At 36.8% G+C, this 243793-nt stretch overlaps 3 protein-coding genes and 1 pseudogene across 3 annotated transcripts; 1 reads left to right on the forward strand and 3 right to left on the reverse strand.

The window, feature by feature from the left end:
- Window positions 1-54988: 54988 nt before the first annotated feature.
- LOC137394078 (E3 ubiquitin-protein ligase rnf213-alpha-like) lies at window positions 54989-214952 on the reverse strand. Its single transcript, XM_068080796.1, has 97 exons — window positions 214895-214952; window positions 213199-213506; window positions 212284-212537; window positions 210373-210582; window positions 209990-210197; window positions 207809-207999; window positions 201541-201730; window positions 198106-198210; window positions 197320-197461; window positions 197074-197236; window positions 196676-196796; window positions 196408-196529; window positions 195818-196080; window positions 193975-194262; window positions 192815-193657; window positions 192446-192574; window positions 191511-192342; window positions 190748-191163; window positions 189734-189846; window positions 189372-189567; window positions 188812-188981; window positions 183533-183649; window positions 182730-182892; window positions 173139-173447; window positions 168880-169170; window positions 168337-168578; window positions 166482-166632; window positions 166083-166297; window positions 165834-165986; window positions 162892-163080; window positions 161736-161998; window positions 160446-160548; window positions 155258-155510; window positions 149564-149690; window positions 149236-149357; window positions 147426-147509; window positions 144982-145088; window positions 136737-137044; window positions 134310-134535; window positions 133837-133968; window positions 133530-133623; window positions 133094-133247; window positions 132566-132734; window positions 132293-132352; window positions 131982-132108; window positions 131653-131776; window positions 126318-126509; window positions 124981-125107; window positions 124726-124842; window positions 122049-122206; window positions 121576-121658; window positions 120570-120724; window positions 120252-120365; window positions 116943-117110; window positions 114211-114380; window positions 113772-114003; window positions 112907-113077; window positions 112303-112475; window positions 111609-111746; window positions 110141-110380; window positions 108254-108395; window positions 107949-108142; window positions 107375-107551; window positions 107040-107240; window positions 106733-106862; window positions 103777-103971; window positions 102291-102433; window positions 100422-100618; window positions 100143-100315; window positions 99740-99926; window positions 99432-99564; window positions 98522-98732; window positions 97487-97619; window positions 94622-94773; window positions 89964-90170; window positions 89622-89812; window positions 89297-89408; window positions 89054-89151; window positions 88587-88760; window positions 87963-88317; window positions 86355-86635; window positions 83208-83454; window positions 82731-82874; window positions 82239-82418; window positions 82040-82139; window positions 81789-81823; window positions 79656-79744; window positions 77484-77637; window positions 76528-76687; window positions 75969-76081; window positions 75458-75640; window positions 75066-75303; window positions 64743-64995; window positions 57752-58025; window positions 57354-57629; window positions 55513-55700; window positions 54989-55367 (listed from the first exon to the last, which is right to left on the reverse strand). Exons 1-97 carry the CDS (start codon window positions 214950-214952, stop codon window positions 55202-55204), a joined length of 18429 nt encoding a protein of 6142 aa, XP_067936897.1. The 3' UTR covers window positions 54989-55201.
- On the reverse strand, window positions 78042-79631 carry LOC137392953 (uncharacterized; annotated as a pseudogene).
- A 2867-nt stretch (window positions 214953-217819) lies between the features above and the next one.
- Window positions 217820-219337, forward strand: LOC137394079 (protein FAM200C-like). The gene has a single exon (XM_068080797.1). It carries the CDS (start codon window positions 217820-217822, stop codon window positions 219335-219337), a length of 1518 nt encoding a protein of 505 aa, XP_067936898.1.
- Window positions 219338-241269: 21932 nt separating this feature from the next.
- On the reverse strand, window positions 241270-243569 carry LOC137394080 (putative nuclease HARBI1). The gene is made up of 5 exons (XM_068080799.1): window positions 243409-243569; window positions 242342-242840; window positions 242146-242263; window positions 241725-241956; window positions 241270-241629 (listed from the first exon to the last, which is right to left on the reverse strand). The coding sequence occupies exons 1-5, from the start codon at window positions 243496-243498 to the stop codon at window positions 241270-241272; spliced, it is 1299 nt and encodes a 432-aa protein (XP_067936900.1). The 5' UTR covers window positions 243499-243569.
- Between the last annotated feature and the right edge of the window lie 224 nt (window positions 243570-243793).

Here is a 243793-nt window from a genome sequence, read left to right on the forward strand (position 1 = left end):
GCAGATACTGCAATTAATATTTTATATCAAGAATATTGAAAACAAAATATAATTATTATTATTATTGGAAAAATTTCACCTCAGCTAGAAAAATGATCAGGATTGCACATTAATAAAATTCATCCAGGATAGGTGCGCAAGGAAATTTTCTGAGCTGTTAGCAGGACAATACTTCGATTGCTGACCTACTCTATGCCAAAACCGCAAAAAGGAAACCTAAATCTCATATTTCATTAGCTTACTTGGTATTGGATACCAATTGTCGCTTCACTATTAACCGCTCACTACAATATACCTTTATTGGTCTGAAAGAAAAACTATTAGCCAAAAGCAAGATTCAATCAAAAAAGAACCTTATGGTGTAGTCATAAAAGAATCACGTTTGGTCTTACAAATGTTATATTTAGTCTTACAAGGTTTATGTCTAGTCTTACAAGGTTTATGTTTAGTCTTACAAGGTTTATGTTTAGTCTTACAAGGTTTATGTCTAGTCTTACAAGGTTAATGTCTAGTCTCACAAATTTTGTCTAGTCTTACAAGGTTTATGTTTAGTCTTACAAAGTTTATGTCTAGTCTTACAAGGTTTATGTCTACTCTTACAAAGTTTATGTCTAGTCCCACAAGGTTTTATGTCTAGTCTTACAAGGTGGTATCAATAGCAGCAATAGCTGTAGTTGTGCGACAGTTTGTTATGAAGACTTGTTCCTTTATAATAACAGGAAATGGCTAATACTGTAAAGGTTTCGTGCCGCCCTTACATGCTCCACCAGTATAAGACTTGATGCATAAGTTTATACATATATTTTCTGCTTCGTTCATAAGAGTACAAGAATAGTCAAGTGCATGCAATGAACAAGCCCAGAACAGCTCTGCCCTATATCACAAATGTTCAGACTTATGTAGAGGGTAGGCCCCGCCTCTCGTTCTACTTTGCTGGGTTTGACCCGGCTTGGCTTTGGCTTGGCTCGGCTTTGGCTGGGCTCCGCTTTGGCTGGGCTCGGCTTTGGCATGCAAGTGGACATCATCCACCACACACTCCCCCATTAGCAATTAGGGTCTCCAATTAACACCGTTGGGAAGTACTAGTTGCGCCAGGGCCTCATGCTGGCGAGCACGTAGCGGAGGCGCTCCACCTCGTCTAGTAGCAGCTGGCGTTCTTGGCCATTTAAGTGTCCTCGCCTCAGTAAATTCTGCATGGTCTCTGCAGCCTTTTCCCAGTCCCGTGTATCCTGGGCCAGCAGCCGAGCCTGGCTACGCTGGGTTTGTAGCAACGCCTGGCTAACAGGGGTCTGCCCCACTATCTCCACCAGAGTACGGTGTCCAGGTCGGTCTAGGGTCGTCTGGCTCCTCCTTGTCAAGGCCAGACGAGTCTGGGCTGGGGAGTGGAGTCATGTCGTGGTCTGCTGGACTCCTCTGCGTGGGCTGCGTCGTCTCCTTCCCCAGGTAGTGGGGGTACATACAGCCATGGTTAGGGAGCCCCGCATGTTCTCGTGACAGAACTGCGCCAAAGTGTCCTGATCAACTAAGTATACCACCGGCTCGACTCCTTGTCAGTGTGTAGCATGGTGAATCAACATCTGATCTCGCGACATATGTTGCCAATCGCAAGGGCAAGCAAATATCGCATAGTGCTGCAATACATGGAACCGGATCCGCCAGGTGCTGGTTGTGAACTGGCAAATCTGGCAGCTCCCATCTTTCACTTCCGATCTTTTACTCGTGCGACAGTCGGGGCAGACAGATATTTGATAGTTTTTACGACTGTCTTCTTTGGTGCGATATTCTCCTTTGGCTCCGATTCCCTGACGAGCGTGCTTCCCTGGATTGCAACAGCCAGAAAAAAAGGGCAACTCTGGTGATGGGGGCTGATCCGTCTCTTCTTGGTCTGTTCGGCAGCCACCCGGAACTCCTCTTCTTCCTCCTCGATCAGCGTCTCGCTTAATAGTGCCTCTGCTCCGTCCTCCGTTATCTCTAGCACGGCTGAGCCTAGTCTTCGTGTCCTCTCTACCCCTTCGTTATCAACTTTGTAGGCCATAACATTCGCCGGTGTTGGTTTGTTCATCGCTTCTCCAGCTTATTTCAAGCTAATTGTGACCGAAGTCAATGAATCCTGTAGAGAGGTGTTACCTTTGCTGTCCATCTTCTCGAGTGCTCCAACGTCATCCAGAGAAAACGAGTGCTTTAAAAGGAAAGCTATGGTCGCATCTGTGAGAACCATTTTACTACTTTCCCGTTCGACCTCCGGACCGTTTTCCGGCAATTCCATGGAGTAGCATACCTCATCTCCATACCGTTCTGGCTTTCTAGTAGGCGCGCATTGTCGGCGGTCCTCACAGGTTTGCCTACTCAACCCATCTGCGTTCCTGTGGCGAGTTCCTGGTCGGTGTTCCAGAGTATATCGGAACTTCGCCAGGATCTCGAGCCACCTGGCCCGAAGGTTCCCTCCTCCTACACAACTACCGGAATGAGGCATGATCTGTCCGTAGAAGGAACTCCTGTCCATACAGATAGGGCCGAAAGTGCTTCATTGCCTTGACCGCCGCGAGCAACTCTCGGCGAGTGACACAGTAATTGCTCTCCGAGGGAGTGAGGGTTTTGCTGTAATCTGCAATGACCCTCTCGCAGCCCTCTTGTACTTTTGACAATACGGCCCCTACTCCACATCCACTGGGATCTGTGTCCAAGATGTACTGCCTCTGGGGGTCAGGGTAGCCCAATATCGGGGCGGTGCTGATGCTGTCCTTCAGTTTGTTGAAGGCGACCTGCTCCTCCTCCGTCCATCTCCAGGACTCTCCCTTCGCAGTCAACCGGTGCAAGGGATGTGCTATTGTGGCGAACTCTGGAATGTATTGTCGGTAGTAGCTGATTGTCCCAAGGAACCCTTGGAGTTCCTTAATTCCGCGCAGGTTCGACCACTCTGTGACCGCCTCGACCTTGTCAGGGTTCATGGAAACTCCGTCCTTGCTCACTATGTGACCTAGATAGCGGACCTGGGGTTGCAATAGTTCGCATTTGAATGGCTTTACCTTCCATCTGGCCTTGTGGAGTCTCTGGAAGACCTCTTCCAATCGGTACAGGTGCGTGTTGAAATCCGGTGCGATGACTATGATTTAATCAAGATGTAACAGCAGCGTCCTCCAGTGGAGGCCATGTAAGACGCGTTCCATGAGCCTTTGGAAGGTGGCTGGGGCAGAAGTCAGTCCGAAGGGTAGCACCTTCCACTTCCACAACCCAAATCGTGTCGAGAGGGCAGACTTCTCCTGCTGCTTTGCATCCAGGACCACTTGCTAGTACCCGCAATCTATGCAGAAACACCACTTCCCATCTTTTTTTTGAACCAGCACCACGGGGTAACTCCAAGCTCCTCTAGCTGGCTCGATGAATCCTCTCTTGAGTAAGTGCTGAACCTTCTTTTCGGCCTCCGCTTCCTTTTCCGGCCCGAGCCTGTGGGGGTTGCCGGATCGGCCGAGTGCACTCGAGTGGAATAGAATATTCCACTCGAGTAGTCATTGGTATCAATTTGTAGAAAAATTCACTGGTCACATTTGATTAGTTGATTCAAGCACTAAACAAATGGTCGGACTATGCCAAAGTGCCTGTCCATGCAGCTCTGATTGCATTTCATAAATCAATCTATCAGAAAATATTTCAGCACAGGTGTCAACGGGGCTATGATGTATTCAATGTTCTGCAAATCATGTTTTGCATTATCTTCAGTATTATTTTGTTATATAATTTTACATAGTTTCAGCTCATACATTACAATAAGACAAATTCATCTACTGCAGTAAACTCAAACAAAACATCATGGTTTATGCAGCACACATTCAAGTCTCTCTTTCCCATTTATGGCAGTTTCACGCTGACAAAGCGGCTTCGGCTGGTGGGACCACATAAACATCCTGTAATCAATAAAACAAATGCAATAAATATATGTCATTCATAGATATGTCATTCTAACGCGTATCTACTGAAAGCTTTCAAATTGGGAGTTGGATAGAGTGCGAATGTAATTTTAAAAATAAATAAATGTTTAACAAAAGCATAAGTACGCCAAGCCAAAGATTCGAAGCTTTGGTTCTGGAAGTTAAAGATGTGCATTGATCAATCGACTTTCTTCACTTTCTACAAGTGAGAAGTGAACGACTAAAGTCAAATCATAAATCTAATTTACAGCTAAACTGCCAAATAAAATTGAAGCAAATATAGCTAGGTGAAACGATAAAAAATTATAAAAGTTATAACTATTAATTAGTACATGTATTAATGAGTACTAAAATTATTACCTTTAGTATATTCATCAATCTAAGCCATTGTATTGCTATAGATGCTGTGGATTAAAAAGAAGCCGTCAAAAACTCACCGTGCATACTTATCTCGCAAACACGCACAGGAAATTACGTTATAACCTCAAACAGGGAAATATAATCTGAATGTAAACTCAACAGTATATCTATAGGAGTCTCAAAGCAAAAGATAAATTTACCTCCATTTTCCTATCTTCCTCTGTAGCACTCTAACCACCTGATGCTCAGATAATCGGAGTCGCCTTCGCAGTAACTTTACAGTAATTTTTACAATTCTGTTGTTCGTCAATAAAACGTGTCGACCGAGTAATTCATTAAATTAACGGTGTTAAATAATTTAGTAAATATCGATGTCCATGCGATTTAATAATAGAGTAAAATCCCTAAATTTGAGATCACAGACAATGCGTTTACGAGTGATAACATTTATTACAACCTATATAAAAATTTCGTGTTGATGATTGGCTAATGAAAAGATCTTAATTTATCGCTCATGGACTCTTTTCAGATGTATCACTAGTTACGACACGAATGAAGCACCCAATGGAATGTGAGCTTTTTAAACGATGGCCTCATTCAAACGGATATGTCTCTGGACAGAGTTAGTCTACAAAGACAAAAATGACATCAAATTGTAGCTGATGTTTTAGCCTTCTATTGGTCTCAATTTCATTAAATCGACCTTTTTGACGCAACCACATCTTTAAGGCGTATTCACTAGCTTGGGTTTTCTCATAGATATAGTAAACCCTAAATTGGCGAATAGCTATCATTACAATGGAGCAAAAGTGAGGCCTATAATTGGCTGTTGTTCTCACGATGTTACGTCGCAGTGATGTGCATCATTGCAACAGAGCCTTCAGCTGAGCAATGAGTTTAATAGTGAAAGCATGCTTGTCCAACTAGTTTTTAAGTCATAAACGTTACAATAAGACCAAATTCTTGGTGAAATGTCATCAGAGGAGACTACAACACCCCAGGTATTAGCCTGTCTTGACAAGCTGTTGTTTTTGCGTAGTTGTCCCCCCGTCGAGCGGCGAGCAACAACAGCTTGTCACAAGACGTACTGCACCTGATGCATCAGCTGCACTTATAGGGAGTTGTTCTCTTCCGTCTACGCGGCATGGCCGCGATGTTATGTCGGTCGCTCCATTGGTAATCATAACGGATTTCACGCAAAAATTTATGTAAAAAAAAACAAGATTACAACGTTTAACCAAAGACCAGTTTTTGTGATAAACTTTAGTAGAACTTAAGAATAAAATAAACTCAAAATAAAATCCATAAGAGCAAATAAAACTGACTGATACAAAAATAGAAATAAAACTGACTGAGCGCACAAATAACGACATGTTTAGTCGCTGTTGTTGCCTAAGTTCTCAAATTCTAATAAAGTTTACTGCAGAGAGGGGTCGCCAGTTAAACGTTCTTATCTTAATTTTTCTACATAAATTTCTGCGTGAAATCCGTTATGATTACCAATGGAGCGACCGGAATAACATCGCAGCCGAGCCGCGTAGACGGAAGAGAACAACTCCTTATAAGTGCAGCTGATGCATCAGGTGCAGTATGTCTTGTGACAAGCTGTTGTTGCTCGCCGCTCGACGGGGGGACAACTACGCAAAAACAACAGCTTGTCAAGACAGGCTACCCAGGTATGTGAACCCACAATACGAATTTTAAATACTTGGTAAACCTAACCTTTGCACGTGTACTATATCATTCGTTCACGTTGTAAGAAACTACTGGAAACAAACCAACTACCAACTCAACTGAACTTACTTGTCTTATCAAGGTCTCATAACAACAAACATACCTTTCTATGATTATCCTGAATTGAAAGTGAAGTGAATGAATGCTTGGGACTATCAAAAGAAAGAGTGTCTAGACTGATTACAACAACACATATTACAAACTTGTCTCTCAGCTGATAAGGTTGTAATCTAGCTTGGCATGATTGATCGAATGCCTTTTTGTCTTATTACAAGTAATGTAATTCATTCTACTACATGTATGTATTGTCAATGTTTAGGCTAAGAAAAAGTCAAGCCGCAGCTGGTGCTGCTCCTATGGATGTTCAAGCAATCTTGAGAAATGCCCAGATCTGGCGTTTCATCGCTTTCCAAATGAGAAACGAGCTGAAACCCGTAATGCTTGGATAAAGGCGGTGCGAAGACAGGGTTGGACTCCAACATCAAGCTCTGTATTATGCAGTGAACATGTTGAGAAAGACTGCTACAAGATTCTACCAGGTATTGGAAGAAAACCAATGCTAAAATCTGACGCAATACCTACAATATTTACAGCTTATCCAACCTACCTTCAGCCAAAAGCTGTGAAAATACAGACACCAACCATAACAGAAAGCCTGCCGAAACGTGGAAGAACATTTCAGACAGCAGCCAGCACCATAATACCTGTCCCTGAAAATACTACACCTGGTGATACTACTATCCATGATGATGAGCAACCTGCAGCTTTTAGCAATCAAGACACACCTACAGCCTCGACAACGAGCTGCTGACGCGGTGGTAGACCTAAACAGCCTGCTGTCACACGTATCTCAATATTAAAAAGAAGAATCAAAACTCTACAGCAGAGAGTCTGTCGATTAAAGCAGAGGAATAGGATGCAAAGTAATTTGATCACAATACTGAAGAAGGACAATAAACTTAACAATATAGAGCTACATCGGTGGATGGATGTCTAGGAGAATTATTGTCTCATGCACAGTGCATGCCACCAATCTACTCAAAACTATAGTAAATCGCTATATTAAAATCAGAATACATTATGCCGCTTCAAAGCAGGAATCTAGTTCAACCAACCTTAGACAAAAGCTATCTCGTCTAGTTATTTTCAGTCATTTCTAATGGGTGTTTAATACAGTGGTCCAACTTAACTGCTTCTAAATCTCATTTGATTCATTAGTTGGTTATTAGTTTAATTTCTATTTGGTGACTCTGTATTATCAATGATATAGAAGCTTCTAAATCATTGGTATTATCCATTACCATGTGTCTAAGATTTTTGCCTTTCTCATCTAAAATCAACTTTCTATATTATCAATAAAATATGCAGTCTCACATGCACAAACTATGGAAAAATTGAGCAGTTTTTAGTGCTAAGTCATAAGGAGTTAATAGATCAGCTGATTCGCTTTACACATCACCATGACGTTGCGTCATGCTAATTATTGGCCTCACTTGTTTTGATTATTCGCATATCTAGGGTTTACTATATCTATGGGTTTTCTCAATCCATTAATAAAACCTTAAATCGTTGTTGCACTGTGACTGATTCAAAGATTCTGATGTGGGAATACTCCATCGAAAGCAATGTAAGTTTGTACAGTTTGGTAACACAGATCACAACTGAATTAAAAAATTTAGAGATTGTTCTGGCTATTTACTGTATGACGATTGTGAGATTCCATTTACTACGTTCTGAATCATTATTGAATACATCACTTGTTATGAAATAGATAATATAATTGCGGATAATATGCTGTTCAATAAAACGCAAGCGCTACATGACGTAGTTTGTCTGCAAACTTTGGCTGTTTGGCAACTTTTCCAATGTTCTCATATTAACAGTGTAAATCCGACCACTGTGTGGCCATGACAGCGACTTACCTCCACAGTCGCCAGTTTCTTGAACAGGATATGACAAGTTCACGTCTGGTTGAACATGTGAAGTCTCTTTCTTTCCACCAGCAATCTCACTGTCTCCCCTAAGCACAGCATTAGGATTGTCCGTTGCAGAGTTGTTGTGCCTTTCGTCACTCAGTGATTCCTGGCCTCTAACAAACATGCCTGTAATTTCACACAATAGCCTGCATGTAGCCGATTTAAGTCAAAATGTCTATGGCGACAAAAGCAAGTTTGATAACTGACCTAGCACCTGAATAATAATTCAAATATTGATGATTTTTGCACATTTTAAAATCTCACGAATACTTGTAAGCTGGCAGATTTTGAACATTTGTTTCCTTTCAAAATTTCTATAAATCTCTAGTTTCCCGCACAAACACATTGGCTAATGTGACGTATATATTTAGCAGCGTGTAGTATGTTAATAACAAAGTATACCACAAAGTATAGTAGTCCTTACCTTCCACCTAATGCACCACAAGGTTTTTTGCAAAATGCGGCATATTAAATCTTATAAAGAAGTTTCACTCACCTTGAAGTTTGCTGTTTCTACCAAATTCACTCTCTGTTTTAGCATTTTCCTCAACTTGACTTCCCTCTTTTTCAGTTTGAATGCATGCTGGTGAGTCATGAGACTGTTTTTGGGAAACAGATGCTGAGGTATTTGAGTGATCAGAGGTGCTTGGACAGCTACCGGTTAAGTTTATACGTGTCAAGTGTCTGATAGCATCAGTAGTTTCAGGGCCTGGTATATTTACAGCTGCCTCAGCTTCCACTTTATTGTCAGTGCCCGACGACTGGCCCTCAGCCATTTCTGCATTAGCTGGAGTGAATTCAGAAGTACACTCGTGAGATGAATGCCCAGACTCACCCCCACTACCATCTTGGTCTGGTTGTGATTTGGGATACTTGGGTGACACATCATCATCTACTAAGTACCAATGACATGTTTAAGCTACCTAAACAACATTCAAACAGGTTTCATTTCACAGGTATTATGATATAACAAGTACGAAATGAGAGATTAATAAAACTAATAAAATGAGAACATACCATCTTGTCCTTGAGCTAGATCAGTTCCACCTGTCATCTCTTGTGCTCGTCTCTTGCTAGCCTGTGGTGCAGCTGTCTGCCCATTACCAGCCCTGCAATATGTCCGTTAACCATACACAAAATGGCATAGTATTTATTGATGAAATGAAATGTTTCAGTTGTTATTGCTGCAGCTAGATTAAGTACATTTTTATTTAGTTTGTTGCTTCTTATAGCTAACCAGTAGCTAAGAAGTTAGCTACTGGTTAGCTATAAGAGTTCAGGCTTAAAGGTGACGACTTCCACTTCCACATATCAAAATTTTGTAGGAGTGGAAGGTGATAGTAATGTATTTCACAATAATTGCGTTATTGCCAGTGTAAAAAATGGTATATACTAGAAATTCCACTGTCATACAGCCCACGACCAAAGTGATATTGGAAAATAAGAAAGGGTACTGATGGTTGAGAAATGCAATATTAGCAGTCAAATGGCAATGCAGTGCCATAGGATAACTGCAATGGTAGCTGTAATGTACTGGGTGTTATTATATACAACAAACAGCAATCATGAAAGGAAAAGATTATATGTTTATATCTCTCCCCCCGCAATAGGAGAAATGCAATATTGACCAATGTTAGAAGTAAAATGCACTGATATTGTTAGAATAACCAATATTATTAATATAGTAAAAATATAAAACCAATGCACAATTTTGTTTACATTTCAAAACGTCATAGCTAACAATATCAAGAACTTGTGATATTTATATAGATTTTTAGAAAATCTGTACTATGTAGTCATTGTTCTGTAGTCATCCAAACTTATAATTAAATATTTTAATAATCTCATAAGAATCGTTAGAAAAAAATATCATTATCATTTCCTTTACTTTCACTGCGTTGGACATCAGTTAGAATACCAAAGTACTCAAAGTGTCTAAAATGTCAGTTACTTTGAAATCAGCAAAAATGAAACGAATTCAGTACTCTTACGTTAATTACAGAAACCTTCGGCAATTCGACAATGTTATAAACTGGTGAAATGTGCACGTTATTTTGTCGTGAAATGCGCACGACTTAATCGTTCTATTCTCTGTCGCTCGGCGTTTCAATTTCCGGTCTTAAAATTGAAAAAGGTAAGGCTTAGCAAGTTTTAATAATGATTTTCGCCCAAATTAATCTGTCTATTTGTGTATAATCCGATCAGATGAGTAAGTTTTAAGATACTGTTGACGGTTTACAAAGACGTGGTAACATATTTAAATAGGCTTATATGTGTTTTGTAACGTTATTATACTTTAACGACTCTACAAAACGATAGTTAAATTTGTTGATGAGATTTCAAAACAAGGGTTTGTGACGTTGTTGATGAATAATTTTCGTAAGTTGTGTGCACATGCATTTATCATAAAAACTCAAACTTCGCTCCCGCTCGTTTGGTCATGGGATAACAGTTATCTGTACTTACGTTAAATGTGAGAGTGATCTTATCATGCTATTAGGAAAACAAATGGTAGTAATCATATTCAATATTAGCAAAGTATTACAGTAGATGCAGATTGTTGTGCCAACTAATAACTTTAAAGTTGTAATCTTTTGTAAGAGAGCAGATAACTGCAGTCACCTTCACCATACGTTACAATTAATTGCCCGCACTATCTTAATTCTACTGCTGCATTCCAAAATCAGTATTTTTTGCAACTTTAGGTAAAAAATCAAACCGAAAGAAACTAACATAATATGCCGTTTTTTAAATTGATGTCAAAACTCATCAGCTGAGAGCTATTAGCAACAAAAATGAATTATCTTACATATATCTCATCGGAAGTACTCAAGTGTATTAGAACCATACTGAAGCAATTGTAAAGCAGTTGCCAAATAAGGAGTGAAATAAACACGACAAAACTGGTTAAACAGCAATTAAAATTTGTTTGCTTATGAGAGTTGAGCCCTATGACTATTACAAATAATGACTGAATTTAAAGAATATTTGGATAATCTAACAAATGTTATTTAGTCACTTGCGAAACTGGTTTCCAGCTTTTAATTGCAGACTATTCTATTAAATTTAGAGCCAATTGTTAATGCTGATAAACTCATATATATTAAAAAAAATCAATGCCATTAAATACTAACGAGAAGTTTATATAGAATTGGTGCTGGGGAAAGACACGTACATATGGAAGTTTCGTTCTTCTGATGAGTCTTTTTCTGAGTCAGGCAAGATTGAAGAGCTTTCCACATCACAATTTTCATGATTCATAAAGTGTCCGTCTGTTGCAGCAGCCGATTGGTAAGTTTCATCCGTTAGAGCAGCTGGTCTAATAACTTCCTTTGCTAGAACAGCTGATTGGTGGCTCCAATCTGTAGGTGCTGCTGATTGTTGAATCTCATCATTTGGTGCAGCTGAGTGGTGACCCTCATCAGTTAATGGAGCTGATTGGTGAGTCTCATCAATCATGTGTCTGATTGCATCAGTAGATTCCGAGCCTGGTGGTATATTAGCAGCTGCCTCAGCTTCAGCTTTATTGTCAATGCTCGACGACTGGCCCTCAGCCATTTCTGCATTAGCTGGAGCGGATTCAGAAGTACACTCATGAGATGAATGCCCACATTCATTCGCACTACCATCTTGGTCTGGTTGCGATTTGGGATACTTGGGTGACACATCATCATCTACCAATTACCAATGACATGTTTAAGCTACCTAAACAACATTCAAACAGGCTTCATTTGAAGGGTATTTTTCAATATTAGTGCTTTACATGGAGATTATTGGTGAGTCTCATCTATCGGTGTACCTGATTGGTGTGCATCAGAATTCCTACTAAAATAGATAGCTGTCTGAATGCTTGGCTAGGAGGCACATTAAGGCTAGACCAGAGCCGTATAGTTTCACATAGTCCCGCGACCCATGGAAGCGTATATAGGAGCTCGCTCGATTCCAAACAAACAGGCCACGCCTACTATTTTTAGTATTTTTTATATAAGTTATAATGGAGAGGCCGCAACATTAATCCACAAAAACTACTCCCATTGGCAGTCGCTTAAAAATTAAATTTTGTATCATAAACTATTTGAAAGAGAACAAAATTCCTACAAAAGGCTACTAATAACGTTTTTTTTAAATGTAAATAGCAAAAAAAGCGGTATTGAGAGCAAGGTATGAATATTCCATTAGAGATCAGTATGTCGATCAGGTTTGTTTAGAATCAAACAATCTTTGATTTCCAAACAACCAAACATTTTTTTGATTTTGTCGCGGGACTCTGTGAAACTATACGGCTCTGGGCTAGACGAGGAAGCACAATAAGGCTTGAGTACACAACTGACAAAATGCGTCATTTGAGTAGTCAACGCAATAGCAACGGGTCAGTAACATTATCAACACTTCATTTCAACAACCAACATGTTGGTCTACATCACAAAGGATAAAACTGATAAAACTTCGGATTGGCTTAAATAGTTGGTTATAACAAACTAAATTCAATTTTATTCATTTTCCGTGCAATAAGTTGGGCACACGATTAGCTTTTAAAGGACAAGGACAAAAGTGCTTCAAACAAACAACTACTTACACACGAAAAAGATGTTTTTCTGGTAGCAGCTATGTGACAGCTACTATTGCAAATGTGAATGTTTCATGATCCGTATTAGATAACAAATATCCTGATGGCACTTATATACCATAAGTGCACTAAAAAATCCAAAAGGACGTCATCAAGTCTCATTGGTCAATCTATTCGTTAAAAATATGCTTAGTTAAATCTCGTCTGTGTGTGGTGCCACAACAGGTATCAAAATTACGCGTCAGCAATGTCAGGTTTGGAAAAAACATATAAAATCTAATCTTTTCGACTTGAATTGATTTTTTAGGATTGTTTTAATAAATTTGATTTTTTCGCTATGTTTACTCAATGTAAATTGTCTGTGTTTCACATTGAACATCAGAATGCGAATGAACCTATTTTCCAATATTAGTGATTTACATGGTTGAGTTTGCATAAATCCTTATATTTCTTGCATTCAACAGTCATATAAAGTTATAATGTGTAAACTACATGTAAGTTAGTGGAGTAGAGCTACTAGCAGTTTTACACAAAGTATGAATGAAAGTCAAAGACATAAAATGACACTGAAATATTTAAGGGCATTCTTTTTTGGTATGATCGATGCGGTCGATTGTTGAAATTGTAAGTAGTTAGACATTTTCTCATTTTAGAATAAATGAAACCCTAGGTGGAGGAAACTCTTCAGTGCTCGCACTTGAGCTGATTTTAGTAGAGTTTGATGTCATTTATTAAACGGAGTAGTGAGGGGAAAAACTGTACAAGTTACAATTGCTACCTCACAGTTAATCCTGCTTTGAGGTTTGCTAAGTAAACTCATTGGTCCTCACTCTTTCTGTAGCATTGTACAACATATACCATCAATTATCTCATTCAAATCAAATTCATAGCAGAGAAGTATTTACAGATTTGTTACACACATATCAGAGCAAGATTTTTTGTCATGACTTGTTCCGAAAACGAAAACATGCTTTAAATCAATGATTCAAACCATTTTATTTTTTGTGCCAATGCTTGGCAAAGCATTTCATCGGTTTGTGTAGCCAGGCCTTTGGCATGAACAGTTCCATTTATCATCTGAAAATTTAAGTCTTAATTGCACATTCTGTCATTCGTCAGTCGTTCGTCTGTCATTCGTCTGTCCAGCTATAGATAATAAAGTTTCAGCAACGGAAAATCACTTTGATAAATCACTTTCATTCTAGATTAGAACTCACAACATTCAAATCGCAAGTCTATTAACAAATTTGTGTAACCACAAGGCTTTCACCATATACTGTATATCCTTTTCGCGATTGCACACGCTAAATGTACATTTTGTATTATTGACTAGGTGAATGCTTGGCGTTGCCCAGGTAATAAAAAAAGCCTTTAAGCAGAAAAAATTTTTTATTTAACATATACAGCATTTACCATACTAACTGTTACACTTCATATTATGAGAAAAGTGTGTTTGTGCAGTTCAAATGGATTAATAGAAAAAATAAAACAACTGTAAAGGTTTTTAAACCTTCTCAAACAACTGTAACTTTGAAATTTGATATCATGAAAAAAGTTTATTGTTGAAATAAATTAAGAGGAAAAATAAAGCTTTAAAAGTATTTAAATATAAATGTGAAATAATAAGCAGTGGCTAAATAATGTCCGTTTTGCTATGATTACAATGAAAAATGATTTTGGAATATACAGTTGATATGAACTGAGAAAACAGAATAAAAATCCTGAATATGTTGAATTAATAAAAACAATTCTTGCATAGAAGTGTGTGTATAAAAAGGTTACTGTTGCAGCAGAAACTATCCATCAAAACTCTGAATAGGACCATATTGGTACCTCTCGATAGTTGTACAAATGCAAAAATAAGATATCTAACTGTTTTTGTCTGGTACTTTGTCTGACCAAATGAAGAGAGAAAGTAGAGATTATTCCTAGTTGAGATAATACAATAGTCCATGTGAAAATTATTTACCTTTACAGATTTAGCATTCGAACTTAGGGAAAACCGGAAATGAGTGGAGTGTAATGACATCTCTGAAACGGTACATTTGAAAATTACAAATTAAAAAAATGGAAACGGTAGCAAAAAAAGTTAGCTTTTAAAAAATTTCAAAAATTAACAAATGCACAAGGTAATATTATAATGGCAATCGCGGAAAAGATACCGAGTACGTATATGGTAAGAGCGATGGAATGGTGAGAACTGCGTAGACTTATGGTGCGCTCGCCTGCGAACTTGGGTTTGCAATCTTCGTGAATTGAAATCCAGTCAGAAGTGCACTTTTCATTCCTAGATTTTAATCGCTATAGCTGAACAGACACCAAACGACAGATGACATTTGAAATTTATATATATAGATGAATACAGTATGCCCTCGGGTCACAGGGCATCCATTGTAAGATTTTTTTTTCATCTCATTATTTGGAACACAATGGTTTTTTCGTTGCCAATTGTTTTTATGCTATGCGATACGAACAAAAATTGTTGATATACCAATCACCGAAATCCCTCTCACAATGCCTGAAAGAGATATACAATGCTCGCTATCTCAATTCAGCATCATTTGTTACGTTATAGATATGATAGATGAGTGTTAAAATTGTAGCTTATGACAAAGTTGAAGTTCAGTTAAATACTAAAAAATAGCTTTAAGCAAATAATTAGTCAAAGCTTCGAATCGTTGGCTTGGCGTACTTATGCCTTTGTTAGACATTTATTCGTTTTTAAAATAACACTCGCAATCTATCTAACTCCCAATTTAAAAGCTTTAAGTGGATACGCTTTAGAATGACATATCTATGAATGACATATATTTATTGCATTTGTTTTACTGATTACAGGATGTTTATGCCGTCCCACCAGCCGAAGCAGCTTTGTCAGTGTGGAAACTGCCATAAATGGGAAAGAGAGACTTGAATGTGTGCTGCATAAACCATGATGTTTTGTTTGAGTTTGCTGCAGTAGCTGAACTTGTCTTATTGTATCAGCTGAAACTATGTGAGTGGCCACGACTTGATGAATATTTAATAAAAGTTTTATGCCGAGATGAAAATTTTTTTGCTTGCAAAAATTATATAATAGAATAATATTGTTGAAGATAATGCAAAACATGATTTGCAGAATACTGTAGTGAATTGGATACGGTATATGGATGTCCGCAGAACTGGAGAATGTGAGTTCAAATCCAAATTGCAGCAGATTTCTAATCCTTAAAACTCTATCCCTGTCTATATTCTTTTCAGAGACGAAGCTTGCTTATTTTATTTACGGTTGTAAGAAACTAGTTTTTGGTGTGGGCAATGATATACAGCCCCACCCCAAGGATAGGCGACGGGCATATTGTGGGCAGGGCTTTTGGGAGGCTGTATATCGTTAGTGTGGGTAGCGACGGAACTGTGCCGATACAAATACCTTATTCTACATAGTTTGCTTGACAGAATTACCGTAGTCCGGTAGAATTGGTAGTCGGTACTAAAATGTTTACACAGCATTTAGAAGAAGCTAAAATGACAAGTTTTTAATTTTCCTTGTTTGAGGCATTTGAGACATTGGTAATAATGTATCTGTAGCTGGATTTAAAATTTTATTCTAGCCAACATGAGCAAATACAAAATAAAATATATGCCAATAGAGCCGTGTAGGATTAGATTTTTATCGCAAATAGCCCATGTGAATACGAGATATATTGACAGATAAATCGCACGTGACTAACTAGTAATAGAGTAAGATTCCTAATAACCAGAATCTTCAAAATCACAGACAACCTGTTTTACGAGCGATAATATTTAATATGATGTATATAAAAATTCCGTGCTGATGTTTGGCTAATGAAAAGATCATATATTTATCGCTCGTGGACACTTTTCAGATTTATCACTCGTTACTTCACTAATGAAACACCCGCACGAATTTGAGTTTTTTAAATGATATCCTCATTCAAACGCATATATCTCTGGACAGGGTTAGTCTACAAAGACAAAAATGACATCAAATTGTAGCTGATGTTTTAGCCTTTTATTGGTCTTAATTTCATTAAATCGACCTTTTTGACACAACCACATATTTAAAGGGCTAAATTTATCTTCCCATAATTGTGACAAACCGTTGGAAAATTACAAACCCAGCTGCTATTTGAGCGCCACCTTTAATTGACCACCACTATAGAGGAAGGGTTGAAAATAGACCGCCATGGCATTCATTTAGGGGTTTTACGGTATATATAGATAATATTATATATATATAGAAAATATTATATATATAGATAATATTATATATATATAATATTATCTAATAATATATATAATATATTATAATATTATATATATTATAATATTATATATATTATAATATTATATATATTATAATATATATAATATTATAATATATATAATATTATAATATATATACATGTTTGTCTGAATGTTTGTTTTTTGTTTGTTGGTCTGTCATCCAAGTATCCAGTTATAGGGATCAAACTAATGAAACGAAAATTTATTTTGCACGAGATATGAACGCGCAAAATTCAAACCAACAGTCTGCAAACAAGCGAGCGTTACCTCTAGGCTAAGCCATTCTTATCATTCTTAACCCTCAATTTATCCTGATTACGATTGCACACGCTAAACATGTACTTTTTATTATTAATTAATATTACCTTTTGCGTTTGTTTTTCTTTAAAAATACTTTCAAAAGCTGGTTTCACCATTACCCATTACCTTTTTTCAAATTTGTAGTTTTTAAATGTGCCGTTTCAATTTCAAATGTGCCATTACACCTCCATTTCCGGTTATTCCTAAGGTAATTCGATAAAACAATAAAAACTAAATACTTTTCACATAGCCAATTTTTAGTATCTGAAGTAAGAACTGCCTCCACATTTTTTCTCCGTTCAGTCAGACAAAATATCAAACAAAAACGATCCGATATCTCATTTTTACGTTGATACCAACATCAAGAGGTACCAGTGTCATCCATCAAAACTTTGAATACAATGAACATCTGCTGCAACAATAACCATTAACCTATTTTATACACACACTTCCATGTACTCATTGTTATTATTAATTCAACATATTCATGAATTTTACTTTGTTTTTTCAGTTCGTATTAATTGTATCAGCATCAAATCATTTTTCATTGTAATATTGAAGCAAAACAGATTTCATTTAGCCATTATTTGCTCATTATTTTACATTTAAACACCTTTGCAGTTGTTTTATTTTTTCTAGTTTACTTGAATTGCACAAAAACACTTTTTATGTGATAAGTTTAAAAGTTAGAATGGCAAATGTTGTATATGTTAAATAAAAATAAAATTTCTGCGCAAAAACTTTTTACTACTCATGCAACACCAATAATTCACCTAGTAAGAGCATATATTTAGACTAAGTAGATTACCTTGATAATGGTGAAGATTTGAATGCGTATCAAGAGTCTCTTCCACATGAAAACCAGCTGCTGACTCTACATCGAGAGCAGCACTTCCAGACCTGGCAAATAATAAAGGAGAATTCTTAACATAGCATGAGGGTAAAAGTAGAACTTGTATATAGAATTACATATTGATGATGACAGAAAAGATCTTAGGAAGGCTGTCACTTTTTGTTTGCCAAGATATGATGAACGCACAAAAATACAACAGTCATAATAATAACTAAAATGAGGAAAGGGATTAATTACAGAAGACACCCCTATAACAGAAACTTCATTTTACATAAATTACACAGAACATAAAAAATCTATGTCAAGTTTTTGCATCGTACTACATAAAAAATTTCATGTAGCGTAAGGCATCAAACTGGTGCAAGTTCTGAAATTTCTTTTCGAATAACACGAGTCCCATAGCCTTAAAATTCGCATTTTTTTCTTGAAACACGAGAGAAAATAATGCATAGGGGTATCTGGGATATCTAGTACACATGCTAATACCTAGGCAATGTAGTGGGCAGTGAGAGATAGTCAGGTGGGCTGACAATTCGGAGAGAATAAGTAGTTGCACAATTATTCAACAATACAGTAGTCTACTGCAAGGCAGTCGATTGGAGCAGGTGTTAGTGTCAGTCGACAAGGCTGAATATCTGAGTTCCATCGAAAGCAATCTTTAATCTTAACCTCTAACCAAGGTTGTGATACATTAGAATAGCATTGAGTCATTGCAATGCACCATGGCATTGCAGAGCAGTATGCAGTATTTTGCAGCACATTACAACTTCTAAAGCACAGTGACAAACTGCCCACTGCAGTGTAGTGTGCATTTACTTTTATGACGCATCTCCTGAAACCCAGCCATTCCTGTATACTGCGATTTTGTGCATCTTCTGAACTAAAAACTGCATCTGAACTGCAACTAGACGTTAGTATGAAGTTAATACTGTAGATCAACTGACACTGTGGGCTTCCCAGGTGTGTGTACCACAAGTTCGCTCATCTGTACGCTGCCCGCAGTTTTAATCACAATCGATGGGGTTTGAAAATTAGGAAAGTGAACTGGATTAGGTACACAGCTTCAGCTTTGATTCTCTACAGTAACCACCCTCGACTACTCCAAGAATTAATATCTCATCTCGGCAGAGTGAGTGTGTTCCTAATGCTTGATGTTGGAGAAATCCACTTCAATTCTCCTCGTCTGAGACACTCCAGCTGATGAGATTAAGGCTTGAATGCGCTGTGTTCATGTGGGAGTTCATTCCGAGCATAAACATAGCTGATGCCCAGACATCATTTTTCATTTGTGATCAAACCATATAGATTCTCATTTCAAACATATACAACATGCTCATTGTGGTCAATTTGTTTGACCACCTATACTTGAGCAGCATTCACAAGCTAGCAATTGTGTTGTAGTTGTGTCAAAGCCAACTCAATACTTCATTGTGTAAAGAATATTCACGAAAACGTACTATATGTAAAAAAAACCGCCGGTTCCCCACACTCTCGAGAAGAATAAATACACCGAGTGTATTAGCCACAAAAATACATATTTGAGCAATATATATCTATATACAGTCAAACATGGATAACTCGAACTTCAAGGGACCGAGCGAAAGTGTTCGAATTATCAGAGCGTTCAAGTTATCAGAGCACTGTCACAAGTCCATATATTTACTTATTTATTAGTAGATACATGTACATATACAAACTATAATATAAATCAAAAGCACAAATGGCTTGTTTCAAATTAAATGCTTCTAATGTAAAGTTTAAAACGTTTTCATGAAAAAGTATAGAGATTTTTCTATCACTTGAGATTGGTTTGTTGTTTGAGGTGATGTTATTGCCAGGACGTTTTTCAGATTGACATTGGCAAAACTTGATCGTTGTTGAAATGCTCAAAAGAAAAGACAGTTTTTTCTTTTGGGGTTTTACCCACGATCAATTTTGCCGTTTTTTCTTGAAGTTTATGCAGATTACCTTACTTTACCTGGGATTCGTTAAGAGCAACACTCCGAGGCAGTTCAATTAGAAGTTTTACGAGGTTTTACGGTACATTCTATACCACTCTATACTCTATTCTACACCACTACTATATTAATCATGTGTTCGAGCTATCCGTGGACGAGTTATCCATGTTTGACTGTATACACAGTCAAACATGGATAACTCGCCCACGGATAGCTCGAACACATGGTTAGTTCGAACGGTTTCTTTGGTCCGTTCCCACGTAATGATAAATTGCTATAGATAACTCGAACTCAACACTGTTAATTCGAACTGTTTTTTTGCCCAACGTCTACCGAAACGGTTGTTATCGCTTTAGAAAATCACTTTATTCAAAGCCATAGAGGTAAACCTCATCTTTTCATAATTCATAAGCGTCGTTATTACCACCATCGGCAAAATATTTTTGTCAACGACTTTTCTAAAGGTTTGGTGAAATTTGATTTATACTGCTATACGATGAATAGCACGGACTAGCCGGGTCACGCGCGCAAGGATTTTCGCCACGCACATATAAAACAAAAATCGCATGTTGTTTTGTATGTGCGTGGCGAAAATCCTTGAGTGCGTGACCCGGCTAGCCCGCGATGAATAGTTTTCCGACGTTGATTCCGTGTTGAATCAACGTCGGAATGTTGAATGTTTAAAACGTCTTAAAAATTGTTGTAATTAAACGTATACGTTGTCTTAGCTAAAAAAAAACTATTCATCGTTTGACCTAAACACAGAATACGTGTGTACATTCAATAAGTATCCATTCAAAAAGCGTGAGTGATATACAATGTACCGTAAAACCTCGTAAAACTTCTAATTGAACTGCCTCGGAGTGTTGCTCTTAACGAATCCCAGGTAAAGTAAGGTAATCTTTGCATAAACTTCAAGAAAAATCGGCAAAATTGATCGTGGGTAAAACGCTCGAAAGGAAAAAATGTCTTTTTTTTTAGCATTTCAACAACGATCAAGTTTTGCCAATGTCAATCTAAAAAACGTCCTGGCAATAACATCACCTCAAACAACAAACCAATCTCAAGTGATAGAAAAATCTCTATACTTTTTGATAAAAACGTTTTAAACTTTACATTAGAAGCATTTAATTTGAAACAAGCCATTTGTGCTTTTGATTTATATTATAGTTTGTATATGTACATGTATCTACTAATAAATAAGTAAATACATGGACTTGTGACAGTGCTCTGATAACTTGAACGCTCTGATAATTCGAACACTTTCGCTCGGTCCCGTGAAGTTCGAGCCATCCATGTTTGACTGTATATATATCTCAAATTTTGTGTGTTTTTTTTGTTTTAAATGACTCTGTACTTCGGTGTGTCCAGCTATAGCTATTAAAATCTTGAAGTTAAAATCTTGCATCGTGCTGGATTTGAACTTATGAAGCTTGCAACTGCAGGTTTGTAATCCAATTGTCAATCCATGAGTTTACAAAGGCTCTTACTATATACTGTATACACCCTTTTCCCGATTGCACACGCGAAATGACGTATTAATTGAAACTCCATTAAAGGTTGACTTGCAACAAAATTCACATTACAGTTATTTGCTATCAAAAGATTCACCATGTCTTACTCTGCTGTGTTGTAGGTGCAAAATATGTAAAAATGTGATTACAAGCTCTTAAAAGCTCAAAAACGAACAGTTAATCGCCGCCATCACAAAACCGTTGTAGATTGGAATCTCTTTCCAAAACGGCTCAAATGGGACATAGTGTACAAGAATGCTTCTGTTTACACTTTCACGCAACCTCATTCGTCAAAATATTTTCACAAATATACTTCAAGCATTCAATAAAACCATGTCTATTGTTCTTACACGTCTGTTTTATCGTCATTGTAATGCTGTCACTTTCAGCACTGATATCTTATAACTTACCGTAAAAATTTGTTTAACTTTTTAACCTTAGCTCGAAGAAGTACATATCATTGCCTGATAATCATGACGAGCCTGTTGATTACTTGTGATAATCGAAAAGTGCTGCAGAAATTATTTGCGAAGTATTGGATCACATGATCAGATTACGACTAGACGATTAGACCAAGCCAAAACAAAACTGTAAAATAGGAAGCATCTATATTTGACACGGGGTCTTCGGTAAAACCCGAAGTGCTTGTCATAAACTATTACCTGCTATTATGGGTTCATAAAAATCAAAGAATGTCAAAGTGGAAGTCAAATAGAGATGGCGTTCAATTAATGGGTGATGCTCTATTTTTAACCCATCTTCTATAGTGGCGGTCAAATGGGGGTGACATTCAAATAAAGGTGGCATTAAATTAGAGGTTTTACAGTACGTTAACTAAAAATCAATTTTTGTGCAAAAACTTTTTTTATTACCCAGGCAACACCGGGCATTCAACTAGATTTAAATATGTATTATAAGTTACATAATCATAATCTATATGTTGGGACATTACAATGGATAGCCAGTATATTACATGGCGAATGATATTGGCTATGTCGTTATACATAGCTGGTTATTTATGGAATAATTACAGATTACTTTTATTTGCTTATTGTATAATTCCAGGATAATACTTTTGCTAACAGCTATCTATACATATATATACTTGGGATGTCTCTTACCAATTCATTGTAAACTCAGTACTGGAATAAAGAACATTACAGTGAGAACACAACATAATATTGGCGACCAAGGATATAATTGGCAACAAGGACACTCTTCAGCTGAACATTCTACAGTTCAACTCTACTCTAGATTTTCCCTACAATGTCCACTCAAACTCAAACTGATTCAACTGTTGACTCAACAGATGGCTCTTCAAAGAGAACAGATTGAGCAGCAGGAGCAGATGGAACAGCTGAGACGGCAGCAGGGAGAGCAGTTGGAGCAGCAACAAGAGCAGATAGAACTGCAGAGACAGCAGCAGAAAGAAAATAGACGGCTGATCGAACTTTTAACGTAGAAGACCGAAATAAAAGCAGGAGGAACTACTCCTAATTTTACTGCTTTTGACCCAAATACAGAGCTGTGGACAGACCATTTACTGCGCTTCAGGACATTCATAGGAGCCAATTCTATTACTGAAGACAGAGTTCCACAGATTTTTCTAACCAATCAATCAAAAGTTGTTTACAAACAATTAACTGATTGGTCAGATCAACAAACTCCATTACAGTGAGAACACAACACTATATATATGTATTATAAGTTACATAATAATAATCTATATACATATATGTATATATACACCATAAAACCTCTAATTGAATGCTACCTCAATTTGAATGCCACCTCGATTTGACAGCTACTAAGGGAGAGGGATTGAAAAATAGAGCGCCACCCTTTAACTGAACGTCGCCTCCATTTGACCTCCACATTGATATTCTTTAATTTTTACCAACCAGTAATATCAAGTGATCAGTAAAAGTGTCCACAAACTTTTTATTGGCATTAGCAAGTCATCAACATAAATCATTTTTCATTACATGCCTAAAACAAAAGTGAGAAGACAGAAATTATTACATCACCAGCATTTAAAACAAATGTTTTAAACGTTGGTAATGTAATAGTATTGCGGAGGAGTTGGGATAGTGAATTTAAAGTTGTAGTCACAGAAAGGTTATAAACTTAAACATATGATGGGTGTAATATGTTGGTGTCACAGAACAAAAACGATGCGAGGAAGGATATGTACAAATATTCTGTACAAGATCTTTAAATGGATTAGGCAATTTACATTTTATGTTCCCTAAAACAAAATCCATAAAATGTAAACATTCTCAAAACGAATTATTTATGTTGTAGGAGCATCTACTGTACTTAAATGAAGCATAGCAGATAGTTCAGAGAAGTTAAAAGCACTGCAATAATGATATACATGTTGAGAATAACTGTATCGACAAATCAATCTGTTATCTTATCAATTTGACACATCCAATCTAAAATTGATAAAGGAATGATTGGCGAGTTCCATACACAGACGAGTTTTATACACTTGCAAAGATAACCTATGCAAGTGCTACCCTATTCATTTTTATCGCCAAACCCACCGCGACTGACGAGTCCAATCTTGCACCCATGTGCCTTGAATGAAACAAAAAAGGCTCAAAAGTAATATAAATACTGACACATTGAAAATATACAAAAATCATTGTTATTAATGGTCATTCTAAAAGGATTCTAATATTTTTACGAAGCATGTAAGCCTTGAAGTCACTCAAAGCTGAATCTCAAGCAAGAAGTGTGTATGCCTTTGAGTGATTTGATCGGTTGTTATATTGATTGAGCCCATAGTCATTGATATTTCAACATGATTTTATCATTGAGAAAAATGATTTTTCACACGATTCTTGTTGGAGGGATATTAAATAATGCCTCAGAACAAAAACTGTTATTAATTCTTGTTTAAAAAATACAGTACAGTATATATGAAGATTTGTGATGCTTTCATGATTTGGACTTGCTGATAGGTTGTGACTAGTTGTGACTAGTTGTGAAAAAAATCTTAAGTCAGATTTTTTGCGACGACAAATACACTTATTCCTCTTCCTGATTGCTTCTTGCACCCCTACAAACAACAGCTCACACCCCTTAAGCATACAAGCACCCCTAATCAACACCCGAATCTGTGCGTTCCTTTGAACAGGCCTACACACTGCACAGAGTATACAGATGAGTGCTTATAAAATAGATTTTTGTGTTTATTAGATTTGCATTGAAGACTGACAAGAACCGTTTTGAAAATAATATAATTAACTTCTTATTTTTGAAGCTAGTATACTAGCTTCAAAAATAAGAAGTTTTTAACATTTTACTGATAATATGCCATGTGATGCAAAAAGCCACTTCTTTGACAAAAAGGTAGTAATTCAAGCTTAATGAATAACAACTGGCCAACTATTGTTTTTACAAAACAGGTCAGCTTTTATTGTTAGTTCAAAATTAATATTCAACTATTTATAGAAAGTCTCAATGTGAATTCCACTTGATTTTCTCAGACCTGATATATTTAAAAACAATAAAACCAATGAAAAACAGAGAAAACCAAAGCTAATTTACTTTAGATAACAAAAACATATGATAAAATAAAATATTTATAAAAAATGGCTGATTACTACACCAGTTACTGTGTAGGCAGATAGACAGAGTACGCCGTTTGTATTTCCAATAGAATGATCGCTCTAACTTGCATAAATAGTTCTTTACTGTACTTACATGCTCATTAATAAACACCGACAGAATGTTTTATAAACAAAGGTCTAAAGGTTCGTGGACAGCCGCATGTTTATGTTAGCTACAGATTAGTAGACTAGATTCCTACCTGTTTGATCCAACGTCACCTGCTAGTGACACATCATCCTGAGGTGCAACATTCTGAGCAATGGCAGAATATGTGTTTGCTGTAGCTGAAAGGTAATGCATGTATATATCGTGAACAGCGTCTGACAACTCCAATTAGATGGCAATACTAGAAAGAATAGTCAACCATGAGGTGGATATAAAGTGAACCAAGAGATTTTTGCATGCCAAGGGGTTGAGTCGGTCAAGCCAATTGTCATAGGCAGACCTAAAGTTACTTATAATATAGGGACTTCAGCCAAGCAGCTTATCAACTAAGGGGACTTCCCCTTGATTATAACTTTGCACATTATTATACACTGTATGGCTTTCGCCAAGGTTCCATGTTTGTAATGCATTGTATGTGATCAAAGGTTATGTCTATAGAACATGCCACGCATAGTCAGTCATATTCATCAAATCTATTGCTATATATCGATTAACTATTCATAATCAAACACAAGAGCACAGCCATAATCCAGCAGTAATTAAAGGTTTAGTTGCAATAAAATTCACATTACAGTTATTTGGTATCAAATGATTCACCATGTCTTACTCTGCTGTGTTGTAGGTGCAAAATATATGGGAATGCGATTACAAGCTCTTAAAAGCTCAAAAACGAACAGTTAATCGCCGCCATCACAAAACCGCAGTAGATTGGAATCTCTTTCCAAAACGGCTCAAATGGGGCATAGATGAACGAGATGGCTTCTGTTTACACTTTTATGCAATCATTCGTCGAAATATTTTCGCAAACATTGTTCACCCATTCAATAAAACCATGTCTATTGTTCTTACACATCTATTTCTTTGTCATTGTAATGCTGTCACTTTCAGCACTGATATCTTATAAACTTCCGTGAAAATTCGTTCAATTTTTTAACCTTAGCCCGAAGGAGTACATATCATTGTCTAATAAACATAACGAGCCTGTTGGTCACCTGTAATAATCGAAAAATGCTGCAGAAATAAATTATTCACGCTATTTTGCAGGAAGTATGGGTTACATGATCAGATTACGACTAGACGATTAGGCCAAGCTGAAACAAAAGTGTAAAGTAGCGAGCATCTATATTTGGTAAGGGCTCTTCAGTAGAACCCGAAGTGTTTGTCATAAACTAGTGCTATGAGAGTTTTATATTGAGCATTTTATTGGCGTTTCAATTTACGTGAGAACATCACGTGTCAAAACAATAACCAAATGAAATGACTACGTCAGAGAAATAAACTGATTCCTATATACGGCGGTTTCGTGATGGCGGCGATTAACTGTTCGTTTTTTAGCTTTTGAGAGCTTGTAATCACATTTCCACATATTTTGCACCTACAATACAGCAGAGTAGGACATGGTGAATCTTTTGATACCAAATAACAGTAATGTGAATTTTGTTGCAAGTAAACCTTTAAGATTAAGGTGTGTTTGTTGCTACAAACAGCACTACAAACAACACTAAAAAACGGAAAAACTTGAGTATTTTTCATATAAAGAAGCCTGATAGATAAGCAATACTCATAAATTAAATGACAATCATAAAATCATTAAAAATGGTTTTTTCTCTAATTAGCTAACCAATAACAAACTGAGTTCACTATCCACAAAGGCTGTTTTATCCCTTTTGTAAACAGTTTAAAAACTGAAAGCAATAAAAGAATTATTGCATACCATGACAAAAAATGCAGCCATAAACTTATTAAAATCATAATTTAAAGAATGAAGATGAAGCCTAAGGCAGCCTAATAAAGATTGGGCAGCCACATAATGCTGGCTATTTTGTAGTTTTGGTACAGTTAATTTTTGACAACAAGTCACATTGTCTATTCACATAATTTATTCACTAAAATAGAGCCAGAAATGGCAGACACAATGCTAACTTTCTGAGATCACAGCTTTTTGGTAAAATTGATTTGAGGATTCATTATTAACAAAGGTAATACATGTTCAATAACAAACTGAGTTTACTATTCACAACTACTGTTTGAACACCTTAGTAAGCAGGTTAAAAACTGTAAGCATGGCCGAGTACAATAAAATAATTTTTGCGAACCATGACAAAAATACACACTCGTAAACTTATTAAAATCAAGATTTTGAGAATCAAGATGAAGCCTAAGGCAGCCTAATGAAGATTATGCAGCCACATAATGCTGGGTATTTTGTAGTTTTTTATAGTTAATTTTCTGAAAAAATGTCACATTGTCTATTCACATAATTTATTCACTAAAATAGAACCAAAAATGGCAGACACAATGCTAACTTTCTGAGATGAATGTTTTTTGGTAAAACTGATTGGATGATTCATTATAAACAAAGGTAATTTATGTAACTATTTCAAGATAGCTGTTCAATTGGATTTCATGTCTCTACTCATTACAAACATCAGCTGTGCCAGTCAAAATATGTGCCCTTTAAACATTAAATTATTGACAGTTGCATCATCACTCTTTTACAGACTGCAGTTACTTCAGCGAGTTTAAAAATAAGGTCAGAATAAATGCATTTGGCTCATTAATTTTTAGCGATTTAATTACAATGCTTATTTTTGACCTGATAAAAATGTGATTTCCCAACCAGTGCTACCAGACAAAACAGCCCGAATTAGCCACCTCAACTTAATCTGATGACGGAGTAGCCCAGACGCATATCGCCTACACACATGAGTATACATACAGGTAAGAAAGCTGTAGCGACAACCAAAGCAAAACTTTGCAAGCTCTCCGTTTTTCCTTCTTATCCTTTTAGCATGACACATAGGACAATAAGGCAATTGTACGGAGGCACCACAGTTTGGACAGAATATTGGAGATTCCATAGTTTGTGGTAAACTAAGCTCTTCATTGCACTCCAAGCACAAAATGACATCTTCTTCCATGGCTACCTGAAATATAAAATAACAGTCTCAGATACACCTCACTTGTAGAATATAAAAATATAACTATACATTTAGATGCCTTACCGACAATTCAACAGTGCCTCTTATAAGTTCATTCAACTGCAAGGATATATTCTCATTCAGCCTGCTCGCTGACATGTCATGAAAAGTTTAAAACTTGTTGTTTCAAGTTTTTATGTTGCTTTTAAGAATGATGCCGAATGCATTAAAAATTTGTGGTGCACTTTACAGCGATACAACTATACACTACTAGCTGCAAGCTGCTTGAAGATGAGACCAAGTCATCATGCTAATGATTGATAAGATTGTAAAATGATTTATGGCTCACATGATATCTAATCTAGGGTCAAATCAAACGTATGAACAATGGTTGATGCTTCGATCCTTCCAGTTCATTAAAAAAGGTCAACTGCAGCTTTAAGACACTGCAATCCCTGACTACCATTGCCTGCACATGCATTTAAAATTGTAAATCAATGTCAACTTTAGGAATAGCACAAAACAAATAAAGTAAACTTGAAACTATCCAAAAAAGCTCGAAGGTGAATTATCAATTGCATTGTAAATGTAAGGAACTTCTAAAGGATGTTTAGTTAGCACTGAAGAAGCATTCTAGTTTTTGATAATACTTTGCCTTTTAAGAGGTAAGTAGACAACTCTAAAATGCAACTAGTTATAATACTCCTATATCATTATTGTTTTAAAATTAATGAAAATCTATTAGAAGGTTCTAAAACTAAAGCTATAAGTATAAAACTCTGCAACTTACTACCTAAATAAGTTTTATTCATTATCATTAGCTTCTTTAGATGTGACAAAAGCCTTTGGCATTTGTCACATCTCTTGTTGCCTGTCTGGAAAGTTTTTTTCTCAAAAGGTCTTCCATATGAGTTGCAGCCACAATTAAAGAGGTCAAGATTTAGTAAAAAGATAAGAGGCTCGTGACATTATTAAATGTCTGTAAAGGAGTCCTTGCAGTGACTTCAGCAGTTATTTTGTTGAGATTCGTGCTGATCTAAAACATCACCAACTACCTACTACCCTTGCATTTAGTTATTTATCAAAATTGACCGAAAACTATCTCCTTCGCGTCCTCTGGGTAGATGGCAAGTATGTACATTGCAGAATGACAAATAAAGGACAAACCGGTTAACCGAGGTTAACTGATTGCCCTGCAAGAATCCACATTGCATTCCTTTTCGTCTATAATTGGGCATAAATGCTTAAAAGCTCTCATCGACACAAAATCACACTGCTACCAATATGAGGTGGGTAAATAATACCGACTAACGTAAAACACAATAGCATCATATGTTTTTGTAATCATCAAGCGAAAGGTCCTGTTTACGTATTGCTAAACATCAAAAAAGTATAGCAAGCACAAACTACAACAACAGCTCCAAAACTACCACACATCCCTATCAAAAAGACAAGCCATTTGAGCAAAATAGTTACTAAATGTTGGAACAGTGCACTGCGAACTAAAGCATAATGAATGCAGAACGAACTATGCTTGCCGAAAAACTAAAGCTTGTTTCGACGTCTATATCACATAATGTTAATTATTGCAAAGCAGATAGTGAAATTTGTAACAAACGTTGCAAAATTACGACGGTAGTAAATGATTTTGTCTTCCTCTGGTTTTGTTCAAGTCCGTGCCAGCAAAACCTTTGGTATATTGTTCTCGTGATATTTCCATACAGCACTGCCATAGTTAACAAGTGGTGGCATACAAAATGTAAATACACAAAAAATTCAAAAAACCATTTGTAAATGACGTCTGGCATCGGTGTAGTGACAAGAACATTATTAGAAAGCGTCTAGAATATATGACAGTGAGAAACCTACTGAATTCCACAATTGCGCTTTGCTTTCTAGATATCTGCTGCGCAAGTCGGGGAAACCCCTTGAACTCAGCTAAGCGTAAGCCATAGAGTTAACCAATATTATAAGCCGATACCTTGAAATAGCTAAAAGCAGAAATAGCTAAAAGCTATTTCCGTTTCTTGGACCACGATAATTTGGGTAGCTACCAGTGCCGTGGAGAAATAAGTCTCGTAACCAAAATAGGAAACAGAAACGCTAGTTTCTAAAAAACAAGCCACTTTACATAATTGTGCTTAGAAAGACTGCAACACTAAAATCAAAATCTCCTACAGAGCAATGTCAATAATATTCTAATTTACGACAAGATAACCCTGAGTTTAAGATTATAAAAGTTTAGACAATTAATAAATGACATGGTAGCTGGTTAGACCTGGCGGCGGAAATGCCTCACCTCCAATTGATAACCTATTTCTTAGACACTATCATTCACCTTCCAAAAACCCACTTCAAAAAGTAGCTAGGGTTACTTAACCATCACAATTTTACTTTATTCATATTTTACTTTGTTGGTGATTCCCACATATAATAAGTTTTCCTTTTCTAGATGTTTACAAAGAAAACTTCAAAATTGTATACCAAATAATTGGCAAAATCCGTTTTTTGAATAATCATTAAGCTTTTAATTATTATTAAAATTTAAACTTCTTTGTCAGTTTAGACTAATATAAAAGTTCTCCAGTCAATATTTATTTTTATCACCGGTTCTAAGCTTCAAAAAGTGTAAAAAATAATCAATTCAATGCAAATGTATTTATGGGATATTATGTAAATATCCGAGGCTTCCTAGTGATCAGCCGGTAACACGGGACTGGCTTTCATGGAAAGCCAGAGCTTTGAAAAGCTAGCTTTTCACAGCACGAGTTTCAGAAAAGCTAGCTTCAGCACGAGCTTGTGAAAAGCTAGCTTTTCAAAGCTAGCTTGTCACAAGAAAGCCAAGAGACTAACAGGTCTCGCTATATAAGCAGGCGTTAAACAGATGCTTGGCAGAATGCTCGGCAGGAGAGCAAGTGAGCTGATCATTTGTACATCTGTCTACTGACAAGCAATTTGCGTTGTGGAGATCGGACTTGAGAGTCCATTTGGTAGCAGTGAGGCTGCTGATTTGGTTTGCCTATGAGTTGGCAGTAGGGACTGCCATGAGATAAGTGACAGCATTCTGCTGTGAGTGTGTGTCGCCGTGGTGGTGAAGGCCTGTGGCAAAGGGGAGGTTGGTGTGTTATTGTAGCAGCTTGGTGCTGCGCAGCAATATCCTCGTTATATTGTTAACAAGCTATTTCAACCTTTGTCAGGGCTCTGGAAGCCGAGTTGCCGACTTAGTTGGCGGCTGTACCTAAGGGTTTGGCCTTATGGAGTGAGGACACTGGTCCTCTCTCTGAGGGCCAGGAGGGCCCGAAGCCAGCACCTGCTGGTGCTGATTCTTTAGGAGTAGGTGCACAAGCACCTGCTTCGATGCGGTTAGATGCTGGTGTTTTGGCCAGTATTCTCAATCACGCTCGTGGGCCGATTTTGAATCGGTTGAGCCGGCAGTTGCCCCGGCTCACCGGCGATGGACCAGTGGAGGTGTCTGCGTGGTCCGCTGACAATGAGCGATTCTGTGCTCTGGAAAAAGTTGTGCCGGTAGAACTCTTCCCATATATACTGCAAAGCGGGGCTGGCTGGCTATATAGCCGTATGAAGGTGAGAGAGGCCTCTAGCTGGGAGGTCGTGAAGGCTGCACTGGTAGCCGAGTATGCCATGCCTCAGCAGGAAGCATGGCGACAATTTGTCAACTGCCAGTTTGGCGCTGGCGCTACAGTTCACATTATTTGGATCATTTGGAGGGATCCGGGAAGAGACTGAGGATTTCCTTGGTCCTGATGATCTTGGCTTTCGAGTCAAGTTTTACGAGCAGCTCCATCTTCCGTTTATGAGTGGGCCATTGCGCACGAACATGCACACATGGCCGATTTTGAGTCAGTGCTGGCCCGTGTGCAAGATCGCTTGGTTTCGCAGAGAGTGGCAGGAGTTCGCTCTTGTAGGGACTCTACAAAAGCCTGATCATCAGCTATCAATGTTGCTGAGTTGGAGGCAGTTGGTTGAAGATCAATTTGGCAATTGCGTGGGAGTTCAAAGCTTTCACGTTGGCCATTAATTCGTTTGCAGTTTTTAACTGGTTTACCAACATCATTGATGGACGAAACCGTGTCCGAACAAAGGGTGTTGAAGAGATGCTTGTGAACCATCGTTTAGGGGTGATCTGTGACGCTATAGCCGAGTATGGACTTGCAGTGTCTGTTCACTTTGTTCCTTCTGTAGAGTATAAAGCTGATAAAATGACCAGGGTATCAAGACGTTGTCTAAAGTACCGAGAGGCTGACTGAAGTAGCTGAGGTGTCAGCTGTAGTTGTCAGCGGCGAAAGTCCTGAAGACGCCATTTGGGCAGCACATTTGTCGCACCATTTGGGGGTTGACAGGACACTTTACCTTGCACGACAGATTCGTAAAGATCTGTCACGGGAACAGGTAAAGACTAACCTGGCTGGATGCGAGGCATGCCAGCGCATTGACCCTGCACTGCGGGGCGAGAGTGGCCGTTGGAGATTTGGCCGTAGAGCAGAACTGGAGCCGAGTTGCTCTAATCGATGTGACTCATTATAGTGACAGTTCTTTTCTGTCAATGGTGGACTGTGGCCCGTCGCAGTTTGCCATCTGGTATAGGCTGCAAACTGAATCTGCAGCCCAGACAGTGACTCAGCTGTGTGGCATCATGGTTGAGCGCGGGCCGGGTTATGAGTTGTTGTCGGACAACTCAGCGGCATTCAGGTCAGGGGCTGTTCATCAGTTTGCTGACAGGTGGGAAATTTCTCTTCATTTTTGAGCCGCCTATGCTCCTGGTGGTAATGGAATAGTTGAGAGAAATCATCGAACAATCAAGAGGATTGCCGAAAGGCTGGGATCACCGAAAGGCGACTTTTTGGTATAATGTAACACCTCAGAAGGAGACGGAGGAGACCTCTGTTCCTTCGAATGTGCTATTACCGGTATATACCAATGGCGAGTGCCCTATGGTATCAACAGTAAGGCATCTGAGAAAGATGTCGAGAGCTGTTTTAGTGTGGGTAATGAGGTCAGGGTAAAATAATACCCCCATCGTGCACAAAACAGTGGAGGCTAGGTCAGGTTACCAGCGTCGTCTCTAAGCCCACAGTGTATGTGGATGGCATGCCTAGGCATGTAAGTGATGTCAGGCGACGGCGCTATGGCGTCGCTATAGGTACTAGGTACTATATTAGGTATATACTAGGTATATACTAGGTCGTATAGGTATTGGTCATGTCAGCCATGAACTTGTCAGTGACATTTAACCTAGATCATTGGTTATAGGTGGCAACCACTTTCCGGAGGCGGATGCCATCAATATGACCTATTGACCTTGTTTTGCTTGTTAGGCCTCTAAGTGAGGCCGATGAGGAGGCGGCAGATATTCTGGGAGGTGGTGGAGCACAGCTGCCAGCTGAGGAAGTCGAACCCGAGGCTGATGCAGACAGGCCAGCGATCGAGGCAGACAGACTGCCTGAGCAGCCTGAACCGCCTAGACGGTCGCAGCATTCGCAACGGCGTCTTGCGTATTTGGATGACTATGAGTGCTAGCCACTCGAAACCAATGTATATTTCTTGTGAGCTTTGTAAGAAGCTAGGGGAGATGTGGGATATTATGTAAATATCCTAGGCTTCCTAGTGATCAGCCGGTAACACGGGACTGGCTTTCATGGAGAGCCATGGCTTTGAAAAGCTAGCTTTTCACAAGAAAGCCGAGGGACTAACAGGTCTCGCTATATAAGCAGGCGTTAAACAGATGCTTGGCAGAACGCTCAGCAGGAGAGCAAGTGAGCTGATCATCTGTATTGCCGTGCTTCTACTGACAAGCAATTTGCACTGTGGAGATCGGACTTGAGAGTTCATTGGGTAGCAGTGATGCTGCTGATTTGGTTTGCCTACGGGTTGGCAGTAGGGACTGCCGTGAGATTGGTGACAGCATTCTGCTGTGGGCGCGTATCGCAGTGGTGGTGAAGGCTAGTGGCAAAGGGAGGTTGGTGTCATCGTAGCAGCTTGGTGCTGCGCAGCAATATTCTAGTTATATTGCTAACAGTATGCAAATTTTCGGAATGTGCGCCGATGCCGGAAGTGAAGCTTTATATAAAACGATCTTCACACGATTGTCTATACTCTTCTGTTCTACTCAGACAACCCTTTTTAAGCTCAAGTCAAAGCATTAGTCTTACCCAAATTGGCATATAGAGTAGCTTAAATTCTGATAGGCTTTGTATCTGCAACCGGCTTCTAGTTTGAGTTTTTTTTTAAATTGTGTTCCATGATAAAATTAACAAATTAATTCATATTCAAATTAAATTACGCATTACATTGTTGTATAGAAGTATTAGAAAAGCAGATAGCATAATGGAGAAACGCCTAAACATCGAAGAGATACGCAATATTACAATGAACATGACATCTAATACATTAGAGGACCAGCAATAGAACCAGTCATCATATACTCATCTACAAGCAGCTAAGAAACCTTTTAAAGTAGCCAATGAAGAAAGAGACATCATTTGGTGTGCCAGGCAACCATTAATAATAAATTAAAAACTACCAGTCACAACCAAAACAATTGGAGTTGGTCATAGTTTCTAATTATTACACTCCCGTGACGTACTTGAGACAAGTCCAACCATTGCCAACTCTTTGCTATTTAAAGAACTGAACCTGAGCGTCTAAACACCTTATCACAGGCTAACAGAAGCATCTATAAAAAAGAACATTTCCAACTACTCAGCATTTCTATCTCACTCTCCCTTTTTACCGAAGACCTGCTGGGGCTACCTCTTTTATTTTGTCTGCTGAGGCACTTTCCTGTGCCTGTTGAGACTCCCTCTCTCTTGCCTCTGCTTGTGGAGCCTCTCCTCCCCTTGCCTATAGAGCCTCCTTCATCATCAGCTAAGCCTTTTCTGCTTCACTGCCGACCCTCTACATCTAAGGACTGTCATAACTCTCATTTGCATGCCATGACTCGCAGCTTTACGTGACTGAGCAATGAACATCAACAGCCATTTGACTAAGGGTGTAACAAATCTTGGCTATTTGTAAGGCCAATTGTTTTGGCAGCATGGAGGCCGGGAACAAGTAGAAACTGTATTTCATGTGGATGAAGCTAAGTGTTTGATTTTTCTGAAGTTGATAAGGTAGCCACTCAATGTCACCATGAAACTACATACCCTCATCATGACTACGGCTCGCCGACTACAAAGGGAAACAGCAAAAAAGCCAGTCAAGGAGGTCAGGCATGAAACAAAAGAGAACTGGAGGACGAGGTGAGCCTAGTTGCCGGAGCTAGAGCCAACTCAGCTCTCTAAAACCGCCTTCTCTGCTACGTAACACTTTAAAGCTGCTGTGCGACTAACTTGGTATATAGACAAGCTGCCCGCTGCCAGATCGGCAACTCCAGTTTTCCTACCTAATCAAAGCCAAGAGACCCGGAGATGCGAATTGAGCATTTGCGGAGCAGGAGGTCCGCTTCGAGTTCTCTGTCAGGCAACATCAGCTTTGAGCCCAGTTCATCTCTCCTTTTGGGTATGGTTTAGGGGTCTCTATGCCTTTTACTAGGGAGAGTGTGTTGGCAAGAAACAGGCATGCCTAAAGCTGAGAAAGGGTCAGCATGGCAGGACCACCAAGTCCAGACTAGGAGAACGACCTGACCCTTCCGAGATGGAAGAGACACCTACCAAAAGAGAGATCGAGCTGGCCCGCGAATTGGCCAGAAGTTCAGCCTTTGGTAGGGCTACGAGATCAGCCGCCGAGCCAGCCACAGAAAATTGACTTGAAACTGAGTCGGGCTCTGTAGTCAGGTGGCAGGGCATTAGAGAATTATGTATAAACGGAATAGGGTGACCCTAATCAAGCAGAGCACCTGAAAGTATCATACCCTGCAGTTGATTGTTGCATACTCTGAACTGTACCATTTATATATTTGAGAAATATATATACATGTAATTGCTTGTTGTACTCTAAGTACTCTAAGTAGTTTAGCTGCTGATGGAGAAGTAAAGGGTCATCTCAAATTCTTTACAAGTGCTCAACGATTTAATGGAGTTTTATTAAAGTATGATAAAATTTAAATATCTACTTTTCTTTGTTTCCAGCTACTGGCAATTTCATGCATTTGCACTTTTCAGGCTGTGCTAGCAATATTTAAAGTACAAGTACAGCTATCATTGCTAGTGCTAGTACATTATGCTAATACAACCTGAAGAATTCAAATGCATAAAACTTTCAGTAGCGGAAAACAAAGATAAGTAGGCATTTAAGGTGGATAAGGTGGCATAAGGTGGATACACAGACAGACAACGATTGCCGTTTATATAGTAGATACTAGCTGAATGCCTTGCGTTGCACGGGTAATAAAAAACAGTTTATAAACATGATATTACCTACATTACCTTACCTATTACATTACCTTTATATTACATGGCCTTCAACTATTTAACAGCTGTTTTTATCACCCTTGCAACGCTGGGCATTCAGCGGTGAGACCAGCTGGTAATACACAACGCCGTTGTGTGTATTTCAACCGATGTAATTAATATCTTCACTATTATTAATCACCATGCTAAGTTGGGCGCGCAGTCTAATGGGTACGCTCGCTGTCTCTAGAATTGCAGGTGGAAAGTTTAAATCCAGTAGGGAGCACTTTTTCCACTGCTAAAACTTCATCACTATAATGGTACAGGCGAACGGTGGTAGAAAAACACTGCAATATATACATATGTATATACAATGTATGTATATGAATGCGCTAAATGAAATTATATTATACAACATAATTATATATCGTTTATGTATGTGAATAATATACATGTATAATGTATGAATTATTTAACATATACATATTGATTAATACATGTATATCTAACATATCTATATTACAGGTAATATAAATTGTAAATACGGTATATAAAATGTGTATAAATAATATATATATAATATTTGCATAACAATAAAATAAAGCAGCTATATGCCACATCTGGTGGTGCAAGAAATGTTTCAATTATTTTACAAAATGAAATTGATAACTCAATTCTTAAATTAATTTAGCTGCAACTAGGGCCAATTTAATAAGTAACACGATTAATCATGGGAACTTATTTGGCAACTTATCGCATAATTTATTTCAAAGCAAAATTAATTTCTTAATTTAAATTTAATGCAAATATTTTCCAACCTAATTTGATAATTTAACGCATGATTTAGTTTCTACAGTAGTGGCTACAGTAAATCATTAACTCAATTAGTTGGCGATTGAAAAATGAATCTATGTAATGAAAACTGCTCTTTGATATTTACAATTCCAACTTTTAGCTGTACGTTTCTATTCTTTGTACTCTTTGTAATTGAAGTGTATTGCAATATATACTCAAAACTGCTGTGCCCTTGCTTGAGCTGATAAGAACCTTGCACGCTTGTGAGACGGACAGTTTAAGGAAAGGAATCCACATACAGTATTCAGCTGAATATTGCTGGCGGCTACTATGTTGTTATATCTGTTGACTGTTTAGTAACAGCAGCACCGGAGATAGAAACCCAGAAACTGGCTGCATATACAAAACCTAGCAGACTGAGCTATATACCAATTTAGGTAAGACTTCAAGCTTTGATGTGAGCTTTTAAAGAGTTGTCTTATTTTACATTATAAAATTATTGGTAGCATCTTGTAGGAAATTTTGTCCTTTTCCAAATGGTGTATAATATAATAATCGATTCTAAAGCAACTGAAAATGGCTGCCATTTTTGTTAGCCAATGATATGGTCTCCATTATAGTTTTTATAAAAATAATAGGTATGGCCTGATTGTTTGGAAACTAGCGAGTTCCAACATACACTTTCATTGGTCGCACAACTCTGCGCTACACGTCTGACTGAACAGCTTGCTATCAGATTAGCGCACCTAAATTTGCTGACCTACAACACTTAATCCTGGTTCTTATGCATGGGAAACAAGTTTGATATATTGTGTAGAGTGCCCGTCCTCGCTATGCAACACTAAAGCAAATATACAAACAGTCTTGAGCTTCCTGTAGAAAATATGTGCCATGTTGATGGTAGATAAGGTTATGAACTAATGCAGATTGGTTGATCGGTCTGCTGGTGGAATCCACCATCTATCAGTATGTTAGTCTACTTATATGCCGGCAAATAGAATTTCACAATCTAGGTTACAACATAGAAATAGTAGTGAGACTGTTATGCGTGTTTTTTAAAACCGTAATATACACAATCGTTCTGTATGCACACATTCATCAGTGGTGAATCTACAGCGTTACTTTATTCTATTTTTACTATGTTTAGTCTGTGCGCTTCTGATTAGGTTGGCTGAACTAACTTGTGTAATTATTGCTTCAGACACTAGTGAAGGAGCTAAGCTAAATTCAATACCAATATTTACTGGTAAAGGTTCCATCTTCGTTTCTACATGTCCAGCACTTTAAATATACAAGCTCTAAAAAATTCTAAAACGATAATAATAATGGCAAAAAGGTTAAAATAACCGATAAAATTTAAGCTCTCCTGCGAACGGTGGTCCATGATCTTCACTCTATTACATGCACCCTTTCAGTCTCAACAGGCCTTAGAGGAAGAGCCTCAACAATCGTAAAACAAAAAGAGACAGACTCATTGGAGCTTATATAAATCAGATTCTGTTCTTTATGTTGTAGAGGGTCAGTGTATGAGTAAAATCGTCTTGAGCATGTCATGGAAATGTATTAGCTGGAGGTGATGAATAGTTGTCACTATTCTGCTCATAGCTTCTAGAGGTTGGCAGAGCTGTGTGTACATGTAATTTCTTTTAATGGTTTCTAGACCTACTTGTATATGCTTCCTCTTTGATTGATTTGTTTCCTTTGGGTAGTTTTATGATCTGCTGGTTGATGCATTTTGTGTTGATTTATTTGAAAATGTACTGCTTCACTTAGCTGATTGAATGGGATGCATACATTTTTGTAGCCCAGACTCTCCTCTCTTTCAGTATTTATATTCCTAAGCAACAGAAATCTGTTTTAAACTAGAGTTCAAATGAACCATTTGATTTTGAGGATTTATGTGCTTTATTCTTGACCATTTAGTTGAGTAAAGTTTTTTAAAAAAACTGTCACAGTGTTCGAAATGGTATGCAGTAGCAAATTTATTTTGCTAAATTATTGCAAGATTATAGCAAATCTTACTACAATCTATATCAATAAATCCCACTTTGTCATTACGTGCGTGCCTGTCTGTTAGTCCGACCTTAACCTCGTGTTTCCACATTTTGTTGCCGATTTTATCCAAATATCACATGCATATGCTATGTGCCTTCCACCAAGTCGCCAAAATATATTAGTATAACACACTGCTAGCGGACAGCAGAAAAACTGCGAATATTTGCTTTTAATGGGTACAAGTAAGGTGCTAGCCGAATGATTAGCCTTACCGCTTCGACTGATACATTCTAGTTAAGAGTTATCTACTTACAATGCAAATGATAGATGTTGTGTAGACAACTCTTACTATAGATTTACGTGCTTCGAAACTAATACTTCTTGGCATTAGAGATGGCTGCAAGCATGAACAAATAAGTCTGGCATAGCACTTATTTCTGAACAGGAGCAAATAAATAAGTGCAAAGCTATCTCAGGAAACACTGAACGTACCATTTCTAGTAAAGACAGACCATTATTTTCTTTTTGCTAAAATTTGTTGTAAGACTGAAAATTCTGACATTGAATTGAACAGATCTATACAATAATTATTTAACACTTTATTAAAGCCTAAGAATATGTATGGAATCTGTCTATAGTTTTTAGCATTCAAGGCTCTTTTTATGATAGCAGCTGACAACCACTACAATAAAATTGAAAATTATATAATGGAGTCAATTATGATGGTTTCAGGTTGCGTTAAATTTCAGGTTGTGTTAAAGTGGCAAATATTGTTAATACACGTGGCTCATAGTTTGTTCCTAATTTATATTACCAGAGCATGTTTTGCATTATTGCATTGGAACATTACATAAAGTCATAGCAAACACACATATAAAAGGAGAGATATACATGTGGAGAGAAGTCACATTAGCAGAGTCACTCGTCAAAAATATGTAAACTAAACCCTGCTCTCTGCTTCCCTGTTCCCTCATAAAAACAAAAAGTTAGTTTTATAGAATAACAATGCATCAGTTTTAACACTAAGATGTTTTGTGCTGAGTAGCTTAGCATTGGCTGTGACCTCAGTATGCAGCTTGACCCGCAGTCTCAAGTAATAGTGTGGCTACCAAATATGGATTTGCGCACCATTTCATCTGCTATTCATATAGGAAGCTTTTCCATCTCATGATTTATAATGTAAAGATTGTAAATTAATCAACCTCGACTGGTATAAGAACTGGTCAGCTGATGTTAATGAAAAAAAAACACATTCACCACTCTTCAGGTTGCACATACAAAGACTATGAAGAGACAATATAAGATATATAACACACATAGCATATAATTATAAAGAGACATATATAATACTGGTACTCTCACCATTTGCAAAATAATTACCGGTTTATAATAAATCACACTACAGGTTATGCATTCCTAAGGCATGAGTGTTTAGGGAGGAATCTATGTTATGCATAACTAATCCGAATCTACACACAGCATCAGTGTTGAATTTACTATGTCATCTTATTCTATTTTGACTATGTTCAGTGTGTGTACTTTTGCTTAGCTTGGGAACTAACTTGATTACTACTTGTACTAGTGAAGGCTTTAAGCCATTGTAAGTAATACTATGTAATAGATATGTACCAGTAAAAGTTACTTTTTCATTTTCTAAGCCAAACAATTAAAATACATAACTAACAAAATTCTAAAACAGTAATATTAATGAGATTAATGAGAAAAGATTAAATAGCCAATAAAAATTAAACTCTTACTCACACAGTCGTCTATGTATTTTGCTCAGCGCCACACAGTTGGCTGCGAGTCTCAACAGCCAAACCAAAGTCGTCACAGTCTATATGTAGAAAGTCTCAGCAGATGGTGGAAAAAAGGGAGGCTCAACAGGCAGGGTAAAGAGAGAGAAGCTTCACAGGTAGAATATAGGGCATCAGCAGACAGAGGGTAAAGAAACTCCACAGGCAGAGGAGAACGAAGTTGAGCCATTAGAGCTGTTATCTTATATAGATGTCTCTGTTAGCCTGTGAGAATGTCTTTAGGCACTCAGGTTCTGTTTTTTATGTTGCAGAGGGTTTGCAATTGGGTGGACTTGTTTTGAATACGTCGTGAGAGTCTAATGATGGAAATGAAAACTAACTCGACTTGTTTTGGTCATGTCTGGTATAGGTTTGATTGATGGTCAATTGATGTCTTTTTACTTTTAAATTATTAAAAATAAGCCATTCTTCAAACTGATTTTCAAATTATACATGAACAAGGCTGTTGAAGTCTCCGCTGTCGCAACATGAAAGTAACAAAACTCAAACTTTTCAGTCAGCATTTTGTCAGGGTGTGTGTAGTGTTCTTTTAAGTAATTCTTAAACAATTTATGTACATACTTACATGCTGGAGTTATCTCCTTCTTATTGTCTCATGACCAAGATTATTGATCTTCGATCAGAGAGTTTGATCTTCTGTGCTTAGATTAAGAATTATAAAATAAATGTTTCATTGATTAAATTTAAATCTAGAAATATATATTATTAAGAACAACCAGATGCTACAAAATGGCAGCTAAGGATGGCAGCTCAAGTAGTTCTTTTAATGTTAACTGTACATTAATAAGTGCTCAGTCAAATAATCACAGACAGATGATGCAAGTGTTAGAGTAGCCTTCATTCCTGATGCATCCTGATGAGCCATACATGTATATACCATATGAAACATGAATAAAAATGTATGACAACTTCGAGTTACTTGGTGAGTTTGGTCAGATGGAAAATGTCATCAGAAGAGCTCATTTTATTGCCAGTTTGAGCTGTGAAGATCAGATGGCATTTTTTAGTCTGGAGATGGTAGTTTGGCAGCAGCCAAGAATGCAATCAGAGCACATATAATATGTAAGGAAATGGTGAGATATAAGTTTAAAGCTCGAACTCATACCGTAAATAATTGTGACAAATTTGAGAAGTCTGACAGCAGGATGTAATTATGACAGGTAGTCAGGTACGGAGCAGAATACGAGAAGGAAATGATACGAGATCTCGGATAGTGGAGAGGGTAAATGATAATAAGGTTTAAGACCTTATCACATTATCAACACCTCTGACATGAAGGATGTCAAAGGTGTTGATAGTGTGATAGCAAACACTATGTCTAAGCTGCCTGTAAAGGACCGGACTCCTGTAACAGATGATGGCACTGGAGTAGTGACTATAGTCTATGCTGCTTTGGATGAAACCTACTGATACTAATCTGTGTGAATCTGTATGTAAGGTCATTGACAAGAATGAATCTATCGTAATTAATAGAAAGGCTACAAAATATGCTCATAGGATAAATTTGACTTCTGATGGTAAGCCAGTGAACCAGAAATATTAAGCCCCTCCCCAGAGCCGTATAGTTTCACAGAGTCCCACGACCAACAGAAGCGTATACGGGAGCTCGCTCGATTCCAAACAAACAGGCCACGCCTATTATTTTTATATAAGTTATAATGGAGAGGCCGCAACATTAATCAACAAAAACTACTCCCATTAGCAGACGCTTTAAAATTGATTGTTGTATCATGAACCATTTGAGAGAAAACAAAATTTCCTACAGAAAGCTGCTAATAACGTTTTTGTAAAAACGTAAAGTAAATTAAAAAAAGAGCGCTATTGAGAGTGAGGTATGAATATTCCATTATAGATCAGTATGTCGATCCGGTTTGTTTGGAATCAGACGTTTTTGTTTCCGGTTCTGGTTGCGAGACTTTTTAAAGCTATACGACTCTGCCAGTATAGAACTGTATAACTTCACAGAGTTTTGCTGCTAACGGATGCGCATATCGGAGCTTGCACGGCTCCAAACAAACAAGCCGCACCCACTATTGTTTTAAACAAGTTATAATGGAGAGGCCGCAACACCAACCAGCAAAAATTACTCCCATTGGCAGTCGCTCTAAAATTGATTGTTGTATTATACACCATTTTAAAAAAGACAAAATTTTCTACAAGAAACTACCAATGATTTCTGTAGTAAAGTAAAGTAAATGCAAAAAAGTGAGATGTTGAGAGGGAGGTAAGAATATTCCATTAGAGATCAGTATGTCGATTGGGTTTGTTTGGAATCAAGCATTTTTGTTTCCGGCTTTTGGTCACGGGACTCTGTGAAACTATACGACACTGCCCCTCCCTATTCTGTTCGTGACAAGGTATGCTCTGAGTTTAATCGACTGCAGCCGGAAGGTATTATTAAGACATTTGATTCAGCAGTTTGAGTCTCGCTTTTGGTGTTGGTTGAAAAGAAATCATCAACTGATGTTAATATATGTTTAGATCTATTGGCTCTAAATCAGAATAATCTGATGAATTGTTTTCTTCTGCAGAGTATAAAAGAAATGGTACATTCCGTGAAAGAAGGCAAAGTGTTTAGCACTTTGAATTAGAAAGTTGCATATAATCAGTAGCCTGTAAATGATGATTCTGAAGATTTGACAGCATTCATTACTACTCAAGGTCTGTTAAGGTGGACTAAGATTCTATTAGGCCTGGCTTCTGCACCTAGTTTCTTTAGCAAGCTCATGGATAGAGTCCTGGATATGTGCCGCAAACTTTTTTTCTGGTATTTGCATGACATTTGCGTTTTTGGTAGTGACACAAATCTCATGACACTCTCAAATCTGTTATTGAGTTGTTAGATAAGGCTGGTCTCATCCTGAACTACTCTAAGTGAAGACTCAGACAATCTAGCTGTCTGTAAAGGACTGGACTTCTGTAACAGATGATGGCACTGAAGTAGTGGCTACAGTAGTAGCACTGAAGTAGTGGCTCTGGTAAATGCTGCTTTGGATGTGGATGAGATCACGACAGCTTGTCTATCAGATGTTGTGATTCAGAAACTGATTCGAGTTATCAGATATACTTGGTAGATTTAGTCAAATGCACTATATTTTTTTGGTGTTGAGAAAATTGGTGTTGAGAGATGGTCTATTGCAGTTCCTGAATCTATGCAAAGTCACTTTATCAGTGTAGGGCATGAGGTTGGCTCACTAGGAGATCTCTAAACTTAAGAAACACATTCAGTCTCTCTACTGGTTTAAAGGTATAGATACCTAAATTGATTGAGATAGCAGTTTATGATTGTGAAACATGTCAGTTCGATGATAAATCGTCTATTATGAGAGGTGCTCTTTTAAATTCATTCTGTGAAATTACCACAGTAGTTGTAGAAAAAAGTCAGTATTGACTGTGTAGGCCCATTTGTGATTGATAGTCGTAATAATAAGTTTGCTGTAACTCTGATAGATTATTGCAGTAAGTGACCAGAGGTAGCTATCATGGGTAGTGTTACATCAAAGAATATAATACAGTTTCTTGAGAGAATATTTGGTAGAGAAGGCCATTCAGCAAAACTTGTGAGTGATAATGCACTGAGCTTCAAGTCGAGCAAGATTGATGAGTATCTAGCCTCCTACAAAATCAAACGTGTAAAAAGTACTCTTTGTTACCTGTTGAGCTGATGGTGAGGTGGAGCATTTTAATAGGACATAGAAACAAACTATTCAAGATGCTGTCTATGAAAGACTGGATTAGAATAAAACATTTTTTGGATTTCTCCAAGTCTATAAACCCTCCCCTAATTCAATCACGAGTATCTATCCAAGCACCTTACTTCATAGACAAAGAATGCGTATGAAACTTGCGCTGGATGATTGTTCAGGTGTCAGTAGATGACAGGGTAAACCTTTATCAGGCTAAAAAAAGAGTATACAGTTAGACGTAGAGTTGCTAGAGACCTTAGTTTACAGATAGTTGTTCGAGTGAAACAATTTTCTAACTTGAAATGGCAATCTCAGTTTTTTCCCCCATTGATTTAATTTTTCACCCCACCATCTTTTGCGGTTACAATTTCCAGTAAGTGAGCAACACAACTTCTACAGCTGAGAACTTGTATTAGATTCCCCCCTTAACTCATACTGTAAAAATACATAAGAAAAAGGAAAAGAATGTTATGCAATTGTGCAAAAAGAACTAAGTGGGAAGGTACTACGGCACAGTTACTCAAAGTACCTAACTAAACAAAAAAGCCATTACAACAGACTGAAACCACAAAGATTTACATAACACATTTACTCACAGCTAATCTCAAGCACAAATGATAATAACTTAATGGTTTCAGACAAGAAGAGTAAGACGACAACAATAGGACAAAAACTAAACTAAAAAATCAGCTAACCAAGCAAGGGATTTGTGGTCTTTAATAGGTTGTGATTAACTAGCCCTAACAGTAATATTACTAGCATCTTCAAGGTTACGTTTATCACTACCTATGCTACTGTCACTGTCAGACTCTACAGTACTCTCATTATCAGACTCTTCAATGATTATTGTCAGGCTCTACAACATCAGCATTGATGTCAGTACTGAAGTCTACTTCATACTAGAAGAAGGTGAGGCAATAGGACGCCAGCGAAGCCTGAAATCTTCTACATGACGTGTCATACGATCCACTTTTACTGCAGTATTAGAAATGAGGGCTGTAATATTGCCTCTTTGCCATATTGATGTACACCTTACATTGAGGGGTTTTACATAAACCAAATCTCCCATCTTGTATAGATTCGAGCGAGTCTGTCTGTTAGCAGTACCTGGAGCTATCAGGGTGTCCGATTTATAGCTAAACAGTCTCAGATGGCACAATACAGTCAGCACGAGGTGTATTATTGTCCCAGTCCATCATATCACCAACTGTACCTCCTGATCTAAGTAACGTTCATTTGATGGTGCCATGATTACGCTCTACGATGCCGTTTCCTGATGCCCTATGTGCATAACTGTATATATGAGTCACAGTGCATTTCTTCAGCATATGACCAAGTGCTTTAAATAGTGACCTTTGTTGGACAGCTGTCTGTGACAGATAAATATGGAATACTTTCGTAATGCGTAATGTCAGTAGCAAAACTATAATAATCTTGATCTACTCGTAACTTTCCAGTTTCTCATCATACCAAGGCTAGGTCAATTCTCTTGCATACATGACAATTTTTCACAATTTTCACAACATTTACTTTGGTTCCTATAGTCAAGTATAATTCATGGTTAACACCAAAGTGATGAGTATCATAGAGATTGCGCAACTTCGATATGATATTCTCATCTGTCACTTCCACACTCACTGTAGGTGCCTTACTACTAAACTACATTTGTGGTAAACTACATTTCAACATTACATCTTCGAGTAATGTTGAATTCCGTGATAACTGCTTCCGGCTCTGCCACATTTATGTGAGCTCTATTGTTCACACTTCTCACCCAACTCGCATCTTCGAATACTTCATCATCTATTTCAACACAACAGCCTAGAGCTTAGCTACTGGCTTCACAACATAAATTTTCTTTTGATGAATCTGCAACACTCCTTATAAACATTCACGGAATCACTTTTCTTGACCCTATGAGACACCTCAGGTAACATAGCCATTACCTCACTGAGTGTGCTACTGTCCCATTCACAGAAGTTTACCTCGCCTTTCAAGTAACTGCAGCCTACTCTTAGCCACTTTGCTACTGGATAGTGTTCAAGGTATCTGCCACAGAAGACAACTGCTTTTTGGTTACACTCGGGTCTACTGCCAGTAACTCAGAATCTCTACACCGGTTAAGCCTACCAGTCTGAGGATGTCTGATGAGGACTGATGAGGATACTGATGAGGACTCACTTACGTCTGAGGATCACTTAACCAAAAATCTGTGTGCTGTTAAACCCTTCCAGCTTCTTTGATACAAGTCCATGTTTTAGCAAGTGTTCTTTAACTTTGGCTATTGGGACAACTGATTCATTGACTTTAATATCATTTATATAATAATCTGTCCCAACTTGCACTTCTTTATCCAATGACAAGACTAGCGCAAGTATATGTGCCATCACCTTTGGTGCGACATCCAAGCGTGTCACTACATTCAACTGTCGTTTGTAATGCACTGCCTTGAATGCAATTGCTAATACGCTTTTTGCAATTCTAACGTGCAGGCCGTGTCACCAAACTTACACCAATGTTGTAACTTCTTTCGGCATACTGCAACATCGTTTTATGGATTACCACCCACATACTTGTTTAGCTCTTTATTATAGTCCATTGCCAGCCTAGCTTTCCTACTCTTATATGGTTAGAAAACTGCCATGGGTGGAATTACATTACTCACCTTGCCATGTAATCATTCATCATGTTTTTTCAAGCCAACTACCACTGATAAACTGCTTAATTTCATTTTCATACTGATCTTTACAGTTCTCTTTTATAGTAAATTCTGGCCATTGATTGCTGAGTATGAGCCTTTGGTCTTTCTACTTTCAAAAACTATACCACTTAGATTCATCAAATGTGGCTTTAAAGTCACTGTCATCGATAGTCCTGCCTCTCTGTGTTTCCTCTTTGCTTGCTGTCACAACTGAAGCTTCAGTTTGTGGCCCAAACTGCGCAATGTTACCAGATTGAATAAAAACTCCAACTAACTTAGATATTTTATCTATGCCTAAAATTAGTCTGCACCTACACACAAGCTCTGGTGCAACTTAACAACACAGTTGTGCCCTAGAAGATCCAATGGCTATGTGCACTGTGACCTGACCACTGCACTGGGTAATACGTATTACCGTTTAGCATTCTCGCTGTAGACGTCAGAACCAGTCAGTTCACGACTTCTTTCGATATTACTGACTGCTCACAACAGCCATCAACTAGAGTCTTTAAGGTCATACCTTCAATTGTTGCTGTGACAAATGGAAACATCAATTTTACTGTGTGAGATTGTGGTGAACAAATGATGTAGATGCTCTCCGATCTCATTTTCTGATGGCTAAGCTTTAGATTGGCGACTATGTAACCTACTATACTATAATTGTAACATCAAATCTGTGTGCTTGTGTCGTTTTTCTTGCAGTAGCGCACTTGCAGAAAACGTGGTTAAATCAAGTGTAACATTTAATAGATCTGTCAAGTGTTTGCGTGACTCCAATGCTGCATAGATGGGAGGATGACTCTAAATTAGTCGATAGAACTGAACTTCTTATCACGCCCCATATTTTCCGCAGCTGCTGTTGCTTTTAGTTGGTTTGTTACTTCTGTTGGTAACCCCAATATAAATGCGGACTTTAGCAATGGCACAGGATTAGTTTGACCAATGGTGTCGTGAGTCGACACAAGTCTGACAAATATACATTCACTATTTCTCAACCCTGTAATAAATGCTGATGTAGCTGTTTGTATGCATTATAACAGTTGCACTGAACGCTGTCAGTAACTCTTTCTTTGCTTTGTATAGTCCTAGATAAGTCAACAGATATTTTTGATGTGGCACAACTAGCCATATTTGTCAGGTAAATATATTTCTGTTTTCAGGAATTGTTACACAAAAATACAATTTTGCTGTATCCTTTATGGACGGCGTTGCAAAATACAAAATATAAAAATGCATTGAATACAGGCAGTGACATCATGTGTCAGCTGTTTTTGTTTCTAATATTTGCAAAACCCTTTTTTGTAGATACTTTAATGAAGCAAGATTTGTAGAAAAGCTGTTAACTTTTATTGGCATTGAGAGAGACACAACGCGTTCTCCAATACATACAGCCACCTCGGAGAAACTAACAAAATCTAGAGAACTGAGGTGATTTGAATTAGTGAACCAGGGTCTCGGCTCAGGGTACCAACATCATTCTCTCAACTACCTCGACAAGACAGTCGGTACCTTTATGCGAGCTCCAAAGGTGTCTGGCATTCATCTCGTTGCCAACCTTACGATAGTACCTCGCAGATTGGTGGAGATGAGCTGCCCTTAGGCAGTTACAGCTCTCCGTGATCAGGAGGTGGTCTTACCTCAGAGCTGTCTTTTTTTCGGTGCTTTTCCCTTACTACCATTAGAATAGCCTTGACTTGAGCATCAGGTCCGTTGCTCCTTGTGGAGTTCCGACTGTTGCCACCAGCATAAAGGAAACTGCTGTGTCTGCTTTACTGCTCCACGAGAATCAAAACCACCAAGGGCAAGGCAATATATATTCGTGAAATACATGTATATATATTTCACGAATATATATGAATAAATGTAATTCAGTGTGTGCGCGCATACAAAGAACAACATATAAGCGACTGCCAATGATCTCGGCTCTCTAATCTCATCTGGCCTCCTTATATATCATCTCATCTCTTGCTGGCTTCACTCCATTAGTCTCTGTCTTCTGTCGGCCTCAGCAACTGTCTCTTGGACGACCGGTACGCCATCAATGACCGTGCCTCCTACTGAGCCGGGGCTCGGTTCGATAATTTTTTTTTGCTTTGGAGTTGGCTAGGCAGCGAATTCGCTGAGCCCTAGTCTCAACGATCTTCCATCACACTGTTGAAAAAGAGACTTGAATGTGAGAAATCTATGTTCAAGCACTATCAACCGCAATAATTTGTATTTCGATTATTTATAATTTTATGCTCCTTAGACATTAAACCTTAAAACCATGTAAAAATATGGAATACAATTTAATGCTTAGCTAATGCCACTAAAAGTACCCATAAAAATATTTTGATCATCAAGAGAAGCTGTTTTAAAGTTACAAAGTTTTAAACTTTTCAATTAAAATTATCAAAGGTTTCTAAAAAAACCTAAAGCTGGCAAAAAATATAATCATATCAAGGGTATTAAAAAGAGAATTTCAGGCTAACTCTTTACTTATTGACAATAAGATAACACCAGCTCTCATCAATATTGATAATATATTGTCCTTCGAAAAAAGTATATAATAATCAGAACTTTATAAGGAATAACATGGATGTCTCTCCTCTTCTCTCCTTCCCAGGTTGCCAGGTGTGTACAGTAGTTTCTCTTTTTGATTAGCCTGCCTAGTTTTTACTTGTGCCTGTGCTAAGCGTGTTATAGGCTTCCTCTTTTTCTAGATTACATACTGATGCACCAGGCAGAACACAGCAGGTAGAGGTTGGCACTCTAGCTATTTTGCTAGCCATAGTTTTTGACCTACACGTAGCATGAACATATTGACTGTTTCTTTTATGGCTGAATGTGGCAGCTTTGGTAGGCCCTCATCAATTAGGGAAGGAGCAGATCTCACTCTTCCTGGCCCCTTGTAAACAAAAGTGCTCTGAGAGGATCTCTTTTTTTATTTCACTATTTTGGGTATAGTGGGTGGAATGTGCATTACAATTGATAGAGCTCAGCCATCAGCTGCCTCTCAAACTGTGCTCCCTGATCGGTGTGTCTATGTGTAACAAGCCTGTGTAACAAAACAAACTTTCATTCAAAGTGTTAGCAACTACTAGAGTAGTGAAATCTGTCAGGGCTTGCAGCAACCAGGTGAAATGGATGGTTAAAACCAGTACCCACTTTTTTCCTCACTGAGTCTCGAAAAAAGGCCCAGCCAGATCTATGGTTTACCCTCTGACAAGGTCAGTTGAAATAGAGCTTTTATTTTTCTTCAGCTGTTCTTGTTCTACCGTGCTTAGCAGAATGTCACACTTTACTACTTTTGACCAGCCACCAGCCTGCTTCCGTCAGGCCCGATCAGTGCCACATTAGTCACAGAGGGCTGTTTGTCCTACCTACTCCAGAGTGGGTCAGAGCATGTGTCTTTTACGCAGTCAATTTTTAAATGGCTAGAGAGCCCACTGAACACCATCTTAGTAGGCTCTGTTGACCTATCCCCATTTTTTTCCTCACTGAGTCTTGAGAAAAGGCTCAGCCAGATCTATGGTTTACCTTCTGACAGGGTCAGCCGAAATAGAGCTTTTGTTTTTCTCCAGCTGTTCTTGTTCTATCGTGCTTAGCAGATTGTCACACTTTACAGCTGTTCACCAGCAACCAGCCTGCTTCCGTCAGGCCCGACCAGTGCCACATTAGTCATAGGGGGCTGTTTGTTCTACCTACTCCAGAGTGGGTCAGAGCCTGTGTCTTTAACGCAGTCAATTTTTAAATGGCTAGAGAGCCCACTGAACACCATCTTAGTTGGCCTGTTGACCTATCTGCATTTCTAACACACTACCAAGTTGAATTCTTAGAAAACCCTTGATTTTGTGTAGATTCCAAATTACCTGGCTGTCTATCTCAAACTGTTCCGATGACAATCAACGTTTTAGGTAAGTGTTTTGTACATTATGAGCACAGGCCGATGACCAGCAGCTAGCATTTCTAATAAATCGATCCATTTTTGGTTGTCACTTTAGCAGTGTCAAAAAACTTGCAAGAAGTTTCTACCGGGTCAGACGCAGCCCCCTCACCTGCTATTTTTGAGACAAGAGCTCTCTGGTTGATCGAGTTTCATCTTGAGAGTATCCACAACTGCCATCCGAAAGTTTACGATGCTTGTCATTTCTTTGCCAGTTAGTAACCTTCTCTTGCCAGCTTTTGTCTAATAAGTCTTCCATCTCATAACGCTATGAGCTCGCATTGCCAGCAGTCCTCACAGGTTTTGTTGGTCAACCTATTGGTGTTACCATAATTTTGTCTGGTCTTGTGCTCGAACTCGTACCAAAACTTTTTTCAGAATCTTCAACCATTTAACCACTTGATTAAATGGGTAATTTTTGCAGCACAGTTTGCAGAAGGAGACATGGTCGGTTCACTGCAGAAACTTCTAGCCGTACAAGTATGGTCTGAATGGTTTCATTGCTTTGACCACTGCCAGCAACTTCCTTCACGTGACGTAATAGTTCCATTTTGGTGTTATCAGTGTCTTACTCCCACTTATCTCTGCCCTGCATTTGTAACAGCACCATCCCCCACCACACCCATTGTCATTCGTGTCTAGAATATAGTATTGGGAACTCATGATTTGTTTGGTTTGGAATGGATTTGAATTATCTGGATTTGGATACCCAAGGACAGGTGTGAGATGGTGAGGCTGATGTTAAGTTTCTCAAAGGCGCATCACTTTTCTATGATCTAGACCCAAAACTTGCTGTTGCATGTCAGCTTGTGCAGTGGCCTAGCCGTGGTAGCAAAACTGGGAACATATTGTCAGGATTATCCCGCCATACTCCTAGGGTTAGCCAACTTCATATCACCGTTTCTCGTATCACCGAATCACTTTTCAGGTCTGTTGCTACTTCATCCTTGCTGACTATGTATCTGAGGTATTAAACATGGGTTGCAGCAGCTCACACTTGGATGGTTCAGTTTTAGTGTTTTTGTAACAGCTGGATTAGCGAATTACCAAATCAACCAAAGCGAATTACAATAACTGACCTTTCTTGAATGTCTGCATCCAGCAGCACTTGCTAGTAGCCGCTAGCAAAGTCTAATGTGCTATATAATCACTTACGACGGTTTTTACTAAATGAAAGTTGAAAGCTCTTCTATACACTATAGTATATATACTTGGAGCATTCATAAGCCGACAAGGCTACAAAGGCCTTTAGACCTATTTTAGAAGCGTAGCCTCTCAAAGTCTATGTGGCGTCCTCAGCCTAAGTTAGTAGAACACGGTCAAATTTTATGAGATGCCTGCATATACAACATTTCCTTTCTTTTCTTAAATTAGTTAGACTAGTTTAGTGACACACCCTGTACACCAATAAACATACAGAAACAATACGTAGCCACAACAATGGACGCAAATGAAAGCACATGTTTTATTCTATTGGTACTTCACAACCTTTCCTACCAAAACCTTCAAGGGCGGTATTTTCCCACCCAACTTGATCTTGCTTGTCTAGGGACCCTTGTGCTAAAGCATTTAGATCCAAGCTACAGAAAATTATTAAAAGAATCTTATCGCCTGAAATAACAGCTTTGCCAAAGATTGGCCCAATAGGCATAGCCTCCATTATACTCTCATCAGGATGAGAGCCCACTTCACTCTCACTGGAGTGGAAGTCCTCCCAAACTGACTTTGCAACTAGTTTTCTACTGCTACCAGTAACAGGCAACTCCATGGTTTCAGCCTATCTGCACCAGTTGGCCCCAAACAGTGTTTGGATCACGGGTGTCTTTAACCTCATCAGCATTTCCGCTGATGGCCTCCGTGCTAGCGTATCTACATTCGTTTTTGCCAGGATTGCCACTTGCAACAGCTTTGATGATCGTAGCTGCTTTGCCCAACCTCCTGCTAGTCCCCACCTTCATCACCGCCGGCAGTGGTGCAGAAACACCGCATGCTGCTCGTCACCTGAGTTAGGTATTCTAGAACCAGGTACTCCAGAGCCTCGCACAGTTGTACGTCCTATTCAATCTGTTGGGAAAAGTTGTTCTCTTTTTCCTGAAGCTAAAGCAGAGTCCTCTCATAGGTTGCTCGGTCTGCCAATCACCATCTGTCAATGTCTTCTTTTTTCTCATTTACCTCCTTCTGTGAGACAAAGTCAGACTTAATTCTGTTCAAGAATGGCTGCATCTTATTGGCCACTCACCGTGTTACCACCTTACCCGTTGCCACTGCTGTATAGCTGGTGATACAAGCTGGCATCTTCGCCATTGATTCACCGTCCTTGGAGCTACTCTTAGCTTCTTTTTTTCCGTCTTTTTAAGGCCATGGCCATTCTACCAGTCTCCTACACAGCTATACACCAGATGCCCTACCTCACCACTAGCTGCATATTGACACCTTGCATTCCTTTGCTAGTTAACCACTAGGGCTTTTTTTGTGTTTACTCAATTCTGGAACCTCAAACTAAGGAACTTCCCCTTTTCTTTCAGGCTTATTTGTCAAGTTGCAAAACTTGACAAATAAGCCTGACAGAGTTGATGATGATGTTTAGATGATGTCAAGTTGCAAAACTTGATATAATATAAAAGATAGCAACTTAAACCAGGAACTTAAACTTATGCACTTGGCCGAACACATTTTAAACTACCCTTGACAACAGCACCTCAAAGTCATCTGAACCATTATCAACCATCTGCTTGGATTTTCTTTCACATATGCTTTTAATTAGTCAATAATTTACTATAACTCAGTTATGCTCAAAAAGTTAGCAATACTTGCGCAACATACCCCTCAGTTTTCATAGACCTGTATCTGTTTCCTGACTAAACATACACTTGACAAACTACTTTCAACTCGCAACCACCAAAACAATCCGATCAAAACAGTTGAAGACTCATTTAACTACAAATCCAGCTTGTTGGTTGTTTATTCGAGTAGGGTCGATAAGGGTTATAATCACTCACCACTACACTCTACCACTTCACTATACACAACAACAAAGCAGTGATTATCCGGTCAGCTGGCCATGTTATATAATAACTTACTAAAATATTGCTGTCAACAAGTCTCTCATCTGGTCTTGCTTCTGTGCAATGAATGAAAGCACAACCCGTTTTTATATCGATGCAGAATCTAGCTCCTGTCAAGGGCCAGGCACTCTTCGCCACACCAGGCCGGCCAGTTGGCCTAGTCTTTAGCCCAGCTGGCCCTATTGAGAGCCAACTGGCTTCTCCACAGCCCTATTGAGGCCAAACCAGCTTCCTACTCATAATATACCACTAAAATAGAAATTTGCAAGTTTGTAGTCCCCTACTCGTAATAGATTTTCTTGTTTTTTTGGCAGCTTTTCGTATAGCAAGTTACTTTGCAATGATTAGCATTTTATGTATTTAGATATATTCATTAAGGCACATTTCAATTAACTTTAACACACTCAAATAACCTGTTGTCACCATTCTTGCAGCCTTTACATGCTTGAAGCAGCAGCATAGGTTTATATTAATAGATGTGTATTATATATATATGTAATCTTAGTGCAAAATATAGAAATATAATGAACTGTATTTAATGTGATTTGTTTGCAGTAGAAATATGCTAGAAAGTAAAAATACACATGATACACAGATTGTAATTGAAATATTTGCTCCAAACACTTGCAATCAGCAGTGCTATTTAAAGTTACAATAAGTAGTCACACAGAAGGACTTTATGTTGTGTCAATCTGTAGGAGTGGTAAATCGTGTCCATATGTAACACCAAGCTTTAGAAGCGTGTTTGACAAGAACGCTGTCAGGTATTGTAGGCAACTCATCAAAGATTCTGCTAGCAACATCATCATCATTGTATGTGGTCTGAATATATTCACTGAGCAAGTCACGTAACCTACAATTTACGGTTAAGATTTGAAAATAACAGCAGGGAATCTCATTGTGTAAGGAAGGGTTTGGATAAATATACATTTTATTATCCAAATGTAGTTGTTTGTCTATTGTCAAATGTAGGAATTCCTATGCATGAGATAGCATACCTGATTGCGAAGTTGTCAAACCCCTGAGCGGCTGCCGTCTTGTTCAATTGCAGTACTATATACTTGAACAGCTCCTCTAATAACAGTTTGGTTCTAGGGCTATTGTATGAGCAGCAGGCACTGAGCTCTTTCTCCAGATCAGCATCTAGAGCAGTCGTGAACTCGGGATGAATGTCTCCAAAAGGCTCCTACAACAAGCATGCTGCATGAGCAATACTAAATGATGATGTCTGTGACTCTTGTTGGAAAGATGTAAGAATAGGGCGGAGGGGCTACTTATAGGGGCTGTGTATCTAATAGCGGTGGGATTCAAATAGGGGCTGCGAATTTTTCAAACAGCTTGTCAGAATTGTGACGGGTGAAGCAAATATCGCCTATATTTTGCACTCTCCTTCAGGTGGAGCGACATAAATCCTTTTGGATACTATAAATCTGCTAGCTTACTGCGAACTTGTTTTAGATATCTATATAACTAATTATGCATTGGGAAACTGAAAAATATCTCAACCAGTTGATATCTATTGCTTGTGATTAATCCAAGATGATATTATAGCCTGTGCCCTGCTTTGCAAGTTGTTGGAACTTTTAACTTCTTATTTCATTCTAAATTTGAAGCCATATTTTTATTTTATAACTACATTTAACAATGTTGCTTAAAAGGTCATTGCACTCATTGATATGTTTGCTACAGGTTGCAGCCAAAACTAGCTTTTTATGCGCGATAGAAGAAGAGTTATGAGCATCAATCCATTGTAAGCCGAGTTAAGATAACTGTAAGGATGCTATCAAATAATATGCTATAAATCTGGAAATTTATAAGTTATATAATATGATACTCTTTCAAATGCTAAAAATATATATTTGATAACAAGTGACACAAATGAACCATACTTATAATACATGCAGAAGCAAAAATTAACATTTTTGAAATAAATATTCTGCTCGGCCAGTTGTGTTCTGACTGTTGCTTTTGATGATATGAACAACTTCTTGCTGTTCAATACCTTCCACAATGTCGTCCGATATCAACTCTTTATCTGCATTGCTGAATTAGTGGTCCCGTAATCGATATTAGCATCTAAAATTTGTTTTGCAGAGCAAAACTTTTATGCGTTGCATTTCGCACAAAAAACGAAAAAACTTTAACCGCATGAGCGCTAAGCATAACTTTTAGCCTAAAACTAATCGGTCACATACCATCACGAATGTGAATTTTTTTTCACATTCGTTGAAGTATTATGACAGCGTTAAACAAAAAACTGTTACTTGCCTGATACATATAATAATTATTTCTATGGTGTTGCTTTCAAAGTTTCAATGCAAAAACCAAAAAGCATTAATGTTAAAAAGTGGACTTCGATACGAAAAGAAACAGTGTAAGAATCAATTTTTATTGATGTAATCAAGTCATTATTAGAACGATTTTGTGGACACTTTTTTTACTAATCATTTGCTATTATGGGTTCGTAAAGATCAAAGAATGTCAAAGTAGCGGTCAAATAGAGGCGGCGTTCAAGTAAAGGGTAGCGCTCTATTTTTTAACCCTTCTATAGTAGTTGTCAAAAAGAGGTGGCATTCAAATAGAGGTGGCGTTCAACTAGAGGTGGCGTTCAATTAGAGGTGGCGTTCAATTAGAGGTACACGTATTATGGTACATGTATTATAGCTGGTTCATAATAATTTACTGAAATACGTAACTTTAAAAAGCAGTGTACCCCATTGAGCATTCTGGCAGTTGTAACCACTATAACTAGTGCCTGTCTGTCAACAATATTTGATATTAGTACGACAGGGATTTTAATTTTAAAGCATCAAATTATATAGAATTCAATAGAAATCACCTGGAACTGCCTCATCAATAGATCAGTCTGAGTGTATTTAACGAGCAACCAAACATGCTTCACATGTTTTAGTTTTACATCTTTTGATAAATAGCTCGGCTCTTTTCCAAACGTTGCATACATGTACTCTGCGAGAGAGTTGTCTCCCTGTACATGGGACATAGCAGCTAGAAAGGTTATGGGCACCTCTAGTTGCTTCAGGATGTCTTTGAGCCTGCCAATGCGCGGCGGCAGCAAGTTTGTAAGAGCAGCCTGCTGTTCTCTGCTCAGTGAATCCTGAAAGAGATGATATCAGTTTCCTACTACCATACAATTTTATAAAACATGGTAAATAAACCACGTGGTGATGCAATAACATTGTTGCATTACTGGTGAAAAAAGACTATAGGTATACCTACTTGAGTAACACTGAGAGCTTGCATCTGGTTATGAAGATTAAAATCTTCCTGATAGACAAACGATGGCAGGTCATCTTTAGAGAACTTTATTCTCGGTTTGCTACTTATATACTTGTGTAGAACCTCTCTTTCTATTGCATCCCAGTCGTACGCTTTCTTAGACACAGCATCTAGTTCATACTGACTGTGAGATGCTACTAGTGACAATATCTCATCTTCACTGGATACGCTCACCAGATTTGGCTTGTTAACATCCATAAGAGCGATCTCCCGTCTGAAATTATATCGATACCATAAAAGTTACTTGCTGTTTGAAACCGCACAGATACATGGGAATGATAGCCTGTATATAATTACAAAAATAATATATAATAATTATATTGATAAAATGAAAGTAAGTGAAGAGGTAGCATGAGAGTTAATTTCTGCCTTCAGTCATTGAGCTATTATAAAGGCTATCCGTCTCACAGGATATATACAATGCACAACCATTAAGCACCTATTAATAAGATGCTGTATTTGGCTTTAAAGCTATATCTGGTTTCAGAGAACCAGCCCCTCAAACACCTAATATCAGACGATCTGATTGAGAACGAACACACTCACTCCTGAACATCGCTTAGCTTACCGTCCATATTACAATGGTTATTAAATCGCAAATAGAACTAGTCATGTTATATATACTCTGACAAATTTGAAGGTGATATACAAAGTGAGGAGAATAACTGGTCGACAATTAGTTGTACAGACGCTCCCCAACTTACGAGCGAGTTACTGGTCCACAAATAACTGTAAATAAACTACTAGGTATGGCGCCTTACAGTGCCTCGCGTTGCGCGTTCACAACTCGAGTTGATCAACTCGAGTTGCACAACTCGAGTTGTGAACGCGCAACACGACTTTTCAAAAGTAAGGTGCAATATATTGGTATTACGGTAGAATAACCGTAGATCTGGTTATATTAACAATGGTATATCAATAGGCACCTGTTAGCTAATAGAAATTAAACTATGTATGTACTGTAAAACTAGAGCTAATAGCGAATTATTAGAATTGTACTGTGCCGAGTTTGCAACTCGAGTTGTACAACTCGAGTTGCACAACTCGAGTTGTACAACTCGAGTTTGTAAATATAACTCGAGTTATACAACTCGAGTTGCACAACTCGAGTTCATCAAAACCCAAGCCGAGTTCTTTCAACAGCAACTCGAGTTCAACAACTCGGCTTGAGAACATCTCATCATTTTATTTTCTCTAGCAATATTTTCTATATATGGAATTTATTTTGGTGCATAATTAAACGCCGTTGAAATAATTTCTATGTTCATTTTCGGTGTTCATTCAGTTTCTTGTCAGATTCTAGAGAGATGACTCTTTTTTTATTTGAAAAAGAAGTTGCCCGGCTGGCTGCGAATTTCTTTTTCCCAAACAAGTTTACATACGGCAGTAAAATTTTGGCTCATGATTGGCTTTAGTAATTGAGTTTTAGTAACCAAAACTTACATCATCACATTAGAAATCAATAGTTTTAATTAGAAAGGAACACAAAATTCTAAATAACGTAGCAAAACTGATGTTATCATTCAAAAAGTGCTATTGAAACGTAAGAGGCGCTCACTTAAAACTCATTAATTTAAGCCATTTTGAATAAAATTTTGGAATTTTGTGTACCTCTCTAATTATAACTATTGACTTTCACTGTAATGATGTAGGTTTTGATTACTAAAACTCAATTACTAAAGCCAATCATGAGCCAAAATTTTACTGCCGTATGTAAACCTGTTTGGGAAAAGAAATTTCGCTGCTCGGTTCTCATATAGATTGTTTTTAGTTTGCTTTTTACATTCTACAATTGTTTTTGTCTCTTTATATTTATAGAAATGAATATGCGCAAATCTCGCCAATATATAATTTAAATATGTATACATACATGTATTTAAATTATTATTATTATTAATATTAAATTTCTGTAAATGAGACACCCCAATTACTCACTTTGCTTTCTTTACGAACCCGTGTTAGTTTTGCGTATAGGTAACACAACTCGAGGTCATAAACCCAGGCCGAGTTGTACAATTCGGCAACTCGAGTTGGACAACACGGCAACTCGAGTTGTACAACTCGAGTTGTGAACGCGCAACGCGAGGCACTGTAAGGCGCCATAACTAGGAGACTAACAAGACAGTTGTGAGTTAACAGAAACAATATATGCTGATAGAAGAATATCAACCCAACTAACAACGACATTCCTGGGATGTTCCGTAACGTTACGCGGAAATAACGTTCCAAATAAACATTGTCATAACGTTCTACAAACGTTATTTGATGATCATTGTAGAATTATGTTCCAACAATGTCGCAGGAACGTTGCATAGAATGTTGTGCAAAAATATTATCATAACGTTCAGCAGAATGTTACAGGAATATACTTTGCTAACGTTATCATAACGTCGTTAGAGAACATTATTAATGAATGTCCTAGGAATGTCCCAGGAACGTTACTCTGGAATGTTCGAGTGCAAACATTCATGTAATATTGGCTTGCAATGTAACTAGAATATTATGGGGTGACATCATATTTACATTCAAATAATTGACCCAGCAATGTTTCAGGAATGTTACTTTCGAATGTTCGAGGGTTAATGTTCATATAACATTGGCTTGCAATGTAGTTAGAACATTATGGTGTTACATCAATTGTACTTTCAAATGAATGTTCTAGCAATGTTACAGAAATGTTACTTTTGAATGTTCGAGGGTTAACATTCATGTAACATTGGCTTGCAATGTAACTAGAATATTATGGTGTGACACCATATTTAACTTCAAATGAATTTTGTAGCAATTTTTCAGGAATGTTACTTATGATTGTTTGAGTGTTAACGTTCATATAACATTGGCTTGCAATGTAACTAGAATATTATGGTGTGACACCATATTTAACTTCAAATGAATTTTGTAGCAATGTTTCAGGAATGTTACTTTTGAATGTTTGAGTGTTAACATTCATATAACATTGGCTTGCAATGTAACTAGAATGTTGTGGTGTGACATCATATTTAACTTCAAATGAATGTCCTAGGAATGTCCCAGGAACGTTACTCTGGAATGTTCGAATGAAAACATTCATATAACATTGGCTTGCAATGTAACTAGAATATTATGGTGTGACATCATATTTAACTTCAAATGAATGTTCCAGGAATGTCCCAGGAACGTTACTCTAGAATGTTCGAGTGTTAACATTCATATAACATTGGCTTGCAATGTAGTTGGAATATTATGGTGTGACATCATATTTATCTTCAAATGAATGTTCCAGGAATGTCCCAGGAACGTTACTCTGGAATGTTCGAGTGCAAACATTCATATAACATTGGCTTGCAATGTAACTGGAATATTATGGGGTGACACCATATTTACATTCAAATAATTATCCCAGCAATGTTTCAGGAATGTTACTTTTGAATGTTCGAGGGTTAATGTTCATATAACATTGGCTTGCAATGTAGTTAGAACATTATGGTGTTACATCAATTGTACTTTCAAATGAATGTCCTAGCAATGTTACAGAGATGTTGCTTATGAATGTTCAATGGTTAACAATCATATATTATTGGTTTGCAATGTAACTAGAATATTATGGTGTGACACCATATTTAACTTCAAATGAATTTTGTAGCAATGTTTCAGGAATGTTACTTTTGAATGTTTGAGTGTTAACATTCATATAACATTGGCTTGCAATGTAACTAGAGTTTTATGGTGTGACACCATATTTAACTTCAAATGAATTTTGTAGCAATGTTTCATGAATGTTACTTTTGAATGTTTGAGTGTTAACATTCATATAACATTGGCTTGCAATGTAACTAAAATATTGTGGTGTGACATCATATTTAATTTCAAATGAATGTTCCAGGAATGTCCCAAGAATGTTACTCTGGAATGTTCGAGTGAAAACATTCATATAACATTGGCTTGCAATGTAACTAGAATATTATGGTGTGACATCATATTTAATTTCAAATGAATGTTCAAGGAATGTCCCAGGAATGTTACTCTGGAATGTTCCAGTGCAAACATTCATGTAACATTGGCTTGAAATGTAACTGGAATATTATGGGGTGACATCATATTTACATTCAAATAATTGTCCCAGCAATGTTTCAGGAATGTTACTTTTGAATGTTCGAGGGTTAATGTTCATATAACATTGACTGGCAATGTAGTTAGAACATTATGGTGTTACATCAATTGTACTTTCAAATGAATGTCCTAGCAATGTTACAGAAATATTACTTTTGAATGTTCGAGGGTTAATATTCATATATTATTGGCTTGCAATGTAACTAGAATATTATGGTGTGACACCATAATTAACTTCAAATGAATTTTGTAGCAATGTTTCAGGAATTTTACTTTTGAATGTTTGAGTGTTAACATTCATATAACATTGGCTTGCAATGTAACTAGAATTTTATGGTGTGACACCATATTTAACTTCAAATGAATTTTGTAGCAATGTTTCAGGAATGTTAATTTTGAATGTTTGAGTGTTAACATTTATATAACATTGGCTTGCAATGTAACTAGAATATTGTGGTGTGACATCATATTTAATTTCAAATGAATGTTCCAGGAATGTCCCAAGAATGTTACTCTGGAATGTTCGAGTGAAAACATTCATATAACATTGGCTTGCAATGTAACTAGAATATTATGGTGTGACATAATATTTAACTTCAAATGAATGTTCCAGTAATGTCCCAGGAATGTTACTCTGGAATGTTCCAGTGCAAACATTCATATAACATTGGCTTGCAATGTAACTAGAATATTATGGGGTGACATCATATTTACATTCAAATAATTGTCCCAGCAATGTTTCAGGAATGTTACTTTTGAATGTTCGAGGGTTAATGTTCATATAACATTGGCTGGCAATGTAGTTAGAACATTATGGTGTTACATCAATTGTACTTTCAAATGAATGTCCTAGCAATGTTACAGAAATATTACTTTTGAATGTTCGTGGGTTAATATTCATATATTATTGGCTTGCAATGTAACTAGAATATTATGGTGTGACACCATAATTAACTTCAAATGAATTTTGTAGCAATGTTTCAGGAATTTTACTTTTGAATGTTTGAGTGTTAACATTCATATAACATTGGCTTGCAATGTAACTAGAATTTTATGGTGTGACACCATATTTAACTTCAAATGAATTTTGTAGCAATGTTTCAGGAATGTTAATTTTGAATGTTTGAGTGTTAACATTTATATAACATTGGCTTGCAATGTAACTAGAATATTGTGGTGTGACATCATATTTAATTTCAAATGAATGTTCCAGGAATGTCCCAAGAATGTTACTCTGGAATGTTCGAGTGAAAACATTCATATAACATTGGCTTGCAATGTAACTAGAATATTGTGGTGTGACATCATATTTAATTTCAAATGAATGTTCCAGGAATGTCCCAAGAATGTTACTCTGGAATGTTCCAGTGCAAACATTCATATAACATTGGCTTGCAATGTAACTAGAATATTATGGGGTGACATCATATTTACATTCACTTTGAGGCAACATCATGAAAGGCATGCTTGTGGAATGTCCTGTAACATTCTCCCCATGTCGCAAGAATTTTGCACCAGATCATCTGCTGAATGTTCCATAATGGTGAAATGCCATACTGTTCCGAATATATTAGAAGACAATATTATGTGAATGTTTATACCCAGACATTTCAAAGTAGCAATCCTGTAACATTGCTGGGACATTCGATAACAATGTTTTGTAACAACGTTATAATAATGTTAGCAAACCTTTTCCTCTAACGTTTTAGCTAGAATGGTACAAAAACGCATGATTCATTTTTTGGAAGTTGTCCCCCTTTCATAACAAAAAATTATTTAAAATGAAGCAAATTAAAAATGTTATAAATTTTTCATTACAGATATAAAAACAAACAAAATAATGAAAAAGACTAATGATAAATTTGAATGATTTATATAAATGAAATGAAAATTCACTACAAATTTCAATTTTCGCACTTCATTAGACATATCGCAAAAATGACTAGGGTCCATTAGGCTCTGACTATCAGTTATACAGGTCAAAGTAAAACGCGACAGTGTGAACACATCGCAATTGACCAGGTCGCCACATATACATGTTGTGTCAGATGGATGGAAATAGTCTATCTACCGATTGATTAACGCTACGTGTCGTCTGACAAGCCGACGCGTATGTAAATCATTTCGTTAGTAGAGCGAAGCCAATGCCCATTAACTTGTATGCCCTTATAATTATATTTCGTTTTAGCTCAACGAGATTGCCGCGGCAAGGAAAGCGATGCGCAGTAGGTAGGAATAACGTATAATAAAGATGGAAAATCCCTACGCATCAATATCCCACCAATGTTCTATGCGTAACCTTCCTGGGATGTTAGCTAATAGCCTTGAGACAATATTATGGAAGAAATGTTCGTGGAATATTATGCAATGTTCTCCCAATATTGTGGGAATGTTATGCGGGATCATTTGCTAACATTCCAGCAACGTAATTCCCACAACGTTGCTGGGACGTTGTGGGAAATACGTTGCAGCAACGTATTTCCCACGACGTTGTAGGGACATTATGGGAAATACGTTCCAGCAAAGTAATTCCCACAACATTGATGGAACGTTTTGAGAGTTACGTTCCAGCAATGTTTTTCCCACAACGTTGCTGGAACGTTGAAAATGTGTCTACAAATAATCTTGTGACAACGTTACGATGTAACGTTTCTGGGACTTTTCGGAACATCCCTGGAACGTTCTGGGAACGTAAAATTGTTAGTTGGGAACCCTACTGATATTATCTGAAGAGGATGAATATAGTAACATTAAATTGAATCTCATTATTTATCTTACAACTACATCTGTAACGATCTAGAGTGCCATAATTTGTACTTAAGAAGTTTTGAAAAACAGTCACCTGCTTGAATCCTCAACGAACATGCGATTGTGCACAGCGACTAGGAAATCTACAATCACATAGACAGCAACACCGGTGTCATCCACATTTATTATGTTGGCTGCAGAATTGTTTGCTATTGTGCTACTCCTTTGTTGGTCAGCATCTTGCTTTGTTGCGGATGAGTCTTTGGACTCCTTCTTGTTGCCACGTGGATCAAACACAAACATAGCAACAGGGGAATCAAATGTCAACTTTGATCGCACTCCTCCATCTGTACAAATAAAGAAAACTACTGGAGTCATCAGCAAAATAACAAGCTATGACAGTCTTTGCAAAAAAGCAACAGCATATAAACAATTGACAAGTCATTTGAAATGATAATGGTTTAAGATTCTTAAAAGTGGACAACCGTGTGACATACATACATCACATATGTATGTGAGTATATACGTGACATATATACTCACATCGCAAACATAGGTCTAATGAGTTTTCTGTAGCAGCTATGGAGCTGCAGAACATTGTTATTCTGTACGACAACACACCAAAAAACAAAATAACAATTGGCTATAAGGTCAACCAGCAATGTTTGCTTAGCTATACAACAAACCATATGATGAATTCTAGGGATTATAATCATATTATACTAGAAATTCCACTGTCATACAGCCCACGACCAAAGTAATAATGGAAAAAAGGGGTACTGTTGGTTGTTGAAAAAGTAGTTATCAGCAGGAATTGACAGAGTATAATGTAAATGAGACTTAGACCTGTAGACTGTAAAGCTGTAGACCTAAACTACTGTACGTAATTTAAATAACAACAGCAATAATGAAATATGTTTATTATATCTCAGAAATGCAATATTAAAAGTAAAATATATTGTAATATACAGTTTGAAAGTTGGTTGTGTTGAATGTAGAACGGTTTTGACAGTGATATGTAACAGAAATAAATATTAATAAAATAAATATTTAATAATTTCAAACTTATGTTTTACAATAATAAAATAAATATTAATTCAAGCTGTACACCTAACCTACCGTACGTAATTTAATTAACAACAGCAATAATGAAGTATGTTTATTAAATCTCTTATTATATTGAAATGCAATATTAACAGTAAAATGGCAACCTGCCGTGTAATATACAATTTGAAAGTTGGTTGTTGATTAATATAAATACGTATTAATTCAAGCTGTAGACCTAAACTACTGTACGTAATTTAACTAACAACAGCAATAATGAAATATATTTATTATATCTCTGAAATGCAATATTAAAAGTAAAATATATTGTAATATACAGTTTGAAAGTTGGTTGCGTTGAATGCAGAACGGTTTTGACAACGATATGTAACAGAAATAAATATTAATAAAATAAATATTTAACTATCTCAAACTTATGTTTTACAATAATAAAATAAATATTAATTCAAGCTGTAGACCTAACCTACTGTACGTAATTTAACTAACAACAACAATGCCAACAATAAAGAAATATGTTTATTATATCTCTGAAATACAATATTAAAAGTTAAACGGCAAGCTGATGTGTAATATACAGTTTGAAAGTTGGCTGTGTTGTGAATGTAGAATGGTTTTGACAGCGATATGTAACAGAAAGCAAGCATTGGCATTTACGCGACTGGAAGTTTTATGCAAACTGGAGTGAAATAAAGAAATATTCGTGTCATAAAAGGGCGTTGTAGTAACGCCCTACCTTGTAGATAAGATGTAAAGAAATCTGGCTGATGTTCTAGATAATTTGAAAAACCTTCGGTAATTGGACAAAAACGTAGGCTGATAAACTGTGTACCACATTTTTGTACCTGTAAATCGGTCTACGCCTCAAACAGTACACAAACCTTCTTGGCAATTAAACAATGCCATAGACTGGTGAAATGAGCACGTTTTTCTCGTGCTGAATTGCGCACTGCTAAATGGTTCTACTATCTGTCGCACGGCTTTATTGGCGTTTCGTAGGTCGGTGAAAACTATTAATAAACCAAGCTGTTCAAGCGTTTTGTGGCGATTTTTGGCAGAATTAATCTGTCTATTTATGTATAATCTGATCAGATGGGTTAGTTTTAGGAATTTGCGGTAACCGTTTAAAGGCTTGGTAACATATTGAAATAGATTTATATGCGTTTTGTATCATTATTATACTTAAACGACTTTACTGAAAAATAAGTAAATTTGTTGATAAGATTCCGTAACAAGGGTTTGGTGACGGCCGTTAACGAATAATTTTTCGGGAGTTGTGTGCACATGTGCATTCATCATAAATCTCCCAATCAATCGCTTCGCTCTTGTTTGGTCGTGGGATTATCACATTATATACAAGCAGTATCATTGAAGATATATGATGAGTGATGATTTATGAGCACTGGCCTATGCTGGCCTTCTGAACTGCAGATCTATATAGACTATAGCAAAAGCATACAAACTTTCAAAGCTGCATCCCAGTCTGACTATCAAGTCTAGTTGGCATTTAAGGTAGTGTATAAAAATATAAGAATTAGCTTGGAAATTGTGCAGCTATGGATTTGGCATGGCAAAGTTTGTGCATCTGCAGCCATGAGCCTTAGGAAAGAGGTGTGTATATATATACATGTATATATATATCTACAGTACGGCAACCGTCATCTCGGAGAAAATGGGTATTAAGCCACTGTCAACAAGGCTTCAAGCCATTCCATCTTGGTAGCTGAGGCTACAAAATAAGATCAAGGACTTGCGCAAGAAAGTTAGTAGGCTCAGTGAGAGATCTAACCACAGTTTGGAGCGTCCAAAAAGGGAAGCCACAATAGAAGCTCTAGAATCTGCCAAACTGCAGCTAATAGCACTCTCGGCACGACTGAAGCGGTACACCAGAGCGGGATAATAAAAGAATGAACTGTTCAGCAATAATCCATCTAAAGTTTATTCCCAGTTCAAAGGTGAACTGCGGAGGCCAATGTCAGATCCTCCCTGATCCAGAACCTCAAAGTTCTGGAAGGACATCTGGGAGAAAGAGAGTACTCTTAACACCACTGCAAATTGGCTGAAGAGGCTTAAATAGAGCCACCAACATACTGTGGCTCAGCAAGGACTCACCATCAGCGAAGTGGACATCAAGTGCAGAGTGCAGCGTATGAAGAACTGGGCAGCACCTGGCCATGACATGATTCAAGTCTTCAGGTTGAAGAAATTGACATCACTTCACACTAGAATGGCTAAGCAGATGGAATGCCTAATAGAGAAAAGCGACTATCCGGAATGGCTGACCAAAGGATGAACTGTACTTCTGATAAAAGATCCAAAGCAGGGGCTGATTCCCAAGAACTATCGACCAATAGCGTGCTTGCCCACCACTTGGAAACTGCTCTCAGGAATAGTTGCAGACAAACTGGAAAAGCACATGAGTCACTATATGACCAGTGCTCAGAAAGGAATTGAGCGCAACACCCGAGGAGCCAAACATCAGTTACTGGTGGATCGGACGGTCTTTCAAGACAGCAGGAGACGGCACACCAATCTTGCCATGGCTTGGATTGACTACAAAAAGGCCTATGACTCAATTCCCCATCGTTGGATACTTGAGTGTCTCAGTATGTACAATGTTCACCCTGCTCTTGTTGCATTCATCAAGATGTCAATGACCAAATGGAAGACGGAACTGGAGGCTAATGACAAAAAAGCTGGCGAGTGTAAAGATTAAGCGAGGCATCTATCAAGGTGACTCCTTATCACCGCTGCTCTTCTGCATATACCTAAACCCTCTAAGCAGTATGCTGGAGAAGACTCAATATGGGTACCAGTTTAAGAGTGGCATCAAGATAAACCACCAAAAAAAGGGAAGCATGGATGACATCAAGCTGTACGCAAACAATGAAAGGGACATTGATTCGCTAATACACCTTACTCAGATATACAGCAAAGCATCGGAATGACCTTCGGTATTGAGAAATGTGGAAGGCTAATTCTTAAGAAAGACCATTCTATGCTCGCAGATGGCCTAAGAATGCCAAATTGTACCATCAAAGATATAGAAGAGTACGAGTACTTGGGCATTATGCAAAGCAACATCAACCACGAAGCCGAGGTACGTCACAAAGCCATTACCGAATACAAGAAATGCCTTCGGCAGGTCTTACGGAGCCAGCTCAATGTCAGGAATCAAGTCATGGCAATAAATACCTACGCAATGCCAGTAATAAGATATCCAGCAGGCATAATAAAGTGGACTGAAGAAGCCATCAAGGAAACAGATATAACAACTCGTAAACTGCTGACCATGCATGCAGTACTCCACCCAAAATCTGATACTACTAGATTGTATCTCAATAGGAAAGATGGCGGTAGGGGACTCAAAAGTGTACAGCAGACAATGAAAGAGGAAAAACAAAGCATCAAAGCTTATGCAGCCTCCATGGCCACTTCAGATAAGTTGCTAGCTGAATTTCAATCGGCTGCTCTGACAATAGAGCTTCGCCCTGATGATGAGGAAATTGACTGGCACATGAAACCTCTTCATGGTGCTTACCACCGACAAATATCTACGGTTGGCGATCTTCACCAGACATATATGTGGCTGAACAAAGGAAACCTAACGACCAATACAGAGTCACTACTCATGGCAGCCCAGGAGCAAGTGCTCCCAACAAAGCATTCCAAACAAAAATCTATCACACTAGAGACGATCCTAGATGCAAACTGTGCAAAGATGCGCCTGAGACCATCCAACACATCATCAGTGGATGCAAGCGGCTAGCAGGAAACGCATACACTGAGCGGCATAATCATGTCGCAGGTGTTGTGTATAGAAGTCTATGTGATGAGTATGGCCTTAATAAACTATAACACTGGTGGGAAGCTCCTGGTAAGGTCAATGAAAATGACTGCGCTAAGATCCTCTGGGACTTCTACATCCGGACTGACAAGCATGTCCTAGCAAACCAACCAGATATAGTGGTGGTGGACAAGGAGAACAAGAGGGCTACTATAATAGATATAGCAGTACCCAATGACTACAATATAGCCAGCAAAGAAAAAGAAAAGGTAGAGAAATATCTCCCTCTTGGAGAAAAGATTGATAAATGTTGGGATGTAAGAACAACTGTAATTCCACTAGTCATTGGGGCACTGGGCGCAATAACACCGGCGCATAAAATGTGGCTTGCCCAGATACCGACAGCAATCAACTCAGGTGAGTCGCAAAAGTTCACAATGATTTAGAATTGCATAGCGCTTCACACAACAATATAACTGCTGTAGTTTGTGATGGTGCAGTAGCTATGATTGGTAGGGAACAGAGGGTTCTCAGCCATGCTAAAACGAAAGGTTCCTGACATCATTGTTGTTTATTGAATTTTGCATAAGCGACATTGATTCGCAAAGAAGTTCAGTTCAGAACTTCATGAGTGCTTGTAAGTTTGTATTCAAGTCATAAATAAAATAAATGCCAGCCTTCTTCGCTGGTGTCTTGTTGGCAAAATTTTGTGAAGAAATGATGACAACTAATAAACAGATGCTTTTACACACTGAAGTCCGAGGGCTCTCAAAAGGCCATTGTCTACAAAAACTTGTTGAGCTTTTTAAAAAAGGTTTTGAGTTTCTGAATGAAGTCGAATCATACGTTGCAAAAAATTGAAAATAAACAAAAATCATCTGTTTTATGTGGTGGATTTATTCTCCAAATTAAATGTGGTGCAAAACAGATTACAAGGAAGGAACACAACTTTGATTAAAGCATGCGCTACTTAATTAGGTTTTCAAGAAAAATTTGGCTTGTACAAGTCTTTTCTGGGGTGACAAAACTTTCAATACTTTGGAACAAGCCGAAAGAATAGTCTCTGATGACTTGTTGACATATACGAATAATCTTGAAAGCTTGCAGAAAGATGCAGAAACGTGCCCAGCTGGTTGATTTCTCTTTATGATTTTAACATGGAAAGTATAGATTCAGGTCTCACTTGACAGGAAGAATTGCTAGAACTAAGCATGGATTTAGAAAGAGAAATCTTTCTCAATACCAAAGGTTTTTATGGAGTGTGAAACAGTAAAATAACGATGAAAAAGTATGCAAGACTTTGCATTATTATTGATTATATATTGGTATTTTCCAGTTCTTATGTGGTAGAGGCTGGTTTATTCATGTCACTCACTGGACTTTTCAATAAACAGAAAAACAAAATGAATAAGAAAAAGCGAGGAGACTTGAGACTGAAATTGACAAATATGCAATTGGATGTACAAACTCTTCAGCATAGCCATCAGATCCAACCTCTCATTAGGTATATCCTGTGGTGATATCCTGTGGTGATACCATACAACACTATTAAACCTTTTCTAATAAGGTTTGCTATATGCTTAAACAATGATAGAGGGTGGTGTTAATGACCTTGATTAAAATTTGTATGAAGTCGGATAGGCTGAAAAGGGTGAGAACCCGCGATCTACTCTGTGATTAGCCAATGCGTGAATGCTAGACAAGCACTTCTGTTGGCTACAACTGTTTAATATTTTCCTACATCTAGTCACCTCGCTGGGCTGTAATGGTTATTACGCAAAAAGTTTATATGTCTCACATTGACTTTCGAGCAGCGGTTATGAATTACATGAATTAGCTTGTGTATACAACTTGTGGAATGTGCTACCAAAAATCTCTTTCTTCACACTAATAAGATATTAAAAATCGTCTGTAAAAATTAGCTACTCTCAAAAGTCATCTGTTTAAATCTTCATGAATGAAGATATTGAACGGACAAGTCTCAGATAATCTAGTTAAAAACAAGTGATTTTAATATAATTATATAGCGTTGATGATTCAAACTGATTTGAGCTAGATGCTCACAAAGATGCATAAAATTATGGTTTATCATACTTAAAGAATAGAGAAAGCATAATATTATTATGCTTTATTATTTATCTTGAGGTGTTGACTGATGTTCTAAAAAAGAATCAAGGAGATTGACCAACCAGAAGCTGAGATATAGCCAGCCAAACACAGGTCTACCGAAAAACATAAGTGTTTTGATAATCATCAATATCTGACGTATGAAATCGACTTGTGTGCCATTGGTCAATTAAGCCAACTAATGCGCTCTCCTATAACAATCACGGGCATTTTAATTGGTTTAATCCCTGGAAGTATAGAACAATCAAAGTGGGCCTAACAATCATTGCTCTGAGAATTCCGAACCAGTCCCTCTGGCATGTAGATTAGTTTTAGCATAAAATAATTACACGCATCTATTATTTCACAACATTTCGCTATCTTGCTAGTTCAGCTCAGTTTTGTTGTTCTATTACTTAGCTTCCCTATTCAGACTCATCTTTAGCGCTGTTCAGATTTTTTAACTATAGCTAATAAATAGAATCAATTAAATCAATCATCAATCTCGGTTATCATTTGGAATTTTCTACAAATTATATTAGTTACATCATTTATTCTATACGCAGTTATATTATTATTTTGTATAATATGCATGATGATTATTATATTAATCATAAAAATAATCATAGATGAGATAATAAATCAATAGAAAAATCCAATCAAAAGTTATCGTTTTCTTTTCTTACAGCAAGAGCAGCACGGTCAAGTTATTCTTTTTAAGATTATGGCTGTAGTGAACTTACAGTCTGTTAATAGTGACGATAATCATGAAAATCAACTGAATGCTGCACTAGATACACAGTAGAAAAATGATGAATGAACAAAAAGTCACATTCCCATTTCTTATTCTAAACAAACTGCAAATCGCGGATGTCGCATATAGACTATACATGCGCCGTTCGTTGAACAGAGGATCTTCGGAGCATATCCGTGGAGATTGAGTTAAAATTTGAAGCACGATAGTCAAAATCTGCTCTTCTGTTTTGAAAAATCATGGCGTGGGGTTATAGGCAAATGCCTTTACCACACAATGCTTGCTTGATTTTCCTGAGAAACCAGAGCTAGTCTGTAAATTATTTACTATCGCGAGAAGCGTTTCACATCTCGTAGCCAAAACAATCATTATACATAACGGCGGTAAGGGTACGCAACTCCGGCACCTGACCATTAAGTCGATTTCATACGTCACAGTTTTCGGGATTTTCGAAGGGTTTTCCTCTGATTCTTTATTAGGTAGACCTGTGTTTGGCTGGCTATACCTCAGCTTCTAGTGGGTCAATCTCCTTGATTCCTTTTTTAGAACATCAGTCAACACCTCAAGATAACTAATAAAGCATAATTCCACGAGCAAACGAGCCGAGCAATGTGTGGGAGTTTTTATGATAAATGCATGTGCACACAACTTACGAAAATTATTCATCAACAATGAGACGAACCCTTGGCTAGAAATTTCATCGAGAAATTTAAGCATCGGAATGTAAAGTCGTTAAAGTATCATAACGATACAGAACACATTTAAACCTATTTAAATATGTTACCAAGTCTTTGTAAATTATCGGTATTATCTTTAAACTTACCCATCTGATCGGATTATACACAAATAGACAGATTTATTTGAACGAAAATTGCCACAAAAAGCTTGAAAAGCTCGGTTTAATAAAAGTTAAGACCGAAAATTGAAACGCCAATAAAGCCGTGCGACCGATTGTAGAACTATTTAGTAGTGCGTATTTCACGAGAAAACCGTGTTCATTTTACCAGTCTATGGTGCTGTTTACTTGTAATCGAATTTATTCGAAGGTTTTTGTAATAAACGTAGACCGTTTGAGGCGTAGACCGATTTACAGGTACGAAATTGTGGTACACCGTTTATCAGCCTATGTTTTTTGTCCAATCACCGAAGGTTTCATTATTTAAAACGTTAGCCGAAATTCTTTACAACTTACGTACAAGCTAAGGCCAAACTACAACGCCCCTTCATGACGAGAACATTTTTTATTTTGCTACATTTTTATACGAGTGAATGCTCCTACCCGCTTTCTGTTAAAGATCGCTTATCAAAACCATTCTACATTCAACGCAACCAACTTTCAAACTGTGTATAGTACACAGTAGCTTGCCATTTTACTTCTAATTTTGCATTTCAGAGTTATAATAAACATATTTCTTTATTGTTGTTGAATTACATACATTACAGTAAATTAGGCCTACAGCTTTATAACACTTTTATAACAGCTTTTATTTTGCTGCAGTTTGCAGAAATCTTCGAGACGCATTAACGCTCATAGGTTTTCTATTATTGCTGTATTACTATATTAACAATATTGGTTATTTTAATAATATCAGTGCATTTTACTTATAATATTGGCCAACATTGCATTTCTCCTATTGCAAGGGAGAGATATAAACGTGTAATATTATCCTTTCATTGTTGTTGTTTGTCATGACCAAACACTTTTTAAATAAATTTTCTAAAAACCTATATAAATACCACAACTTTTCGATGTTGCTACCTATGACGTTTTGAAATGTAAACAAAATTGTGTATTGGTTTTCTATTATTACTATATTAATAAAATTGATTATTCTAAGAATATCAGAGCATTTTACTTCTAATATTGGCCAATATTGCATTTCTCCTGTTGCAGGGGGAAAATATAAACATATTTTCCATTCATTATTGCTTATTGTTGTATATAATAACACCCACACCCAGTACATTACAGCTACCATTGCAGTTATCCTATTGCACTGCAGGGCCATTTGATTGCTAATATTGCATTTCTCAACCATTAGTACCCTTTATTTTTTTGCCAATATCTCTGGCCATCTCTTTGGTCGTGGGCTGTATGACAGTGGAATTTCTCGTAATATTATGCTTTCTCTATTCTTTAAAAACCTTAAATAGCATCAAGTCGTTCAAAGAACCTAAAGTTGAAAACTGACAACCATGCAAAAGAGATGTTTACAGTGTAGATGGGTGAAATACTACTCTTAAATAGAAGCCAATGAGAGTGGTATATGATGAATCGCAGGAATCAGTACCACTGATTCTACTAGCTACTTATAGGACAATAAATAAATGTGAGTCAGTTTGTATTCTCTATGCCAAGGTACAATATTCTTCCTAAGGGGGCCACACCTCTACACTTGAACATATTGAACTACTGGGCTTCAACACACTATTGAGTTAATAACAATTGTTAGTCAGTTTTAACCAAGACATTTTATTACAACTTAATTTGAAACATAATAAACTAATTTCTAGCGCTGTATATTATCAAATATCAACTGTTTGTAGAATCTTAATGCCTCCTGAGTAAATACAACTTATCTGAATATTTTATAAATTAAGCTCCTGATATCTCAAGATATCCTCTCAACTATTTATGTAGGTAAGAATTCAGAGAGCAAATGTTGAGATACAACCACTAATTATATCAATGACAGACGGTGTCTTACCATCAGCAAAGATATTCCAAGCAGTTATGAAGCTGCCAACGCGGTGCCTGAGACGAGAGAAGTCACGCTCATAGGTATCGCAGAAAGTATCTATGCTAGTAGTGCTGGCCTCCTTTCTACTCAATTTACTGTGGAACTCCTGAGAGAGGAATTTAACCAGTTCTACAATGTCTGGTAGGTAAGTGAGAGCGTTTAGTTTTCTGTACTGAGCAACAAGCATCTTGAGATTCTCCAAGCCCTGAATAAGCAGAAAACAGAGCTCATGCACTACACAAAGAGTTCTTTGTACAGGCCTGACTAGCTGTAACAGGGCGCATGCTCCAAAATATGGTATCCACAAACTGACAACCACAAACTAGTTAAAAAAACTTGACATGGGAGAAAAGTATCACCTGGATTGGTTGAAGCTTATTCTCAAGAGCGAGTAGTGTCAAAGGCCTATTGAACTCCCAGAGACCCGGAGAGGCCAAAATGTTTGTCTCATTTAAAGGCCTCTCAGCTGTCAAAAGTAGTCTTTTCAAATCTACAGAGTCTGCGTCCTTCAGCTTGTCCCTCGTAGAGGCAACCTTTGCAGCCTATATATTAAGTAGAAGGTGAATTTACTCAGTCTATATAAAAATGTATCAATGAATAGTATTTAGAGCTGATTCAGCTTTCACAAGATAAACAGTTATTTAAGTTGGTAAACTCACACGCTTACACTATAAGCATAAACTACTCACAAACACAAACTGCTAATATGAAAATAAGAGCTCTCATAAGACTAGCTGATTAAAGCTTTTTTCCATATTTCTAATCATAATTTGTAAGCAAGTGAAGGCAACTTCAATAATAGTAATAGTAATAATAGAAACATTCAGACCATAAACTAGCTATAAGTATTCAGAAACAGATTTAACTTACCAAATCACCAGTAAAGACAGGCTGTATGTATGCCTGGTCAAACCTCTGCTCCCACTGCTGCCTCTGAGTGATACTAGACAGAACTGTACCTCCTTGTGTATTCTGCTGGATTACTGTATATAACATCGTCAAGTTGCCATAAGTTTGCAAAGGAAAGTTTTGCAGCAGGAACAATAATGTAAACAAGTTATAACAACTATAACTACGTCACTGATGAAGAAATTGGATATATCATATAAATAGCTACTCCTTAAACTCATACATGCATATGAAAACAAACTCATATTTGTCTCTTATACATATGAGATCATAAGCACGTGGGTGGTTGTATAAAAGAACAGTAAAAGTTCGTGCCTATGTATATCTACGATCAGCTGGTACATGTTAATGTACCATAATAACTTTGATTGATATGAACTCAAACTAGCCTGTCATTTTTATCAACACAAACTGGAGACGTAAGCACGCACAGGAAATGGACCTTATACCATCATTATAGAGGCACACAGACTTGTGGCAAGATTCCATAAATGCTCATCAAGTTATAAAAAAAGCAAACCTTTCATTCTGTAGATGACTTCATGAAGAAGAAGTATGGAGTCATCCAGACTTTGAGCACAACACTGAGATATCTGCTGCAAGTTCAGATTTATGTGTGCTTCAAGAAATGGCTGAACATGATCAGAATGAGCAAGCTGAGGATGGAAAACTGACATCATCTAAAAATGAAAGTAGGTGAGGATACACTTGAAAGGAATAACTGTAGGGTGTCATTTAAGACTAGCTGACAATCTTTCTAGCATGAAATACAAGTAATAAGCTATCAGCCAGCTAGTAAGATGGCACTACTGGGGTTGGAATGTAAAGGTTTAAGCAGCCTTCTTAGAATTGAAACAAACTCTGAATAGTGATAGAAAAGGTTAGCTGATTGTTAATACCATGAAGTTTGGACTCAAACAAACCCGCAGGGAAAACTCCACAAACAAGGCTACCAGTCCTTGATGGCTGACATTAGTTGAGAAACATCGCTGCCAGTTTCATGTTCAGCTACCTAAAGTGAGTTCCAAGCTAACTACATGTACATGCCAGTATATTTATTTTGAAATTTGAAGCCTTTTGAGGCTTAGCTGACGACGTTAGACAACTTAAAAAGCCCTTTGACATCTACCAGCATGCAAAGTCTGTTTTCTTAAAAATGGTCATATAAGGCTTTGAAGACCGATTTAAGCTCAAAAACTATTTGACTTGAATACCAATGAGCTAACACAAAGTTTGCTATGGCTCATGATCAGCTTAAAGAAGATCAACCGAGTATCCAGAAACATGCTTAATATAATCCACCTTTCACTTCCAGCATTGTTAGCACCAATATTCTAAAAATCTCTTAAATTGTCTTCTTTTGATGTGAACTTTGAGCACAGGTTTGGAGAACTCAATCGCAGTATAACTGTAAACTACGATTTTATAACTGATTTGTGAGACATGCACAATCTAATTTCCTAAGTCATAGATTACCTGCGTTTTGTTGAATAAAGAGGCTGTGTACAGTGAAATATGTGTAAGGCATCTGAGGACAGCACATGATAAGTTAGTGAGACTTCTTTCTGGTACAGCCATAGCTCGGTCAGTAGCTGGACCGAGGATGTGACCTTGTCTACTCAAACTTACTCTAAAACAGAGCATATGCATCAGATATACAACCAGAAACAGGTTTAAGTTGGGAGAATGAGCGATTAGGATGATCAGATAAAACACATGATAGGAAAAACACGAACTAAAGATAATAATGGGTATGGGAGTGAAATCTGGTAAAACAAACTAACATGAGAAAAATTAGATTATCAAGGCCATGAATAAGAGCTAGTGAACTTGAAATTTGTGCAGGAAAGGTCGCTGATAGTGCGATAGTAACTAAAATGGTAAAAGTAAGGTTTGGTCTGATGAGGAAAGAGAAAAACTGGGTAGGAAAAAACAATGATAAGATTGATAAGAACGAAGTAATTAGAGTGAAAAAGGAAGGCATTAATGAATATAAGTGAGTAACAAAAAATAAACTAGTGAGTGGAGATGGAATCAGGATAAAGATTGCCAAAACAGAGTGAGTAAGGATAGAGTAAGGAAGGATAGAGTAAGGATGGAGTGAGTAAGGATAGAGTGAGTAAGGATAGAGTGAGTAAGGATAGAGTGAGTAAGGATAGAGTGAGTAAGGATAGAGTTAGAAAGAATAGAGTGAGTAAAGATAGAGTGAGTAAGGATAGAGTGAGTAAGGATAGAGTGAGTAAGGATAGAGTGAGTAAGGAAGGATAGAGTAAGGATAGAGTGAGTAAGGATAGAGTGAGTAAGGAAGGATAGAGTAAGGATAGAGTAAGGATAGAGTGAGTAAGGATAGAGTGAGTAAGGATAGAGTGAGTAAGGATAGAGTAAGTAAGGATAGAGTGAGTAAGGATAGAGTAAGTAAGGATAAAGTAAGTAAGGATAGAGTGAGTAAGGAAGGATAGAGTAAGGATAGAGTGAGTAAGGATAGAGTGAGTAAGGATAGAGTGAGTAAGGATAGAGTGAGTAAGGATAGAGTAAGGATAGAGTGAGTAAGGATAGAGTAAGGATAGAGTAAGTAAGGATAGAGTGAGTAAGGATGGAGTGAGTAAGGATAGAGTAAGTAATGATAGAGTGAGTAAGGATAAAGTAAGGATAGAGTAAGTAAGGATAGAGTGAGTAAGGATGGAGTGAGTAAGGATAGAGTAAGTAATGATAGAGTGAGTAAGGATAAAGTAAGGATAGAGTAAGTAAGGATAGAGTGAGTAAGGATGGAGTGAGTAAGGATAGAGTAAGTAATGATAGAGTGAGTAAGGATAGAGTAAGGATAGAGTAAGTAAGGATAGAGTGAGTAAGGATAGAGTGAGTAAGGATAGAGTAAGTAAGGATAGAGTAAGTAAGGATAAAGTAAGTAAGGATAGAGTGAGTAAGGATAGAGTGAGTAAGGATAGAGTAAGTAAGGATGGAGTGAGTAAGGATAGAGTAAGTAAGGATAGAGCAAGTAAGGATAGAGCGAATAAGGATAGAGTGAGTAAGGATAGAGTAAGTAAGGATAGAGTGAGTAAGGATGGAGTGAGTAAGGATAGAGTGAGTAAGGATAGAGTGAGTAAGGATAGAGTAAGGATAGAGTAAGTAAGGATAGAGTGAGTAAGGATAGAGTGAGTAAGGATAGAGTAAGTAAGGATAGAGTAAGTAAGGATAAAGTAAGTAAGGATAGAGTGAGTAAGGATAGAGTGAGTAAGGATAGAGTAAGTAAGGATGGAGTGAGTAAGGATAGAGTAAGTAAGGATAGAGCAAGTAAGGATAGAGCGAATAAGGATAGAGTAAGGACAGAGTGAGTAAGGATAGAGTAAGTAATTGTAATAAGTAGGAAGATATTGCAGCACTTTTCAAACAGTCATTTAATGTATTACATAAAACTACTAATTATTTTATTTCTAAAGTATGTGTGACCTTAACGACACATCAAAATCACATGTTAAAATCTGCATGTCAAACTCGCACTTTAGATGTTGCATGTCACCTATGGTCTACAAAAGATTACCAACATCACTTACAGCAGCGAGTTTGTTTATGTTAAAACCAACTAATGAAAATACTGTCATGAGGCTCTGTTGATACTAGCCCCATAATTGTAATGAAGCTTATACTCACTGATTATTGGGGTCTATTTTTTCAGTAGCAGCTCCACGGCCAATAGGAGCTCCACATGGGCATCTACCAGAGCCATTCAATTGACCGCACTGTGACAAAACCAATTTGTGAAAAACTTACTATGAACCACGAGATATTTGAGCTGGAAAAATGCTTTATTTACAATGCACATCTTAACTCTGCTCCTTGACGATAAAGCACTCGATATACCTTTGCTCAATGCACAAACAATGACACCCTAACATCTGAATAAAATTGTAGTTTTTTCCAATTGTAATGAAAGTGATAAAAGCATTTCGTTGTAAAAGTAAACGTTACATTATTAAAATGTATCATGATAAAATGCTTTTGGCATTAAAGTAGGCATGGTGACATTTGTTAGAAGGCATTAACAAAAATTTGATTGCTATCACAAGAGCAAGGTGACGTACCATGTATAAGTGCATCAATACAGATAAACTAGTGAGTTCAATAGAGGACCTATGGCTACAATGATACAGAGAATACCGCTATACTGACACATGCACGCATGCCACCACCACCGCACACACCTACCCACACCCATCCACCCCCACACCCACGCCAGCCACAACCACCCACAACCACCCGCATGTACACACAATGTACAGCTCATCTAAAGCAGAGTATACAACAACACTGATACAGAGTATACCACTACACTGTTACAGAGTATACAACTACACTGATACAGAGTATACCATTACACTGATAAAGAGTACACAACTACACTGATACAGAGTATACAGCTACACTGATCCAGAGGATACAACTACACTGATACAGAGTATACAACTACACTGATACAGAATATACAGCTAAACTGATACAGAGTATACAGCTACACTGATACAGAGTATACAACTACACTGACACAGAATATAAAACTACACTGACACAGAGTATACAACTACACTGATACAGAGTATACGACTACAATGATACAGAGTAGACGACTACACTGATACAGAGTATACAACTACACTGATACAGAGTATACAACTACACTGATACAGAGTATACAACTACACTAATACAGAGTATACAACTACACTGATACAGAGTATACAGCTACACTGATACAAAGTATACAGCTACACTGATACAGAGTATAAAACTACACTGATACAGAGTATACAACTACACTGAGACAGAGTATACAACTACACTGATACAGAGTATACAACTACACTGATACAGAGTATACAAATACACTGTTACAGAGTATACAACTACACTGATACAGAGTATACAGCTACACTGATACAAAGTATACAGCTACACTGATACAGAGTATACAACTACACTGATACAGAGTATACGGCTACACTGACACAGAGTGTACATTATTGCGATATATACCGTAAGTCTTTATGCTCAAGCCGCGCGGCTTGTCGTTGGGCGCGGCTTCCGGTTCAAGGTCATAAATCGCAGCTAAAACCAAGTTTTTAAAACTTTCGTGAGGCTTAGGGCGGCTTCTCGATAAATGCGGTCTCTGCTCAGTTCCGCGCTATAACCATAGAATCGCAGTCATGATACACTTTTATGTACGGGATTTTGGAGACCTACCCGCTTATTTTCAAGGTCATGTTTATGGAATACTTCAGACTAACGAAGAATTTATCGCTAATGTTTAACTCACCACAGTCATAGGTCATTAAAACCGTTTCATTCCTGACCGGCACCGTTCCATAAACGTGAAGCCCTCTAACAGCGCAATAAAAATCTAGCTGAGACATGGCAAGAATTTCTTCATGCAAGGGTTTAGGAATTTTAATTCGAACTTGGAAGTAAAAGAAAATTCTTTTCACGTGTACTGATGCAGCCTGTTTTCTTATTGAAGGGGACATGGGTTATAGTGAAACCCTTCTAAACACTCGCTCCTGAAGGGGTCAAGGATGACAAAAACCTCAGTCATTAGCCGCGGTCTGTGGGCATACGCGGCTTGTTGTAGGATTATTTTTTCTTTTGTGAGTCATCTGGTTTTGAGCACAAGCCACGCGGCTGGAGCACGAGGACTTCTAGAAAGTTACAGAACTCTCTTGTAAGGTATTACATATTTTTGCAAATCAATGATGCGCAAAAAGTTTATACAATATCTGGTTTACAACTTACATTTCCAACAATGTATGGATGTCCATTGGAACACTCTAAAACAAATACCGGTATATATTTATTGATATTGCTAACACATCATACACAAGTATATCAGAAACAAATAAAACCTTGTTTAGATGTTGGCTAACCACGGATGTATCTGAAGGTTTAAATATGAAACATACTAACTTTAAGCGTGACTTAATAATTTTTTTAGTTGAGGCATTCATCTAATTAATTTTCGCCAAAGTTAAAAAGCAATTACTTACTGTATGGAGTAGGATTATCACCAGAAGCCTGCATGGCTTTACGAATCATTTCTCGATTAACTTCATAGTTATTGTCCTCCATAGTGGGCAGAAAGCGTTGCTGCAAGATAAATGCCGTTTAAATAAGCATTGTAGACACACTTTTATGAAGAGCAATACTGCCAGAAACAACTTACTAGGGCATTTGAGCAAAACTCACCGCAGCCTGCAGAGGCTGGTTGACAATCTCAGCAAGTGGATTGAGATCAGCCTTAGGACCTGCTCCACCCAAACAACTGTATAGGTTAAGAATCAGCATGCTGAGGTTGATTCCCTTTGACTGTTTCACATCCATCTCCTTCGGAAGCCCATCAGTACGCATGAACATTGCCAGTAACATCTGTTGTTAAGAAATGTACACATACAAATGACATCTCTACATATCACTCAGTTATATGTTCATGAGTTAATATTATATGAACAAGTTTTAACCACAATGTGGTTAATAATAAAATAACAGTAGCTTATTAAGGTTTCAGTGTCAGTGTAATGAATGCCAATAGTTTATCCAATATTCCAGCACTGTTCAGTGTCGAACACATTTCCGGTGTCCAGCTCTAGGCATATGTACACCTGTTCTGTAATGTTCTGTCTTAACATGTTCTATAAGATTACTCTAAAGTACTAGCAGTGTTTATCATCACAGGATTACCTTATGCTGATTAGACAAGACAGGATTCAGCTGCTCCAGCAATTGATTTCTAACAAGCTCTGATACAGGTGTTCGTTGTACAAGGGTACGGGTGACTCTAGTAAAAAGCACCTGTAGCATCGTGTCATCCTGCTGGGCATGTCGCTGCAGAAGTAAAAGAATAGTCTATACCAGGTGTATTAAGAGATACAATGATAGTGTTATAGCCATGTTTTGATCAAATTTTGATTATTAAATTACAATATGTTCTTACTGCCTTTCAGTCGTAATTTTCTGTGACAACAAACTTACAAATTTTTTCTCTTTGCTAACTTCGACTAGTTCACTTGCTATTCAATAGTTACTGAGGCCAGCATCCAACTAATATGCAAAAGAACAGCAAACAGCTAGAAAGAGCTTAACAGTGATTACTTGATGCCAAGTTCAAACTAGTACAAGCTAGAGCTAATTAAGAAACTAATATGTTAGGATAGAGACCTCCTTGAGTTGATTAATTGAATTGGCAAGTGTCTCGTCAGATGCTGACTCAATGATAACATCATCGACAGCAGTCTTTATTTCAACATATGGTTGACCTCCATATACAGACAGAATATCTGGTACAGTGAAAGATTCCAAATCTCTTTTGATCTCATCTGGTATCAAGTAGTTGAGAGGTGTTGTCATCAGATCTTTAAGGTAGGCCTCGCCGTAATCTGATAAAATCTGCCTCGCAATAAACAACCTGCCGAGACAGAGAAATTCCTGTCTTTGTTCATCAACAAACTTAAACAATATGGCTTTTGCAATAGTAGAGTAGCAATCAATAATATTCCCACGACCAAACACGAGCAAAGCGATTGTTTGGGAGATTTATGATAAATGCATATGTGCACACAACTCCTGAAAAATTATCTGTTAAAGGCCATGACCAAACCCTTGTACCGAAATCTCTTCAACAAATTTAACCATTTTTGTGTAGAGTCGTTTAAGTATAATAATGATACAAAACACATATAAACCTATTTAAATATGTTACCAAGTCTTTGAAAGGTTACTACAATATCTTAAAACTAACCCACCTGATCGGATGATACATAAATAGACAGATTAATTCAGCCTAAAATCGAAATAAAAACTTGACAAGCCTATTTCAATCAAAATTAAGACCGCCCAATGAAACACCGATAAGGCCGTGTGACAGAGAGTATAGGACCATTGAGTCGTGCGCATTTCACGAGAAAAACCGTACACATTTCACCAGTCTATGCCATTGTCCAATTGCCGAAGGTTTTACATGCATGTAGGTAACGTAGAAGTATTGAAAAGTAATCGTTGATTTTTTGCCGATTCTACTGGACTTTACTACTACACTTATAATGAGTACTTTGGTATACCAACTGATGTCCAAAGCAGTGAAAGTAAAGGAAATGACGATGATACTTTTCTGACAATTCTTATAAGATTATTACAATATTTAATTGTAAAAATAATTATTCGATTTTATGAGATTATAATATTTAATTATAAGAATAAGCATTCGAATTTACAAGATCGAAGTATATAGTGACAATGCAATATGTTACTGTTATTATTTTTCTAAAGAGTTTGATGATGATACTGTGGCTGTGCCCAATATCGCCCAAACCAATATATTTATAATATCTGCAAATTTAAGTATTAGGCCTACATTTTCTTATAGATATACAGCTATTTCTATGACAACCAGCTAAAATCTGTTAGATTTTTAAATTCAGCATAACTTTTTAGATATAAATACAGAAATCTAGATAAATATCACAACTTCTTGATATTGGTTGCTATGACCAATGATATACAGCCCCCCCCCCCCCCCAGCTATATACAGTGAAACATGGATAACTCAAACTTCACGGGACCGAGCGAAAGTGTTTGAGTTATCAGAGCGTTCAAGTTATCAGAGCACAGTCACAAGTGAATGTATTTATCAGTAGATACATATACAAACTAGTTGTATATATAAAACTAAAGTATAGGTTGTTTGTTGTAAGTTAAAAGGCATCTGATGTAGAGTTTTAAAGTATTTATCAGAAAGTATAGATATTTTTATACACTTGAGATTTGTGTGTTGTTTTAGGTGATGTGACTGCCAGAACTTTTTCAGATTAAAATTGGCAAAACCTAATCGCGGTTAAAACGCTCAGAAGACATTTTTTCTTTTGAGTGTTTTACTCGAGATCAATTTTGCCAATTTTAATCTTAAAACGTCTTGTCAGTCACATCACCTAAAACTGCAAACAAATCTCAGCCCAATAGAAAAATATCTATTCTTTCTGATAATTTTTAAAACTGGACATAAGTAAACATTTATGACCAATGCAAAAAAGCATGCTTTACATCTGATCAGTTGTTTCATTTAAAAAACTTATCGAGTGTAGTCTGTGACAAGGTATTTTTTTGACAAAGATCAACAGTGTGACTTTTTGTAGAAATAGATTTTAAACAGTTATTATAGTCCTTAAAAACTTGTTAGCCTTTTTTAACAAAATTGGCCCATCGATAGGTACGCATTCACTACGCACTTGTCTAAACCAAGTCAATAATTTGAGCGACGTTGAACGATCTCTTAGCTTTGATGAATTTTGGTCACATAACGATCTTATTCTTTCTTTTTGTTTAATCCATGTTGAACCTGTACTTTTTGGAAAATTTTCTCTTTTTGATAATGCTGATAGCTTTTGTACAGCTTCGATTTCCTCGAGTACTTTAGGTTTGTCAGAAGGTTTCCACGCTTTTCTTTGCTTGCGTGATGCCATCGTAAAGCGGATGTCTGTTGTAGCGGACGCCAAGCCACGAGCCTATTTGTGACGTTTTATCTTTATGTATCCACATATAATCACTGTTGCAATATGTATTTTGCATGCTGTGTCTATCTTTATTAAATTTTTATCGCTAATACCTTCCAACGTTTATAGCTTGGCCGTAACTAAGCGAACGTCTTAGCGACCCTATTAATCATTTTTATACTATTTCTTTTTCGGTTCCATTATACGGTACGGGGCAAATTATACGTACACTATACGCGTACTAAAAGCGCTTTCGTTAAGAAAGCAGAGTAGTCTCTGTGACTAGTGGAAACTCCTTCGAAATAAATTGAAAGGAAACCGTTTGTGAATTCGGCAAAAAACTGTTCGAGTTAACGGTGCCGAGGTCGAGTTATATAAAGCCATTTATTATTGCGTGGGAACGGACCAAGCAAATCCATTCGAGTTAACCATGTGTTCGCTATATGCGAGGGCGAGTTATCCATGTTTCACTGTATATGTATATTACACAGCAGCTTGCCGTTTTATTTCTAATATTGCATTTCTCCTATTGTAGGGAGAGATATAAACATAATCTTTTCCTTTCATTATTGCTGTTTGTTGTACATAATAACACCCAGTACATTGCAGCTACCATTGCAGTTCTCCTATTGCACTGCAGTGCCATTTGACTGCTAATATTGCATTACTCAACCGGCAGTACCCTTTCTTTTTTTATTATCACTTTGGTCGTGGGCTGTATGACAGGGGAACTTTTAGTCATATTTATCTTGAGTTAAGTGCTCAATGTTTCTCATCTATGTTGCCCTGATATTCAAAGATAGAAGTACATTGGATTTACCAAGGTTGAAGATTTCCTGATTGACGACTCCGGGTGATCAACTTTTTCAAAGCCGACTCGATGCCTGACAATGTCCTTGGGCAGAAAGCTGATGTTTGGGCACCACTATGAGATCTCAACACAATCGACACGCACTGACTCATTAGACTCTGGACATATGCTAGTCTGGTCAGGCTAGCCAAATCAATGTTCATACCCTTGTGAAGCACTATGTCTATCTGTTGTAGCAGGTGCTTGCTTAGCTCTGAGGGATGTAGCTGAAGACTCACCCTTTCAATATCCTACAGAAATATGTGAGCCTTGTCTAATTTAAGAAATGACGCAATAAACTGTGCTGACAATACTAAAGACTTCAGTTCATCTTTTAAAGGCTGTTTATTTGCTTATTTAAACTTTTGTACACATTTAAACTTTTGAATACATTTAAACTTTTGAATACATTTAAACTTTTGAACACATTTAAACTTTTGACCACATTTAAACTTTTGAATACATTTAAACTTTTGAATACATTTGAACTTTTGAATACATTTGAACTTTTGAATACATTTGAATTTTTGAACACATTTAAACTTTTGAATACATTTAAACTTTTGAACACATTTAAACTTTTGAACACATTTAAACTTTTGAATACATTTAAACTTTTGAATACATTTAAACTTTTGAATACATTTAAACTTTTGAATACATTTAAACTTTTGAATACATTTGAACTTTTGAATACATTTGAATTTTTGAACACATTTAAACTTTTGAACACATTTAAACTTTTGAACACATTTAAACTTTTGAACACATTTAAACTTTTGAATACATTTAAACTTTTGAACACATTTAAACTTTTGACCACATTCAAACTTTTGAACACATTTAAACTTTTGAATACATTTAAACTTTTGAACACATTTAAACTTTTGACCACATTTAAACTTTTGAACACATTTAAACTTTTGAATACATTTAAACTTTTGAACACATTTAAACTTTTGACCACATTTAAACTTTTGAACACATTCAAACTTTAGAACACATTTAAACTTTTGAATACATTTAAACTTTTGAATACATTTAAACTTTTGAATACATTTAAACTTTTGAACACATTTAAACTTTTGAATACATTTAAACTTTTGAATACATTTGAACTTTTGAATACATTTGAATTTTTGAACACATTTAAACTTTTGAACACATTTAAACTTTTGAACACATTTAAACTTTTGAATACATTTAAACTTTTGAACACATTTAAACTTTTGACCACATTTAAACTTTTGAACACATTTACATAAACAATCGAAGACAGCTGGAAAACAATGCAGAAGATCATTTAAGAAACGCATTCCTAATAAATAGTTTAGATGAAGCCCGAGGCAACTGGTCAATAAAACTCCATTACCTGTTCGATACAAGCATAATGTCAAAACTGCATTTGTTCTATTTTCAATGTGGTAATTAAATACATGAAAAGTTTATTGTTTTTAAATCAAAGTTGTCAAGTTCAAAACAAATAAAACGATATCCTTAAATCTCAGCAAAATGCTTAGAGTGACATGACTATGAATTGGCAATGCGACGGAACTATAAATATCAGGCTAAAGTTACCTTCCAGCAGTCCATGAAAAGAACCATCGTCTGCAGTTGATTACTCTTCTCCCCTGTCCACTCAGAAAGAATACGGTTGAGATGAGTGCTGGCGGCATCACTCTGGCTGCATTGCAGCAGAAGCTTTAGTAGAAATGACCTAAGCACAGGTGTCGGATCAACAACATCAGCACTGTTGAAGAGACTAAACTGCCTGGTTTCCGTATTACTGCCAAATGTTACGCAGTTGAGTAGCCACTGAATGATGCCTTCCTCTGGCTCCTGCTGCCCACTAAACACCACCTCAGATACAAAGCTCATAAAGAACTTGTTTAGTCTCTGTCTGAACTCCTTGAACTCAGCCATTTTATCCTTCCTACAAAACATCAACATGCAAACAATAAACAGAGCAAGGTAGCCATGTGATCGCACAAACAAATTGCTATTATACAGGCAGCGATGGCTAAATTAAAAACAGGCTTCCAATCCTAATTTGGGCCTCTTGTTTTAAAAAGCATTTACATGGACAAGCTGGCCATATCATCATCACTTATTCTTAGAGCAGATAGGATCATCTTTGTTGTTCAATAACGAAAACACAGAACAAGTTTAACCTAAAATGAATTGATTGTTGTTGGTAGATACCCAAGAGTCAATGCAGGATTAAAAGTTAAGTCATCTGGTATTTCCTTCCCACAATTTCTTTCAGAACAGAGTGCTTGCTGTTCAACACAGACATCGCACAGGAAGTGGCTGCAAGGCAAGATGACCGGTGAGTGAAGCTCCTGTAGGCAAGAAGGACACTTCTTAGGGCAGCCCCTACGAAAAATCAAAGTGTAGGACTTAAAACAGAAGGCAATAAATATATAAGAAAGCATATCAACAAACTTGTTGGACCACTAAGTTTAAAATAGCTGATGTAACATCACATAGAATAAATTACTATATAAATGCACAAACTCTCCTGTGATAAGTAGGGTAAGTAGTGTGAGAAAACATAATTTAGCAACTTGCTGAAAAGAAACCATCTAAAACACTACAGACTATGTTCAAGTAACTCAGGATGCTCTACTACGTTTGAAGAAGAGTTTTATAGCATAATGTACACCTACTTATACAGGCCTTGAATTCCTTCCATCACTGATTGCACTAATGAGGTAACAACCTGGTTGAAATCATCCCACTCATGAAAGTTCACTCTCTTGACTGTCTGTAGTAAAATGTATTTGTAATACAAACCTTTCTGTCGCAAAGATGACAGTGAAATGTACGTAACCAAAGAGACAGTTTTTATTTGAGATAAATGCAAAATGAACTTATACAATCATCATTAAAGAAATAAAATTAATCTTTACCCTCATAAAAAATGTCAACTTATGTGATTTCCTTTTCCCCCCGACTTTTGGGCTTGACAAAATCACATGGAGGACATAAAGCTTTTTGACAGTGAGCCGGAGCCAAGCTTCCCTGGAACGATTTAGATATATTATGAAGCAGATAACAAAGACAGAGAAGTGATAGACAGTAAAAGTTTGTCAATGTTTCCCTACAACAGTAGTCAGTCACTAGTACAACTTCTCAATCTGCTACGCAAGTTCACGGCTCTTCATTTTTCCCTCTAGTGCTGAAACATGGTTAAGTCTGCTAATATATAACAATATGAGTTTACTGAAAACTTACCTGCAAGCATGGAACGCTGCGAGATAAGCACTATTGTCTTGATATCCATGCAAGATATCATCTACTATCAGTGTACAGCTCTCTACATAGCAAACCCACTTTCCTGGTGAAGTTAGAATCTCAGCTAAGGAGATTTTGGAGATTTGGTCAAGCACGTGTGATAGCGCCAGTAAATCACATGCTGGAAGCGCCTACATAACAAACATAAAAAAAGCATACAGCAATTACTGGCAATTATTTGCAGTCTGTTGCTTATTTAGAATGAATAATCACCATTTCAAAGTGTTACTCTCCAGCTTGTAATAACAAAGTTACCAAACAGGTAAACTGTAGATAACAAACTTCTGCCTTATCTGGCTGTTCCTGTAGTTGATTCTGTTTCACTGCAGCAGTCACATATTGCTCAGACACTGCACAATCAAGTACAGCTGTCATTCTGCCAAATTCAGTTTTCAGCTCGTCAAACTCCCGGTGCACATGCACAAATGTCAACTTGTTGACACCCTCGAAATCCTTCCTCATGCTTTTCATCAGACAGTCGACAATCACCTACAAACAATAACTAATTATTAATAAACAGACAGTTGACAATCACCTACATGCAATAACTAGTTATTAATAAACAGACAGTCGACAATCACCTACATGCAATAACTAATTATTAATAAACAGATAGTCGACAATCACCTACATGCAATAACTAGTTATTAATAAACAGACAGTCGACAATCACCTACATGCAATAACTAGTTATTAATAAACAGACAGTTGACAATCACCTACATGCAATAACTAGTTATAAATAAACATATAGTCGACAGTCATCTACATGTAATAACTAGTTATAAATAAACAGACAGTTGACAATCACCTACATGCAATAACTAGTTATTAATAAACATATAGTCGACAGTCATCTACATGTAATAACTAGTTATAAATAAACAGACAGTTGACAATCATCTACATGTAATAACTAGTTATTAATAAACAGACAGTCGACAATCACTTAGATGCAATAACTAGTTATAAATAAACAGACAGTTGACAATCACCTACAAACAATAACTAGTTATTAATAAACAGATAGTCGACAATCACCTACATGCAATAACTAGTTATTAATAAACAGACAGTCGACAATCATCTACATGCAATAACTAGTTATTAATAGACAGACAGTCGACAGTCACCTACATGCAATAATTAGTTATTAATAAACAGACAGTTGACAATCACCTACATGCAGTAACTAGTTATTAATAAACAGACAGTTGACAACCACCTACATGTAATAACTAGTTACTAATAAACAGACAGTCAACAATCACCTACATGCAATAACTAGTTATTAATAAACAGATAGTCGACAGTCATCTACATGCAATAACTAGTTATTAATAAACAGACAGTCGACAATCACCTACATGCAATAATTAGTTATTAATAAACAGACAGTTGACAATCACCTACATGCAGTAACTAGTTATTAATAAACAGACAGTTGACAATCACCTACATGCAGTAACTAGTTATTAATAAACAGACAGTTAACAACCACCTACACGTAATAACTCGTTATTAATAAACAGACAGTCGACAATCACCTACATGCAATAATTAGTTATTAATAAACAGACAGTTGACAATCACCTACATGCAGTAACTAGTTATTAATAAACAGACAGTTGACAATCACCTACATGCAGTAACTAGTTATTAATAAACAGACAGTTAACAACCACCTACACGTAATAACTCGTTATTAATAAACAGACAGTCGACAGTCACCTACATGCAATAATTAGTTATTAATAAACAGACAGTTGACAATCACCTACATGCAGTAACTAGTTATTAATAAACAGACAGTTGACAACCACCTACATGTAATAACTAGTTACTAATAAACAGACAGTCAACAATCACCTACATGCAATAACTAGTTATTAATAAACAGATAGTCGACAGTCATCTACATGCAATAACTAGTTATTAATAAACAGACAGTCGACAATCACCTACATGCAATAATTAGTTATTAATAAACAGACAGTTGACAATCACCTACATGCAATAACTAGTTATTAATAAACAGACAGTTAACAATCACCTACATGTAATAACTAATTATTAATAAACAGACAGTTGACAATCACCTACATGTAATAACTAATTATTAATAAACAGACAGTTGACAATCACCTACACGCAATAACTAGTTATTAATAAACAGATAGTCGACAATCATCTACATGCAATAACTAGTTATTAATAAACAGACAGTTGACAATCACCTACATGCAATAACTAGTTATTAATAAACAGATAGTCGACAATCACCTACATGCAATAACTAGTTATTAATAAACAGACAGTCGACAATCACCTACATGCAATAACTAGTTATTAATAAACAGACAGTTGACAATCACCTACATGCAATAACTAGTTATAAATAAACATATAGTCGACAGTCATCTACATGTAATAACTAGTTATAAATAAACAGACAGTTGACAATCACCTACATGCAGTAACTAGTTATTAATAAACAGACAGTCGACAATCACCTACATGTAATAACTAATTATTAATAAACAGACAGACGACAATCACCTACATGCAATAACTAGTTATAAATAAACATATAGTCGACAGTCATCTACATGTAATAACTAGTTATTAATAAACAGACAGTCGACAATCACCTACATGCAGTAACTAGTTATTAATAAACAGACAGTTGACAATCATTTACATGCAATAACTAGTTATTAATAAACAGACAGTCAACAATCACCTACATGCAGTAACTAGTTATTAATAAACAGACAGTCGACAATCACCTACATGCAATAACTAGTTATTAATAAACAGACAGTTGACAATCATCTACATGCAATAACTAGTTATTAATAAACAGACAGTCGACAATCACCTAGATGCAATAACTAGTTATTAATAAACAGACAGTCGACAATCACCTACATGCAATAACTAGTTATTAATAAACAGACAGTTGACAATCACCTACATGCAATAACTAGTTATTAATAAACAGACAGTCGACAATCATCTACATGCAATAACTAGTTAATAATAAACAGATAGTCGACAATCACCTACATGCAATAACTAGTTATTAATAAACAGACAGTTGACAATCACCTACATGTAATAACTAATTATTAATAAACAGACAGACGACAATCACCTACATGCAATAACTAGTTATTAATAAACAGACAGTCGACAATCACCTAGATGCAATAACTAGTTATTAATAAACAGACAGTTGACAATCACCTACATGTAATAACTAATTATTAATAAACAGACAGTTGACAATCACCTACATGCAGTAACTAGTTATTAATAAACAGACAGTTGACAATCACCTACATGCAATAACTAGTTATTAATAAACAGACAGTCGACAATCACCTACATGCAATAACTAGTTATTAATAAACAGACAGTTGACAATCACCTACATGCAATAACTAGTTATTAATAAACAGACAGTCAACAATCACCTACATGCAATAACTAGTTATTAATAAACAGACAGTTGACAATCACCTACATGCAGTAACTAGTTATTAATAAACAGACAGATGACAATCACCTACATGCAATAACTAGTTATTAATAAACAGATAGTCGACAGTCATCTACATGCAATAACTAGTTATTAATAAACAGACAGTCGACAATCACCTACATGCAATAATTAGTTATTAATAAACAGACAGTTGACAATCACCTACATGCAGTAACTAGTTATTAATAAACAGACAGTTAACAACCACCTACACGTAATAACTCGTTATTAATAAACAGACAGTCGACAATCACCTAGATGCAATAACTAGTTATTAATAAACAGACAGTTGACAATCACCTACATGTAATAACTAATTATTAATAAACACAGACGACAATCACCTACATGCAGTAACTAGTTATTAATAAACAGACAGTTGACAATCACCTACATGCAATAACTAGTTATTAATAAACAGACAGTCGACAATCACCTACATGTAATAACTAATTATTAATAAACAGACAGACGACAATCACCTACATGTAATAACTAGTTATTAATAAACAGATAGTCGACAATCACCTACATGTAATAACTAATTATTAATAAACAGACAGTCGACAATCATCTACATGTAATAACTAGTTATTAATAAACAGATAGTCGACAATCACCTACACGCAATAACTAGTTATTAATAAACAGACAGTCGACAATCATCTACATGTAATAACTAGTTATAAATAAACAGACAGTTGACAATCACCTACAAGCAATAACTAGTTATTAATAATCAGATAGTCGACAATCATCTACATGTAATAACTAGTTATAAATAAACAGACAGTTGACAATCACCTACACGCAATAACTAGTTATTAATAAACAGACAGTCGACAATCATCTACATGTAATAACTAGTTATAAATAAACAGATAGTCGACAATCACCTACATGTAATAACTAGTTATTAATAAACAGATAGTCGACAATCACCTACACGCAATAACTAGTTATTAATAAACAGATAGTCGACAATCATCTACATGCAATAACTAATTATTAATAAACAGATAGTCGACAATCACCTACATGCAATAACTAGTTATTAATAAACAGACAGTCGACAATCACCTAGATGCAATAACTAGTTATTAATAAACAGACAGTCGACAATCACCTAGATGCAATAACTAGTTATTAATAAACAGACAGTCGACAATCACCTACATGTAATAACTAGTTATTAATAGACAGACAGTCGACAATCACTTAGACGCAATGATCAGTTATAAATAAACAGATGTAAGCAAACTCTTGGTTGATTATAACTAAGTTAAGCCAACATATAGTCTGTAAAGATGGAAAAAGCATTTAATTTTGCAACCAAGAATGGCGTTTCAATAACTATTGTTCAAGAAACCAATCATTTTGAAGTTCATCTTACCCAGTGCTCATTGGCATCCCTACACGGATGAGACATGTAAATGAAATCCTCGATATAAGCCCCGAGAAGCCTTTCATAGAGAGACTCATCCACAGAGTTGATGATGCTTCCGATAGGGCTCTGTTCAAACTGACTCATTAGTTGTTCAATTTCTGTGAAGATATTAACATGTAAAAACTAGGCGGCTGTCTAGCAACTACCAAATAATTAATGAATTCAATGCCTTTGTGACAAAGTAGTAGAGATACAAACCAAAGCAAAAGACTCCACAAGAAGTAAGAAAATGACCCTAGAAACGATCTAAATCCTAGTAATAATCTACTAAAACAAAGTTAACTATATACTAGTAATGATCTACTAAATACAAGTGTGACTATACTAGCAATAATCAACTAAACACAAGTGTGACTATACTAGTAATAATCTACTAAACACAAGTGTGACTATACTAGTAATAATCAACTAAACACAAATGTGATTATACTAGTAATGATCTACTAAACACAAGTGTGACCATGTTAGTAATTATCTACTAAACACATATGTGACTATGTTAGCAACTGTCTAGTTCACACATGCTTGACAAGATACACTGAGACAATTCAATATGCTCCATCCGTCAAAATGCGCATGTGAAATCTAAATAGAGAAACACATACAGGCGCGAAATTCAATTATAGCATTCTTCCAAAACATAGTAATGAAAATTAGCCTTTTCCCCCAAAAAATAACTGCAAATCAAGGCCGCTGCACTTAAACAAACATTCAACTTGTCCTGCCGCATCTTTACGCACTGATTACGTTAATAAAAAAATATTTATTTACTATTGGCTATTCAATTCAACATCTTTACTGTAAGCTCTTTTTGGCCATGTCTCATTAATTGTTTTTTGCAAATAACTCTTCTCCACTTATACATGTAGTTCTTGATTCCGTAACCACTATCGCCGCAATAGCAAAAGGCCACACGATTGAATAATGTGAAGTATAATTTCTTACATCTGTAATCAAAACTTGAATCTTATTCGTGGTACTCAAATTTCCCTAATTGAAAAAGGTAAAGATTATTCAATTATATATCGGCTAATAATTCTTGATCATTAGCTTTAGTAGTTCTTCAAACAATAACCCTAATAGTTCCTCAACAGTAGCTCTAATAGTTACTTAACAGTAGCTCTAATAGTTCCTCAACAGTAGCTCTAATAGTTCCTCAACAGTAGCTCTAATAGTTCCTCAACAGTAGCTCTAATAGTTGCTTAACAGTAGCTCTAATAGTTCCTCAACAGTAGCTCTAATAGTTCCTCAACAGTAGCTCTAATAGTTCCTCAACAGTAGCTCTAATAGTTGCTTAACAGTAGCTCTAATAGTTCCTCAACAGTAGCTCTAATTGTTGCTCAACAGTAGCTCTAATAGTTTCTCAACCATAACTCTAATAGTTTCGCAACAGTCACTCGAATAATTCTTTAACAGTAGCTCTAATAGTTCCTCAACAACAACTCCAACTATTCCTTAACAGTAGCAAAAGTATTTAAAAATACTAGAACTGGAAGCCCACATTTTTGTGAGTAGAATTATTCTAAATTGCGGTGAATAAGCCAAAAGTTTAACACCAAACCTCAAGCTTAAAAATCCATCCTTGACTTATGCGGCGGTCACGTTTTTCATGACACGAATTCTAGTGAATATTCAACTTCAAAAACTTTAAATCCAAAAATTACGTGATATGACGTATAGAGTTTTATTTATAAAATAGTAAAATACTACTAATCCAACTCAACGCGAGATGGATCAAACACAAAGTCCCATTATTCACAATTCAAATTGTCATCCCTAGTATTCTGGTCGAGAATAACGTGCTTTCTTCGAATTTAATGCGCTTTTCGTAGTATCTGCCTATAAACCCACACTTCAACAATCCATTTGACACATCCACTATCGTCCATCCATCCTTTTTCTTGTACAGGAATTACGATTCCTGACAGAAATCTGTATAGCAGCATGGTTTCTTTTATTAAAAACAGACACATTGTCAATGGTGGCAGTTTCGTTCTATTGGCCAGGAGGGTCAATATGATGCTAAAACATTGTTTTTTGTTTTTCATGCATTCTTCACTAGAACTGTCGGCTTTTGTTTTTCGTTTATTGTTGTACATATTGCTGACGACAGAACAAAATTAGACGTTTTTGCTGATGGCGTTTTTGAATGTCATTTTTCAGCTATGCATCGCGAGCCTCTGATGCCGACTGAACTACATGTACTAGCGATCAAATTTGAGCCAGGCACATGTCAGAACCGGGATTTTTAAACTAAACTTTAGACCTCGAATTGTACGTCGGAATTTGCGGTAATATCCGTTTGTAAGGTGTAAATAAACTACAGTGGACCTTCGTCATACAATTTTAATTCGTTCCAGTGTTGGCACTGTATCGCAAACACGTCGTATAGAGAGGTATAGAAACTCATAGTCATTATCTAATGCAAACACCCCCTGGTAAAAATGAAAATTTTATAAACGTACTGTATATGTAAAAATTAGTAACAAAATAGTATGTTAACCTTAGTGACTATAGTTACCTACAGTACCTTTATTGTATTTCGCGGTTTTGATCTGCAATAAAATGTAACGTCCTGATGTACTACGTACGGTAAATACCGCAGAGAGTTCTTACCTTTGAGACAGACGTATAACATAAACGTTGAACTTAGCTTATTGATATTTTAGAAAAGATGCCCATAGAAAAACTCAGGACTAATGGCAGAACTCTGCAACTTCTTAACATTGCTGCAGCTGCCGATCGAATGCAAATAAATCTGAATCACATTCAGTTATGTTTAGCAATTAACATGAGATATTATATACTTACCTATGGCAGAATTTACTGAGGCAGATATCAGCTTGTCTATTGCTTCCTTTGCCAGCCATGAAAATGGGCAATGAACTTTGAATGGCATTTTTCCAGTGTTGAACTCTTGTATCTTGTAGGATTTGGGCAGTCGCTAACAAAACATAAAGATACATTAAGCTATGGTGCCTGATATACAATACGTGAAATCTTGCTGATTTTTGACAATATATTTTTATTCAATTTAATTCTTCAACCATTGCGTCGTATGTAAACATTGTGACTGAACAAAAATGGGCTGCATGGATCACCATATAAAGTTTAAGTAGATTCATCTGCTAAACTACTGATCTCTGCCGGTACATTGAAAGTAATAAACCACCACTAGTTTCAGATGTTCTTCAAACAATTCCGCTACCCAGATATTCATGAAACCTAATAAAGCAACAGACAGTGGAATGCTTTTTGTTTTCTATGAAGACAAATTAACCAACTTGTTGATAAAATGTTACTGTTGCACTGTCACATTTTTCATTATTTTGATGTTCTATTAAACAGTTTGTAATATGGTCTTTAGATCGCCAAGAAAAAGCTAAATTCTCTATAAATCATTTTGTCTAGACTTAAAGACAACTGATAAAACAATTAACAGATACAAAAATTTAAGAACTCATGTGAATGGCAGGCTGAAAGATACACTTTCACATTTGGGGTTATATATAAGGCAGAAGCCATATATATGATGCCTTCTATGGGTTGTTGAATGGTTATATCAGATGCCTTTAAATAACAATAAGCTAGTAGCCAGAGCATAAACAGCATATGAAGTTTAACGGAATCATATAAACATTGATTTCTATTGACAGTACCTAGCGATCGATAGGAATTGTCTTACTACAGTGCCATAATAAGCAGCTGTACTACAAAAGCAAGACGATCAAGAACTTTTATTACCACAGAGAAAAAGTAGAGAGTTCTCCTATCACGAAAGAACCACAAATAATTAGTAGTCCATTGAAATGAGGAAAAAAATGCTAATGGCAAAGAAGGACTCACTGATGTAACCGATGAATCAGCACCACTGCGCTTGGTCAGATGGTCAAAGGTGAGACCAAGTTTGTCAGAGTTAGCAAAGATCTGTAACCAGAGAGACTTAAAAGGAGTGTCTGAACTCAACAGCTGCAAGTTCTCCTTTACATCCACAAATGATATAACAGCAGCCAAGGCTGGTACAAAGGCTCTCTCTAGAGAATCTTCCAGAGCGTGTCTGCAAAAGAGAAAGCCAAGTCAATAAAGCTTCAATAATACAATAGGATGGCTAAAACAGAATACAAAGATATCTATATACAGATATAACAATGAGTGATTAAATTATATTATTATTATATCTTTCAATTTTGCTTATCATAAATAATCAGCTTGATAGATGTACTTACTGTATGCCTACTCCTGGCTATTTAAAAAAATCACTACTATTACTCATAAAACGGTTGAAATCTGCCTATTGCAGAACTTGACTGCTTCATATAACTAGCTGAATGCTATATATTTTGAGTTGTTTCTATAATGTTTGTTGCTATCTTATAATTTTTGAAAGAAATTAAGAAAATTCACAAACTAAAGTTTTAATCCTACAATTCACTGAAAGAATGAAGATTGTACGAAATTGCTGGATTTTCCAGTTACTAAAGCATCAGTAAAGTACGAAATATTTATGGTGGACCATCAACATTGCACATCAACAAAAGGCTTGACATCAAATAGGGACATCACCTATCAAAAAGAAACATTTTTTATCAGAAAGACATCACGCATCAACAGGAGACATGAAATATCAGAAGAGGACAAGGCATATCGATATAACAGGTAAAATATGAAAAAGTAAAATATTGTGGTAACATGTTAACTCTCTGCTGACTTTCACTAAAACGAAATCTTTGAAGCAAATCTGGGAGGTAGAAATTACCTTAATGTCTCCGATTCTTTCATGTTGCTCGCTTTTGCAGCATCAGCCTTCACCCAGTTATAATTGTAGTGTACCTCCTCTTCACTCCTCAACAAACTGTACACACTTTTTACAAACAGCTGCGAAAATTCTCCTAACAAAAATACATTATAATAGTAATCTTATAGAATAAGGAAGTGATTGTATGTATTCATGTAACAACCAAAATGTATCGATTCTAGAAAATGACATTAAACTAAACATTGTATGAACTTTGGTGAATTGAATTTTTAATTTGCAATCACTGAGCCATTCCTACTATTTGCTACCTTGAAGATCATTTAACAAATTCCTCAGAAGCTGTAGCCTCCCCTCATGATGGTCAGCCTGCACGACTGATACTGCTCGAGGGAGACAATTGACAAGGAAGTGGTGCATATCTTCTTTCAACTGCTTGTTCACACCGGTTGGCTGCTGTTTCTCCCACAACTCCTCAAAGTCAACATCTGGGTCAACCTATAATAAAAAACTGAGTGGCGCATAGTGGTTCACTGAGAACACAGTCCAGCTATACTTCACTGATAGTTGGAGACGGTGTTGCAGCGTGCCCTAACAATGAAAGCAGGACAAGATTTATGACTACTAACTTGGCAAATTTCATACTTCTGACAAGCAACAGTTGTAAAATATATCTTAAAGGTTTTATAAGCAACTCAATGTAGACCATCATACCTCAGATTCTTCTAGCAAAGGTGGTGGTAAATCATCCATCTCTCCATCTGTTTCACTTTCCAGTAGGCAGTTTAATACGGCACTAGGTTTATGATTAAGACAGTAGTCAAGAGAAGGCAAGTACATATCAGATGATTTTGGATCATCGATATGCACACATCTCCATTTACCACCTGTCAACAACAAGATTTACAGTGCATGATCTGAATGAACTACTACTGAAAGTCATGTGACCATCTAACCAAAGTAGAAAAACTTATGTTGGGTTCTCATTCTAACCTTGGTAGCCTAAAAACTTGTGCCCTCTAGGTACATTGAGTAGAAGCAACGTGTGGGTGGGTGACGGAAGAGCCTCATTCTCCCGCTGTATGATGTAGCGAACGGAGTCTAAGAATTCAATGTTCTCGTTAGCAGACTCACACTGTACAAGCAACACTCTCATCTCTTTCTGCTTACTTGCTTCTATGTAAAAGGTTCTGAAAATATAACCAGAAATCAGAATGTTCTGGCCACCCAAATTTTGCTGCCAAGTAACTTGAATAACAACGAGAGTCAGTCAGCAAAGGAAGTCAATCTGTAGAGGAAGTAAAATTCCCATGCCCCTTTTATTAATTACTAGCTGTGCTTCCCCGCATTGCCCAGGTATTAAAAATCAGCTTATAAACAATGAGAAGTAATGTGAGTTGCCTGCCACTTGCTATTAACCTGGGACATTGCTAATGCCAAAAATTGAGTACGCTTAAAGGTTGATTTGCAACAAAATACACAGTACAGTTATTTGATATCAAAAGATTCACCATGTCTTACTCTGCTGTGTTGTAGGTGCAAAATATGTGGAAAGGTGATTACAAGCTCTTAAAAGCTCAAAAACGAACAGAAAATCGCAGCCACACGAGACCGCCGTAGTTTGGATTCGCTTTCCAAAACAGCTCAAATGTGACGTAGTTGTTACAGGATGGTTTCCGTTTACACTTTCATGCAACTTTATTTGTCGAAATATTTTCACAAATATACTTCACTCATTCAATAAAATCCTGTCTATTGTCCTTACGCATCTGTTTTATCGTCATCGTAATGCCGTCACTTTTAGCAGTGATATCTTATAACTTACCAGAAAAATTCGTTCAATTTTTTAGCCTTAGCTTGAAGGAGTACATATCATTGTCTGATAATCATGACGAGCCTGTTGGTCGCTTGTGATAATCGAAAAGTGCTGCAGAAATTACTTGCGAAGTATTGGGTCACATAATCAGATGACGACTTGCCGATTAGACCAAACCGAAACAAAACTGTAAAGTAGCGAGCATCTATATTTGATACGGGGTCTTTGGTAAAACCCGAAGTGTTTGTCATAAACTAGTGCTACGATAAGTCTTATATTGAGCTTCTTATAGGCCTTTCAATTCACGTGACAACATCACGTGACAAGAAAATAACCAAATTTCATGGCTACGCCATCGAAATAAAAAGATTCAAATCTTCAGCAGCTTTTTTTTTAATTTTTGAGCTTTTAAGAGCTTGTAATCACATTTCCACATATTTGGCACTTACAACACAACAGAGTAAGACATGGTGAATCTTTTGATACCAAATAACTGTAATGTGAATTTTATTACAAGTCAACCTTTAATAATGAAAGCTACCAGCTTCTCGTGACGTTATGCTATGACCTTGCGTAGTACGTTAAGCCGTTGGGCATTTGCTTCCATATACTGACATATACCAGCTAGCAAATAAATCAATCCTTGTGACGTTATTGGTAGGGCACCGAACTTGCAAACGGGAGGGGCTGAGTTCAAAGCTTTTTCGGTGCAGATTCTTTATTTACGATTTTAATAGCTTATCCAGAATGCAGACAGACATACGACACACATACGACACACATACGACACACATACTGCAGACAGACATACGACACACATACTGCAGACAGACATACGACACACATACTGCAGACAGACATACGACAAACATACTGCAGACAGACATACGACACACATACTGCAGACAGATCCACATACGACACACATACTGCGATATTATACTGCGATATATACTACATATTTACGATTTTAATAGCTTATCCAGAATGCAGACAGACATACGACACACATACTTTGAGAAATATATAGATATACATAAACCCACCTGATCTTGTCTGTAAACTGATCCTCCTTTGCAAACTCTTTGAGGAAGATACTTTTAATCTCAGACGAAGGAAATGTTGCCTGAAGATTGTCTTCAAGTAGCTTTGTGTCTCGGTTGTTCATGAGTTCAGCAAAAGATGTAGCCTTTGCAGAATATGATTTAAATTACAATAATTTGATAGGCTAACTTAAAAAATAGTAGCAAGTGGGTAGCCTTGGCAAAGTCATACATAAATAATATTAATTGGTGACTATTTGTAGATGTCGAATTATCAGCTTCAAAGTGTAGGCTACACAGTCAATAACACAGTGCATAAGTTATTTACTAGCAAATATGGAAGAAACTTATAATTAGAGTTACATACCTGTTGCACCATAAAGGTTGACTTGCAACAAAATTTACATTACAGTTATTTGGTATCAAAAGATTCACCATGTCTTACTCTGTTGTGTTGTAGGTGCAAAATATGTGGAAATGTGATTACAAGCTTTTAAAAACTCAAAAATGAACAGTTAATCGCAGCCACATGAGACCGCCATAGTTTAGAATCTCTTTCCAAAACGGCTCAAATTGGACGTAGTTGTACAAGATGGCTTCTGTTTACATTTTCACGCAACCTCATTCGTCGAAATATTTTCACAAACATACTTCACGCATTCAATAAAACCATGTCTATTGTTCTTAGGCATCTATTTTATCATCATTGTAATGCTGTCACTTTCAGCAATGATATCCAATAACCTACCGTAAAAATTCGTTTAAACTTTCAACCTTAGCTCGAAGGAGTACATATCATTGTCTGATAAACATGACGAGCCTGTTGGTCACCTATGATAATCGAAAGGTGCTGCAGAAATTATTCGTGAAGTATGGGTCACATGATCAGATTACGACTTGCCGATTAGACGAAGCTAAAACAAAACTCTAAAGTAGCGAGCATCTATATTTGATACGGGGTCGTCGGCACAACTCGAAGTGTTGGTTATAAACTAGTGCTACGAGAAGTTTTATATTGAGCTTTTTATTGGCTTTGCAGTTCACGTGAGAACATCACGTAACAAAACAATATCCAAATGTAATGAATACATCAGAGAAATAAACTGATTCCAATCTACGGTGGCTTTTTGTTTTTGAGCTTTCAAGAGCTTGTAATCACATTTCCACATATTTTGCACCTACAACACAACAAAGTAAAACATGGTAAATTTTTTGATACCAAATAACCGTAATGTGAATTTTGTTGCAAGTCAACCTTTAAGTATTTTTCAAAGATTATACAAAAGAAATGTTAAAGTTTTAGAAGACTGAGAGCAGCGACGAGAATTTGCAATTGCAAACTTGTTATGAGATGACACATTTGGACTAATTCTCATAAATAAAAAAAATATATAAACTTTTCTATGGAAAGCAAACTTACAACAACATAAAGCTTAACAGAAAAGGTTTTAGACTAAAACAACACATCAAGAGTTACTCGAAATAGTACCTGGATGAGTTTGGATTTGCCTCCTCGGTTACTCAGTTCAAAGTTCAAATACTGCAATAGTGTTTCATGATGCTGCTCCTTCATGTAAATTTCTTGTATTCTCTTTGCCTCTCTATTCAGTTGAGTTTTCTCCAGCCGTAGGACTGCCTCCCCTGTGGCGCATTGAAGCAGGTGAAACTTGGCACGCTTAAGAACCTGCAGTTTAAATAATCAAATACTCTGTAGCATGTTTTATTAATACCCAAAGGCTGCTAGATTAGCTGTAGCCAATGTTTTCAGTTTGATTCAGCAAGTAGAGCGATCACTTTATCAGGTGTACTCTGTAGGTTATCTTTAAGTCTCAAACCTCTCCTCTAATAGTAAGATGACAAGATTATTAACCACAATGTTTGTAAAACACCAAGTGATCACATGACTTTGTTCTCAATTTAGTCTAGTTTACCTATTGCTGTTACATTATGAATTGGTTGACATCGTTGCGAGTGCTTTTGAAGTTTCCATCAAGAAGAGTATGACTAACTTCATCGAGTACATGTATGGCTGAGTAATTAACTAAGGTTAAGTGGAACGCCGCCAGAAAACTTCTGAAATGTTATACCGAGTTAACGATACGAGTGTTTTAATGCTGATAAGACTGTCATTGTTGAATTTCATTATTTTGGAAACAACCATAAAATTTTTAAAAAATTCGAAGGTATGTACAAGCATTATAATCTATTCATAAAAAATTTAGGCAAAACTAATCTCAGTTAAAAGGTTGAAGGTAAATCGATTGTTTTCGACTTTTGAAATTTGAAAAGGCAATACTAACCCAACGGCTAAACAGCACTGTCCAAGGTATCAATTATTAATAGATCATACAAAGATTTCTCATGATAATCAAAATGAATAGAATTTACTGCAGTTTTCAAAAACCATTTTTGAACAAAAGATATCGCTTTCATGAATTGCTTGTTCTGCGAATAGTAGTGAGAAGTGCCAAACTAAAACTTGTGCACTTATGTGCAACTAAGTTTAACTTTTCAAGCTGGTAGTCTAAAAATGCATCAGTATTCCACAAAATGAATTAGTATCATAAAAACAGTGTTGATTGATTCAGGCTTGCTTTTGTTTTTATATACACAATTTTTCAACAAAAAGATTTTCAAGTAAATGTGTAGGTGCAATTTTTTATAACATTTTGCAGAAACAATTTTTTATGAATAAACTATCCAAAAAATACTATATTTTTAAAGTTTTGACTCATTTCATTATAGTTCTAAGCTTAAAGATGAATTTGCACAAAACTTCAGTAGATTTTATCAGAGAATATCAGTAACTTTATCATTAGCAACTGTTTTTATTGTTAAAAATGATCTGACTGCCAAAATGTTTTAAATTAAAATCGCCATAATCTCTTGTCGCAGGTAAAGCGCTTATTTAGAGCTAGAAATGGCATTGAGGAAGACTGGCTGAGACTGTAGGTACTTCTCATGTTATGGCATTGAGGACAACTGGTTGAGACTGTAGATACTTCTCATGTTATGGTATTGAGGACAACTGGTTGAGACTGTAGCTACTTCTCATGTTATGGCATTAAGGACAACTGGTTGAGACTGTAGGTACTTCTCATGTTATGGCATTGAGGATAACTGGTTGAGACTGTAGGTACTTCTCATGTTATGGCATTGAGGACAACTGGTTGAGACTGTAGGTACTTCTCATGTTATGGCATTGAGGACAACTGGTTGAGACTGTAGGTACTTCTCATGTTATGGCATTGAAAACAACTGGCTGAGACTGTAGGTACTTCTCATGTTATAGCATTGAGGATAACTGGTTGAGACTGTAGGTACTTCTCATGTTATGGCATTGAAGACAACTGGTTAAGACTGTAGATACTTCTCATGTTATGGTATTGAGGACAACTGGTTGAGACTGTAGATACTTCTCATGTTATAGCATTGAGGACAACTGGTTGAGACTGTAGGTACTTCTCATGTTATAGCATTGAGGACAACTGGTTGAGACTGTAGGTACTTCTCATGTTATGGCATTAAGGACAACTGGTTGAGACTGTAGATACTTCATGTTATGGCATTGAGGACCACTGGTTGAGACTGTAGGTACTTCTCATGTTATGGTATTGAGGACAACTGGTTGAGACTGTAGGTACTTCTCATGTTATGGCATTGAGGACAACTGGTTGAGACTGTAGGTACTTCTCATGTTATGGTATTGAGGACAACTGGTTGAGACTGTAGATACTTCTCATGTTATGGCATTGAGGACAACTGGTTGAGACTGTAGGTACTTCTCATGTTATGGTATTGAGGACAACTGGTTGAGACTGTAGGTACTTCTCATGTTATGGTATTGAGGACAACTGGTTGAGACTGTAGGTACTTCTCATGTTATGGCATTGAGGACAACTGGTTGAGACTGTAGATACTTCTCATGTTATGGCATTGAGGACAACTGGTTGAGACTGTAGATACTTCTCATGTTATGGCATTGAGGACAACTGGTTGAGACTGTAGATACTTCTCATGTTATGGCATTGAGGACAACTGGTTGAGACTGTAGGTACTTCTCATGTTATGGTATTGAGGACAACTGGTTGAGACTGTAGGTACTTCTCATGTTATGGTATTGAGGACAACTGGTTGAGACTGTAGGTACTTCTCATGTTATGGCATTGAGGACAACTGGTTGAGACTGTAGGTACTTCTCATGTTATAGCATTGAGGACAACTGGTTTAGACTGTAGATACTTCTCATGTTATGGACAAATGATCATGCTAAATATATCAAGTGAAAACAAAACAAATGCTTCAACTTATGCTTCATTAAGCACTGCCTGTTTAACCAGACCTTAAGCTACTCATGCCACAAAATGAGTGACCCACTTAATGGCTGTGTTAAGGGTCCCGACAAACTAGCAGATCACGGATAGGAAAATAAAGGAAACGGCTACCTGCTGGCTTTGAAGGTCCCCTTCTGCTTCTACACTACAGTTTTGTACAGCAAGGTTAACAGCAATAGCAGTAGCTTCTGTGCTGTACCCAATAAAAACTGTCTCAAGCCTTGAATTACCAAAGTACTGCCTACAAAACATGCCACATGACAATTTACAACTAGCAATTGAAGTATGTAATCAAATAAAAATCAAAAACAAAACACAAATTGAATTCGGTGTAAGCATGTAATGTGCATGTAACTGATTAAACAAAAAACTGTCAATGTCTCATATCATGAAAAACTTGCTAATTCTAGCAACCAACCTGTTCTCCAACGCTGCGTAATCAATCGTCCAGGAAAATTCCTCTGACAACTTCTGGTCACACTCAGCTACAGGGCAAGTGGACGAGCTGTTCTCGAACATCTTCTCACGGCAGCACTGTCCGATGAAATGCCCGCATGGCAATCGGTATGGCTGGGTAAGCTCATCTTGGCAGCCCTCACAATTGTCCTTGCACACATTTCTGTACGACAATTATAGCACAGTTTAGAAACTAGTAATTTTTGAAAAATATATAACCAGTAGTAGTCTCACTACATTGACTGCTTGTTCATAAAAATATCTCAACATATTTTTATTTTAACTATTTAGAAAAACCTGTGAAATGGAGAAGGTTTCACAAAGTTCATCGCCCATTCCTCTAACTCCTTTTTGATTTGCTTCTGGTCAGCTGTGAGGAATGAGGTGGCTGAGACATAGTGTTTCTCTAAACGGTTGATAAGAGGAATAGGAAACTCTGAGTGAACCTTGTTTTTGTCAGCTATTACAACCAGCCTACAATATTGGATAGAAGGAATAAAAATAAATATAGTATACAAGTTCTGTGTCCTAACTATGACCGTGCAATATGAGCCTGTCAAATACTATTAAAGAAATACTTTGATGTTTATCAAAAAATAAAAGATACATGAAGAAGCTCAGTACAATGATGATGTAAAAAAAGTGTATATACAATATTTATATTTGACAGATTGTAATGTTAATTTGCCCTCATCATCCATGATATTGCTTGTTGAAATCCTGTACTGTGTAATAAGAAAAACAATTTTACATTTTATAATTTGTTAGCATTGCGCAATTGCCATAAAACTGCTGGGGTGCACTTTTTACTAAATCTTTAAAATTCTAGTCAATACAGCGACAATAGACAGCTGTATTTGAAAGTCACTACCTGAATGCATCATGAACAAATGCTTTCACTCGGTGTGTTCCAAGTCCGATGTCAACAAACTTCCTGTCTCCCCATGTAGAGAAGTACTGATTGAGTGCGTCGTACAAACTCTCATAAAGGTCATCAAGGTTGAGAAGGACAACAGGCCTCCCCATGGCCATACAAGTCTTTATCCTGTAGATGTTGTGGCAGATCTAAAACAATGTTACACAATTACAAGAATCTTGACAGGAAACCAGTAAAACAAAATGTTAAAACTACTACAATATCCTAAGAAAATGTGCCCTAATACGAACATAACACACCTGTGTATAAGAAACATCATCTCTAAATCTGCTTCCAAAAACCACCTCTGGCTGTTTCTGATCCTGAGAGGCAAACTGATCCAGAATAATACTGAGTACACCAAGGTTTTCTGTCAGTATCAGGAGGTAGCGACTCTCCATTCTGCAAAATATCACTTCCTAGGAACTCGGATATCAATATATAAACTGGAACAGGAAGGCACTCAGCAGTGGATGAGATACTAGCATACAGAGTTTCTGTTAGATTAGTGAAAGGAAGGGTACAGAATATCAATTGACATAGCAAAAACGGACAAAAAACTCCAAAAAAATTCTACAATTTACATTTTCACAAAAACTTCCACATTTTCTTCCAAATGAGTTGGTAGAATTTTCACTAAGTAGAGATAGTAAACCATGCAGATGCTGTCTAAACTGAAAACTCACTTTGAAAGTATAAATGTGTTAGCAAGCTTTTGATCATTTATAATGGCAGTATTGTTCAAATTAACAAGTTACACCAAAACAGCTAATAAAGATTAGCTGTTTTGACATCACTACCAACGATAAGGTTTACACACTGTGAGCGATTAACTTTCGGTAACCGCTCACCAACAGCCAATAGAAATTATGAATTTGCATTCCTGATATTGTGAGCACTTGAGCCTTTTGAGATAATTAGCGATTAATTCATCCTGAGCATAGTTCTTCGCCATGCTTACCGAATGACATCGACCTTCATAACTGCTGAAATTGGATCTGATGCAGTCACCAAGCAGCCAATTGAGATGAAAACAGTTGCATTCTTTGGTTCAACACATTGAAAGTCCATTGCATCGTCGTTAGCAACGACTGTGTTGGGTGCTCATCGTAGAACGACGCCATAGCAGCTAATTGTTGTGGCCCATCGCGCAGCTAAACGTCAATTTGAGCGCTAGCAAGCACTGGCCTTTATGTAAAGGAGCATCGCACACCTCAACTTGCTTAACAGTCAGAAAACTAGCATTGACGTGAAACTCGGTAAGTGCCTAGCTCCCTGATTAACCAATTTAAAAAACAAATTTGTCAACTGCGTTGTAACTACAAAAATATCTTCCTGAAGTTAAAAGATTTCCTGAAATGACAAGAGAGCAACTGGTTCGGTGCGATTTGGCCAATCTTGACAACAACAATACGTCTGGTGAAATTTAACCGCTAAACAGTGTTTGTTGAAACACTCAGGTTAAAAAATGATAAATTAGAAGATGATAAATTACAGTAGGTACGACAACGTAAATAATCCGTTCCAGGAATGTTTACGTTATAAGAAGAGTAAAATACCTAATTCTTTCCTAAACCCTTTAAACTCTTTAATCATGCTTAATATTTCTAAACTCGCCCCTTTGGCCATACAAAAAGGAAAAACTTGCCCTATTTTTTAACTTGTAGGCTGTACCGCAACAACAGCATTTCCGGCAATTGATAAATTGCTGGAAATGCTGTTGTTTATTCAATTTTGTACTTTGTACCTTTGGTGATCTTTTTCTAGAAACATGGTGCAACACGATGAGCTAAAGATATTTTGGTGTATATTCTAGCTAACCCAGGCATACTGAAGCGGGTCAGTGCCTGAGTGATTGCTTACAAACACTCAGTAAGGTATAGGTACAGGTTTATCCACCTCATCAATAACTCTGCTAGAATGTGTTTAAATGAGCATTTTTTGCCATGCTAAGAGAACTTGCTCAATGCTACGATGCTAGCAAAATAGTAACTTTGTATCTTTACAAGACAAACATGACTGAAACTGCTCAAGATATATACTTATAGAAAAAGAAACTATTGTACAATACCAACTTTGTTATTTCCTGTCTTTTTTATTTTTACCATCCAATCGCTAAACACATACATAATCAGTTAACCTCTTACCCTTTGGCCGCAGTGTCAACACCTGACAGACTCGACTGAATGAGGCCTATCGGATCTACAGGAGGGCGACCATCTTGATCTGACTCTAAAGTTTTGAGGGCAGGACACTCCTCACTGAATATTTTCATCGGGTCAAAGTCGTCAGGATCAAATCCTCCAAAGTTCCGTCTCACGCTGTGCTCTATTCGATTTCTACTGAGTGTATCGGCAGTGGCAAAGTTTGTCACCATTTTCATCAAACTGAAAAAGTAATAGAATAAAGAACAACAGCGGACAAAGTAAAGTAGAGTAACGAACAATGTGCTCCGAGAGACGCAAAATATCTAATGTTAAAAAACAGTTGCAGAGGAAAATATTCTTTTACTTATGAAAATAAAAACTTATCAGACAAAATTTACTGCTGATAATCGAGAAAATATTCACTGCACCTGCTTCATTTTCTCTTCTTTTTTGTAGTTAAACCCCCATTGTCATTTTATCGGCTAGTAAATTGTGCAGTAAACTAGTGCATTTAACTTGTGCGCCATACACCAGCACTGGCTATCCTTTCAAAGCTCACTTTTACAACTAAGCAGTGATGAAAGTCACCATAACATTGTGATTCTTCATCATGTTCTGTGGTGGCGAATTCAAGGTTTTAAGTTTTTCTTACTCAAAAACCTTGCTACTCAAGTGAGTAGGTATACAGTATATGTTTTACAGATTGGTACACTGTACAAATGTATGCAACCTACACCATAAGGCGATGCTCTCTTATCACACAAATACTAATCATTCATGTGATACATGTGATACATGATCATCTCATGCATGTGATAAAGCCTAACAGAAATGTCTAGCTATTCCACAAGTAATGCTCTCTGATCTGTAAAGAGAGTTTACCATATACTAGTAAATCGGCAAGGATACAATTTGTGAGGATTTTTCAAGAAAACTATTTGATCATATACAAAATTAAAATGTTTGTATCTACTTATAGCCAATGGCATCTTTTGTAAAATCGTAGTTTTGCTCATCAGCTTGAATTAAATTGACAGTAACTTATCGAAAAACTAAAAATCTTGGCTATATTTTTATAAAACGCAATAGACCAAATTTTGATGAGATCACTTCTCTCTATATTAGAGCTTATTTTTGTGTACATTGTTAAGTGCTGGCCAAGTTGTTTTTACTCGTATTTCAGATATTTTGTGCAGGTAACATGCTTACATGATCTGTTTAAAATACATCTGTTACTGAATCTACCAAATATACTTCATGCTACAATACTAGATGCAACCATGATTTTTGCTAGAGCAACTCAAAGTAGTTTTAAGGCTGGCCAGAACAAAGAGATAATTTTCAAACAAAAGACTCGTTGAATAAGTTCAAAACTTCTTTAATGAGTGTAAGATGATGTTACAGTAGCAATACTGTCACTGCGTATCCAAGTAAATCCTACCACAACTCAATTATAGCCTTAGCCAACCTGTAAAAGTCACGGAGGCCAAAGAACTCTGTCAAATCTCGTTCATCTGGTTTTTTAGCTTGACAGATCCGCAAATAGGCCTTGGCTAGAGGCTCTATGTACTGGTCTGTTTTACTCCGAGACTTCTTGCATATTTCCCTGAAACAGATTCACGAAGTCATATAGGAGTAACCCACAATAGACATGTCTAGATACTTGTATCATAATATCCTTTGCCACAAGTTATCACATGTCATTGTGGTGAAAGTATTGAAAGTCACTTTGAAAGTATACTGACTCAGTTCCCATGTAACATTCAACAAAATATCTGCTATCTTATCACCAATGACACTAGAACAGTATAACAGTCACATAGTGATGATACAATAAAAACAAATAAGATCTGTCCGGCAACTGGAAAATTATGTGTTTATTTCTAACTACGAATGCAAAACCTTTCAAAGCTTTGGCTTCTAGCACTATCAGCTCCAAAACAACCGTATTAAATATTGGCAAATGCGTGTCACTAATGCATTTGGTTTTGCATTTGCTACTTGCACTCTCCATCTGCATTAATACGGCATCAGATACATTTGCAGTATCAAATCTTCAGTAACATTGTGAAGCCATCATTGATACTTCCATTAACCCTTATTCCTAAAATCGTACATAACCAGAATAAATATGATTATAGTTAAGCGAAAGTGATACATACCGTGCAATATCTCTCAGCTCATCAGACTCGGGGGTTCCTCTTTGCACGAATATTCCACGATTCATCTTAGCAGGATCGAGAGCCCAGTTGGAGATGCCAACAAAGGCACACTTCATGTATGGCTCAGGTTTCTTGTTTCCTTCACAACCATCTTCCAGCAGTGGATGAAGTGCCTGAATAACAATGAAAGATGTTAATCTCTATTAGTGTGCCGGTGTTATGGAATATTTATACGAAGCTATAAATACGTCCTAGATTAAATGCGAACCAAAAAATTGAGCCATGACAATAGGAAAAGAATGAGCAATTGGAAACTTCCAAAACCAATTTCAAAACAGTTTGTGCACGGATCAGAATTTTACATTCTTGACAATTCTAGCCATAAATTCATACATGTATGCTAGATGTTGAGTCGATAGTTCAATAAAAAAATTATTATCCCATCAGTTTAATGACAAGCAGTAAGAAGAGCATAGCTGGCATGAAAGACAAACTATGTGCTGCTGACGATGTATGATAGGAAATGCTTATTACCTCTAGTCAAGTTATCACTTCCATTCAAGAATACACAACTCCAATAATTAATCTGATAAATTTTTCCAACCTTAAGAGGCATGTTTTCCGAATCCTCAGCCAATCCGACTTCATCAAGAACCACAACAGAGACAAACATGTTGAGGTCTCTTGTCTTCTGGAAGTTGGCACAATGATTAAAAACTCCAACAATGAGAGAAGGTGTGGCATGCCGACTGCATTGGAATGAAACCATGTAGGTCTGAAAGGTATATATGGTAAGAACGGAGTAAATAGTTGCCCAACTATCTCCTACATATATACATTTCAAAGTTTGTCATTTTGGTGCCTTTCCAGCTATAGCTGATTTAAATATAGCAATGAAAAATCTGTAGCAAAAGATTTGATCTCAGAACCTTCCGTTCACAAGGCGACGGAGCCAACCCATTAAGCTTCGCGAGATGCAATAAATTCATTGGACGATATGAGCCATTATTTAGGTTAAACTATGCAGTTTCCACAAACGTCTCATCTAGCTCTCACGGCTCTTATTAGTTAGTTTAGCAATACGGTTACTACCTAACTCAATTTAGCTAATAGCAACTACATTACCTGCCACTGCTTATAAGCTGTTTCCAATACTCGAGCAACACCCAGCATTTGGCTAGTACAAATATACATAGACGTAGTAAATAGATATACCGGTGAATATATATGCAGTATATCATAGAATATGTCAATACAGATGTTGTAAAAAGATAGAATACAAAATTATTTTTACTATTTTATACTAATGTATAGAATTTTATTATAATAATGTACCCAAGTATGGTCTCAACAAGTTAAGGCTTGACTGTAAGAACACTAATGCACTTCTGGGTAGTGCTCCAACAATTCCTCAGCCCTCTTTAAAAATAATGAACTACCTGTTGTAAAGGTTAAATTGGGTAGCTTACCCGTTTCATCTTTTTTAGAACTGAACTTCTAGAACTTGTGCCTTTCATGGCATCAACAACCATAGCCTTGGACAAGGACTTTGAGCTGCCAGGTTTTCCCACAAGGAAGAGAGGAATTCTGTTCTCAATACAGACAATCATCATAAAGACATTCTCTTTCAGAGCCTTGTTCTTCGCTATGTTCTTATGCTGTTCCTCATCAGCAACATGGTCAATAAACAATTGCTGGCAGCTGAAAAAAGTAACAAATATACCGAATTAAAATTCAAGCTTAATTTTCAGAAATATTAACACATTTCTAAGCTATTATAGAATGTTGAAAATAACCGTCGAGTTATTTTAATCTAAAGTGGTCATATAAGTTGATGAAAAGTAGGACACATGTCTAGATCACTAGATCAGCTAACAGACAACCTCTACAGAAATACAAGTAGCATACCTCTCCAACTGATCTAAGAAGAACTGTCCACCACTTTCATCCGTATCTCCAAGAAGCTCCTCAATACTAGGTGCAAGAAAGCGGACATACTCCTCTCTTGTCCGATCTTCAAGCCTAGCCAAGTAGCAGACACCGAGAGCGAGCAGAAGACTCCTCGTGGCATAATCAAACTGTCAACAGTAATGCATAAGCAAACTTTCCTAGTGTGAGTGCTACACGTGTAACCTATATTAGAATGGGCAAGACCATTAAACCATTTAATAGTTGCCATGTACTTTTCTATCTTCTACATGTATATAAACAGACACTCTGAGGGTATATCTGCTTGGTTTTTATATCAAAAACTCAAATGGCTGCACAGAGTTGCTTGGCAGCCGGCACGCTGTCTACTGACTTATCAAAAAGTCGTTAAAGTTTTTTTTTCTAAAATTAGTCCTAATAAACAAAAATATATTGCATCCTAAAAACATCTCTATTAGTCATATTCTTGAATTAATTATTTTGCACCATATTTGTATTTTGTGCTCCTGTACTTTGCTATTGAAGGTGCTAGATTAGTTTTAATGTATGCTGAATTGATTCACCAAGATTAATGGAGTTTAGAAAGAGTAACTTAAAAAGTGCAATGATGTATTACATTTGTATTATTTCTATAAAATGAAAATAAGTACGACATTCCAGGTTTTGTCACTACAAGATTTATAAATTTTAAAACTGCGTGACTCAAGAAATTTGGACATTTCATTTCCAAAGTGCAGCTCCTTTTTGAAAATGAAAAAAAACATGTTTTGGAACCTTTTGAATTCTTGTTCTGTTTAATCTTTCTACCTTCCTTTTCCATTTGCATTTATCATTACTGTGTTTATCATTACTAAGTAAGATCATTGGCAAGCAAGATACATACATTATATGAAATAAAATAATAAACACATAAAATGAGTTTGAGAACTTTGAACAAACATGAAATTTTTCATGTTTCTTTTAATTCGTTTTCGTTATATTTATTTAGCTATCATCCCAATCCACCTATGAGTTTGACATTTCTGTGTAAACAAATAAGCAGATTACATGTTTCTGTATATCTATTTGACGCAACACTATCTAATAACAAGGCTCCATAGATTTCAGTTGGTTTACATGTATATAAAATCTTAATTAAATTTAAGTGAATTAAAAGTAGGACTAAAAGTTTCTCTAAATTAGAGGACTAGATTTCAGGTGCGGTTATACAAAATGTTTGAGTTACCAGAAATACTGGATTGCAAACTTATTGTGTTGATATGACTAACTAAATACATGTAAAAAGCAATACCATGAGTATTTTGATGCTAACAGTATTGTGGACCAAAGGTACTAGTACAAGTACTATTATGAAAGTTCAACTTATATATTTGGAATCAGTTCACGAGTACTAATTTCTCTAGTTTTGTTTAAAGGTTGCCATGCAACAAAATTCACATTACAGTTATTTGGTATCAAAATATTCACCATGTCTTACTCTGCTGTGCTGTAGGTGCAAAATATGTGAAAATTTGATTACAAGCTCTTAAAAGCTCAAAAGCGAACAATTAATCGCCGCCATCACAAAACCGCCGTAGGTTAGAATCTCTTTCCAAAACGGCTCAAATAGGACGTATAGTTGTACAATATGGCTTCTGTTTACACTTTCACGCAACCTCATTCGTCGAAATATGTTCACAAATATACTTCACGCATTCAATAAAACCGTTTCTATTGTTCTTAAGCATCTATTTTATCGTCTTTGTAATGCTGTCACTTTTAGCACTGATATCTTATAACTTACCGTAAAAATTTGTTTAATTTTTTAACCTTAGCTCGAAGGAGTACATATCATTGTCTGATAATCATGACAAGCCTGTTGGTCACCTGTGATAATCGAAAATCGCTGCAGAAATTATTTGTGAAGTATTGGGTCACATGATCAGATTACGGCTAGATGATTAGACCAAGTCGAAAGAAAACTGTAAAGTAGCGAGCATCTATATTTGATACGGGGTCTTCGGTAAAACCTGAAGTGTTTGTCATAAACTAGTGCTATGAGAAGTTTTATATTGAGCCTTTTATTGGCTTTTCAATTCACGTGAGAACATCACGTGACAAAACAATAACCACACGTAATGACAATGTAGGAGAAATAAAGAGATTTCAATCTACGGCGGCTTTTCGTTTTTGAGCTTTTAAGAGCTTGTAATCACATTTTCACATATTTTGCACCTACAACGCAACAGAGTAAGACATGGTGAATCTTTTGATACCAAATAACTGTAATGTGAATTCTGTTGCAAGTCAACCTTTAAACTACTATTTATAGTCTTAGAAAAAGCATGTGGAACTTTTGTTATGCTTGATTCGTTTTGGATAGTCAATTGAGAAAGCTACCGCTATTGTTTTTTGATTGAACAATATTTTTAGTTTGATCTGTTATTGCCTGTTATTAATGCCTAAAACCACAAATAAATGTTGCAAAATATCTTTCAAGCCTATAGTAGTAAAAAGTCAACTGTAGTTCATGTGAAGCAGAATGCAACAACTAGCCATGGTTGTTGAGGGAACATGGGGAACTCAGCCAACAGCCAAGCTTACTATAACAATTTAAAAAGCATACAAAAACTTATCTGAGAAAAAGTAAGATCTAAGTGCATGTGTGTTGAACAGTTTGAAAAGAAAAACTACGATAAACTAAACATGGCCAAAATCTCAAACAAACCAACTAAGACTATTACCTGATGAGGGTACTCCTGCAGATCTTCTACATCTTCATCCTCCTGTGCTTCAAAATGGTCCATCGCAGGGAAAAGATAGTTTCGTTGGCTGTAGAACCAGTTGGCGACATCCAGAGCTCGCTGAACATCTCGCAGGCTCACAAAGCTGCATTCATCCTGGCAAAACAGAAAGCATCTAACATAAGACTACTGGTATGCCGGAGAACCTATTATGAATGGGTTTTTTTTAAATACTGGGATATTTTTCATTATGCAGGTTATGATTGCTAGATCATAAACTTCATAAAAAGAGGTAGAAGACACGAGAAAAATAAGCACTGAAAATGACAAAATAATAATCAGTGGATCATTAAAAAGGGAGTTAGTGTAACAGAACTCCACAAAAAAAAGCCTTGCAAATAAATCGCAACTTTGAGTCAACAAATATGCCCAACGTTGCACCACAATAAGGAGCACAGATATTTGGCAAACAACTAGATTAACCAATGAGAATTGGCCTTAGTTGTGTGAAGGCCATGATGTCATTGCCGAATTTTCACAAACAGTTATCATTTACGCTAGCCGCCTTCACATATCTGTTACAAGTAGTAATGTTTGTCAATATATAAATAATTGTTTGTCACGCAGAGCTGCCGTAGTCACGCAGAGCTGCCGTAGTCACGCAGAGCTGCCGTAGTCACGCAGAGCTGCCGTAGTCACGCAGAGCTGCCGTAGTCACGCAGAGCTGCCGTAGTCACGCAGAGCTGCCGTAGTCACGCAGAGCTGCCGTAGTCACGCAGAGCTGCCGTAGTCACGCAGAGCTGCCGTAGTCACGCAGAGCTGCCGTAGTCACGCAGAGCTGCCGTAGTCACGCAGAGCTGCCGTAGTCACGCAGAGCTGCCGTAGTCACGCAGAGCTGCCGTAGTCACGCAGAGCTGCCGTAGTCACGCAGAGCTGCCGTAGTCACGCAGAGCTGCCGTAGTCACGCACAGCTGCCGTAGTCACGCACAGCTGCCGTAGTCACGCACAGCTGCCGTAGTCACGCACAGCTGCCGTAGTCACGCACAGCTGCCGTAGTCACGCACAGCTGCCGTAGTCACGCACAGCTGCCGTAGTCACGCACAGCTGCCGTAGTCACGCACAGCTGCCGTAGTCACGCACAGCTGCCGTAGTCACGCACAGCTGCCGTAGTCACGCACAGCTGCCGTAGTCACGCACAGCTGCCGTAGTCACGCACAGCTGCCGTAGTCACGCACAGCTGCCGTAGTCACGCACAGCTGCCGTAGTCACGCAAGCTGCCGTAGTCACGCACAGCTGCCGTAGTCACGCACAGCTGCCGTAGTCACGCACAGCTGCCGTAGTCACGCACAGCTGCCGTAGTCACGCACAGCTGCCGTAGTCACGCACAGCTGCCGTAGTCACGCACAGCTGCCGTAGTCACGCACAGCTGCCGTAGTCACGCACAGCTGCCGTAGTCACGCACAGCTGCCGTAGTCACGCACAGCTGCCGTAGTCACGCACAGCTGCCGTAGTCACGCACAGCTGCCGTAGTCACGCACAGCTGCCGTAGTCACGCACAGCTGCCGTAGTCACGCACAGCTGCCGTAGTCACGCACAGCTGCCGTAGTCACGCACAGCTGCCGTAGTCACGCACAGCTGCCAGTCATTTGAAACGAATTTTAAGTGAAGACAATTTGTGATGAAAATGAATGAAATCTAATGAGACTATCTTTAGCCTAGAGCTTTTTATATAACCTCGCAGAGCTACTAGCTATTATTTGACAATTAATCATCATATTACGCTAGTTTAGTCAGACAGTATCAAACTGCTCTAAATAAAAATTACTACAAAGAGAGAAATTGTCTTTGATCAAATCTGGTTTTCTTATAAAGCAATTTATGATCGTTTGACACGCTTGTGCATGACTGATAAAATAGGTCATGTTTTGTCGCTATAGATATGTAACTGAACATCTACTCAACTAACGAGAAATTTTAATGCTCACTGCAATGCATTGTTACTTCTTTGTTATCACTGAAGCTTTAAAAAAACTTCGCTAAAGATAGCCTAATATTAGTTGGAAATCTTAAGACTAAATATAGGTGGGCTGTCATTCCTCTCAACTTATGAATATAGCAATGAATATTTAAATCTATATTGTGCGCTATTGTATATACTGTAAATACACGTATGGGCAATATCATATCACTATCGTAACAGCTGCCACACGCACGCAAACATATGTATATATACATATCAAAATATACATATACATTACATATACATTCAACTATTTGTGTATAATTAAATATGAACTCAATAATGTATAACTACATTAGCTAAATACAACTAGACAATTTTTGACTAAAATTTCTCGTGGCAGTTACAGCGTTGTTTCACACTTAGCGTTTCTCAGGTTGCGATTGACCTTGCAAGCCATAGAGTGACGACACTAACTGAAAAGGACATTGGAGCCAACGGTTTCATACCAAAAATTCCTAGCTACGGCTCTCCAACTAACTATTTTAGCTCAATTAACACTACCAAATCATTTCTCTTACTGGGTTATTATTAAATGTCCGTCGCAACCTAATATTTGAAAATGGCGGATTTAAATTGTCCTAACTTTTGAACCATAAGGCCGACAGAAAAAGCTTTGATGCTAAATTCTCTAAAAATAAGATTGCCACTCTCACTAGTGCTATTACTCAGCAGGTAATCACCAACACTTTGTCACCAATCACCAACGTTTGCGCAAGGCTATAGGTAACATAAGCTCAGCATGGGCTCTCAACATGGATACTCTAAGCATGGCTCAATGCAGACAAATGAGTGTTTTCTTTTGTGTAGGTAAATACACAATACACAATTAATCCGAAACGCTCTGTATGAAACCTTCTCAAGCCGCGGCTCTTGGCCATATGCAATTTCCAATCCGGTTTTGCCATATCCATAAATATATACCAAAGACAAACATTGAAAATAGCGAAACTCTGTTTGCATCTTGATGTCATATGATCCCCTATATGTTGGTTGTTCTATAGTTAACGTTTATGATAATTTGTTTTGACACCAAAAAAATAAACAAATTCTGTCGACAAAGAAGCGTTATTTTTCAGAAAACAAATGGGTTGATATTTTATGATTGAAATACAATGTGTTACTTATCTAATTGTAAAAAATTCTTATCACTTTTGACCATTCCGTTTGTCTATATTTTATTAGATATTTCACAAATGAACAGTTATAAAAAGAGAATCACACATTGGATGAGTAAAGACAAATACATCAGAGTATACCAATGAGTTAGATGTTACCTTTTGCTCTCTCATGAATGATTGTGTCCGAGAGAGTATTTGAGCAACAAGTTGGGTCTTGTTGCCATTAGCAAAACTCAGACCAGGTACTCCATCTTTGCTACTAGTTGTGTTCTGTATAAAATCAAGTATAAGCTAATAAGATAATGTCACTGCCAAACAATAACCATTAAGAGTTAATCAACAACCTTGTGACTGGAGAAAATTTAAGAAAAAGCAAATGGAGGCTGGCAGACAAATTTTTACTTCACTCCTTTCTAACATCCAATCCTTCTTTCTAAAATTATGTTGGATTGACTAGACATATGAGTAACTTACAAATTTCTCAACCATCTTGCGAATATAAGCAGTCTCCACATCAACGTCTCCTGTTCGTCGAGAAGACTTGAGGGTGCCAAAGTCCCAGACAAGAGGCAACAGACTCTGTGAGAGAGGTTGAACTCTGTACACAAGATGCCTCATCGGTATCTGACCTGCAAATAAATTTACCATAAAAAATTCCTTCTGAAACAAATCATAGGTAAAAGTACGGCTTAAATCTGATTGACCTTAAACTTAACTCAGTAAAAACATATTCACAAACTGTTCAGATAATCAGCAAATACTTGAGGAAAAAATAATGAACAAGTAAGAAAAACTTCACAAAGAATATTGAAGGAAAATTTCATAATCCATAAAGAAAATGTAACTTGTTAAACTGCTAATAAAGAAGCAACACTTGCCAAGTGGCTGATAAGGAAGTAAAGTTTATCAAACAGTCAATAAGGAAGTACAACTAGCCAAAAGCCAAAACAGAGATGAAACTTCTCCAACTGCTTATAAGGAAACAAAACTAAGGCAATAAAATTCTCAAATATTCAACACATAAATGAGATTTCTCCTACAACCAAGAGCTAAATGCAAATTGAGCAGAATCTTTTGACAGCAGACCCTGATCTTCGCCCAACACTCTAACTTATTATTTAATACTTTCTTGACTCAAATAGCTAACTGATTGAGATCTGACGAGAGAGTGGTAGGCTACTAATTAAACAATCGATGATGAGACAATAGTTAATGTTAATAAAGAGGAGAAAGTAAAAACAAGTTTTATGTACAATTTCAAGAGGTTCATTTTGAAAAGCTATCAATGTGTTCACAATAAGGCATATTTATGACCACAAGTAAACTGATTATAAAATGGACAATGCTAATGCTTTTGGTGAGATCAGGAAGTATTTTATAAAACTGGGCTTACCACAAGAAAACCAATCTAATAAGGTCTGAAAATATACATATAACTCTGAAGAATGCTTCATTACGCCTTTAAAAGTATTATAATTACCAAAGCGATCTTTTGTTTCAGCTTCTCCTACGCTGTAACCAAGACCAGCCTGCTTCAACTTTTCGATCATCTCAGGAGTATGCCTGTCAATCATCAGTGATAGTTTTAATATAAATGTAATGTAGATAATGACTTCCTTTGTGTCTGTTTCCAAAGATCATAACAGGCAATAAGGCGTCCATCAAATTTTGGCCAAAAAATGTTTTCAGTCAACGATTATCTCTCGTGCGAACCTGCCAAATTTGCTGACCAAAACAATAGATGCAAACATATGAGCCAACCTTCTGTAAGGGTTGCAGGCAGCAATAGATGCAAACATATGAACCAACCTTCTGTAAGGGTTGCAGGCAGCAATAGATGCAAACATATGAGCCAACCTTCTGTAAGGGTTGCAGGCAGCAATAGATGCAAACATATGAGCCAACCTTCTGTAAGGGTTGCAGGCAGCAATAGATGCAAACATATGAACCAACCTTCTGTAAGGGTTGCAGGCAGCAATGATCTTGAGTCCACAAGTTGTGTCCAGTGGTTCTCCCCTCATCCTTCCATCACACAGGATCTCTTTCACCAAACCAATAGCTTCTGTTGTGTTTGCTTCATCCAAGAAGAGAATCGTGTAGATTTTAGGCACCTGTGACATTTAAACTGAGTAATCACAAATTGCTATTAACAGAAAACAGGCCCAGCAGAAGAATAAATCTGGAGTCAGATATATAATGTATGTGCAAAGCTGACATACCAGGCCATAATAAAACACCATGGAGTAAATAGCAAATGGCATGCATATTTCCTCAATGCTATAATGATTAACCAGGGGTATACAATAGATGATCCTACATCATAAATAATCCATTCCTGGAACGTTTACGTTATAGGAAATTTATGTTAAACAAACAGTAAAATAGATGTACATTGCTTAATCCATTCCAAGATATTTTATTATTAGTAGTGTTATTAGTTACTAGAATGTTATGGAAATTGCTTATACTGTATAATAGAGATAACGCTATACATAGCTCGTTTTGTCTCACAAGTGAGGCAGGAGAACACAAAGTTTTAAGGGTAATTACAAGATTATCCCTATTTAAATCGAATTTGAGAACTTGCACCAATAAATGCACATAGCAGAAATTTTACATCCTTTTTTTACAATATGCAGAATTTACGTTCTAGGAGATGTACGTTATAAGAGTGTCTACTGCACATGATGTACACCTTCATAATCAATATCAATGATTCGTACAGGACATGCTTGTTCTGAAGTATGTCACACTATTTAAAGCATGAAAATTTAGATAACAACGCAAAAAATGCCATTATTAAAAGTCTATTATTAGAGTGACTATTGTGTAACTTGGCCTATGGTTAATTAAATAAAATCGCAAATTGCCATAAAACCTGTAATTGAACACCACCTTGAAGGTGATCATCGTGAAGTCTCCCATTATTTGAAGGCTATCTCTGTTTGAGCTACACTTTGACATTCATCACGCATTATTATTAGTAATAAAAAGCACCTAACTAGCACTATGTTTCCATGGCTCACATAATTCGAATGATTCGCAAGTTGATTTTCTTTACAATCGAGCGTTTCAATGAACACCTGCCGATGCGGATTTAACGCCAGCGTTTGACCCCATAGGTCAAGTATTAGCCTAATTAATGACTCTATAAATAGCTACGCAGTCTTGTGACGCTAAGCTTAGCAGCAATCGTTCGAAACGTTGGTGTGTTGAGACTGCTGAAATCGAAATAAAAATGACTGACGCGTGAAAATGTTTTCAATGGAAAAGCCATCGAAATTCTAATGCGCATTAATCGCAAGTGCCATTTCCATGATTCGCAAGCACGATGGATTCGATAAAGTTTTGCTGATCGCAAAACTCGCTTAGCTTGCGGATTTATGCCGTTTCCATGACGTGGATATCTTGAGGATTGGCTCAAATTTGAGAATTATGCGCGTTATGGAAACGCAGTGTAGAGGGCCAGTGCGATTTCGATGGACTTTGAGTTTTGTGGGCTAAGATTAAATGCACTGATCACGCATCAAACACGTGAATAAACACAACTGGATCATGCGTACTACTTGATTGAGCCTACTACATTGAGACCTTTGCAAACAGTTAACCCCCCCTTACCACATAGTTGTATGTTAAACTACCCACATGTATAAACTTCGGCAGCCATGTCGAATAGACACGAATCCGAAGATACTGGCAGACCAATGCTTTAGATGGCTCTAAGGATAACAAGATTCATTGTTTCAGGTCGGACAGCTCGATTAAGACCTGACCGGAATGTCTCCAGCAAGCGCAAGCCAATGCTGGCATCACCAATAAAAATGACATTCAACTATTCGACGCTGATGGGCAAGTTCTAGAAAATGACGACGACTGTTGCAATAGCGATGTATCATTTGATTTTCAACATTAAACATTTTATTACTCACCAGTAATCACCATGTTATTTTGTATAATATGTCTTACATCATATGTCCTGCATCATATTATTTGTATTATAATTGTATGTTGGTTGTTATTTTATCGTTCATAATTTGTTAAATTATTTTGTATTGTAATTTTATGTTGGATGTTATGTTATCGTTCGTTGTTTGTTAAATGAAATTCAACTTCTCAAAATCCTCAGCGGCTAGTTGCAAAATTGAACACCACTTTTTTATTGAACACCACCTCTAACTAAACACCATCATAAAAGGGTCGAAAATAGAACGCCATGGCATTCAAATAAAGGTTTTATGCTATGTACTATTGTTAACACTATGAGGCATGCACTGGAAATCAAAATTTTAAAACGGTTAGTGGTGAATGACACAAAAAATCTCACAGAAAATGCATAATTCAATTAAACAAGTTTGGAGATCAGACAATTCTAGTCAGGTTACAGGCAAATAAGGATACGTAGATTATCTACCTCAACTATTCTAGAGGGTGTTGTTCATAACTCTCCTTCATTTAGTAAATTCTAACTTAGCTTTAAGGCCTATGCTAACTAAGCTAACGGCAAAATAGTTTTAATAAGCAAAACACACTAAATTGTATTTATATATAGAATACGTTATTTGTGCGACCTTTGAACAACCTATATGTAACACTTCAAAATGAAACTTGCTAAAAATATCTGAGAACTTACTTGTTTGGTTTCATAACCTTTCGCGTACTCTTTACACAGATTTTGATTCTGTACAGCTTGTTTCTGTGCACTCTTCACTTTCTCTATGATATCCTCTTCAGAGGTACCTCCATGTATCTGTAATGCACAGCCAAAATGGCATCTATAGGATTTGGCAGTATGGATAAATATAAGAGCACACAAACATACTACATGGAAATGTGACTAGTAATCAAAGTATTCTATCAAAGCTTGTTGAGAGGTCTGTGAGCGTACCTTGACAACAACCATAGATACAATCTTATCCTTCAACTCTGATGGTATCTGAAGCCTTGACATGAACTCTATAAGCTTGGTCTTCCCACAGCCAGTCTCACCCATGATAATAACAGGAATGTTCACTCTGTAAAATTACCACGAATACTATTCTGGTTTATAGATGTTAGGAATGAAATTAGTTTGCATGAAAAGAATATGTTTTTTTTTCAATCAGATTAAAACAATCAGTTTACATATATACAAACACCATAATATTAATGTAATTAAAACATAATCTTTAGTTTTGAAAGTAAGTATGAACCCATTAAAAATATTCTAACAGAGCCATATTATGGATAAATTATAAAATTAATTTAATCTTTCAGAAGATCGTTTTGGAAACTACGCCTTCCGTTTTTAAACATTAATGGTAAAGTTAATGTTGAACTATATAACAGATCAAATGATGTAATCCGCGAGCAATGAACCACAAATAACCACAAATGAACCATCTTTATCAGCAGTTTTTGGAGACATAATCTGTAATGCATAGCGTGCTAACTAGAAATAAAACTCCATTTTACTTAACAGGTAACATTAACAGGCCAGAGCTCCATAAGTACGTGCTGTATAAATTACTGCTATGATGTTAGTATCACAGTTTTGCGAGGAATAATTAGTAAAACTCTTTATAGCTATCAAACATCATATGCTGGCATAACATTATTCTAAACTTATATAGATAAATATAAAATTTTTTAACTTTAAATAGTAAAATATGGCTATATTTATTAGCAACAGTTTTCACAACATACCTGTTGTATTATAGAACTCTTTGTCAACAGAGTTATACTGAGTAGCACACAACGGTTGAGAAAATCACACTAATACCAAAATTGAAAATGGTTACAGCTTGATATAACCATATTAAAATTGGCATTGAAATAGACTTGAGATCTAAATTTTACATGAATAATTGAAGACTTTAAAAGAAACAAATCCTAAACAACCCAACATACCTCAACTATATTATAGGTTGCAAATAGACCATATTTTAAAGGAAGGAACGTAATAAATTCATACAGACAAAAGGTAAAATAATCACTGTAGAAAAAGTGAAGAGAGGCATATAAAATAACCTTTTTTTTTTTAAATTTTCATGATTTAATGTTATGAGGCAAACTACACCCGCCAAGTTATGCTATTCATTCACGAGAGGCTAGTTGCAAAAGGTCTGCAAAATTGCACAAAACAAAATATGTTTATACTGTATGTACATTTTCAAACATGAATGGGAACTATTCCCTAAAACCAGTTTCTTCAACAGAGGTATTTCCACAGCTCATATGTATTACCTCAGTCTCTGGTGAATAGCTAGGATCTTCTTAGCATTATCCATGGTCAGCACGTAGCTAGGGTCTGGATCATCATTCTCAGCAAACATGGGCTGGTCAATACGACGTGTTGAATTGTCAGGGTTAGTGATTGTTCGACTCACATATATTCTCTTTACCATGATGTCTCGAAGTTTGTTTAGTTGAGCTGACCTAAAATGTGTCACATTAAAAAACATTACATATACATTGTATATAGTATACACATGTATATAGTATATATATAGTATATATATACTATACATAATTTATATATACTATATATATAATGTATATACTATATATATAGTAGATATATATAGTATATATATGGTATATATATATAGTATATATATATAGTATATATAGTATATATACATATATAATAACTCTGTATATACAAATCTCAACATTTGTTGTTTGTCTGTCCAGTTATAGCGATAAAGTGTTATCAACGGAAAACCTCCTTTGTACTGGACTTGAACTTGCTATTTAAAACGCAAGTTTACTAACAAACTTGCGTAACCCCAAGGCTAAGCCGTTCTCATGATTCTCATCACTCTTTCCGTGTACTTATAACTTGTTGTGACTCCGAGGCTAAATTATTAATTACTACAGTGCGCCCTCAGGTTACGACGCCCATGTTATAAGATTTTTTCGCTTTACTACGTGGAACACAGTGTGTTTTTCATCCTTCCCATACGAAGACGAAATTTTGACAACTTTTTCACCATGTGATATTTACAAAAAGTTGATTCGAAATTAAAACTTGCCAGTCAGTGCGCCGATTATGATGGAATACCAAAAATGTCGACATGCTATTCGCCGAAATCCCTCCCAGATGCCTGAAAATGATATACAATGTTCGCTATCTCAGTTTGGCCTTATCCATTATCAATTATAGCAAAAACAAATTCGAAAACAGATAAGTGATAAAATTTTAGCCTATGACAAAGTTTGAGGTTTAGTTTAGTAAAATACATACTAAAGCTCAGCTTTAAGTATGTGTTTTGTAAGCTAAACACATTTAATTAAATTCAACATTTATGTTATACAGCTATGTCGAAGGTAAAAACTTACCACAGTATGTACTGCACATAGTACATTGTAATGTTAAATTTTTCTTGCCGATCGTAACCACTAAATACACTAAAGTTACTGTAAGTAACTATAGTTACTAAGGTTAACATTTTGTTTTGTTACTAATTTTTAATATGCGCGTACATATATAACATTTTGATGATTTTATATACGTAAATTCAACAGTTCATTCAAAGTTTAATTCATCATTTATGCTATATGCCTGTCTCGAAGGTAAAAACTCCCTACGGTATTTACTACATAAGGTAAACATTATTTTGTTACTGATTTTTAATATGTACATGTACACTATGTATATAAAATTTGGATGATTTTCAACAGGGGTGCTTGCATTAAATATTTACTATGGGTTTCTATACCACTCTGTACGAGATTTTCGCCTTACCATGTCAAAACTGAAACGAATTACAATCGCATGGCGAGGGTCCAAGGTATTACCTTTTGCATTAGTTAATGCTTTGAAATTTTTTAAAAGCATTTTTTAAGTGTTTATGAATGCTTTAAAGGCTGCTGGTTCACACTATATCGCTGTTAGTCAGCGTTTTCCTTTCGGCGTTAATCGTCGATTATGTGAACCATGAAGCAATAGCATAGATGAGGCATAGCGGAGACGTCGAGAAAGTTTGCAACCGTCAAACTTTCCCGATACTTTGCCAAGTATCCACGACCGCATTTCAAATGTAAACCATTTTGGCGATAAATATTCGCGGTCGTGGATAGCATGGTTTATTCATATCCGTTTATGATAGTCGCTGCAAGACTAGTTTTTGATTCAAGCATGCAAAAACAAAGAGGTTTCTTCGCGAAAATTTAAAAAGATAAATTAAACACTACGTCACTGATGCAAATGCGGATGGGTATGTGATAGTATGAACATGGTTATAATCGACGATCACCAAAGTATTGTGGCATAAACGCCGAAAAACGGCGATATAGTGTGAACCAGCCTTTAATTTGTAATTTTCAAATTTGTCATTTCAATTGCAAATGTGCTATTACACTCCTATTTCCGGTTTGCCCTAAGGTTTGAGGGTCAAATCTGTAGAGGCTTAATATTTTTTACGTGGGAAAATGTATTATCTTCAATAGGAATTGCCTCTACATTCTCTTTCTGTTTGATCAGACGAAGTGAAAGACAAAAACAATCCGATATCTAATTTTTATGCATGTACAGACAGTCCCCTACTTACGAACGAGTTGCGTTCCGAACGATTGTTCGTAAGATGAATTTGTTTGTAAGTTGCTTCAGTGCTATATTTTGTATTATAATTTATGTTTAAGGCCTATATAAGTATATTGAAGGTTTATATAAGTATGTTTAAGGCTTGTGTAAGTAACCTGTATTGGTTTGCACTGAAAAAATATTTAATAAAATGGAGAGAATACTGTGGTGTACGCCGGGCCATGACACTGCATTTCTTATTTATTGTATGTGCTGTCTTTTCCCACGACCAAACACGAGCAAAGCGATTGGTTGGGAGATTTATGATAAATGCACATGTGCACACAACTCCCGAAAATTATTCATCAACAATGAGACCAACCCTTGTCTCGAAATTTCATCAACAAATTTAACCATCGTTTTGTAGAGTCGTTAAAGTATAATAACGATACAAAACACATATAAGCCTATTTAAATATGTCACCAAGTCTTTGTAAACCGCCGAAATTATCTTAAAACTTACCCACCTGATCGGATTATACACAAATAGACAGATTTATTTGGACGAAAATCGTTGTTAAAACTTGCTAAGCCTCACTTTTATCAAAGTTGAGACCCGAAATTGAAACGCCGAGCGACAGAGAATAGAACGATTAAGACACGAAAAATTTGTCATTTCACGAAAAAAATAACGTGCACATTTCACCAGTCTATAGCATTGTCGAATTGCCGAAGGCTTCTGTAATTAACGTAGGAGTACTGAAATCGTTTCATTTTTGCCGATTTCAAAGTAACTGACATTTTAGACAATTTTGAGTACTTTAGTATTCTAACTGATATCCAACGCAGTGTAAGTAAAGGAAATGACGATGGTATTTTTTTCTAACGATTCTTATGAGATTGTTACGATATTTAATTATAAGTTTGGATATTCTTCTTGATACTTCTTGATATTGTTAGCTATGACATTTTGAAATGTAAACAAAATTGTGCATTGGTTTTCTATTATTACTTTATTACTATTACTAAGTTTGGATATTTTTTTTGATACTTCTTGATATTGTTAGCTATGACGTTTTTAAATGTAAACGAAATTGTGCATTGGTTTTCTATTATTACTGTATTACTATATTAATAATATTGGTTATTCTAATAGTATCAGTGCATTTTACTTCTAATACTGCAATTCTCCTATTGCAGGGGGAGATATAAACATATAATCTTTTCCTTTCATTATTGCTGTTTGTAATGACCAAACTATTTTTAAATAGATTTTCTAAAAATCTATTTAAATATCACTTCTTGATATTGTTAGCTATGACATTTTGAAATGTAAACAAAACTGTGCATAGGTTTTATATTATTACTATATTAATAATATTGGTTATTTTAATAATATCAGAGCATTTTACTTCTAATATTGGCCAATATTGCATTTCTCCTATTGCAGGGGGAGAGATATAAACATATAATCTTTTCCTTTCATTATTGCTGTTTGTTGTATATAATAATACCTACACCCAGTACATTACAGCTACCATTGCAGTTATCCTATTGCACTGCAGTGCCATTTGACTGCTAATATTGCATTTCTCAACCATCAGTACCCTTTCTTTTTTCCAATATCACTTTGGTCGTGGGCTGTATGACAGTGGAATTTCTAGTGTATTATATCGTTGTTTTAATCGTTATGCTATCACTTGTTGTTGTCTTATTTTTTTTGTATGTGTTGTCCTTTTATTATATCGTTGTTTCACTCGTTATGCTATTGTTATATCTAATATTCCGCCATAACACTAAGACTTATGGTCACTTATATTGTTGTCATACCAACGCACTAGCGGTCCTATTTATTCACCTTGTTAGCCGGTGTTCTTACCGTTTGCCGTTAGCCGGAACGGTTGATATTATTGTATATAAATGAGTGCGCTCATTTAGTTGAGCAGAGCAGATAGCCGTACGCTCCTCAGCTGGTGAAATTTCCTTCGCTAATAAAAAGCTGAATGAAACTACACGCACTCTCTTCTCTTTATTTATTAGTCTAGATCGTGCCAAGTAAAGGCCGGCAAATTCCAGTCCATTTTTACAGTAAAAATAAAAAAAGTTCTTTGCGCACTGGAGATACGTTCACGCACTTATGCACTGCAACGAACTGGGTAGAGGAAGGTGGATGCTGGGTGGTGCTTCTGAGTAGTGCCTCTTTCCGCCGCTAATACATCGGTAATACCGTGACTAATAGCGTCGGACATCTGTGCAGAATTGTTCGTATGTACCGTTGTTCGTAACTCGAATGTTCGTAAGTAGGGGACCGTCTGTACCAGCATCGTCCATCAAAAGTTTGACAACAACGAGCTTCTGTTGCAACAGTAACCTTTTCTGTGCCCACACTTCCATGGACTTGTTTATTTTTTCTCGTAACTCATTTACACTGCACAAAAAACACTTTTTTCATGACACAAAAGTGAAAAATAGAATTTTAAATGTTATATGTTAAATAAAAATAAATTTTCCGTGCAAATACTTTTTTATTACCGGGCAACGCCGGGTATGTACAGCTAGTTGTAGTATAAAATGCAATACACAGTGAAGTCCTCTGTGTCAATGTTGCGATATGTATCGAAAGTATGCACCCTTATATTACTGAAAATCTTTCCTCCCTCTCTCCCCCCTCCCTCTTCCCTGTTCTCTCCTTCTCCCTCACTTTCCCTCTCTCTCCCCTCTCTATCTCTTTTCGCTCTCCCTCACTCTCTCGCCCCATTCCCTCTCTGTCTCTCTTCCCTCACTCTCCCTCCTTTATTCCCCTCTCCTTCAATTCTTCCAACCCTCCCTCTCCTTCCCCTCTCTCTCTTCATCCCTTTCTCTCCCTCCCCTCCCCGCTTTAAACGATACCAATAACATAGCTAGTGAAGATTGTAGATGTTTCTCAAGTTGTCGCCAAACACGCTTGTACACTTTCAAGACTACCATAGCCTCAAATTTAATGGTTATAAGCAAACGAGTCTGTCAAAAAATTAATAACCTCTTTAAACATTAAATAGGAAGATGCTCACTGACCTAGAAAGGTCATCAAACTTCTCCGATAAAGACATTTTATATCTATCAAGGGCAGCCTTCAGATTTGGATGAATACAGTTTGGTACGAGAATAGTCCGAGTGTCACAATCCAGAAGGCTAAATCCTGGCTGATCAGGTGCTGCAAAACAGAGATTTATATTTAAATGTAAACGCTACATCAAACAAGTATGATATGTATCAAAATACACGCATGAAATTCAGCAGACCTAAGGCACACGTCAGCAGAGACTTATTTTATTGCAAAATGCTATGGTTGATACCAAACTGAATGCAAAACATCCTCAATGGCAAATATAACAGTGAGTTACTTTTTTGTGTTAGAAATCCGAGAGGAGAAAATGTAGCACCATCTTCATTGAAGAAGAGATATGGGTGGTTGCCACTTTCCCAAGTCCTTTTCATGCCAAGTTGTTCTAAAAGTTGGTCATTTTGACCCTCTTCAAACTAAAAAAGGCAAATATCAATCAGAGTCTTTAGTGTAATACAACTAGGTTGCTCGTGTAAAACACAATCAGGATCATATAATAATAGACGTGATGGAAACACTGTCAATCGCAAAATAACAGCTAAAATGTGTTTCAATGCAAACAAATAAAAACAATCATCACTTGATTCCTACCTCTGAGAGCTTCAGCCCAGGTGTTTCTTCTGCAATTTTCAGTGACCGAGTAGCGAAATCCTGTGGATATACAATAAATAGGGAGTTCAAACTTTAACAGCCTATATTGAAAGCGTGCAAAACTTACAACCCTGCATATAGTTTTATAATTTAAGATATCTTTAGCAGAATGTATGTTAACTGACAAAAAAGAATATTTTCAGTTGTTTACATCATGTTTTACAATGACAAAGCATTTGTGATAAACTGAGAGAAAATCTATACAGCCCCTACCTTTGCCATCCTAAACATGAACTCAACAACAAACTTCCTGAAACCAGGCAAATCTGCAGAAAAGTCATGACCGCAAAATGGCGACTCTTCAACTTTGAATAATTGATGACTCAGGAAGAAAACATAATGTCGCAATTCACTCCATGTGGGATCTTGCAGACCGCAGTGCCTATGGAATATAATGAGATTAAATGTGGGCTTATACACCGTTAAAACTGCCAGGATTGCTTTATACAACTCTACCAAAACATGTATTATTAAAACATAATTAGAAATCCCCTAAAGAAACAAAATGACGAGATAGCACAAACAGTTCTCACGGCAACGCTATTATTATTATTATTATCACCAAAAACATAGGATTTAATAAACAACTCAGATATCACACATACTGAAGTATACCACCATCCTAAAACAATTATCAACATTTCTTTACCACAGTTACCCTGTGATGCCATAAAAATAGGCATCATCTCAAACTAACATGACATTGATTTGAAAGAAATGCATGTATGCGTATAAACACACCTGATAAGCAGATTGAGAGCATTCTGAGGGTAAGTGAAAGCTTCATCACTGATTCTGTACATGGCATCCTTAGCTTCACATCTTGCCAAAAACTTTAGCGTAATTTGCCACTCATCTCGATGCAGCTCACGCTGATCAAAACCAATAAACCTCTCTCCTGGTACAATAAGATGAATGGAACTGAGTATATGAGTTAATAAAGCAGCCAGATCAGTCTCAGCACTTCTAAACTTAGCCTTGAGATTTACACAAATATGAATATATCACAGAATATTCTAGTTGGTAGTTATTGATAAAAGCACACAGACTGAGAATACTGTGAAACACAAAAGCAGCTGAGACATACTGCATAAAACTATCAAACTTGCTGATTACGCTAAAGAGGGTATAAAGAGTTTACTCTGATGTACAAAAAGCAGATAAAATCACTGTTTACCAGAATTGGCTTGATAAAAGTCTAGAGCTTGAGTAGGGGTGATACAGGTTATGGTAGGCAACAACTCCAATACCTCATGCCGACAAGAGCCATCCTACAATACACTCATATATGAACATGGAAAGTTGTTTGTAGCCAGACCCCAAGTTAATTACTTACAGCTGAAATGCTTTGACTTTGAAATTCACTCTAAGTCAATTACTTACAGCTTGAAATATATAGTAATATCCATTACTATAAATTTTTATATTGATTTGATGCTTAAATATAAAAATCAACATATTTATGTTATTCGGCAATTATCTACCTTACGAATGAGTGGCATGGATTCAATGATGTAGTACTGAGTAGGTTGAGCCTGCCAGACAACACCTTCAGAGTTGACAAGACTTCTCAGGATAATCAGGTTGAACAGCAACTCATCCACCCCTGATTCTACCTGCGCACGGTGAAATAATTATATTACACATAGATATTAAATGTATATATACATATATCTGTGTTCAGAGAGATCGGTTAGCTTAAAATCATGCATTGCGAGCACAACTTTTATGCTAAAAGTGGAACTATACTCATAATGAGTACAGTTCTATGCTATGACTACAACAGTTACTATGTATACTCATAATGAGTACAGTTCTATGCTATGACTACAACAGTTACTATGTATACTCATAATGAGTACAGTTCTATGCTATGACTACAACAGTTACTATGCGCAATCATGTAGAGTACAGCACAAACCATGCACAGTCACAGGGTAGCTTTTTTATGGCTCACCTCATGAGCAATGTCAAGGTGAATAGTGTTGCGGCCTGCATCTCTGAAGCCATGTCCAAGCTCAGCGTTGAGCCTAGCGATAACATGGTCGGTATCGATGCTCCTGTAAACTGGAATAGTTACATCCTTTCCTTTCAGCTTCTGCCTGAGCTTCGAGCAGAGATTACTCTTCTGCAAGGATTTTCCTACTCCAGCTCTTTCGGACCGAATCAATCTAGCTCGGTATCTACAATTAGATAACACAAAAAATACTGCAAATTTCAGAACCTTTTCCCGTTATTCATACAAAAAAATTCTCAATGTTTGTGAAGTACTGTAGATAGTAATCAAATAAACAAGAAACCTTCAGAGTGGTTGCAAATAATATCGATTTTAGCAGGTGCTCCTACAAACGTAAATAACTCGTTTCAAGAACATTTAAGTTATAGGAATTTTACATTATACATACAGTAAATTACATGTTAATTGCCAAATTAATTCTAAGATCATCCCAAACTCAAACCCTTTGACCCATTTAAATGGCCTATTCAAAAAACTAAACTTAACATTTTTAATTTAAAGACGGTATGATAACTATGGTATTATTGTTTGTATCAACAACATTTCTTTTTTTAGCACTTTTACTTCATTTAGCGTTCATGATTAGAGTTATTTTATGTTAGGGACGTCAGTGTTTATTTCTCTACACTAGTGTAGAGAACCTAAGCACTGATGTTTAAAGGAATGATCTACAGTTTAAAGTCAGCATCTACTGTAGTCAACATCTTTACAAAGTCCAATCTATTCATTCTAACCTAGGAGTTTTTATAAAACATTAGTAAATATAAATATAAAAATGTTTTCAAATTTAGAATGAGTTAGAAATATCAAGCTGTAACAAATTGCGAAGCAAGGCGCAGGCTATAATATGATTGTAGGTTAATTGCAAGCAATTGGTAGAGATATGTTTCGATTTTTCAATGCATATTCATTAACAAATTTTTGACAAGTTGGAGATAAGTTTATTGCATTCAAAAGTTAAGTATCGCTCCACTAGAAAAAAAGCAAAATATAGGCAACATCCGCTACGACAGTAATAAGGCTACATTTAACTTCCCAAAATTCTGACGAACCATTTGAAAAATACACCGCCAGCTTCTATTTGAACGCCGCCTTCAATTGACCACCACTGTAGAGGAAGGGTTGAAAAATAGAGCGCAATGGTGTTCAATTAGAGGTTTTACGGTATTTCATATCATAAGAGTCTGTCCATAGATTTTTCCAAAGCGGTTAGAGATAAGAATATATTGATGTCAATGGGACTCCAACTCGTGACATCCGATTGGCTGACCGACACTAACACTTTCATCAATTGATCGCCTTCAAATATTTGTGAATAATTGTGCAGCTACATGTTCTCTTTACTTTATCGGCACACCTGATGATCTCTCACGGTGTGCTAGACTGCAAGGATACTAGTAGCAATATATACTAGTAGGATGCTATGTACAATAGAGATACTGCTTGCTATATGCCAGTTTTGCCCTCAAAGGTAGCAAGTGAGAAAAATATATTTTTTAGGTTAACTACATGTATGGAGCACTCGTTATTCAGATCAATTTTGAAAGCTCGCACCAACATAATGCTTTTCGTTATGCGAAGATTCTTACATAATACGAAGCAAGAACTTTACATAATATATATTATAATTATGTTATAGGAGGTTTGCGTTATAGCACCGTCTGCTGTATACAAATTATTATTATGTCAGTAGGTCTTGCTGAAGTCCTTAGATAAATAATTGTTGTGGCAATAGCACAGTGTCCATCACAACAAAGTTTCGGCAAGCTCAGACGACAGCTAGGAGCATAACAATAATGCTAGTAATTCATATTTTTGTTGACCTGTGATATTGCTTTGCACAAGCATGACAAACAACAAATTACTCAGGATTAAAATGAAGACATCCGTATGTGAACATTTTCTTAAAACCCTTAAATGTTACGCATGACACCTCCTTCAAATTTCACACAGATTTTTTAAATGTATCCATTCTGAAACAGTACAAAATATTTAAACGGAATCGCAAAAAATTGAGAAGTTCTTACAGAAGTTTGAGAAACTGAACGACACAAAGCCAAATGCTTGATGAGCAAATATCTAGCTTTAACATATTTCAAATGCTAGCAAATGAAATACTCAGACTTGGTTTAAAATCATCATGAGAATACATAAGATAATCTGATGTTTTACCAGTGTTTAGTCTAATTGATACATCAGCCACATTATGATAATCAGTAGTCAAGCAGGGCAGTGGGAGTTTGATAACATCACTCAATTGATATTATATACCACAAATGTTAATCTCCAGTATTCTCAAATTTCTCAATGAATGAAGAAGATATGTTAAAATTGTCGACCAAATAAAAATATCCAACTAAAGCATACCTGTCAGGATCAACTGATAAGTTATCTTTTGGAACTTTCAGAGAGTTTTCCACATATTCTCGAAGAACGGCAAGCTTAGCTGGTTGGCAGTTCTTCACAATATTTTTATCAAGAAAAGCACGAATCCTAGCGTCTCGTTTTTCCTCAGCGTAGATAAATGCCAGACCATAATCCTTGACCGTGTCATCAGCGGTGTTGCTAAGTCTAGTCTCAATGACTCTGCAAACGTCATAGCTCAGCAGGTGGCAGTTCACCATACAGTAGTAGGAGTTGGGGTCTGCCAAAGCACGGTTGAGGAAGAGGCGAACCTACATACAAACATTACAGTGACAGATGTCAATTGAACACCATACTTTTTGGACTATTAGCCGCTACTTTTTTCTGATGATTTGAGCCATGCGGCTTATATAAGGGTGTGGCTATTCTGTGGCTTTTTCTTTCACCGCTAGGGCACATTAACCAGAATCGCCGGTTAGTGCACCTCTAGCGGTGAAAGAAAATACGAAACAGTGCCTAACGGTACTGTTCCGTTAGACACTAGGTTAAAAAGCGTCGGTTAATACGAAACAGTGCCGTTAGGCACTGTTTCGTTTTAAACGGCAAAGTTGCTGCCGCGTTAAAAAGCACCATCCTCAGTTCTGCGGCCTATACAAAGGTGCTGCATATGTATTGTTTTATTATCGTTTTTTGGAAAATAAAGCAGATGTGGGTTATATAAGGATGCGGTTTATAGTCCGAAAAGTACGGTATTTATAAACAACAAATTAGCAATTTTGTTAAAAGAAATGCATTTTCAAACTACTGTGATTAGATGAATTCGAGACAATTTATAACATATATAAGCACAATAAGAGTTGGATAATTTTTCAATTTATAGTGCTTTTGAACAACCTTGTTTACGCTTAATAAATTCAAGTGAAGTAACGAAATTCTATCATTGATCAATTGTCAGTGATTTATTAATCTGATAAATAATTTAGCTGTGCTTGCGAGCAGAGTGTGCTAATACAATTGAACTATGGGAATGCGGTTGCAATTAATGATATCCTTTATGCAGCTGTTTCAATACAGAATTACCTTCATATACGCGTGTGTCAACATACGAAAAAATTTGAGATACAAGGAAAATTCCAGGTAAATTTTGACAGAGATATGAGACAAATTTGAGACATGAGCAAACGAGACAGTTCGCGATACGACCGCTAAGAGGTGGAGTATGCGAGAGGCCGATTACGAGAATAGCATCTATCGATCTTACTCGTCGATCATAACGAATTTTAAGAGGTTGGCTAAAGGCGTAGTCACACGAGCACCGAACCGAACTGAATGACGCAAAATGACATCGCTCTCAGCTGTAAAAAGTTCGGTCGGAGACATTTCTAGCCGAAACGAACCATTTCGGTACTACTCGAAATTTCGTAGCCGAACCCTTGCTTTTATTGGCTGCTTGAAATTCTAGAATTCTAGCGAGCACGCTTCACATTTCTCCTTACGTGCGTGTGAGTAAAGTTAAAAAAGAAATGAGACGATACTTTTATTTCGTTAAATAAACAACATGAAGCAATTTGCGACAAGGTTCATTCATCCGGACTTGTGATTGTGTTGCATAAATGTAAGATGTTGTACTTAAGTTTTGCATAAATGTAAAGGAATGGTTGCGATTTTCTTTCGGGTAGAATATAAGTAATGTGTCCTATTCATCCTGATGAAGTATCGTTGACTGATTTATTTATGTAAAACCACAGTACTATGATAAAGACTGTTTTTGTTTGTTATGCACTCAGCATAGAAAAACATTCATATGTTAATAAAAAATATAATTATGTTGATGGGAAGGGTTAGCAAAATCTTTGTATCGAGTGATTTATTTTGAGCAGCTGAACGATCTTCTGATAAATCTGCTGTGTAATTATAATTTATAATTGTTCCTCAAAGATTTTTGTTTACAATAGAAATATTTAACTCAAATACATAACAAGTACTAATGAAACCGTGTCCTGTCTCTATACGTATGGTATCTAGGAAGCGAAGTGACTTCGGATGCCGTGTGACATGTGCCACAAACCGAACCAGCCTCCGAACCGATCCTACGTCGGTTTGGTGCTCTATGACCACGCCTTAACAGTGAAGTTGAAACCGAGTCAAAAAGAGGAGAGAAAATAAATGAACCAAAACCCGAAGAAGCAAAGTAAATAGAAAAACGAAAACAAAATTAGAATTAAGTGTAGTGTGACGTAAAGTTGAAACTTATTTTCAAGTGTGTAAATAACAAGCTAAGTTCAATTGAAAGTTGATTTACAACAAAATTCATATTACAGTTATTTGGAATCAAAAGATTCACCATTTTTTACTCCGCTGTTTTGTAGGTGCAAAATATGTGGAAATGTGATTACAAGCTCGTAAAAGCCCAAAAATGAACAGTTAATCGCAGCAGCCATCACGAAAACGCCGTAGATTGGAATCCCCTTCCAAAACGGCTCAAATAGCACGTAGATGAACACGATGGTTTCTGTATACACTTTCATGCAACCTCATTCGTCAAAATATTTTCACAAATATACTTCAGGCATTCAATAAAACCATGTCTATTGTCCTTACGCGTCTATTTCACTGTCGTTGTAATACTGTAACTTTGAGCACTGATATCTCAAAATCTACCGTAAAAATTCGTTTAATTTTCTAACCTTAGCTCGAAGGAGTGCATATAATCCTCCGATAACCATGACGAGCCTGCTGGTCACCTTTGATAGTCAAAAAAGGCTGCAGAAAATGTTCGCTGCATATGGCAGGAAGTATGGGTCACATGATTAGATTATGACTAGATGATTAGATTGAGCCGAACCAAAACTGTAAAGCAGCGAGCATCTACATGTAGATTTGATACGGGCTTTCTGGTAAAATCCGAAGTGTTCGTCATAAACTAGTGCTACGAGACATTTTATATTGAGCCTTTTTTGGCCTTTAATTTCACCTGATAACATCACGTGTCAAAACAATAACCACAATGTTTGAGAATGTCATCAAAATAAAGAGATTCCAAACTACAGCGTTTTCGTGATGGCTGCGATTAACTGTTCGTTTTTTAGCTTTTAAGAGCTTGTAATCACATTTCCCCATATTTTGGACCTACAACACAGCAGAGTGAGACATGGTGAACCTTTTGATACCAGATGCCAAATAACTGTACTGGGAATTTTGTTGCAAGTTAACCTTTAAGTCAAATGTAGCGTTTATTATAAAACCTGTATGTGAATGCCATCTTTATTTGAACACCACCTTTATGTGGCCACCACTATAGGAAAAGGGCTAAAAAATAAAGCGCCACCCTTTAATTGCACGCCACTTCTAATTGATCGCTACTATATGACATTCTTGAACTTTATGAAACGATAATAGCAAGCAATCAGTAGAACAGTGTCCACAAAACTGTACATATCAATAGTGACTCGATTAAATCAACAACAATTAACTGTTAGTTGTTCATATCGAAGTTCACTTTCCAACTCTCCAAGTCTTTACTGTTTTTTGCTTTAAAACTTTGAATGCAACACCATAGAATGCAACACTATAGAATGCAACACCATAGAATGCAACACCATAGAATGCAACACCATAGAATGCAACACCATAGAATGCAACACCATAGAATGCAACACCATAGAATGCAACAGAATAGAATGCAACAGAATAGAATGCAACAGAATAGAATGCAACAGAATAGAATGCAACACCATAGAATGCAACACCATAGAATGCAACACCATAGAATGCAACACCATAGAATGCAACACAATAGAATGCAACACCATAGAATGCAACAACATAGAATGCAACAGAATAGAATGCAACACCATAGAATGCAACACAGTAGAAATAATTAGCAGCTTTATCAGACTAATAGTAATTCCTTGTTTCACACAGTTTTGATACATCGATGTATGTGGAAAAGGTTTAGCCCATTTACAACGAAATCTATACTACTAATATTGAGGTTCAAATTTTGAGGCGGTTTCTCTTTATTTGCGCAAGAAGTGTAAATGGCATTGCATAACTCAAAATTGGTTAGACGCTAATATCACCTCACACAGCTGTGCAGAAGAGAAGTTGAAGTCTGCGGACACTGTGGCAGGTATTGAACAGCCAGAAGAAAATGAAATGATTTCAAACAAAGGCAACAATCAGAATGCAACTGGTAGAGCAAACGTTGCTAATACTTTTTTATTTTAAAACTGTTAATTTTTATTTTTGAATGGATTATAAATATGGTTTGTTTATGTCACTTATTCTTTAATATACATTTATAACATTTGTAGATTAATAGTATATAACTTAAAAATTTGCAGATTAATAGCATAATATTTGATAGCAGTGGAGTGCAATGAGCTTTTATGCAACAATGTTAAATATAGCTATAAAACAAAATAAAAATAAATAAATAAAAACCGACCTTCAAATTTAAAATGAAATAAAAAATTTAAGTTTCAACAAATTGCAACGCAGGCTATAGGATCATCGTGAATTAATCGCAAGCAATATACAGTATATATATACTGTATATATACAGTCATACTTCAACTTACGAGCTTAATGCGTTCCGAGACTGAGCTCGTATGTCAATTTACTCGCATGTTGGTGCAATTTATTTATATATAGAACAATTAAATATATATTGATTGGCTTCCATACTCTAAAAAAAGCAAATAAAACACTCAAAACAAGATACTGTAACAGAAAGAACATGTTGGTTATTGTCCGTACGTACTACATGCTTTCAAAAAGCAACAAATACAAAATAATGCAAGGAAATGTGATTAATTAAAATGTAAAATTAAACACATACAATAGCAGTTAACACTCGCATTTGCCAGGGAGGGAGATATAAGTTATCCTTCGTTACAACATTTGACTTTGATAATTTGGATTTTATCAAAGTGTTAAAAGACAAACTTAAAAGCAAACCTAAAAGCAAACTTTCATTTTCAACTAAACGTAATTAAAATTTCTTCGGCGTTCATAGTTTGAAGTTTCTCGCTGGTTAGCGAGAAATTTTTCCTTTTTATTCGCTTACACGACTAGCCGGCCGTTTTAAGATAAACCTATCTAAGGACCTTTGCCTTTGTCGCCCTTGCAACATGTTGCGATTAGGACGAACACAGGTGTCGTCACAAATGGTTAATGCAAGACCACTAGCCAGCTGGTCCGAATGTCTATTAAACAGTTTGGATAGATAGCGCCGGCCTTTTCACATAGCATCGTTTCAGTTACGCTGTCACCGGCCAATTGTTTGTCCAATGCCATCAGCGGTCGTGAAGATCGCTGCACCGTTTAAAAACTATGATTAGTCCTTTTGCGAACTAAATGCCCTGAATATAATCCTTCTGTTTGATAATTATGAATGTATTTCTGTCATATTGCCGAGTTAGCTCAATCACGCATACACATTTTTCAAAATTTTTTCCGTTTAATATCAATTGCTTTTTCTTTGTATTATCTTTCATTTTACTGGCAAACTTTCGGTCTACGCACAGTACGTTTAATTCACATAAATCTGCGCAGAAAATCGTGCACAAAAAAAAACACGGTACAACAGTATAACCTGAGCAGTTGAACAATACAGAGTGATGCTGTTCTCATACAACACCTCCGGCATACTTGGCAACTGACTCAAGTGCTCGTATCTCAAACATGGCTCGTATGTTAGTGCTAAAACTTGCTTGAAAGCTGGCTCGTATCTCAAGTTTCTCGTAAGTTGGAGCACTCGTAAGTTGAAGTATTACTGTACTGTATATATACTGTATATATATACTGTATATATATACTGTTTATATATATACTGTTTATATATACTGTATATCAAGTGGTAGAGACATGTGTCGGCTTCTTCATGCATATTTATTTAGAGATCTACGACAAGTTGGAGGCAAGTTAGCAAATTTCTTGCATCCAAAAAGGTTAATAGCTCTCTGCTCGAAGGCAGGAGGGTGTGAAATATGGGCAACTTTCATTTCGCCTGTGAAAGGGTTAATTCTATCTTCCGAAAATTTTAATGAGGTGTTTGACAAATACCACACCACCCTTTATTTGAACGTCACCTACAATAAAGTGCCACTATAGAAGAAGGGTTGAAAATAGAGCGCCATGACGTTTAAATCAAGGTTTTACGGTATGTTACGTAGTGTCACAGAAGTGCAGTGTATCAACTTCTTGTCGTCAAGTCTTTTGCCCACCGTCATTAACTACTACCGTCTGTTTGGAAAGCAAGAACTACATACAGTACTTTACATGATAATGCTTCATTTCATTGTAGATCATAACAACTAAATAGGTATATGTAACTTTGAGAGCGTAGGTGTTAAAATAAAACTATGAAAACCATGTTTTTCTATGATAATATCTTGTTTTAGACATTTTTTCAAAGGATCTGAAGCGATTAATTTGTGTTTAGCTATTTTATATAGAAAAAATTGATTTGAGATATGAGTGAATCAACACACAAGCTTTGGTCCCAGAATGCATTAAGCTCGCGTCTTGAGTTAGTACTATATTTTGGAAGCCGTTAAAACCTATCACAAACCAATTTCTAGTTTATTTTAATTAATAATGTTTACAAATTACAAAAACAAAATTATAATTCATTTTAGCTAGCCTGAAAAACCAACAGTATATTTATGCACATATGCTATTGAGCTAATGAAAGACTAGGAAGGACAGAGAACATTTAGCTTTGGCGGAAACTAAATGACCAAAAATAGTTATATTTTTAAATGCTCCTTCACTCCTTAGAAGAAAAGCATTTTCTATCAAAGACACAAAATTCATACCATTAATTCGTAATATTGCATCTATATATATATATAAATCTTAAAGTTTGTCCTTTGGTTTGTCCAGCTATAGCTGTGAAAATTTGGAAATTAAAGGCTCACTACGTGCTAAATTTGAACTCAGAGATTGCAACCGCAAGTTTCAAACCTCGCGTTTAATCACTGAGTTATACAGACTTTAACAATCCTTAGCCCTTATCGTATACCGCATGTACATGATAAATGATGTATTCTTTGAGCTTTGTGCCTATCGCAATGCATTGCCTATCGCAATGCATTGCATATCGCATTGCGCACGATGCCTGTTATAAAATATTTTTCGCTCAACTATGAAACACAATTCTTTTTTGTTATTTTTTCGTTAAGGCGAATTGTTTCTGCCAAACAATATCAACAATAACTTCTCTCAAAATAAAAAGTTGGCAATTTGTGTACTGATTGTATACGTTATTAAGAGATATACGTTGCTCGCTATGGCAAGTTCAGCATTATGTGTTATGGTAAAAACGGATTTGCAAACAAATAAATGATAAAACTTTGGTTTAAAATTTGAAGTTCACTAAAATACATTCTAAAACCTTCAAGTATGTGTTTAGTAAGCTAAAGTCATTTAAGTTAGATTCAGCGTTTATGTTATGTGTCTGTCTTGAAGGTAAGAACTCTGCACGTAGTACATTGTTATGTTACACTGTCTTGCAGATCATAATCCCAAAGAAAAATGCACTAAAGTTATTGCAGGTAACTATAGTTACTAAGGTTAAAATATTGTTTTGTTACTATTTTTTAATGATGATGATTTTGATGATTTTTAGCAGGCAGTGATTGTATTAGAAAACTACTATGGGTTTCTATACCACTCTCTATACGTCTATAGCCTACAATATTTTCGCATTATGATGCCAACACTTTAACAAACTAAAATCATGTAATTGTATACCAAATAACTTTTCATTGTAATCATAGCACAACAGACTATATTTAGCCATTATTTGCTAATGATTTCACTTTTACATTTAAACACCTTTAAATTTTTATTTTTCCTTCTAACTTATTTTAACAAAACACTTTTTTCATGATATGAAATTTAAAAGTTACGGTAGTTTGAAAAAGTTTGAGCACCTTTATAGTTGTTTGATTGTTTCCCTTGATTCATTTGAACTGCAGAAAAATACTTTTCTCATGATATCAAGTTTAAAATTTAGAATGGTAAATGTTGTGTTGAATAAAAATAAATTTTTTGTCCAAAGACTTTTTTATTACCCGAGCAACGCCGGGCATTCAACTAGTGATTAAATAAACTAACTAATATGAAGAATTAGTTGTCACCTGAACAAATGATATAATCCATGACACCTAATAAAGTTTCATAGATTTACAAATACAGCTATAAAACAAGCATGTCTTATATTAATGTAAACATTTACCTCTTCGTTCCGAGTCTCTTCATTGCAGATGAAAACCTCATTCCTGGTGGGAAAGGCAAAGTTTCTATCCTTCTCATAAATTGAAAGGACCATCTGGTATGTGAACTCTAAAGAGTATGTCAAGGACAACTTATGCAATGATAAGCTCACCATACATAATTTTTTATAAATATATAATGACCAAAATCCACAAACTGTTCTACTTGGTAAACTTGTTCCGCCTGCTGATCATTTGTAAGCAGCAATTGATCAGCAGCAATGATACAGTACTATCACTATGTTTCCATAATGCGTAGTGCTTCGGAGTTGCGCCCTCTCCTAATCATGGAAACGGCGTCTTCGCACTGAAATCAGTGCGAAGCCAGTGCAAACTCGCAGCAAGGAAACGGCAGTTGCGCAGTGGCTGTGAATAGTTCTCTGCGCTATGCATTGCTGTGTTGGCAGATTCATCGAGGGCCATAAACTAGTACTAAAGTTATCCCGCTTATCTTGTTTTTTTTAATTCTTCCGCTTTTCTTTCACTTAAATTTAATTATGGTCTGCACCCACGAGGATAATAAAGTGATTACATCCCTGGACTTTGTTATCGATGCCAACACTTTTAAAAAAATAAATGGCAAGTCCTATAGTAACATTTAAATAATATAGACTTAAAAATACCTATTAAAAATATATTACTTTGTGAAAACTGCGTTAAGGTTTGTAAAACCTTGTGAATGTGTATTGTAAATAAAAGTATTATAACGACAGAAGCATAAATAGACTGTTTCTGACGTTCGATATCCATGATCGATTCCGTGTATCAATCCAGCGATTCGATCTATACAATTTCTCTTCTCTGGCTAATTTGCTGAAAACCACTGCGCATCATGGAAACGTACAATCCCCTCGACTTCGGAGGGGCTGCATCGAAGCACTGCACATCATGGAAACATAGTGTATAACAACCAGTAAGTTGAAATAAAAAGTGTATCAAATGGCACAGGAGCTCCTGCAAAACAGTTTATTGGAGCTGAGTGAATTATGTAAAAGTTTTTGAATACAGTAATACCTCGACATACATGCTTAAAGCATTCTGGGACTGAACTTGTATTTCAATTTACTCATATCTCAAGGCATTATTTCCTATATGAAGTAACTGCATACAAACTAATACGTTACGTTTTTCCATCGCATTACCCTGTTATGATGGTTAGGGTATTACGATGGAAAAACAGGTTTTAACTGTTGTAATTTGGTACCAAAGATAAAAAAAAGTAACAAATTCCTATTTAGTTGCTAAAATCTGCAATAAAATGTAACATTATTATGAACACTACTGTAAGTTTTTACTTTCAAGACAGAAGTACTGGCTAACAGCGGTCTGAGAGGATTGACAGCAACATGTTCGATACAGTAAACTTTTTTGATACTACGTAACAGAAACTTTGAATTTAACTATAATAAATATAGCTTAGTAAATACACACTCAAAACTAAGTTTCAATTTTGTACTAAACTTACTTTAATTTTGTCGATTTGACACTTTTAGCCTAGCGTTCACTATAACTTTTAGCCGACCTTTTAAAAACTTTTTCCTAAATTTTGTTGAGGAGAAAGACTGCACGATGCAGTTCTCAGAAGCGGTCCCTCGCATACATGCACTTGGCCATAGAGCAGCCATCAAGAACCGGCTCATAAGCCTCTCAGAGATTACTCGAACCTCAAAAAAGAAACTTGTTCAAAATTCTGCTTATATCTCATATTTCTTGGGACACTGGTATGTTGGGACACTGGTATGTTGGGACACTGGTATGTTGGGACACTGGTATGTTGGGACACTGGTATGTTGGGACACTGGTATGTTGGGCCACTCGTATGCTGGGACACTGGGATGTTGGGACACTGGGATGTTGGGACACTGGTATGTTGGGACACTAGTATGTTGGGACACTCGTATGTTTGGACACTGGTATGTTGGGACACTGGTATGTTGGGACACTGGTATGTTGGGACACTCGTATGTTGGGACACTCGTATGTTGGGACACTGGTATGTTGGGACACTGGTATGTTGGGACACTCGTATGTTGGGACACTCGTATTTTGGGACACTCGTATTTTGGGACACTCGTATGTTGGGGCACTCGTATGTTGGGACACTCGTATGTTGGGGCACTCGTATGTTGAGACACCTGTATGTTGAGACACTCGTATGTTGAGATACTCGTATGTTGGGACACTCGTATGTTGGGACACTCGTATGTTGGGACACTTGTATGTCGAGACACTCGTATGTCGAGACATTCGTATGTTGAGACACTTGTATGTTGAGACATTCATATGTTGATACACTCGTATGTTGAGACACTTGTATGTTTTGACACTCGTATGTCGAGACACTTACATGTTGGGATACTCGTATGTTAGGACACTCATATGTTGAGGTACAACTGTATAAACTTACTCTCTTTCACAGCTAGAAGGCGAGGCTTGCCTCTATCCAACCACTCCGGAAGAACTCTCTTCTCTAAATACGAGCACTTGCTCTCTACAGTAAACAGTTTAACACTCAGTCCCATACAATTGCCAGCCCTAACATGCAAAACAACTTTCAATTATGAGTTCAGAGATCAACTTTAAGCACTTATTAACATACACCGGGAAATATCTTCTTTATAATGGTCTGTTATTTGAAGCTTCAAGTGTGACTTGCTTCAAATTATTGACAATACCTATTACTAACTTTATTAAAAACTTTTTTAAATGTGTAATCAAAATTTAGATATGAAGTCGGAACAAAAAATTAATAACTCGACGTTGCAAACCTTTGAAGTTTAATTAAAAACTTTGCGTAGTAATTTAGCAGTACAATACAACTTTCTAATATGCAGTACTGCTACTGCGCTTCAAATGGGAATTGATTTCTGTGATCTACTGAACATTTACTTCCATGACACATTATCTGAAACCCAGCAATTTATGCATACCACCTGTGTATATTCTTCAAAACTTGAAACTGTTTGTGTACTTTAACCGCTTATTTAAATGAGGTTGATGTTGTAAATCAACTGGCACTGCTTGCTTATTGGATTTCCGATTGTCTGTACTGCATTGTACAAAAATGCTAGAAGCTACATGTAACATGTAGCGTTTAGCTTCCGCTCCCATATCATTTAGGAATAAGGAGTCAGGGATGATCATCATTCCGATTAAATTGGGGTTTTTGGATTTTACTCTTGTTAACTTTATATATTAATCCATGATATATTCTTATTCCAACCATATACAACATATTGATTGTGATCAATATGTTTGCCCACTCATACTCAAGTTTGAGCAGCATTCACATTATGCTATTGTGTTGTCATTGCGCCCAAGTCAACCCAATACTTGATTTTGTGATGACCTTTTAAGAAAACGTGCTGTAAATGCAATGTACAATGTAATGCGAAAGTCCCTACTGCAGCTAGCACTGCGGAATGAGCACTAGCAACACTCTAACTGTATCCATCACTGCACATTGTGCAGGTGGTAATGCCGGCACTGCACTAATACTGCTTACTGAGCATAAGAAAATAATTGTACTGAATGAAAACTTTGTACAGCGCAGTAGCAAAAGTACACGATGCAATTATACTGCATCCTGTATGGCTGTGACATGCTTATTACTGCAATTGCACTGCTAATGCAACTAAATAGGTACCCAGATAAAAATTTACTGCCATTGTAATGCATTTCACATCTGGACATCAGAGAGTATCATCAACACACAGTTATGATTTTTTAGTAATGGTAACAACAACCCTGCTGCTTTACATAAAACTTAAGCTAGATTCCACTCTAAATTTCTTACAAAACTTGGCATGAATCATTGACAATTTTAATCAATCTTATAGCCCAGTATGGAAACTTGGGAGAGAGACAAAAGTTGAGCAGGTTACTGAGAGGAGACTCACTGTCTCACTTTCATTTCCATTTAAAAGATCTGTTGGCATGTACATGTATGTCATGGACAGTTGCATGTACATAAGATTATATGATCTGCTCTTGGAACCTTGCCAAAAAGCTTCATATACTAGACTGGAAAATTTTAAATATAGCTGAATGTGCAGAGATCATAAGATTCTGCAAGTGAGATTTACTGATTCAACTCTGGAGCATGAAGGTTTGAGTTTGTTTGTTCCTCTCTACTAATAATTTCCAATTAAAAACAATTGCTGATTATATCAGTGTCATGAATAATGTGTGCTGATACAGAGGAAGAGTTACCCTACCTTGCAGCTTGGTGAGCACATAAACTAGGTGATGGACACTCAGCAGGTTGCGAATGCTCTTCTCAGTTTGCTCAACAAATCCAACCCAGAGTTTTTCCAGCTGCATGAGTAGTGGGCTGTTCCTAAAGTCAAAGGCTGGTTAGTCGGCTCAGTATAAATGAGATTTCCTTAGCGAGTTGAACAATGTGGGTAGAAGGAATGGACTTAAAAATCACCATTAAAACAAGTAAAAAAGTAATGGCACGAGTTTGGTGAGCTCATGCTGATGAACAGTAACATGATCATAGAACCACCTGCCTAGCATGTTCATACTTAACAGAAAGCTTACTCTGGTTCACCATCCAGGAGTTGCCTCATGACATCAGCTTCACTGCTTAATGCTATGGAGGCCTCTGTAGAACTGGAATTGCTTGGTTGAGTGGGTGCATGTTTTCTAATCCAATCTAGGTACTCATCTAAAAAGTCAAATAATCGCTGAATAAAGTTTAACATTCTATTGAAATATATTTATTAATGTGGAAGACAACGTTTGCGCGCACAAACCCTAAAGCAATAGCAAAACATACTAAGCCGCTATTATAACATTTGAAACCTGTAATATTTTCGCAAAATGATTTGAACTCCACCTCTATTTGACCGCCACGTTGACTATATTTGATCTTTATGAACCCATTATATCAAGTGATCAGTAAAAAAGTGTCCACAAAAGCTTATTAATAATGAATCATTTACATTAATAACAATCAATTCTCTCATTGTCCATATCCAAAGATTTTCGCAATTTTTTTTCGTTAAAACTTTGAGAGCAACCCCATAAAAATAATCAATAACGGCCTCAGGCTGTTATTGATTAGATTGAATAGAAGTTCCTTGTTTAACGCAGTCTTGATAATTCGAAGTACATGTACCTAAATAAAAAACGGTTTAAATTTACAATGCCAGATGAACCTTGAGAGCAACAACATAGAAATAATCAATAACGGCCTCAGACTAATAGTAGTTCCTTGTTCAACGCGGTCTTAATACTTAAAAGAACATGCATATAAAAAACGATTTGCAAACTACAAAGACTTTAAAGATATAAATGATATATGTATATATGTAAATGTTGTACATGTTGAATAAAATAAATTTTCTGTCCAAAAACTTTGTTACCTAGACAACACCAGGTATTCATCTAGTATGTATGTGTATATATATATTTCTCTATTTCTTTGTTTTATTTCGCTTGGCACTCGTCAAGGTGTGATTGACGATTTGGCAGGATGGTGCAGTGTAGGGGCAGTGCTTAAGAATTATCAAGAAAATACCTTTGTGCATGCCTGCATGTTGATGTTAGCTCATTCCTTCTATTTAGTATTGCTAGTTCTAGTTTAAATGTTATGTTATTATTAAAAAACATTTATTATATTATTTTTCTAAAGGCATAAGTTGCAGGATTTTGTTCTGCTGCTGTAGAGTTGGGTGTATGTGCTTTTATTTTTCAAGTTATCTCCAAGTTTTTGTTGTCTTTCAAATTCCCATGTGTCTACTAAGTTCTGGCTGGTTTTGTTTACTTTTCTGATTGAATGAAGCTTCATGGTTTTTGTATCTAGATTTGAATTGTGTTGTGCGTAATCCAATATATGATTCTGTTTTATGTAGGTTTTATTTGTTACCTCAGCTCGATAAATTATGTTTTTGGCGATGCACTTTTCGTTAAGTGGGAATTTGGCTTTTTGACTGCAATTGCATTTTTTGTTTCATTCATTTGGTTTTTATTGGCCAAGTTTATTGTTCTGTGTGTATATTATCCCTTTCTTATTCGCCATGCCAAGTTTATTGTTCTGTGTGTATATTATGCCTTTTTTATTCGCCATGCCAAGTTTATTGTTCTGTGTGTATATTATGCCTTTCTTACTCGCCATGCCAAGTTTATTGTTCTGTGTGTATATTATGCCTTTCTTACTCGCCATGCCAAGTTTATTGTTCTGTGTGTATATTATGCCCTTCTTACTCGCCATGCCAAGTTTATTGTTCTGTGTGTATATTATGCCCTTCTTACTCGCCATGCATTAGTAGCGGATTTTCAAAGTGTGTTTGTTAAAGATTTTGTGCCAAAGATGTTCTTTGTGAAAGCATCTGGTAACAAATTGAATGTATTTCTTTCCAACATGTATATTAGTTGTGACACTTGCGCTATATGGGAATCGTACCAAATTGTTTCACATTTTGAGAAACTTTAATCAAACATCGTCTACTTTTAGATATATACATATACATGCGCATACATGTACACATCTAATATAAAAATCTCAAAGTATGTGTATGCGTGTGTGTGTTTCAGTTTGTCCAACTATGGCTATGAAAATTTAGAAACGAAATATCCATTTCATACTAGATTTAATCTCGGAACTCCCTGTTTGCAAAGCAAATATCTTACCAATTGAGCTACGCAAGATGCATTGAATTCTGAGGCGGTATGAGCCTTTATGTCGGGTAAAAAAGGCATAGAATTCTGCGTTACGCAATGCAATGTAACTAAGGTGTGCTCTCACGGCTCATACTGGTAAGTTTAACAATACGGATAGTTGTGTATTCAAATTATTCTATGGCAATGTGCTAGGCTAATGGCAGGCTACTACATTACCTGCAACTGTTTATAAGCTGATTTTTAATACCCGTGCAACGCCGGGCATTCGGCAAGTACACATATACCGCAAAACCTCTAATTCTAATTGAACGCCATGGCGCTTTATTTTTCAACCCTTCTTCTATGGTGGCGGTCAATTGGAGGCGGCGTTCAAATAAAGACTGGCGGTGTATTTTTCAAATAGCTCGTTGGGATTTTCGGAAGGCAAATTTAGCACTATTACAGGTGAAATGAATGTCGCCTATATTTGTCTCTCTTTTTTCGGTGGAGCGATATTAAACCTTGTGGATGCAATAAATCTGCTAACTTGCCTTTAACTTGTCAAAGATCTCTAAATAAATGTGCATCGATAAACTGAGAAACATCTCTATTAGTTGATAGCTATTGCTTGCAATTGACCTGCGATGACATCATAGCCTGTGTTCTTCTTTGCAATTTGCTTGAGTTTTCCATTTTCATTTCATCCTAAATTTGAAGACATATTTTTATTTTATATCTGTATTTGACATTGTTAAATGAAAGCTCATTGCACGCTTTGATATGTTTGCTACAATTTGCAGCCACAACTAGCTTTTTATGTGCAATAGAAGTGGAGTTATAAGCATCGATCCATCGTAAGCTGATTTAGGATAGCTGCAAGGACGCTATTTAATAAATAATATGCTATAAATCTGCATATTTACAAATTATACAATAATAATACATCAAATGATACAAATACGAGGTCTGATCGAAAAGTTCCCGGAATGGAGTTGTATACTCGTGCATATTCACACGATGGAAAAACCCATTGCAGGGTTGGCTGGGAAACACCTCTGGAGTGTTGTCACAAAATTTCAGGTTGCTATGACAATGCGTTCTCATGTGAGATAACGATATGTCAAGGTCTGTCCGGTGCTTCCGTCTTTTTTTTAAACAAATTATCGTCATACCTAATCAATCGGAACAGCGTATTTGCATTAAATTTTGTGCGAAATTAAGGAAAACGAGTACTCAGACAGTTGAAATGTTAACTATTGCTTTTAAAGATGCTGGTCTATAAAAACACAAATTTTTGAGTGGTACAAACGTTTTTGTGAAGGTAGAGACAGCACCGAAGATGACGCGAGGTCTGGCAGACCAGCGTCGGCAAGAACCTGCTCGTAAATTGACAGTGTGAGGTCACTAGTCATGCCAGATCGACGTTTAACCATTACAGATATTTTGAGAGACTGGACTTATTTTTGGAACTGTTCAAAAAGTTTTAACTGACAATTTAAACAATTTTTTAACAAATTAAACGAGTCGCAGCAAAGTTCGTGCCAAGCTTGCTGACTGATGACCAAAACGAGCTCAGGATGCACGCTTGCAACGATTTTAAGGAAGCTTTCAAGAATGATCAAAACTTTATTTTAAAGGTCGTAATATCCTTGTTTTTCCTAATTTCACACAAAATTTAATGCAAATACGCTGTTCTGGTTTATTAGACATGATGATAAATTTTTTTTTTAAAAAGACGGAAGCACCGGACAGACCTTGACATATCGTTAGCTCACATGAGAACGCATTGTCATAGCAACCTGAAATTTTGTGACAACACTCCAGAGGTGTTTCCCAGCCAACCCTGCAATGGGTTTTTCCATCGTGTGAATATGCACGAGTATACAACTCCATTCCGGGAACTTTTGGATCAGACCTCCTATTTATATATATGAACGAGTGACATAAACAAATCAAGAAATGTTACATGCAGAAACAAAAATTAACGTAACAACACAAAAATATTTCCATCGTTTGCTCGGTTAGCTGCCTTCTGATTGTTGCTTTCGATGTAACAGACATCTTCTAGCTGTCCAATACCTTCCAGAATATCTTCCGACTTCAACTCTTCTTTTACACTGCTGAACTAGTCGATATTAGCTTCCAAACATTTTTAGCATACATGTAGCTTTCGCGTGCTGCATTTAGCACGAACGCAAAGCGTAAAAGTTTGCCTAGTAAGCGTAGCCTTTGGTCCAAAACTGGCGAACCGGATTTTATACGCATGTCCTGCGAAGTATTAGGACCGCGTTAAACAAGAAACTATTAGCCTGAGACAGTAGTTATTTCTATGGCGTTGCTTTCAAAGTTCCATCTACCATTGCAAATTTAAACCGTTTTTGTATATATACATGTACTTTGAAGAAGCACGACCGCGTTAAACAAGGAACCACTATTAGCTTGAGACAGTAATTATTTCTATAGCGTTGCTTTGAAAGTTCATCTATCATAGTAAATTTAAGCCGTTTTTTATATGTAGGCTTCTTCGAAGTAGAAAGACCGCGTTAAACAGATAACTAATACTACCCTGAGATCGTCATTGATTATTTCAATGGTGTCGCTTTCCAAGTTTTAACAAAAAACCAACTAAAAGCTTTGGAATTAGATAATGAGAAAATTAATTGTTATTGTTATAAATTATAAACGATTCGTTATTAATACGATTTGGGGGACACTATTCTACTGATCAGTTGATAGAATGGGCTCGTAAAGATCAAATAATGTCAAAGTGGTGGTCAAATGGAGGTGGTGTTCAATTGGAGAGTGGCAGCCTATTTTTCAACCCTTCTCTCAGGGTGGCGGTCAATTGGAGGCGGCGTTCAAATAAAGGCGGCGTTCAATTAGAGATTTTACGGTATATAATTATATATATTACTACAAGATGAATGTATTAATGAGACAAATGTATAATAATGTTTACTAAACACATATTAAAGCTAAGTTTTAGAATTTATTTTACTAAACTAAACTTCAACTTTGTTGTAAGCTAAAATGTTATCATTCATTTGTTTTCGACATCGTTTTTACTATAACTTATAACGAATAATCCTGAATTGAAATAGCGAGCCAGCAAGCATCGTGTCTTTTTCAGGAGTTGTGGGAGAGATTTCAGCAAATAGCATACCAGCATCTTCGTTATTTTGTCTTAATCCGTTGCCAACCGACTGCCAATTTTAATTTCGAGAGAAAATTTTGTTGCTATTGTATAGCGGAAAAAGTCGAAAAAAGTTTCGTGCTTGTATGGCGAAGACAAAAACGTTGTGTTCCATATCGTAAGGCAGAAAAAAAAATATATATATACATATAAATATATGAGGTTTGTCTCTTTTCACGTGAATATTAAAATCATGACAGGTATATATTATTGTCCCATAAGTTAAAAACAATTTTGATGGTTTAAATAACTTTACAGAAGATTTAAAAAGAGTCGCATGCACTTTTCAAGGTGTTTGTATACAATAGTTTTTTTAATTCAGATATTTGATTGCTTTGCCTTGGAAGACATATCTGTTTATTGCTAGTAGTCTACTAGGACTATTCAAATATATTAAATGATAGCAGCCACTCCATGAAGTTACAACAACAACTCACCCAAATCTGTGCTTACTCCCAGTTCATTGACAGCTTGCAGTGCTAAGCCATCATCAAAATCCTCATGCTCATCTAACAGACTGTCCACAAAGTCACGGCTACTCTGGTCCATTTCTTCGTATGACAAATACTCTAATTTTGTGTTCATTGGCTCGTTTCTAACCAATGGATCTGGTTTAGCAGTATACTTTGTGATGTGTTGATGAAGAGCTTGAGATGTAATTGGGTGGATCAAGGCAAGGAGGGGCAGAGACTGAAATTAACAAAATGTTGTTCATATACTACTGTTCACAAATATGTGATGTGGTTTAACTAACCAATCATAATCCAGTTATCATACTTCATAGTTATAGAGCATTCTAGTTCAGCAGGTTCAAATATTCTGTTTGACTAATTCTTAGAAAGTCAATCATCGTTAGAATTGAAATTTTTTACAATATCCAACAAAAGTTTTTAAGCATCTTTAGACAAAACAAGCTTGAGTGTCAAGTTAATGTCAAACAAACTGAAAATAAACCAAAATGGTGGACACACGGTTTTGGAAAAGATGAAAACTACTACTTAGTACAAATCTTGCAACTGAATTTCCAGTCAAGCTCAACATCAATGGAAATACAGTAGACAGCTCTATAACGTAAAACTATTTTTTACATCAACTCCATCAAACACAAAAAATTTATGTGAAGTTTGTGTTGCATGATGTTGTTATATACATGTATATATACCTATATATATAAATACAGCAAATGCTACTATAACGTAAACCTTCTATGATGTAAATTCCCCTGAATGTAAAGAATTGATATAAAGCTTTTGCATCAAACTATGCAAAAAATTTCATATAACGTAAAGCGTCAATTCAGTGCAAGTTCTCAAATTTGATTTGAATTACAAGAGTCCCATAGTTAGCCTTAAAGGTTGACTTGCAACAAAATTCACATTACCGTTATTTGATATGAAAAGATTCGCCATGTCTTACTATGTTGTGTTGTACGTGAAAAATATGTGGAAAGGTGATTACAAGCTTTTAAAAGCTCAAAAACGTATATATACATTTTTGAGCTGAACTACATGTACATTATACATGTAGGTGTATCTGCGGTATCAACTATACATACTAGTATCCTTGCAGTCTAGTACACCGTGAGATCATCACACAGGAGAGATCATCAGGTGTATAGATAAAGCACAGAGAATAATTAGCTGCACAATTATTCAGGAATACTTGAAGCCGCTTGATTGGTGCAGGTGAAACAGTGTTGGTCTACCAAGCTGAATGTCATGAGTTCGAGTATTTGAAAATCAATTATGTACCCTAACCTCTACTATGGGCTTGAGACAGACGGACAGACAACTGTTATCATAGCCAGGACTAGCCAAATGTCCGGCGCTGCACGGTATTAAAAAATGGCTTATAAACAATTGCAGGTAATGTAGTTGCCTGCCACTTGCCATTAGCCAGGCATATTGTCAAAGACTAAGTTGAGTACGCTTCTATCCGTATTACTAAACATACCTATATGTGCCGTGAGAGCAAGCTTTAGTCACATTGCGTAACGCAGAATGCTATGCCCATTTTAACCGACATAACAGCTCATATCGCCTTAGAATTCAATGCATCTCACGTAGCTTACTTAGTAAGATATTAGCGTGGTAAATGGAAAGTTCCAAGATCAAATCCAGCATGAAATGTGATCTGTCATTCCTAAATTTTAATAGCTATAGCTGGACAAACCGAAACACATACATACAACTTCGAGATTCATATCTATAGATATAGGCTCCTTTTACTTTATTCTTAGACATATACAGTATTTTATCTTATTTAGCTTCAGCAAAGATGTTGCAGCGGAGAGAAAGTGAAACAAATTTGACATTGACAATGAAGATGTGGCTCGCATCGACTTACTGTAAAATTACCGCACTCATGTGACCTTGAACCGAATGTAAAGTGATAAAAAGAAGGAAATTGTGGATATAAATTATTAATACCACAGCTACGGTACAGTCATTAACTCTTTGGCTGGCTGACGCACCGTCATGGCATACCGTCATTAGAAGCCTTAGCAAGCTTACGGACATTTTCCATTGGCATTATGCCAGGCCATTGGTAATGGCCTGCCACTTGCTAGGGAGTTGCCTGCCAGCAAGTGGCAGGGAACTCTCATCACTTCTCATTGTTTATACATGTAAGTTGATTTCAATACTATTTTCCATTGGCAATGTGCCAAGTTAATATCAAGTGGTAGACAACTCTCATTGTTTATAAGCCGATTTTTGATACCCGGGCAACACCGGAAGGCACAGCTAGTTAGAACATAAAATGATCATACGAAAGGCGTTGTTTTGTGCTAAAAGCTAAAGAAATCGCAACTCATTTGAAAAATGAAAGTTGGAAAAACCAGTTAACGTACGGCTCAACGTTCAGAACGAAAACATAAAGATCTATTTGATCCCGTGACCGTTACTGATCTTTTGTCTGATCAATATGATAATAGTTCGGATGATGGTAGTGATGTAAACTCTCAAAACTTTGAATATGCAAACAAAAGTGATGGTTATGGCAGCTCGGACGATGCTACTGGCTTTGGCTACGCTGTGGCGTCGGACTCTGCCGAAAGGAATGCTTCTAAGCAATACATACATAGACAATTGTACATAGTCGTAGCTTTTTTGTAGTAGTGCACACGTAAATGAATGACTATGTACAAAAAGTTTTTATTATTAGAATTTTTTTCATGGAATATTTATTTTATTGAATTTTGAAAAATAAATTACACAATTTGCAGTTGTTTTTCCGGGGCTTTTATCCAGCCAAAGGGTTAAATTAAAAAGTTAAGTTTAGTTTTTTCAAAGGTAAAAGGGGTGAGCTGGGGAAGATCTTGGAACAGATTAGATCCCTACACGTTTTCGGAATAGATTATTTACATTGTATGGGCATCTACCGTAATGACAGGACACCAATGGAAATGATATTTTGAACAAGTCTCAGAAAACTATTCTTGTTGGCAATGAATCTTTATCAGAGGGCATTGTTATTGTCAATATATTAAAGCAAATATCATGGCCAGTGTGAACAGTAAGTGAACAAACCTATAAACTGATCGACAAAAAGTGTATTAAAATAATCTAAATTTATGTAAAGTTTATTATCCGCCATTGCTAAAAACAACTAAAGAGGAGGTTGAAAAGGCTCGTTGAAGAGGTTATTTACTTTCACTGAATGATCTGCTATCATTTGAAATTCTTACTAACACAAGAAATGAATAGAGAAATGACCTACCTTAATAGTAAGATTAGAGTGTGAAATATATTGTACCACTCACTGTTTATTGTTTGCAAAGCTAAATAGGCATTACATCTTCATTCATGTTTTACTTTGGCGTAAGAGTGTTGTAAAACACTTTCTATTGTAAAGCCATTATGTATTCGCTTTTTGCTGCACAGAAATACTATTATGTAAGAGAGCCTTGACAAATAAGGAAGTAGTGAACAATAAACTTTGCAAAGCCTCCAAAATAATGAACCCTGCAGCTATTGACTTTGCCCGCCCGCAATGACAAACAGAAAAATTTCATTACTTTAAAAATATATTGAGAGTCCTAAACATTTTGCGACATCACAACGGATAAACTGACATGTATACTGTATTTACAATATTTTATTTTAATGTTTTTGACAAATACTAAATTAATTGGCCAACAACCTCACACATTTGAAATTTGGCTGCTAATAATCCAACCATTACTATATGTGTCTTTATTGTATCTAAATTGTTGTGAGTATATCATTGCTGCGAAAACACGCACAGCTGTCTGTATAAGCAGAATATTATTTTAGACCTAGCTATAACAAAATATTTTATGAATTCACAGCCACATAACTCATTCAAAAAAAGTTAAATTCAAAAGTTGTAAACACCATTTCTTACTGAACAAGCCAATTTTTAATGATCTAAAGGAATGTGAGATTAACATCATCAGGTTTTGAGCTAGAATCATTTTGATTGGTAAAGATTTTGCGTGTGATAGTCATTAGAGTTGCCCCGATTTTGGTATCGGAATCGGTATCGGTGCCGATATGGGTGTCAAGTATCTGAATCGGTATCGGCCGATCTTTTCTTAAAAAATCTAAACCTTCCGATACTTTTTACAGATCAACCATTTAACAGAAAACTGTATTTTAGCCTGCTCTACTAATAAAAAATCATCAGCTGTAAGCTTCTTACTTTTACTTAATGAATTTCAGGCCTGCCACACAATTTATTTCATGTCTATAGTCTGATCAACACAGCGAAGGAAACTTTGTAGCCAGAACGTAAACAAAAAGTGTGGTATTTCCCAATTACAGCGATAGGATTTATTGCAGGCAATCACGAACAAGATAACAAAAATAGGAGACAAGAACGCAGAGTAATATTTCTATTTACTAGCATTATGAAAGTAATTTAAACAGTCGACGCATAAAGTTATCTATCACTCTCTTGATCCTGACGATACAATGGATCGTTTGTATTGCACAAAAAAAACGGTAACCCCAGTGGCGTATCGGTATGTAGCCTGTCTTCCAACATCTGTGGCAAATGAATTCCCCCTTCAGTACGCTTGGCTACATTGATAATGATGGAAGAAAGAGACGTCTTACTGAGATAATTGAATAACTAACGGTAATTAAAAGAAACATTGATTTGCTCTAAACTTGTACAGGCACAGCAGTTCATCCAACAATAGAAGAGGGACTTTGTTATCACAGATAGAACTGTACCACTAACAGTAATTACCTTTATTTACAAGTTACAAGAAACATGGACTGTTTTGTTACTACATGCACGGTATGTCAGTATGTGAATATGTATATATATTTTTTCCATAAATGCAAACAAATAAATACAATAATATTCATGTTTTCTTTGCATTATGTTTGTATTTGCATAATAAAATGAACAACTATCTATGCAACACAAAAGATCTGAATCGGATTATTTTTCAATTAGGATCGGTATATCGGATCGGTAGCTGAATCGGCTGGTGAATTTAGAATCGGGGCATCTCTAATAGTCATAGTAACTATTAATAAGTCATCACCTCAGTGTGGTTGAATCGGTTGGGTCAGCGCAACTGTTTACTCATAAATATTTTTGATGCAATGATTTAAAATCACGCAGTTATAATGAGTTATAACACTACACCTGTTGCAAGCCTTCCTCTTTCTTGCTTTCTAGAAAAGCTCCAAGCTCTTTCCTCAGGACAACCAGTTGCTCCGTTGTGTAGTAGTTAAGCACCATACTATTCCTAAATACAAAATATGGATATAAATGCTGTCACCATTTCATGAATAAATGCAATATATTTCGCATGGAGGTGTAAGCTTAATCTATTGTGGTGAAAGCCAGCAAAACACTAGCGCATAGTCAACCAGCTAAGAGGTCATTAACCAGCTGTACCACTATCAGCCAACCTAGAGGAAATTAGCCAGTCGGCCAAGTACAATTGGCACGGACTGGCTATAGCCAGCTTGGCCGACAAGAGTGAAGGTGGCATGGCTGAAACCATCTCTGGCTATGAAGGATAAAGTTGGATCGGCTAACAAGGCTATAACCAGCTCGGCTAAAGCTAGGCACACTCTCGCTGAAGCCTAATCCTCACCTCACCGTGAACAGCCAGCGGCGTGCCTGTGGTCATCAGCAGTACTAGGGGAGGCTGCATGTTCTCAGTGCCTACGGTACCAGCGATAATCATGCAATGAAAAAATGTCTGCTCCTAAAAAACGGTATCTTTTACGGATGGAGTTAAGCATAATATGTGTTGCCTCGTCAAGGTCAGATTTTTGCGCAATTTCCATCAATTTTTGCACCAAACCCCTCGTGGAAATCATATGCACAATACATTATGGGTGCTCGGGCCGCTGGTGCATGGTTCTCACTACCAATGACATCCTGCGACCTACACTAGACCTATGCCAGGGACAGTAGAAAAGTTCAACTAGTTGAGCTTTACCCGCGGCCATTGCCGGCAGAAAAATTGCCGACAGTTCCCGCTAGTTCTCAGCAACCGCCGTTTGCACCACCGCAGCTCCTTACAGCGGCGTGCGAACTGGGCTTAATAATACTGAAGTCGTGTCGCATACACGCGACCAGCCAAGCTTGAAGGGACGGAGATTACCAGCCAGAAGAGAACACAAGGATAGCAGATGAGCAGAAAAGGCATAGCGCCTGAAAGCCTCACTCGTGCAGTTTACTGTTTGTTTAGCGCAATTTTTAAACTGTACCCTTACATATTTGAGAAACAGAGTTATTGCCTGTTACTCAAGTGATTCGATTTATGTGGAACAGTAAAGGAACACAGCAGTTTCTTTTACAATATTATCTAATGGTATCATTGAGCCGTGTGCCAACATAGATTCAAGCATTTGGTCAGGTAGCCAAATTAAATGCATTATTTCCAGTTGACCATTGAGTAGATGTAAGATAATTAATCACCTTCTATGATCTTTCATGATGTCCTGCCAACGGCTGACACATTGGGTGAAGAATTGGAACAGAGTCTCACAATGCTTGAGAGCATCAGCTGCTGCATCATTTCTATTATGTAAGACTCTCTTGATGGACTGTAGTCTCACTTCCATGCCAACATTTTTTGTTTTGTCACAGTGAATAACTACAAGGAGCTCATCAAACTGGATGCAGCCTTCTCTCCTTATGTCCAAGTAGGCATTCGCCAAATTCTCAATTGCATCCTTCATCTAAATATCAAGAAGTTTGCTAACTCAAAAAACCTCAAAGACGCTTTTTTGCGTAGTACAGTAGTAGTACTAGTAGTAGTAGTAGTAGAGTCTAATCTCATAATAGAGTCTTACAAAAACAAATGAAGATTAATTGACATGGAAATAAAATGTGGATTGAAACAAGTTCAACAGTTTTGAAGGTTTGTTGCCAAAACACGATTATATCAGGTAGAAAGCATAGGTTAATTTGATCTCTTTAGAGGTTAACTAGGTTTCAAATTTTAGTTTGTAATATATTTAAAAGCTAGCAAGTTGATAAAAAACTACAAATAAAAGTTTTAAAAGATGCGAGAACTAAGCCTCATAAAAATATTTATATGCAAACAAGTTAAACGCAACTGCCCAGCAAAACCACATCTCAACAATTTTGCTAAAAAAAATTCGCACAAAGAATACACTTAAATTTATGTTGGTTGAAAATGTAAAAAACCACAAATTTAGACATTTTGTGGTTTCTGTTATTAATACTCGAACTCATAATTCTAATAAACAAACACTTTATGAACTATTTCGTCGAAAACATGTCAGAAAACTAACACATGATCATGGTAAAAATGTCAATTTAATACTCAGTATTAGTCTGTTGTTAAACTGTAATGAAATCTTTCCAAGTTTACTGAAAAGAAATGGAACTAAACACCAGGAAATTTTCAACAACACGTATTTAAAAAAAAGTGAGGGACTAAAGATTTCTTCGCCAATGTATGAGAATGTTGAATTTTATGTAAAGAAGTTGTAAAAACACAAATGTGGTGATCATGTAAAATCCAGCAGGTTGTCATAATTTTGTCCACATCAGTTGATTAAAAATACAACCGGTTAACTTAACACCGAGTTATGCCAACACACACCCTGTTAAATCTGTCAATAGTTTCCTGGTTTTCTCTTTGTTTGTCTCCAGCTACAAGAGTCAACTTGCTTTGCAGGTCCTTCAAGTCAGCGCTAGTGTAGACTTTCGTTGATCTTTTTGCGCCTATCTTTTGCGCTTTAGTCTTGGTTCCTTCCACCATACAACTCAAACGAATCAAATCTCCAGCACTCTAAAAAAAGAGAAAGCTAGCTATGCAGGAAAGGGATAGTTTCAACTAAAATATCTATAATGTAATAAAACTCTTTCCTTTTGCAAAGTGCTGAATACTTGCAATGTTAGCCTACTGAAAATGTAAAAGAACGGCAAGCAGTACATTCTAAACTCAGATAAAATCAAGCCTTTCTTTGCTGACTGCTAATCATATCAATAACTGATCAGTAGCTCACGTAGAATGTAAAAGAATCGTACAAATTCTTTTGTTTATTTATATCAATCCAAAAATATTGATACAGTAAACCCTCCTATAAAATATACATCCTATAAGTATGTAACATTTATGCAAAGTTTTTGCTTCGTACTACGTAAAAATTCCGTATAACGTGAAGTGTGAACTCGGGCTAAGTTCTCAAATTTTATTTGAATGGTAACATATCTCCCCGCACTTGTGAAAGAAAAAATGACCTATGTCTAGTGTTGTATCTATTATACATACAACTTTCACAACATTTTAGTTCGTTGTGATACATAGTCCAGATATGTCGGGAAACAGAGAATAATTAGCTGTGCAATAGTTCATAAATACTTGAAGGCGATCGATTAGCGCAGGTGTTACAGCGTAGGTCTACCAATCTGTATGTCACTAGCTGGAGTATCGTCGAAAGTTATATTTCATTCTAACCTTGACCCCTGGATACAGATAGATGACAAATAATTAGACACCACTTTTTATAGTGAAAATATGTTTTTGTTTTGCTTTATTGTAGACATAAAATATTTGTCATTAATTTTACTTTGCAGAATAGACATTGCTGTCTAGAAAAATAAACAATTCGTTGTAAATGGACATTAAAGATGTGCGTTCACCATCAACATATTTGTAAAATTACCACGATCAGACCCTATAAAACCAGTGAAATTGATCAGACAAAAGAGAGAAGTCGTCGATGCAAACTAATGATACCGCATTTACGATGCAACCAACAAATTAAAAAATTAAATTTAGTTTTTCCTTTTCGCATTGCCAAAAAGGTGAGTTTGGAAAGATCTTGGAACGGATTAGGCAATTTACATGTATTTTACTATTCGTACAGCATAAAATCCCTATAACTTAAACGTTCCTGGAACGGATTATTTATATTGTAGGAGCACCTACTGTATTCATCTTTCAACGCAGTTTTAAACGCGTTTTATCAAAATATCAAATCGACATGAAAAGGTATTTTGACCCATTTCATTCAGAATATCCAATAATGACAACAACAAAAACTAATTCCCAAAGTATGTTTTATTATATCAAACTGTATAAATTTATTGATAAATGAATTAAATTTAATAAAATAGGCCTCAACAAACTACTTGACATGCAAGGCTGTATCGGCCTTGAAGCAAGTATGACAGGGGCAAAGTCTATGCATTCGCAAATATTGTTATGGAACAGAAAGTTATTTTTATCAGGAGTAATTTCCTGGTTCAACAATTGATAATGGCTTAGCACGATTGTACACAAGCAGGATCTTATATTAACAACAAACATGATGCATTGTTGTTAGATTTGTGTAACCCACAATTGACTTTTAGATCATCAACATAATACACTGCTATGAAAAACACACTATTTTTTGCCTGAGGATTACATGAAACTATGTTTAAGATATCCTAATATTTGTCACAAAAACAAAGCCTCCCAATAAAATTATCAGTCAGCTGTTATCCCACTTAACTCTTTGGTGACACATAATTATGTTTTGCTTCAAGTATATACCGCAGTGCTGTCTATCAATATGAGCAACATTTCTCTACCACGATAGTTTGAATTCAGCAAACTTACATAATCTGAAATTGTTTTTTTTAATTTTTTTTTATATAACAGTAACAGAATTTTTAATTTTAACTGCACCAGAACTTGGAGAACAGTTCATTTTTAAATAGATCATTACCAACACTAATATGAAATATTGCGTAAGCAACAGGTTTAGTCACTGAACCCTGAAGACCCTGAACAGGCTTAGTATTCCAACACCCTATTATATGGAGAGCAGCTTGAAAGACACAAATACATATTGTTTTTACCATAAATCAAAATATTGAGATGTTGATGCCGGTACATAATTTCAACGCCCCACTGACAAACCCCCAACATACATTTAGAGGAATTGTAGATTCAGCAGCTTATATTTGTATAATTGAACATATGCCACTGCAGCACAATGAACTTTTGGCTAAATGTTGAAACAATTAGATTTTGAAAGGAAAAAATTTGTAATGTAGAAATGCCATTTTTTGTTGGCAAAATCTGAAGATACATGTAGTAAGCTACGATCTAAGTTTATTTTACTGCATATATGTCCGGTCTTATTAATAATATTACTGCATTGTTACAAATAATTCGATCACAGATTAAATGCTGTATGATACTCATTACCATCCTTGCAAGGCAAATACAGATTAGCAAATGCGAAATGCAATTAAGCACTTATTTACATATATGTAAGACAGTAATACTTATTGCAATTGTAACAGAATTTTCATGAATTTTGAGGAGAGTGCATGAACCCAAAATTAAAGTAAACTTTTTCCAAAAACTGAAGACTTGAATATCCTACCCTAAATTTAATTTGCTAGGCTATGCTGAAAAAAAAAAAACCATAACAGAGACTAATGCACTAACTACGACTAAAAGCACTAACTTCTATCTATCATGGTGTCAGCAGGAGGACCAGAGCTGAATGATAAAAAATAATTAGCTTGATTTTCTTAACAAACCTTGAACTGTTGGTCTTTAACATCTTGAAATCGACCGACATAGTAAATACCGCTGAGGTTAATAGCATTTGCTTGCTCAATAGAATCAATTTCCATATTCCCAAAATTGTCCTTGACCTTTGTTAGCCACTCCAACTCTGTTGCAGACGCTCGCTACAAATTAACAACAATCTCTGGGTTATCTTTTGACTCTTATTTATGGAAACAAAATGGAGAATCAACATCATTCAAGATGTACAAATATGTTACCAAATCTTTCACGAGACTTTGGTTTTCCTTGAGAGAAGTCCAAACTTTAGTGCATTTGTCTATGAACTGCTGATAACTGGAGTTTTTCTTCAGATGGTAAATTAGTGGACTATAACCAGTCAGAGCGTTTAACAATGAGCTGGTCTTTTGAGCTGCCAAATCGTCTTCACCAAGTGTGCTTCCAGCCACGTCAACAAAGTTGCTTATGTCTTTCTCTAAAAATGTTTGAGCATATAAATAGGTATTAATTTCACCCCACCAACAAAAAGATGTTGGATTATCCACAATATGAAGTGGTAATATAAACATAATAGGAGAGTTCAGCATGAAAACTGTGCAAATATTTCGCTTGTAAATGAATTTTTCAAAATATTAATAAACAGTTCTTCAAACATTTACCATGAACAGATTCGTGTGCCCAGTCAACAAGTTCTTTACACTCAAGGAAGGCTTTGAGACAGTTTATTTCAGTTTCACCAATGGTTTTTAAAGCTTTGGCACTTTCTCTCAAGTCAGCTCCGATGTCTTTGAGTTGCAATGTTTGATTTTTCTACAATAATAGAAAAAAAAATATATATATATATATGCTAGTGAATATTTTAAAACAAAACTAACAGTCAAGTCATACATAAAACATGGATCCAATTACCTTTAACACCGGTGTAATTAATTTCATCATTGCTCAGTGTTAGTAGAAATCTATACAGCTAAATAGAAAAATCTGTTTGTCTACCAACATCTTTATACAAACTTTTGTCCTTCACGCTTTGTTACAACATATAAAGTTTATCTTTGAGGAAGAGATAGCAGATAAAACAGGTGGGGTATAGACTCAAGTACGCATTCAGCGAATGAACTACTTCATGTACTGAATTCCATTATTAGCAAGGATGTAAATTTAAAAAATCTAACCCTTTTAAATGTAAATTATGCTTGTCAAAAGCTGCTTTGCTCATTCTTAATACTACACACTAATACCACATAAAATGATTACTCGTCAACTAAATCATATGTTCTCTAGTGAAAGATGTTAGTCGAAATTGTTACACTAATACTACTTACTTGGGAACTTCTAAATTGTTAGTTCATAGAAGTGATCAGTTAAATAATAGTTGTAATAATTATAGTTATAATTAGTTGTAATAATTATTAGTTATAATAATAATTAGTTATAATTAGTTATAATAATTATTGCAAAACTTTAAAGTTGTCATTAGGCTATGGGATTTCTCCCATTTTTTTACTTGAACTATATATTGATCAATTGATTAAATAACTACAACTTTGACAAAGATTTTCTTTTCCAAATATGTTTGCTCTATAATCAAATTCGCACGGTGAAAGTAAGTTATCTAATGTTACATAATAACCTGATGAAGTTGTGCTTAAAATTATATAGACTAGCGTGTAAACAGTACAGAAAAATAAAACTGGAAAGGAATCACAGTTGAGTCGATGCAGAAAAGTTGAACAATTACAATAGGTTGAAGCAGTATGAACTGTTATAAATAAAATGTGCGATAAATAAAATCGCAAGGCTATTCAAATATGACCACTGCAATCAGCAGTAACAAAGCCAAACATAAAATTGGTAAAAAAACACAAGAATAGCTGGAGACAGCAATAAAAAGAGAAAGTAAAACAACAGATAAAACAAAGATTCATTATGTTAGGCTGATCATTTAGTTTGCCATCTTTTTGGTGATATGTTTAAATATGCCATCGAATAAGTCTACAAAGAATCTTTTTGTACGCCAGAATTTCAACCAGAATTACAGCATCAAGGGGTGAAATGAATCTCTTTACGCTCGAACGTGGCCTCAAATTAAATGTCTCGCTTGAAGCTGAACTTCTTGACCATATAAAATAAATTTCAGAGTATAAAATAAATTTCTAAAATCCCAATCCTTTCAAATTGTTGTGAACCTATCTGGGCAAACTAAAACTAACGGGCTCGTCGAAACAGACCCAATTTGGCTGTTTTATTTGATCTGCACAGTGAAATTCCACTAATATAGCTTCTGATTATCCATCATTGATGTTTATTGCCGAGCATTTGTTAATGAAAGGAAGTTAGTAAAATTAATTGCCATCAACAGTTTGGGTAATTTCAATTTCAATTAGCCATTTCAATATGTTTTGTTATGATTTGGATGTAGCAATCTAAGACAAACCTATCAAGTATAACAAAATTCGTGGGCTTTCCTATGACACACATTGCAACTGATCACACATGCATTAAGATAAAACTCACTGACTGCAATATCTTCTCCACTGCCGTAAAATCCCCTGTAAGCTCAAATTGCTTTTTCAACTGCAGGATTATTTCAGCACCTCGATGATATTGGCCAAGGTCAGCGCAGATTTCAAGCTGTTGTTTTCTCGTTTTTAAAACATGATCTTCCAGCTCTTCAGCGAGCTCATTGACCAGTTTAGACTTATCACCACTGAAGTATGTCTTCAAAACTAGCTGAAGCTTTTGAATACTGAGGGAGCCTATAGAAGACAAACAGCCACATAAGCACAAATAAAATTCTCAACTATAAAAAGTGAGGATTAATCTTCAAAGACATACATGTATGTGTGATGCTAGAAACCTTTAGATGTAACAAAGTCATAATACAAGGTTCATTCAGATTTATGATAGAAGTGAAAATGTAAAAACCAACCTAAAAGAGGCTTAAAACTCAAAGTATTAAAACAATAAACCATCAAATTGAGGGTTGCAATGAAATCAACTTATCAGCAGTAAAATCCTGACATGGAAAATAATCCCTTTAATATAAGAAGACCTCACCATTTCTGAACCACTCCACATGCTCTTGGTAATCTTTGAGAGCTTCGCCATACACAGTAGCGAGCTGCGAAAGATCTGTCTTTGAGCGGTGTTTCAGTTTAGATGTGAACATATTGTAAAACAGTACACGCTGTTTGAGTCTCTTGAACTCATCCAGTATGCTGCGGATATCACCTGGGAGCTTATCACAGATGATGACTGTGTTACTTGACATGGACTGGGAAGCAATTGTGTCCGTGAACTTCAAAGAATCGATAGGTCTACGAAGCCAATCTTTAACAGTTTCGGTACCTGCAAACAAAATGGCGGCAAAATGTTACAAAAATTTGAGCATAGCGCTTTCCACTAAACTTATTATATTCATACATGATCATGGCATGTATCAATGTGAAGGAAAAATAAAAAGGTCCTAATGAAGTAAATGAAACCTCAGTCACAAAAGCTATAGCAAAAATTAAAGGGGCAAACTCCTTAAATTTTTCGCAATAAGTCAAAAATTAAAGGATATATTTCATTAAGCATCACAGAGTAAATGTACCAAAAAGCTGCTATTACTTTGCAGTTAACTAGTTACTTCTGCAATGTAATGCAAGGCAGCTGTTGTTTTTTAATACAGAGCTGTTGAGCTTCTTTTTTTCAAAGTACATGTATGATAGATTTAAAGACACAAACATATCAAGTAATAAATTCTTGCAATACATTATAATATTTTCTTGCATTTTAACAGCAAAAAACAGTTTGAATAAAATGACACACTAAAGGCTTTCTATAGCCCATGTTCATGTCAAACAATCTAGCAGCATCGTATTGTTAAGCAGTCTTTATGTAGAAACACCAAAATTAAAGTCATTTGAAGCATCAAATATAATACATATTATATATAGTAAATATATAATGTAATAATATGTATGTACTAGTAAATAAGTATTTTTATTTTACTTTATTTCATACATATACAATAATTTTTGTTTTTTTCTTTTTCGCATAGGCCTTGCTTTCTGAAAGAATGGAAAAAACTGATTTGAATTGTCATTGAAGGTGTGAATTTCCCTACATAAAATTACCGTAATCATGAACCAAGTGAAAGTGATAAGCAAAAAAAAGTTGCCGAGACAAACCAATAATGCAGTTACTGTACAGTTATTCAATTAATAGGTTAGGATTGGTTTTTCCTATTTGAAAGGCCAAAGTGATGAGTTTGGGATGATCTTGGAATGAATCAGGAAATTTACATGTATTTTACTGCTCGTATAACGCAAAGTCGTTATAACGCAAACGTTCTTGGAACGGATTAATTTCGATGTAGGAGCGTTTACCATATTCAAATTTATGGAAGTAAATGCAAGTGAATGTAGTCCTTTATCTATTTTAGCGGTGGTTTAGTTTTATCCAATAAGATTACTGAGTTATTCAGTTATCAGTTCTTCCAAGTTCTTCTTATCTAAAGTTTGAATGCCCATTCATTTGTTGGTCAGCGGCTCTAAACAACAACGAACAATTTTTTATATATGTCATCAAGTGATTGATCAAGACTTTTGTTGTTTATGAGCCGAGGCCAAATATGCATGTACATTTTAGCGGATTACAAAAAAGTGTTAAACTTGCTTCCAATGACCTGAAATTCGGTGATTTTAAAAATATTCGCCGCAAAAGGATGATGTTAAAATTTTTTTAACTTAAACATGCCTTTTAAACAGAACTTTAAATCCATTTGAATTGGCTTAACTTAAAATACAAGAACATGCTCACAAAAAAGCCAAAACTCTCGTAAATGCTGCAATAATCAATATGTATTGGAACAGCTTTACTTGTATTTTGTGACAACTTTTGTCCCCAGACATCCCAATGATATAGCCTACGGACAAAGTCAAGCGTAGTGTCACACACAAAGGCAATTTTTTTCTACCTTTTGTGATCATACTTTTCAGTTATCAGTGAATAAACATGTTCAGACAAAGAAACATGAAAATTTTTTATAACGGAATTTTTTCTCATGGTGATATGGGGCATGCAAGTAGATTTTTCTGGTATGGTGAGTGATGCGCGGGACAACAGGTCATCTTCTCTCAAACTTAGCTATTCATCCTGAACAAAATTTTGCTTCCATTTTATAATCAATACAATAGTGGAGCTTTTAGCCCAGGTGTTTTTTCCAAAAAAAAGCGGTTTATCATTACCATTCAGTCAAGCAAAGAATAGTTTGTCCTGCACATCACAATTTTAGTGCATCGAGTTACAGCCTGTTCTTCCTAAGCTATCTGAGGTAAAAACTATTACCTATAATTTGATTTTAGACTGCTATGTCCAAGCCAAACTCGCAAATTTGCTGAAAATACGGCAAGTTTCTGTTTTATAGACAAGTGGAAGTATTTGTGACGCACGGGACATTTTCAATAAAATGACAGATGTCTGCCTTTGTTTGGAATTTCACTTTGATACCGTATCATGTGAAAGCAATGCTGAATATTCCAAGTTGAAAAAGCCAATTTATTTGAGAGAAATGAAGAATTTGAATTAATTTGCGATGTTTTGTAACTCAGAATATGGAGTTTGTCTAGATTACCGTTTTGATACACACACCTGTCATGCCGTCAAATCATGAGGTAATCTTTGAACCAAATGTGTGTGTTTTTAAAATATGGTTACAAAAAGTAAATTGCATGGTAAAGGTGCAGTAGATGGCATTGGGGTAAAGCATCAAACAGGTTCTAATGGCAGTATACCAGCAAAGTGAGTCGTAAACTCAGCAAAGTCATTTGCGGGAGCTGCGACAACAATAACTTTCAAATCAGCGAAATCAATAAAGATATTCTACATATCAGAAGATATGATTACTGAAACCGCGCGGATCTGCAAAGAACGCTGGTCCACTGCACCTCTAATTCATGGCATTTGATCGTGCCATCACAGCAATTAAAGAAGATGGTGAAGTTGTTCTGATAGAATGGTGTCCTTCCAATTGGCAGCCAATTCCACCCACACAGAGAGGTGAACCTAATCAAGAGGTAACCACAGGAGACATTTCACAAATATTGACACAGTATTCCCACAGATGTTGGTCGCATTGGCCGGTGACTCCGAAGTCAGCACTGGAGAAATCCTTATAAAGGAAGCCAATGCAGGTAGCTACACTATAAAGTACATGTACATGCATTGTGCATGCAAGAAGCTCCTGTGGCAAAACCCGAACGACAAAAGAACCACCGACAGGAACTTCTTAAGGCATCTCCAGTTATTGCACCAGTGACAACTATAAGGTCACTGAGATGCTTTTGTATCAGAAAACGAGGAAATAATAGTGGCGGAATATGACGATTTTAATAAAAAATGGTTTACTGCATGAAAGTATGACAATCTTCGAGTTGTATGTGTTTCATGTTTACATAAAATAAGTATGAGATATACTAATTTTATATTATTAGTTTGTTTACAACTGTATGTTTACCATTGATGTTGTAACTCCAAATCATGCCAATTTGTTGCCTAACAACAACAACAACAAAACGTAGAAAAATGCTGGATTTTTCATGTTATTTTTGTCCCACGCGTCACATTCCTGTGTGTCACAGGTGGTCCTTCTTTCAAACCTCACAGAACTATTAAACTTGGACGTAAAAACAAAATGGTACGTATTTCTAGTAGAAGGATATTAGAGATATGAGCTTGTCGAATAATAATGTCATGGGTCAAAAACTTTAGAAGATTTTTCATTTGATCACAGAGTAGCTTTCCATGTCAAATTATGGTCCTGCGGGCAACACTAGCTTTAATATAATATAGTAATAATTTCCTAATGCATTACATGTCAAGAATGAAATCTCAATCAGTGATAGTTGGTGTCAAATGCTTTTTAAAATATCATAAATGACAGCAAAAATTCATCTGGGCTGAAAAGTATGCAGGAAGCATTCAAATGTCCTGAGCGTTACAATCAGGCCAAAAATTGTCTTGCCCCTACTTAACTGGTCAAAAATTATTGCTTCAAACCAGTGCATTAATAACCAAGAAGAATACAAAAAATAGCATGAGCAAAGCTTATCGGTTGTGTTATTGGTTACAACGGTGAGTATTCATTAAAATTGGTTCACTACACAATTATGGCTCTCACAATGCTCAAAAAGTGGCACTGACTTACAGTTACAGTTACAATTTTTTATTAATTTTCTCAAATTTCAGTTTTTAATTTTTTGCATGTGTGTTACTACAGTTTTGTCCATTTGTTGAGCATGTCATATAAGTGCAAAATTAACCTGACTGACCTATCGAGTATGGTTCACACGAGGAGAGGAAACTTTTAACATCAGTGTGAAATTGGTGATATGTTTTCAGTTCAATTGCTCTGAGAACAAAGGCCTCCTCGACAAGTTTTTCTGCCGTCTTAAAGCGCTCTGTCACAACACGCAACTCAACGAGTCTCTGTCGATGTTGATTAAGAAACTCAAAATCTCCAAAGGAAACAGTGCTATCTATGACAGTCTCTAGTACAGCTTCCAGAGCCGTGCATGACTTTAACAGTCTTGCGATGCTTTCATCACCAATTGAGGTTTTCTGTTCAGACTTCAATCCAACTAAAAAAGAAATCAATCCAATGCTGTAACAGACACTCAAAGGCCATACAAGAGACATGTTACAAAATTTAGTTAGTAGAAATGGTCACGAATATAGAATAACACTATATGCATGTACATATGAGCAATACAAAAACAAAGTTGTCATGGATCAATTCTGATTTAATGTACATGTACATAATCTGGATTGGATATACATCAATGTTTTATCTGGCTATTTTTCTAAATTTAGGATAGCCAAGAATTTTTTCATAGTCGGTGGATTGCAGTGAGCTCACTATTAGGAAAATATCATTTTTAGGTGAGCTGTATCCATGACGATTTATGGTGAACTGTAAAGGATGACAAATCTGACATAATATTAGTAGTAATGGACAGTGATCATGCACTGACATGTGCCAACATTGTTTCTAATTAATTGAAGATTTTAACAGCAATCGCGGCTACTGAACTGTTTAAGACTTTTTATGATCATGTGATGAATTACAATGATTTTAGCTGTTCTTATAGAGGAAAGGCTATTTTCCAGACTGCAGCAAAGAACATCCTTGAGCACACTCAAACATGAATAAAACCCTACGATCACAAAAATCAGTGAAAACAGACTGACCAGTAGGAGTGAAAGATTCAGTGGAGGAAGCCTCCCATTGTGCAGTTTAAATAGTGTCAAATTCATTTATTTATATGATCAATAATTAAACGAACCATCTGTGGTGGCCGATCGCCAAGATGACCTTTCGGTAGAAGACACGGCCCTCGGTAACACTTTCGGTCAGCCGAGGGTCGGCCCTACCACCGAAGGATGAAGCTAAGACAAAGCTAGGAGCTATAAAAGATGCCGTAAGTGACCAAAAGCAGAGTACCTAAACTTTTCACACTGTGCAGTTACTTATGTTTATTGCATATTTAACTGTACCCTTATATACTGCATTTGCTGCGAAAAATATACTTATTTGGTTTGTATTCGAGTGGTTGATTCTTGGGAAGCACGTAGAAGAACTCGGTTACTTCCTTTACACTGGTGGCAACAGTGGAATTGTGGATCCCGACTCCACAAGAATCAGTTATCCTGAGGTTAAGCTGGGGATAATAAGCGAATAGCCTCAGAAAAACCGAGTGACGTGAGACAGGACTACCTAGCCTTAGTTGCCGCAAGGGCAGCCTGTCTCCGAAAGTCTCATAGGTTTTCTCGTAAGGGTTGGCATCAGGATGGCCATCAGGTGCACTTAAGAGCGCAGATAGAGATACAAACCATTTGGCTAAAGTACTGAAAAGGATGATGGTGCCCCAGGCCCCGGCTCATTGGACTCACCAGTTCAAATCAGCTCAGTACTCTGGCTTGGGAGACGCAGTCTCTCAGCAGCCATTTCTCGGAAGTGACCGAGGACAACAGATGGACTGAGGCAGCCAGCTTCAAGAGGCTCTGCAATAGGAAACCGAGAACTGTAGCCAAGCAAACCAAATGAAATCCATCTTTGATGTGCTGACAGCTTACAGGGACTTGCCAGCACCCTACTGAGCAGACATAGCCAATGAGCTGTTCTGCAGCACCCTGAACGACTCCAGCCTACGTCATTCATTGGCAGGGCCTACACCTACGGGGAGCGCCAATCAATGGCTGTCCAGTCCATAGAAAAAGAACAAGAAGAAAGGACTGCAGTAGTGCAATACCAGATGATCAGCCATCTGGCGCTACTCGTGCAGCAACTGACGAAGCAGCTTCAGCAACTGCTGTAAGAAAAGAGCAGGCCAAGAGAGGTCACAATGAAGCTTCTCCAATGCTGGAGTGTGGGGGGCAGGGGCATGGTCATAAAGATTGCCCCGGCTGGAAGCTACAGAACTGGGAAAACGGCGAAGGACCGCAACAGTAGTGCCAACTACTGGTTGCGGGCGAGGCTCCAAACCAACCCTGGCAAGAGATGCTCTAACCCACTGGTCGGAGGCACCATGCCAGGTTAGATTCCAGCCTGAAAGAACCCGAGAAGTAATGGAGAGGTAGCACGGAGGAAAGGACCAGAGGAAGCATGACCAGGACCAGAGCGAGTAACATAAGGCTACATTGCCAGGAGTGCACTCGGAAACCTGTTCAAAGGACCTCGGCCTGTGTGTAGTGTGAAACCTGCCTTGAAAGCGACAGTGCCAGTTTGTACAGTACCTCCTTTCTAGGCTGAGCCAACACACACAAGGAGCCTGCTCCAGGAGTGTTTTCCGCCGAGGACGTACTCGGTGCCGAGTCCAAAGGATCCCAGCCGGTGCATAGTCAGAAGTCTGCTTTTAAAGCGGCAGGGTCGACTTGCCTTACGCCCCATCTTCCAGACTCAACAGACACATCAGAAGTCTGCCCTGACGGATTTAAAAGTGTCAGGCCCTAAAGATCTTGCTTTTCGAGGCAAGGGTGGTACCGAACCGATTAGAGATGTGGCTCTAGACTGACCCCATTCTACGTGCTACTCTCTCCCCATAGTTCGTAGAATGGGAGCTACGGGAAGGAAGTTCACAACTCCCTTCCTCGTATGAGAGAGAACTAGAGGGTGATCCATACAGTTCCTGATTGAAACCGGGTGTACCACGAACTTACTGAGTAAGAAAGTGTTCGACAAGCTTCCTCAAAGCCCAAGGGACTTGCTCAAGGAGAATGACAGTCATGGTGTCATGGTCGATGGAACCTGACTGCCATTCTTCAGAGTCATACGCCTGCTCATACGGTGCCAGGACGTAAAAACGAAGGTCTTTGTGACAAGCCACATTAGCAAGTGCACATTAGCATAGCACTAGTGCGCTATGGAGTTCCAGCAGCCCATGGTCTCCGTGGACTATCGGTCCTTGACCTGTACAGACAGACATGGGCGGCTGTTGCATAGCAAAGTTCAGGTATGGCCAGACATGGTGGTGTTGGTTAGTACTGAGATGGCCATTCCATACCAATTGCTACAAGGAACTATTGTCTGTTAAAGGTAATAGAGGGTTGCTCAGGTGGGCTGCCGTTGACTACGAGCTTGAACCGGCCTAGGCCAGAGGAAAGCGCAGTCACAGTGCCTCAACCTCACAGAGTTTCGAGCCACACTTGGTCGGCGCTCTGACTTCCATCGATCAATCAAAGCAGCTAAGATCATGCCATTTAAGGAGATGGCTCAAAGCCAGCCGAGTGAAAGTGAGCCTCTTCTACTTGAGATTCATGAGAGCCTTAACTGGGTGGAGGAAGTTGAGCAAGCTAAGCTTGCCGAAACGGCTCCAATCTCTTGTCTGACCGAGATTGAGCTGACTAGGGAGTCGATCATGATTCGTGCCTTAGCTAAACTCAAGATGCCATTAATGGAATTAGAGAAGATACCTACTGAATCGGCCAAAAAGGATGTTATCAGGACGGAGCGCTTTTTCAGTGATGCCACCTGGATAAAAGTGATCGAGTCCACGCAAGGCAAGCCTGGCATTTGCAGACTAGGTGGCGTCGTCACCAGCATCAAGACATGTCACCAACACATTCTACAGTACTTCGCCATCTCTGTGGGTCCCTGTTGATGGCAACATGTTCCTAGTGACCAAGTGATGTCACACCAAAAAGCGTGGTGAGTGTGGGAACGCTGTGTATCGTGTTGAAGTCAAGTGGGAAGTTTTTTTGAAAAGAGGATGGCCTGCCGACTTCATAATGAAGCTGTGTATCCCATTCTGACCGTGCCACGCCGGCCTCACAAGGAGTCGGAAGCCAAATTGGTCAGAGTGGACAGACACAAGCCTAAGGTAGTGGACCGATCCAAGAGACCGTTAGAGTTGCCGAAGCGAAAGCCAACTCGGCAATCAAGAGTTGCTTTCCCACAACCGAGCCAGTCTGAATCAGTCGACGGGCTGGATCGGTCCGTATACAATCCACCTACCAGGCCGACGAGACAAGTATTAGAGACTCCAACACAGCCCGAGTCCCACTCAGAGTGACTGGCTCACTTACTAGGATACCCATCCTCAGACGAGCCTCGATACCACCAACATAAGGAGCAAGCCCGCCAGCTATTAGAGGATAGCCGTCGCTGGCAGGAGGAAAACCGAGCCATTGCCGAAGCAGAAGTCTGCCGCCGGGAGTACGGAGCCCAACAGCAGTGGCTCTGGTCCCAGCTGATCTCTCCTCCTGACATTGACTAAGGTGGCCCCCAGGGCCTCCGATGGAGAGGAGAGTGTGATGGCCAATTGCCGCAACCAGGGCCAAGCTAGAGAGAACAGTCGACGCCGAGGCAACTGACACCAGTACCAGGTCGAGCCTTGACGGAGCATAAGACACGACCCTTGATAATACTTTCAGTTAGCCAAGGGTTGGCTACCGGGCCAGCCCTACCACCAAGGGGCGGAGCCCAGCCAATGCCATGAGCTATAAAAGAGGCTTCAAACCAAGAGCAGACCACCTGAAAGTCTCGCGCTGTGCAGTTTATGTTTTTTGCATATTTAACTGTATCCTTATATTTGCTGAGAAATACATACTCATTCGCCTTATACTCGGGTAGTTTGATTCTTGGGGAGCAAGTAGAGGAACTTGGTTGGTTCCTTTACACATGTATCAGATACCTGATTAGACTAAATCTATTACGTTGATGTCAAGCTATATATTACAGCAAATTTAGATCAACTAGAATGTAAATAAAAAAGCACGAAAATGCAGAAAGTTGTAAAAAATGTTTGCAGTGACATTAATACTTCCATCCTACATTCTGTTGCCATCACTCAACATAATCTGGATCCGCCAAATAATTTTTCAGATTTTCTTCACATTGAGATTGCAATTTTGCTTGAAGTGGACAATGTGATACCTTCAAAAACCATCTTTCAAAACACAATTTTCTGCCATAGCATCTTTAAAAATTGGAATACAGTAGTTGTGTAAATGGTCAGGTAAACAGTTGGCAATCTACAGTGAGACACTTCCTTGGCTTAATATTATTATTACTACTTTAATAATGCTACTGCATATTGAATCTACCATGGAAAGATTTGTAAGACAAGCAAAAACACCCTTATGGGAATACAGTTTTTGCAACCCAAATTCACTATTATGTGTTTAAGATGTTAAGGCATGTTTACATTAAAACATTGCAACATGTAATTTTCGTAGTCATATCACGCATGAAAATAAGAACAGATGTTGGCAGGAAATTCACTCATTCATGTTTTAATAACTTAACATATAAAAAATATATTTTAACAAAGAACAGTAACGAAAATAATTGGTCATATCTGATCCAGTCATTGAAAGTACAGAATTATTTACAAGATGCAAAAAAAATCAGCAGGTTTGGTTCATATTTGTTTGTTCTTGATTGAAATGATTGACAGCTTTGTCAACAAGATTGATGTAACAATAAACTTTGCATTCTGAAAACAATTTTTCATGTTGGGAGAAGGCGCCAGCTATTATAACTGTGGATGAAATACAATCAGAAAAGTGTATTTCATTACATTAAAAAAATAATGTTCAGAATGCAGGTATACATCATCAATTGTAACCACACCTCTCTGTTAAATATCGCGTGAAAAAAGGTTTTAATTTATAACATTTGTTTTATTATTTGATAAAAAACAAAATTTTGTACCTGGATGAATAAACTCCTTTATAACTAAAGCAAAAAACCTAAATATTGGGAAAAACTCCCACCTAAAACTAAAGAGCCTTCAAAAGCTAGTTGAATAGAGAACATAGTTATAGGTATCAAGTTGCTTTGCAATGGTGAATACAATCACAATCTTTGAAATGAGTAAAAAGGTTGGACAGCAGTAACATACTCCTGAGTGAATGGTTGGAGCAATACATTATGGTGAAGCGTAAAAGACCATGAGGACTAAGGGCTAGGTCATTGCTCGTGAAAGCCAACTGTTCAGCAAAGTCTAAATGCAGATGACATTGTACATCCCTTAAAAAACATTACGCTTACCCTAGACTTTTTCATACAAAATGAGAACAGGCTAGACTTCAGGAATGGAAAATTGATTTCACAAGAGATGATTAAATATCTGGGTCTGTATAGGGAGCTGTTGAAAACTGGGCTGCAGTAATATAAGATAAAAGAATTCCTCTGCAAGAAGAACTGATGTACCTTGTAGATGTACTGATGTAGATTGAACAAACAATAAAACAAACAATGAACTAGTTTTAACAGCACAACATAAAACTAGAGCCTGAATAGTAGGCAAACACATTGTCATACCAGCCTAGCAAAACATTGTTTGACCAAAAAAGCTAGTTACATGAAGACAAGATGAAGTGAAAGAAACCACTTCGAAAACCAGCATCGATCACAAAATTTTACTCCAACCACCCAAATAGCTAGTTGCACAAAATTTAGTTTCCAAAGAAATAGTACGAGGTTACAGTCAAGCTATAATATCAGTAGCAGAGCAAAATATCGCTTCTGATGGCATTAGTTCACCAAGGATTTCATAAATCAAATTATGTGAGGTTCATCAAGCAAAGGTCATATTGTCACAGCCAAGCCCAATATAGCAGATTGAAAGGGTTTTATCACAAAGGTTAAAAACAGCGTTAAAGATTATGCTTTTACATAAAACTAAATAAGATGACAAATTTGCCAATCTTTCACTGCGAATCGATGATCGTTTCAGTACCCAGAAGAAGACCAAAACCTGTAGCATGCTTGTTAAATGAAAATTTGACATTGACGCCTACTGACAGAGACTCAGAGATCAAATCAACAAACAAATGAGGCTTGTTGACCATGCTAGCTGGGCAGGTATAGATAAGCCGCTACATCTGCGGTAAATAAATTTTCCAAATTTTGTAGAGAACTCCAAGAACTTAATGTAGAAACAAAGTTATTGTAGTATGGGCTAATCACAAAACTAGCTTCAGTTTAACATTTTTCTACCAAATGCTAGTATGCTAGTATAGGAAGTATAGTATGCTAGTATAGGAAGCGATAGGCATTCAAATGATCTATTCCTACCAAGGTGTACTGTGTCAGTGAACAACGTTACCATCTATTGTGAGCTGTGAGCCTGTACCAAAACAATTACACCTCCTTGAAGATAACAAAATAGCTTAATAGTCAGACCATTTCTGTTGAGCTTTACTGTAAGGCACTTTTTTATGGTCCCTTCATAAACCTCAACAGAAATCTATAAAGAGACTTAAGTTTCATTTTCAATCACTATTAGAATCCTCTTAAGATAAGGGATAGTTTTCATGAAACTACAGCTTGCATGTGTGGGATGCTACGCTACATTCTGGAATTAACTCTACCAGGTGTACTACATAAGCTGTAGCAGCATAGACATAGTTGATCAAATCACCTCTATAAACTTGACTGGGAGAGGCCATTGAAATTAGCACTAGAAAATGAAACATACCAACAATCACTGAAAAAATAGACTGATCCAAAAAAGATCAATTCATAATATGGGCCACAAGCACCACCAGCTAAGGAACACTAAGGAAGCATGTGGCAATAACAAAACTTCTGTGAGCAAAAACATAGGACACCACATTTCTATGATTATACATGTATCAACTAGGCGAATTAAAAAATTCATCTGTATCATATGGCTTATGTTGTACATTAAATGCACTATCCTGAGAGACAATAAAGATGCATCGTGATTTTAGAGAGTGAGAATAAAATAGATCATATAAGAGCATTACTCTTATAAGAGTTAATAGTCTAAGAAAGGATTTGTAGGAGAGCTAAGCAGTGCAAGAGAAACAGAAGGAAAGAACTAGATGAATATTGATCGAATTAAGGCCAATCAGCCATATAGAAAAAAAAACAAAATGAAGTTTAAACATTAAATATACTGTGGTAACAAAATGAACAGCCAAAATTGAAATGAGTCAGTTACAGTCGTGACGAGGTTCACTCAACAGCAAGCCATGGAGCATGCCATGAACAAACATTTTTAGTGGAACACTCCATGTGAAAAAAGAAATGTTGCGTACACAGATTAAGGCTGTATGCAGTTCATCATGCAGTTTGCTGACAATCGCAATTTTCATTCAGAACCACACTAAAATTAATCGTTTATAGCCAAAAAAGAGCAACAATATAGATGCTTTGTTATTATGGTAGAAACAAAGTTAGAACATTTTTAACAAGAAATATCCTTTAAGCAATTCCCTGAAACTAAGAGGGCCTTTCATCTTGGAATGCAAAGCCAGTGATCTGCTAGAGCCGGCAAACGATGCATCGTAAATCTTTCAAACAAAAACATCTAAAATTTGCCAACCATTGTGGCCTTGAATTGCAAGGCATCCTTAGAAGTTACAACCATTGTTATCAAATAATCAAGCATTGTAAGCTGCTAATTGATTTTTCGTATTACCATAACCAGTGGTGACTGCAAGCCAGCATCTCTCTCGACTTGAACAAAATCAAAAGTTAGACTAAGTATTTATCAAATTGACGAAGAATGGGGCCCGATAAAATAGAAATAAAAGAGAATTTTTTCAACAATTTTCGTTGTAAAATAAATTTAAAAGGTACCGATTTATAACCCCTTCAACAATCTCGGACATTCACGATGACTCATTCGATGCTCGATTATTCATTCATATATTTCATGTAGCTCTATGTGATATTCGCCAAAGTGACTACTGCATTGCAAATTATGCGTGAAAACCTGAAACTATTTAAATCAGCCAATCGCCAAAAACAATTTTTTAACATTTACATTTTTATTGTGATAGTGTGGCCAATGTGTATGTGATGTGTGGCTAAGTGTGGCTAGTAGCTAAGAATTATTCCACTTGCGGAAAATTTGTCGCAGAACTTATGTGGTTCCCAAATAGAATTAGCACTCTACCAATTATCCAAATAACAATCGTTTCATTAACATAATCACACTGAAATAACACAAAACTCCACAACTCAATTGCAAAGAGAAAAACAAAACCTGCTGCGATCTAGCAAAGAGAACTACCAGTCTCACAAAAATTCTAAACAAAAAAGTAAATCTTTGTGATGAATTATAAGCAGTTGATATACTCAAGAACTGTCTAGAATTGTACTTTTCGGTTTAGAATTGCAGTCACTAAAATATTGCAATGCAATCAGCTTCAAGATTGTATGTTTTTTAACCAACTCAAGCATTCCTACTGTCTTATAGCAATATTACAACATTAAAAACATTGAAAAATACCTGTGGTACAACTGACTAGCCCTTTCAGCATTCTGCTAGCAAAAAGGACCAACATTCGCATACCTGACGAAATGAGAATAACGCCAACCCATAATTAGGATTTTTATGGCATTACATATTGCGGTGCTGGTGCTATGTGGTAAAAATACTTACCAAAGAACTTCCAGAGTGACAAAAAGCTCCCCCACTCAATGATGTTTCTAACAGTGGCCATATTGTTACTATCATCAAACTTCCACTTTCTCGATACGGCTGCATCCACAAGCTTTCCTAGCTTTAGATGATTGTGACTGTTGAACAGGCTTTGAGACGTTTTCTGTGGCAGCAATATATTGAATTGTAAAAATAAACCCAACATTATTGTAGCTGTAAATAAAACTGCAATAAAGTTGTTGTTTGCAAAATAAGTTTGTCATTGACCCTCCTGCTCAATGGTATATTATCCCATTATCCCTCAAACAATTGTATATTATCCCACATGAAAATCACTCATCATAATAAAGATGTCATGTCTGCAAACATTTTCAAAAACTGCTCAATTAATCAAATATGATCAAATTACCAAAAACTTCATACTTACGAAAAACATGCAAAGTTTACTAAAACCCATGATTCTAACTTAGACTTTCATTTTAAATGTATTAAAAAAAAGCTTATCTGAATAAGTTCTCAAACTTTTCCAAGACAAACACAAACTGATGATAATGATGAAAGCTTATGGTGAAATTAGCATGATAGAGAGGTATATATATCTGACCAGACAATCCTAGAACAATTAGAATACTGCTTATACTGATCGGAACCAAAAGAAAATAGATGTCTTAACCATTGTTGTACAGTTTTGTCAAATTTGTATCAAAATCTACATATTGTTCAAAGCATCTTTAGTTTTGAAGAATTTTGCGAATAGCACAAATGGAATTTTGCTGGTGGTTATCTTGAATAGTTAGCCATACCTCCAATATCTTCTCGGCCACCAAAAGAGCCTGCTCTCCAATCACTGCATCCATTTCAGGAGAAAAATCAGTATTACAGTAGAGTGATATGACTTTCTCTTCACTATATTCACATGCCTAAAACAACAGACAATTAAACGCATTTCATAGACAATATTTTTAGAGCAGTTTCATTAGCAGCAAGGAAAAATCACATGACTAGCTGAAACGGAGTAAATAACGGGCATGTATCAAATTCAAACTAACACCCGATGGTCAATTTATGAATGGTTTGGTTTACTCATGCCTGAGCTACAAAATATTCATTAAAACCCATTGTACTCATATGATACGCTCATTCTGATGCCTGTAATAGATCCTTTACTAGTTCCAATCACTTATCAGTTATCAGCCATACTTTAAAAGATAGGAAAAAAATTCTATACATGAAACTATGCAAAGAAAGCAGCATTCAACAAGTAATTCAAGTTGGCATAGCCATAGGTATGGCTAGTCAGATGGCTATGGCTAGTAAGATGGCTATGGCTAATCAGATGGCTATGGCTAGTCAGATGGCTATGGCTAGTAATATGGCTATGGCTAGTCAGATGGCTATGGCTAGTCAGATGGCTATGGCTAGTCAGATGGCTATGGCTAGTAATATGGCTATGGCTAGTCAGATGGCTATGGCTAGTCAGATGGCTATGGCTAGTCAGATGGCTATGGCTAATCAGATGGCTATGGCTAGTCAGATGGCTATGGCTAGTCAGATGGCTATGGCTAATCAGATGGCTATGGCTAGTCAGATGGCTATGGCTAGTCAGATGGCTATGGCTAATCAGATGGCTATGGCTAGTCAGATGGCTATGGCTAGTCAGATGGCTATGGTTAGTCAGATGGCTATGGCTAGTAATATGGCTAGCCATACAATGAAATAAAGCAAGCAAAGCAACGCAGGCTCCAAAATCACTGTAGGTTAATTGCAAGCAATAGATATCAACGGATATAGATATTTTTCAGCTTCCTAACCCATATTTATTTAGTGATCTACGACAAGTTGGAGACAAGTTACAACATATTTCTTGCATCCAAAAGGGCTAATGTCACTCCACCCGAAGGGGAGTGCAAAATATAGGCAACATTCGCCTTGACCATGAATGTGTTAAGTTTACCATCCCAAAATTCTGATGAGCTATTTGAAAAATACATGTACAACACTACCCTTTATTTGAACATTACCTTTAATAAAGCACCACTATAGGCAAAGGGTAAAAAAATAGAGCGCCATAGCGTTCAAATAAAGGTTTTATGGTAGTTCTGTCTTGTAAAACATAATAACTGCTAGTGTACAGCTAGTTGTAAGGTTAGTACGAATAAACTCTATCTGTTCTAATTCAGTTGAAGATACTCTATGATTTTCACTTTGTGACAAATTCTCTTATCAAAATTTGCTAGATATATCATCAGGTTGCTGTCAACCATTTATTCTCTGTATGCACTGAACTGGCATCTATGACTATTATTGTTTTTAAAAGAACCGCTCAGTGCCAAATCAAATTGGTGTGCCGGTAAAAGGTGCCACACAGGAAGAAACCTTTTTGGAACATCTGTGAGACTGTTGTGAACCCCATCAAGGAATCTCAGTTGCTTTGTCCAGTGTACAAGCATTAGAGCTTTTGATTTTAAAATCTTGAATACATTATACATGTATATGGGCCTAAAACAAGTATGGACTATGGCTGTTACAGCCAAACATTATATCATTGGTGTTAATAAAAGTTATTTGAACATAATTAAAGCTATAGGAATAAAGGAAACATTTTCAAAATTTTTGTTAATATAGCAAAAATGTCATTTACATGAGAGATCACAACAGTGAAATGAAGTGAAGGACAACAATTCACATAGACATTCATATTGCTTTTAACATGAATATAAGTGGCATTTAGCGGAATGCCCGGCATTGCATGGGTATTAAAATTCAGTTTATAAACAGTGACAGGTAATGTAGTTGCCTGCCAGTCATCATTAGCCTGGCACATTGCCAATGGCAAATTTTAGTGAGCTAGTATTGCTAAACTTTTTTATAGGAGCCATGAGAGCAAGCATAAAATGACGTTGCGCCGTAACTCATAGCGGTATGCGTATTTTCACACACACACATAGCCACATATATCGCCCAATGAATCCATCAATCTCGCGTAGCTCAATAGGTCAGCATATCATCTGAGGAACGGAAAGATCCGAGGTCAAATCTTATGCCATGCGGATTCATCATTCCAAGATTTTAATAGCTATAGCCGGACAAACCGAATCACACGCACACAATCTTTGAGATTTATATATATAGAAAAGCATTTTGTTTTGTCAATCACATAACGTAATAACCCAAGTATAATACTCCCTTTCTATCCTAAATTTCAACAAAGGTTGGCGGGAAGCATATTTGAATATGTGAAAGTTTTCAATTTGCTAAATATTTTTTATGTAAGGGAAAAGCGAATTATGTAACAAACTTATTTGTAGGTCTGTGGCAGTCTAACAAAAAAGAAAGTTGTACAGGCCAAAAAATCTGCTTACATACCATATTTTCCGAGCTATAAGACGCACTGGATTGTAAGGTCTGATTCAAATCAATGTTGTATGTATGTAGTGCAAGGTGCTGCACCTTGAATTGCTATGCAAGCTTATGCAAGTGTACGATTGATGTGAACCTCGATAACTATGAAATCGCAGAATGCCGCAACAATATTTTGCACGCACTCTACAAAAGCAATGTCCTGTACCGTCGTGAGCTATCTAAGCAAGGCTAGGATTGATGTGTATCGCATGAGCAGCGTAATATCTGACTCATTATGTGTCCCGCCAGTGGACAGTGAACACAAATTGTGTAGCTATCAATTGTACCAGAAACGACGTTGCATATCTGGGTACAGCACTTCGCACGCCATGCATATGTCATTGGTTTGAACCAAGCCTAAGGCGCTGCATCAATTAATATGTCCATTTCTGCCATTGTCCACATATAAAGTGCTTCAGATTATAAGGGGTATTAGTGAACAAAAGGTGTTGGATAAGTCATACTTTATTCAACTAATTTATGTATATAAATCTCAGTGTTGGTTCATCTTTTGCTGGTCTGTCCGTGTGTCAGGTTTTTATTAGGAATGAAAAATCTGCTGTGCACTAAACTGGAACTTGCAACCTTAAGCTTTGTAGACAGGCATTTATCCAATACACTACACTATACTACTATAGTTATACTATAGAATAAATTGTTCACATACAGTAATACTTCAACTTACGAGTGCTCCAACGTACGAGAAACTTGAGATACGAGCCAGCTTTTAAGCAAGTTTTAGCACTAACATACGAGCCATGTTTGAGATACGAACACGTGAGTCAGTTGCCAAGTATGCCGGAGGTGTTTTATGAAAACAGCATCGCTCGGTATTTTTCAACTGCTCAGGTTATACTTTTGTACCGTGTTTTTTTGTGTGCGATATTAAGGGCAGAATTATGTGAATTAAAAGTACTCTGCGTTGACCGAAAGTTTGCCAGTAAAATGAAAGATAATGCAAAGAAAAAGCAAATGATAACAGTTGATATTAAACGGAAAATTATTGAAAAATATGCAAAATGTGTATGCGTGATTGAGCTAGCTCAGCAATATGACAGAAATACAACCACAATTATCAAACCGAAGGATTATATTCAGGGCATTTAGTTCGCAAAAGGACTGGCCATAGTTTCTAAACGGCGCTGCGATATTCACGACCGCTGATGGAGAGACTGCTCAGGCATTGGATAAACATTAATTTGGCCGGTGACAGCGTAACTAAAACGATGCTATATGAAAAAGCTGGTGCTATCTAGCAAAACTATAAAAATAGACATTCGGACAAGTTGGCTAGTGGTCGTGCATTAACCTTTTGTGACGACACCTGCGTTCGTCCTAATTTCAACATGTTGAAAGGGCGACAAAGGCAAACGTCTTTAGATAGGATTATCTTAAAACGGCCGGCTAGTTGTGAAAGCGAAACAAAGGAAAAATTAGCTAACCAGCGAGAAACTTCAAACTACGAACGCCGAAGAAATTTTTAAATACGTTAGGTTAAAAATGAAAGTTTGCTTTTAGGTTTGCTTCTACGTTTGCCTTTTAAGACATTGATAAAAGCCAAATTTATCCAAGTCAACTGTTGTAATGAAGGATAACACTTATATCTCCCTCTCTGGCAAATGCTAGCGTTAGCTGCTATTGTATGTATTTAATTTTACATTTTAATTAATCACATTTCCTTGCATTATTTTTTAATTGTTGCTTTTTGAATGAATTTGGTAAACTAGGACAATAACCAACATGTTCTTTCTGTTGCAATATCTTGTTTTGAGTGTTTTATTTGCATTTTTTAGAGTATGGAAACCAATCAATATATATTTAATGGTTTTATATATAAATAAATTGCACCAACATGCGAGTAAATTAACATACGAGCTCAGTCTCGGAACGCATTAAGCTCGTAAGTCGAAGTATAACTGTACTCATTACACATGCCAATCTTCCATGGATTCATGCTAAACACTTCAGCTAGCATTATGCTAAAATTGTTGGCCTGAGGAAAACACTTGAACTCACATGGGCATCAATACTATTGCAATCAGTATAGAGCTGTAGTAGGCGCTGCAGTAGGTATGGTATTGTAAAGGAACCAATTAAGTTCCTCTACTTGCTCCCCAAGAACTTGAGTACAAAGCAAATGAGTATATATTTCGCAGCGAATACGTAATGGTACAGTCAAATATGCAATAAACTTGTAAGTAACTGCATAGCATGAGACTTTCAGGTGCTCTACTCTTGGTTGCTTCTGCAGCATCTCAAATAGCTCGATAGCCGACCCTCAGCTGACTAGAAGTGCTACCGAAGGCCGAGTCTACCGAGTCGGGGCTCAGCCCAGTCCTGGTATCGGTCGCCTCGGCGTCCACTGTCATCTCTAGCTCAGCCTTGGCCTTAGCAATTGGTCACCACACTCTCTCCCCCAGTAGAGGCCCTGGGGGTCACCCACTTAGCTTTGGTCACACAAGAGATCCAAGCCATTTCTGCGAGCTCGGCCTTCTCAACTTCCTCCATTCAGTCAAGGTTCTCATGAATCTCAAGTAGAAGAGGCTCACTTCGACTGTACTAGCTAATAGCCTTAGTTATCTCCTCAGATGGCACAAGCTTGGCAGCTTTCAGTCAATCAATGGAAGGCAGAACGCCAGCCATGTGTGACTAAACAAGAGTTTTTTCTGTTATTATAAACAGAGGTGCTCATGGCGTCAGCCTGGCCAAGATCAGGCCTGGCGTCAGCCTGGTCCTTCATTCGTTGTAGGATGAACCCACTGCATCTTACGGGTCTGTCGTGCCCATGCTTTGACACACGAACACAGACTTCTCGTCCAAGTTTAGGAGGCCCCAAGCATTCTTCTTGCTCTGCCTATAATGACTCTACCTGGCTCAACATATCCTTAAGTGAATCGACAGTCTTACCTTGTTGAGAAATCGTGACAGATTCATAAGAATGCTGTGAAATGGTCAGCAGATGGGTATCGATAAGTATCCTGTGTAGTCCCTGCTTGCCGTGGTGTGTGAGTGAAAATGGCTCTGTCCTACATGTACTTATCCTTCAAGTTTGGCGCGTTTGGTCGGCCACTGTATCTTTCCACGAAGGTCGCTAAGGATTGGTTGTTACGGTAGATAGCCACGCCCACACCTCATATTGGCCGGGTTGCGAAGTGGTTCGAGCTGGCTGAGGATTGTACCAAATGATCCCTGGTGATGTTGGCTCTAGACTTCGAGGCCTGGCTGGCTGCTATAGAATGCCGAGCCCTTCTTGTTCCAATTTCTTCCGAAGCTCTTCCAGCCGAGCCTCCAGCTCTTCACTAAACTCCAGGTTATTCGTATCCTCAGCTGTTGGTTTGGGCAACTCCAGCTCAGTTTCTACCTCCTTTTTTCTGGTTCTTGCTCCTTTCATGTTAGGACCTCGGCGCGATAGTGGCTGGCGCTCATCCCAACTCCTCTGGCCAGGCATAATAAGGTTTTAAACGGATCTTGCTTTAGATAGAGGATTGTCCTTGTCTTTCTATCAGGCATGTGTGGTTAGACCAGCCTTATGTGACCTGATACGGCCCCAAAAACGTGGCCTGTAGCTTGGAATTGTCTCTTCTCTTCCTTCGCTTACTCACCAACCAACCCAAATTTCCTGAGACATAAAAGGGTGGCTCCTCATCTTCTTGCCTGATGCCCGGCTGCTCTTCTTGAAGGATAATATGGACTTCTTCCAGCCGCTTGAGTGTCTCTACAACGTGCTCATAAGTTGGTTGAGCTTCTATGAGTCAGGGATGGTACTCCAGGTGATCAAGCAGGTGTAACTCTCAACCAACATCAGCAGGTTGGCCGTTTCTTTTGTCACTTCGGTATGCCCTCATCAACTTGAGTAGCAGCGTATTCCATTCCTCTTGGCCTAGTGTCAGCAATAGAGCTCCGAGTGAATTGCCTAGCTACCAATTATTTCGCTACATTCTTTTATTAGCTTATGGATGGTAAGGGTGGAGTACATCTTCTCCACACGCCAAAGCTGGCACAACTCAGTCATTACCTCACCCTCAAACTGCCCCTTGGCCCGTGTGGATCTGTCCCGGCAATCTCATGTAACAGAAGATTCTCTCATCTAGAGCACTAGCCACCACTGGTCTTACCATCTGGTGAAGTGGTCAGTTGGCACTAGTATCCACTCGTTCCCTCTCGGTGTCGCCAGTAGTGATTTCACTAGGTTTATGGCTACTTTCTGCGAGGAGCGTCCTGCATACAGCCTCTGTCTACCACCGACTGTCTTTGTCCCTTTATGCTTTGATGTCTGAAATACTTAACAGCTCTTGACCAATCTTCTTACTGTTGCCATCATCCCTGGCCAGTACCACGTCAGGCGGAGGCAGCTGATCGTTCTTCCCACCCTAAAGTGGGCTAAAGCGTGTGTTTGACACACAATGGTCTTTTTGATAGCCAATAGATAAACCGCACACCACCAAGGCTAGCTGTGACGGGTGTCCAGGCTGCCAAAACTCCGACCGGTCATAGTCAAAAGAACGGCCGGATCCTGTACAGCTGCCGGGGTTCCTGGTCCTCCAGCTATAACTGGTCTTTAGTCAGTTCTTCTGCTAAGGATATTGCTTGGTACAAAATGGCTACAGGTCACTGGCCTGCAGCCTGCGTTCGAGCCAGCTCCTTGTCAGCGTCACCTCGAGTCTTCACCCAAACCATGTCACAGAGTCTCAGGCTGGCCTCGAATGGCCCTGGATCAACCACCCTGACTGCCGTGGTAGCAGCAGGCTGGGTCATGCACCCGGCCGCCTCGAGCGAGATCCTGACGACCCTTAAAACAGTTGCTGGGATTCCCTCGAGTCTACCCGACAAGCCTGGCTTTCCATGGGCGAGCTCCTTCCTGGTCGGTGTACCATTCCTCCACTCAGTGAGTTCACTCAGTGAGTCCTCGCAAGTCTGTCTGCTCAGTCCTTCGATATTCCTGTGGTGTAGTCCCACCCGGTGCTCTAGTGTATACTGAAACTCGACTAGGATTTCCGACCATCTGGCCACTTGGTTCGAAGGCTCTTTCTTCCTGCATAGCCAGCGGATTGAAGCATTGTCGGTGCGAAGCCAGAACTGTCATCCGTAAAGGTATGGTTAAAAGTGTTTCATAGCCTTGACCACAGCCAACAACTCTCTTTCTGGGTGACGCAGTGATTTTTCTCTACAGGTGCCAAGTTCATGATGAAGTATGCAATGACTCTCTCGGTCTTGTCTTGTAGTTGGGATAACAGTGCACCCACTCCACACCCATTTGCATCCATGTCCAAAACATATGGCTGGCTCAGATTGGGATAGCCTAGAACAGGTGCCGACGAAATATGTTTCTTCTGCTCCTTGAAGGCTTTGTGCTTTTCTTCGCCCAAGTCCATTTCTCACCTTCTCCTGTCAGCCGGTGTGAGAGCTATGCTGTGACAGCAAAGCTCAAAATGTACTGACAATTGTAGTTTGCAGATTTGACACTCTTTCACAACCCTTTCAATCACATCTTTTGAGGCTCTGTCACCAAACCTCTGATTAGCTAAGTAACTCATCTTGTCAACTCCTAAATGGTGAACTTGATGCATGTTATATATTTCTTCATCAATACTTGAAACTTCCTCCGCTGCTACGCCCACACATGATACTAGTGGTTTCAGCCACTTTTTGTTCACCCTTGTTAAAACATCAGCACGATTGTCCGCTGACTTGACCAAGGACATTTGTAGAGTGATGCCATATTCTTCTACCAATTGCGCAATAACCCCAAGCCGCCTTTTGACTATCATTTCTGAAAATCCACTGACTTTGGGGCGATGGCTTTCTGTGATAATGGAATTAACCGAATTATACACTGATAATGAGTCAGTGACAATCGTAGCTTGTTTTACTCCCCACTTTATTGCAAGATTTAATCCTTTAAGTACGGCTTCAAGTTCAGCTACATTTATATGCATACTGTCATCAATTTTCCTTAGCCATGATGCATCTTCTACAATGCCACCTTCCATTTCTATGCACACACCAATAGCTATAGAGCTCGCATCACACCAGACCTTGCAACACTCATCTCTATTCACAGACCATTTGCCTTGCACTGGGTCATGTCTTGTTACCCTATTTAGTGTTTCATCTAACATATGCAGCACTTCTTTTGCTATTGCATCATCCCACTTGCCATCAGCAGCACACCGCTTCATGTAGCTGCATGCGACTCGTAGCCAGCCAGCTACTGGGTAGTGACCAATCAGTTTACCACACACAGAAAACAAATCTTTTTGTACGAATGCTTTCTACTGTTGGCACAGCTGAGTCACGTTGCCATGTACATATACCTTTTTTACTGATTGTCACGCGAAGCCCTAGAACACGCGCTTCACGTAAATCGACAGGCTCTTTTGTGACTAGACCAAACTTTAACAAATGGCTGCGCACAACTTCGACTGGCACTACTGACTTATTTACTAAAATATCATCAATATAATGATCAGTACCAGCAGCAACCGTAGGATCAAGTGACAACACTGTTGACAATATTTTTGACATAATCTTAGGCGCTGCATTGAGACCAAAACCTAATCTAGTCATGACATACAATGTTCCATGGAACATAACAGCTTGAAATCTCTGCAAACTACCATCAACATGCAGTTGTAAATATGCTTTCTTTAAGTCTAACATGCAAGCATCACTGCCTAACTTACGCCACTTGCGGAGTTTGTCTTGGCATACTGCGGTGTCCAAACCAGGATGACTGCTGACATACCCATTCAGTTCTCTGCTATAATCCATTACAGGTCGTACCTTTGTCTCTTTATTAGGTTGTGTAGCTGCCAACAATGGAATAATGCCAGTTACAGGTCCATGAAGCGCTTCTCGGTGTGGCTGCAGCCATCCGTTTTTTATCCATTGCATAACCTGTTTTTCATATTCTTCTCTGACGGCATCATTTATAGCGTATTCTCCACATGTATTGGACAATATAGGTTCTCTACTTAACCACTTCCAAGCAACTGTCCACTTGTGACCATCAAATTGTGCTTTAAAGTCTCTATCATCTATAACTATCGGCGGCTGCTGGTCATCATTATGACTGACAGGACTAGCTTTGTTACGTAGCATCACGCCAACTGTTCTCAACTGTCTTGCTCCAAAGAGTACACCTCTATTTTTATCTATAGATACCCCGCCTAGCTTTGCAATGCCATCCATTCCCAGTATCATCTGGCAACCGCTTACTAGCTTCGGAGCAATCATACACTGAACTGTAATTTTACAAGAGTGATCCAGTTCTATATCAAGAGTTGTCTCACCCTTGCATGTAGTGATATATCCATTTAACATCATTATTTGTCGCTGAGGACCTTTCGGCAGCAATCCTAACTGCTGTGCCCACTGTTGTTGTATAATTGATTGCTCACATCCACTATCCACCAATGCTTTTATCTTTGTGCCTTTTATCCATACATAAACAAAGGGTAGCACCGAGTTTGTTACATTGGGAGAAGAGCCGGTGCATACACTTCCCCACTGGCATTTCCCTGCATCTGAAAACAGTTTTTCTGGATGTGACCAAGTTTATTACACCGGTAGCACCTGACCTCACGGCGCTGCCTATGCTGCCTCCTTTTCCCAGCAGCACATGAGGTCGTTTCGCCATTTCCTGCAGTTATCATCATGCGGGCCCTGTTCACTAACTCCGAAAGACCCATGTCTTCTACAGAAGCAATAGATTTTAGTTGTGTAGCCACTTCTGTAGGTAATCCTGCCATGAATGCACATTTAAGCAATGGGTCAGGTTCTGATTGTCCCATCAAAGTTGTTCAACGTTTGAGATCTGCCAGATATACATCTACAGCTTCACCATGTCTTAAAGCTCGGTTTTGCAGCTGAATATAAGCACTGAACCTGTCTACACTAAAAGCTGTCAACAAAGCTGCCTTTAGTTTAGGGTAGTCTTCCTTGATATCATCTTCTAAATGTTTATACACGGCAAATGCTGCTCCTGACAAGAATAATGGTAAGAAGGTTGTGAGATCGTCCACTTTTTGAAGCTTGGCCACTAACTCTAGCTTGTCCACCCAGACACTGAAGTCACCGCTTTTACCATCCTCATATGTCTTGATAAGCTCGGATACCTTCACTGACATTTCTAGTGTAGTTTAGAGCCGGAATAGCTTGTGGTTTATTAGAGCAATCACAAAATGTACACCTTGACACTACGCATGTATTCTCATTAATGTTGGCTTGAGGGATTAGTTCTAGCTACATGACAAAGAGGGTGTTACATAATACATTACATAATATGATGCAAACTACAACAATAATATGCTACTGTACCCAGGAAGCCTTGCGACTCTTTGAGCCCACGACTTGGTCGACCATTCTCAGGCCACCCTTGTTTTTTCAGGGTCAGTAGCTATCCTTTCAGTGCTGACTACATGGCCTAAATAAAGCACCTGTGACTGGAACAACTCACAGTTAGTTGTTCATGTTTGAGTCCACCTTTCTTTAGTCGCTAGAACGCCTTTTTTAGTCGGTGTATGTAAGTGTGTCTAAGTCTGGAGCGATGACTGCGATGCCATGCAGGTAGAGCAACAACCCCTTCTGTTGAAAGCCACGCAACACGTGCTCCAACCTCTGGAAGGTGGCTGGTCCAGAGATGAGTCCGAATGGCAAAACTTTCCATTTCCACAAGCCGGAGTGTGTAGCAAATGCCAACTTATCCCCTGCATCAGCATCTAGCGGCACCTGCCAGTAGCCACTGACTAGTGTACTGGCGAATCTGCTGCCGGAGAGAGCAATCAAGGCTATCGTCGATCCGGTTAAAGTAGTAGGTATCCTGTTCAGTGACTGCATTTAGCCGGCAGTACTCCACACAACTTCCATTTTCAGTTTTTCTTCTGGACCAACACTACTGCGGAGCTCCAAGAACCTCCAGCAGGCTCAATGAGTCCTTTCCTGAGGAGATCCTGCTATTGTCGCTATGTATCATCTTCCTTCTTTGGTTTAAGCCGGTGTGGATGTTGACATATAGGCTGGATTTCTTCTTTTAGTGGAATAGAGTGCTCCACCTAGGAAGTCTGTCCCATGTGTCCGTCACCCATGTTGAGCATAGTTTGATAGTGTGTTAGCAACCTTGCTAATTGCTCGGCTTGTCCCTCAGGTTCTTCAAGTGGGCTGGCAGCTCTGCTGCCGGCAGATTCGCACTCCATGTTGCGAGACCCAAGTCGGAGAAGGGTGGTTCATCATTCACCTAGTGGTCATCCACGCTTGTGTACACGCCAGCTGTGACGCCGACTCAGAAATGTAGAGGTTGTTTGTGAAGTTCATTTACCGCATGACTTCACTTCTCTTCGGCCTAGGCCTGTTCAAGCTCATAGCCAGCAGAGGACACCAAGCAACCTACTATCAGCCTTAATGAATGGTAGTTTCGGGTGGTGGAACGATTGTGGTGGTTTCATGGACCGACCAGCTCTGTCCGGGCTGGCATCACTATGTTTCTCACCACCTGTACTTCGATAAGTAACAGCCACTCCAGCTTTTTAAGGCCTCGTAGTAATTCTGGATAGCTATGGCCATAGGCTCCTGCCATCGCTGCAACCTGCCGAGGCCTCTTCAGTGCCAACTTTTCTGGAGTAGTGGGGCAGACTTTCTCCATGTTGCTTCTCCGTTAATTCTTAGGATCTTTCAGGCTGGAGACCAACCTGGCATGGTGTCTCCGATCAGTGGGTCAAAACAACTCTTGCCAGAGTTGAATCGGTTTGGGGTCTCAGTGCAATTAGCAGTCGGCACTACTGCTGTTGCTCTTCGCCGTTTTTTCAGTTTTGTGGGTTCTGGCTGGGGCAGCATTTGCGGACGACATGTCCCTGGCCCCACATCCCAAGCATTGATGGGGATTGCCGCGTCGGTCAATGTGGATGTGGGCACTGTCAGTAAGTGGCGTTGAAGGCTGGAGTTGTTCAGGGTGCTGCAAAACAGCTCCTTAATCATGTCTGCTCAGTAGGGTGCTGGCAAGCCCCGTATACACACTAGAGTAACCGTTCCGCTTGGCCTGCATGCTCCAGGAGGGTAGTCATTGTGGCTTTTCCCAGGGTACTCAGTTCATACGGAGCCTAACTGGGAGAGAGGTCGAACCGAACTAATAGTGCATCAAAGACGGCTTCTACTTGGTTGACTTATCGGCTTCTCTGCCTCCTCACGCAGAGCCTGCCGAAAATTGAGTAAGTTGGCCACCTCAGCCCATCCATTGACCTCAGCCACTTCCTGAGAATGGCTGAAATACTTCACATCTCACGAGTCGGAGTACTGAGGTGACTTGAACTGGTGAGCCGGGGACTGAGGCACCATCATCATCCTTTCCAGTACTTCGGCGAGACGGTCTGTATCTCTATCAGCGCTCTGAGCTTGGTAGCCATCCTGATGTCAACCCTTACAAGAGTACCTCTCAGACCCTCCAAGGCAGGCTGCCCTTCAGCAGCTAAGGCTCTCTGTGATCAGGATGTAGCCTCGTCTCGGGGCACTCGTTCTTTCTGGAGTACTCTCCTTACTATCACTTAGATAACTTCGGTTGGAACATCCAGAGTTCCTCTGATTCTTGTGGAGTCGAGATCCGCGATCCCACTGTTGCCACCAGTGTACAGGAACTGACCGCGTTCCTCTACTTGCTCCTCAAGAATCAGATCACTTGAGTACAAGGCAAATGAATATATGTTTCGCAGCAAATAAATAATGGTACAGTCAAATATGCAATAAAAATATTAGTAACTTCACAGTGTGAGACTTCCAGGTGCTCTGCTTTTGATCGTTTCTGCGGCATCTTATATAGCTCTTGGCTTTGGCCCCCTGAGTTGTATGGCTGACTCAGTAGCCAATCCTCCGCCGGCCGTGTTACTGAGGGCCATGTCTTTTACCGAGTCGGGCTTGGTAGAAAAGTCCGAATAGCAAGATCTTCCATTTTCACAGGCCAGAGCGAGTAGCAAATGCCGACTTATCCTGTGCATCAGCATCCAATGGCACCTGCCAGTAGCCACTGACCAGGTCCAGTGTACTGAAGAATCTGCTATCGAAGAGGGCATCAAGACTGTTGTCAATCCAGGTAAAGGAGTAGACATCCTGTTCAGTGACTGCATTTAGCAGAAGTTATCAAAACAGAACCGCTATTTCCCCGTCTTTCTTCTGGACCAACACTACCGGGAGCTCCAAGCACCTCCAGCAGGCTCGAGGAGTCCTTTCCTGAGGAGATCCTGAGGTCCCTCAGGAATCTCGTTCTGGTCCGGACCGGTTCTGGAGGAAATTCCTGAGGGCTCGGTCCTGGCATTCGTCGCCTCAGCCGCCTCTCTAGTTCGGCCCTGGCGATCGGCTACCGCAATATAAATTACACAAAAATAAACACAGTACACAAAAATGAACACAGTACCACAGAAACACTTACATTTAAAAGTTAGAATGGTAGATGTTGTATATGTTGACAAAAAGTAGTTTTTCTGTGCAAAAACTTTCTTTACTCTGCGTGCAACGCCAGGCTTTTATCTAGTTGACAATAACTCTCATCAATGTTCTGTTCTAGGCTTACAACACACACACAAAAAATAAGTAAAGTCACTATTCTTAGTCCATTCCTCATCCACATATCATTTAAACTTCATCTTCAGTGACCGAGTCAAACATACGATTTTGACTTAAAGTAGGCTCGGATCCCTTTCGTCATTACCAGAGCTGGTCTGGCTGCTGCCATCAGCCAGTTCAGTAAACTACGCTAGAGACTGAGCTCGGGCATCCACAATCCACTGGCTGATAGTGGCATAACGCATCCAGTGAACACCACAAAATTTAAAAACTTATGGTAGTGTTATACTTGGGTATGTCAAAAGTTCAAGTTTTCGATTTTAAAGCGGGGGTATAATATTTGATTAAGCATTATACTTGGTGATTACGGTAGCCACGGTTCTCATTTACATTCGTAGCAGCAATTAGGAACTCTACAAATACAAACCTGTTTAAGCCGAGGCAGCAGCACAGACTGGACTAGCTGACTCCACCAACTTTTCAGCTCCCCATGGCTACAGCTATTGCTACACTCAAAAAGCTCCGTCCAAATCTGCAACATTTATAAAATCTTCCTCCCATGTTCGCATATCATGATGGTCTTTACTAGCAAGTCTACATGCAAAGTAAAGTAAAAGTCCAGCAGTCTACATGTCCAGCGAGTAAAAGCATGTATTTGAGTATTGGTGTAGCATTCCAATTTTAGATACTCTCCAAACTTTAGGATTCTCCATTTTATGACTGTGGCATGAGATAAAGAATAAAAGAATAGACAAGTAGCTGACAGTCAACTAGTAAAACATAATGTCATAAGCTTGAGACACACTATTTTAGAGTATACATCATACAGCATGCGTGTAAATACCATAACTTAATGTATAGCAGAATAAGTGGCACCCTAGCATTTTTTATGAACAAAATGGAATTTCATTTGAAGTGTCTAAAATCTAAATGCTGAGCATAAGGGAAATGGGAAATGGAGTGTTACTTACAAACTGTTACAACTGGTTTGCTTTGTTTGCAAGCTATATTACACTATTCCAAACATATCAATAAATTATAAGCAGTACTAGAACATCGCATTTAGTTTTTGGCTCTCTACAGTTTTTGCCAGCAAAAACAACAACGAATATGTATACTTTTGGCTATCCTGAATCAACTAGCATTGTTAAAAAAGGGGATATGGATGGACTGAAGATGAAACTTATCCTCGCTTGCATAGAATTTCATCCAATACAGATAAACACTGCTGGCAATTCCAAGCTTGCAAGAAAATCCTTCGTATGAGATGTTATTCCTTGAAAAAAAATTACTGTTTTCCATTCATAGAAAAGTGTATGATGCCAGATTGAATAAATTCCAGTTAACTGTTGTGTTAAACTCGAAGAAGGTTTGCAAACTAATGTTAACCCATTCCAGTAGTTTATCATTATCGATTTACACAATTAGTGACTCTTTTTTGAGGTTTTTATATTTAAAATGTTAGCAACAAGCAGTTTTATATAGTGCTTGTTTTAAAGTAATTTATGTAAAACTAATTTTTGTCATAGTAAACTAATATGAATGGGGATGATAGAAATCACGACATTTCACGACACGGTCTCGAACACAAACTGGATATTGCCTGAGGCAATTGCAATCTTCCAAGATTATCTCTTATATTTGTTCAAGGGCCTTTCCTAGGGTCCAATCCTTTTATAATGAATACTGCAAGAAACGCTTGCTTCAAAAGGTTCAATCTTCATTATAGCTTTATGTACAGAAGGATGATGAGAAAATAAAATCTTCAAAATACATGTACTGTAGTAGATCAGTAGGGCATCTTATAAAAGGAGGCTAGATGACAGAAGCCAACTTGAGATCTCACTGATTCATTTTTAATCAATGATACACCTACTAAGGGCCAGCCTCCGCGACACCTAAGATAAACAAAAGAGGTGAGCTCAAGTTGGTCACCATCGCGCAAATTCTCCCTGCCTTACAAGCAGCTTCCACATGTAAGCCTCAATTGCAAGACTGACCAAAAGCACAACAGGCACCACTATTAATTGAGTTAGAAACAACACTACCAAGAAAATACTCTTCAAACAGTGCAGGCTACAAAAAATCCTCAGTTGAATGAAAACAGTAGCCTCACAGGACTTCAACTGTCATAACTAATAATCAGTTTGTATTCGTGTTCATATGTTGTAATTTCGATGATGTACTTACTATATACAGCAGAATTTGTAGAAAACTGAAACTGCATTTAAAGAAATTGACGATATAAACAAATATCTGGCACAAAAAAATAGAAATTATGATTACATTCGTTCATGATTAAAACTAAAATCCTAATAGCTACAATAGCAGTAATAAATCCACGGTGATCTAAAATTGCCTATCAGCTAACATTATTCAAGCATTGATTCATGATGAGCGTCGAGCGAGCCATTCAATAGCTATTAAAATGTTCTTGAATAAACAAATTTTTTTCATTCTGTAACTGACAGTATCCAAAAGAAGTCATTGAGATTTTTTTTAGTATTTTGGATTCCGAAAGGGCCCGTAATATCATAATATACCATAAAACCTCTAATTGAACACCACCTCTATCTGAACGCCACTTCTATTTGACTACCACTACGAGAGAAGGGTTGAAATATAGAGCGCCAACCTCTATTTGAATGCCATCTTCATTTGACCGCCACTTTGACTATTTTTGATCTTTATCGAGCCATAATATCAATTGATCGGTAGAAAAGTATCCACAAAATCGTATTAATAATGAATCGCTTACATTAATAACAATCAATTCTCTCGTTGTCCATCTCCAAAGCTTTTCACTTTTTTCGTTTAAACTTTGAAAGCAACACCATAGAAATAAGCAATAACAGTCTCAGGCTAATAGTAGTTGCTTGTTTAATGCAGTCTTGGTACTTCGAAGTACATGTACCTATATAAAAAACGGTTTAAATTTACGTTGGTAAAAGAACTTTGAAAGCAACACCATAAAAATTATTAATATCTGTCTCGGGCTAATAGTAATTTCTTGTTTAACGCAGTCTTTCTATTTCGAAATAGCCTACATATATGAAAAACGGTTTAAATTCACAATAATTGATGAACTTTGAAAGCAACGCCATAGAAATAATTGTTGTGGTCAACTAGCATTTGTTAATATTTCAGCCTAGATATATTGGTGCTAAAGTGCAGTGCAAGTCAATTGCAAACAATAGATATCAACTGGTCAATATTTCTCGGTTTCTCGATGCATATTTATTAAGAGATCTTTGACAAGTTGGAGGCAAGTTAGCAGATTTATTGCATCCGAAAGATTTAATATTGCTCTACCGAAAAAAAGAGAGCAAAATATAGGCGACATTCGCTTCGCCCGTAATAGCGCTAAATTTATCTTCCCAAAATTCTGACGAGCCATTTGCATAATACACCGCCAGCCTTTATTTGAACACCGCCTCCAATTGACCGCCACTACAAAGGAAGGGTTGAAAATAGAGCGCCATGGTGTTCCATTAGAGGTTTTATGGTAAATCTTTAAAGATATCATTCACAAGAATTACAAATCCTTTGGAGAAATATTTGATGGCGCAATTGTTGGCATACAAAAATGGGCTAAAATTCCTACCCCGGAGTTTTGGTTGTCAATCATGGAAATTCATTTCAAAGGCTTAGCAATTGCCAAGCATGTATTAAATCATTGTTAATTGATAATTGCTAATTGAACACTGGAAAATTAGTGAATCAGCAACTTAGTGGTTAGCCTATAATTCAAAAGCTCTCATATAACACATGTATTCCTAACCTTCATTTCATCATTTCCTAGTACATCAGGGTACGTAATTTTGCTACGTATTGCACTAGCCAATTGGCGGCAACTGCTCACAACTGGCTTGACCATTTCTGCAAGGTTTGCCGAGGGCTTAGAACTGAGTATTGCATCACAAAATGACAAATATATTGTCGTCATAGGCATCATCCCATAATCTTTGTATTGGTAAGATGTGGTTGGCAGCAGGAAGTCAAAGGCGATAGCCAGTACATCAAGGATGAGTGTGTTGCACATAGCATCGGCTCTAAAATGATTTATATATAAAGAAGATACATTAGTAAACACGAATTTTATGGTAGCTTATATATGCTGATCTTGAATAATCAGATGGCTGGCTTTAGATCAATTGCCTTACTGCACAAAAAGGTTAATGTTTGACACCAAGCAATCCTAATTATGGTATATAGCACACGGGTATACCCTACAGTGCCTGCATTTTCAAAGATTTCTTTCACAATATATGACAAATTTCATCCCATAAGCCAACATGGCTAATAACAACAATAGAACAACTAGTGGCTCAATACCATTATTGTAGTTTTGGTCAGCCAAAAGCTGGCAATATTAGGCAGCAAAGTGAAAAACAGCCTAACATTTTCAAATAGTGTTTAGGCTTTGGAATATATATTTATCAATGTGGAATCCAAAAAGGTGTTCAGTTCCTGAAGATGCGATTACAAACTGATATATTTGTTGTGTTAGCCAGCTGTGAAAAGTAAGAAGACTAACCTATTTTTTGCAAACTTGTAAAATAGTATGCAGAATATAATATTGAGAAATAATGGTTCTCAGTAGTGAACTCGTTGTTCAAATGAAGTTTATTAGATTAAAAACAATTTTTTCCATCTCCCGAGAATAATTAATATCACATACTTTTTATAACATAATAGGTTTGTAATCTTTATTTTTTAATAGTTTGTGCTTTTACACATGAAAAGTAATGCTAGAATCTTTCAACAGTTAATATATAAAATATTAATGTTCATATGATAGCAAAAAACTGTAGTAATAACCATTAACTTGGCAGCATAGTGTTGTCAAAGATTCGTGTATTAATATTTTTAAGTAGATTGTTGGTTAAAATTAAAAATGTCATGTTAATGTTTTTTGTAGATCATAAAAACTTGGAACAAAGCTATGCTGAGGATTTTTAAACTTATTCTATTAAAGTATCAAAACACCAGTTTGTACTTTTAAGTACAAACTGGTGTTTTGTATAGTAGGTACAAAACTTTCTTGCTAGTAAGTACAACTGCTAAAAAATTGGAAATTGCAAAGCAAATTTGGTCACAAATGTGAATATAAAGTTAGAACAATGAACAAGATAGAAAAATTATAAAAAGAAAGTTTCACCTTAAGGTCACAAATGCTCATGAGAGTAATCAACTCCAACTTTATATATCATTTTGGCATGTACTATTGAGCAATTTGACTGCTTGCAAAACTGTAAATTGCCAAATACAGCATGAAGATGGTAAGAATGCATTAGGTTTATTACTTTGTAATTTATTGTTATGATGAAACCAAATAATGACAGCATTATTTAGTTATAAAAATGCATAAAACAGCATAAAAGCATCTTCCAATGCTAAATTACATATATAAAGCAGCTACAGTGGATGCTCCTATAACGTATACATCCTATAACATAAATTCAACATAACGTAAAGAATTTATGTAAAGTTTTTGCTTTGTATTGTGTGAGAAACACATAAAAAACCCATATAACAGTGTCAGTCAGTGTAAGTTCTCAAATTCAATTTGAATAAAGAGACGCTCGTAGTTTGCCTTAAAATAGCTTGTTTTATTTTGATGTACTTGGGAGTAAAAATGATGTATAGCGTTATCTATAATATATATATGAGTATCCTTGGCATTTTAGTTAGTCGTGAGAGATCGTCCGGTGCAGATTAGGCACAGAGAATAAGTAGCCGGGCAATTATTCATTAACACTTAAAGATGATCGATTGGCGTCGGAATGTCTGAGTGTCACGAGTTGTAGTCTCGCCAAACATATCTTTTATCCTAACCTTCAAGCCTGGCGAAAAATAGATGGACTGTCTGATAGACACTGCTTTTTTACATATAGCAAATATATTTTTGTTTTACTTAATTTTAGACATACAAAATATTTTTTTTTTGCTATGGAGAACAGACCTTGCTTTCCATAAAAATGAAAAGATTGACATAAACTGACATTAAAAGGGTGCACTCCCCTTAACTTTTTGTAAAATAACCATCGTCATCAACACGAAACCGAGTGAAAGCGAGAAGAAAAAGAGAAAAGTTGTCTATACAAACTAACAATACTACAGTTACTGTATATTAAATTTAAAAGTCACATCTAGTTTCTCCTTTTTGAAGGGCGAAAGGGGTGAGTTTGGGACAATCTTGGAACAAATTAGGCAATTTCCCTGTATTTCACTGCTGGTATAACATTCCTAGAACATATTATTTATGTTGTAAGAGCGTCTACTGTATATGAAAATGTGTTGCAAAAAGACAATGCACACAACTGCCATGTACATAAATTCAAGTTTTTACCAATTTGTTATGATATCAAATTGATAACATAGCCATCAAAATTTAGCCTGTATATGGCTAAAATTAAAATTTTTCAAAATGTTTTGGTGGCATAAATGCTGCTATGAAAACCCCTTATTCAAAGCAATACTGAATAAAATCAAACATATAATGTCATCTGATAGAAGCAAAGTGTGGCTCAATTTAAGCTGCCATCAACCCATTGTCACTGGATAACATGTTGCGGTGCTTTTTCCATCAAGTGCATGAAGATTTAGTTTTTGCTTAAAAAATCTCTCTTTTTGTATAGTTATACAGCTGTGCACACAAGCATAACTAACAGAGACTTTTTATTTTTGATACAGTGTTCATAATATTAGTTTGCTAGAACTAGGAATCAATGTTTTTACTGTAATGCAGTTTTGATAAGTAGTTAATTTTTGTTTAATTATAACTTTTCTTGGCACAAAGGTTTTCACCTAATACAGTTATTAGTTTTTCATCTTCGAATCAGTAAGCAATTCACATTACTTCTTCAAAGCTTCAAAGCAGAGCGCTCTCCCAGAGCAGAGCAAAACATTCTAAATATCCAAATTCAAATAATTTAATGTGCATAAAATAATTTACAAGTTTACAAACAAAGAAACATTACATTAAAGTAAGAAACATTACAGATGCGTAAAAATTTTGTTGCGTACATATTCCCCTAACAGGAATTGTTTGTTCATATATAATGTCCAAAAGTTCCACTGCAAAAGTAATAAGAAATGCTTGCGGTATATACAAGCTAGCACTAACTGTGATGTCACTAACTATGTGAGAGAACTTACCAGTAATCACATATCCATACCATACAAAACAAAAAACTACTAAATACTCATATTAGCACCTTAGCTTCTGTGCTTCAATGCCATGTGCTACCAAATGTGCTACAAAATGATGGGTTACATCACACACACCATTGATATTTTGACTCAAACATCTTAAAGGAAAAAAGTGCAATAAATACTTTTACCTTGCTGAAGTCAATCGCCGTCTCACAAAAGATAACAAAATCTTTGCTAATGCTTCATTCTGTAAAAAAATAATTATGCCTTTGTATTAAGCATAATTATTTAATGAGCTTGCTACAGAAGCTTTAAACTTTCCAAGTCACTATTGCAAAAAATAAACATAGGAACTTCCAGCAATGAAATGCCTAATTTTACATTCGTTGGCTGACAGAATATGACAAGCAAAAACCCAATAAATCGGTGGTGAGAATGCTTAATAAAGAAATCATTTGGCACGAATATTTATAATGGAGATACATCTTGAAAGCTCTATTTTAACATAAGGTAGACACTGCTATAATAAGATTACGCAGTCCCTATCTGGGATTTTTCACATTTAACCATTTAAGCAGGTCTCGAAGTTTGTAAAACCTAACAAAGACTATAGAAACTTGTGATTTAAATAGTGACTGTGTTCTTACTAGACAAAAAATGAACCCTTGCACACTAAGAATGATATGTATACTATATAAAGTTCTTCATACAAAGCCAGGTTCATGATAGGTCCTGCTATAAAACAACAAATTGTAGGTTGGGTATTTTTATAATGCGAAGTGAATTAGAACAAAACTCTCAAGGTCAGTGCCAAAGAATTATTATTTTTGCATCAGCGCCCGCAACATACTGTCAGGCTCAATATGCAGATGTAGGGGTAGGCAGCATGGGTACACGAAGATGACTTTATAAGGTGCTGTCCAAAACAGAGGGGGAAAAACAAGTGACAGAAGAAAGTATGGGTAATAAAACTTGAAGAGATATCAGCTTGTAATCAAAAGATGGTATAAATATAAATGATAAAAAACAGTTATTGAAATTAAATACAAAATTTTCACCTATGTTGTGTTGAAACTTTAAATGTCAGTAGATTCAAACAAGGTCAGTATCTTTTCATGTCATCTAAAATATTCCATTAGGTATTATTGATCAATAATCAATAATAGTTGCCCTGAGTAGGCAGTTTTCACACATCAATCAGCAATAATTGCTTAAGAGGGTAAACATGTTGCGGTTGTTTCAATATTAAAGTCCGGCGTTCAACAGTAAAAAACCAGTCTGAGCGCAAGTGTGCCAAAAGCACGCCTAACACTCAAACTAGAGGACCTGCTCTCACCATCCTCTAACAAGGGTAGGACTGCAGCGGTGGTTAATGTGGCACACTACAAACTCAAAACTGATTCATCTCGCTAGCTACGGCGAATCTCTGGGAGTAAGAACATTAATTTAGAGACTGAAAGCGGTACACTACCAAAGCTAACAAAAAACTTGGTTGCCGCCGAATTTATATTTCTCTGTTAAAATCCTAGAGTATTCTACCTATTGAGTTTAAATAGAACTCAAAGAGCAAAATGAAGAAACAACGGATGTGCCTCTGACAGCAGCAAAATTGGCAGCCTTAAAAAGGGGAAGGAGTGGAGCACCTGTTTCAACCTGAAATGAAGGTGTGCCTTCAAGACATATTTCAATTGAAAGAAGCAGGGTTCAAAACTACAGCCTAAATATATAGAACCATGTACTATTATTGGCAGACTTCTTTGCCGAGTGTACAAAGTGGAAAGGAGTAGAAAGAGAACACTCCAACATGACGATGCAATTAAGTTGTACATTAAAAGAAAAATAAAATACCCAAAAAGGATAGTGAGAGAGGTGGAGAAATATGTTTTATTTTAATTTGTTTTTATTTTTTATTTATTTGTCAATTAGTAGAAATATAACATTAAGCAAAAACAAATATACCGTAAAATCTCTATTTGACCTCTAATTAAACATTTATTTTCATTTGAATGCCATCTCTAATAGAACACCACTATTACAAAAGGGTTAGAAAATACAGCGCCACCCTTTAATTGAATGCTACCTCAATTTGACCCCCACATTGACATTTTTTGATCTTTACGAACCTATAATAAAAAGTGATCAGTAGAAGTGTCCACAAAATGGTAATAATAATGACTCGATTACATCAATAACAAATAATTCTTTAATTTTTGGTGCAGTGGTTAAAGCGGTTTTTGTCACTGAGAAGATCAATTGTCACAATCACCATAACTACACTCTGATTCGAGGTTACTAAGGTCTAAATCTGATTCATTGTCTTCATATTCGTCTATTAATGTGGTTTACAATCTGACCTTTTGACTTTCAAGCAATGATGAGAATACTCTTCAGGAACACCGTACAACGTAATAGCAGCCATTGCTATGGCATATCGAAGTTCGTTTTCTAACTCTAAAGCTCTATAGTTTTTTTCTTTAAAACTTTAAAAGAGACACCATCGAAATAATTAATAACTGTATGCAGCAAATATTTCGCTATATATGAAAAATGGCTTAGCAAAAATGCTGAGGCCGATGGCACTAATGTCGCTCCAGCCGAAGGAGAGTGCAAAATGTAGGTGACATTAGCATCGCTTCACGTGTGAAAGGGTTAAATTTATCTTTTCAAAATTCTCACAAGCTAATAGGAAAATACAATGCCCCTCTATTTGAATGTCATCTCTAATAAAATGCCATTACAGGGAAAGGGTTGAAAAATACTGTATTTATGGCATTTTATTGAATGAAAAAAATTGAACACTAAAGTTTAATATATAAATATGGAATGTTGAGGCCCACATGCGCAGTAGCACTGCAGCTAGTCAAGGCACTGAGCCAACAAATGTAATGAACCTAAATCAAACGAGCTTCCAAGGATAGATGAGAAATCGATGATAGGAGAAAACCCTGAGATGAAGGCTGCAAAAAAGGCACCTGGGAAGAGATGTTTCTGGCCCATCAAGCAGACTAAGGAAATCAGGGCTCCTTATACCCGAGATAACACCAAAGAGAAAAATAAAGAAATGAGTCTGGATACCGTTGTACCAATAAGCTCCGAGACAAACAAATAATGGGGCATACTCCTGCACACAAGCTGAGGCAATCCACCCATATCCACCATGCACCTGAATGATATAGCATGTGCCACGTCGGATAGAAAGTTGGAAATCCTTGTCTCTACTTGAGAATGCAATTACAATTGGGCAATGTTTATTGAAGTAATGGGAATAAATTAATGTGGTAAAACAACTCATAAATAGAGTGGGTGGTCCTGAAAACGGCTGTTGTAGAAGATATAAAGGCCGGAATCAGGGATCATGAAAAAATCAGAATGCAAGTTCTTGAAATCCATTACTATGGTAAACACTTACACGACCAAGCCGCCATTAGAAAATTTCAACCAATCTTGACAGGATTAAATTTGAATCAAAAAATATATAAAGAGGACCATCGAATAGGAAAACTCGAAGTTGTCAAGTCATAATATTTCAGCTATGGTAAGTTCCTCACTGGCTCAGCACCCAGTCGGAATCAGGTTGCTCACTTTTAAAGGTGCTAACTGCATGGAAATAATAATGAGCACAGATTTAAAAAACACAAACTAGACACATTACGCTGTGCGATATTGAAAGACAGAAACTACACTTATATATTGAGATGAGGACGAAGACGTCACAAGACATTTCTCAGGACATTTATCTGTATTTATACACGCTTCGTGAGCCTGAGACACTATGGAAGATGCATTTATTCAATATTTAGCTACTTAATAATTTGTTGATAATTAACACTTCATTATCCTGGGAAACTGTGAGAGACACATTTGTTTATATCACTATAAGTTCTTCAAACTAAATATTTTTATATATCTAACTACGCTACCATTAACGGTTGTAATTTTTGCTCTATGCTATAATTGTGTGATATTACTATTACTGAAACAAAGCTTGGAACATAGACAAAATTATACTTATTGAAAGTATGAATTCTCTTCTATACCACACACTGCAGCCTACATACAAAAAATTACAGTGGACCCTCACCATAGGAATTTAGTTCATTCTAGTGTTGGCATCATAAGGCGAAAATGTCGTATAGAGGGGTATGGAAACCCATAGTAATTATCCAATGCAAACACCCCCTGGTAAAATCATCAAAATTTTATATACGTTCTGTATAAATTAAAAATTAGTAACAAAATAATATGTTAATCTTATTAACTATAGTTACCTACAGTAACTTTAGTGTATTTCGTGGTTATGATCTGCAATTAAATGTAACATTACAATGTAGCCTACTATGTGCAGTACGTACCGTAGGGAGTTCTTACCTTTGAGACAGACGTATAAAATAAATGCTGAATTTAATTTATATGAATTTAGCTTACTAAACACATACTTAGAGGTAAGTATTAATATGTATTTTATTAAACTTCAACTTTGTCATCGGCTAAGATTTTATCCCCTATCTGTTTCCAGTTTCGTTTTCACAATAACTAATAACGAACGAAGCTGAACTGAAAAAGAGCGAGCATCGTATCTCTTTCATGCGTTGTGGGAGTGATTTCGACGAATAGCATATCAGCATCTTCGTGATTCTGACGGATTCATCACACCGACTGCCAAATTTGAGCTTCGAGAGAAAATTTTGTAGATATCGTATGGCAAAAAAATTTTGTATGACGAGGGCGAAAACATTGTGTTCCAGTTTGTAAAGCGAAAAAATTGTATAACAGGGTCATCGCAGTCCGAGGGCGTACTGTATAAGCGACTATCACAGTTCCCTTTTAATAGGAATAACAAGCAAATGTATTAACTTCACTTCTTAGTTATATGGGCAAAGAAACATTAGCATATTGGAGTTGCTTCCCCAAATGGTCACTACAAAATTTTCCTTGAAATTCTTTAGCATATCTGAACATACATGTAGACACTTACACAAATTTTCACATGAGAAGTTCACAATTATATATTGCTGTAAATAAATATGAATGTTCAAAGAGGCCCTATAGAAACTAAACATATATATTGAGAAGTAACTTTATAAATGTTTGTAAAGCAGGAGATACTTTCCAATGAACTGGAATTTTATGTAGCACTACATGTATGACACTACCTTTTCCCGGTGGTAGGATTCCCTGATCTTTATATAGTGGGCGGCGCAGGCAAGTACACCATCAATAGGGAGGATACTGTTGGCTTCATTGTTGCTAAGCAGGTTCATTAGCTGCTCCTCAGTGAGCAAAGAGATGAATGTGTAGGGTAGAATAGGGATGAATGGAAAGAAGGGCTTTAACCAGTCTAGCCAAACACTCCATTGACCTCTACAAAAATAACAACACCTATAATAAAACACCTAGAATTTGCTGAAACAATTAGTTTTTTCAACTAACATGCTTCACCAAAGCTCTTGGCAATACCTAATGTTGAACTTTGTAATGACTGCAAATTTCCTGCCTATATACAGTTGTTTATATTCAAGCTTTGGGTACTACTTACTTAGTGTTGTGGTCTTTTTTGGATGCTTGTATCAGTGAGCTTATGAGTGAAATACCCCACCATTTTGTACTTGTAAAGTCACCAGTGTTTGGTGCAGGTGCGTCAGATACTCTTGTCAGTATATGAAGAACAGGGATAAGAAGAATCCAGCACCGAGAGTAGCTTTCTGTTGATGGGCATACTTCCTTGATTAGCCTTTGACAAACAGCCCTGCAACAAAAAATTGATCACACCACTTTATGCCAAATTGGATGAATACACAAAAAAGCCAGCGTACAGAGAAAAAAAAGTTTCACTATGTCAAAAATATTTAGTTCAGCCACAGATTTCATCATCATATGATTGATGAAAGATTAGCACAGTAGCAGTTCTGAAATTAGCTTTATGTGAACCATTGATACAAGATCAACCGAATTTAATGGATCAAATTACAATTGATGAAGTAAATAGATGGATGGATGAGAAGCATGCATACTAAATTCCACAAATAGCTAAAGGAGGCTTCTGCATGATGACTTCTAAACCGTTTTGTGACTTCTGGTCAGCATGTCCTTTTAGGTACTGCTAAACTATGTTTAAGTAAATAATTTATTAACAGCATGCTTTTAGCAAGGTCTTTTAAGAAAATCACCAAATTTTAGGTAATTTGAAGTATGAGTATTTTTTGTAATTAGCTAACATATTCATGCAGATTTGGCTGACTAAAAAAACAGCTATGGCCTTTACCAGTCATTTGATGACGCCTGAAAAAAATTTTTCATTGTTGTTTAGAGCAGCTGGTCAATAAACTGCTAGTGTTCGAATCTTACACATAGAATGATAGTGCAAAAGCTGATAGCTTAATTTCTCTGGCACTATTGAAGCGAGCTAAATTGTTGCTCAGACAGATAAAGGATTACCTTCACTTGCACCCTATTTAATCATTTCAGATAATAACACTCTTTCAACTAGTTTTTGTAGACTTTGTACAAGAAAAATATTTCAGTGATGTGTGGGCAGAGCTTGTCAGCGAGATGACTCTCGCTCTGGTTCTATTAAACTTTACCACTGGAATGATAAGGAGCAAGGTTAAGGTAGCAACAGACGTCTATTCTGGAAATAGATCACGACTGTTTAAAACTTGCACTATGCATAAACCAATACTATTTGGAATATGAGCTTTTGAACTAGTCGAATAAAAAATGAACAGCATGTGATCATTTTGCTAAAAAAGAATGATAATGCTGCTTGGCTATGGCCAATAATTGTAGCCCTTGTTTAGAAAGCAGTAAAAAGTGAGTTGATACATGGATAATAGATGTAATACAAAAAATAATTCATGATTTGAATCGTACCAGTTTTACAAACATTGATGGAATTATATACATTACTAAATGTAAACAGGTTCAGCATATTTTCTCAGCTGAAGTAACGTTGCTAAATATTAATTCCCAACGTAACATAAAAAATATATATAAAAAATATAGTTTTATAAAATATATATAAAGAAAATATTTTTTTATGTCCAGCGATAAAGAATAAAAAACAGAGCAAAAAAACATACTTCATTTGGAATTTTTTAGCACATGTCAGTCTTGGGAGATGACTCTTCTTTGCGGTTTAAGGCGTACTATCAGCTATGATTCACAAATAATATTAGCAAGCCAGGGAAAGCAAAAAGGCTAGGACTAGTTTTGCAAAGGAGCAACTATAAAAATGTTTGCAATGATAATTTAAGCATCATCTGCACATAATTTATTCAATTTTGACATCCTTGTCAAAATCAACATTCGTAAATTTTGGACAAACTCTAAATATCTTAATAAATTCTAAAAAATGAAAGAGCACAATTGAATCACTACATTGCATTATAATTTAAATACTACCAGCTGTTTTTCATTAAAGAATTGTTAAAAATTCTTATAAAATCACCTGACATATTCGGCATCCTCACTGACAGCAGTGAGCAGTTCGCTGATTAAACTACTGGGATTCTGTTGACCAACTTTCTGCATTGTCTTTCTGATGGCACCTTCTACTTCGGCCATAAAACTCTTAGCACCAAAATACTTTTGCATTTCAAGAATTCCAATGAGAGAAGCAGTCATGGTGACTGTAGAGGCATCACCCTCATCAATGTATTGCATGTGGGCCTTCACTGCTGAGCGACAAAAGGCAACTCGAATCTAAAAACAAAAGGTGCGATTAATTACAAACTATATCAATATCAATTTGAAGGGATATTAGGCACAGGTTGAAAATCTCTTTTTAGATTGGTTTAAAAATATCACACTAAATTATAGTGCTAGTTTTTGCACTGAAAACCTAGTTTCCAAAGCACCTGCCACACCATCTACAAAAGCTTTAACAATCATACTACTCAAGCTATAGCTATGAACAATTGTAACTTCTCACTGATGTAGAGCTCAATAATTAGAAAAATAGTAAACACCTAAAAACAGCATTAATTACTAAATCGATACCACCACTGGTTTGAGCAGGTAAATCATTGCATTGGCAGTTAACAAATGGAACCATAGCCCTATCTTATAGTAGGAAAAGACAGAATTATGTAAGTTTGTGTGAGCCAAGGGAGAGCTACTGTCAAAATAGGTCACAACTGTTTTGCTGTTAACAGCAAACAGCAGCATCCTTAATTCCCTTAGCACTGGTAATGGTTGCTGTTCAACTCATTTTGCTCTCTATACAAATCTATTGCACTGATAAATACAAATAGATAATCTTAGATTGATACTATCAAGGAGTAAAACAACTTTGTGCGACAGTCAAAGATCTAGAGAAGCAAGCAAAGCTATGCTGCAGCAATAACTAGGACTGAGGCATTACCTTTTGAAGAGCTTTTTCAGCATCTCTTTTTGCTGAATAATATCCTGCATCCTGTGTAGACATGAATGCAGAGAACACTTTAAGCTGCCGAGAATATATGTTTCCCAACTGTTCAGTAATACTTTGAACACTTAGACCATTCACAAAGTGATGAATCCAATCAGGCAAGATAGCCTGAGCTCCAGCTAACAAATCCTTGTACCACTGGCTGTCACTTGCAAATATGAAAGATTTGAAATAATCGACGATTCCACTTTTCTCCTCTGGACAAACAGCACCATCAAACACAACACCTTCTTTGCTAATATCTGAAAAACAAGCAAGTTTAGTTGGCCAAACTAAACATATTATGCTTCCAATATCTTGATGAAAAATTATTATATAGCATGAACGCGTCATGCCAAAATTAACACTCCTTTCCACTTCTGAGACATATAAACTGCATTACGTTGACACATCAGTGTGTAAGAAAACCTCATCAGGGCAAAGAAGAACTATGTTACATTTGTTCGTGCAAAGATAATTGTATTTTAATTTGGTGATGTAACATGTAGCAATCTGGAGTAAGTATAAAAAGCCAAGATAGCTAATAGCATCTATGCATACAAATTAAAAAAGCTGTTACAGTTACCAAATAAAAGCAGCAGAAAGAATTTCAAAACCTTGTTATGCACAGTCAAACCTCAATTTCAAAGTTAATCCATTCCGATACTGGCATTATATGTTAAAACTGCTGCATATAGTCAGTCAGCCAAGGTAATTTATCATTCAGTTTTGTTTCTACTTAATTTAAACTAAGTTTTGTAACTATAGAGTTATGTAAGGAAGTTTGTAGATTCCATTTCTTATAGTTTGCCCCAAAATCTGTTGCACCTTAAATAATTATTTGATTCAAGACATTGACATTTTATTAGCGTAGCCAGCGCAACAATATTTATATATAATCCATTGAAATGTGATACGGTTTGTTATGAATATTGCCCAATGAGCATCAATTTCCGGAATAGGCAAACTGATGAAGAAAGTTTGAAAAAGTCGTGATTGATGCATTAGGATTGATTGATGATCTAAATGACTGCTATAATTGCTACTGAGGCTTGTTGCATTCATCTTGAGGGTAGCTCATCAAAGCCTGAAACTGTATCACGATTGACAACACTTAAAATAAACAAGATAAAAGAATGCTCTAACAGATGGGCTGCTGTTTCTAAACAACCTGAACATTCCCTTGCAGTCAAACTGCAATACACTACTCTGTCAACAGATCATGTGTGCTATCAGAGTTGTTATTCTAAGTATACTAATGTTAGTAAGATTGAAAAGGCTGAAAAATCACATCTAAAGAACTCATCAACTGTTACATTATTAGAGGTAAGATAAATTGTATTATTATCATTTGATGGTGTAGCTGCTGTATATATTAAATTAAAAAATTTATTATAAAAAATCTAGGAAGTTTGTAGACTAGACAAATATAATTTGTTATTGTAAGTAGCAGCATGTGAACAATTGGCATGTAGAGACTGAAGGTTACATGGGCTGCTGCTAATTATCTTTACATATACATGTACTAGGCCTGTACCCAACAAAGCACTTATCTTTTCTTACGAGTATACTTAAGTTTCCCAATGCGTCCCATCTTCTGATGAGAAGAAAACTAAAAACTCTGAAAGTGAACCAACTGCCAAGCTTTTACGCTCTAGCTCGACTGTGAGGGCACGTCGACGAACCTCTGTTCTTGATCCTACTTGCATTATATGTCAATGGTTGGGAAAGTTCATAAAATCTAAGCGTACTCACAAAAGGAAATCGGAAGCATTATCACAGACCCAAACTCTTACAGCGGGTATGCCTATATTAATATAATTATATTTTTGTACTAATCTCTTGAAATTAATAGCTTGAATCTCCATTAGTTAATGTTTTACAGTCTTAACATTTTAATTAATTATTGTCAATGATCTTTTTCCATACTTTATTATTTAACTGGATTGCAGGACTGCTGAAGAAAGCAGCTGAAATAAGAAATGATCATAGAATCTTGATGTATGTAAGAGACGCGGATCCTGTAGCCTCCGAGGTTTGATATCATAAGTCTTGTTATCAAACGTACACCAACTTTCTTCATTATGAACCTAAAGGTGGAAGGTATATTAAATACAATTAATCTCTGTGATTAAAAAAACATTGCTTTTGGCATGCTCGTTACTAAATGAATTTTGTCACTTCTGTTTTTAGCACTCTTAAATGTATGTATTTTTCATTGTTATGTTAAATACTTTCTTACAGAACCAAAAGATTTTAGTAAGTACACTTATTGTATATAAATGTACGTTGAGTGGTGTGGTCTAATCTAAGCAAGTTAATCAGGAAACCGATAAGCTAGCAATGATATAATTTACGCTACTACGATTTCACACTTTCTGTTTGTTGTGGTTTTGGATGCTTCTGGTAGATTCTTAACCATGTTGGCGGTAGATTCTTAACCATGCTGTTGCACCTAATGGGATGTAATATAACACTTGCTTTCTGGCATATTAGGTTTGTTCATATGTAAATTCAATCAAACGATTGTCCACCTTTTGCAGACATGAGGATGACGAGCTGTATAGATCATTTTTTGAGTCAGTTGTGAAAAAAAGAATAATAGAAGGGAAAGAGTGTTTCACAATGACTGATCTAGTGGCTTTATATAACAAGCGTAAAGGCCCGGCCACACGTAACGAATTATTCGTTCAATCTGACCGAATTCACGAATTTCACAGAATTCACAGATTTATTCAGCCGAATATCACAGAATCGTCTGAGCTGTCCATGCACACCGAATTCGTCAATGAAACGCTTTTAATTAGCTAACCAATTTTTTTAGCGAGCACGATTTTAGTAGCTTTGACAAGTGGTATAGTCCAAGACACGTACGATGACACACAATAAAAGTATCAGCGCGATATGACTTGATACATATGATGCAACTGCCTATATGCGCTAGAGATAGCAACTGTTTTTGCGACGGAGCTTTTGCTGCATAAAAAGAAATTATTATTATTATTGAAAAAGAAACAATTTATAGCTTCTAAAACATCTAAAAGAAAATACTGGATACATGATGAGAAGTTCCTGCCATGGTGAACCAATGAGCGAGAACCAACAATAGCGCATATAGACAGTTACATCGTATGTATTCGGTGTGCAAATTGTAATTTTATGTAGCAATAAGCGAGTGTTCTGTGCTGTGTGCCTCATGCAGCACAAAATTTAGATTTTATTGTTTTATGCTTCAGGACATAAAACTAAGCTAAGCTAAAGTATCGACTTCGTAAGCAGTTGAACAGATTGGTCTTTTACAAGCCTGCAAACCAAACTCGATCTGAAATTGTCTATGCTGAACTGCTTCACTGTCTGATATTGTGGCAGAAGACAATTTTCGACTAGCCAGATCATCAACAACTAATGAAGACTCTGTAGACTGTAATCTTAGCCAGTCGATACTGTCTTCAGCATCTAATGTAAACAGAGAACTGTATTATAGTGGTCTACACATAAGAAATGTCATAGAAGATTCAACAAAGGAAGAATTTTTCTCATGGCCTCCTACACCTGATGAATTTTCTCATGAACAATGTTTAATGACGGTTCCTGTTGATCTTTTCAATATGATTGCTACAATCGTTGGAGAAAATGACGAGCCTAACCCTGACAGCCATGTTGAAGTCTCTAAAGATGTTCAGCTTAAAATATTGTCAATATGTCAGGACATTATTTACCTGCACTCTAATGGAAAGAAACCTAGATCTAAGTCTCTGGCTTTAGGTCTTACTTTACGTCACATGACTGGCTCTTCCGCTATTAGCAAGCTACTCAGTGGACTAGGGCATAGCTGTAGTTATGACACATCTGTACGAATGGAGACAGCATTTGCCATGAAAGCTGTTTCTGAACATCACGATGGCTTTATACCACCTACGTTTGCAAAGCATAAATTTGCGTTTCTAGTTTTCGACAATATTGATTTTGCAGAGGAGACATTGTCAGGCCATGGAACCACTCACCACACAAATGGCATATTAGTACAACAAACAGACGAAGAAATTGAAGCTACAGCTTCTACAGCTACAGCTTCTACAGAAGTCTCCATGGATCACCCTATCTCTAAACGATTTAGATCATTTTTGCGTGCTCTCACTGATATACAACCGTATCATCTTGGGAAGCGTCACAGGCCAGAGGGTATATTAAAGTATGCTGAAGACTCACTAAAGCGGTAGTTCTTAACCAGGGGGAATTCCTCCCAGGGGGGAATTTTGGGGGGGAATTTGGCAGTTTGCCAAAGGGGATTTCCGTGGCACCAATTTTTCTTATATAAAGGGCAGCGAGGAGTGAATGAATTTCAGTATTTTCAACAAAGCCAAGATCTAAAATTGTGGAAAAGCTAAGGATTGCTACACTACTTGCATATACATACCTGCAATATTAATTGTTCAGTTACCGATTTGGTTTGCATAAACGTATAACATTTTGACAATTTGCTCTGTAGCCTAACATATGTATGATGTTTTGCTCATGTAGATATTGAAGGTATTCAAATATTTTGATTGCATATCCCATATTGTAGGTGTTAGAAATGTCAAAGACAAAAAGACGAACATATGATGATTCTTACCTTAACTATGGATTCACTTGTATGATTAAAAGCGGCATCGAAGTACCACAATGTGTTTTGTGCATGAAAGTGCTCGCTAACGACTCCAGGAAACCACATCAACTTAAGCAACACTTAAGAAATCAACATGCAGAACGCATGGATAAATCAAAGCCGTTCTTTGAAGCTAAAGAGAGAGAACTCAAGCGGGAAAAACTGGATTCCACTGGCAGCTTTCATATCCAGGCACAGGCCATTACCGAGGCATCCTATGCTCTGTCTTACCGTATCGCCAGAGATAAGAAGCCACACACTATTGGTGAAACATCAGTTAAACCTTGTCTGCTGGAGTGTACTAAGATTATTCTCCGAGACACAGCCGCTCAAAAGATAGCTGATTTATCCCTCTCAGACAGCACAGTGAAATCGAGGATCGATGATATGTCTGCGGACATAAAGAGGCAAGTAATTGAAAAGATCAAGTCATCTCCCATGTTCGCCATTCAACTTGATGAGTCCACTGATGTTGCTAGCATTTCACAGCTGATGGTGTTTGCGCGCTATGTACACAGAGAGACAATTGAGGAAGAATTTCTGTTCTGCAGTCCTCTAACAGAGACCACCACAGCTGCTGATGTTATGAACCTAGTTTCCGACTTCTTCAGCAAAGAACATCTGGACTGGGGCGAACTAATTGGAGTTTGCACTGATGGTGCTCCAGCCATGCTTGGCTGTCGTGCTGGATTTGCACAGTTGGTAAAAGAAAAGAATCCTTTAGTGGTGAGTACCCATTGCTTCATTCACAGACAAGCACTAGCAGCAAAAACTCTTCCCAAAGGATTGCAGGAATACCTTTCTTCAGTGATTAAAGTAGTAAACTTTATCAAAGGCTCTGCCTTGCAAACACGTCTCTTCTACAAGTTATGCGAAGATATTGATGCTGTGCACTCATCACTATTGTTCCACACCAAAGTTCGATGGTTATCAAAGGGTAACATGGTTATGCGTTTTTTCAATCTACGAACAGAGGTCAATGAGTTCTTGAAAACTCATAACAAACCCAAACTACTGGCTTCAATGCAGGTGGAAGGCTTCCATCAGTGTCTTGCTTACCTGGTTGACATATTTGGTTCAATCAATGAAGTGAACACAAAGATGCAAGGCAGAGACAGAAATGTGTTGAATGTAACTGATAGTATCAATGCATTCAAGGACAAGCTCAAACTCTGGGTGGAAATACTGGCTACTGGGAATGTAAGAGTTTCATTTCTAGTTCTGCATTCATTAGTTGACAAGAAAGCTCCTTCCGCTTCTTTGCTAACCGACATAAAGCATCACTTGAACAGCTTGATAGCAGAGTTTGATAGATATTTTCCAAAGTTAGATCCTAGGACAGAGCAATTGATGAGCCTGACCCGAGACCCTTTCAGACGCAATGTCCTCGAGATTTCGGAACAGCTTCAGGAGAAGTTTTTGGAGCTGACAAACAACTCTGCATGAAAAGATGACTTCAAGGAGCTATCAATAGAGCACTTTTGGGTTCAGGCCCAAAGATTGTATCCCAACATAAGCCTGGCCGCTTTCAAGATGCTCATACCATTTGCTTCCACATATCTTTGCGAGTCAGCAGTTTCAGCAATGCTAACCATAAAGAGCAAATCTAAAAACTGTCTGGAAGTAGAAGCTGACCTACGGTGTGCCCTATCTACAACAACTCCTAACATCAAAATTCTGGTCAGCTCCAAACAAACACAGAAATCGCACTAGTCTGCTAACTGTCTTACAATGATAGATATATTGAGTTTCAATATACATTCATTTTTAATATTCCATGTAAATATGACTGTAATAAATGCATATATACATATATATACATGTATATATATGTATATAGGTTGTATATGTAAATAAAGTTCACTATCTAGTTGCAGTGCATTCTTTGAAGGAGTTGAGAGGGGGGAATTTCTGTCTTTAGGTTTGGAAAAGCACTGCACTAAAGGAAGCCAAATTACGTGTTGACAAAGCTAGTGCTAAAGACTTGTTTACGTTACTAGAGATGCATTACAGAAACATCTGCTAGGAGTCAACTACCAGGCAATCATCTGGCAGCTATCTTTGCCTGCTAAAATTAAACCTCCATCTCCTCATGGCTTTGGCTGGATATTGCAGGATGAGAAGTTGGATATTAAGTGGATGGAAAACCCTACTGCTCCACCCAGTCTAATGCAGACAGTTTACTGTTCTTGCAAAAAGTCTGCCTGTCAAAGTGGTAAATGTTCCTGTAGTAACTCCCAACTAAAATGCACTGACTTATGCAAATGTGATGGTTGCAGCAACAGTGATCAAGATTGGACAATGCACAGCATGTTTCCAGTGACTTTGAGGAGGACTTTGATAATTTTGATGACTAAGTAAATCTGTAATTAGGCTATTTTTTTTATTTTTTGTCAAATCTACATCAAATTTTAGTCAACATTTATTATTTTCTAAATATAGAATTCGAAGTTGTCCGTCTTGTATTACATTCAGATAAGAAACAATTCTACTTTTGCTACAAAAGAGGTAAATCAACAATACATGTTTGCATGATATAATTTTAAACATAACTTGATTGTTATGCACATATATTATAAAGATAGTAACAGCCTTTCTCAAAATATTTCTTTTTGGCACAATAGGGACAATTATTGCAAATTGGCCAAACTTTAGCGGATAACAATTTTGGTAATAACTCGAAAACGTGCATAGAAATTTTGGGGCAAAAGTTTATAAATAAGTTCCTTATTATATAGAGAATGTTTTTCCACTATCAAACTTTAGTTTAAATGAAGTAGAAACGAAATTTTATTTCTAGTCACTTTTCTGCCATGTGGCTGACTGACTAATATTGTAGCAAATGCCTTTATAAGAATATATTTTATGTTGCTGAATTTGTTCTACAAATTAAATTACATCAATAAGTACTTTGAAGTAACTTCATATATCATGAAATCGAATGCATTTTCTAAAACTACCTACTAAATAAAAAACCTTGACTATCTGTACAAGTAAACACTAAATTAGAACATGAAACATTGGTAAGAAGACATTTTTGTTTGTGCATTACCTTAAACCATAACTGCCACGTACAACTTTTATCGTTTATTCTAGGTAAGTCAGACACACTGATTCCAACTTTGTACTCAAAATAAAGATTGGTCCACTGACTTTCAAATTCATGAAGGCTTTTTTACAGCGTTTCAATATCGGTCTTGAAAACAACACAATCGGCACAACAAGCCTGCCCATAAATATGTGATGTATGCTAGCTTTTTAAAAATGGATGTTGGGGATGTTTAGTCCAATTTAGAATGAGAGAGGTGGGTGTCTTAAAACCCATTATTATCTAAATTCAGCCATCAAAATAATCTCAGTCTGTTATGAAAGGTAGATAAACTATTTAAGATTACTCGTAGCTTGTTACAGGATGTTTAATAGGCTGAACGCCAAATAAAATTAGCTCAAAAAAGCGTGATAACAACGTTATTTTGTGAATCAATCAAATCAATCAATACGTGGCAATTATGGTTTAAAGATACGTGAGCAGTAGTGTAGACCCGTGGTAGAATGAGTGATGAAGATATACAGCACAATATTTTATAATTTAAACTAGTTATTTACAAGTGGTAGTGCAGATATAGTCAACTGAATTTATACATATTTCTATTATTTAAAATTTTTTGTTGCAGATGTTTTACTTTTACAAACTGAAATTTTTCGATAAATTGTGGGCCCTGTATGCTACATAATACATCACATGTCCAGTAAAATATTTGTTCGAATTTTACACCGTATTGTAATGGCAGGACGCTGAGACAAGAGCCGGCTGCCCAGCCGACCCCAAGGCCGACACCACGAATGAACTAAGTGCCGGCACAGCAAGAGATCTGACCATATATGCCAACTCAGCATACCGAGAAAGGATAGCCAAGACCACCAAAAGACAGAGACGATCGATGGGTAGAGCCAAGCTTGAGACCACGCATATATAAGGAGGCCAGAAGAATGACAAGATCAGAGATCGCTGGCAGTCTTTTGCATGTTGTATGCGCAAACAATGATCACATTTCTATATATACATGTATATATAAATCTCAGTGTTTGTCTTTTTGTACAACCCTGAGTCCAGTTATAGCAATTAAAATCTAGCAATGAAAAATTCTCTTGGCACTGGATTTGTTCTCGGGATCTCCAGATCTAGAGGTAGTGAACTTAACCATTGAGCTATACAGAATGCAATGGGTTCATTGGGCAAATAGTCATTACATCGGTTAAGATACTTATGCTTGAAGCGCTTGCTTCAATAACTTCAAATAACTAGCACCGTTGATCGGTGCTAGATACATGTACATTTAAGATTTCTTCTGTGCTACTGAGTGTCACATTAGATTAAAAAAGCATGTGTTTCGGAGTTGGTAGTCGTCTAGTATGTATTAGTGTCGTATGTGCGCTATGTGCTGTGGTATCCCGTGCTTGATTATTGTAGCAAACCGAAAAATCGGCAGTTTCATTCTCATCATAAATAGCAATAGCATTTTTAAAGGTATCAACTTTTCTCAATGCCAAAATTAAAAAAATTAAAGAAATGGCATATTTTGAAATTCAGTAATGGCAGCACTTAAACAGAAAAGTTGGTAATTTCTGCTTTAAATACACAAACTGCTATATATTCAATCTTTAATAAACCTATCATTTGCTTATATTTTATAATTTTGTACAGAATTTGCTTATTCAATTTAAATATCGCAGCTTAAATTCATGCTGAGCTCTAACAGTTATCTGTTTGATTAAAGCCCTATAACTAAACAAAAGTACAGTGCACCCTTAAAATACGATTACCCTGATATAGGATTTTTTTCACCTTACAAAGTTGAACATAGTGAGGGTTTCACCTCATCATACAAATTTTATTTCCTCATACTAATTCAAGAAAATTTTCGTCGAAATAACAAAGACGCCAAAATGTGGTTCTCCAAAAACATTTTCACAACGTTTCAAAGAGACATGACTGATTTCTCTCAGATCAGCCTTCCACGTGGGAAATTTTGTGAAAAGTATGTAAGCGAGAGCAAATATTAATTTTTAGCGTTATACTCATATTTACTATAAACTTTTATTCAGCATACGTATATAACTACAAGTATCTATATTTAATTTGTTAGCTATGGAATCTGGGACCAATACAAACGTTACAAGATGAAGGAAGAAAATGATTTCCATGACAAATTCCATGACATAAATAAACAGGAAGAAGGCGCCCGTATTGTTAATGTTGCCAAGGAATATGGTCGCAACCGAGCAACAAATGCAATTATTATTGAAAACAAGAAATCCATTAAAGCAAACACAGGGAAGAGCTTACGACTGATGACTTGAAGGAGTTGGAGGCCATGCATGAGATCAGCATTCAAGAAGAGCAACAATTTAGTGGTGACGAGAAAGTACAAGAGACAGAAAAACCTACATCGGCAGAAATCAAGGAAGCTATAAGTTGGTATGAAAACCTTACTAGATTCATTGAAAATAAGCATCCAGAAAAGGTTTTCACAGGCCGTGTTATGGATTATGTTAATGAGAGGTGCATGAGCTATTTTAGAGAAACTTTAATGACTCGTCAGAAACAGACTTAATTGAATGGATTTTCTTCAAAAGAAAAGTGTCAAAAAGCACAAATAATAACAGTGGATCTAATAAAAAAGTTAGAGATGAAAACCCCCTGAAGAAGTACTATCAGATTAAGCTTTTTAAAAAGAATTTTTAATTTCATGTGTTCAATTTACTGATGTAGGCTGGTACATAAAAACAATACTGTACAATGCATGTATAATGTATATCATTATTTATGGTCTTTGTGTGGCATGTTTTTCATGTTTTACGCATTTCATTTTATGTTTTATTTCATGTTTAATCATGCTTTATTTATTTAACTTTGATTTTATGTTTCATTTTCTTGTTTAATCATGTCTTTGCAGGAGGGCCTGTTTTCTACTACATAAATACAAATCATATATGGTATGTAACTCATATATAACTAGCTACTCAAGATAGTCGACACATCCACATTACCTTCCAGAATTTTTTAAAGCCTTGCCCTCTAGGGTATAAATACGTACAAACCTTTGTATGTATGGTTACATTGATTCTTGTGCACATTTCATACATGACAAACTACAATCTTCTCTGGATCTTTTTTATAAGCGTTAGCTAGCTAGCAATTTTCTGCATTGCACCAGCATTTACAGTGTACCAGCAACCATCATCTTCAATAAATGATCAAGTAGGCTATCTTCTACATTGCACCAAGTTAGCTTGTTTTCTTCGAAAATTTTTTGCACCAGCAGGAAAGCTGTGTCTTCCTGGCTATTTCTGCTTTTCAGGACCCAAAAGTGGTAAACTTTTTCTTTTAAAACCAATAGAAAAATCGGAGTTGCGATCCCTTCAACAGGACTAGACAACTTCTTTTAGCCTGCTAAAAACTCCATTTCGTTACATATTAAATTTATTTGTAAGTTTACTGTAACATAATTAGCATTAATATATTTTTGGCTCTTCTCTGCTCTACTCGCTACATGTACCAGCTTAAGTCACGTTACTCCAAAGGTATGTAAGTACTGTATAGTAAATAAAATTTCATTTTTCTTTTCAATGGCCATTAAATGGTCAAGTGTGCGAGAGGCCGCTTTTGAGAACTACATCGCTCGGCCTTTCTTGTTGAATTAGGTTGAAAAATGTTTTAACCAGACACGATAAACGTTATAGTGAAAGCAAAGACAGAAACTGATAAATGATAAAATTTTAATGATAACAAGTTGAAATTCAATAAAATAAGTTGAAAATACATACAAAAACGTCTTGAAGGGAAGAACTCCTTACCGTACGTACTGCATTTGGTACACACATTATAATATTGCATTTTATTGCATGTTATCACCACTAAAATACCCTAAATACAATACAGTTACTGTAGGTAACTATAGTCACTAAAGTTAACATGCTATTTTGTTATTAATTTTCAATATGTACATATTTTTATAAAATTTTGATGATTTTTACCAGGGGATAATTGCATTGTATAATTGCAATGGTTTCTATACCCCTACATACGAATGTAGGATTTTTTTTCACCATACGATGCCAACCCTAGAACGAATCAACATCGTGTCCTGAAGGTGCGCTGTACGTTGTTGTTGTAAAATTGTTGTTTTTGTGTCTCAGAGCTCCTAAGACTTTTTGACTTTCAGTAACGCTGTGGTGGTGAAGGCTGGTTGCAAAGGGGAGGTTGTTGCTGCTAACAACTTTTACGTGTGCTTACATTCTTAACTTTTCTGAGTTTGGTGATTTTGAGAATAAAAACAGAATTTTCAAAATACAAAAGATGGCTTGGTGCAAGTAATGATAAGTTAAGGAATCACTGATATTGCCAATAATCGACAAAGGTAGCACTCACTGGAAGGCACATCAAAAATGCTTGAATAAATCAATCATCAGGATTCCAACTTGTGCAACCTATATTAGGTTACAGCCACACATTCAACAGATTTTTATCCAACGATAGATAAATTACACATTGTTGTGTAACTGACCTGCTTCTGTCAACACTCTGTTCACAATCTGGTGAGAATTAGTTCCTGGTATCCATTCAAAAAAACCTTTCTCTTCTGCGCCGATGAAGTACTTGTACTGAAAACAAGCCTTGTTCAAGTCCAGATTTGTAGTACCACTCCAAATGTTGTTACTGCAAAAGGTGGATTTTATGAAAACTTTCATTTGAATTGCACAGCAAGAGATATTACAGTATATTCCCATATATAAGCCTACCTAGCAAATAAGCCATCCCTAGAAAAACCAGCCCTGAAATCAGGGTATTTATATGAATTCGCATATAAGCCAACTTTATAAGCCATAACACGTCGTACATACATAGTAGCAGAAATGGGGTGACTTTTTTAGGCTCAGCACAACACATTTATGCATAATTGCAACATTGCATAATTAGACTATCATGGATCTCACGCTAAGCCTAGTTTCGCTTAGCAAAAGCACGTTTTTATAGGTCCTTCTTCGCAATGACCACACATTACAACTACGCAGGTTTCACAAATTGCAGATCGATGGACTTATGATGATTATCTATTAGACAATTGCAGAAGTGACAGTAAGTTTGGTTTGGTTTGATTTTTATTGCGTAATAATAACATGACAATATGAGTAAAAAAAATACACAGAGTAGCAATAGGACATGCCAGATAGCCAGAGGCTAGAGTATGAAATTCAAATGAAAGTATTTACTGTTAATACAGACGGTTCCCAACCTACAAACGAGTTACATTCCGAACGATTGTTCGTAAGGTGAATTTGTTCGTAAGTTGCTTCAGTGCTATATTTTGTATTATAATTTATGTTTAAGGCCTATATGAGTATATTGAAGGTTTATATAAGTATGTTTAAGGCTTGTATAAGCAACCTGTATTGGTTTGTACTGAAAAAAATATTTAATAAAATGGAGATAATACTTTAGTGGACGCCGGGCCAGGACACTGCATTTCTTATTTATTGTATGTCTTGTCCTTTTTTATTATATTGTCGTTTTAATCATTATGCTATCACTTATCGTTGTTGTCTTATTTTTTTTATGTGCTGTCCTTTTATTATATCGTTGTTTCACTCGTTATGCTATTGTTATATCTGATATCCCGTCATAACACTATCACTGGCCATCACTTATCGTCACTTATATTGTTGTCATACCAACGCACTAGCGGTCCTATTTATTCACCTTGTTAGCCGGTGTTCTTACCGTTTGCCGTCAGCCGGAACAGTTGATATTATTGTATATAAAGGATCACGCTCACTTAGTTGATCAGAGCAGTAGCCGTATGCTCCTCGCCTAGTGAAATTTCCTTCGCTAATAAAAAGCTGAATGAAACTACACGCACTCTCTTATCTTTATTTATTATTCTAGATCGTGACAAGTAAAGGCCGGCAAATTCCTTTACAATACGTACAGTAAAAATAAAAAAGTTCTTTGCGCACTGGAGATACGTTCACGCACTTATGCGCTGCAACGAACTGGGCAGAGAAAGGTGGATGCTGGGTTGGGCTTCTGAGTAGTGCCTATTTCCGCCGCTAATACGTCGGTAATACCGTCGGTATTAGCGGCGGACATACGCGCAGACCTGTTCGTATGTACGGGTTGTTCGTAACTCGAATGTTCGTAAGTAGGGAACCGTCTGTAGTAATAATGTAGAAAGCTATTAAGCTATTATAATAGCGGTAACTATTGGTAGCAGTAATTAAACCATAACTGCCACATACAACTTTTATCCTCTTTTCTAAGTAAATCAGACACGCTGATTCCAATTTTGTATTCAAAATAACGATTGGTTCACTAACTTTCAAATTCATGAAGGCTTTTTACAGCGTTTCAATATCGGTCTCGAAAACAACACGATCGGCACAACAAGCTCCACCCATAAATATGTGACGTATGCTAGCTTTTTAGGAATGGAAATCGGGAATGTTTATTTCAATTTAGAATGATAGAGATGAGTGTCTTAAAACCCATTATTATCTAAATTCAGCCTTCATAACAATCTGTCTTTTCTGAAAGGTAGATAAGCTATTTAACATTGCATATTTAAAAATATGCTCACAAAAGCGCGATTACAACGCCAGCTTGTGATAAAATCGTGCTTTATTGAACTCATTTTTCTCGGCGTTCAGCCTATTAAACATCCTGTAACAAGCTACGAGTAATTTTAAATAGTTTTCTAAAACTATTTAAAATTACTGTTATGTTTACTATTTAAAAACTGTTATGAAAAGTAAATCTACTTTTCATAACAGATTGAGATTATTTTGAAGGCTGAATTTAGATAATAATGGGTTTTAAGACACCCATCTTTATCATTCTAAATCGGACTAAACATCCCGAACTTCCATTCCTAAAACGCTAGGATACATCGCATATTTATGAGCGGAGCTTGCTGTGCTGATTGTGTTGTTTTCGAGACGAATATTGAAACGCTTTAAAAAAGCCTTCATGGCTTTGAAAGTTAGTGACTAATCTTTATTCTGAGTACAAAACCAAAATCAGCGTGTCTGGTTTACCTAGAAAAAAACGATAAGAGTTGTACGTGGCAGTTATGGTTTAACTTGTCAACCATGGCAGCATGAAAAGGACAAAAAGTGTCCGAACTCATTCTGCAACACATTCGTGGCTTTTTATGGCATCTGATGACGTAAATTTTATGCAAAGTAACTTGGAAAAATGTTATGACAACATATGCTTCAATGACATATATTTGTGTTGCCAAATATTTAATTGTCTCCGTAAAAAACTATTTGATGGCAAAACAGTTGATGATAGAGGTAACTATTATTGAAGAAGCAGTGTAGGACATTCGTTCCTGTTACGGGTAAATCAGATATTTCTATATTTATATGTGAGAACATTCAAGTGACAAAACGATAACCAAACTGTAATGACTATGTCAGAAAAATAAACGGATTCCGATGTACGGCAGCTTTTTGTTTTTGAGTTTTTAAGAGTTTGTAATTACATTTCCACATATTTTGCACCTACAACACAGCAGAGTAAGACATGGTGAATCTTTTGATACCAAATAACTGTAATGTGAAATTTGTTGCAAATCAAAATTTAAACATTTTACCATATATTGAAATACATTTCTAGCAAGCGTTTTAGTAAATGTTAAAATTCATTGAACAGTCTCATCAGATATTTTATTGAATGTTAGGTTATCGTGGTTACATGGACCACTCAGGGCAAGCAAAATTTGAGCAAACCATTTATGATTGTGCCCACAACAAGAGAAAAAAATTATTTTGGAGTGCTTTACAAGCAAGCCATTATCTGAATTACCTCTGAGTGGCTGTAAAACCGTGATAAATCGTTAGGTATGCCAATAAAGCACAGAGAAAAAGAAGCTGCACAATTATTCAACGATACCTAAAGAGGGTGATTGATGCGGGTGATTGACGCGGGTGATTGACGCGGGTGATTGACGCGGGTGATTGATGCGGGTGATTGATGCGGGTGATTGGTGCAGGTGTTAGTGTCGAGTTTACCTAGCTGAATGTCACTATTTGGAGGCTCACTGAATGTTATCTTTTATCAGAAACTCTATTCCTAGCTTTGGACAGACGGGCTGACAGACAGATACCAACCAGTCTTTTTATACTGAAATGTATTTTTGTATTGCTTTATTTTAGATACATACATTTTGTTCTTTCTACCATAGACCTTGCTGTCTAGAGCAAAGGGAAAAAATTGATTTAAATTGACATTGAAGGCATGCGCTTCCGTTAACTTAACGTTAAATTACCATAATCAAGAACCCTAAAACAAGAGAAAGCAATAAGAAAAAAAAGCCAACCAACAGTGACTGTACAACCGACAGTTACTGTACAACCAACAGTTACTGTACAACTAACAGTTACTGTACAACCAACAGTTACTGTAGTCATTCAAGTAAAAAATTATGATTAGTTTTTTGCCTTATTGAAGGGCCAGAGGGGTGAGTTTAGAAAATCTTAGAACAGATAGGGCAATTTACATGTATTACGTGTGTTTATATAACGTAAAATCTTTATAGTGTAAACGTTCTCGGAATGGATTATTTACAGTATGTTGTAGAAGTGTCTACCGTACTATACTTGTACAAGTATGTACGCATAACATTTTATGAGCATTAGTAAGTAATCAACAAAAATTATGTTTTTCGTGGCATGGAAAAACAAAAATGAAAAGACAGAAATCCTGAATTACTTAATGAATAGAACAAGGGTTTTAAGATGTGGTAATCGAATAGTATTGCAGAAGAGTCAGGCTAGAGAGTTGTAGGTTATAGTAAAATAAGTTCATTAACAATAAAAAATGCGATATGATGGTGGATGTAGTGTATCGGTGTCACGGAGTAGAAAAAAATGTTTATCATATGTGTAGAAGCATAAATACAAATATTCTGGGCATAGTTCACACAATAATTTGAAACCCGTAACACAAATGAGCAAGTTTAGAATAAGGTAGCATGTTCAAAGACTATGATGATTGGTAAATGTGTTATGAGCTGGAATGCGTGATCGGTAGTACACAAGCCAAGTAGTATAGAGTGTAAGAGAAATATCTTTTTCTGCTGTGAGTGTGTCAGACAAGGAAATATCCACTCCATTGATGATACTTACAAGTTTAAATTAAAAGAGGACCACAATTAACACAAATAACAACTCCAAAAAAACTTTATGAAGAAATGGCCCAAATTGAGCAATTTTATCTACTAACCGTTCACTCATAGACACAACTTCCTGCCAATCACTCTTTGGCATCTTTCCCCAAATTGCAACTCTACGGTCAAGTTTGTCCTTTTCCATCATTTTCTTGATTCTCTCAGATAGTACGGCTTTGAATGTGACTGATCTTGATATGACACAGCTACAAAAATTGATAATCAGACTTGGTTTTTATGAGTTTATGGTTTTTAATTGTTTCACCAATGATTATTTTATAAACATAACATATACCAGCTGTAATCTATTTTAAAGCATAACTGTCACGAACAACTTTTATCGTGTTTACTAGGTATATCAGACACGCTGATTCCGATTTTGTACTCAAAATAAAGATTAGTCCACTAACCTTCAAAGTCATTTAGGCTTTTTCAAAGCGTTTCAATATCCATTTCGAAAACAACACAATCGGCATTACAAGCTCCGCCCATAAATATGTGACGAAACCTAGCTTTTTCAGAAACGGAAGTTAGGAATGTTTAGTCCGATTTAGAATAATAGAGATGGGTGTCTTAAAACCCATTATTATCTAAATCCAGCCTGTAAAATAGTTTCAGTTTTTTATGAAAGGGATATAAACTATTTAAAATTGCTCGCAGCTTGTTACATGACGTTTAAATGGGCTGGACGCCGAGAAAAATGAGCTCAAAAAATGCGGTTTTATCACAAGCTAGCGTTGTTATCGCGCTTTTTAAATATGCAATGCTAAATAGCTTATCTACCTTTCAGAAAAGACTGATATTATTTTTAAGGCTGAATTTAGATATTAATGGATTTTAAAACACCCATCTCTATTATTCTAAATCAGTCTAAACATCCCTACGTAACTTCTGTTCCTAAAAAGCTAGGTTACGTCACAATTTTATGGGCCGAGGTTGTTATGCCGATCGTGTGTTTTTCGAGTCCGATATTAAAATGCTATAAAAAATCCTTCATTACTCTGAAAGTTAGTGGCCTAATCTTTATTTTGATTACAAAATCGGAATCAGCGTGTCTGATTTATCTAGTAAATACGATAAAAGTTTTACGTGACAGTTATGGTTTAAGCCAAGTTCTGCTACTGTGATTAAAATTAAAAACCATATTGTATGATATAGCAATTAACATGTTTTGTAGTTTGTTGTTACAACTTGATAACGTGGTACACTGCAAGGCAACATTGAATTCAACTTGCATACAAATATTTTGATGAACAGGGGCTGGGGGATTTAAAAACAAAGTCATATTAGAAGAGTAACATTAGTCTTTTGATTGTTGACAAAAGGTGCTTTTGACTTGTTATCAGAACAAAATCTCCTTCTCAAATGTAAAAGAAAAAGTATCCCAGTTTATTGAAAATATTCATAACTACATTTTGAGTAACGCATTTGGTGTCAAAATAGATTATTAATTACGATTGGGAAATCATACAAAAAATAGACTACCCTAAGACACTTATATTTCGCTAGTATTTAGTTTCGTGAGTAGCATAGAGAGTAAAATTTTGATGCAACTTAATTTTGCAACTCTGATGAGTGCGAAAATGATGTGAAAATAAATGCAGTGGAACAAACATAATTAGATTTCTTAGGTTCGGTTCACCAGTAAGAAAAAATTTTTTAATTTGGTACTAGTTTGTAATTGTAAACCGCAGGTAGAATTGTGTGGCCGAGATCGATAATGCAATTTGATCGATTGCTGCCATTTTTTTCTTGGACTATCAATGAACAAAGCTATTTAATTCCGTGTTTTCGCTTGTTTGTTATGATAGTTTTGTTTCGCTCATGAAACTTTCGCGAGAGGATGACTCCGCGAAAACGCGAAAGTTAGATGAGGCGAATATATAAGTGTCCTAGGGTAAATAGTTCTTTGTAACTAATTTCTAAAAAGCTCTACCCACATTCAACCCCACATGCATAAACAATGTATGATAACGACAAAGATATTTGGTTTGCTCAAAAACTTCCGTTTACAACATGCATTTTTAAGTCTGAATGACGATCAATATGATACAGATTCAACTAAGCTAAAATAAACAGATAAAACAAACCACTGTAATTTTAATCACCAGCAGCTGTAAAGCCCTCAAACATATTGTAACAGATGGTTGTGAGCATCACTTGACTATATGCATTGTTACAATATCATTATTTGGATAATTTGCAGAAGATGAGGCACAGCAATAAAGTCTAATTGACAGCAGGCAGCTTTGTTTTAATTCACTGTAATCAAAATAGAATTGATTTAGAAGATAAAACTTTATCTAAATTACTAAATACTAGATCTATAAATCTAGTAAATATCTAGATTACTAAATAGCATTAACTTCGAATGCTCACCAAAATGCAAGGACTAAATTGGAATCATTAGCTCAGTATTCCTAAATAATTCAGCGCCGTGACAATTTGTTATAATCATTTCATGTCACCTGTGCAACAGTTCTCAAAATTCTAAGAGCAAAGCTTGTAACTAGTCAAATTCATATTATTGTTTCATTAATGAAACAATAATACAATGAAACATCTGTAAAGTTAATACTAAGAATAACGTAGCACCTCCTAAACTTTAGCTGATCTAGAGATACAAAAACAACACAATATTGCAAGTTTGCACTGCAAACTTATTTATGAACTAGAGACACATTCAAATTAGTTTATCATTACGCCGAGTTTCAGATTCTTCAAAATTGCAATAAAAAAACTTTGAACAATTCAAATGGGTACAAAGTACCTATAATATAAAACAACCAGAAAGATATTTTGGAGGCATTCTGTGAGTGGAACAAGTTACATTTATTCCACTCACTGAATGTGGTAGTCTTAAATATAAGCACTACAGTGGAACTTCTACTTCCAAAATTAATTCATTGTGTAAGCCATTTTGTAAGTATAAAATGTCATTAGTAAAACCAATTTTACTATGCAAATGCCCTAATTCAATCCAAGCCAACATAAAACAAGGACATGATATTTGTATGAAATCTAAATACATGTAGTAATTAAAACCTATAACAAATACATGCTAGAATTATATTATGATATTAGTACGCAATGAATGGAAAAAAGAACACATGGAAAGATCAGAAAATAACGAAAACAATGTTTGTTTACTTTTGGCGTTGGCCGTTTAGACGAGGCTACGCAAAGATCACAAGGAGTGAAAAAATGACTGTCAAAGTAGGTAGGTGGGTGTTGTGTTGCCATGGTTTTGTTTTGCTCAGAATAAATGTTTCAAGCAGCCAAGTAAAAAGATTATTTATGTCACCAAACTAAAAAAAACTGTCATACAGAACACGCAAACTTGAATTGCTAGAACCTAAAGTTGTCTTACCATTTGCATTGCATAATAACTCCAAATTATACTAAAACAAAACATTGTCGTTTACCGACTTTCGCTAGCTAATGAAGCAGCCATCTGCGTTGTACGTTGTACCCACAGGAAGCAAACGGGCCAAAATAGAAAAAAAACAGGCCAAAATACGAAGCAAACAAACATGCCAAATTACGATAGGCTTTTCATATCTAGAAAAAAAATTCATAAGTCGAAGCAAAATTTCTATCAAAAGATATTTCGTAACTTGAAATTTTCATACGTAGACTTCTACTATAATATGTAAGGGTTTCATCATACAATGTTTGTATAATGGTCACTGGCCAAACTGAACTCAAGTGAGAGTTATCATCTCTAAGTATTAGCAACTAGAAATTCCCCTGTCATACAGCCCCCGACCACAGTGATGTTGGAAAAAAGAAAGGGAACTGCTGGTTGAGAAATACAATATTAGCAGTCAAATGGCACTGCAGTGCAATAGGATAACTGCAATGGTAGCTGCAATGGTAGCTGTAATGTACTGGGTGTTATTAAGTACAACAAACAGCAATAATGAAAGGAAAAGATTATATGTTTATATCTCTCCCCTGCAATAGGAGAAATGCAATATTAGAAGTAAAATGGCAAGCTACTGTGTAATATACACAGTTTGAAAGTCGGTTGTGTTGAATGTAGAATGGTTTTGATAGCGATCTGTAACAGAAAGCGAGCATCAGCATTCACGCGTCTGGAAGTTTTCTGCAAACTGGAGCAACATAAAAAAATGTTCTCGTCATAAAGGGGCATTGTAGTTCGGCCCTAGCTTGTACATAAGTGTAAAGAATTTCAGCTAACGTTCTAAATAATTTAATGAAACCTTCAGTAATTGGACAAAAAAAAAACATAGGCTGATAAACTGAGTACCACAATTTCGTACCTGTAAATCGGTCTATGCCTCAAACAGTCTACGTTCATTACAGAAACCTTTGGACAAATACATTCGAATGATTATTCTTATAATTAAATCTTATAATAATTTTATAAAATCGAATAATTATTCTTATAATTAAATATTTTTGCAAGATATTAAAAATGGAAAGATATTAGAAACCTTCGGCAATTGGACAATGCCATAGACTGGTGAAATGTGCACGGTTTTCTCGTGAAATGCTTCTGACTTAATGGTTCTACTCTCGGTCGCACGGCTTTATCGGTGTTTTGTTGGCCGGTCTTAATTTTGATTAAAAAAGGCTTGTCAGGTTTTAATTGCGATTTTAGGCCAAATTAATGTCTAGTTATGTATTATCCGATCAGATGGGTAAGGTTTAGGATATTGTCTACAAATTTCAAAGACTTGGTAACATATTTAAATAGGTTTATATGTGTTTTGTATCGTTATTATACTTAAACGACTCCATTGAAAAATGGTTAAAATTGTTGATGAGATTTCGGTACAAGGGTTTGCGACAGTGTTGAATAATTTTCGTGAGTTGTGTGCACATATGCATTTATCATAAAGCTCCCAAACAATCGCTTCGTTCGTGTTTGGTCGTGGGAATATTGATGGATGTACGTAGATTGTATGCAACCATAATTGAGTGTTGTAATTCTTATATATTTTTATTTATTATTTAACCCTTTTGCTGACAAAGACGCATTTATGCATTTTCTAAGGTCGAGTGCCGTAGACACATTTTTGCGACTTTCCCAGCAATTGCGTTGTAACTTAATTTTATTATTCGTTGACAACATAACCCACGGTCTTTAGGACTATTATGAAATTGACAGTGTTGTCCGAAGATTTCTCTATAAAATTAGCCTAAAACAACGAAGCAATTTTAAATTTTTGTTTGAGAATTTCCAACGACTTTCCCAGCAATTGCGTTGTAACTTAATTTTATTATTCGTTGACAATATAACCCACGGTCTTTAGGACTATTATGAAATTGACAGTGTTGTCCGAAGATTTCTCTATAAAATTAGCCTAAAACAACAAAGCTATTTTAAATTTTTGTTTGAGAATTTCCAACCTAAAAACAAACATTTTTTGTGTAAGTTTTGTTAAGTACCGCGCGAGTCAGAAAACAGGTAATTAGTTTATGTTGATGACATTATAGCCAATTCAGATTCAGATTTCCATGATTATATAGATAATTAAAGTAGCAGCACTGTCTCTGATAGTGGTGAAATTATTAGTTTTGTAAGAGTAAGGAACATTATGGAGGATCGTTTTAGTTTCGCAGCAATCGCAGCTTCACATAGCTTTATCATAGCACAAAGTATAAATACATTGAATTTTTTGCAAAGCAACTTTGATTAAAATGTTGGCAAAATAAAATATGTAAAACAAATGTTCTAGATAATGTTTGAAATTGAAAAAATATCGTATACATATCATGAAGCAATATCGGTAATTTTCGGTAAAATGACTGGCACTAGGCCGATAGCTGAATTTGTACATGGTTGGCAGTGAAAGGGTTAATATCATTATCGGCTGTTAGTTTTTTTTTGGGTTCTTTAAGGCTAAACAGAACCACTAATGGTAACTAACAATACGTCATCTTTTTATACTCTAAAACCATCATGGCTCATTTAATAATCTTTGAAAATTGGCAATTTTCTATTAATTTTATGTATGCAGCTATTAAAATTACTTTGCCATTTTACTACGCTATGACGATTAATATAACTAGTTCAACTATAAATTCAATATTCTCTCTTTAGAATACATAATCACCTCTCAAAATAACGTTCATTGTTAACCTTAGAACAAAATGGTAAATATCTTGATCAATTTAAGAACCAAGTGCATGCATACAAATTTGTGTGCATTACAAAAAAACATCAAATTGAATGATCTTTCTTTTATCGCATACTTAAACAACACTTGAAAAAGTTTTACTGTCAAACTATGTACAAAATGTTACTCAATTTGTAGCATGTAACAAACAACTTTCAATTTGCATACTTAAATCTGTTTAAAACGTACCAATCCACAATCTACAGCGTTTACTGTATCAATAATTTTATAACTAATTGTATGAAAGACTCTGGATATCACTTGGAGCACCCCATGTAAATTTTTTACTAATTTTTTGAATCGCCTTAGATCTGGTGTTTGGGGCCTCTGAGTTGTTCATGTAACAATGGTGATTATTATATCTACTCATATTACCACCTTGACACTTGTGAGCTCTGGCTGCCAGTCCTTGAAGACTGATTAGTCTTAGATGATTTTCCATCTTTTTTCTGAGGTACTGGTTTTTGTAGCTCAGTAAAAGGTAACTAAAACAGACATCAGTGCTCTATCAGTAGAAGCAGGACAATTGCTGTTAGCTAAAAATAACATTGAAGGGAATATACAAGATATATGAAATACTTACAGGGTCAATCTGCAGCTTTGCAAATATGAGATCCATCGTTGGTGACCACTTATTGAAAACATTTCTCATTTGATTTTTCTTCTCATTCAGCGTCTTCTTTGTATGCCGCGTAGATTTGATTGAATCTTGCTTCAAAATATCCTTGTAGTCATTGTGAGCTCTCTGAACAGCTGCATATGCTTCGTTAAAGTCTTGCTCCTCCTTTGGGCTCAGTCGATTTTTTCTATTTCCTTCTTTCAACTGTTGCAGCTTGTCTTTAAGTTTTAAGAAAGCATTCACCACATCTTTTCCATCCTCAGTAGATGCGTCCATCTCTACAGGATAGGGTTAACTGTATTCAAGCATAACAGATTACTAGCAACTCATTGTTCCAGTAGAGATTACATAATCACTGATATAACAAACATTGCAAAAACGACTTTATTACATAGATTTAAAATTTTCAAAAACCATAGTCAACTGTTTCTGAATAAGAGGTTGTATTAACATGCGTTTTTAATAGCAAACATATCAGGGTAACCAACCCTTATGAGTACCTTGTAATTTAAAACTTGACAGCATATGCCTTTGATTAACCAGTTAACTTTTGTTTACGATTCATTAATATTGATGCTTAAATGTGGCAATCAAAAATGAAGCAATCAATTAGTAATCAAAAAGGGGCCAATATGAAGCTTCTGCTTGCAATCCATCATTTTTCGTGTCGAAAAACTGATTTCATTGACAGCATTCACGGAGAAACTTACTGAAAAAGCTATCAAACTACTTGAATCGGAATAATTTTTGCATGAAGAAGCATCAGCAAGGTTGGAATCATTAGAAAACACGATGAAAATATTAAAAAATAAGATTAAAGTTGCAAGACCTAATGATTTAGACAATTCCATATCATCTTACAAATTACACCATGAATGTTTTCTCTGTCTTTCTAATGCTGACATGATTGATTCAGTTCTGAAGCGGATATAGCTTTCAATGTCATCTCAAATATTGTAAAATTATGGGTTCTCAAAGTTGTACAAACCACAGTGATGGAAAACAGCATAACTTTGCGAGAACCATTCCAATGCTCGCAAAAATATTAAACGTACTCTCATACAAGGATAAAAATTAATGTTTGGTTTATCTATGTGCTATATTCATTGTAGTTTTGAAACACTAAAAGTGATTCATAACAATTCTAGCTTCTTCTATAACAATGCTTCACTAACTAACCAACCCCATTGGTCTGACAACTATCAACATATTTACGGAATGTTTTACATGAATTATTTATTTTAAATTTCCGCAACAATTGGTCAATTGAGTTTTGAGCGAGATATGCTCAATTAATGGCTAATGCACACACTTTAAATTCCACACAAACAAGCATTGCCCAATCTCATGGCGACAAACACCTTTTGCAAAACACCAAAAATGATCAATATTTTTGTGTTTCTAGCACTGAAATAGATCAACTATCTGTCAGTCGCACATTTTCGCTCACAAATGAATTTTTTTGTAAATGCAATGCTTAAACTTAGTCACTATGCCATACACCTAATTTCATTAAAAACTTGTCCTTTCCAACTAGTGCGCATTGCAGTAAAAAATAAATAAGCTCGCCGCAAGCCTACTCACCTATCTTCTATCTAATGTATATATATATATATAAATCTCAAAGTTTGTGTATGTATGTGGGTACTTTGGTAAGTCCGGTAATGGCTATTAAAACTTTGGATTAGAATCTCACTTCCTGCTGGATTTGAAATCAAGGAGAATGCAATCGCAAGTTCATAATCCAATTGTTTAATCACAAGTCTACGAAGGCTTCTACGATTCATAGCTCTTACTATATACTGTATACACTGTTTTCCCGATTTCACAAGCTAAATGACGTATTAATTAAAATTCTATGAATTCAATGAACTCTATGAAATATATGATGCTTTTTTTCGTAATGGTGCGTTTACACTGGCCGATTTTGTCACCGATTTTGTCGTGCACAGACAAATTTTATGAGTCGGTGTCGGTAGGTGTGAACAGAAAAATCGGTGTCGGCACCGATCTGAAAGTCGGTGTCGGAGCTACCCAGCAGTGCCCGGTTGCACCGACAAGTCGGACGCTCATCAGCCAATCAGAAGCTAGGAGCCCCTGGTTAAATGAGCCTAGGCTTTAATGAGAGGCCTAGGGCTAGGTTTATTAGCGCTCTTTATGATAGTTAACCAGCATGGCTAGTAACGATGTGAACGCGAGAGTTCCAAAAAATCAAGTGAGTTCGTTAATAAAACAAATAGATACAGACTTGTTTATTGAGCAACTAGAATCGAGACGGTTTATTTGGAACCACCGGCTTCCAGAAGCCCACACGAAGGCTCAAGAATCCTATGTTTCGCTGGCCCAATCAATGAATTCGACTGGTAAGTTGCTGTAACTTTTATTTAAATTGATTAAAAGTGATTAGCCTGTTGTACGACTACTACTAATACTACTACTATTTCTACTAATAGAACTACTGTAAAGGAATTCGCCAGTCTTCACTTGGCACGATCTAGATTATTTCAAACAGAAATAAATTGCGTGTGATAAAATATTTACAGACAAAATATATGCAAGCATATAATTACAAGAAGTGTAAAGTATTGGCCCGGTGTCCACCACACTACTACCACTAATATACATTCACCATTCAATCTGCTTCATTATTAATTAATAATTACGAAAGAACTGTACGTACAGTTCTTTGTTCGGATTTTCATCATTCTTTCATTGCCTCATTCATTCATTGCTCGGTATTTTATTCATTCCTTGAATGATTATGCATTTAATAAAATTTGTTTATTCACTTTCCTCAAAATGAAGTTGTGTAGATGTGGCATGGACATAGCAACAATATCACCATGTGTTCTGTCAGGCTTTACATGGCTACTCACCAACTGTTATCACTGTCACTATATATTACATTCTGTTTATTTTACAGTACAACTAATGAAAGCTAAATATGCCAATATCAGGACATATTTTGTAAAGAAGTACAAAATGGTGCAGCAGAGCAGCCGCTCTGGCGCGGGAGCAGCTCAAGTATATACGCCTTCGTGGCCATACTATGAGCGCCTCTTATTTTTGAGTAGCACTGTAGATATACAGGAAACAGTATCTTCCATTGCACCACAGCCAGAGCCTGTAGTGGAGGATAACCTGCCGGTAAGTCTAGTATGTTCCTGTAATATTAATATATATGTGCTCAGCTTTCAGTGAGTCAAGGTTCTTGCGTGATTAATCGCTGATAATGAATCCATGCTTTGCTAAATCAATGTCTTTTCCTTTTAGGACTCTGATGATAATGATGATATGCTTAGTACAGCAAGTACCTCAGCACCACCACCATCTACCTCAGTGGGATCTGTTGCAGCTTCCACTATAGCTGGACGAAGTGGTCGGAAAAGGTCCAAGCCTACTTCTGCTACCGCTGCTGTTGCTGAGCAAATGACCTCCACATTCCGAGAGATGGTGGAGGAAAAGAAGAAGAAGGCCACTAATGACTATTCACATTTCGGAGCAAATTTTGCGACTCAGATAAACTTACTACCAACACCATTTCAGAGGTCAACTGCCATGGTACAAATCCAACAGCTCCTTCACAACATCGCTTTCAATATGGCAGATATTCAACGATCACCCTACACCCAGCCTCAATCCCAGTACAATCCTGTTCCAACCCAATTCAATCATGGCCCAGCCCAATCATATGTAACACAAATCCAATCACCCCTATTCAATCCTGGCCCAGCACAAACAACCCAAATCCAATCACCCCTATTCAATCCTGGCCCAGCACAAACAACCCAAATCCAATCACCCCCATTCAATCCTGGCCCAGCCCCATCACATGCAACTCAAACCAAATCACTCCCATTCAATCACGACCCAGCCCAATCACCTGCAGCTCAAATCCAATCACCCCTATTCAATCCTGGCCCAGCACAAACAACCCAAATCCAATCACCCCCATTCAATCCTGGCCCAGCCCCCATCACATGCAACTCAAACCAAATCACTCCCATTCAATCACGACCCAGCCCAATCACCTGCAGCTCAAATCCAATCACCCCTATTCAATCCTGGCCCAGCACAAACAACCCAAATCCAATCACCCCCATTCAATCCTGGCCCAGCCCAATCACCTGCAGCTCAAATCCAATCACCCCTATTCAATCCTGGCCCAGCACAAACAACCCAAATCCAATCACCCCCATTCAATCATGGCCCAGCCCCATCACCCCAAAATCAAGAAATCTGAATATGTGTATATATGTCTTAGTGGATATTAAAATAAACATGAACATGTTCCTTGAACACATGATAACTATTATTATGTGTATATTATTATAACATTATACTACATGTACTATATAAGCCAAATATATTATAATCCTAAAGCTGTGGCACCATTCGTTCCTGCCAAGAGACAGCTCCTATAGTGTTAAAATAATGACAATATTCATCACGGACTCGGCTTGCTGCTGCAGTCGGCCTTAGAGCAATTGGGGCAAGTCCTGGCAGCTGTTCACCATAATCTTGAGTCTCATCATTTTGAGTCTGAGGTGGTGCACCTCGTGGTGGTGTTCTCGATTTCCTCAGGATGTTGTGCAAGATGCAACAAGCCAAAACTAAAGTTTTTGTCTTTTCTGGCTCCAGATCAATCCTGCGCAGTAAAATTCGCCAAGTATTTGAAAGAATACCGAAAGAATTTTCGATCAATCTTCTCAGTCTTGAGAGTCTGTAGTTGAATATCTGTAATAGATATATTTAATTATATAATAAATATATAATTATATTACAAATAGATATATTGTGATTATATATCACAAGACTATTCATACACACACCCTTCGCTCATGATTCAAAGTGCGTTTTGGATAAGGTCGCATAAGATTGGTTTGTAGCTGGAATGCCTCATCCGCCAAGATGACATGTGGTAGAGCCTGATTGGAATTGGGGGGACATCGATCAGCGGGAAAGTTTAGGGTGTTGCCTTCAATTCCCAGCTGCAAGGTGGATCTCCCAAATACACCACCATCTGAAGCTCTACCTTGTGCTCCAACATCAACATAAGTGAATCTGAAAGCATAAATTTAACCACTTGAAATATTGCTCACCATACTCTTGAAGTATTAAACTATTAACATGCAATGTTTGGTTCTGGTGAGTTCAAGATGGATGGGTGGTCCAACCATGATTGTCATGCTTGAAAAAGTATCAAAAGATTGCACACACGCAGTAGTTAGTTTTATTGTTAGTTACACTCACGAATAATTGGCATCACACATAGCCATGAGTATTATTGACTCCTGTGTTTTATAATTGTGATATTCAGACCCTGCATGCCAAGGCTTCGTCATGATGATATGCTTCCCATCAAGAGCGCCTGCAACAAAAGGACACAGTTTGTATGTGTGTATGTGTGCGCATGGCTTGAATAATTTGGAATTTTCACAGAACCCACCCAGTGCATTAGGAAAGTTCCAATTGTCCTCTAGTTGCCTGGAAATCTCAATCCATTCTTGCTCTGTGGTAGGTGTCCTGAGATAATCAGCGCACAAAGATGTGTAAATGGCGTGGCATGTTTCAGGTATGATTGCAGACAGGGAGGCGACAGATATACACCAATCATAATGGAGTTGTGTCATACTTGTCCCAGTCGCTAAATACCTCAGTGTCACCATCAGTCTTTGTTCAGCACTTATGCTGACTCGGAGTGCAGTGTTCTCCTTGGCTATAAGGGGTTCTACCTTCTTTAATATCATATCAAATTGCTTCCGTGTCATTCGGAAATAATTTCTAAATGTTCCAACACGATTTGATGGAAGTCCACTGTCATCATCATCGTTATCGTCATCATCATGTATCAGTAGAGGCACAGTGGCATAATAAGCACCATTATTTTGCCTTGAGCTTGTGATGGGGCCTGTCCATGTACGGTTCTTCCGCCTATCTGAATGGTTCTGCATAAAACACATGAGAAGATTGAGACCACTAAATGACGGAATAATATCATCATTAAACATACTCACACTCTGACCAACAACTTTGGTACCAGCCATCACCGAAAATTGACCTCAGTTAAGCTATTGAAAACCATTACATCTTACATCTTCTTCATAGAACGTACTAGAGCCGGTTGCGGCAAGCGGCACGCCTCATATGTTGAGCAGTTAACACTAGATAATATTGTTATTTATTGCCATATTAGCAAATAATTGTTTATTGTTGATGTGATATACAGTTTTTAAATTCACGAACAGTCTTTGGTAATAAGCTGTTGTGATAAACAGACGTTCTTGCATATATAGTAGGAGGATCGCCTTTTCCATTAGCAGTTATATTATAGTAGTGAGTGTAATAATATTATTTAAATAAATAGTAGTAGACTAGACTGGTACGTATGTTGATAGCAGTCGTGACACGCAAACGTACACTAAAAAGCTACTTGCGTACACACACAAAACAGTAACTAATAACTAGTACTACTGCTACCAACAAACAACAACAAAATAAATATATCAAACAAACCTGTTCTTCCTCCTCCATCATACAGACTGTCAGAGCTGCTGCAGCCGAGCCTGCCATCAACAAAATTTCATCGTCATCGGAAGACTCCATACGGCATACAGTAGTTGCTTCTAGCGGTAGTAGTAGTAGGAGCAGCAGTAGTAGTCTAGTACTGGTGTATAATTTTTCACATCAAGCGCGTTGATTTTTATTCGTACTCGTCTTCGAGGGGTCGGGTGAAGGTCAGAACGGCGAAGCGCTGTGATTGGCTGTTGCTACCGACAAAAATAGTTCGATCGTTGCTGTGTAAAGGGGGAGTCGGTGTCGGTACCCATGCGTGAAATGTCGGAGGTACCTGTCTGAGTCGGGGGTATTGGAGTCGGTGTCGGCCAGTGTAAACGCACCA

This window comes from Watersipora subatra, chromosome 4 (assembly GCF_963576615.1).
Source record: "Watersipora subatra chromosome 4, tzWatSuba1.1, whole genome shotgun sequence".
Classification (NCBI taxonomy): Eukaryota; Metazoa; Bryozoa; class Gymnolaemata; order Cheilostomatida; family Watersiporidae; genus Watersipora; species Watersipora subatra.

Excerpts from the sequence above, each read along its gene's own strand:
- LOC137394078 (XM_068080796.1), bottom strand. The coding sequence starts at position 214,952 with ATGCAAGTAGGATCAAGAACAGAGGTTCGTCGACGTGCCCTCACAGTC. Across the intron at positions 160,549-161,735 it reads ATCATGAAAGATCATAGAAG|GAATAGTATGGTGCTTAACT; the intron begins GTGATTAATTAT and ends TTTTGTATTTAG. Across the intron at positions 89,152-89,296 it reads AGTTGACATTTTTTATGAGG|ACAGTCAAGAGAGTGAACTT; the intron begins GTAAAGATTAAT and ends ATTTTACTACAG.
- LOC137394079 (XM_068080797.1), top strand. The coding sequence starts at position 217,820 with ATGTCAAAGACAAAAAGACGAACATATGATGATTCTTACCTTAACTAT.
- LOC137394080 (XM_068080799.1), bottom strand. The coding sequence starts at position 243,498 with ATGGAGTCTTCCGATGACGATGAAATTTTGTTGATGGCAGGCTCGGCT. Across the intron at positions 242,841-243,408 it reads TGATGGAGGAGGAAGAACAG|AACCATTCAGATAGGCGGAA; the intron begins GTTTGTTTGATA and ends TGTTTTATGCAG. Across the intron at positions 241,630-241,724 it reads CTTTGAATCATGAGCGAAGG|ATATTCAACTACAGACTCTC; the intron begins GTGTGTGTATGA and ends TATCTATTACAG.